Below are 266,208 nucleotides of genomic sequence, written 5' to 3' on the forward strand. Positions count from 1 at the left end.
CACTACGATCAGATCACAGGTGCCTACCCTCATTTAAACAAAACATCCGGATTACATAACAGGTACTGACGAGGCTTATACCTGTGTCAGATTATCATCGGTCGGTTCACCTATGACCTCGGGGCCGTGATCTCGTTTGTTTACTTCGGTTTACGGAATCTACCGAGATTTGACGAGTTCGCTTCGTGCTATCATTTTGTGCAATGTGCAAGCTTTAAATGCTGAAGTAGTAATACCAAAAGTATGAAACAATAGAGGTTAAGGAAGTAGAATATAAAAAAACAAGTAATAAAAGAATGAAATCGATACAGTAGATCTCCGACAAAACTTTTTTTTTATCCCATGATGCAACAAACAGCGAGATTTTAGCGGAAAGTCTGATAGCCATGTGCAACAAACAGCGAGATTTTAGCGGGAAGTCTGATAGCCATGTTTGAATTTCACCGGATGTTTATCTACGGAAGAAACATAAACAAACACGATTTTGATATAGAATAGCCTAAAAACGAAATTCATTTTCTTGCCTAACTGAAGAAGATCGACTATCTGTCAGTAAGTGGCCAAAGAATATCAGCTTTCTTGTTGTTTTTGGCGACAAATGCTCATTTTCACCCGAAAATATCACAGATATCGCGACCAGGTAAGTTTACAATTTTATTATTTAAATCTATTTCGTCTTCTGCACGTTCCTACATCGTTTCACATTATATAGGTGAATGGGGGCCTACACATGTTAATATTAATACTTGATTACTTCGTGTTTCAGGGTTTTCATAATGAATTCATCACCGATTACAGTTTACACGGCCCGAGTTTAATTAACAAAGAACTGCTAGATCCACGTGTGTTTCAATCGTAAGTATTCAATTTACAGATTTATGCTACCATACGCCTGGGATTTTATAAGCATCCTGATTGATAGCACCCAAATATTGAGAACAAGAAGAATTTTATTTCTTTATTGACAAACTTCGATGTAGTTATATTGCATTTTTATTTCTGTCATGTAACGGTAAATTCGTAATATCTTTACTACATATTTCATGCATTTTGACAAATTTCCAATTAATTTTTATGACTTCGTTTTTCAATGGAATTTATTGAAATTTCACTTACATGTAAAGAATTATTTGCTTATTCATCTGATAATATTTACAGAATTTTTTGTAGTTGATTTCAAGAGATATTGCATAAAATTTAAAAAAAAAATAGCAATGACATTTTTAAGTTAGAATATAAGAACGAAAGTAACGTCACATTTCGGGCAACATGTGTATATCTATTTTAGGGAATATATGTAAAAATATCGGTAAATGAGCTAATAATTGTCTACTATAGTATATGGAATTTGAAGAAAATACATTCAAAAACGAAGTCAATAAAATCCATTGAAAATTTGTTGTATGTCATGATCATGATCAATTCACAAAAAAATGATATCAAGAAATGATTGAATAAAAAAGATCTGTGTTTTGGAGTATTTTGATAGTTGCATAATTTAAGATGAAACAAACTGTCAGATAATTCTGGAGTAGCTTGATTTTTTATTAAAGTACTTATCCTTATAATTAAAAGTTTTATGTTGTAGCTTTAAACTTGTATACCTGTGGCTAGCTTTTCTTGATCAGGTGCATATGTAAGGAAAATTATCTACATTTTTATATTAAACAAATCTTCACAATTATTCTAAGTTTTGATATAAAAAATATTTTAAAATTTTCTCTTTCTTCCAACAGATTATGCAGTACATTCTGAAGTGACGGAAAGCTTAAAGATATTGCATTGTGGTCCGAATTGAGGGCAATGATTCGCATCAAGCAAAAAAGGAATGAAGAGAATCAGACATTTTATTTTTCGAATTCACACTTACTTGGATTTGACCAGTTTAAGCAAGCAACATTATGCATATACCATACTTCATTGTATTCAGTATGCATTTATGCATTGTTTTTTATTTACATTTTTTTGTTGTGTTTCCTCAAGAGGAATTACGATTCGACAATTTTTACAAATGTTATTGCCCTTTTTATTTAGAATAGTATATTTTTTTTGTCCGGATCTCCTACATACACATGATATAAAATTGTGTTTTCCTGCTTGAAAAAAATATTAGAATAATTTATCAAAAGTTATTGCCCTTATACATAGATGTCCATCTGTAAATCCTTAACCTCACCCTTAAACAAATTTCGAGCTTATTAGATCAAGACTTTGCTATGGCATGAAATTATACTCAGTGGAATTGTGATTGGATAACTAATCTTGTATTTCAATGTTTGTTTTCACTTTATACAATTGTGCATTTCTCTTAGGAATGGGACTGATGTATGTATTGTTTAAGCATGCAGTATTCTCATTTAAGCTCATCTCCTATATTTTCAGAACTAATTTCCTACACCATTAAATTAAGTCCCTTTTTTTGGTAATTTTTTCCTACTTTTTCAGTACTTTTTTTTATACTTTTTCAGTACTAATTTCCTACTTTTTTAGTACTATTTTCCTACTTTTCTAGTACTTTTTTCCTACTTTTTCAGTACTTTTTCAGTACTAATTTCCTACCTTATTGGTACTTTTTTCCTACTTTTTCAGTCCTAATTTCCTTCTTTTCAATACCATTTTCCTACTTTTTTGATACTTTTTCAGTACAAATTTCCTACTTTTTTAGTACTATTTTCCTACTTTTCTAGTACTTTTTTCCTACTTTTCCACTACTTTTTCAGTACTAATTTCCTACCTTATTGGTACTTTTTTCCTACTTTTTCAGTACTAATTTCCTGCTTTTTCTGTACCATTTTCATACTTTTTTTGTACTTTTGTACTTTTTTTTGTACTTTATGGACTTACTGTAAAAGTACTAAAAAAGTATAAAAGCACAAAAAAAGTACACCATCAATTTGTCCCTGTGCACTTTATACTATTATTGTACTTTTAATGTACTTTTTCTGTACTATATTTGTGCTTTTTCTGTACTTAATGAAAACAATAAAATGTACTAAAGGTATACTTTTGTTAGACTTTTTTTGTACTTTAGTACTTTTTTTGACTCAATTTGGAACCGTGTTGGAATATCGGTTCCAAATTGAGTCAAAAAAAGCATACTTTTTCTATGCTTTTTTAGTACTTTTTTCCCATACTTTTTTTGTACTTTATTTCGGTGTGGGATAGCTTAGTACATACTAAACAGGTCTCAACTTCATACCATAGAAAATCCAATTACTAACTTGCCAGTATTTAACAATGAAATACAAAGTGATGTGAGCAGGATCTCACATAGAATATACATTGAAAATGGTAAACTGTGACCCATGATCTTTATTTTGATGATTTTGATAAAGTAACATGCAAATTATAGAATTATGTGAAAAAACAAATTACAAGCCACAAAATTGGAATGTACGAAAAATGTTCTAATGAAAATGTAAGTTTAATACGATCAACAGCTGTCACATAGAACAGCAGTTGTACAAAATGTAGGCTATTTACGTACTGTATCATCTGTAATCGTGCTGAATCCTGAAGACCTGTCTTGATGACTTTACAGAAAATATCTGTCTGGGCTTGACCTAGGATTGACAGAAGGAATGTTTATGTTTAATCCCAAACACTTTTTATCTTCCATCATTACATGTAAATGAAACTTTTAGAAAATGTAAGAAATGAAGGTAACACCCCCCCCCCCCCCCTTTTCTATGCAAACTTCGGAACAGAGTATTATTGATACTGCCGTGTAAACCTGAACCAAATATGGGGTTCATCGTTCTCAAGATATGACATTGATTAAGAACGTTAAAGAACACATTGTGTCTCATTCATTCAGAATAGGTCAATTGCATTGTAGAATTTGACATTTGACTTTCACTAATGACCACCTGAATATGGTGTATGATACTATTAAGTAAATATGAGTCTGTTGAGAGGTTAACAAAATTAAAGATATTTATTTGAAACAGGACGAGATGGAATGCAATGCATCTTAATGGGAGGTGAGTCAGGTGACGGGCCAGGACAGACATGGGTAACACTATATGCCCTCCCTCATCATGATAGAATGGGAGGGGCGTAAAATGTGGATGTGTTGTTGAAATTAACGATGTCATGAAAGTATCAGAACATTAATATGTAATACTATACCTAGGCCTTGCTCCAAACACCTTACAAACACTCCCTCTATCAAACCCTTGGGAAAGTGTTCTGCTGCAAGGGAAATAACTCCCAGAAGTTGCCGAGATGCACTCTGCTTCAAATCAGCAATCTGAAGATGAACAAAATAGCAATATGACAATTCTGAAGGGGACCTGGCTATACAAACCTTTCCAAATTGATAAAGCCCCTTTTTAGTTTTCTTTTTATTCAAATGTTACATGGATTGATTATTGTTTATTTGCTAAAAGTTAGGTACAGTTAAATGATAACGTCCCATGTATTGCTCTGTATTAAATCATGGTTACAAAAGAACAAAATACCTTATTTTAGAATTATTCTTACATGCAGGAAAAAGTATCTAAGAGTGGTTGACCTTAATATCTATTAGGACAGAAATGTTATCATTTAAACATTCTTTAATAATGTACCTTAGGGTGAACAACACTGGACATAAACTGGGCACTGGAAGCTTCGCTAAGAATATTGGCCAAAGAGGTCAAACTCTGGCATGCTGTGAGAACTTCACTATCAGTCAAGGAAGAAAACTTTAATTCAATAGCCACAGCTTTTATCTGAAAATGAAGTTCACAAATGATATGAAAATATCAGTGACCTGTTTTAAAACAAACAGAAGATCTTTAAGGTATTTATGAAGAGCACAAATTTGCTGATTAACATGTTGTACTTATTGTTAATTATATGTAAATCTTACTTGGGTCAGTTTAATCAAGATAATTATCTATATCATTTATGACGAGGCTGACTTTACTCTATGCTGAAGTCACATTTACCTGGTCAGGTGTAGCTATAAGGAATAGATCAATCTCCGGCGGTGTCTCAGTCCCACTTTGCCAACTCTCCCTCAGCTTCTCACCTTTACTCTGAAAACATAAATCACATACTGGAAAGGATGCTAACAAATACATATAACTGATTTGGACAAAACTATGTGTGATGAACATGAATAATCTGGAGGGTTTGTAAACTGTGCAGTGTACTTGTCTATCAATAGATCCTGAAAACTCCTTAGCTTAGTGTGACAAGGGAGGTAGCTCCTATACACAACTCAAAATCAAATCATTTTCAAAACATATTACATTTTATTACATGCTTACATTAGATACATGTAAATCTAAGTATGTGTTTATTATTGTGTGGAAATTTTAATATTTACCAGCAGTGCAGGATCAATATTGCTGTCTCTACAAATTAGCTCCTCTTTTATACTGCTATCTGAAAACCAAAGTTAAAATTTGATATTATATATACAAATGTAGTGCATTTTTCCAGTATTGAAAAATAACACTTAAAAGTCCAATCCATCTTATTCTATTCAACACTAAAAACATGACTACATATGAATGCAAGTGCATTTTATCTATTGAAAACTTTTTATATCTATTGTTTAATTCCAAAATCGTTTTCGACAAGTTTCCTCGCAAAAAAGTTATCTTTGCATGTTCTCTACATGGTATACATGCATATGTTCAAATAATTATTAAATCATCAGTCCCAGAGGCAGATCAAAGATTTTGTCAAAGTTCAACTTGGACCCAGGGTTTTGAAAATGGAGTTCAATTTTGTCTTCGAGATTCTAACTTTATTATTGTGTATGTACAATGTATATATATATATACATCACGTATCTATATATCTTTTATTAGGATCAGAGTAAAAAAAGCAGGTTTGACTTATAACATACCTCATACCACAGGCGCTTGCATAGAAAATATGACTTTCAATTTTTTTTGATATGACAGTGGTATGTGTAATCTGTACTTAACAGATTACACATACCACTGTCATATCAAAAAAAAATTGAAAGTCATATTTTCTATGCAAGCGCCTGTGCCTCATACCCATTCCCCCTCGCCCCTCCCCTCATGGATCTGTCTCTGGGACTGTTGTATCTTCCAACAAAGAAGTAAAGTGTCACCTAAAGCTAACAAGCCGGTGTGTATAACAGTGGTCTGTCCCTAAAATGACCTAGATCTGGATCAACACCAAGCAATTCTTGATCATCACCAGTCAGTTGATCAAGGCCTACCTTTTGTTAGACTAGAACTAGTCTCTGTAATATCCATCATCTCCTCAGTAGACTCCTCATCACTGAGGATGGTGATCACATCTGAAGGTAAAGCCATGTCTACACCTGGGACCATTGGAGAGGATACCTGGCCAGGTGAGAGGGGTGTGTCTGTCTGGTGAGGGTCTTCACAGGTTTCCATTTTCTGTGCTGTTCTATCTGATTAAGGAATTATAAAATTAGCACTGTTTTTTATAATATGTATAAAAGCATAAGAATTTTTTATTGGACCTGAAATTTTGCTGACATTTTCAATCGAAAACAGAGTAACATGGCATTTTAAGGAGACCTGAAAAGATGAGTTTGGGAACCAGTTTATCTAATTCTTGTGTCAGAAAGATCAATATGCATTTTATATGAATCTTTGAAATTTTCCTCTTGCTACTAGGCAAAACATATATGTGTATGTCTATACCTGTATAAAGATTCAGGTATCACCCTAGTTTCCTCTGGCCCTGACACCATCATCCCATGTCCTACACCAGACATGGTGTCAGGGCCAGAGAAAACTTGGGCTAGTATCGCCCTTACCTGGTAATTTCTTCACAGCAATTTTTTTCCAGGAACACTGCTGGGTTGATTTTTTCAGCCTCTCACAAAAAGATGTAGCCAGAGTTTGATTTCTACTGGTAAATGTGTATCGAGTCTCATATACATGTAGTTGATTGTCACTCTCCTGTTGTTTTACCTACAGAAAGTAAAGGTGTACGTTCAATGCTACATGTATGAAGAGGTATTGAATCACTTGATCAAACATATCAAGTTTTATTTCTCTGGATATTCATGTTTCCTCACACCCTAGGCATGCTTCTTCACAGGCCAACAACAGATGCTGACAAACTTTCATATTAACTATTTCAAAAGTTAGACAAACCAAACAATGACAAATCTGATTATCAATTTGAAACATCAGTGTTCAAATTATGTAAGTTTTGTTGCTACAAGTGTACAGCTGTATATCCTAGAATCTAGTTTCATTGATCTCATGCAGGAAAGCTTGGTTGAAATTTGATAATCTCAGTTCATTTTTTTTCCCTTTACCTTATTGTAAGTGGCTAACGTATTCAGAAGAACAGCTTGCCATGATTCTGAGGCCCCATAGTAACGTTGGGCATCTTCACAGAAGTCTGACAATCCATTTAGAGGTATTTCCTGTCGATGTCGCAGAGCAAATCGAAGAAACTGACACTGTATATCACTAGGAAGCTGTACAAACCTTGACTTACTACAAATACAGTAAGGAAATCACATACAAATAACATTAAAACTCTTAGTATAAATTTAACAGTCCACTGAGAGTTACCATATAACAGGTCAGGTATACACTTTTTACTTTTGAATTTCTATACTTGAAGGAAACATAAGAACCCTCAATTACAATTCACAATTAAAGACAAAAGCTATACCCGTAAAATTTATTAAAACTATCCTTAATCAACACTATTACTCTATATAGGCACTTCAACACAAGTACATGTATGTACATGTATATGTATTTATACCATATATGTTACTGATATTAGTATTAATTAAAATGTAAATAGTAGCAATACTTACAATATTAGGTCAGTAGTACATGTATTAATATCATATATGTTACCGATGTTAGTTAAATATGTAGATATTGGCAATTCTTACAATATTAGGTCAGCTCCATCACAAACAGGCTCTTTCACAAGTAGACCTTCCAAAAGCTCATCCCAGACTGGATGGCCACCATACTCTGATTTAGCCTCAGCTTGATACCATATCTCGGGAGCATCACCATGATGATGGTCCAGCCTCATGGCACCAAACAGGCCCCACCAGGATTGGGGCAGCTTTTGTACCAATTGTGGAGTTGTAAGGGACATCACAGGGGAATATTAATCAGCTATGTAGAAAACAATAAAATCAAACATAAGATAAACCTATTGTTCAAAAAAAGTAATATATACATCCAGAGATCTATATACTACATGTAACTTTAGTATATACAATTTAAGTCTCTGATACATCCAATCATATTTGAATGACAATTTTTTTCTCATACGCTAACTCTGACAAGACTGTCAGATACAGTGTACAAATACAAAATATGTAATGCAGGGATGAGATTTTTTTCATAACAACAATGAGTTACAGATGTTGTATATATGTTAAAAGCCAAATCTTCTTTACAATACTTTCATCAGGCACCTACAAGTACAAATGTATATTTATTTCCAGCACAGGCAATATTTTTTTAAGTTTCTGAAATGGGAGGTACACAATGAATAAATATTATGTACATGTATATACTATGGCGCGGGAAGGATGTCATAATTAAATATTTTTGCCTAGTTAAAAATCGAATTTTGCCTAGGCAAAAATAAAATATTGCCTAGGCAAAAATAATATTGGCTAGGCAAAAATATTTCTGCCTAAGCAAAAATAATTTTGCCTATGCAAAATTTGATTTCTGCCTAGGCAAAATTCGATTTTTGCCTAGGCAAAAATAATTTTGTTTCGATTATTGCCTAGGCAAAAATAATTTTGCCTAGGCAATAATCGAAACAAAATTATTTTTATAATTTTGCCTAGGCAATAATCGAAACAAAATTATTTTTGCCAGGCTAGGCAAAAATATTTAATTATGACATCCTTCCAGTGCCATAATATACTGTGTATGTATACATAATTGATGTATACATAATGTTTACCTGAACATGTACAATGTACATGTATGTGACCTCTATGTGTTATACATGTACATGCATGCATATTCACACATACATGATAATGTATACTCAGCGATCTTGTACTGTCTAATGGTCCAGCATTTACAATAACAGCACAGGGGCATGTCTAATCTTATATTTTAAAAAAGCCAGAAATACCTTTATGTTAAGACCATAGGTATTTCAGGCTATTTTTAAATATAAGACTAGACATGCCCCTGTGCTCTGGCCCCGACACCCCGAGACAGGAGGAAACTCGGTATAGAGCATGTCAGGTAATTACAGTCTATAGACTACTGTAGTCTAGATAATTTTTAAATGCCTTTGAGTCCTATTGTAAACGCATTCGTGCAATATTCTGCCAAATTGAAATAGCACCATTGGCCTAGATCAAGAACAGTCGAAATGAAAGTAGATCTACATGTACATGTACGTGTGCCACGCCCACTTTGAACAGCAATGTCATAGGTGTGTACACGCTCTTAATCAGTGTTGATTGACACATCGATAGGTTAATATGCTCATGCATACTGTACCTTTATGGCTGTTATTGCAGTACAAATAGTCTATGTCCATGTACTTCCGTATCTCTCGAGATCGTCAAACATCTACCAGCAACAATTTAATTTTCCGCGGAAAGTGCATTTTCTTCCTCTTTAATGAAAACACGACTGATGGGAGACAACTCTTACCGATACATGCTGTGCGGATTTGAAAAGATACTGTATTGAAAACGTGTAGGCAGGGTATGAATATTCGTTCTAGTAGTTAACAAGTACAAAATTCAAGAGCTTTGATAATATAAAATCAATTTGAAAATTTTGGTTGATGTAATGTTAACAAAAATATATACATGTAGTTGGAACTATGACGTGGACGTGGAATGATTAAGAACAATGTGGAGCCAGCAAACTATACATCCACTGGTCATCTGTACACTGTACATGTAGCTAGGCGATAATCATAGACTTTTCTCTCTCGTATTTTCACACTTTTTTTTTTTTTTTTTGAAAATAAATTTGGATGGTTTGGCATACAAGCATACATTGTAGCTACACCACTGACCATCACCGGACAATTCAACCCTAACTGCCTAATCTGAATGAAACTCCTTTAGAATCGGGAGTTGACAATGATTGGCCTATATCAAGGCTGCCAGTGTATGTTTAGTTTAAACATATTTTATTGCCTTCTGTGCAATCGGGATTGGGCACAACTTGACGGTTATACAACTTATCTAAAGCCCTCTCCCTTAAATATTACAATCATAAATTACACAAATAACAAGATGGCATAAAATATCGCAATCACACAATTACATGTGCAGAGCATATGGAAAGAAAGAAATCGATATATAGGCTTACATATGTGTGTGTATATATATATATATATAGAGAGAGAGAGAGAGAGAGAGAGAGAGAGAGAGAGAGAGAGATTTGGATTTATCATAACTATTTATTTATTCTATGCGTGCTTGCGACGATCTTTACCAATACCGGCGGCAAAAGTTGAAGCTTTCCACTGTTCAAAACTCACTGCTTATACTAATGTCCATATAATCCAATCCATGGTGAGCGTTCTCCTGGTCATTCCTTTCTTTCTTTGAAATACGTTTCTGTTATGCCGTCGGTATTGGAAAAGATATAACCATACACTTGAAATAAGTAATTTGTACAAAAGTCGTAATTTACTTAGTAAAAGGGATATAAGGAAGATCAAAAGGAGGGGGAAGGGGTGGGGTTAGAATCTATTTGAATCCTGAATGAATTGCTGAGTGTGCATGAAAATGAGTTCGTTTTCTCGACCCAAAGAGCAATAGATTTACGGTAAGGGGAATATATGTATTGAGATTACGAAATAGTGTTATTCTTTGTTCAATATAGGAATTACAAGAAAAAAAGAAATGATAGGTGTCTTCAATAGGAAATCCACAGTGACAGTGTTGGTCTACAACTAAATTGGCCCTAAATAAGTGATTTCTTAATGTACTGGCACGGTTCCTTAAACGAGTATGTAAAATGTTATGTTTCCTTTCGCCATAGAAATAATAGTTCTGTAATTTATGTATATCTGTGTTGCGAATGGCATTTTTAAAGGCTGAAAGTGAAACAGTATGTCTTATGTTAAGGGGGAGCCGATTCCATTGTCTGATTGTAGAAGGATTGATTGGAAGATTCTAGTCTGTTGTTTGGCAAAACATAGTTTTTGGAATTTCGGAGATTGTGTGTGGAGTTATCAGAAACAAGACTAGGGAGTAGAGTGTTAAGGTAGCTAGGATTAAAGTGATTATGTATTTTGTAAAACAGAAGTACTTTTCTACGAGAACGACGCTGGGATAAAGGTTCCCAACCCGTTTCAGTATAAAGAGATTGTCTACTGGCATAAGAGGGTAGACCAGTGACAATGCGGCCAGCTTCTAGTTGTAATTTTTCTAATCTATCAGCGTCGGCTAAAGAACAGCCATCCCAAAGTTCACAACAGTATTCAAGGACAGGAAGAACGAAAGATCTATATATTCTATTCAGTGTTGTTCTACCGGTATGTTGCTTTTTTTCTAAACTTTCACAAATATTATGATGTTGGTTAACAGTAGAATGACCTGGTTGGAAACCTGATTGATACTTATATATAAGAGAATTTTCTAACAGATAATTGTGTATATACTTAACTACTCGTTCAAAAACTTTACCAATTGTACATAGTAATGCAATAGGTCTGTAGTTTGAGGGATCCTGCTTATCACCTTTTTTTTTAAAAAAATTGGCATTACTAGTGCATGTTTCCATTGTGTGGGAAAAGACCCAGTCTCCAAAGAAGCGCGAAAAATTAAAGATAAAGGGTAAGCTACCGCATTAGCAGTATTTTTTAGCATAATGTGACTTCTTGTATCAATACCTACAGCTTTACCATTCTTTAATGTCTTGAGTACGTAGTTATTAATATTGAATGGAATGTCAGTTAATCTAGTGTCTGTTCTAAGATCTACAGTAGGTACGTCAGTGTTAGTATCGTCAATAGTGGATATAGATACAAAATAGTTATTTAGTATATCAGTCTTTATGTCGTCGTCCATTTCTATAGATCCTGCCGCACTCCTTAAAGGTGGAATACAAGTTGATGTATCAGATGTTTTGATAAGTTTGCGAACAGTGTATGACATCAGATCTTCTCCGTTACATCCAGGATGGTGACTTATCAGCTTTGTTCGTGTGCACATTTCATTGCTATCAGCCCGATGACCCATCTCCGTGGACGGTTGGTACCGGAGAGATGTTTTTGTTCCATCACACGATCGATGGGTCATTTACAATTTTTATGTCAGCAACTGTACCGTCCCTTGGTAAATTAATTCGGCATGATCACAGGACATCTTCGGACTTGTAGTTTAAAACAGCGTCCTCTGTGTTTATGGCACTTGCGCCCCTATCTTTTTGAATCTGGCTTTTCTTGAATCGTCCTTCTTTTTTCTGATCTCAAGTGGGCCATTTCACTCCTCCGGCTGGTCCTATCTTCCCAACGCCATTCCACCAGTAGCGATACATTTGAGCTGGAGTCGGCTTTCCTACTATTTGCCGACTATTTTGTCATTGTTATTATCTATATGTGAAGCTACAGTATTCTGAGCTGCTTCAATCTGATTAAAATACAGATCCTAATACTATCGTGTTGATAGTATTAGGATCTGTATTTTAATCAGATTGGAGCTGCTTATAAGCCTGTCTTTGGCAACCCTGAATTCGTCCAATCGGAAAATTTGCTGTGCAGTAATGGAGTAGCTAGGTGATACACAGAACCATTCGCTCAGGAACCTGTTGATAACCTCTCTAAACTTTCATCCACTGTGCTTTAAAGGTTAAAGGCTGGGCCAAAAGATCTAAACCGGAAGTTCTGTTTTTTCCTACTAAGGCTGCCATCACGTTCCTATTTAGGTCCTTCATAACTACCGTATTTAAGGCCCAAGATGGACCTTGTCGAGGCATTGGCTTGGTTTGGACACTTTGATTCATTCTATAAATGACAAAATGATAGAGATTAGGCACCCGGTGACTATCCCTTTTTCCAGGTGTCGACATAATGTTATAATTTTCCCTACATGACCTCAACTTGATATCACTAAAATAACCACTGATGATGTTCCGGACATCTCTTACCCAGTAGTGCTGCAAGGCTTTAAATAATCATATAGACATTGTCCAAGCTCACATTTCCCCGATCTATTTTCTGTTCCTCTGTTAGATAAACTATTGCTCTAGCATGTTCTGTATACCCATTGAATCCAGGGATTCCTCCTTTCTGGACTGAAGAGTTTGTATACTGACTGGTAAACAGGGAGACGATTCTGAATTGGTTCAGTCGCGTCAACTTTGTTATTTAGTACCATACATGCACACCCTCTGCTTGTCAGGATATTTCCATTCCTCATCACTGACTTCAGAACTCAACACTTTTTTATGGATTCCAGCTTGGTCCAGGTGTTGATTTGATATAAGGCCAGATGAGATGAGTACCAATCACATGTCAAATTTCGGTGAATGAAGATTACAGAAAGAAGTTTATGGTATTGTTCATTCTCTGTAATAAAAGCTTAACCATTTCTTTTCAATATACCAATGAATCTAATACCATGGACTGTGATTTGATTGTTTTCACTCAACTACTTATATCAATGAACAATATACCAAAATAATAAAAACATTTCCGTCTTAAAACAAATTACCTTTCAAAATTAATAAAAATGACACGGAAAGGAACACTTTTAATGAATGTTACTTTATTTTAACAATGTATTCATAAATAATATCATCAATTAACACAAATAAATTAATGTATTTAACAAAGACCTTTGATGGTCACGGACAGCAACATTGAAGGGTTAATCTGTCCATAATCGTACTCATTTACAGAAATTAAACTCATGGATATTTTATACCCTACACTTAGCACGCCTGGAATTGAATTAATTCGAAAAAATATATGCTTCCACAAATATATCATATAAATGGCACAATATTTACCTGTTCTACCAAATATTGTCATAAAATCCATACAGCAAATAACAAATATTCATCACATTCCCAATAGAAAAAGGAAGTGAAATTTACATACATGTACTTAGAAATTAGTATATTTTAAAACTTACTATGATGACAAAATAAAAAATCATCATGTGGTTCATATCATCATTTTACAATGTACCTGTACAATCCTGTTAAATATGAACATTTTTATACAAAGTAAACAACTACTTAAGTCATCGTCATGGACAATACCAGAGATAAAAATGATTAATATAACACTATAGATTAAACACATTTGATTATATTCTGTTATAACCATAATTTTCTGAAAAATTTTGGGCGATTTGATTACAATTTCCAGGTTAACGAGTCAACAAATTAAATATATCACAGACTTTCAATGATGACTACTTCTTAATTAAGAGTACATGAAACAACCACTTAAATGATATTTCTACATTAACCAAGCTGGTTTAAACAAAATGTCAATACTGGATTCAAGTAATTCATATTACTGTATTGATGATGACAAACACTATCATTCAACCTCACTAAAATATGTTTGAAAAATATTAAATCATGTTAAAACAACGTATCTAGAATCATCGAGGAGAATCATACATGTGTGATGTTTTTGCGAATGCTCCTCAATCTGTAAACGAAGACTCTTTGAAGTACGTTTTAGAGCATATTAAATTATGTGAAAACAACAATTCTGGAACCACCGAGAAGAATCATACATGTGTGACTTTTCTGTGCATGGTCCTCCATCTGTTACGGAGATCATGTGAAGAACGTCCCTTTGAGAAGCTATAGGACTTCAGAATGGACTTCCAGTTGTAACCATACCTTTTTACTCCTCTTATTAAACGCCGCTCCTCACACATTGAAAACAGTTTGCTGCCTCTTTTCCTTGGGGCCTTGTTGTCGACAAATACTTTCGTTTTTTCTAGAATATCCGATTGTGAGGCCTGTGGTAAAATATTCAATTGTATTAAATAGAGGTAGAAAATTTTCAGAGTAATCATAAAAAACAAATGTTGATAAGGTATAGCAGAATGATATCAATCTCCCTGATTGGGTTATTGTCCTTTTGACCCGAAAAGAAATTCCAAACAAGCGGCCCCAATAATGAAACGGTATGTGAACTTTGAGTTATTGTCCAATAAGGGTGATATGAATGACGGTATTAATATATCCTCTTTCGACCTTTTATTGAGGAATTTTTTTTTTTTTTTAAACTGCACACTTAATGACCTAGAGAGAGAAGAACATGATCAATGACACCCAGCTAAGTACATTGTAATTGATTTATTGTCAACTATATGAGTTGTAACATATTAGCTTCCATACAAAATTAAAGAGACACTTCCTAATTTCCATTACAGACATTACATGCCAAAGAATTTTCTGTCCTCACCAACAATCTTTTGTATTTGTCCTTGAGGTCAGTAGCTGTTCTTGAATGATGGAACTTGAAAGTGACAAGGATCTGGTTCCAACGGGTGCCAAACTGTTCCACACCCTTCATGATGTTGTCCACTTCTTCCTCCGTATATGGAATCCTACTACGACGTGAGATGACGTCCTTTAAAGCTGCAAGGTTGTACTTACAGGAGTTTGTGGATCGTGGAGGTGTAACCTACACATAACAAAGTAACTGTGTTGTATTGTTTATGGTGCAAAATTGTGTTAAAATGGGTTTATATTGCATAATGTAACTATAATAAATATATAGTAGCAAATCATAACGTTTATTCAAACATTTAACGAAAAAGATAATTTTCTTTGTGAAGAATTGAAGCTATTAGAAAATCATTTAAGTAAATTGAAATTTCTAGTACCAATGTACAAGTATTGTCTTTTGCTCTCTGCAAATGTGCACACCAGCACATTTCAAAGTTCTATTCTAAATATAGTGAGTTAACAGTCCTGCATATATTAAGTACCGACAGAAGACCAGACGTTCAAGCAAAGGATTGGTTTTACACGAGACTGAAATATGTACTTCGAAGAAGGAATAGGCATGACATGTTTATCATCACTGAAGATATGAATGCAAAATACCAACAAGCATTATAAAAAAGTTATGGGAAGAAGGAACGACAACGGTGAAAGGCTTTGCAAGATGTGTTGCCTTAATGAATAAATTATAAAAGGAACAGTATTCCCAAATAAAGACATTCATAAGGAAGCATAAATCTTGCCGAATGGAGCAATCGGGAATCAAATAGACTATGTTCAGCGAAGGATACTAGTGTTCAGACCAACAGACACTGGAAGTGACCATTGCTTAGTATGAAAAGCAGTCAAACGGAGAAGAAGCAGCGAATGAGAAGAGATGTGAAAGTGTGATATTGAGAAGTTGAAATATGTGAAGAACAGGTTTCGGATATTGAAGAATGATTAGCTGGAACTGGGAATAATTCAAGAGATTAAGAAGACATTACGGAAAAAGCAGTGTTGATTACTGGTTTGGTTTGTTTTTGCTTAACGTCCTATTAACAGCCAGGGTCATTTAAGGACGTGCCAGGTTTTGAAGGTGGAGGAAAGCCGGAGTACCCGGAGGAAAACCACCGGCCTACGATCAGTACCTGGCAACTGCCCCACGTAGGTTTCGAACTCGCAACCCAGAGGTAGAGGGCTAGTGATAAAGTGTCGGAACACCTTAACCACTCGGCCACCGTTTATTACAACACGGAAAAAGAATACATGAATAAGTGAAGCTTCGTCAAAGATAGTAAATGAAATAAATGAAATCAACAGAGAACTCCTAACCTGCACACGCTTAGAGAGTCAAGGAACAGTTAAGAAGTACAAGGATAACGACAAAGGTTTAAAAAAAAAATGAAAGGAGAAAAGAAGAAATGGATCGAAAACATTGATGCAGGAAAAGCGGCAACATATGAAGACAGTATATGACACACACAAAAACCCTCTGTGCAACATAAAATCGAGACAAAGGGCAGAAGTCCTAGATAAAAGTTGGTAAGAATAGCAGCGAAAGGTGTAACAGAAATACTATCAAAATGGACAAAAAACTTCAAAGATTTATAGAGAGGAACCGGATAATCCTGCAATGGACACAGTTGAAGTAGATTTAGATGACGTGATGATTCCTCAGTCAACAATACAAAGAAGTGCATATCACCACCAAGACGTTAAGGAATGGAAAGACACCGGGAACCAATGCAGTCACTGCAGAGTTGCTTAAGGCAGATATGATGTTTTCAGGGACCACGATACACGAGCTGCTAGAATATTTGGAAAGAGAAAATTCAATATTTATCATCAAGCTGGCCACGGGAATATCAAGGAATGTAAAAATTCTAAAGGAATCATGCCCCTTTCTGTAATGGTAAATCTACTGGGAAGGATAATTATTTACCTGATAAGAGGATGATTTGATAACATGCTGAGGAAGGAGCAGGCAGAATGTAGGACCGGAAGAGGTACAAAAGAACAGGTCTTTATAATTCGGAACATTATAGACCAAGTTGACGAATGGCAAGGAACATATATAATAAACTTTATATACTCAAAAAGGCTTTCGATTCCATCAACAATGAAAGCCAATGGTTCATAATGAGGAAGTATTGAATACCGTGCACAATTATACGAATAGTAAAATACTTCTAAGATGAGTTGGAATATACTGTAGAAGACCAAGAAAGGGTAGGAAAGTGGATTCAACATCAAAAACATGGTTGCAATATATCGGTATTTATATTTCTAATGTTGTGGATTGGATGATGAGGAAAGCAATAATTGACATACTGAGAACATTCCTATTCTTCTCAAACATCAAATACAGTATAAAGCAACAAGATTAGATGTGAGGGAAGAAAAGTGGGACCTAACATTAACATGGAGAAAACTTCAGCGATGTGGATAAATGCACGAAAAGAATATATCAAATTATGACAAGACATTGAGAACGTAGAAGAATGTACTTAGGATCGACGATATGCAAAGAAGGCAGCAGTATATATATATAGGGCTGAATAGCATTTCGAGAACAAAATTGAGACTTTAATACAAGTCTTACTATATGGTTAGGAGATGAAAAGATGGTTGGAGTTTTTCCAAATGTCTCAAAAGAATTTTAAACATATAAGGGCAAGATCATGGGAGGACGAAGGAACTATAAGAAGAGCACATATGAGACCGTTAAGCGAGAAGATAAATTGTGGCATATGTAGAGTAAGATGATAGGACACATTATGTGTCAAGAGAAGAATAACGACTCAAATATGCCATGACATAGGGCCCCAGAAGAGAAACGGAAAAGAGGACGATTAAAGACGAAGGCAAACGGTGGAGAAAGAAAGAGAAGCGTGATGGAGATCTTGGAACGAAGTGAGGATAACGGCAGCAGATACGTATACAAATCGAGAGGGATGGAAGAGCTTTGCGAAGGCCTTATGTGCCACAAGGCGTGAAGAGGATAGGTAACAGATACTGTAGTTGACTCCGCCCATACTCAAAGTTAGTTCTGGAACTCGGTTTTTGTTTTATTTCATGGCAATATCATTTTATAAAGGTACATACCCTGCCGTCGCTATCCGATTCAGTAGACATGAAGTCATACACCGACATGGTTTTCTTAGTGGGTTGTAAAGCTGTATGGATTGTTGAAATGGAGGGTAGCGGCCTTCGTTTACTGTAAAGTTTAGAGTTTTTTCTGATCTTCTGGATGAATTTCCTTTCACAGTCTCTGATAGCTTTGTGATTCTCACATGTGTACAAGCTGGTTTCCAACAGCAAATTGAAAGTTCTACTGTTCATCAACATTCGTTTGTCGTTTGATGGCGAGTTAAGCCATACAGTACATCCTGAATAATAATATATGCATGAACGATATAAATGCAACTGCAGTGTAAAAGATCCAAATCAAGTCAAAATACATTTCATGTAAGCCAAATACGACATATATACTCACCGGTAGCAAATTAACGTCCTTCAGTATTTACGGCCAGTAATTCGCTACAGGTCCCTGTTTATATATCCGTGTATACTAGGTATTGCATCCATATGTCCTCATTTGGAGAAAGTATGCAGTTAACTATGTACTTCCTCCAAATGAGCTCATATGGATGACTGTTTGGATTGATAAATAGTGTGGGCTCCTGGATATTTTTTGTTTGGATAATTAGTATACTACAATATAATGATTTTGTAGGCTAAGTACAATATGTTTATATCCAATTCATAATGCCAGTATCTATGTGAAACGTTGAAGCCTTCTTCATTGGAATGATAGTAAATCATCATCTTCAATTATGAAGACAAGAAATAAAACTGATCACGTTTAGGTGTGGTATAAATTATCTACCAATTACTATTCCAATTATTAATCACCTGGACACTTTGAGACTCTCAACTCTTCACACAATTTTTGACTATCACAGCACTCCAAATTCTCTTTGGTCGAGTTTCCACAGCTTTCAGCATCAGCTCCACCATCAGTAAGACTTCCTGAAATGGAGCAAAACACGACCATCATTTTTTCACCTCTACACAAGGTTTAAACAATATTCACAATAAATAAGTATGTTTTTAAAGGAGAACATTAATATTCATTAATTGTCCTTAAACGCACACTGTGGTATCTATTCACTATATATAACGGATGCTTATTTTTTGTAAGACGTTATCTGAACGTGTTTTTCATTTTTCTTAACAGTTTATAGACTATAAAAGCAAATACATCAAATGTGTGTCACAAACAAAGTTTATACCTGTTTATATACCAGGCACATGAAATTAACTTTTTGTCACTTTGTATATGATGTTTTTTAAGCATCATTTAACATAAATCTTAGCTCAATTACCTTCATCACTGGAAACTGTTTCTGAAAAACTTTCATTGAAGGTTTCCTTATGATCTCGAGCTCTCACCGTTCCAATAGATTTGACACTACATGGTGTACTCTTAATGTTTAATGGGCCCTCTCGGATTCCAATGCGGCAACTCTGATGTCCTTTGGTAAACAGTGAATTACGTCGTATGGGAGTCACATTATAGCATATATTTTGTGATAATCTGTTTTTCTTGGCAGCCTTTACCAAGTCAAAATCAAATTCAGACCTTGTATCTATAACAGAGCTGCAGTCAGAGTCAGGGTATGATTCTTCAAGGTTTGATTTTGGATACAATGATGGTCCACTCCTGACTGATGAATATGACCCACACCTGCTATCTAGTGATGGAGTCATTCTTGTATTAACAGGGCGCTTTACTGGTGTTAAATAGCAACTGGCCATTGGAGGAGGAGGCTTTGGTTTGACAAACACATCATTTTTCTCACTCTTAGTAATTGAACATGACTTTGCCACAGAAGATTTGAGTTCACAGCTCGCATTATTATCACCTGTTAAACTTGTACTGTAATTTCTTTCACTACATGAGTTTTGGGATTTGCTCGTTAAAACATTGCTAGAAACATTTGTCCTGGATTCATGAGGATGTGAACAACTGACCTTTTCTTTAACAGGTGTCTTCTCCGATATTTTCAGAGTACTGTCTGTAAAATGATCACTTGAGGTTGACCTTTTGTGTATGTCTGTTGCAGAGGTAGATGTTACCGTCATTGGTTCCTCATGTATCTTACCTTCCCTATCAGCTTGTGCCAATTCTTCAGGTCCTACATCTGGATATAACAAATTAGAGCTATCTATGTTCTTCCCTAGAGTGATCCTACTTGTACTTTCACACTTGTCGTTTATAGTAGTATCAGCCATTTGATCAATTTCACTGACACCTTCCTGGCCTTTGCTTAAGTCCAGGCCATCGATGTTTGATGTGGAACACCCTTTATTCTCATAACTTTCTGGACAATGATTAACCCTGTTTCTGTCCCCTCGATGGTCCAGGAGATCACTTTTTGTAGGATTTATTTTTTGGGGGAAACTTTTAATTTGAGTATTACTTGAAGGCTGATCAGGATGGTGATGAATTGTTTCACAATCTGCATTTATTTCTTGTAAAGAATTTGCATTCCTAGAATTATATTGTGTGCCTGGATGATTTGTGATGGATATTCTTGTATTTGCATCAGGACCTATGACACAGGATCCATGGTCTATAGGGCGCCCAACACTCTGAACTCTACGTGGGTATTCTGGGCAGTTATGGTGCATGTTAAGATGTTCTGTATTAAAATTCTGGTGATGTAAGATTTCTGGTGTACAACATAATAGCTGTCGGTGGAGTCTTTGCCTATCAGACTCTATGAAGGATTGTCCCTGAACTGGAAAGTTTTCTTCAGATAAACACTGCCTTGACATCAAACCATACTGCGGAAAAAGAGGTGATGGTGCATGCATTTGAAATGCTAAAGACTCCATCCTCTTTCTGTCTTCTCTTTCCTTAAAATTGAAATAAATTTCCAAATGAAATCAATACAAAATTACAGTTTTAATTTAATCCATACAGACACACAACAGCACAAATAACAGATATGATATGATACACAGTAACTGAAAGTGTTTTTACATTTAACAGAAGTGTTATTAAAGTAAAACAAATACCCCACTTTAGAATATGTTCTTATTTCTAAAGACATTCCATGAAAACCAGAGTTCCAGCAATGGCTTCAACATTGTTGACAGTATAAACACTTGACAGCAGTAGTAAACTGTTTTATATGGTCAGAGGCAAGACCTTAATGGGACTTTTCAATATATAAACCCACTGTCTAAATGGTCGGAACATATCTCATCAGGATAGCGATGAGGTATTTACCTGTTGTAGCTGAAAAAGGAGATTTTTCTCCTGTGGTGTCATGGACACAGTATCACAGCACGTCTTCTTCATTGTTTCTTTTCCTTGTCCTGTTTGATGTAGTGCCAAGCTTTTTTCTTCTGCTTCTTTTTCAATTGCTTTCAATCTTTCACTTATCTCATCAATTTTCAACAACATTTTCTTTCCATTTTCTCTAGAAATAATATTAATGGTACATGTAAAATACCCTATATTTAGTTATCTACTTGAAAGATATTGCTTTATAATAATTATAATGGATTGTCTATCATTTCACCAATATGTCCCCTGACATATTTTCAACCTAATTGATAAAAAACAAAGTGCTTGATTGACATACAATGCCGAGCTGAGCGGAATTATCCTCAAATTCCTCCAAGACAGTTGTTTCACATAAGCCCAAATTATGAGTCATAAATAATCTCTTAATTTAAAACCAGTCCTCTCATACACAGTACATGTATCATTAGTGTCACTCTCAACTGTAAGCCAAAACTAATTTTAACATATGCATCTGACAATAACAAACATTTATTTTAACTCCAAGCAAGTAAATAAGTACCTCCTGACAGCATCCAGACTTTCCTCTTCAGCTTCAACTGAATTCTTCTCATCTATAAAAGATTTGGAGGAAATTAAAATTACTAAAAAGACAAGAGGCCCATGGGCCTTAATGGTCACCTGAGATTTGAAATATTTCAGTTAATTTAATTTACCCTTTTTGGCCCCGCCCATCAGCCCTCAGGGGTCAGTCAGGGCCAACATATGCATATTATCAAACTTTCATCCCATGCTAAAAATGTTAACCAAGTTAGAATGAATTCCAATAGAAATCAAACAAATCAGTCAAAAATGTAATTTCCCTATATAAACTATAGTAAAATTTAACCCCTCCCCAGGGGCAAACTTATGACCCTAGGGTCATTAAATTAATAAATTTTAGTAGAGCACCTTAAGACCCTTCCAACTCTGAAGAGTATTTGATTCTACCTTATTTCGGTCTTGTGAAGAAGATTTTTGAAATTTCAGCCAATTTGACCATTTTTAGCCCCGCCCATCAGCCCCTCCGGGTCAATCAGGGCCAACATGTGCATACCCTCAAACTGCCATCCCAATCTGATAATGTTAACCAAATTAGAATGAATTCCAATAGAAATAAAACAAATAAAAGTCAAAAATGTGATTTCCCTATATAAACTATAGTAAAGTTTACCCCCTCCCCAGGGGCAAACGTGAGACCCCTGGGTCATGAAATTTACAATTTTGGTAAAGCACCTTAAGACCCTTCCATCTATGAAGAGTGTTTGATTCCACCATATCTGGGAGTAGAGAAGAAGATTTTTGAAGTTTTAGTCAATTTGACCCTTTTTAGCCCCGCCCCTCAGGCCCCTGGGAGTTGGGGACCATATAATTTACCATTTTGGTTGACCTTTAGCCATAGAAGCTTCCTGCCAAATTTCATTGAGTTTGGTTCAGGGGTTTTGGAGAAGAAGTCGAAAATGTAAATTGTTTACGGACGCACGACGGACGACGCACGACGCACGACGACGGACAAAAGGGGATTAGAATAGGTCACTTGAGACTTTGTCTCAGGTGACCTAAAAAACAAAAGGCCCATGGGCCTTAACGGTCACCTTAATTTTGATATATTTTAGCATATTTGACCTCTAGGACCTTCAATGAAGGTTCGTTATAGCCCTTTACCCATGGATGCTACAAATGCAATATCAGGTCTCTAGGCCAACCTTTGTTATCAAGAAGAATTTGTTAAAAAGATTTAGCATATTTGACCCCTGTGACCTTGAATGAAGGTCAAGGTCATCCATTTGATCAAATGTGGTAGCTGTTCATCCAAGCATGCTACAAACCAAATGTTTGATCTCTGGGCCCTTGGTTATCAAGAAGAAGTTGTTTTAAAGATTTTAGCATATTTGACCCCTTTGACCTTGAATGAGGGAAAATGTCAATCATTTGAACAATCTTCATCGCCCTTTACCCCAAAATGCTACAAATGCAATAAGAGCTATCTGGGCCTCTTGGTTATCAAGAAGAAGTTGTTTGAAGATTTTGGCATATTCAACCCCTGTGACCGTTAATGAAGGTCAAGGTTATCCATTTGAACAAATTTTGTAGCTCTTCATTCCGGCATGCCACAAACCTAATATGGGGAAAATGGGGTCTCAGGGCCTTTTGGTTATCAAGAAGTCATTTAAAGATTTTAGCATATTTGACCCATGTGACCTTGAATAAAGGTCAAGGTCATCCATTTGAACAAACTTGGTAGCCCTTTATCCAAGTATGCTACAGACCTTATATAGGGTCCTGGGCCTTTTTGTAGAAGAAGTAGTTAAACTATTTTGGCATATTTAACACCTGTGACATTGAATGAAGGTCAAGGTAATCCATTTGAACAGACTTTGTAGCACTTCATTTTGTAGCCCTTTATCATAGCATGCTACAGGCTTAATATTGGGTCTCAGGGCCTTTTGGTTATCAAGAAGAAGTCATTTAAAGATGTTAGCATATTTAACCCCTGTGGCCTTGAATGAGGGTCAAGGTCATCTATTTGAACAAACTTGGCAGCCCTTTATCCAAGCATGCTTTATACCTAATATTTGGTCTGTGGGCCTTTTGGATATCTAAGTAGCTAAAATATTTTAGCATATTTGACCTCTGTGACATTGAATGATTTTTTTAAGATGCACGATGCCGGACAAAAGACCATCGCAATAGGTCTGTAGTCTCAGGTGACCTAAAAAAAGGATTCTTTTTTTTGTTGAAGTGGTACAGCATTACACAATGTTCCATTGCTTAAATAAATTAATGTTTGTATTAACATTATGAAATTTAGATTTTTTTTGTAAATGATATGACATATCATTATAAAATTTTTGTTGATAAAACAATATCATCTATAAAATGTTTCCTTCCACTACACATACTTCTGGCAATGCACATTTGTAGAAGGTATTTAACAGCTTTTGAGAATTCCTCATCTTCAGATTCTGTGAGTAGTTTAACTAGATCTGGGAGACCAGTTACTGCATCGATCTGAACCCTGCTTTCACCTGGGGGGAAATCATCAGATATAACAGTATTAAATGATGTTCTGTAGTTCAGAATTAGTTATATCCTAGATAGACAATATGCTGATTTCATGTTCTTTTCTGAAGTGCAATCTGGATATTGGGGTAAGTAGAACTGTCACCAGGATGGCTGACTAAATCCGGGCCCTGCTCCCCACCCAGTCCTGGATATTGGGATAATTAATTTATGAACCCCTTAATATCATACAACACTCTATCTAGTCATCTATATGTTTCACACATAAAACATCTTTTTTTCCGTCATATGTCTGAAAACATTTCATTAACTTGACTTTTGACTTCTTTAGGTCACTTTGATCTTGAGGATATACGTATGTATAAGCATGTGAGATGATCTAGTCATGATACGCTAATTTAATCTGAGATCTTGATTTTCTGGGTAGAGTCATAGGGCATGAAACACATGATATCCCTGTGATTGGTTAGTATGCACCAAAACTATAGTTTATGAAAATTGTCTGACACAAGTTAGAACAAGAGGTCCATGGGACCTAACGGCCACCTAAGTCTTCAACATGCAGCTATGTGATATTTATTTACCATGTATTTCTATACAGTTTCTATATAAATGATAGTAAAGTTTTGTTCCCTCCCCATAATTCTAACCAATTTTGAATCATTTCCAATGGAAACGTAATAAATTGTGCTAAAAAATGTGATTTTTCCACAGGGAGAAATGAGAAACTCAGGGGCCATGAAATTCACACTTTAGATTAATAACATTCCATCAATGAAGAGTATTTGATTCTACCATATCTTGGTCTTAGAAAAAGATTTCTGAAATATCAGTCAATTTGACCCATTTTGGGCCAACCACTGAGGGGTATGGACCATGTAATTTACAATTTTGTTAGACCTTAGAGAAAAGAGGGTTTCTGCAAAATTCATCGAAAAATGGTTCAAGAGTTTGGAGAAGAAGTTGAAAATGAGAAAATTAAAAAAAAAACAATTAACAATGACAGACGAGGCTGGATAGGGAAAGGTCACTGAGTTTTGCTCAGGTGACCTGAAAATCAGACAAACTCATGATGGAGTCAACTGCATGTAATCTTACGTTGTATATTTCTGTTCTAAATGATCTTATTTCTGCAATCTGTTTAAGAGATCTATAGGTATAGAGGTATAGTCTCAGGTAGACATCCTTGATTTTCATATACTCCAGTGTATAATATATGATACATGTATTACACATAGTTTATTCGAGATGCTATTCACACTTAAGAAAATACAAGATACTCATCAATTTTACTGTAAAACAGTTGTGTCTGTACTAAATTAATCAATCCTGCCCCAGCTAGGACTAAATAATACCATAATGATGTCTGAGTAAAAAGTACCAGGTACAATGTTACATTACTTTGGGTACAAAATCAAATGAGAGTATGTAAATAGAGATGGCGGAAACATGCTGTCACTCATGGGATATATCTGATCTTGCTATTCTACTCACATGATAGTTCTAGAAGGTGTCCCCAGTGTCAGCACTACTTGAAGCTTATCCTCCTGCTTCATGGATTCCAATAGCAGCAACTGTAGCATGGAAGGGATTGCATCACCTTTACTCAAATCTTCAGCATTCTCAACTGAAATTGATATATCATGACTTATATGAAATACATAGTACACTGTAGTTTAAAACAAATGCTCAGATGTGTATTATCTATTTTGAAAAAATTAATTGCAATTTTGATTATTTTCCAATTATGATTCAATTCTCACAGAAGTCTGTGCATATGTCATTCACCTGATACTTTTATAATTTAACAACAGAAGCTGAAAATATAGTTCTACCAATACAGGAAAATGGCAGCCATTTCAGATGTCATATCCAGCTAAACATTAACACTTGGTTTAAGAAACAAAGGGGATTATATCATGTGAACCCATATTTACTAAAAACTGAAATGATGAAATGAAATTTCTTGAGGACATTCCCACCATTTAAAATGAATGATAGCATTTTTCCTAGTACATGTAAGTAATGCACCTGTTCACACTTCCTTTTTTATTTTATAGAGCTGTTACATGCATTATATCTAAATCAGTAGCTAAACCATTTAGCATTCATATTGAAAAAAAAGTAAATTAAATAAGAATCAGCAAGTCTTAAAGTTATATATTATATATATTTAATGATGAAAATAATCTTTGTTCTCACCAACAAATATATGTCTGGTAGTTTTTTATCATTGTTTTCTATCTCTTTAATATTCAAAACCTGTAAATATATTCTATTAATGAAATCTAATTTTTCATCAGCTGCATTTAAATTATTCTTAAAAAACATGCCACATATAAGCTATAACAAAATACACAAACCATTGTCCAGTATGCAAGAATCCATGGTCCCTGCAATAGTGACAGCCAGGTTTATCTGTGCTCTGTGAGAGTCCGACTCCGAGTTCTGACATAAAGCCAGATCCATGGCGACCTTGAGCCGTGCCATGAGGACCATAAGTCCTCCACACTGGCGAACTTGTTTTTGAGTGCAAGCTAAGATGAGAAAAATCATTTTATCAAAATATAAGATCTGTGTAATTGGCTATCCTTTATCTACTATATTAACATGATCAAACTTTCAATACCCATAGTATCACTGTCAATGTGAATATTGGCAAGCTTAAATTATACATGTATATTTGCAAGGTGGTAGCAGAAAATGTGAAGGTTAATCACATGTAATTTTTACAAATACATGTATTCTTCAGTTTTATCCTACCATTGCTGGCAACAGTGAAGCCCACTAGGGATAGAAGAGGTCGCAAAATGGAGAGGTTGTCACAGTGCTGTATGAGGCTGAACATAAATCCTAGCTCAAGTCCACATCGGCTCTGATTTTCATCTATAAAAGAAACCATATTTTAAATATACTACATAAATACTTCTCACTAATTCAAGAACATTGCCATTTAACAAAATTACAATTAAAGCGTAATCCTATGATCCAACAAAAAATTATTGTCAAATGAAATGAAATTAAAAACAAAACATCATTACTTTTATCATTTTCATTTTAATGCTGATAATATTTAATAAATTCAATGTACATGTAGAGGAAAGTACAGTAAAACTCACTTGTGTCGAACACGGTTGAATCGAATACATCGGATGAGTCGAACGTTTCGTTCGGTCCCGATTTTTTCCCTTTTTTATATTAGTAAATTAAGCACGGATGACTCGAACACTGTTGAATCGAATACTGCGGTTGTGTCGAATATATTTTGTGGTCCCTAACTTCTAAACTATACCAAAATTTCCATTTTTGTGTCGAACATCGAGGCGTCATGCTGTCTCAGGTAAAATTTGCTGGCCTCGTCTGATTGACCGAGTGTGACCGATCACCCGTAAGAGCCTATTATTTTCCGGCTGTCGGTTACTCATCATCCCATTGTTTATACAGGTGCTCAGGTGAAGTAAAACGTTCAGGTATACATAACTAAGAATAAAATGTGCACGTTTTAGTCTACAAACCAATATGTGTTCTGTTTACTGTTTTGATGCACAAGGCCGCCGAAAAAAATAAGGAAAAAGTAAACGATAAATTACATATCTTCCATCGAAAAATGCAAAGAAAAATACCTGTCTGTCATTGATTTATCTATATATGCCTAAATTCTGAATACGACGATACAATAGTAACAATGATATGCGGGATGTTTTTACTCTGTTCAAAAGATTGTGGCAATGCATGATTATGCAGCCGATAAAACACTGACCGCGGCCTCCACCTTTGATACAAAATCAGCACGTGTACGGTCGATCAATTTTCCCGGACTGTTTATTGTTTAATATTGTTAAATTGGAGAACAATATAAACGGATTTAAAGATAAATAATATGAGTACAATATATACATTTATATTCTTATAATATATGTAACGTTTTCATAGAATATTATGCTGTCATTTGCGACTCCCGTGTGTAAATCGTGTGTCTATGTCAAAGACTATTTTACGCATGAACTTTGTTTTTATCTGTAACTGTGCACAATATTGTTTATTAGATAAAGGAATAATTGTTATCATGTACAATTAATTAATTTCTTTGTTATTATGTATTGCTTATTTTCGACTTTGTTATCATGCAAGCACTTGTTCTGCATACAACCGATGATAGTCGGGTTTTGTCTCCGTATACAAACACGGATAAGTCGAACCATCGGATAAGTCGAATATTTTGCTTGGTCCCGTCGACTTCGACTTATCCGAGTTTTACTGTATTAAGTTTTGAAATCAAGTAGAAATTTTTCATCCAAAATATGATGATAGAAATATTGGTACCACTGCGTGGGTTGTTGACACACATGCAAAGTGTGCTTGCCACACTGGACCATAGCTCCACACTGGTCATCCCTACATCCTCAAACCATGACTCAGTAGTTCCCCGTCTGTTAAATACTTCTGTCTTTGGAAAAGATGTCCTGTAAATTGGTATGTCATAGCATTTAAGCTTATAAGCAAGTAGTTATTTTCCATAAGCATTTTTAAATTGAGCAAATAGAAAGTATTTAAAGCTAGTTCCTTATCATATGGCAGATAACATTTTATTTAGTTCTTTTCAACAGTATTGAATTATATCAGGTAAAACGCTGAGATCTTTAAGGTTTTGACTCTTATCTCCATGAAAGAACACAATTGCCAAAAGTAAACTAGAATTGTACATGCAAGCAGCTGATGGCTAAATACCTCCAACACAAGTTTAGGAGGAGTGTGACCCTTTCAATAGTTTTAATAAATGAAAATAATTTTGCACCTTCAAACTTTTTGTAAAACAACAAAAACCTAATTACTATTTAAAAAAAATGCTTACAGAACATGACAATAGATATATATATATTGAAACAGCAAATGGTTGTTAATTCATTAAATAAAAACATGGTCTTCTGTACTGCTTATAATATATTATGATTTAATTTAGCATATAGCTATAGCGTTATTTAATACAATACTTGTACATAATAGCAACTAATCAATCTTGTTAAAATAATTATTGTATTTCATACCGTAATAACTGCAATAAATCTGATAAACATCCTGTATTCCTCACTAAAGTTTGTCCTTGACCTAAAAATAGATAAAGAAATGCATTAGTTTAAATATTTATTAAGTACTTGAATTATAATTAAGCCTCTCTGAAGACTAAAACTATCACCTAGCCCAAAAAAGGACAGATGATATAATGTAACACATCAGAATGTGATCAGGTGCAGAACTTTTTTTTAAACTATGGTGTAAATATAAACCATGTCTACTCAGGGTTTCTCCAGATATGTCATTGATTCAGAACGGGATAGGAAAGGATAGGATTTGATGTGACATACATTACACAACTGATATGAGTATCACTATATAATTATAGCATGCCCTTATGTAACAGGAGAAAGAGAAAATGTAGCAGCCAGATTGAGGTTCGAACCCAGGACCCTTCCAACTCTAGACAGCCAATCTACCAACTGAGCTACCTGGTTGCCGATAATCAACCCAGTCCTGTTCCACTACACTTAGATAATTATTAAAATGGCGAGAGCATAAAATGTTATGGCCCATATAGAAATAGAACCTAATGTAAATACATGACAATCAAAACATCGGTGATAAAACATCAATCAATATTAGCTTAGATATCAAAATCACAGATGTTGGAGCATGGGGGAAAGGGCATATAACTTGTGCTTTCTGAAGAATTTGCTAATACATATAATTCAGGTAAAATGATAAAAAAACAAAACAGTTATTTAAAATCAAAGAAACTGAATAACTAACAAAGTAAATTACATGTATACAGAAAGTACCCGTATTAAATTTCATATATCTATGATACAAGGCACTTACCATTGTTGGAAACAAGGTTGAGAAGAAAAAAGGTAGCTGTCTGTTTGAGTCTTGTGGGACACTGTGTATCAGACAGGATTCCATGAATATATACAAACACACTGGTAGTAGTGAGGCTTTTTTGGCAGAAGACTGTAATTAGACATACATATGATTATTAATTTATTATACTACACTTCCTAAATGTAAAATTTTCTGTGCTTTACAATACATGAAATCAAATTACTTTTATCTGATTTACACATAAGAAAAAGAAAGATGCCAACATTTTAATACTTTACAAACATCTTAGGGACTTTCGAATTTCCCTCATATAATGTTTTTGTCAAAAATGCTCATCATCACATGTACACTGTACACCATGTATAAATTAAGCTTACCATTATTTTCAATGCAGCATCCTAAACAGTAGAAAGCTGATTCTTGTACTTCAGAATTGGTTGTGGATGTTATGATGGTGAAAACATAATTTAGTCCTCCAATGCTGCGAAAATGATCTTTTGCTCCTTCTGCAATGTGGTAAACCAACAACCAATAATCAACAGTGTGGAATACTTGTCAACAGGTTTAAAAAATTTCTCATCAAACAATGGTTTTGAAACTGTATGACAGTAAAAATTACATGCAAGAGGCCCAATGGGCCTGTATCGCTCACCTGACTCTACAGCAAATTTGCAGTTGATTGAGGTCATTTCTACAGATACTATGCTGATAACCACTTTATTTAAATATCAGAGTAAGCTAGGTTTATTCATATCAATAAATTTTCTAGTCCTTCATTCCAGCATACTATTGGCATAATATCGGGTCTTGGTGACTCTTGGCTATCGCAAGATTTAAAAATATTTCACCCCTGTGACTTTGAATGAAGGTCAATGTCATTCATTTGAACAAACTTGGTAGCCCTTCATCCCAGCATATTACAGGCCAAATATCAAGTCCCTGGGCCTCTTGATTATTGAGAAGACGTTGTTTAAAGATTATAACCTATTTGACCCCTGTGACCTTGAATGAAGGTCAAGGTCATTCATTTGATCAAACGTGGTAGCTCTTCATCCAAGCATGCTACAAACCAAATATTTGATCTCTGGGCCCTTGGTTATCAAGAAGAAGTCGGTTGTAGATTATAGCCTATTTGACCCATGTGACCTTGAATGAAAGTCAAGGTCATTTATTTTAACAAACTTGGTAGCCCTTCACCCCAGCATGCTACAGACCCAATATCAAGCCCCTGAGCCTCTTGGTTATTTAGAAGAAGTCATTTGAAAATTATAGCCTATTTGACCCATGTGACCTTGAATGAAGGTCAAGGTCATTTATTTGAACAAACTTGGTAGCCCTTCACCCCAGCATGCTACAGGCCCAATATCAAGTCCCTGGGCCTCTTGGTTATTGAGAAGTTGTTTAAATGAAAATGTTGACGCCAGACGGCCGGATGCCGCACCACGGCATAAGCTCAATTGCCCTTCGGGCAGGTGAGCTAATGATATGTATGCTCTGTGTAGAAATTAACATGATCAGTTTCAACCATACAGTAGTTTTATAAGAAAAATGACATGTCAGCAAGGGCCCCATCATGTGGCTTTATATCCCCCATGATCATCTAGACATCTGCCCGTATATCACTCAGGTTGACATTCAACATTTGGACTTCAAAAACAATTGCATCAGAATCAAAATATACATGTACTATCGCTTGACTCTTGTTTCTTTCCGCCTCCATATTTGCTTGGCTTACAGAAATGTAGATACCAGTATAACACTTATTTGATAGCTTTGATTTGTTTCTTACAGCCAGGGTCACTGTCAGAGGTCTACATGTACTTTGTCCTTGACCTATGGACCAAAATTACCTTGACTGACCCAATGACTTTGACCTTTGGTCAGTTGTTGAGCTGGTTGACTCCTTGTTTAATTCCTTACTTAATAATTCCATAACAAAATGTTCATCAGTTAAAAAATACAAGCCTTAAAAGATGAAATTTGAACCTAGTGACTATGACCTTTGGTCAGTTGACTCATTGTATCATTCAATTTTTTTTCCTTTGTGATGTCATCACGAAATGTTATTAAGTAGTGAAAAGTTACAAGTTTGACATTGACCTTTGACCAGTTGTCTTCTTATTTAATTCAGACCAATTTGGCTGTATAATTTATTAATATCATAATAAAATTTTCATTAATAAAAAGCTACAAATTTATCTTACCCTTTGACCCAGTATCTTTGATATGGTGTTTTTAACCTTTGATCATTGGGTAATAAATATATTTAGTTATGAGCTGAGCACAAATTTTGCAGACGAATGGACAGACAGATACTGAGCCCTCATTAAGAGACTTTTTAAATCATGAAAATATGATCTGGGTTCACACTGAGACTCAGCAATCAAAAACACTGGCATACCATAATTAGAGAAGATTGAGGCCAAAGTAAACAGAGCTTGTTTAGTTGCTGCAGAATTGTCAGCCTGATATTGCAGACACTCCAGTAATAGTTTCACATCAGTCTTCACTTCTGGAACAAAAATGACATACATGTATATTGTTAATTTTGGAACATGAAAAAAAAGGTATTTTGTAGCATAAATGTGTGATAAATATGTGACTACAGAAATGCAACCATTTTCTCTGCAGTCCATTTTATAACCAAAGAATACATATTTTACAACAACAACAATATGTGTAGTTTGGTGTTATGTTAAATAGTTGATTAAAAATAATTTTAGAACTACCAAGTTATTTTTAACCTGCAACTAAAAACTTACCCTAAACTTTTTGTTGCAATTACATTAATGTTTAAGTTATGATCACAATCCCATTTAACTATATAGACTATTTTCTTAAATTGTGAAACAACAGGGAAAAACACATTCCTAGTGAGTGCCCCGACAGGAATCGAACCTGGGTCTCCAGCATTATAATGCACAGCTCTACCTCCTGAGGCAAAGATGCATGCTCGTCAGCTGAGTGACAAAGACCATGTTTGACACTATAACATTGTGTAAAAGCCACACCGACTCATTCCTTTTACACTACTCCCCCTGATTTTCTTAAAATTAACCCATATATCTCAACCCAAGACTCTCAATAACACCACTGTGGGATTTTAGTTGGGCGCAAATGTGAAAGAACAGGGAAAAACACATTCCTGCCAAGTGCCCAGACAGGAATCGAACCTGGGTTTCCCACATGATAATCCATGGCTCGACCTCCAGAGCCAAAGAAGCATGCTCAGCTCAGTGATAAGAGTCCATAATTAACACTATGTTAGTATGTATAAGACACACACCGACCCATTCCTTTTACAAAATAAAGCGTTCACATATATACTCTAGGTCAACCATAACAGAAAATGTTCTTTTCCTGGTGGAGCACAACCAGAGACACAGTGGCTTAACATGTTCAGTACTATGACTGACCCACTATGGAATATTTAACACCAGGGCCAAACCCTCAAAGAACAGTTATCTCGGGTTGGACCCTGTGATTACTGTAGCGGAAATGAACTGGGCTGAGCACCAGTTGGCTCAAATGGTTAGAACGTCCGTCTAGAGTTCGGAGGTCCTTGTTCGAGTTCCAGTCTGGTCGTTGCATTTTTCCCCTCCTGTGATAATACCCTGTTGTTGAAGGTCAGTTCGGGTCTATGGTTAACATACTGGCTTTTTCTAGCCTACTTAGTGGGGTTGCAGAAAAAAAAGAATTATTAGTGGACACACATACTGGAAAAATGACTAATTCTTTATGAAGCCATTACACCAGAGAACTCACGAATGTCCCTGCATCATATCTATTCAAATCCAGATATGTAGTCGTTTTAATTTGACAATACTGTCAGTATACACTGAAATTACTGTAGTAGACTTACCATTTGTTTCCTTCCTCATTTCCATATTCAGTAATTCCCAGCTTCCGCTGATTACTCCAATGCCTTTTTATTTGCTTCACTTCTATCTACAAAACATGTTTTCCTTGATTTTGTCATCAAATTAATAAGACTGATCGTATTCCTGCTCTGGATAGGGTAGTCTCTCTATGTTTACAAAATCTGGCAGACGACTCCAATGAGCATGAGCGTAAGCGGTCTTACTTTCAATAGTGGTAATGTATTTAAGGGACATGTATATTTGGCAATTATTCTTCCAAAAATCCAGTCCATGGACAAACAGACAAAACATCAAAAAAACAAATTTCAACAAAGATATGCAGTCTTCACTAAGTATATACTTTTTAATGATTTGAGCGACCAGTGTGTCACGTGACTAAAAATTACATGGCGGGAAATTATGAAAATGCCTTCATTGTATAAAAGATAGCTTATTTAATAAAATAGTGAACATGAAATACTCTGTATTAAGTAACTTATTCTTATATTGATGTCATTAATTACACCGGAGATATCACGATGATCACGAGGTAAACGTTTTAGTCTTATGCGAAAGTGGATCTTATTATATCTATACATGTACACTGTACAGGCCTTTTCGACCACAAGTTACTGTGTGGCACGGAAAAAATGTTGCATCGTGTGCATTTGAAAGTATCTAGGCCTAATCTTCAGTCTGTTTCAGACATCCGACATGAAAATACGATAGTTTCCCTAGTGTTTTCTTCGTTTAAGGATTCGAAACTTTAACCATGAAATTTCTAAAACATAACTTAATCATGTTGAAGTCTGAAATTTCAGTCCATTAGAACTAGTTAAGTTTCGAATTTGAACCAATTTGTTCGGTGAAATGAAACCCTAGTCAAATTTTCATCGTTTAGACAAGAAAAAAAAAATCAAATAGTAGGCCTAATTATTAATGCGTCACATATTTGATCCTGGATAACTGTTGATACACGTGACCAAAATCGGATTTCAGGATTTGTCATTCTTCAAGATATTTCTTTACGCCATATTTGGGAGAGCCTTATTGGGTACATGAGGGAGGGCGCTATGGGATATACATGTACATACAAAATGTATCAATCATATCCCCTAATGTTCTCCCCAATACAAGTTGCAGCGCGACCCTCCAATACACCCAAACGTGTACACAAGTTACATATGATACAGGAAGTAGAGTACCGATATCCCACAAGTCCATTTTTACTCGATATTTTGGGAGAAATATCAATAAATATGAAAGTGTCATTTTTTAATGTTAATCTTTATTGACAAAATCCACACGCGTGTCCAGAATCATATATTGAACAAATCAACTTTCTGACATAAAAAATATGTATAATTCATATTCCTAGTTTCGTTACCTGAACGAGTGTATACAATTTGATTTACAATGTTTAGATGGCACAATGATTAGGGCCTTTTCCGCTACACATTTATATGTTAAGTATTGACTTTATAAGTCCACCTATATACATAAATACGTCTATACAGGTCTGTTTGAAGTCCCACGAGAGCTCCTCATTAGGGATCTGTGTACACCAGGATCCCTCGCACTGAATCAGGTGTGACAAAGTTCTGGTCACGTGATCATAAAATGAGACATTGTTCTTGATTACAGGTGCGATATTACGAAGTTCACTAGGATCCACTTGCAGGTCATAAAACTCTTCAAAATTCTGTAATAAAAATTTAACGACGACGTTGTATTAATATATATATATATTTTTTTACCTAAGCATATTTATTATCAGACTTATACAGTAACAAATGATTAGCCAGAAGCTATGACAACTTATTAACACATTCTCCCAATATGATTTACCTTTAGAATCTTGACTAATAATACAATAAAAACAAGCATCATTCTACAATAACACAATATGTATTACCACAAAAATACGTTACTGGTTTCAATAAAAGTTTTCACATATCTAAAGAATTTGAATTCAGGTCCACGACAAAATGCAGTCTTTCAAACAAAATAATCTCTAAATTGAACATAACATATAATTCAAAAAGTTCAAATTTGGATAAGAGTATCGCTTTTATTTATAAAAAGACGACATTCTATAAAGTAGTAAATGACATTCTAACAGGGCTTACAACAAGTACAACTATTGCAGCGATACTAAATATCACAACGGTGTAACTCGTATGCTATATAATAAGGAAAACAAGCTTAACATGTAGACACAAGAACAAATTCTTTACCTCGTCATCATCGAGTCTACAGTACTTGTAAAATTGTCCCTCCTCTCCGCCTAATATACAAGAGTAAGTGTTGTTCATGGAATCCTCACAAACACAGGCTGACAGACAGTTCTGTGTACGACAAAATGAAAATTGTGTATGAAAATTTTGCCTTCGCTTTATACTTTAGTGTTAATTATATAACTGTCTGTAGTTATTTTGAGCAAATATGTGCAAAAGGGGCAACAACTCTAATAAATTTCTTCGGAACTGTAAGACGGAATATCGGCGACATTGGAGAGAAGATGTCATACAGCAGAAGACACAAGCTAAACAAAACTCTGTATAACGAATCAAACAGACAACAACAGAAAAATGCATTATTTGACATACCGCCATATTTTGGTCGTTATATTGAGGACATCCTGGTATAACGTCTGTATGTTCTCCGTGGTGCTCAATCAAAAGATATTTCCGGTCCTGCGTATTAGTTGGTTTATCGGAGTGCAGCATTGGAAGAAGTGACAAGCCATCCATGTCGGACGGAGGCGGGATTTTAGCAATTTCCAAAAATGTAGGAGCAAGGTCAATACTAGTGACTAAATCCTGAAATCATAAACACAATAAGAACGTCATAAACACAATAAGAACGATCCGTTATCCATGTACTACTGTATAGATATGGCGAACATTTAAAGAACATACAATAAAGTCAGTATATTTTGAAGTACCATTCAGACTTACTTGACTGGTTGTCCCTGGGGTTATGCCCGGCCCCCGGACCATGAAGGGCACGTGGATGTCAAACTGGTAGAGTTGACGTTTATCTGATGGCAGCGAGAACTGGCCTACAATAGAGTGATGCAAAAGTGGGGGTTTTTTTTTGTTTGTTTTTTTTCAAATTTAATAAAAAAAAAAAAATGCAGGTAGAAATACTGTTTTTCTTTTGTTTGAAAATACAATAACATTTTGTTAAATGCCGTCAAAATAAATCTTCTTTGTGTTCTATGGAGATACACTTTAAGTAGTATATTCGCTTTCCCAATGTTGTGGATACCGCTTAAACGTCTTATATATCCTAAATATTACATATAGATATTAACATACTGTGCATGGTTGATCTTTTAAGACCAGGATTAGAATCTAGTATTACCAACAGTGCAATATCAAAACGTTCTACCTTCTAAAAATAACTTTTATGACCAATTCCTATAAAGTAGCTGTTTTAAATCTGTTAGGTATCTTCGACACCCATTCTAAAATAGCAGATACCACAGTCTCGATATCATTTATATTTTGCCATCCATCTTGGTTTAACTCCATCGACCTATATAATGTCTACTAAGAAATTCGTCCGGGCGTTCAATCGGTTTATCTTCGCTGTGTGGATATTACCAATTTCGAGTCATTGACCTTTCGTGGTGTCCTCCCCATTTTGCTTTTCCCTCTCGCGAGAAAAGTGAATGTCTCGTCGCGGGACTTAGTATGCCTAAGTTATCCTTTTGGCACGAACCTCAGATTGTTCCTTCCAAATCCTGGGAACATTAAAGAAGGCCTCCATCGTGCTTTCATTCCTTGCCAAGTTGGTTCATGTCAAACGATTCTTCCGTGTTTCCCCTCCAGTTGATGTAATCTTGGATATCCCCAATTCCGTCCGCTAAACATTTTCGAAGCGACAGTGATACATGTATGTCTATACCCTCATGTCCAAGTCAATGAGAGGCTGCACCCAGTAGTGGACCTCCAAACGATTTCCTGGCCCGAGTAAGGAGTAAGAGATATCAATTCTCTTGGTTAGGTGGTGGCGGCCCAGTCTCTGGTCCGTCATCCTTCGTGCCCTCTTTCTCCTTCAGGGGATTTGATGGTTTGGAGTCTTTATTTGGGTTTCCTTTCATGCTGTGGTATGGATGATGTTCCTCGGGACATACCTCAAGGGTAAGACCAATTCACTTTAACAATCAATTAGGTAAGCCATTTTCTAAATACAATCAAGGTTTTTTGTTTTTGTTTTTTTTTATAAAACCAATTTTACGTGGAAATATGATATTCAAGAAGTGACATCACTGCTAGAAGCCGCAGTCTGCAGAGCTTCTGGGATTTAGCTTGTGTTTCAAAGAGGCTAAGTAAATACTAGTGCTCTTATTTGCTTACAAAAAAAAAATAAGACGAAAGATGTTGGTATGGTGAACTATTTACTTACCGACATGGTAACCGTTATCGGACGAAAAGAAGATATAGGTATTATCGATAAGGCCTTTTGTAGTCAATAGGTTAACTATATTCTCCACCATATCGTCCACCGACAGTAACGTGCGCCACCTGCTCGTCACAAACAGTGAAACGGAAATCATTCATGGTAAACGAGTACAAGAATATTCAAAGTGCGATGGCGTAAATTATTGTACGTATGCATTACCACTACAATAGGCACATGAACGTATTGTACAAGTAGCGGATTACATTGTTAGTTACCTGTCTCTGTATATGCTGTCCAGATACTGGACGGACAACACTAGTAGTTACCTGTCTCTGTATATACTGTCTAGATACTGGACAGATTCGTCCAACATGGGTGTTATCGCCTGCCGTATTAACCAATGTTTATCCTGGAATAAGAAGTTAGAAACACGATCAATGTGTTACATTTAAATTAAAAATAAAATAAATGAAAGTCTTAAAAGCGAAGAGAAACAAATTCTGTATATATTTTTTCTTTGCATTGATTTAGTTTGTTCACATGTGACGTACTGTAAGATATAGCCAATCGTTGTATTCGAGGCTACATACGTCATCATAATCAGAATCATCATTTCCATAACACTCAAACGCTCAAACAATCACAATAACAAACGCAGTATTGATGTATCTAGCTAAGGCAAAACTCATTTAACATAAATATCAACAGATTCTTTCGTTTTATCATTGCGTTACTGAGAGAGTAACTTAAACACCATCGGAGTTTACACTGCCCAATCAGAGCACGCTTACCGAGCCATGTTTGTTGAAGGAACCGTTCCTTGGGGCCCGGACTTGGCTGAAGTGGTCCCGATACTGAGGAGCAGGAGTAAAGGGGGCGTGGGCAGAGGGTGTGGCCAGCATCATGAAAAACGGAGCGTGTGGGGCCGAGTTTAAAAACGCTGTAGCCTTTCTATTCTGTTAAAACAAAGAAATGGAATGGTGGACTGAATGGTGGGAATGTTTAATAATCAGTTTTGAACTATCTAAAGTCTTAATTAGTAAAGAGAAAACGAGTAAGTAATGAAGTGATCGAATAAGTAATAAAATAATTGAATAAGTAATAAGGTATGGAAAAGGAATAAAATGTTCAAATAGGTAAGGGGAATTAACGTTCAATTATCAGTTTTGAACCATTTGAAGTGCTAATTAATAAAGGGGAAACGAATATGCAATGATGGAATCGAACAAGTAATGGAATAAGGAATAATGAATAAGTAATCAACTTCACGGAGGTGAAACAAAAGGAACATCGCATTGGCTGTACCCGGTACATCTATTTATATTGTTACTAACTCGCTAAAAATTGGGACCTTTGTTTTACTTTCAATATAATTAAAATCATGTACCTTTGATGTACATTGTTTTTGAAGAAGATCTACACAGGAACTAGATAAGCAAACTAAACCATCCTCTAGTGGTTAATTCGAAGCCCTTTTATGAAGAATGAGCGCACAAGTGACACGTCGTGGTATTGTGAGTGTATAACTTACGATGACGTCGGTGAAATAATCCTTGTCGTAATCATCGCCGTGTTTTTCTTCTACGCCGTCTACAGAAAGAGAGTAGTTGTAGTATTTAGAGTTCCCCACCTAAACGAAGAACAAATTATCAAAAATTAAGATGAAGAGCTTGATGTCGGTGGTTCATTACTTTGGATGATAACTGCAGTAGAATACAGCACCTTACAGTCTCGCCTGGTGGCCGTAACGCAGTGCAAGAGATCTGTTCTCCGCATGTAGGTACAATATATGGTAATTCATATAAGTTGAAACTGTCGTGGCACAGTGTACTTACCAGTCCGTTCCAATGTGTCCACCCTGGAGGTACGTGTTTAACGCCCCCGGCATGTTTGTTACCGTACTGAAATAAAACATGACACAAATATGTTTATTAAGCTGCCGCATTCCAATACAAATAGTGTATAAGTGTATATATCTAATAAATGACATACCGTTATATAGTGTATACATCTAATACATGACATACCGTTATATAGTGTATACATATAATACATGACATACCGTTATATAGTGTATACATATAATACATGACATACCGTTATGTAGTGTATACATCTAATACATGACATACCGTTATATAGTGTATACATCTAATACATGACATACCGTTATGTAGTGTATACATCTAATACATGACATACCGTTATATAGTGTATACATCTAATACATGACATACCGTTATATAGTGTATACATCTAATACATGACATACCGTTATATAGTGTATACATCTAATACATGACCTACCGTTATATAGTGTATACATCTAATACATGACATACCGTTATATAGTGTATACATCTAATACATGACATACCGTTATATAGTGTATACATCAAATACATGACATACCGTTATATAGTGTATACATCTAATACATGACATACCGTTATATAGTGTATACATCTAATATATGACATACCGTTATATAGTGTATACATCTAATACATGACATACCGTTATGTAGTGTATACATCTAATACATGACATACCGTTATGTAGTGTATACATCTAATACATGACATACCGTTATATAGTGTATACATCTAATACATGACATACCGTTATATAGTGTATACATCTAATACATGACATACCGTTATATAGTGTATACATCTAATACATGACATACCGTTATATAGTGTATACATCTAATACATGACATACCGTTATATAGTGTATACATCTAATACATGACATACCGTTATATAGTGTATACATCTAATACATGACATACCGTTATATAGTGTATACATCTAATACATGACATACCGTTATATAGTGTATACATCTAATACATGACATACCGTTATATAGTGTATACATCTAATACATGACATACCGTTATATAGTGTATACATCTAATACATGACATACCGTTATATAGTGTATACATCTAATACATGACATACCGTTATATAGTGTATACATCTAATACATGACATACCGTTATATAGTGTATACATCTAATACATGACATACCGTTATATAGTGTATACATCTAATACATGACATACCGTTATGTAGTGTATACATCTAATACATGACATACCGTTATATAGTGTATACATATGATACATGACATACTGTTATGTAGTGTATACATCTAATACATGACATACCGTTATGTAGTGTATACATCTAATACATGACATATCGTTATATAGTGTATACATATAATACATTACATACTGTTACAAAGTGTATACATCTAATACATGACATACCGTTATATAGTGTATACATCTAATTCATGACATACCGTTATATAGTGTATACATCTAATACATGACATACCGTTATATAGTGTATACAACTAATACATGACATACCGTTATATAGTGTATACATCTAATACATGACATACCGTTATATAGTGTATACATCTAATACATGACATACCGTTATATAGTGTATACATCTAATACATGATATACCGTTATATAGTGTATACATCTAATACATGACATACCGTTATATAGTGTATACATCTAATACATGACATACCGTTATATAGTGTATACATCTAATACATGACATACCGTTATATAGTGTATACATCTAATACATGACATACCGTTATATAGTGTATACATATAATACATGACATACCCGTTATATAGTGTATAACCTCATAATACATGACATACCGTTATATAGTGTATACATCTAATACATGACATATCGCTTATATTATAGTGTATACATCTAATACATGACATACCGTTATATAGTGTATACATCTAATACATGACATACCGTTATATAGTGTATACATCTAATACATGACATACCGTTATATAGTGTATACATAATACATGACATACCGTTATATAGTGTATACATCTAATACATGACATACCGTTATATAGTGTATACATCTAATACATGACATACCGTTATATAGTGTATACATCTAATACATGACATACCGTTATATAGTGTATACATCTAATACATGACATATTGTTATATAGTGTATGCATCTTATTCCTGTTATACAACATAACGGTGTATTTAGACGGTTTGTTTTGTTAATTGCCCAACATTAACTATTTTCGGTATTTCTATATACACTGTATATTACATACACATATTATGAGAGCTATGTGATTGGGATGGCAGCATTGACTTTTAGATTATACATAATAGATAAAATACATTTAAGCATTGAACGGCTTTCAGTTGGCATTCATATTGACTATGAATGCCAAGTGAAAGCCGTTCAATGCTTATACATTGTATTTACCATCTGCGATTTTTTATTTGTCGTGCGATTTTTTTTTGAAATTTTTTAAATTCAAATTTCAGTTGGCAGTTCATAAGCTGGTGAACTCGCAACTGAATTGGTAGGGTTATATAGTGGCAGTGCCATACAATGGCAAAATATAGATACATGGAAATCGTACCCGATTGAGGTACTTCCCGGCGAAGAAGGTGGTGTACCCTTGGCTGTGTAGGTAGGTCGGGAAGGCATCTACTTCCTGTGTCTGTTGCCACGCAGGGCTGCTGCAGTTTCCCTCCAGAGAATTGTTTACTGCCAAATTGTTGTGCACGTGTTTTCCGGTTAGGATGCTGGACCTACTCGGACAGCAGAGGGGCGTGTTCACATACTGAAAATAATCCATATAATTGCATTTCTTTAACAGTTTGTATGTATTGCCTTCTCATTTTCCAGAGGTAAATTACATCGAAATCGTTTTCTGTCAAATGTATTTCAACACACTAAGATTCATGTTTTATATGATAATTAAAGTCAAGATTTCCATCAATAGAGTAATCATTGTGTATGTTATTATAAAACATAATCACGTTTCAGTTAGCACAATCGTCTATGTAGGTTACCCTACAAACTGTTCGAACACTTTCCCGTGGCCTCCTATTAAATCACGTGTTTTCTCGATTGGAATCTGTAAAATAACATGTACAATCAATTATCCATAATAACGTAAAGATCTCTAAATCAATTGTAGAATTATGATAATATCTTTAATGACTATTCTAATATATGTTAAGTCTCTAAGATGTAATATACCACGAATATTAACCTTCCATATGTATGTATGTATATACTGTTACTACTGTATGCCTTATATGATTTGTTCGCCAAATATTTTAAGAAATATTATACTTAAATGAGCTGTGGAGTTCCGTTTGTAAGTAAGCAATGCCGAAATTCTGAGGAGGTTTTGATAAATGTAGCTGATATCTCCAATCTCTCACAGATTTGTCTCTCGTTTGATCTATCAAAGATTTCTTTGTCATCCCCTAGGTTGTAACTCTTAGGTATGGTACACAGTACGTGCTGGCAACAATACAATGACGTCATTTCGTCGTTTCAATCACGTCACGTCAACATTGTGTTGTATTACATTTTTATTTTATTTTGAACAGCTGGACTCTATCATCCACAAACTAAGGACGGTGACAGAGAAATTTCCCAAACCTCGGGGCCCTATTCTTGGTTACATAAACCCTAAATCTACTGCAATTATCCGACTATTATAGTTTAAGCATGGACATTTATATAGACATCTCTAGCTTAAAGGAAGAATGATCAAGGTCAAGGTCACGATTACTATATTTTAAGAAATTCTTGTTGGAGCTCATTTTCCCGTTTCCACAAACTGTTATATATAATTACCAGCTTCAACAGTCCATGTCCACGGGGGAAAAGAAGGGACGTTTATAAAGACATTTCTGGCTTAAAGGAAGAATGATCAAGGTCGAGGTCACGATTACTATACTTTAGAACTTCTTGTCTGAGATCATTAGCCCGTTTCTGCAAACAATTTGATATTGCCAGCTTCAGCAGTCAATACCTATTACCCCTCTATTACTTAAATGGAATATCTGAATTCCCTTACCGTGCCTCCCAGCTCTACATCCTGGTCATCTGTTAAGATGAAAACAATGTTTGGTGTGGCATCAACCTGGGCGTGGGTAGTCAGCATTGTCACGAAAACTGTCCATATTACCACGTCCATAAATAAGTCATTTCGCACCATGGTCGTTCCCAAGCAAATGACGAATATTCACTCCTCTCACTTTTCTGTTTTAGATAACGATGGGTTGAATACAAAACGTCTGGCTATTATAAACATTTGTGACATAAAAGTCTGAGAATTGTAACTTATATAGGTTCCTGTGAAAGGCCAGCGGTTATTTTTATCGGAAACATTGTCAACCGATTGTGATACACAGTTAATCCAATCTGTATAGATAAAGCATATGATGTTCAGAGCGGGCGATATACACACATAATGTATACCTGTGTACACTACATGTATGTGTTCACTTGTTATCATTCTACAACTCCTCATCCGTAAATTGTGATGTCAAGGTCGAAGTATACAAACACCTATTACCTACACCTTGATAGAATGATGTTATACATGAATAAATAATAATAACGGAATCGTGGTAAAATAAAATGGGGGTGAAGGGGTTATTTTTATGGACTGGACTTAAATAAAAGGATAGGTATGATACAGGTACATTATGTACGTGTATATACTGGATTATCAGGTGGATTTTCCTTCTTCATGTGTTTCGGAGCTTTTTTCGACGTCCTCAAGAGACGCGCCGGCTGGCTTGATCAGGCCCAACCAGAGACTGGTTGGTTCTCACTATAGCCCGAGTTTCCTCTGGCTCTGATACCATACATCATGTCTGGTGTCAGAGCCAGAGGAAACTCGGGCTAGTTCTCACTACTGCTAGAGGTTGTCGTAGTTTGTGGCGTTGGATTTCCCCGCAACTTTCCGTTCATCCTGCTGCATCATTTCGGGCAGTGATGTCTGCCTCTCGTCATCTCGTGTGTAGCACTGTGTCTAGTGACCGTTCCGTCTTTCCCCCTCTACTCTATATCCAGCTGGACACAATCTGTGCCCATCTGCTTGCTGCCACTGCCAGTTTCCTTCCGTCTGCTCCTACCACTCTTGTCTCGCCAGGTTGATTGACCAAATACTAAGTAATATCCTAGATCCGCCCTCTATTGGCCAACACCATGTTCTCCATCTCTGCTGATGACATTCCTCTATCAACTGCTGGTACTTCAGTTGCCTCCTCCATCCTGTCTTCCCAATATCTGAGCGGGGTGGGTTTAAGGCCACCTCGTCTGGGAAACCAATGAGTCATCGTACCGCGCTCTGATAGATGTCTGGCCTCATTTCCTAATCCACTGCTGTCGCTAGTAGTCTATTGCCTTCGAACGACCCTTCCTTATTCCTGCTCCAGCCTTCAAAAATTGACAAATTTGTGCCCCTTTGAAAAAGACCGATGCTTTTGTTTGGCACATTTAAGGCTTGCTGTTCTCTCTTAAAGGACCTGATCGTGCCACCATGTTAACCTTCCGTCTGGCAATACGACTTGAGCTGGCCTCCCACAAAATATACATGCATGCCGCATTGCCCTTAATGTCTCAGGAAAACATGTTGGTCGGACTCGGCAGTATGTCCTTTCCATTCTTGTCTTTTCTCTATATGCATCTTCGGCCTTCCACTTGCTTCCTGTCCGTGTCACTACTTTCCCTCCCATGACATTATCGTCTACACTTTCCCTCAGTGTGATGACCTGTTGTACCATGTTAAACTCCTCAGTCCTCAGTCTGGTTCTTGAGTTGTACATTGTTGAAATTCCGTGGTACACTCATCCATCGCTGCAGATCCACAGTTCGCGCCTCTACAGATGTGAGTACACTTCATAGACAAGCAATAACCACACGAATCTGAGAAGCACGCCCTATTGGTATACCAAGGCCGTGAACTTTCCTGGAAGTCCACTTTCGTCGACCGCCTTCATCCAGTCCTTATATATAACCGTCTTCCTCTTTCCTATGACGCAGTTCTTGTCATTCAAGGAGCTGTCGACGGGTTCATGCGAGTTCTTGTACATACATTGGGAGGTCTGTTCTTTCGGTATGACACATTCCTCTGCAGTACTCTAGCTGTCTGCCAATCGCCCTCTCCTCCAAACCCTCCTTAGAAGCTTCCACAATCTTCTCAGTAATCGAAGGCAGTGCTTTATACGATTGGATCCCGGCATGGTAACACACACAGACACACACAATGATATAGGTAGATGCATTGCATATTTATATACTGTGATTGAATTAGATCACCAGTTTAACGCTTGAAAAAATGAAGCTAATTTCTTAAATAGCAGTTTAAAAATAACGGTGAAAAACAGCTTGGTCAGTAGAGTTGGGGAGTTGCTATTTAATTTATTTATTTCATTATTATTAATTATTTATTTTCTATATATTTTATGTGTAGTGCCTAACTTGTTTTCAAGTAGACTACCATGCATTACTTTTTATTTGTAATATGCTGAACAATTCAAAGACTTACGTTTTTTGTGGACTACACCACAGGCGTCTGCTTCTGGTTAGCATCAATAGTAGAAAAAAATAGACCCTACACATACTATATCGACATATATAGTATGAGTAGGGTCTATTGTTTTCTTCTTCTATTAATACTAACCAGAAGCAGACGCCTGTGACTACACATACTTTTTAGTACCACATGTAAATGTACCTCTCACTTTTGATCTGCCTTGTGGAGATATTTAGTTACTATCTATGGCGCGGGAAGGATGTCATAATTAAATATTTTTCCCTAGGCAGAGGCAGAAATCGAATATTGCCTAGGCAAAATTCGATTTCTGCCTAGGCGATATTCGATTTCTGCCTAGAACTAGGCAAAATTCGATTTCTGCCTAGGCAAAATTCGATCCCGCTTAGGCAAAATTTGATTTCTGCCTAGGCAAAATTTGATTTCTGCCTAGGCAAAATTCGATTTTTGCCTAGGCATAAATCGAATATTGCCTAGGCTGAAATATTTTTGCCTAAGCAATATTCGATTTTTGCCTAGGCAAAAATATTTAATTATGACATCCTTCCCGCGCCATAACTATCAGTTAATTGTATAAATAACTGTGGTAATTAGGAATATCTCGTCTGGAATTTTTATTTATTATACACATGTCCTAACGTTGTTAAAGTTATGACTTAAAATTAGTCTTTAATTCAAATTGCAAAACTTGTACTCCATATTCCTATTTCACTAAGGCAAAATAGTCCTGCCGTCGTCTGCTGTTAGAGTTATCTCCCTTTGTGGAAGTTTTGCTCATCATGTGATGCAGGGAGCAAAGTGAAAATAAACAACGAAGGGCGGTAGGTTGTTTTGGCTGCTTGGTCGATGTACTATGGATGAATGCAGCTAATAATGAATATTACCATTGATTGATGTTGTAATAGTCTGTTATAGCATTTTGAAAAACATAAAGACTTTAAATCCTTTTGATTAGTTTACTATAGCCGTAAATCTAGTAACATTGACAGTACAACCAAATTGCTATCTGCAGAAGCAGCATCACAGCAGCTCTACGTTACATATAACGTTACATGCTCTAAGAGTTAGCAATGTGGAAATTGTCACTTGCAGGTAGCAACTTGGACTATGAATATAAATATATATGTAGCTGCTACACAATTATATCCATGTAGATTTGGGTCACGTAGTGAGATTCTAATTTTAAAAGTATTGATAACTTCTTTATAGGAACATATCAATAAATGCCAAAGTATAACACACTCTGGTAATGTGTTTGGGTGTCAAGATGGTCAGTTGAAAAGAAAAACTTTGATGACCATGGCTGACCCTCCAGGATGGACACATCTTCTGTTGGAGTCCGGCCGACTGGAAACCCTTCAAACTCCATTGCGGGGTTCAGCTCGACTCAAGGTGAGCTTGCTGTTATAGTTTTGGGATCCTGTAAAATATTGAATAACCCATATACAAAAGAAAATTATCTCATGGGATCTCTGTAAACCCTATGAAGAGGGGAAGTAGTTTTTCACTATGCCCAACTGTGAATGTATGGAATTACCAGAAAAGCTTAAGGTAGTGTGTGCTAATGATTTAAATTATTTTAAAAAATAACTGGATAAACACTGGAAAAAATGTTAGATTTTTTCACAATTTCAAGGCTAGAATATGATCTGTAGTATTGTTACATTAAAAAACCATTATTAAAACAATTACCACATGCTGTGTCCAGTATAGAGGGTACAGAATCTTGTACCAGAAATTTAACATTAAAAAATATAGAATATGGTATACAGTTGTTTAATGCCTTATTAATCAACAGTCAAACCTCTCCCCTTGGTATTGAGACCAACCCCATGAACTGTTTCCCAAGGCTGCAGGCCAAGGCAGAAGGAAACAGTTCACCAGTTGGTCCCAATACCTCAGGGAAGAGTTTTGACTGTTTTTACAGACCCTTTTATGACATTTTATGTGTTAGTCAAATCCCTGTTTTCAATTGGATACAACAAACCCTGATTGGAACTATTTCTACAAACCTTTCCTACTGACTTCACTTTCAGAAAGACAATTCATTGTAATCATTTTGGTGTTTGGGCTTGTGCAGATGCTTTTTATTCTCTATAATTTTTTCAGTTCACATGCTTGTCTGTGTCTACAAGATTCATAGCCCTAGGGAGCAACACTGGAAATGTATACATCTTTGATAGAAATACTCAAAAGCATCTCCAAGTTGTGTTTCCAGAGGTGGTAAGTTGATTAAATACTAAAATGAAGCTGTGTTTTTCTACATAATTTTGGTATAGAATTATATTATCCTGAAATATTTTCGTGTAAATGTACAATTTCCAGGGTACAAAATTTTGCATCCAGTAATCCCAGTAGGCACTGATGTTCAATATTCTTGATAGGATGTGTCCAGGGACTAAATAAACTATTCTTCTGAATTATGGATTGAATGATGCAATCTGTTTATTAAATATTAAATTTGGTTATACTTGCATGATCCCAGTGGCTGTGTCAATTCTGAATACATTATAATTTGATGAATTCAATAAAAATTTTGTTGGCGTAATACAAATGTGTTTACAATAAAGTAACCATATAATATTGTTCTGACGTAGCATTGTTAGATGTTATTACATTTTTTTTGCCACATTAGAACTTGGATTACAGACAAGATCACCATATGAAAAATGTACACGTCTGATTTAGTTATACCATGACTTACCAGCAGATGTATACAAGAAATCTCATGAACCCTTTGACAGATTTAATCAATATTAACATTATAATATTGTTAGCAGAAAATGTCATGGTTCTTTTTCTTACTAAATTGATGGTCATAAAATAAGGTCAAGTGTCAAACTTTTGAAATTTTTCGTTACAGGTACATTTTCATTATAGTGTATTTACATACTTAATTCATGGAGATATCAATGTGGTAGCAAATATGTAGTTTTGTTTGATCCTTTGTAGGATCCAGCAGCAGTGAATGTTGTGGCCTTGTGTCCCAATGAGAAGTTAGTGGCCTTCTCAACACTGTAAGTATGATTAAAGTCAGGAATTTTATCTTTTCTGCATACATAATATACATGTAGAAGTGAACAAATGATAAAAATGTGTTCTTATCAAAGTAACATACATTGTAATCTTTATTTTAGAATATTATCAGAAAACTTCATAAAAAATATTGATAAATTAACAAATGCTAAAATGTTCTTAATTTACAAATGCTAAAAATGTTCTTATCAAAGCATTGTACATAGTACATTGTACATCTCTGCTTTAAAATTAAAAAAAATATTATTGGAAAACTTCATAAAAGTATCAATAAATTTGCTTGTTTAAACTTTTTTTTCTCTAAGCCTAGCTACATGCATAATAGTCTTGACACACATTTTCAGCACATGTATGTGATGATATAGTGAAATGATTTTTAGTGTAGAGTTGTCAGATTATAATACCTGTGAATTGTTAAAGGTAAATCAAAATGGTTATATATTAATGTTGACCACATCTTTATGTGTCTGGGACTCAATATCACTCTTAATTTGTAATTGATGAAAAATTGAACACTTCAGGAATGGCCATGTCATAGTGATGGAAATGAATGTTGATAAACGTGCTCGACCAGAGAGACTGAAGCTCATCACTGAACATATGAGGACTACAGTTACCTGTATTCAGTGGGAACATTCTGGCGGGAAAATCTATGTAGCAGACGCTACAGGCAAAGTTTCCACGTCAGTTGTCCCCAAGGTGAGTTATAGTTTGTTTTTTGGTCATTGAATTGTCATTGGTGTAGGAACATTACCAAAATATTCAGAAATATTCAGAAATATTTGTTTAAGATCTCAGAAATCATTCGCCTGTTTTTGAAATTAGATGAATTGACAGAGGTGAAATGCAGGGCTTAATTACATTTGGGGTAGTTTACCTCTGGTAAGGAGTCCTGATAGTTATCATTGGATGACCTACACAATCTCGTATATATGTTGGTCTGTATTAGCACTGGTATCTGAGAAATGGGTTCAGTCTATGTGAATGTATGGGTCACGATGAGTTGATGCCTGTTTGATGTCTTTTATTCAACCTTGACCTATGATTCTGTAAACTAGGTGAAGAATCTGGTAGTAATGCCTGCAGACGTCATCATGCGTCTTGAGTCATCAGTAATCCAGATGGACTGGTCTGACAACAAATTGCTGGTTTCCACAATGACAAGAGCCTACTTGTGTAACACCATAAGGTATGGGGTCATTCTGTGTTGTCTTCAGGTATAGGGTGGTTTTATAGCCCTGTCAGGCTTGTGTGAGTTTATACCTTATACCTTAAATGGTCTATGAAGTATGGGTCGTTCTGAAATACACACTTTCGTATACATTAGCAGTTAGAGATCGACAGGAGTCCTTGCTATCAATATTTTAACAGTCTCTATCCTAATGAGGCAAGGTTTAGTCTTATATTAATCTGTCTGTAAATTCTCTCTAATATTTGTCTTTGAGATTGTATATATAATTAGAAGACTCAAAATTGCATGGTCTTATCTAAGGTCATAAATACATCACTTTTGTGCTGTGAATTCATGATCCACTATGCATTAATTTTGAAAAAGCTCAATCATTGATATCAAGGCAATTATAATCTTTGTTTTAACACCTCAAATACATTAAAGTATTTCTGTTTTGTAGACAACAGTATTCACAGATTGGAAAGAAACCAAGGTTTGCGCTGTTTAAATTGCTGATTTTGTGACAAAGTAATACAAGGCTGTTAACTGCTGTTCATGCAGTGATTCTTTTATCTGAGGCAAAGGATTTTAAAACTGTTATATATTTTAGAAGATCAAGTCAGAATTGCAGCAAATCACAAAAATTGTAAAAGCTGGAAATTCACAACTTCATTGTGAAGTTTTATGTAGTTTGGACTATTTCTGAAGGTCAACTGAAACTACCATAGGGAATAATGTTGGCACTTTGAATAATGTTGGCACTTTGAATAATGTTAATACATCAGTATGTTAGTCTGTGTATCGTGTTGTCCAGGACAATAACCTGCTAATAACAAATTTTACTTGCGAGCACAGAACTAATGTACCGTATCCTCTATATTCATTAGTATAGGATAGTAAAACTCTGCACATCTGAATCTCATATTTCTGTAACCTTGTTTAATACTAGACAGAGATATGATTTGAAATGATTGATTTATTGCTTTGTTACAGGGAGGGAGAGTATGGTGCCTGTTTTTACAAGCTGAGTAAAACGTCCCTTCCTATGATGTACTGTGCACGGCCAAGTTCTCGCGTCTGGGAGGTCTCGTAATTTGATATTTGATATATATATATTAGACACAAGCTTAGAAACTCTATATCAAATATCTGTTATAAATTATTATTTGGTACCACTTAGTTCTTTTGTCTCCAATTCAGATTTGATTTGAGTGGAAGAAAATGAAATCTGCAAATGTTTTCTTATATACCTAATAAGAGATGTTCTATATATGTTGAAAGTTTTTAAAAGATCTGGTTAACGATTTTATGTCTGAATTTATCAAATTGTGTCGTCTTGTGTGATCATACATCTCTGGATAATTCTTGATTTGATCTTTATTTATAGGTAGACTACGAAGGCAATGTTCTCAGTACTCACCAGTTTAAACATCTTTTGGCCATACCACCTATTAAAGTGATTGACATCAAGTAAGTTTGATCACACCTCCTATTATAGTAACTGACATCAAATGAGTTTGGCCACACCTCCTATTATTATAATAGTAACTGACATCAGGTAAGTTTGGCCACACCTATTAAAGTAAATGACATCAAGCAAGTTTGGACACAACTCCGGTCCCATCAAAATGATAGACATCAGATTAGTTCGGCCACGTACACCTCCTATCAAAATGATTGACATAAGGTAATTTAGGTCACATGTGCTATTATAGCTACTGACATCAGGTAAGTTTGGCAACACCTTCCATTAAAGGGATTTACAGCATTTCTGTTTGAAGTGATTGACATTAAGTCATTTTAGTCATGCCACATAATTAAGTTATGGATATCGAGTAATTTATGACTTCATCTTCTATGAAATTGCAGAAATCTTCATGAAATACAGATCTTCAATGTAGTATATAATGATGAAATGGTGTCTGGTAATGGAGTGGGGATGGTACATGCATTTTAATGAAAGTGAAATCAAATTAAAATTGAAAATTTTTTGTTAACGTCTGACCTGTTCATAACGTTTGGTCCCATGTTTTGTTATAGTGAGAAAGAGTGGGCTACAACACCAGCAGCAGAGTGGGCAGGACAGGGTATCAACTTACCTCGACTGAAAATGTTTGGGTAAGTAGGGAGGGGGATAGACCACATTACACCTGACTTAAATGTCTTGCATGGGCTACCATGAAAATACAGGCATCTGGTATATGTAACCAAGACTTACTTTTTTTCTTGAATTCTAAGGTGTTATAAAAGAAATTGTAATTGTAAATCATGATCTGCGAAAAGAAAAGAATGTTTTAGTTTATCCATGAATTAATTAAACTGCTTTTTCTTTAGGAATGGAAGTGGTCTAATTAATGAGGATTGCAGATTTTGATTTTACTTTCAGTATTACACCCTGATTAATTCTCTAACTTAAAAAACTTTAACTGTTATACATCCTTTATTGAACTGCTGTCAGTTCTTCATTTTACAGATATAGTGGTGACAACTCTAATTAGCCAATCAGCTATTCTTCAATACCTTCACACTGTGTATAGATATGTACATTTTAGATCACCTCTGTTCCTCACTGCGAAAAAATTTAACAAATTTCTTTAACTGTAGGTCGCAGTATTTGGTGAGCTGGAGAAACAACCGAGTGTATGTTCTAAATCCAGTCAAGGTGAAGGTCATTCTTTGGACAGAACTAGAGACAGGTAACTTTATTCACCTCACAAAGATAAAAAGGTACAAGTTAATGTACCAGGTATAAAAACATTGTATATCATAATAGAGGCCATTTTCTGTTCAATGTTGAAATACATGTAGCACACATACAATAAATACCAGGTAGATACTATAAGTGACATTAGACTAGTCTGTTCATGATGTCTCTGTAGTGAAAAATATCCACCATCAGCCATTGCTTTACAGAGGTGAAACATTGCAAAAATAGTATAATAGAGAATTAAAACTTCTTCATGTAACAATTCTTTATGTAAAATCATTAAATTCAATATTAAATTAAGATACTTAATTCAATAATAGATTAAACTACATAATGTACATGAATACTGTTAGATTCTATGTCTGGTTTGACAATTGATGATCGAACACTCCGGAAATTTTTCCAAATAGACAATTCTAAAATCTGAAAACATTCAATATCCTATTGTAAATGAATATCAGTTAAGATGTATACCATGCTTAATTCTACTTTTACTGTAAATCTGCATTATATAGTGAGTGTAAGCAAAGGAAATGTCTAAACTGCTGCATAAATTATGTAAGGTACGTGTTTGCATGCTTTTGAAATCTATAGTCAATACTGTCGGGGGTTACCAGCTGACCCAGGCAACTTTTATTACAAATTTTTGTCATTAAACATCATTTAACTTAATGATTGCAGGTATCAAGGACATGTGTACTGTGAAGAGTGACATGTACCTGTTTCTGACAAGTGGTGAGGTGCAGAGGATCCAAATGTTTTCTGTGTCTCAGGTTGTCTCCATCCTTCAGAAAAAGAATGTGATGCTAGCCGCAGATCTGTGTCATAAATTCCAGCAGGTACTTCTCAAGGGAAAGTGGCGGAGACATTTATCTGTAGAGAGACTACAGAATATTCAGCAACAGATCAAAGGAACAGACTTGGAGCAGGTCTACAACAATTTTATGGTAGAAGTTTTAAAGAAAGAAAACATTGATGACTCGTATGATGAGGATAGTTCTGAGTCAAATAGAAGTAGGTCGAGTAGTTCTGCTTCTGTCCAGAGTTACAGCAGGGTTCTGAACACTGTCAATATGCCATCTACAGAGGACGCCATCTTAGATTGTGTAGATACAGTATCTGATGGTGACTCACATAAAGAATTTTCAGCTACAGAATTTCCTCCCAATGGTGAAAGTTTTGGACAGGCATGTAAGGATCACAGTGATGCTCCTAATGAATGTCATAGTGGTACTGACAATACACAGGAACAAGATGTGTCAGGAGAAATATCTGTAGAAGAACATTCTGGACCTCATTCACAAAAGTTAGAGTCTAATGAGGTCATAGTTGGCAAAAACATTATCAATATCGAAGATGAGATTGGTGAGGGTATCCTGGACAGCAGTCATGACCTTGAGCCTGGTTGTGATTTAGAAAATGATGGAGAAAGAAATGGGAAGACATCACTTGAGACCCCTAGTGCCTTGCTTCATGTAGATGGTAACAATGCAGATGGTAACCATGTAGATGGTAATCATGACGATAATAGTGCTACTATTCGTACAGGAGATGAAGTAGACAATATTTTGCCAATCAAATCACAAGAGATCCTGCAAAATGATGAAGGTTAGTGTTAAATTTGAAATGTAATGACAATTTTAATACATAAATTATCAGTTAAATGCCCGTCTGGCTCAAACTCACCACTTGATTCCATTTGATAGTAATCAATGATGTCACTGCAGAATTCATTATTAGTCCCTCACCAGGAACCAGCTGGGGGTTACATTGTGTCTGTCTGTTTGTCCTTCTGCACATTAACTTGTCCATAAAATATAAGCTATCTCCTACATTGCTTGACACTGGACTTTATACTGGGGTTATGAGTTCACCTAGGTGAGGCGGTGTGTCATGTATCAAAAGTAGGTCACTCTGACCTACATTTTTGACCTTTGACCAAAATCAAGGAACATTACTTATACAAATTTATCATCTATACATTCTTGTCATGTAATTTCACCTCTGGTGGGGGACTGTAATTGGCCTAGCTAATTGTCTGATTAAATTTGTGAGGCGTATGTAAAAATCTAGGAAAATTATTCACTTATGGCTGGAGAAATCTCAAATGTTAACATATTTTGTAGAGCTACATAACTTGGTGTCAAAGTGATTACATTTGTTTATTGGTATCAAATATATTAAAAAGATATGTTTTTAAAACAACTGACATGTTTTACAGACCTTGCTCCAGTGCTGGCTTTGACTCCGACCTTAGAGGTGTCCAGTAACGTAGGGAGGGGGAAGAAAAAGAAAAGAGTGAAAACAGTAAATCTTGGTGTTACCAGTAAAGGGAACAAAACCAGGCAGAAAGGTAGGTAGTCTAGCTGTACAACATGTAAGTCTACTGTTGTAATACATAGATCAATATTGTGTCGTGTACAGTGTATGAAATATTTATTTTACACATGGGTTCTACTTCAAATGTAACCCCTAGTGTATCGACCATGATGCAAATCAGTGTAGTGAATATTTAAATGACTCTGGAATTACTGATAACTTAGGATATTCAGGTAAAAATTCCTACTCAACCCTTGAACTATTAACATCAATGTTGCTATCCACATTTGTGTGTACTGCTTTTAACCTGTGATCCAGACAGAAGTGATGTTGATGGGAACTAATTAGATGGAGCTCTATGCTGGGATAGAATATATTATAACAGCTTTAAAGTAGCCTAGGGGTAGGAATTTATCAGGATGATAGATATTAAGTTATTTCTGTTTTTAGGTACCAAGTCTGGTGGCAGTATAAAACGATCATCAAGTACCAGTGTAATTGAGGGAATGTCAAATGATACAGGTAATGCATTGATAGTCTCCAGAAGTCATTACACCAAAGTCTCCCTAACCTATTACACCAAAGTCTCCCTAACCTATTACACCAAAGTCTCCCTAACCTATTACACCAAAGTCTCCCTAACCTATTACACCAAAGTCTCCCTAACCTAGCTATTACACCAAAGTCTCCCTAACCTATTACACCAAAGTCTCCCTAACCTATTACACCAAAGTCTCCCTAACCTAGCTATTACACCAAAGTCTCCCTAACCTATTACACCAAAGTCTCCCTAACCTATTACACCAAAGTCTCCCTAACCTATTACACCAAAGTCTCCCTAACCTATTACACCAAAGTCTCCCAAAGTACAGTGTACTATTACTGTATACCCTTGACCTACCGCCACCTTCGCATACCGCCACCTAAACCTCTGGAATGGATTTCCCTCCTATACAATTTCCTCGTTAAGTTCGCCACCTTGGCATTCCGTCATCCGCCATGTTTGTTAAAATACAAACGTCCCAAATAGCTATTTATTTCCCTCGACGATATCACCATTTTGTTCTGTTTTTGGTGATCGAGGAACTCTTTATTGCTCTACTTATAGACAAAGGACATTTCCTGTTTTCACTTGAAAATTGTACATGAGACATATAGCTTTACACTTGGATGAGTTTTACAACAAAGTGTCCAAATTCATTACACCAAAGTCATAAAAATAGCTTCAAGCTTTTTACCAGATAACAGTCCAGCAGAAGAATTTGTATATATTGGAGGAATTTAATGGAAGAAACAGTATTTCTGTAATTTTAGACGGAAAAATAAAGCAACTGAGCTAGTTCTTGAATGTGAATAGTACATGTAATAAAAATTACATGTACTATTCACGTCCAAGATCTAGCTACAGCTCATAGAAATAATTCTGGACAGAATAAATAAAAGAAAATAAAAAAAGTTTTTACTGTAACAGAACCTGTAAATTTGTTCACAGGTTCCTTAACAAAGTCCTTATCTCTGGATATTTATGAGGATGACATTTTTTCTGAAGAGACTGTCCACTTAGGAATAAGCCCATCACAAGAGAAGAATGTAGAAAATAAGGCAAATCTGTCAGAGGTCAATTCAGAGAAGTCACGGTCATCACTTGGTGGTATTATGGCAGAGGGCTGTGATCCTGTGTCTGGAACATCCCTAAAACCACCAAACAATGGGACTCGGACCAACGACAGGTTTGTTATGATCAGATATCCAGATATCCCCTTTTTAAGTATTAATTTATTAAAGGGGGCATTCCTTCGTTCGGCCATCAGAAACATGCGCAAATTCTGTTGATGAGGTCTATGTCCGAACAATGATTATATGAGTGTTTGTGCCTACATGTAATGAAATTAACACCGAAATGTACAGGGAAAAAGGCGTATTGTATACAAAAACTGTGTCTTTGTGGTAATTAGTGATACTTCAGGTCGAATTAAGAATTTTCAGGACTTAATACTAAAAGATTATAACTTTTACTCCTTGGAAAAAATACACATTTTCCAGTAAGTTTAATTTTGATGACCTAAACATTATTCAAACAAAGGAATGCCCCTTTAATTTTCAGTCTGAAGTTTCTCTTAAGGTTGATGACTATGAATTCCTAATTTCTAAAATCACACAGTATTATGAGGTTACCAAATTAACTTGATACATGTACATTTTTTGTATTCTTAAAACAAGAGGTACTGTATTTTGAATTTGGTATGTTAAGAAATCAAAATTCTTAACTGGTACTGCATTGTAAATTAACTTGGCGAATCTTATTAAGTTTGTTTTGATGATTTCACAGAAAGAATGATGGAATGATGAAGGTGAAAAGTGAGTCAGACATTGCAGCCAACCTTCTTTCAGCTCATAGTGCCCCACACAGAAACAATGGACACAGACCTTCCTCTGTCCTCAATGGTAGTTGTGATGGAAAAACAGCTGAATTCTCCAACAGCTATGAAAGGAAATCGGCTGAATTCATGAGTAGTACAGACAAAAAAGACCTGACATCAAGCTTTGACTCCAGCAGTCTTGGCTCCTCCCCGTCCCAGAGTCCGCTCAGTCAGTCATGGGAGGGGCCAACAGGGGGTAGTCACACCAGCACCTCACCTAAAGTGTCACTCATCAGTATGAAAGATAGGTAATTATACTGTTATATAGGTAATTATACTCCTATATAGGTAATTATACTCCTATACAGGTAATTATACTCTTATATATTAGATAATTATACTCTTATACAGGTAATTATACTCCTATACAGGTAATTATACTCTTATATAGGTAATTATACTCTTACATAGGTAATTATACTCCTATATAGGTAATTATACTCTTATATTGGTAATTATACTCTTATATAGGTAATTATACTCTTATATAGGTAATTATACTCTTATATAGGTAATTATACTCTTATATAGGTAATTATACTCCTATATAGGTAATTATACTCTTATATAGGTAATTATACTCTTATATAGGTAATTATACTCCTATATAGGTAATTATACTCTTATATAGGTAATTATACTCCTATTTAGTTAATTATACTCCTATATAGGTAATTATACTCTTACATAGGTAATTATACTCCTATATAGGTAATTATACTCCTATATAGGTAATTATACTCTTATATAGGTAATTATATATATACTCCTATATAGGTATAATTATACTCTTTTATGATATGATCTGTGCAGACAGTGTTCTTAGCTTATTAAATATGTCCAATACACAGATTTTACACAGGCTGTGATCTTACTGTTGTCTGTCAGCAATTTGTTAAAACTTTGTGGCAAGTTTCTTCAGTGCATGGTTTAAGTAAAGTCAGATAATGCATTAATTAGTGAAACTGAAAATTCAGATCCTCTTATAGTAAAATACTGTTTTATTTAGTTTGCAGTCAAAGTTCACAGTGACCAAGAGGAGGCTACTAAAGACAATCAAGGAAAAGACTTTGTTAACAAAGTCTCCCTCACATGAGGACCTGTCGACGATGAATGTACTGTCGAAGTCCCTGTCTGGAGAGGACCTGTTAATGATGGATTCTGTACCAGATAAAGTTTGTGTCTCATTTCCCCTGACCTACTACTAACTATACGTTTTGTGTCTCATTTCCTCTGTCCTACTACTAACTATATGTTTCGTGTCTCATTTCCCCTGACCTACTACTAACTATACGTTTTGTGTCTCATTTCCTCTGTCCTAGCTACTACTATCTAAACGTTTTGTGTCTCATTTCCCCTGACCTACTAATAACTATACGTTTTGTGTCTCATTTCCTCTGTCCTACTAATAACTATACGTTTCGTGTCTCATTTCCCCTGTCCTACTACTAACTAAACGTTTCGTGTCTCATTTCCTCTGACCTACTACTAACTATACGTTTTGTCAACGATCATCATTTCTAACACATATTAAGATACTTTTTAAATTAATAACTTAAATGTATCATTTTTCCAAATACTGGGTTTTCTCTATACTATTTATAGCCCAATCAGGTTTCTTATGGCTGTTCAGTGAAGTATAAAAATATGCAATTGTTATTATGAGCTAACAACTCTAGTGATATATACCTTGTTACTTTTCAGTTATGAGTATTACGTTATAAAAAATAAATGTAACTACGACATATCCAACATCATACAGAATATTTGTAAGCATGAGAATTTTGCAATAAAGCCCTTTGTCTACACTGTACTTCCAGATAATCTTTTTCCGTTAGGAAAGGCTGCTTATTTGTAGTAAAATATATTTTGCTGTATTACAGACAAAATCAGGCTTTGGCAGCATCGCGGAAGGCAGCCATGAACAAGAAAGAAGACCTGAACCACCTGTAGATTTATCTGATTTACTGGCAAAGACTGAAAGTACACTGAAGATGCTGCAAGACACAGCCATGTTATTAAATAGAGACGCTGTATTGGAGACATTGAGGGGTTGGGTTGTTCAGTTGAACATTACCCTACATGAATTACACACTCAACTTTACAACAACCGGTTAAGGACAGACATCAATACTTCTGGTCGGGTACAAGACAAAGACGAAAACAATTTCAGGGACTTTGAAGGATGACGTAAGACAGGAAGAAGATGGAAAAGAGAAGATAACACAAGATCCCTTTAACTCTGACAGATGGACAGAATGTTGGTCTGAAGGGGGACAAACAAAACACCAGTTTTTGGACAGTGACACAAGTTGTGTGGAGAACAGTGATCAATCTGAAAAGGTCATAGGTCACGTACAACGATTGTCTCCTTGTTTGGAGGTGTTCTCGGTGGAATTAGCTCAAGAAGTGAGTGACAGTATCCATAGTAATGACCCATTTAACATGCCCGATGACCTCATTCGAAATGTGGCTGATCTAGCTCGGACCTGTTTCCAGGCTGGTTGTTATGGAAATGTGTCAGTATATTCTAAACCTTCGACAACTAAAGTTGATAATGTTATTGATCAAAGTCAGTCAGACTCTCTGAGAATCAAAGATATGTCTGTACAACAGACCGAAGAAGATGGAGTTCTTACTACTCCTAAACAACACATCTCATTTGGAAATCCAGGGGACCAGGATCGGCCTGGTGTTGTAGTAGATGATATTAACAGACAGGAATCACCTGTAAGTGAGGATGAAGATGTTTGTACATTTATACAGAATTATTGTTTTCTACTTGACTTGTGTAGAGTAAAGGAAAAGTTACATAGTTACCATGGAAACCTGTTCCAGTTTTGGTGTACCTACATCAAGTGTTTACAAGGTAAGTGTAGGAAATAATACTAGGGGTTGGTTTTTAACTAAACCATTAACAAGCCTACTGAATGTTTTGTCAGTCAGTGACAGCGTCTGATATTTGATCTGACTTATAACTGAAAGCTCTGTCTGTTTAACAGCATTCCAGTTTAAGCTAGAGGTATTTTGATTGATCCCTTGTATAGACATTGGGAAGAAAATGACCTAAATTATATTTATCTTTAAATTATGATTTTATTCCTTTAATTTTCAATCCATCTTTGTCTGTCCCTGTGCATTGTCAGTCGTCCGTCATTAGCTATCATTTGCATATTTTTACTTCTCAAACACTTCTAAACCAATTTCGATAAAATTCTGCAATGGTCATTCAAAATTGTTATTTACTTGGTTCCATCCACCCAGGGGCCCGAATATATTCTTCAAGGATGGAAGGTTCTTAAGGTGCTTTATCAAAATTGTAAATTTCATGGCCCCTTGCATTGGTTTCATGTTTCCTTCTAGGGTGAGGCTTAAATTTGCTATTATTTCTATAGGAACTGTTTTGAATTATATAAATACATAGAAGATAATTATAAGTATAAGACTCTGGTGACCTCTTGTTACATAAAAAAATAATATTGGATATGCTCATATACAGCCATTACACGTACTAATTCTGGTGTTGTTTTTTTCCTCTGAAGTTATGAATCAGCAACAGCAACCATTAACATGGAATGTGTAATTTGTACATTAAAGTTAGCACAATTAAATCTTTAAAGGAATGTATTATATGAACTGTTTGTTTTATTCATTTTAGAGTTTTACAAGAAAGACATATTTTTTGTGAAGTTGATGAATAAAGAGGTCCATTATGCGGTAGACATATTGAAGACTGGAGGCTACAGTGCAGAGAAAATGCTTTCCTGTGTAACCAAGTGTGTAATTTCTTGATTTGGTCTCTCTTAGTCTTAATATAAACCTGATTAATCATGTTAGTTCTTACCACAGATTTAATATCTTTACCGGGGTAGGCTACCTTCTCCATTATATTATGTTCACTCTGTTTGGTCGTTAATGTAATCCAACCATGTGATATGTTATGAAAGAAAAACTTAATGTTCCCTTGTGCATGTATGTAACTTAGGCCACCCTTATAAAGATATCTTGGTATGCTGTAAATCGACCAGGAGGCAAGGTCTTACATATGGGTAGGTAGGGCTTTCTGAATACAGATTTTCAACCTTTAATACGAAAGCAAACCAGAATATGGAAATCATTATTTAGTTTGTGTTCTCAAACAAAAGAAACGCACACCAACCTTATTTGGGTTTTGGAGAGACGTAGTTTCAAACCTGCACAGCAACTTCTAAAGTCTTGTTAATAAATATAATTGTACAGGCTTTTTGAGGAGAACCTACACCAAGCCCTGGAGATTTGTCAGGATAGTATCCACATACAGCCCCTTGATGTTTACTACATGTGTCAGTACCACAGTCAGTCTGTCAGCCAGTATTTCTCTCCCTACATGTACACCAGGGTCAACGACGTCATGACAACTAACAGGTCAGTACTAAACACCAGGGTCAACGATGTCATGACAACTAACAGGTCAGTACTAAACACCAGGGTCAATGACGTTATGACAACTAACAGGTCAGTACTAAACACCAGGGTCAACGACGGCATGACAACTAACAGGTCAGTACATGTACACCAGGGTCAATGACGTTATGACAACTAGCAGGTCAGTACTAAACACCAGGGTCAACGACGGCATGACAACTAACAGGTCAGTGACATGTACACCAGGGTCAATGACGTTATGAAAACTAACAGGTCAGTACATGTACACCAGGGTCAATGACGTTATGACAACTAACAAGTCAGTACATGTGCACAAGGGTCAATGACGTCATGACAACTTATTATATATAACAGGTCAGTACATGTACACCAAGAGTCAATGACATTACAACAACTAAAAGTCAGAACTGTACACCAGGGTCAGTGATGTCATGACAACATGTCTGAACAAGTGTACTCTTATAAACCAATGATGTTAATTTATTGTAAGAGTTTGAAAATTTTAGGGGCTGTGCACATACATGGTATGTTAGTGTTAGGTTCAAATTTTATCTTCCAGGCAATGTGATTCGGTATACGGTCATCCCCTCATTCGCCTCAAGTGGCTGGAGATGATGTTAGTGGAGAACAGACCAACTGTCGACCTGACTGGGAAGGACAACGCCCCAAGGTAGAAAAATCAACCCCTTTCTGTCGAGTTTTTATCTAAATACTAACAAAAGAATGGTTTCATAAATACTGGGAGTACAGGTGGGAGATGATACATGTACAAGGTGAAGATTGATTCCAGATCACCTCTATTTAACAGCCGTTGCCTAGCAACAAATTAGAGAAAAGGTTTAAGTTTGGATAATTTATAAAAGAACATAACATTCAAAATTAAAAATTATATTGAAAAAAGATTGAAAATAATTTGACAAGAATGAAAATTTTAAGAAAATTTTCCGAAATTGATTTCTGAAAATTTGTGTATATGTATATTTAACATTGGCCCAGGGATATGATTGAGTCGTGTTTTCCCTTTTAAAAATGTTTTGATAATTCTGTAATGTCTCATCATATATGTTTCATATCTTTTTATGATAAATTTCTCAGAAATAAATTGGATTATCTAAAATGTGTTTTAGGCCAGGAAGTCATTTAGCAGATTGGAAAAAACCTGAATTCATTCTCCATGTCCTAAATTCGGCAGCAGATGATCGGGAGAAAGAGGATTTTCTTGAGCTAGTACAGTCTTCAGGGTAAGTTGTATTGAAGTTAAACTGTTGCTTGCTCAGATTTTGAAGTGTTAACCATGCAAAAAGTCTTATTTGATATCTCAGAGTACATTTTAATCGCTGATGGTTGAGATTTGGAGACAATTTAAAACTCTCCTGTAGGAGGGGTTCACCATTTGAGTCTGTACAAATATATATACTATTTATCTTATCATGGGACGACAAGTTATTGTCATAATATGTACCAATATATTAGAAACTAGAACTGATGTCTCTGTCCTGTCTGAGGTATTAAAGTTTTCAGCTCTGTAGTTGATAGAATTGATAATAGCACTCTGTCTGAAACTTACAGAGATCTAATTTTGTTACTTACAGAGATTTAATTTAAAATTTGTTTCTTACAGAGATTTAATTTAAAATTTGTTACTTACAGAGATTTAATTTTGTTATTTACAGAGATCTAATTTAAAATTTGTTACTTACAGAGATTTAATTTAAAATTTGTTACTTACAGAGATTTAATTTAAAATTTGTTACTTACAGAGATTTAATTTTGTTACTTACAGAGATCTAATTTTGTTACTTACAGAAATCTCATTTTGTTACTTACAGAGATCGAATTTAAAATTTGTTACTAACAGTGATTTAATTTTGTTACTTACAGAGATCTAATTTAAAATTTGTTACTTACAGAGATTTAATTTTGTTACTTACAGAGATCTAATTTTGTTACTTACAGAGATTTAATTTTGTTACTTACAGAAATCTAATTTTGTTACTTACAGAGATCTAATTTTGTTACTTACAGAGATTTAATTTTGTTAGGTTCGTTTTGACTATTAAAGTTGGTTTGTGTTTTTGGTATGCACAGATTTTGGCTGGGTTACCTTCAGTTGCTACAACAACTACAAAGACGAGAAGAAGTACTAACAACAGTTGTACACTTGGGGGATATCAACCTGTTTGGTGGCAGATATAGTAAGTCACGTCAACCCTTAGTTTTCAGATTATGTATGGTTTTATCAAGCCTGAACTCTTTTGTCCATCTTGCTACCCCAGTGATTGCAATGAATACATTTCCTTCAGTTTTTCATCAACACTGAGCTTGTCATTTACAAGTCCCCTTCCAGTGAAACCGGGAGACTATATGTTTCCTCTCTGTTCCTCTTGTACATATGTACAATAATACCAAAGTTTGTCAGCAAATCAACATTCCTCAAGGGATTTTTATCGAACTTCACTCAATGATAAAGGACCACAATTTCTCAATTACTGTAATACTGTCTGGTTTCAGGGTTTTTGGCTCATGGTCACTGTTACTATTTTAGCTGGGGTAGTAGGGAACATGTAGCTTTAGCACTACCCATGATTTTTGGGAATTGTTTTATTACCAATTTTCTATTTCTTACATCAAGGCAGCTCTAGACAAGTTTAAATGATAAAAAAAATAGAAACTTTAAGTTATAAAACTTTTTTGTGGAAAACAATATAAAGAATGTACAAATTTGAGCTAAATAGACTGTACCTGTGCTCTGATTGGTTGAAAATTTTAGTCATATGTGGTTGTTCTGATGATACATCTACATTTAAGCTTTACGAGGAGAAAGCAATATTAAAATAATGGTGAAGTCCTCTTGTATTTAAATAGAACATATAATATGTTTATGACATTGACTGTCAGTCAGGTTATTTCTGTAACAGGGAGGTAACTCTTGTCATGTTGTCTTTATTACAGACTATTTGCCCGAGACTAAGCAGGAATGGACATTTGTGGTTAAGTATTTACACAAACAATACAAGTCCCAGCGGTCTGGTCTCATCACTGGTGAGACATCATGTAAACAGGACCAGATGTGTACAGGTGACGTTACAAAGGACAGCTCTGATAAACTTACTACTCATCTGAAAGGCTCAGGGAAAGTGTCAAAACAGGATTGTGAGGATCAAGATTTAGGAATAATGAAGAAATCGGTTGGAATAAATGAGTCTGTAGCAGACACAAGTATAGGTAGCCCTGGAAACCTATCTTATATTTCCTGGGATGACTTTGCTTCACTGATGTTGTGTCACCTAGGACCTGTTGCTACGGTTACCATTCTCCAAGAATGTGACTTACAGAAAGGACAAATGTCTTCCTATTTCCACCAGTCGGCCCTGATAACCATGTTACTAGATCGAACAAAAAGGTCAGGTTCCAACATTAAAATAATTTATATCAGTGTAGTCTTTAGTGATCTTGACTCTTAAACTAAAACTTTGTCAAAGTGGAATAATGGATTTCAGATTAAATATTTTTGGGACAAATATAAAAATATTGAATCAGACAAAAATATTTCAGTGCATGTAGTGTCTCCAAATTATATTTCGGTAAATTTATATACCTCTCTTCTGCATTCAAGTGAGCATATTACTGGTAGAGTTGATCAACTTATTATTATTAGTAGTACTCTCAAAGGGAAATATTATGATTACCAGGATATTATTATAACATAATGTACGGGTTCCATTACATGTATTTGCAGATCCCGGCTGTAAATACTTTCTTTCGATTAGGTAATATCCTACAGTTAAATGTTTATTTTATACCATTTTATCACCCTATATTTAGATTGTCTATGATTTAAATGCCATACTTATGAAGTTGTGGATGTGTTTTTGTGTTGCTGTTAAATAGCAAGTGTAGTTAAATTTATTCAAAATAATTAAATTCATTATTGAACTTGATATCTTGTTATTGTAGAAACGTGACACATAACCTCCTAGAGAAGCTAGACTCCTACCTGTGGGCCAAGAAACCAACTACCTTAATGCCTGAGGTATGTATACCCCAAAATACACATTTTCATCATTAAATTGTTTGTGTGGTTTTCTTTATATCTTTTAAAAATATTATAAAGGTGGTCACTCCAAAAGCTTATGACAACTTTGTGATGAAATTGAATAAAGTGCTAATTTAATGATTGGATATATCCTTAACTAAATTTCACATTATGTGGGATTCTGAAAAATGTATATCTACATAAATATGGATTGAAATTGCTGTCCATTCTGATGGTCCTGATGAAGCCCGACTAAGTGGGCGAAACCGGTAGACCAACTACCTAATTAAAACTAAAGGAACCCGCCTTCTGCTAGTTGAAAATGTCTCTTCTTAATATTTAATTGTTTTCTGATATATTATTATGTGTGCTTGACCTCAACAATAAATTAAAATCAAGCTAGCATACACATATTTACAGGTCCTATCATATCATCCTTCTCTCTTAATTTAGACAGGTGCAGCCAAACTTTTAATGGGATGAGAGAGCCTGATAAGAAATAAATGACAGTTCTGTAACTTTTTATCATGGCATATATATACATGTATACAGTCGTATAATCAGAACATGTCATATGTTTTATCAGCCTTTTACAAAATCTGATATGGCCCAACTTTGATCAGGCTACATATAAATGCTAATACTGCTGGTTTTAAGTCTGCATGAAATTGGCTATATTGTATTGAAGTTATATACATACCAACAAATTTCTTAATATTTGATCATTCTGTATTTACCCCAATTTCCTAGCTGCGGTACTCAGTGATGCAGGAGAAAATGGCTAAAGGTGCCTCTCTGTCTACCTCACAAAGAGACAAAGATAGTTTGGTATGTACAGAAATTACAATAGATATATTGTGTTCATGCCATCGTACATAAAGATGATTCTGTAAATGTATCAGCATCTGTATCTAATCATATATTGCTTTGGTATATCAAAGTTAATGAATATTACAGAATCCATTCAGTATTACATGATAGCCGATGGTCAATATATGTCATTGTAGCTGTATGGAAATGCTTTGTTCAATACTATAGTAGTACAGTTGATGGTCAATATGTCATTGTAGCTGTATGGAAGCTGTTCTGTTACAGATCGCTTACATGCCAGAAGCTGTCCAGCCATGTGAGAGATATCAGGAGGACACAGAATGTCACTGGGGCATCAGTACCAAGATGACCAGGTTATATCAGCATATGTCTTTAACATCAGTGCTCTTAATATCAGATGAAAAGGAACTGTAGTCAGTTACATCAGCATATGTCTTAAACATCAATTCTCTTAATAACAGATGAAAAGGAACTGTAGTCAAATACATCAGAATACGTCTTAAACATCAGTACTCTTAATATCAGATGAAAAGGGACTGTAGTCAGTTACATCAGCATACGTCTTAATCATCAGCACTCTTAATATCAGATGAAAAGGGACTGTAGTCAGTTACATCAGCATACGTCTTAATCATCAGTACTCTTAATATCAGATGAAAAGGGACTGTAGTCAGTTACATCAGCATACATCTTAAACATCAGAACTCTTAATATCAGATGAATAGGAACTGTTACAATACTCAGTTATATTAGCCTACATCTTAAACGTCAGTACTCTTAATATCAGATGAAAAGGGACTGTAGTCAGTTACATCAGCATACGTCTTAATCATCAGTACTCTTAATATCAGATGAAAAGGAACTGTAGTCAGTTACATCAGCATACGTCTTAATCATCAGCACTCTTAATATCAGATGAAAAGGGACTGTAGTCAGTTACATCAGCATACGTCTTAATCATCAGTACTCTTAATATCAGATGAAAAGGAACTGTAGTCAGTTACATCAGCATACATCTTAAACATCAGAACTCTTAATATCAGATGAATAGGAACTGTTACAATACTCAGTTATATTAGCCTACATCTTAATTTAAACGTCAGTACTCTTAATATCAGATGAAAAGGAACTGCACTCTGAAACTAAGATAATTTTGAAGAAAATGTACACTTATCCAATCCTTCTTTGAATTAAAACAAACAGTTAACAAAAAATGTCCTTTTATGATTTCTTGGCAAATCACTGTATTTGAAAAACAAAGTATTTATATTATTAATGAGGTATCCAGCGTGGACTAAATGACATATTGAGCCATATCTTGTATATCATATAACTATATACATTTGTACATACAATTTCCTATGTACTAACATTTTCTCAACTGTTGTACAGGACGTGTATGTGTTGTAACCTATCTCTGACTGAGGCAGTTTCCCACGTGGAGCCAGGTGTCCTCTCGTTCCAGTGTGGTAGGTCTAGACTACAACTTCATAAACCTGTTAAACCACCTCTTAATTCACACCGACAGTTTTCATATGAGTTCGTCAATTTATGTCATTCTTGAGATAGTTAATTGATTTTTCTCTGAAGAAATTCTGAAGTTTAAAAGGAAAATTGTTTTTAATAAAAAAAAAACATGATGAAGAAATTCTGAAGTTTAAAAGGAAAATGTTTTTTAATAAGAAAACATGAATTTAACAACTATAAATGTGTTTTTTCCTTCAAGGTTGAAAATTATTTTGAATTTTTAAGAATAATATTTTCTGTTTCACTTTTTATGGAGGCGTTTACGCCTGCCATATTACAATCACCTACGAGTTGTGACGTCACAATCTCTCACTTTCATTTTCGTTATATTTCCTTTCACAGTTCATTTTGTAGTTTCTTTCGGTTCATATATGATGTAGTTGAACTATATATACATTTATGAAAACTATCACGACTACAAATAAAGTGCTATTACATGAAAAAAGGTATATTCAGTATAAATTTCTCTTCGGCGGAAGCCCGGAATTTGAGACCTCTGGTGGTAATTTCTGTAACTAGGGGTAATGATTCGCTTATTAGTCCAAGTATGAGGCACGTCATTGTAGTCCGTCATTCAAAGTAGATGTGCACAGAAATGTATTAACTATGCTGATAATGTTGTGAACATTTCAGGAACTATTTTGAATAAACAATAAGAATAATGTCTTGTAAATATCTACACCTGCATCGATTTTTGCAAATCTATATCGAAAATACTGATTGAAGGGAGATAACTGCGATATTCTGACGTTACCTTACAGAGGACACTTGTTTAACTACTAGGAATAAAGACGGCATAACAACCCAAGCGCAAACAAATTTCCGATTTTCATAAAACCCTCCAGGTTTTGGCTAACAACATTTCTTTTGTTTACAACTTGGTAGTTTGTTCACGAGATTTTATGAGATTTGGTCCGATATTTAGCGATCACGTGTTTCGTCTGTTTACGTGAGCGAGCACTCTGTCAAAATGGAGGCACGTGGACATGGGCTTCACACGAAGCATCAAAGTGCGATGATTGTCGCTAGAAATTAATATCTATCATTATGAATTAAAGGCAAGTTGCTTACAAAGTTTAAATCTGTTTGTTGACCCACTGAAATAAGCGTTTGTTTATTTAGGACGGAACTGTTTACGATAAGTTGTTCAAGCCTGGCCAGACCACAAAATCACAATATCTACTGCGATTATAGTCCGAATTTTCTGACGATCTTGCTATATACTATATGCAGACTTTAATCAGCTTTAAGGCAATATCAACACCAGAACCTTTCGGATTACTGCGATAACTGATCGAAGTCCCTGTGTTTCAAATCTATGAATCGGCAGACCTACGTGATGGCGTGATGGAATTCGATCGTTTATTTTTCAAAACTAAGAAAACTGGCACATATCTGTCGTGGTGGTCATTTGTGCTGTACCTTCCCCGACAGAGAAAATATACAGAATCTGGATTTTTGTGATAAGGTTTACTGCAGTAGCTACTCGCACTCGTAATATATATGAAAATGCTAAATTATTATTGAACCAGCTTGTCTTATTTATATATTATTCAGCTCACGATTCAATGCAACCTTTTCAAATGTTTTCATGTAATATATATATATACATTTGTATGCACCAAGCTGTGAAATGTTTGTATTACATAGAATATTTAAACAATACAAAGTAATTGTAGATTAACAAAATGTATACCAATTGCATTTTAACGTACTAGTACAACTTTTTGTTGTTTTCATGTAATATAACTTTTTGTTGTTTTCATGTAAAATGATAAATACATGTATATCTATTGGCAATCGATATACAATCCATATAATATAAGACTTTCTCAAATATCAATATCCTCATAACTTTAAAAATAAATCTATATTTGCTTTTGAAATTTCATTAAAAATGTTTGATTTTCATGTCACGAACAAATCCCTTAAAATTATCATCAATCTCCTTATTGGTCTCCAGAAAGTGTGAAAATAAATGAAACTTTTTTGTCAATAATTCTATTCATTATGAATTCATGTATAACCATTTAGGTTTTTTCCAATGTTGACCTTTAAAACTATATATATATACAAGCAACAATCTGTGGGATGTCAAATATGGAAGGCTATAGGTGTTTCAGTATAAATTGCCAAAAATGCTTATAAGTACTGTTTCTTATCACTGATCACATATATTGGGTTTTTGACTATTATGTGTTATTGCTACTTAAGTGTGATTTTTTTCGGCTTCAGTGATAATGTATTTCTTTGTACTTATGTGCAACAGACATCGCGAGAGTTTAATTCTCCTACATATAATATTGACTCCTACAAAAAGAAGTTGAGTGATCATGATTGGTTGACTACGAGAGGCATTTTATCAAATCTCATATTTACCATACTGATTGCTCATGATCATATTTCATCCGGCCTAGTAAACTCTAGAAAAAACATCTTAATTTATGAAAGTAGCTAACTCCTTTAATGTATGTGTAAAAATTAAGTATATATATATATCGTACAAAACATCAAACTTCTAATATGGTAGAAATGAAACATACATTTAGGCTGACTGCCTGATAATATAATACAATTTGTACAGAGTTTACAATCCTTTGACATTCAGCTCATAATATACACCATTATAATTTGATCTGTCGTCATGCGTCGGTCTTCTTCTTAAGACCAAGATATCGCAGAATGGTGTACAAAAGGTTCTTAAGCTGTTTTATCAAAATTGTTAATTTCATGGCCCCCTATGTGTCGCATTCTCCCTGGGGAGAGGATACATTTTACTACAGTTTATATAGAAAACTCATCACACATATTTTAGCATAATTTGTTTCATTTTCATTGGAAATTGGTTAGCACGTGGTTAGGGCAAACTTTTCTCAATGATATATTGTCAGAGAATGTCAAGGCCAACGACTTGTTATGGGTTCGAATGTCAAAAATAAAAATCTTATATTGATCATTTTTTTTCATTTCATATGAAAGAACATAGTCCACTGAAACAGAATGTGCATATTTTATTGTCATCAGATAAAAATATGGCAGAAAGATATGGCACTTGGAAAAGAATCATAAAGCTATTTTCTCCAGCCAAAATTAAAAAATAATCCAAAATTGCAGAATAAAGGTTTCTGCTCTTTTATCTATAATATACACATGAAGGCTTGATGTTTGGCGCATCGATAACGTATGGCTGGCTACAAATGTTATACTTATATTTGACCTTGACCTTCATTCAAGGTCATGGGGGTCAAATGATCAAGAAAATTCAAAGTTCTTTCAAATTATTAATTTGGGTCACATTTTAAAGAATCAGCCCTTTTAAAGGTGTGTGCAATGCATCAAGGTCAAATAATCAAAATGACGCAGATATGGCACTTTTAAAAAGAAATTCCTACCAAAATTAAAAAATGACCCAAAACTGCACATACACACGAAGGCTGGATACATGTAAGATGTGTGACTGGCTACAAATATTGAGTTTATCTCTCTGACCTTGACCTTCATTCACATTTTAAAGAACCGGCTCTTATGAAGGTGTGTGCGAAGTTTCAAAGGCAAATTATTAAAAATGATGCAGACATGCCCTTTAAAGAATGTTTTCTTGCCAAAATCAAAAATTATCCATAAATTGCAATTCAATTGTTGGCTCAAAAGGGGTCAATTTGGCTCAATTGACGGAAATAACTTCTTCTCTGAAACTAAGCAATCGAAATAGCTCATACTTGACTGGTAGCATCCTTTTGGGTAGGGATTCAAAATTGTAAAAATGGCGGGGTTGACCCCCGGGGGGCAGGGTCAAAAGGGGTCAATTGGTTTCTCTGAAACTAAGTTATGGATATAACTCACATTGGTGTGGTAGCAATCCCTATGGGGTTGTACGCAAAGTCAATTTCATTTCATGGATTGATTGCACAATTTTGTATAAAACCTACATTCGTATGGTAGCATGGTTATGGGTGGGTATTCAAAATTGTACGAATGTTGGGGTTAACCTCCCGGGGGCTGAAGGATGGGACCAAAATAGGTCAATTTCGCTAAATTGACATTTTTAGAATAACAATAAACCAATGTACATGTACCCATATAAAATGCTTATGATATATTGACAAATAAACTTAAGCATCATTTTTGTTTCATATCTCATAAAACCAGGTGAGCGATACAGGCCCTCTGGGCCTCTTGTTTTATCTGTGAAACCATTTAGATCCCAACTCTTGCTGGACAACAAGAGATGAACACAATCCTGATGTAAAAATAGGCCCAGGGTTCTTTCCCCACCCCAAGGGCCTTATACAATCAATCCACAAACCTCACAAGTCCATCTCGGAACAGTGCATTCTTCTACCCTCTCGAATAATGAGAGAATCGCCCGGGCTTGTCAGAAAGGCCGTAAACTGCTCCATGCCATTATTGGTCTCGATAATCGGAATACCTGTGACATTCACCCCATGGTGAAGATAAATCTGTACAGGAAGGTGATCCTATCATCGATCCTTTATGGTTGCGAAAACTGGTGCCAATTGTCTATTACAAATACTCTATCAATACGTCGGTTCCAACACTATGCTTTAAAGCATATACTTCATCTCAGAAGGTCAACGAGATCGGATATGATCGAAAGTATGCTCGGAGTTATAAGGATTGACGCGGAGATATGTAAGCGGAAAATGATTTTTCTTCAAAAACTCATTTCCTTGGACTGCTGTTTTAACATCAAGCAGATTTTTCTCGTCTGTCTGTTCCAATACTTCCTTGCCAGTAATGGGAATCAACGAGGTTTCATCCCGGACGTGGTGAACATTCTCATCCGGTATGATCTTATGCATTATCTGGAATCGTATCTAAGGACTCGATGCTTCCCTGCTAAGTATGAGTGGAAGACTCTTGTTAATCGCGCTGTTCTCTCGCACGAGGACAGGTCACTTCGCTGTAGACTAGACAGTGATCAAGACTTCGAGAGATACAAGCTTATTCATAACCAGTACAGAACGTTTCACTTCTTAAAATTTCAAGCTGATGTACAGACGAGGGATACATATTTTTTATGCGAACTCATTACGTCTGTCCCAACTAAAGTGCCTTCATTCTGCCTCCGATGCAACCACGTAATTGATGACGTTACTGCTCACGTTGTTGCCTCATGTAATCTAACTTCTCACTTGAGAGAGAGCTTCCTAGACGATCTTCTTGAGTGTTTTGGAGCTGACTGCGTTACTCGCTTAATGACTATGGACGATGAACTGTTTCTTCGATCCATTCTTGGAGCTAAAGTGCCTGATGTTTATCTGGACCAAGACCCTTTCAAGCGGATGTGTCTTGCATACCTAATGCTCGCCTTTAAAACTGACACAGTGATTGATTGACCACGAAACGCGTCACGTGAGCGCCCCCATTAAGGGTGGCGAGTGCTTAACGGCGTGACTTATTTCTTATTCTTTATATGACATTCTGAATGCTTTTTTTTGTCTACTTTATTGTCAAACAAAATCTCCGGTAAGGAGGAAATAAAGAATGATGATGATGATGATGATGATGTATATTTATATACAGTACCTATAGCTACTAGGCTATTATCTACATCTTGGTGCTAAATTAAAAAGCTACAAATCACAAATCACAGTTTATTGTGAATATTGCCATTGGATCTATTAAAATAGATGGAATTGATATCTAATTTTGAAATAATTGTCCTTAAAAATGAGGTCTTTGTTGAAAAAAAAGTGTAATAACTTTTAAAAGCTGTCTATCTAATTTTGATATTATTCTAAGATCAAAATAGAAAGGAATAAACAATTTTGTTTACAAGATATTGAAAGACATTGCACACTTTCAACAAAAAAAGTAGCAGACACTCCCTGTATTTTCAATACATATCGTGTATTGTTATAACTTATCGAAATGCATCATATTGTTTCGACATTTCTAATACCCAGGCCTATAAAATATAAGTTTGTTTTAAACACATAAATGCAAATTTTGAACTATTCCTGTTAAAATATACCAAAAATTACTTCTGAAAATCGGCCTTACCTGAGCGATTTTGACACGAGGTCAGGCCAATCAACCGTGAAACAACAACTGTGACGGGTATGGTGTGAAGCCTTATTGTCTCGGGACCTACGTAGGTGATTTGTACAGGTATCCAATATATATCCCAAGGGGGCATTATGACGGAAGGCCTAGTGTATAATCAACACGACAATTATGAAACAATACCACACTTCATTGAAGCGCGTCGGTTCGTTTATCTTCTCAATGCAAGTAGAGCTAGAAGCCTGAGTTTCGCATTTAATTTAAATGAGGCCCAAAAGGGGTTGTTTTCGTAAAGAAGCCCGTGGTGTTTTTTTAGACAACAGCGATGTCGGAAATACGACCAGTATCATCTGATCAATTGTAATTGATATTGAAACAAAACATCTTCACACCCTTTAATATTAGTCGATATGTAAAATATTCCGTATTGGACTATCGGCCCCATCCACATGACGAAGCTTCACCGGATGTAACAAAATGTAGGCCGATCGTAAAGTGTAGTTGTACATGTGAAAATACTGTTTAAAACTATTGTTATAGTCATTTGCCTTTCTTATATATTCTGCAATATAAACATTGATTAACTTTCATAATATGCATATTATTCAGACAATCCAAATTGTCTAAGTATGTACGTGCCGTTTTGTAATCGGGTGCATTCTAATAAAACATCGTCCAACCAATTATATCCGGAATTTGACCGGTCATTCGATCAACTTCTCCAAACCGAACCCTCTATAAACCGAACAAATAGTCATGTCCCGTGCATGTTCGGTTTATAGAGGTTCCACTGTACTTAAGTATAAAAGATGGTTTAAAGTATGAATGTTAATGACATGTACCTAAGTAGAAGTTGATTTGAAAAAAAAAATTAAAATGTTTGACTTTTTAAGTAAAGAATGAAGTGTAGTAAGGGACGATAACTCGTTATCGTTCCTTACGGAACGTAATGATAGTATGAGCTAATTCGCGATTTTTGCCGGCTATTGTAGCGATTTGGGGGTGGAAAAAATGACACATACAATTTTGATAGGGTTTTGAACCATTGTTAAACTCGGCTCGATCTAGGTCTGGATGTATCTGGTATCCCTGTGGAAATTCGTATTTATGAGATATTTTGGGTCAAACATGCCAAAATCGTCACTTTGACCGGTAGCTTCTGTTTAACCGGTCCTTAAAAATCAGCGATTCAATCCAAAAATTTGAAACTCCAAACATAACAAGAAGAGATAGTTCTGAAGAAAACCGTATCTTTAGTTTTTCTATATCTTTCATAGAACGGCCACAATAGGGTTTTTATTTTATCGAGAGGTGGCGGATGTTACGTCACCACTCCCCTAAATATCCAATCAGTAGGCCCGGATGCATTCACCTTCCTATTAAATCTTCTGCCCAAACGGGAAAAACCCACAATCTATTTTTGATTTTGTTTTGTGGTCCCTAGAAGCCCTGATTTTGACATCATAATGATATGCATAACATTTGTTTTATCTTTGATCGTATATGTAATTATTGATCGATTAGAATACCGCGAGTACATCTGTTACTAAGATGAACTTAGGGTTGATTGTTTGGTTGTTTTATCACCACGGGTATATATTGCAATCAGGATCGTTTTGAGGCTGGGTCTCCTTATAGTAGTGGGTGACTACCTCACTGAACAACAACACACGAGAGACCCTAACGTATGCTTGCATAGATGCCAATTGATGTCTCATAATCAATTAATGTGTCATATTCCAGAAAACTGAAGAATTATGAAAATTATTACAGTGGTAACCCCCAAACCTTCAATTCCTCTCGCCAGTATTAATATTTAAACGTATTTGAGAGTTTTAAATGTCGCGCGAATAAATTAAGTGCAGGTGAGAAAATTAAGTGAAAGTGAGGAAATTACAGTGCTAACATGCAAACCGTTGACGGTTCAGGCCGTGTATAATCTGGTGACCCATTTGTCGAACATCGTTGTGCAATACAAAAGACAGTGGGCGGGACCACGATACCAATTACCGCAGCTCATTATAACACACGAGCGAATCAGCGCTCTCGGATTGACAGGCCACGTGCGACAGAAATAACAGACCGATTGTCTGTCTTGTGGAGCGCATACAAGTATATATGTGCTACTGCATTTGAATAAAGGGTGGATTGTTAAAATAAAATATTTATGGGAATTGTGTACTTTTCCCAAGTGGCAAAAGAAATATCTTTGAATTAAAAGGACTGTTTTACTCTCAACGTAACCCAATTTAAGTATTGTAAAAAAAATCTCAAATCCCCAAGTATCACTAATTGGTTAATTAACCGTAGATAGACATGGCATTTGTGTACGGTAAATTATTCTGTACATTTTCGGTGTTTATTTTAATACTGGTAGGCACAGAAACTCGTCTTATTCTCATTTGGGCACACATGTAGTTCTCATCGTTATATAAATTTTGCACATTTCTGTTGTCGGAACGATAGCGATAACATGGAAGAAATTGAGGTGTTGGGCAATACTGTATGTCCCCTTGTGATAAATGAACATGGCGATTGTTTAAACATTTTCTCATAGATTTTGATTAAAGGAATGTTTTTGAAAACCCTAGCGTATTATTATCGGAGGGACTTGACATGTTACCTTGACAGAAGATCATTAAATGTTAACAAAATTATTCCATTTACATGTAATCCACTTCATATCCCTATGTATTGAACACGTTTCCGTGATAATAATAATATATAAATCCTACCCTAGATCCCTATTTTTGGGTCAATTTGAGAAAGGAAACTAAAAATCGTATGTGAAGTTTCTCAAAGAATGTTTGATTAACCGATCACGGGTGTCGTATCACCGTCGGCTGATTGTAAGGTCCTGTCAAACGCATCTGGTGTTTTGTCATAATTTGGCATGCTATAACCAGTGCCTTTTCACTTGAAGTCAGATTTGTCTCTGGTTGTGTGCAATAATGTAGGCTGTTGGAAAATTGCAAAAAATTCTATTTCCGTGAAAACACCAAGAAATCATGATGTACAGAAAAAACTTACCGACAACGTTCTTCATTTTCAGATCAGGACTAAACTACTCAATGAACACGTGTGTACTGACGATACTGTTCCGTCAGTAAATTTAATAAATAAGGCTATCCGGGACGATTTAGGAATGTCAAGTAAACGAATTCAGTGTACTCCAGCAGAATCGTATTCCGACCGGAGCAAGTTTCATTTTTTCGACGGATCTTCCGTTATTAAAACGGCAGGAAACAGGAATTACGGACATAGTTTTGTAGGTACACCTACACAGTTAAGTTGTGTTGTGTGTGTTTTTTTTTTTTTTTTTTTTGATGGACTTCTTTGATATTATTCAGGGGCCGTCAAATGCCCTAGAAATGATCAACTTTTTTGACCAACTTTTACAACAACGGAATGAATTTAGAAATCCGATTATTGTATTATTCTTGATAACTGCGGTTTCATCATCACAGGGTCGGAGAACAATTACTACGTAATCTTTTTGGTCAACATGGCGTCGAATTGTTATTTCAGTCCCCGTACAGTCCAGAACTGAACGCTGCCGAGTACGTTTTTCACCTCACGAGAAACGGTCTAAGGGAAAATGCTACATTAACATATATATAACTTTACTGAACTCGCAACGACATTGGCAATTACTGCCATTCCCAATCATGCCTGCGAAAAACTGTTTGAAAAATGTGGTATGTATAGTGACTACTGCTTACATTTCTAATTTAGTACTATATATATCATAGACACGGTTAAATTTAATAGAGAAGTCTAATAAAATCCTGTATATAATTGAACATTGTATCAATCTCATGTTGTCTGTTATTTCTGTCGCACGTGGCCTGTCAATCCGAGAGCGCTGATTCGCTCCCGTGTTATAATGAGCTGCGGTAATTGGTATCGTGGTCCCGCCCACTGTCTTCTGTATTTTACAACGATGTTCGACAAATGGGTTACCGAGTTGTCGGGTGGTGCCAGGTGATACACGACCTGAACCGTCAACGGTTTTCATGTTAGCACTGTAAGAGCAAGTGAAGGTATTTATGCTAAAGGAAAGGAAATAAAGGTTTTTGGGGTTACCAGTGTTATAAGATAACCAATAATCTATTTAGTGTCCCACTTAAAAAAAAAGACACAAATGTTCTTCAAGGTCATGGGGTTTGCAACTGATCTTTTATTTTCCGATCGGTCAGCCAAGATGGCCGCCGCAGACTTATTTGCCTCTGCCTGGTGAAAATTTAGATATTCTTTGATTTCGATTACCATTGGTATATGGTATATATTGGTATTAGGGGACTGCAAATTCCATTGCATCGGTATCATTGCCAAGGCTTCCGATTGGTCGAAGTTTAGACAATGGATTTGGATGCAAAATGGTACATTTTTGTAAATAGGGGAATTCGAATTCAACCACATCGGATTCATTGCCATATAACCACGCTGATGCTTCTTATTCGTCGAAATATTGACATTGAACGATTTTGATGTAAACCAGGACTCGTGCATGGAACCTCTGAACTCAAGACGGACAATTCTGTATCACCCTCAGCATTTATTTTTTTCTGTCTTTCGTGCTCATCCAGAGTTATCTTCCCTAACTACACTTCATTCTTTCTGTGACACTCCTTTAGGTGTCACCCCACTAGTAAAGGTTTGATTGAAATAAGAAATGTTTAACTACTTTTAGAAGTAGGTTTGCAACTTTTAAGATGGTTAAAACCATTATGTACATCGAAACAGTCTAAACCATTACATTCATCAGGACTGTGAAAACCATTATGTCCAGTTGGTTTGACACACTTAAGTGGAAATGTTTAGTCATGTTGATATCAGTTTAATTTGTATTCTTGCTTTATTTCAAATATCTCCTTTTACATCTGACTAACGCCTCCTACAGTACTTTCAGTACTTTGATTAACTATATTAGATTGAAGCAAAGTCAAGCTCCTAGTTTGACTCCTCAGAGATACTTATATATAATATAACACAATATTACATTCTTAGAATCTGAAACATAATTTACAGACTTTACCAGTCTTTATTGAAGTTCTGTTTGAATTTTTTTTTATTTCCAGGCCATGTGTTCCACCGACTTTGTGTTCCTGAGAAGACGTGTCTCCTGTGTGGCCTTCCTTCTCGACAACAGCTTACACATGTGTAACTCAATACTGAACATGTGTGACCAGCTAAGTTTTTATATCCTGTTTTGATAATATAACTCTGGATATCTGACCTATGAAGATTTTGTACTGGATATCTGACCTATGAAGATTTTGTACTGGATATCTGACATATGAAGATTTTGTACGTGTCCAGTTTTGATACATGTAAATCTGGATATCTGACCTATGAAGATTTTGTACTGGATATCTGACCTATGGAGATTTTGTATGTGTCCTGTTTTGATACATGTAGCTGTGGATTTCTGACCTATGAAGATTTTGTACCTGTCCTGTTTTGATACATGTAGCTCCGCATTTCTCCTGTTAATGCATGCAAGTCTGATATCTGACCATAGATACTTTGTACGTGTCATGATATAGGACCTGCTGTGATGTTTCACATCTTAACGGCATTGGTATATATATCTGTGTTAAGATAGCAGCTAATTAAACAGACAACAGGGTATTGTCTCTTTACATTCCAGTTTGATATCCAAACAACGTACAAAGTATGTAGCTTTCTTTGTAGATGGTATATGTATGTAAACGTACTTGTTTTCTCCTGTTTGTTTCTGACAACTGTAATCCCTTTGTGAATCTTCTTCTGACAATCAGTGAACCAGTTGGTGAACTCCAGGATATAATCAAAATAAAACGCAGCATACGATATGTAGATGTGAAACAGTTTGAATACTGAAGAGTTTTGTGAAATCCGAACGTATTTCAAATTTTTTGACATCATCTAACATCATAACGATATTTATTTTTAACACCCCTTGACACTTTAAGTGTAAGATCTCATTAGGTCCATGATTTAGTTTCGTAAGAATTGTGTATGATTTTATTTAGAATTGTAATGGTTATAATAATATGATATTACAGGTTAGGAACAATATCATCACTTGTGTCTGTATATGAAATAAAATCTCCACTTACACAGTTACCTCTATCACTCTTAATGACCGGTGTGTGTAATTTTCTCATGCATACATTATTGTACGCGATAACCATGTATGCACTATATCTCATGAATTCCTAAAGAGATTTTAATTCATATTCACGTCATAGCATCAGGATTCACACATCAATGTCTACATATGATAAGATTTCGATGGGCATTGGTCAACGACAAATGTTTCACTTGACCAATTTTAAAATAAAAACCTGGTGTACAAGATATATTAAGAACGCATTGACGTTTTCATTGATGAGGAGTTAGAGGTATATCCCACTTGAATGTCTTAGTAATCATTAGGCCTTTTGGTGCAACTCCATATGAAGAAGGTATATATTAAATACCTGATCAATGCTCAACACCTAAAGCATTTCATTGATGGCAATGACAAAGTCAACCAATTATCAAATATATATTTAATTTATTGATAACTATCTTATGACCAAATTCTTATTTAATAAGGCAAAATAATTGTATCTTGTGTGTTTGTACTATGTACATTTTGATAATAATATATTGTTTATAGACTGTAACGTGTTAAATGCTGTGATATATCTGTCTTCCCCGTGATTGATGGAACAAATTGTGATATAAGGTATGTTTTGAATGTAACGTTGATGTACAAATTATATTTTTCTGTGTGCCTGAAAACAATATTTTGCCATATAATAATGGCAAAACACTTATGATAGTGAATTTAATTACAAAGGATAATAATCATAGTGATTTAATGTGAGATTAACACAAGGTAAACTGGGTTTAACTTTTGAAATGGAAATGCTTGATAGATAGCCATTTTCTTGGTGTATGCAAGAAGTATGCATGGGGCTATTAGTCAGAATTATTACGACGTTTTATCGGCTTTTTATATCGATAAATCAACACCAGACAGGTTAATAAACATTAGAATAATTCAGACTACTAGTCTATACGTGTGTCTGTTAAAGCTAGGCTAGCTACAGCAGCTGTATTATTGAGCACCTGTGCAAATGTCTGTGTATATCTTACTGATGCGAATGTCTATACATTCATGGTGTACCACAGGTAGCAACGTGCAATATACAAAAATCGAGAAATTTAAAGCTATCGTGTATTTTTCTCAAAAACGATTTTATTTATAAATTTTCCTGTGGTTAGACACGCGCCTACTTGTATAAACATTGTATAAATAAAATATACAGATGAATAAATACTAAAACATACATTTTGTATTGTTATCATTACCATGTTATGTAGGAAATATACACATACCATGTTTAGACTCGCATGGCTATATCGCACAATAAAATATTGTCACACCCATCGCATGTCTGTATCCCATGTCATAATTACTTCGTAATTGAAGCCGCACGCGGGCGTGGACGGCAACAGTTCACCGTCAAAATAATGACTGCTCTATTTAAAGTATTAAATGTATAATTACTGTTCTATTTAAAGTACTATGTAATTGATAACTTCTTTGAATATTGTTAGAATCTAAATAAAAAAAGCGTGAAGGCATTTCCAGGGCTCCACATGTCCGCTGTCTACTTTATCTCTTCCAGTTTCAGTTTTACTGTTTTTGGCTTTAACAACCCCAGCTTCATCATCTCGGGAGGAATCTAGAGTATAAAGAAAGGCATTTAGTAGGTTATCGATGGTGATTTCTTACTTAGCTATATTCTAGACACATTTTGATATTACATACATGCTAGCAGGTTACATAAAGCTTAACATTTACGTTTTAAAGCATGGCGTCACTACATCCATTGATTTATGTAGTGACACTATGCTATGTAAAAAGAAGCACATGTATTTGACGGTTTAATTCTTGAATTTCATAACTGCAGTCAAACCTGTCTTTATGTGACTTTCCAAGGGAACCTTGTGTGACTTTCCAAGGGAACCGGTCCAGAAAGTCTCATAAGACAGGTGGTCATCTAATACAGGTTAAAGTTTTTGGTTTATAGTTTGCATGTAAATAGATTTGCATAATTGTCAAAAACAATTCCCCGTGTTTCAATGTTCGTGTTAAACGGTAGTTACATACCTGTGTCTCGCTGCAAACGGAAATCTTGAAATTGCGGATAACCTTGGCAAGTGACATTTTTAGTTCCATCTGAACAAGTCGCATGCCAATGCATATCCGAGGTCCGTAACCAAAGGGAAGAAATGTCATCGGGTCGTAGTTGTCCTTGCTTGCAAATCTGCAAGTTACACAAAGCAAAATTTTGCCAAAAGGGAACTTTTGACTTTCAAGGATAGCAATTAGTTGATCCATTTGCATACTCGAAATTCCAGGGATTCCGTTCATGAAAATCAGTGAAGACCGGCTCACTAAATGAGACCCAGTTCATTTCGAAGATAAATCCATATCAAGCCAAATGACTTGAAAAGTTCAACGTCTTGATCATAATATAATCGAGACTCAATTAAAATTTATTTGGATGTAGAAGTACAATGATTATGGGAAGTTCGAAACGAAACGAAAAAAATATTGCATGAGGGGTTGAGCGAACGGGAACAAGATATCTGACGATGATATAAGTCAGTTTCAGAGAAGGTTTGGTTTGTGTTGTTGAATACCTATCAACAGCCATGATCTTCAAGAGGAATCACCAAAATACAGAAATCCTATCATGTCTGTCGTTAGCCATATTACGATTTGCTGTGTGTGGCATCAAATTATAACAAACAACAGGTGCTACAGTAACATCGTACTTCCAGCTGATCTCGCTCCGATACTATATATGCAGTGCTATAGCTCAGCATTGTAACTTTGACATTAAAACATCTAAATAGTTATATAGAAATGCATTTCGAGGAAAGACACTAAAACGACAGAAACGCAATGATAAATGGAAGCTTACAAAAACATAAGATTTTAAACTGCGATTATAGAATTTGTGGAAACGAAAGCCACGAGTTAAAGTTACAAGTACTGCCGTTGATGGGCTGCGCATGTTCTGGTGTGATGGAAATTATCTGAGAGGAATAAATATTAAGATTTTGTCAATGTAATTTACCAAGAGAACATATCTAGTGATCTATGGACATCATCTGAGGGTCTGTATCTTGTACCAAGTGTCAAAGTATTGTTGAAGATAATGTCTAGGTACCTTTCCGGAATGAACTTCTCCGGATCTTCCCAGTTATCCGGATCATGATGGATGCCATAGATAGGTACGCTGATGTTCATGCCGGCCGAAAACTTGATGCCATTGATCTCCGTATCTTTTACACAAACCCTGTCCGTCCTGCAGAATTACATCCAAACACCATGTATTTGATACATATATCATGTCAACTTTTCCATTTAATTTCTAAAGTATTCGTTTTTTTAATGACGTTAGTAAATGACACATGTAGAGTTACCTGTATAAAAGTTTTCTTAGAGAAAAATTATTTTAAAGTGTGTAAATGCATTTCATTCTAAACCCTATTAGATACAAACACCCACGTGCTATTAAACACTTAAAGAAGGTAGCACATAGGCGTTGCTTTTCCGGGCGGTGTCGGTGGGGGCGTCAACATTGTCAAGGTTTTGTGTTCAGCTCCATTCCTGACAAAGCTATTCCAACAGAACCACAATCATAGATGTAGCATGGGTGGTAGAGCCTTTGTTTTGTTAAATTGGTCGATCTATGGGGGAAATGAATGTTTCCCCGGTTTGGATGTATCATTTCGAATACTCTATCTTATAATAAGCCTCATATCAAATGGGAAATCCGTTCTCTTTCTGGCCGTTTTAAGCATTCCCTTGGATGTTTTTCGTTATATGGATACTTTAGAAGGACATGTATGTAATTAACTTCAAAACTTAAAGCACTGAGACCAACGTTGTTCCGGAAAATTTTGCCATTGCAACTTTTGTACACAACCTACTTTCGACAAACTACCTCACTGATGTCAAACTTTTAAATTGCTCATCACTCTGTTTTGACGAAATATGAAAAATGACTTACAGTGACACGTGCCCCGATGATCTCCAAGCTATGATGTTGAAATATATTGCGTGATAAAACGTTAAGGCGACATGAAAAAAAGGTCCGTATTTTTGTTAATGAGAATGTTGTATTCTACTAAAGATCTTACCGTGTAGCAGGAGGGCTGATTCGGAGTGTTTCGTTGATGACCATTTCCAGGTATTCAACCTCACGAACGTTGTCATAGGTCAAGTCCTTCTGTAAAACAAAAGTACATAAAGGTTTCAACATGTATATATATTTTTAAAAACTTACTTTAATGTTTGCAAATAAGTATTGTGTGTGAAATATCTCATGTGCTATTCTTTAACAAAATAACTGCCTACTGAATATTCTGTTTGTTTATATACGTACTGACCACATATACAAATAATGTAGTTACTGATTCTAGAATCCACTACTGTTTATTCAGTTACGGTTCTTGTATATAAAATTGAAAATATATAAAATAAGTTTTGTGAACAAGTCGTTATCACGTAACAGTATATCTTTAATAAATTAATATAAATGTATTATGAATTATTTTCTCTGTTATATAGTCTTCATCAATTCCCTAATGGCTCTTATATATCTACACACAGATCCGAGTTTGTCCGTCAGTTCCTGTCGAAGTTTGTCCTGGTACTCCGGATACAAAGCCAGATAATACGTAGCCATCGATAAAGTTATCGTTGTAGTCTCGTAACCAGCGAAGAAGAAAACTTCGGCATTTCCTAGAATTTCATCGAATGTGATACCTGTTTTTCAAAAGAACAAATTATCAGATTGGTTTTTTCAAAAGAACAAATTATCAGATTGGTTATCCTAATTACAAACTGTTTACAATTTCAGGGTGAACTTTCATTATATTCACACTAAATACTTTTCTTTTTATTGAGCAAAATTATTACCTCCTTTCTGTTTAAAATTGTTTTCTGTAGAATGCTTTGTTTTTTCTTTGGTTTCCCCTTATTTTTTCTCCCGACTCATCTGGATAAGATAACTTTCATGTTTGCTAAATGATTGATCCTGTACTGAATCTCAAACCGTAATTGATTTAAGAAACTGACATATTATTGGTTTTCTTTAATGTTCCATTAGAACTTACATGTAGCTCTACCTATCACATGGTATCTGTGATACTTTAGAAACATTTACCGAAACATGTGCGGTTATATAACCTTTCTGTAATGTTATGCTATACCTTTCCTCGACCAAGACGTGGACGGTGTCTTTAGGGAAATATTGTCATCCTGTTCTTCATCGTTTTCTGCGTCCGAATCTTCACTTTCATGTTGCGCATTTTTCATCAATTGAAGAAAGTCTACACGATCCTGAAAGATATATTGTGCGGTGTATGTTTTTATTCGTTTTACTTAACGCCAAATTCTCAGCGGTATCTGTACCTTTTTATGGTTGGACATTTCAAAACCTTACAAATTGAAGTTTGTTTTATGACTTCTCGATGATGTCAACATGTTAGATAAAGACACTTTACGTCATTTAAAGATACTGTATAGCCGGCTATTTTCCCTGTTAATCCCACATGAAGACAATCATGGCTGATATTCCTAAAATAATCCTTATCTGTGTTCGAGTTAACATTAAGACGCGTCGTAATGACGTATTTAAGGATTGTGGCAACGTTTCATCCGTAAAAAGAATGAGGGATGCTCACTTTAAAACGAAACCTTAATTCTACATCAATATCGATAAAACAAAGAGAAAACGCGAACAAAAATATAGATTTGCAAACACACTCTTGGAAAGGTACAAAGAGAATCAGACCATGTGTGTGAGAAGGATGAGCGTCTTGTAATTACTGTAGATCATATAGATAAGACATGCGGCGTTTAAGATTTTAAACCTTATTAATAAAGAATTAATTATATTCGCTAGATTACCTTGCTGCCTACGACACGTTCAGCAAGAAGTTTGGCTGTTATCCTGCGGAAAAACGCCTGGATGTCTTTATCTAGGAATGTAAATCCCATCAAAGGCGCCAGGAAGTGAAGTTTTGGTAGAAATACTGCAAAGAAATAAAGATGCATCAGTTTGCGAACATTAAAAATGCAACGTAATTAACAATTCAGTATATAATAAAACTTTACTCAGAGTCTCTCCTTTATATTACCGCTTTAGATATATTTGTAACATTGATTTATGATTCAACACTTTGTATGTTTATCCTGCTGAATCGGCGATTTGTTTTGTGTTAAATGATATTAACTCTTTCAAGTGTATGGACTTACTCAAAATTAAGATGAGGGGAGAAAACAACTTTAAAATCAAGAATTTTCTTGCATTGGACACAAATTCATCATTTGGGTTGTTTTGTGAATCTATTTGAATACCAAAAGCCGTTGAACATATCACGTCCATGGTATAGGCTCCAAAGACTCTGAAGTAGAAAATACGACATTTTACTTATTATTATCATTTACGTATTTACTTTGGTTGGTTTATGTTTTTGTTTTTTTTTGTTTTGTTTTTTGTTTTTTTTTGGGTTTTTTTTTTGGGGGGGGGGTTAATACATAACCAAATTAGTAAAATTAACCTACTTCATAACTAAATAGTTTGGCAATATAGGTTTAGAGCTACATCTTCATATTCTGTACGTCAGAAATAATCTACGATCGTTAATAGCTAATTGAAGAATGTACCACATTAGTAAAACATACCTACTTCATCATTAAATGGTTTAAATTGGCAATGTAAGTTAAGAATTACATCTTCATATTCTGTACGTTAGAACTAAGCTACGGTCGTTAATAACTAATTGAAAAATGTACTTACCGTGATATTGAATAAAATAACTTTGAATATTGTAACACTAGAAAAATAATCAAAACAAATAACCAACGTCTTTCCTTAATTATACAGAAAATTGCTAAAACGTTTACTCCATCATTTCAACAATTCCAATGCCATCCTTCAAATTCCTCTTCAGTGATTTCAAAAGTGTGTCGCTGGCGTGATCCACCAATGGAGCCATCTGTAAATTATCATTATTTTTTTTATTCAGAAATGTTTCACTACGCATTTCTTCATTTGTACGTGAAATGCAGTGATCTCTACCTAATGCGACGTTTATGTCATCTCTGATTCACTACTCCAGAACCTGTTCTTTATTTCAGGAGAGCCGGGCTTGAAGCCAATGTAATAATTATATATAAGCTGACGATGTTTTATGTAAGAGAGTATCATGTCCTGAATTCACACTCTAACATATCAGGTTCTGTCACGTTTGAACATCACCAACATATCAGGAAAGTTTACTGACAACGTTATTATTATCTGACGTTCATGAAGATATGACCGGTTTAAAAGTTGTTTCGTCTCCTGTTTAGGAGCGATTCATGGTATAATAAATGCACTACAACAACAAGAATATAATACATTACATACTATTTTATATGTTGTATCCCCTTTGTGTGTATAAAAAACGAATATAAAACAGTATAAAATGTTATATGTTCTATTGTCTTTCTGTCAATATAATACGAATATAAAACATAAAAAAATATGTTCTATCTCGTTTGAGTCTATATAATATGAATATAAAACAGTATAAAATTTAATATGTTCTATCCCCTTTGTGTGTATATAAAACGAATATAAAACATTATTAAATGTTATATGCTCTGTTTTCTTTGTGTCTATATAATACGAATATAAAACAAAAAAAAATATGTTCTATCTCGTTTGAGTCTATATAATACGAATATAAAACAGTATAAAATTTAATATGTTCTATCTCGTTTGAGTCTATATAATACGAATATAAAACAGTATAATTTAATATGTTCTATCTTCTTTGTGTCTATATAATATGAATATAAAACAGTATAATTTAATATGTTCTATCTCGTTTGAGTCTATATAATATGAATATAAAACAGTATAAAATTTAATATGTTCTATCTCGTTTGAGTCTATATAATACGAATATAAAACAGTATAAAATTTAATATGTTCTATCTCGTTTGAGTCTATATAATATGAATATAAAACAGTATAAAATTTAATATGTTCTATCTCGTTTGAGTCTATATAATACGAATATAAAACAGTATAATTTAATATGTTCTATCTCGCTTGTGTCTATATAATACGAATATAAAACAGTATAATTTAATATGTTCTATCTTCTGTGTGTCTATATTATACGGGTATAAAACATGTATCACATCTATATGTTTTATCTCGTTCATGTCTATATAATATGAATATAAAACAGTATACAATTTTATATGTTCTATCTTCTTTGTGTATCACATCTATGTTTTATCTCGTTTATGTCTATATAGACACAAAGGTAACATGTAACCGCTAATATGCTAACATTATCTAAGACCACATAAAGTCTGGAGACCTAACACATGACAACTCTAACGTCAATTATATGTCGTTAGGTACTAGCATTAAAAAGTTCAACTTTATTTCGACGTGTTCCTCAAAAGTAAACCAACATTCCTCTAGAGTGCGAGACATTTGATCAAGTGACATCGTAGTTCTCAATATTTATACATCAATTATATAACAAACACTGCGTCAAATGCATGTTTATATAAATTAGGAGTACTTACTTTCCGAAGTTTCCCAGTAGAAAACGCGGGAGTAATTTTGCTGCGCACGTGCTTCCAGTGATCTCCACTTAAGTTATTAATAGCTGTATCTACATCCCCATTGAACTCTTTAAACACCTATTGAACAGGAACGAGGAACAGATTTGCTTTTGATTTGTAAACATCGCTATCTGTCAACTGCTATCTTGGCAACTTTCAATACGAGCCATTTTTGACAAATAAAAAAGAGGCGTAAATCAACACCTATATCGTACAGTAAGTACTAACTGTCAGCCTGAGCCTGGTCAGAGCCTTCAGCTAGTTTGCTGCTGTCATAGAATACACCAATCAAAGACAGCATAGCATAAATCTGTTGTTGAAATGGTCATGTATCGATGACATAATGATTCAAACAAAAATACATATTCAGTTTATATAAAGTAGATCAATTACTCACAATCCAAATCCATCTTTGTTATTGAGAAGATGCAAAGAGGGGGTAAAAATAGTGCCACAAATGGACCTCTTGAACCTTTGCCATCATCATCATCTAAATTTTGTATTTCTCCTTAGTTTGAGAGACTGATATTTCCACATCAAACGATTACAGTAATACAAATGTACAAAATATTGGATTAAAATTAATATGTAACCAATGTGAACAATAGACTCTATATTGGGAGACCAACAGATAAGTGAAGAAGAGTGCAAGACAAGCGAGCCTTCATCCATGAGCTTACATAAGAAACCGAGACAGCAGCAGGGAAGAGAGACATACAGAGACTACGAATCACAAAAGTACTATCAGGGAAGGCAAGCAACCCAGTCGTCCTGTCGGGGACAAAACGGCGATATCATCACTGCAGATGTACATGTAGCATAAAGAGCAAGAAGGGCAAAACATTTCAAGGAGACCCTGAACAGACCACCGCCACCAGTACCCTCTGGCATACCCCCGGCCAGGCAACTACTAGAAGTTAACATTAACCCACCAACGAAGCAGGAGATAATGAAAGCCATCACGTCTCTTAAATCTGGTAAGGCAGCAGGACCAGACGGTATTCCACCAGAAGCCCCGAAGACAGCTATGCAAGCATCTACGGACTTGCTCTTATCTATACCTGGAAAAGAGCTGTCGAGAATCATTTTAAAGAGACTCAAAAGCGCTTTGGAGAAGACACTGCGAGTCGAACAGGCAGGCTTCCGTCAAGACGGATCATGTACGGACCATATCGCCACGATAAAAAAAATCATCATTAAGCAGTCCTTCGAGTAGCCGACCCCTTGTACACCGTCTTCGTGGACTTCCAGAAGGCATTTGACATCCTGGACAGGGAGGTAATCTGGCAACTGATGCAGCTCTACGGCTTCCCCCAAACATACATTGCTATCATCCAGTAATTGTATGAGGACGCCACCTACCAAGTACGAGTAAAAGTTGTCCTATTGTCACCAACATTTTTTTGATGGTGGTAGACTGGCGCAAGAAAAGCTAGAGAGAGTCTCAGAAGAAGCCAAGAAGACCGGCTTCAGAATCAACACTGGAAAGAAAGAGATCCTACACATTAACAACCAGCAGAGAGACCGAGTCCTACTTCATCAGGATATGAAAGAAGTGGTGAAATTCTCTCTGGACAGCATAATGAGCAAGAAAGGCGGAGCAGACGAGGACATTAAGAGCCGTATCAGTAAAGCGAGATACGCTTTCAAAACTCTACAACCCATCAGGGAATCTTCTGTCCTCTCACCTCACAACAAGATTAGGATTTTCAACACCAATGTCAAATCAGTCCTTCTTTATGGCTCCGAAACTTGGCGTACAACCAAAACAAACATGAACGAACTACAATCATTCGTAAACAGATGCCTGCGCAATATCCTTAACATAAGGTGTCCAGAGGTCATCTCTTATGACATAGAACTTAACAAACACCGAATGGAGAAGACATCAAGAAGGGAAAATGGGGCTGAATTGGCCACACATTTGCGTAAAGCACCAGCAAACGTCACTCGGCAGGTATTGGACTGGAACCCCAAAGGAAGAAGGAAAGTTGGTAGACCCAGGCAGACTTTTGCGAAGGAGCACAGACGCTTATATGAAGACAGCCGGTATGACATGGGCCGAGCTGAAGAGGGTCTCTCAAAACCGAGTCTGTTGGAGGAGTGCTGTTGTGGCCGTTTGTTCCCGAGCGGAACCAGAGGCATAAGAAAAAGAAGAATGTGAACAATATTAAATGAACGAAATGTACACTTGTATATAAGTTCGATTAATGCTACTTACTATTCGATCCGTAAAGCTTGCAAATTGTTTCACAAGAATCTCTCTTAACATTTCCTTGTCCCCGACGGCGAGCGTTTGAGGGGACAGTCCGCCGTAGAATCTACACAGAAATCATAGAATAAATAAACAATGAACAACCGTTTGTATTTCATTTTAATTCTTGTTGTTCACCAACAGTGGAAATAAGACTCGGGTACAGTGATCTGAATGGTTTATAGAACTTATAGTGTTTATGGCGCGCTGTATGTGTAAGTTAAATATAATATCATTGACACTGTATTTATCTAATACCAAACATTTCCTCAACCTTGGGATTTCTTGACCTTCATTTCAACAGCGAACGATAAATCATGAATTGAAAGCAAACACTTCTACATGTGATATTAAAGCTATAGAGTGTGTGTTACAGCAATACTCTACAATGATTGACAGGGTTGAGTAACAAGAAAAGTAGTATAGGGCCACGGAAATACTGACGTGTGGTCAAAACCGTAATCAGCATTGTCTCGGGGCAGTTATATAAAATGAATACGACTATTTCGATATACGGGGACCATGCTATTTATCTACAGACGTAAGTTAGAGTGTCACACCATTCAGACATTCAAAATTATTCACAATATATGATCTCCTATTTATGATCTTACAATAGACAAGTCCTGCAATGTATAACAGCAGTTTTATCAATGACGATTCTGTCGCCTCTCTCTGATTGACGTTTCCGCGATCCTCAGAATATTGGTGAGGTATGAATAGCAATGGAGTGGATATTGCAAAAAGAGGTTATGATATCAAATCCTATAGCAAAATTACTTTCGGATACACAAGAAAATTTCCGGGACACTCTACCTTACAGCCAATATAGTAAGTGTGTTCCGCGAGTGTACCAAGACAGCCAAGGAAACCGAAATACATGTACGTAGTTAGGGAACCTAGGAAACCGAAATACATGTACAGTGTTAGGGAACCTAGGAAACCGAAATACATGTACAGTGTTAGGGAACCAAGGAAACCAAAACACATGTACGTAGTTAGGGAACCAAGGAAACCGAAATACATGTACAGTGTTAGGGAACCTAGGAAACCGAAATACATGTACAGTGTTAGGGAACCTAGGAAACCGAAATACATGTACAGTGTTAGGGAACCTAGGAAACCGAAATACATGTACAGTGTTAGGGAACCAAGGAAACCAAAACACATGTACGTAGTTAGGGAACCAAGGAAACCGAAATACATGTACAGTGTTAGGGAACCTAGGAAACCGAAATACATGTACAGTGTTAGGGAACCTAGGAAACCGAAATACATGTACGTAGTTAGGGAACCTAGGAAACCGAAATTCATGTACGTAGTTAGGGAACCATGGAAACAGAAATACATGTACAGTGTTAGGGAACCAAGGAAACAGAAATACATGTACAGTGTTGGGGAACCTAGGAAACCGAAATACATGTACGTAGTTAGGGAACCAAGAAAACCGAAATACATGTACGTAGTTAGGGAACCAAGGAAACCGAAATACATGTTCAGTGTTAGGGAACCCAGGAAACCGAAATACATGTACGTAGTTAGGGAACCAAGGAAACCGAAATACATGTACGTAGTTAGGGAACCAAGGAAACCGAAATACATGTACAGTGTTAGGGAACCAAGGAAACCGAAATACCTTTACGGTGTGAGGGAACAATAATATAAACATACCCGTAAACTTTTCCATATTTTCTCATACAATCTACTTGGAACTTCTGAAATCCCTACAACACAAAGCAGACAAAATTTGTAAACAAAACAACATTTTTTTAATTTTCATTACAATATCAAACAGTCTGAATTCAGCCCAAGATTCGAATATGATTAATTAGAAATTGATTTCATTGTCAATACCAATTCCTAACTGAAAAATAAAAATGTAAAATTAGAGAGTATAATGTCGCCTTACTAGTTTAGACTAGTGGGAATATATTCAGGATATTTGTCTTGAGTGCGAGAGGTCGTTAGTTCGAGCACCAGCGTAGGCTGGGTATTTTTCATTACTTCTTCCTCACCCCACTGTTGATTTCTACTAGACTTCCAATGATTGGCCAGGGTGCAGGTCCTGGAATGTTGAGCTTCTTAAAGGTCCCATGGTGACGACTCATCATACTGAAACGATGATAAAAATGATCACTTTGTTGTCCCTTCTACTAACCAATACGGCATATTTCATTCTGTTTCTTTTTTACACTTTTTAAAATGAAGGATTAGCCTAACGAGTGGATTGAAAGTTGACCAGTAAACACCAAGCCTTCATTACATTACGGATAATAATTAATTTTTAATCTAACTAGTACATGTACTGTCAAAATCTACATAATCTACTGACGCTCAAACACGTGTATCCTGGGAATATATTACTATCCAGCTGAATGCCTTAACAAAATAATAGAATATATCAATAATGATAAAATTCTGCTTGCTAAATAAAATCAAAGTTGGAATTTTCAATTATTCAATCCATTGCTTAGTAAATGTTTTCATTCTTTAGATTTAGATGTACTTACTATGTATACAGGGCCAATACGGCTATGATCAGCACCAGCCATAGAGGGACGGTAAATCCCAGTACCTCCATGTTGTTAGCTCACAGATACTTCCCTATCACAGGTAGATCCTCGGTGTTCGGCGTACACACACAGGTATAGGTATTAGACATACTGTCAACATATCTAGAACGACATATCTGTGTACACTATAATGAAGTGGTAGCAGTGAAGGTCAGCTATACCGTATTTATGCTGTTAAAGTACTGTAGTTACCGCTGGGAGGAATGCACATTCTCAACACTATACCACACAAAACCTTTTAAACGGCAGACACTTGGTAAATCGTCATAATAGAACGCTTGTCTAAAACAAAGTTTTTAACGTAATTGAACGGTCTAGGGCCCTCAATGTTTTCTGCAGTGAGCTTATTCAGAATGGAATGCTTTCGTTTATCATGTTCTGACTCACTTTTCTACACTACATGGGGATAATATCACAACCACGAGGCGATATTATCTAAATTGCAGCTGATTGTCGGTATTACTGACATGTAGTATTATCCAAGGGTTTAAGGGTGTATGTTACGTCGACGTGTATGATTAATAAATCAGACATTCATTCACATGTTAATTGTTCCATTAATTTGATACGTGGTATGAACATTGTGGACGGAGATAATATCTAATCATAGCATATTCATAATTGCCTTATATCTATGGAAATTGTTAAGATATTATCCTAAAATATCTATATAAGATATATATAACCAGGTATTGCTGATACTCAATAAGCATATTCTAAATTATAACAATCATATCAATAATTTAAAGAAAATAAATGTAAATCAATGCATTAAGAAAAATATTGATTAAACTTTTGAAATATTCTTGCTCTTATTGACTTCAGTCAAATCGCTGACGCACGTGTACAACACATGCTATTCGTCACTGTACTGAAAATCTGTCCATGTTCCTAATAGGTCCTTGGTTTTATACATGCGTGATGTGTTATCAAATATTTGGTTTGATGTTGTCACCTTGTTGACCTGAAATTAGTATCCATACCGACAATGGAATTCCAGGTACACGATCGACTATTTACTTGTAAGTGATTAAACAGTCGGACTTATCGAGAGTGCATAGGACCTTTCCGAAAAAAATCAATACGCATATATTAACGTGAATACTATAACCATATCTAAACTTCAACATATGATAATGATATATGTATCAAATCTGCATGGTGTTACTGGTGGCGATGGTGTTACTGGAAGGGATGGTGGTGTTACTGGTAGGGATGGTGTTACTGGTGAGGATGGTGTTACTGGTGGTGATGGTGTTACTGGTGGTGATGGTGTTACTGGTGGGGATGGTGTTACTGGTGGTGATGGTGTTACTGGTGGGGATGATGTTACTGATGGGGATGGTGTTACTGGTGGGGATGGTGTTACTTGTGTTACTGGTGGTGATGGTGTTACTGGTGGGGATGGTGTTACTGGTGGGGATGGTGTTACTGGTGGTGATGGTGGTGTTACTGGTGGGGATGGTGTTATTGGTGGGGATGGTGTTACTGGTGGGGATGGTGTAACTGGTGGTGATGGTGGGGTTACTGGTGGAGATGGTGTTACTGGTGGGGATGGTGTAACTGGTGGTGATGATGGTGTTACTGGTGGGGATGGTGTTACTGGTGGGGATGGTGTTACTGGTGAGGATGGTGTTACTGGTGGGGATGGTGGTGTTACTGGTGGTGATGGTGGTGTAACTGGTGGGGATGGTGTTACTGGTGGTGATGGTGGTGTAACTGGTGGGGATGGTGTTACTTGTGGGGATGGTGTTACTGGTGGGGATGGTGTTATTGGTGATGGTGGTGTTACTGGTGGGGATGGTGTTACTGATAGTGATGGTTTTAATGGTAGTGATGGTGTTACTGATGGGGATGGTGTTACTGGTGGTGATGGTGTTACTGGTGGGGATGGTGTTACTGGTGGGGATGGTGTTACTGGTAGGGAGGGATGGTGTTACTGGTGGTGATTGTGTTACTGGTAGTGATGGTGTTACTGGTGGGGATGGTGTTACTGGTAGGGAGGGATGGTGTTACTGGTGGTGATGGTGTTACTGGTAGTGATGGTGGTGTTACTGGTGGGGATGGTGTTACTGGTGGGGATAGTGTTACTGGTGGGGAGGGTGTTACTGGTGGTGATGGTGGGGTTACTGGTGGGGATGGTGTTACTGATAGGGATGGTGGTGTTACTGGTGGGACGGTGTTACTGGTGGGGATGGTGTTACTGGTGGGGATGGTGTTACTGGTAGGGAGGGATGGTGTTACTGGTAGTGATGGTGGTGTTACTGGTGGGGATGGTGTTACTGGTGGGGATGGTGTTACTGGTGGGGATTGTGTAACTTGTGGGGATTGTGTTACTGGTAGTGATGGTATTACTGGTGGGGATGGTGTTACTGGTGGGGATGGTGTTACTGGTGGATATAGTGTTACTTGTGGGGATGGTGTTACTGGTGGGGATGGTGTTACTGGTGGGGATGGTGTTACTGGTGGGGATGGTGGTACTGGTGGTGATGGTGGTACTGGTGGTGATGGTGTTACTGGTAGTGATGGTGTTACTTGTGGGGATAGTGTTACTGGTGGGGATGGTGTTACTGGTGGGGATGGTGTTGATGAGGGGGGATAGTGTTACTGGTAGTGATGGTGGTGTTACTGGTGGTGATGGTGGTACTGGTGGTGATGGTGTTACTGGTAGTGATGGTGGTGTTACTTATGGGGATGGTGTTACGGATGGGGATGGTGCTACTGGTGGGGATGGTGTTACTTGTGGGGATGGTGTTACTGGTGATGTTACTGATAGGGATGGTGGTGTTACTGGTGGGGATGGTGTTACTGGTGGGGATGGTGTTACTTGTGGAGATGGTGTTACTGGTGGGGATGGTGTTACTGGTAGGGATGGTGGTGTTACTGGTGGGATGGTGTTACTTGTGGGGATGGTGTTACTAGTAGGGATGGTGGTGTTACTGGGGGGATGGTGTTACTGGTGGGGATGGTGTTACTGGTGGGGATGGTGCTACCGGTGGGGATGGTGGTGTTACTGGTGGGATGGTGTTACTGGTAGGGATGGTGGTGTTACTGGTGGGGATGGTGTTACTTGTGGGGATGGTGTTACTAGTAGGGATGGTGTTACTGGTAGTGATCAGTTACTGGTGGATATAGTGTTACTGATGGGGATGGCGGTGTAACTGGTGGGGATAGTGATGTTACTTGTGGGGATGGTGTTACTGGTAGGGATGGCGGTGTAACTGGTGGGGATGGTGTTTATGAGGGGGATGGTGTTACTGGTTAATGATGGCGGTGTAACTGGTAGGGATAGTGATGTTACTGATGGGGATGGTGTTAGTGATGGGTAGGTTATGATATAAATCAAACTTATAACACATAAAACAATACATTTAAATTCATATAAATTTTATTGAGGTTGTTGTATTTTATTTTTGATGACATTAAATGAAAAGACATGCATAGAATTAAAAGTACTTGTATTACATCATTAAGAAGTTTGAAACATATTTATTGAACATAATGTTTTTACGATATTATGCATTTTAATGTGAGGTATCAGAATAAAACACGCCTGAGATGTACTCCTTATTAACTGTTGTAACGCTTGTTGTATTTTGTTTTTCCAGATTCTTTTAATTCTTTACAGTTTGGTCAAACTTCTCCAAGTTACGCTGTTAAACTACGATCCTATTTCCTCCAGTCTTAGATTACAGGATTTTGGCTTTAGAATCCCAATCTTCCGGAATTCAGGAGGAACCTTAAAAGTACACAAAAAAAATCATCATACAGCAAATCAGCATAAATCTGATAATGTAATGAAGAATAACTACGATTGACTTTCTAATTTTTCAGTATTAAAAGATTATACAGAAAAAACGTTCCATTCAGTGAATGTATGATGACGTCATCATCAGTTCAGCCTATACATAAAATCCTTAGATACCAATGCTATATTCGATTACCTGACTGTACAAGTGTAAACCAAAAATCGAAATATTCACCTTTGTTTCACTACAAACAGAAAACCGGAAGTTACGGATGACTTTTGCAAGTGACATTTTCATTTCCATCTGGGCAAGTCTCATTCCAATACAAGTTCTAGGTCCATAGCCGAACGGAAGAAAGGTCAACGGGTCATGTTTGTCCTTGTCCGCAAATCTGTAATTTCATTTAGATGTGCGAATATGAAGCCTAGTTTAAAAGTACCAACACATAAAATAAATCATCTACATTTCAATTGAGCTATTTGAGGATATTTGTTCCGCCTTCAATGGATTCACTATGACTTCGACCTTATGTGGACGTTTGATAGTTGTCAAATATGCCACTTAGATTATATGTTGTCCGTAAAACGACACTGACATAAGATGTTATACCTTATGATGGATAACTGAATCGTGTACCTTTCTGGTATAAACTTTTCCGGATCTTCCCAGTTGTCCGGATCGTGATGGATACAGTATATCGGAATAGAAATGTTCATGCCTGCTGGAATCTTGACGCCATTGACTACAGTATCCTTCAGACAGACCCTATCCGTGCTGTAGGGACAGGGAGTAAGATTTTTTTAAATCAATAAGATACATTGTACGTACGTGAATTTGGCACTTTTGATCTTAACAATTCGATGCTTCATAATGCATTCTCATTATTACCCTTAAGAGATTGAAATATTTTATATATTCGTTTTAAATCATAAACAGTTGACATCATTAACTCAGACGTTGGCGTTTGGAGTTTGATATTTTCAATAAGTGAGGAATAAAGTCAGAAAAAAGTCAAATATATTGTACTCATATCTAATTAGCCCAATTAAAACTATGTATCGGTCCAATGAAATAGTTTTCTCATTAAAATGTCTTACAATGTAAAAGGAGGGTTGATTCGAAGTGTCTCGTTGATGACCATTTCCAGGTAGTCAACTTCACGAATGTTTTCGTATGTCAAAGGACTCTGTAACAATGGAAATTCGTTAATTTTACAATAAAACATTAAGAACGAAGATATCAAAAACACTAAATGGGGCTCTTAAAGCATAATTGGTTCCGAAAAAAAGGTCAAACGTGCCTTTAAAAAAGACAAAACGACACGGCAGATTTTAAAATCAAATACTGTAAACATACTTAATTGGACTCACTCAAATTCTAGTGCAAAACCGAATTAAAACAGATTAGTGGAATAATGAATTAGCCCACCAACAATGTAAACTACAATCAGCGCAGTCAGAATTCAGCGGAATGCTTCTAATGCTAAAACCGCTAAAATCGGATTACCGTTAAAATGTGTACATTTACGGTAGCGTTTTCTTTTCATATCCTGAGATTAACTGAGGTGTTGGGATGGAATTTCGAATGTCATTTTGGATCGACCAAAAAAAAAAAAAAAAAAAAATGATAATAATTAATAATGTATTCAGTATTGGAAGAAATTAACATGGTTTTCTAGACTCTTTATGCCCAAATTGTTGTTGGTTTGGTTTTGTTCGTGAAGGATGACTTCCTGACAAGGCTGTAATGAATGCAAGCAGACCAAACCCACGAAGCCAGGTGGAGATCCTGTATTTGAAGTCGTGCTACCATCACAACGTAAAAAGGTGGTATAAGTCAGTAGACACAAAGTAGCAGAATAAGGAGTTCAGTAAGGCTGTCAATGGACGGGACTGCTGTGTCAGAAAATCAGAGGGAATCCGATCGCATTTATTACGGCTTCTTATTACGACATTATATGATTCTCTGTCAAAATAACTAACAAAATGGTCTCCGGTTTAATCACCTACGAGTAGAGCTTATGCTGAGAAATCTTTTGTGGAGGGAGGTGGCAACGATCCACTAGGTTGAGATAATCGAAAAGGGCAACAACATTCATGTATAGCAAAGCGACTGAAAATTTGTGATCATTAGTAGATGATTGGATATTTCTAAGAACTGGATTTGAAATGAGGATTCCATACCGAGCCGATCTTGTCGGAGATTTCCTGCCGTAGTTTGTCCTGGTATTCCGGGTGCACAGCCAGATAATAGGATGCCATTGATAAGGCTATTGTAGTAGTCTCGTAACCTCCGAAGAAAAATATTTCTGCGTTTCCAAGAATTTCATCGAATGTGATACCTGTTGTCAAATGAACAAACAATCATAATAAATGTGTTTACTGAAATTACAATAATGCTATCCATGCACAACGAACAAGGAAAGTAATATACAAAATCACTCTTCTTTTAAAGAACATCTTCAGGCCTAAGTTTGAAGAACCGTAATGCTCCCAAGGAACTGTGAGGTCCGTATAACAGTTGTTTTTTTCAAGATGATTTAGATACTGCCTGAGGAAAATATCAATTGGGGTAACAACGAAATTAACTTCTGGTATCTGGTAGAAACAATTAATATTCTTTAATAATTTCTCATGGGCAACATAACTAACAAATAACAGATTAGGAGAATCAACAGGTTACAAACTTAGAAACTAGGAGATAAATAATTCATAAAACATACTCAATTTATGGATATGAATTTTGATGGATTTCTGAAGATGATAGTTGACCTGTCAAACTGATAAGATCCACCAGCATAATAGGTTTTACAGTCCAAGTAATGATTATTCGACTGTTATAAGAAGGGAGTTATTTCACGGATTACTTTTCCTCGACCAGGATGATGGTAGATTATTTCTTCGTGGTGTTTCAGTGTCGTCTTTATCATCGTCCTCGATCGGATCTTCCTTATTCTCCTGTACATTTTTCATCAACTGAAGAAAATCTGCATTTTCCTGAAAATAATTAATATTACTTTTTAAACATTTTCAACAACACGAATTCGTTGATTTTCAACCCTATGAATATTTTGAGGCGAAAACAAAATTGCAGTTTTAAGAAATGATTTACTGAAGACCGCTATTCTAATTTATCCGTTTGTTTCTGGCATGTTATGCAATTTAAGGATTTCGGATTCGCTAAATTTTATGATTATGTTGAAATTGACTTTTGTTTAAAAAGGGAATAATTTATACTATTGCACGTCATCAAAATGTGTGACAATCAAATGAAGGTGATCATCCTGCAACTTACCTTATTCCCTGCGACTCGTTCATTAAGAAGTTTTATCGTTACTTTGCGGAAAAACGCTTGTACTTCTTTATCCGCAAACGACCATCCCAGGAGAGGCATCAAAAAGCCAAGTTTAGGCAGGAACACTGAAATGTGAATGGAGAAAGGATAACAAATAGGATATCAATTAAGTGGCGCGCGGACGGATATAGGATAGATAATTACCTTCTACAATATTTAAATTATGTTGTTTTGCAGTTAATTCAAACAAGTATCGTTCGAGTCCAGAATAACACACTTACACAAAATCAAGATGATTGGGGATGAAAAATTCAAATTCATAAACTTCTTTGCGTTGACAACGAATTCGTCGTTCGGATTCATTTGTGAATCCACTTGAATGCCAAAAGCTGTGGAACATATTACGTCCATAGTAAATCCTCCGTATACACTGAAATGTAAGATAAATAGTTTGAAAGAAAACTAACCACAAATACAACACATTAACAACAGGCAGCTCTGGTGTTGAGTGGAAGGTCTCCTACATACTACCCATTTAAGGTAGGGACATTGTACCGCGATATTTCTATTGCTATGTCTCTGACACGATTATAATGAAATGTATCTCGTTTACTATACCAAAATGTCACACATTTTATAAATCAGGGTGCTTGCAGTAATGCAATGTGTTAATAATGTTATTAGGTGGTTAAATGTAAAAGAGAGGATGTCATTTTAGTCGAGTATTGATCGATAACACCTAACAATACCTTTTATACAAAAGTAGCCGAGAAACTGTAACACAAACACTTGTGAAAGATGGTGCAATTTGCTCGGCAATAAGTCAAGCAGTATGAAATAAAGGTCATATTTCTCCTGTAAACTCATGCAAGTTTCCAAGGTTCAAGTTTGGAAATTTAAGTTTTGTGTACAGAGACACAATTCAAAACGAAGCAGATTTATTATGTAGATCATAATTTGTTATTCGGGGATACACTAAACTATTACGAACAGGAAAGTATTCTTTATCAGTTAGATCGGTATAATGCAATGTTGATCATGAAAGTTTCTATAAGGTAGAAACGAACATGGAAGTATTCTATAAGGCAGAAACGAACATGGAAGTATTCTATAAGGCAGCAAAGAACATGGAAGTATTCTATAAGGCAGAAACAAACATGGAAGTATTCTATAAGGCAGCAAAGAACATGAAATTTCTCTATAAGGCAGAAAGGAACATTAAATTACTCTATGAGGCAGAAAGAAACATGAAAGTATAAGGCAAACAGGAACATTAAATTACTCTATAAGGCAGAAAGGAACATGAAATTTTTATATAAGGCAGAAAGGAACATGAAATTTTTATATAAGGCAGACAGGAACATTAAATTACTCTATAAGGCAGAAAGAAACATGAAAGTATAAGGCAAACAGGAACATTAAATTACTCTATAAGGCAGAAAGGAACATGGTTTTTTTGATAAGGCAGAAAGGAACATCAAATTACTATGTAAGACAGAAAGGAACTTGAAATTACTCTAACACAGAAAGGAACATGAAATTACTCCATAAAGCAGAAAGGAACATGAAATCACTATGTAAGACAGAAATGAACATGAAATTACTATGTAAGACAGAAAGGAACATGAAATTACTATGTAAGACAGAAAGGAACATGAAATTACTATGTAAGACAGAAAGAACATGAAATTACTATGTTATATCGGTATAATGCAAAGTTGATAATGAGAGTTTCTATAAAGCAGACACGAACATGGAAGTATTGTTTTAGGAAAAAAGAAACATTAAATTAGTATGTAAGACAGAAAGGAACATGAAATTACTCTAACACAGAAAGGAACATGAAATTACTCTATAAGGCAAAAAGGAACATGAAATTACTCTAACACAAAAAGGAACATGAAATTACTCTAACACAAAAAGGAACATGAAATTACTCTAACACAAAAAGGAACATGAAATTACTCTAACACAAAAAGGAACATGAAATTACTCTAACACAGAAAGGAACATGAAATTACTCTAACACAGAAAGGAACATGGAATTACTCTAACACAGAAAGGAACATGAAATTACTCTATAAGGCAAAAAGGAACATGAAATTACTCTAACACAGAAAGGAACATGAAATTACTCTAACACAAAAAGGAACATGAAATTACTCTAACACAAAAAGGAACATGAAATTACTCTAACACAAAAAGGAACATGAAATTACTCTAACACAAAAAGGAACATGAAATTACTCTAACACAGAAAGGAACATGAAATTACTCTAACACAGAAAGGAACATGGAATTACTCTAACACAGAAAGGAACATGAAATTACTCTATAAGGCAAAAAGGAACATGAAATTACTCTTAACACAGAAAGGAACATGAAATTACTCTAACACAAAAAGGAACATGAAATTACTCTAACACAGAAAGGAACATGAAATTACTCTATAAGGCAAAAAGGAACATGAAATTACTCTAACACAAAAAGGAACATGAAATTACTCTAACACAGAAAGGAACATGAAATTACTCTAACACAGAAAGGAACATGGAATTACTCTATAAGGCAAAAAGGAACATGAAATTACTCTAACACAAAAAGGAACATGAAATTACTCTAACACAAAAAGGAACATGAAATTACTCTAACACAGAAAGGAACATGAAATTACTCTATAAGGCAAAAAGGAACATGGAATTACTCTAACACAAAAAGGAACATGAAATTACTCTAACACAGAAAGGAACATGAAATTACTCTAACACAGAAAGGAACATGGAATTACTCTAACACAGAAAGGAACATGAAATTACTCTATAAGGCAAAAAGGAACATGAAATTACTCTAACACAGAAAGGAACATGAAATTACTCTATAAGGCAAAAAGGAACATGATTTTTTTTCTCTAAAAGGCAGAGATGAACATGCAATTACTCTGTAAGACAGAAAGAAACGAGAAATAACTGTCAAAGATGATCAGAAACGATGCATAAATAACCAAAATATTACAGGAAGAATACCGGATACAATCAGGTAAGGACAGTCATTAATTATTGCTCGAGCTTGTAAAACATGTATTCGCCATAACTCTACTATATATCATCATTCACTGGTCTGTTAACGTTCTGCAATATTACTAAGAAACAGCGTGCTGATTATGCTTCACCTAATGATGAGTATTGAAAGGGTGGTAAATTGATAGATTTTATATGTAACTGCCAAATCAATATGAAAAATCAGCACAGGTACTGTTATACCCACTCCATCATATCCATCACTGTATCTCCGTTCTTGACCTTCCTCCTTAGAGACTCCACCAGTGTGTCACTGGCGTGATCAACCATCTGGAACATCTGGTAAAACAGATTATCATCTCTCTGACATGCATGGTAAAACAGATTATCATTTCCCTGACATGTATGGTAACACAGATTATCATCTCTCTGACATGTATGGTAACACAGATTATCATCTCTCCGACATGTGCGGTAAAACAGATTATCATCTCTGACATGTATGGTAAAACAGATTATCATCTGTCTGACTTGTATGGTAACACAGATTATCATCTCTCTGACATGTATGGTAGAACAGATTATCATCTCTGACATGTATGGTAACACAGATTATCATCTCTCTGACATCTATGGTAAAACAGATTATTATCTCCCTGATATGTATGGAAACACAGATTATCATCTCTCTGACATGTATGGTAAAACAGATTATCATCTCTCTGACATGTATGGTAAAACAGATTATCATATCTCTGACATGTATGGTAAAACAGATTATCATCTCTCTGACATGTATGGTAAAACAGATTATCATATCTCTGACATGTATGGTAAAACAGATTATCATCTCTCTGACATGTATGGTAAAACAGAGTATCACATCTCTGACATGTATGGTAACACAGATTATCATCTCCCTGACATGTATGGTAAAACAGATTATCATCTCTCTAACATGTATGGTAAAACAGATTATCATCTCTCTGACATGTATGGTAACACAGATTATCATCTCTCTGACATTTATGGTAAAACAGATTAATATATCTCTTACTTGTTTGATAACATAGATTATCCTCTGTCTAAAATGTACGGAAAGGCGATTATCATCTCTCTTACTTGCATGTTGAAACAAATTATCATATCTTTTCCGTACTTGTCGTTGTAGTATCGTCTGGTCGTCATAAGTGATATAATTATCTGGCTTAATATGGGCTTAATCATTCAATGTTAGAATTCCTGACATACGGAATATACGATGAAGGAACTATCTGCTTACCTTACGTAGTTTCCCAGAGGAAAACACGGGAGTGATCTTATTACGGACGTGTTTCCAGTCGTCACCAGTTAGATGATTGAGAGACGTTTCCAAGTCACCGTTGAAACCTTTAAATACCTAGTAAAAAGAAAACGATAAAACGTCTCAACAACTAAAGGCATCGGGGGGAATATTTTGATACGAGACAGAGGTGCCACATGTACCTTATACGAAGGTTTCTCGTTTAGTGACCTTGTAATTTTTATTTAAAACAATCTGTATGATGTCAACTAGAACATTATTAACCTGGAGACATTTTCCAATAAAGTATGCTAATTATTAACAAAAGAGAGGTCAATCTGTATGATGATTTTGAGAAAATTGCGCCTTCGGGAAACCTTTTGCAGTTTTGGTGCCAAATATAACATCTGAGAGCAGAATTCTGTGGACGTAAGGTGTTAAATTACCTGTTTATAATGTGAGTGTTTCATATGCAATATGATAAAGAATGAATGTTTATGTATCTTACTATTCGATCGGGGAAGTTTGAAAAATCTTTCACAAGAATTTGTCTCAGTATTTCCTTGTCTCCGATGACGAGTGTCTGTGGCGAAAGACCTCCGTAAAATCTAGAGAGAGAAAAACACAGATTAACCAAACGATGACATTGTTGACAAAAACAATAAATACCGCCAGAAAATGAGACAAAGACATGTATATAGTTTTGTAATTATATCCCGCCATCCATTTCGGTGTGTTAATAAAACAGCGGTGCACTACTGAATGCCCCAGCTATATACCGACGACCACTCCGATAACCATTCCTCATGTGTTGATAAAGAGCAGCATACATCTAGTGACTAGTCCATGTATCTTAATGCATAAACATTTTAAGTGTTAAAATGGAATCAAAATTGTTTTCATGTGAGATGTTTAATGATTCGTGCAATGTAAGTTAACCCGTTTACACTTGTTAAAAAAATTGTCAAAAAGGGGGAAAACAATATATATTAATAAACTACCATAACCCTCTGTACCTAAAATATTAAGTGGAAGGAAAGCATTACGAAGGAAACTATAATGATAAGTAGTAGTTAACATTAATATATTGATGGAACGATGAAATTTATTTAAATACATACCCCCAAACCTTTCCATATTTCTTCATGCATTCTTTTTGAAATTCCTGGAATCCCTGCAAACCAAGCATTACTGCATGAAATAAGATCCATTAAAGTGTACAATTAGACTTTGTCATTTTCAGATATGTCGATTTTATCTACATCCTTCAATAAGTTTCATCATTGTACTCTTTTTTAAATACAACACATCTTGCTTTTCTCTTTGTGTGTTTTATCTCATATTAAATAACTACCTTTATCATATGGCTGTGATATCCATTCTGTTTTAAAAACAGTCATACAAGTTGATATTCCATACGGTACTAGCAAATAATGGTAAAAGATGTAGATCAGAGTAAGTTATTAGTTCAAAGTAAGCCTGACCATCACTTACCTTCTTATTTATCTCCCGGAGACTACCAAGGATTGGCAAAGGAGCAGGTCCTGGAATGTTGAGCTTCTTAAAGGTTCCATGGTGACGACTCATCATACTGAAACCAAAGAGGAATAGTTGGGGCAGTGTAATATACGATAAAATGTAATATAATGTAGGACCACAGTGTAATATAGGATACAATGTAATATAATGTAGGGCCACAGTGTAATATAGGATACAATGTAATACAGTGTAGGGCCACAGTGTAATATAGGATACAATGTAATACAATGTAGGGCCACAGTGTAATATAGGATACAATGTAATACAATGTAGGACCACAGTGTAATATAGGATACACTGTAATACAATGTAGGGCCACAGTGTAATATGGGATACACTGTAATACAATGTAGGGCCACAGTGTAATATACGATAACATGTAATACAATGTACATAATGTAGGGCCACAGTGTAATATAGGATACAATGTTATGTAGTGTCACAGTGTAATATACGATAAAATGTAATACAATGTAGGGCCACAGTGTAATACACGATACAATGTAATACAATGTAGGGCCACAGTGTAATATACTATACAATGTAAAGCATGCAACTTTTAGTATAAGAATGATGCAAGCAATATAGCACATGTAGAGGCAATATAACATAAGCAAGCTGTGACTATTAGTTTTGTTACGTCGCCAACTAAAACAATCACTCATTTTTAAAGTGTTTCTTTACTTACTATGTATACAGAGCCAAAACGGCTATGATCAGCACCAGCCATAGAGGAATGGTAAATCCCAGTACCTCCATGTCGTCACGTCACGGGTACTGCTCTATCGATCACGGGTAGATCCGAGCGTGTACTCTGTACGCCAAACGATCGACTTATGTGGACAGGCGAATATCTAGGACGGCGAGTGTGTTTGAGTGTATGTGTGATAAATGTGTGGGTTTTGTTGTCCAAGTCTATTTTAATCATCCAGTTACTGGACGTTCGATATGTAAATATACACCAAATCAGCTTACACTACTAAACCTTGTCAGCTTAATGTGTATAAGTCCATTTATGTTCGTATTCTTTGTCGACGTATGCAGAGCAGTACGACTAGGATCAGAACCAGTCATAGAGGGACAGCATATCCCAGTACCTATATTTACTGTCCTAGCCGACCAAGTCCTTTGTATACCACGCGACTACGAAATATCATTTATATAGTACGTTACCCTACACGCAGTATGATTTCATCATACATCTCAGTGCCTGTACAATTACCACTGTAGACTAAAATGTCTGTATCACGATTTCATCATACATCCCAATGCATATACCCTTATCGAAGTTTACTTAAAATGGCCTTGCCATGATTTCATCATACATGCCTATACACTTATCACTGTTGACTTTTAGAATCTAACATGGTTCTGTTCCGTGTACAGGGATATGCAACATGAGTGTAAGAATTTGGCCAGTCCGCACGAGACGTGTCGAGTGCTGGCCAGCCAGACTCTTACACGAGGGTTGAGATATACTTGTTCACAGAAAGAAAAGGCCCGTGTTTGGTGTTTTTTTTTACATGTATGCAAGCAAATGTAAGTATTTTATGACATTTTTTCATCGCGCCATCTAAATTGCTTCTTGGAATACGAGTTGAATGGTGACGTCATCATTTACGACATGGTTATTCAACATAAAATTATGACGTTACGTTGTACTTTATACCTTGTGTGATCAATTTATCGTTTCCATAGCAACTGCGAGATAACCCAATTCGCATTCTAATGCCTATACAATTATCACTGTGGACTAAACTATCTCCCAATACTCATGGAGTGTAATTCATTTATAAATTCTGCGCAAAATAATATTTTTACATGAATATAAGATCACATTAATAATTTTGACTTTCCATATCTCATGAACTACTTCAATGATCTTGAATACTAGACATATATTAGTTTTGTTTTACATGTATAAAACTGTCACGTGTGATATTTACCACATTTACTGGCAGTGCGTTTTAAGTGACTCGTACAATTGAAAGTCGGTTCTAGATCTTGCATCAGTAATAATGAAATAATATTTACGTTATTTTTCTTCGTGGTTAAATTGAATACTAGCTAAAAGATAACATTTATACTAAGCAAAGTAATGTTAAATTGAACGGGCTTGCTACTATCAGCTGTTTTCCACATACCTACACCACTCTCAGATTTAATAATCGCTTAAAACCTTAAAGATAATTATAACATCCGTGTGTCTTGGCACCAGTGTCACGTCTATATCAATTTATAGTGAGTCCAATATTCCTAACCATAACTATGTGCTATCATGCGTGTACATCGCGTTTAAAGACATCAAATCATAAACCTGCATATGAATGTTTAGATTTTAACTCCAGATGTCCCCTAACGCCGAAGTTTGTGTCGGTGCCAATGGTGCTTGTCACGCAAAATGGGAATTGTCTACTGGCATGAACCATCAATGATAGTGTTTCGGGAGATAAGAGTTCTTGGAAATTATAGGGATGTATAATGGTCGCCATTACGACATACTCTAAACACTTTCCTTTTGGGTATGGGGAGAAATAAAAAATAACACTTTATATCATACCAAAATTTTAAGAAATTCCTTAGGATTATTCCATATATCACGATTTGTTTGCTACTGCTTACGAAAAAACACTGGTTAAGGAAGACCTGGGAAAGCTCGACTTCATGATCCCAATGTTAAGTTAGAAGTGTACGATGTTTGTTGGTATACCTATACCTGGCCGTGTCACAACTCCAGAATACACTAAAACGTTCAACAGCAGTTACGGGTGTTTCTGACAATATAAATACTACTTTTGGTAGGTAGATATAGCTTCTGGTTACTCACAGATGAACGTTTGAGCTCGCAATCATGTTTCTTTTTCTTTCTGAATTTTGTTTACTTAGGAAACAAGAGGCCCAGAGGGCCTGTATCGCTCACCTGGTTTCATGAGATATGAAACAATTTAAGAACTATGCTTAAGTATATTTGCCACTGGTATTGCTGTCAATATATATCATATGCATTTTATATGGTTACATGAACATTGTTTTTATTGTAATTCTAAAAATGTCAATTTAGCCAAATTGATCCCTTTTGGCCCCGACCCTCAGCCCCCCGGGGTTCAGCCCCACCAATTGTACAATTTTGAATCCCTACTCCAAGGGGATGCTACCAAGCGAATATGAGCGATATATATACATCCATTGCTTAGTTTCAGAGAAGAAGTTGTTTATATCAATTTAGGCAAATTGACCCCTTCTGGCCCGCCCCTCAGCCCTCAGGGGGGTCAGCCCTATCATTTGTACAATTTAGAATTCCTACCCCAAGGGGATATTACCAGTCAAATATGTGAGATATCCATTGCTTAGTTTCAGAGGAGAAGTCGTTTATATCAATCTAGCCAAACTGAGCCCTTTTTGGCCCCGCCCCTAAGACACCCAGGGGGTTAGCCCCACCATTTGTACAATTTTGAATTCCTACCCCAAGTAGGTGCTACAAGGCAAATACGTGAGATACCCATTGCTTAGTTTCAGAGGAGAAGTCGTTTATATCAATCTAGCCAAACTGAGCCCTTTTTGGCCCCGCCCCTAAGACACCCAGGGGGTTAGCCCCACCATTTGTACAATTTTGAATTCCTACCCCAAGTAGGTGCTACAAGGCAAATACGTGAGATACCCATTGCTTAGTTTCAGAGGAGAAGTTGTTTATATCAATTTAGCCAAATTGACCCTGTTTGGCCCAGCCCCTCAGCGCCCCGGGGATCAGCCCCACCATTTGTACAATTTTGAGTCCCCACTCAGTAGTGATGCTACCAGGCAAATATGAGCGATATCAATTGCTCGGTTTCAGAGAAGAAGTCGTTTATATCAATAGAGCCCAATTGACCACATTGGGCCCCGCCCCTCAGGCCCCTGGGGGGTCAGCCCCATCATTTGTACAATTTTGAATCCCCACCACATAGTGATGCTACCAGGAAAATATGAGCGATATCCAATGCTCGGTTTCAGAGAAGAAGTCGTTTATATCAATATAGCCCGATTGACCCCTTTTGGCCCCGCCCTAGAGACGCCCAGGGAGTCAGCCCCATCATTTGTACAATTTTGAGTTCCCTACCCATAGGGATGCTTCTGACCAAATTTGGTGAAATTCCGATCAGCGGTTATGAAGAAGAAGTCAAATAAGTCAATTGTTGACGGACGGACGACGGACGGACGACAGACGCCACGGTATGGCATAGCCTTACCTTGGTCCTTCGGACCAGGTGAGCTAAAAAAAACTGTATAACAAAGCTATTATTCCACAAGGTCCCCTGTTTGTAGAATTGGTGAGTTAAGCAACAGTATCGCAGCAAATAAATATACATAAATAATGACAACAAATGAACATAAAGATTTAGAATAGACACTTTTATTAGAATTGTAGTCAATTTGTTGTAACATTAACTTCAATGGTAACATACTACAGTTTTAATAAAAATATCACAGAAACAATAAAAGTATTCCGTAAAAGAAAGAATGCCTAATTTACATACACGCTAATGTAGCAAAAGTAAGGTACAAATTGATACAACAGACGCAAATATAGCTAAGATAAAACAATCTGAATGGAAATTAAACTGTGTTCATCATATTCTTTTAAATAAAGCTAAAGTAAGGTATTAAAATGGCAAGGTATTGTAATATTGTAAGGTATTGTAATACGGTAAGATATTGTAATATGATAAGGTATCACTGACCAACATACGGGAGGCCCGTTGGATGTCATCCATTAATGTAGTGAGCAATTAGCAAGTGTTTTGCCCAATTATAGCACAGACCAGTCAGTTACGTGGTCACATGATCTGCGCTCAAACAAGGCCCCATCCGATTGAAGATATAAATCTATCATGACGCAATCAGGCCACATGGACGTTTTGATTCGATCTAGCTACATTGGTAAAGAATTCCCACAAATATCATATATCAAATATCATACGATTTCCATAACAACATCAAACGAAATCTATATCAGTTTATTAATTAACTTTAATCACACATTGTTAACTTCTAAATTGATAACGTGAAATACGTTCATTGTAATTCTTATTCAGATTTGAAAAAATGAAATATCATTAATATCAACTATAAATCACAAAATAAAGTTTGTTCGTATAATTCATATATATATATATATATATATATATATATGTACATGTATTGGACAGTAACTACACCATGGCGCTATTCCGGAAGACCACATAATGTGATAATGTGTCCATGGTACTCGTCCAACATTCCAGATTTATTTTGTCCAGTGTGATGAAACTTCCCGAAATCGTCTGTTTATGATCTGATCTCCTCTAGTTTGATTATGGAAGATTTCGGTTTCAGTAATCCAAACTTTAAGAATTCAGGAGGAACCTGTGGTACAAAACGATAAAAGGAAATGCAATAATAACTCTACATTATGTGGTCTGACGGCTAATCGTGAAAAAAATATTTGGCGGTGTCATCACTAAATTAGGTTAAGAACATAACCAGTTTGAACAGTCCGGGAACAAGCCATTTCATTTATTATCAATCACTTTTGTTTGTAAAAAAGGGTTACGTATTCTTCATTTATCTTATCATGTTGATTAGTTGATATCTTTCTGCAATATAACTTGCCAAATCATTAATTCTTAATCAGATAGGCGCGTTCATGGATTGGCGCATCCACATTGATTGGTACATTATTATAAATTCAGGAACTTGTTATTAGCTGATCATAATTAAGTATGATACCTAAATTTTTCTGAGGAATGAAATTATTTAATGTTATAATTCTATTTCGAAACTTTCGATGTCACCCACTTTCTCCGGGACAATTTCTCAGTGTTCATTCACGTAATTGCTATTTCTTACTTCGCCATACAAAAATATTTAACAGTCCTCGAAGAAGGTGCGTGGCACCACCAGTACGGAAATAGAGTGGACAGTTAATATGTTTAGATAGAAAGCCAAAACAATCACCAGTGTTTCACTGCAAACGGAAATCTGGAAATCACGGACGACTTTTGCGAGTGACATTTTCATCTCCAGCATAGCAAGTCTCATTCCGACACAGTTCCTAGGTCCGTATCCAAACGGAAGAAAGTTAAGCGGATCATAGTTTTCTTTGTCAGCAAATCTGTAGTGATCAACACAATGCTATATTATCCAAATCAATCATAATTTACGATATAAATACTACTGAGTATTTCTTCTATTACATTCAGAGAAGCTATAGTTCCAATCGAGCCTCAAAGGAAATAAAACAACGATATAAAATTCAATGTTAGCTAATAATACAACGACTAGAAAATAATAATTTTTTTAGGGGGGGGGGGGGGTGCGGAGGAGGGAGGAGGGGGGTATCCTACTTGTTCATTACGTTTGGTGGTTTTCCAGCAATATACCCACATTAAATATTGTTAGAACAATGTCTTGGTATGAAACAGTATGGTAATAACCTTTCTGGTAAGAACTTTTCCGGATCTGCCCAGTTGTCTGGATCGTAATGGATACAGTATATTGGAATACTGATGGTCATGCCTGCCGGGATCTTGATATCTTTGATAACGGTATCTTTGAGACACATTCTGTCTGTCCTGTCAAAAACACAAACTCATTCAATATTATTCAGTTACGCCTGAATGGCGGTTTATAAAGGACTGCATCGGCTGTTGGCTTCAACAATCATCGTTTTATCATATATCATGCCTTTAAAATAAGCCTCAGGAAAGTTTTTGACAAAAAATACAATGTATTCCACAACTTTTCGAGAGCACATTTTCTAGATGATTGATGACGTCATAGATGTATGGGAGAAACCGAGGGTACCTTCTCGTGCTCTTTCCTATTGAGTAGGGTATTGGTACCATCCGTTTCGAGGTAGTAAACCTCCCTTTTGTATATCGCGTTTGATTTTCTATACTTACTTCCTTTAGGTGTTCCCCTGTTTGTTAACTGTTATCAAAACGTATAGAGTTTAACCTGTTTCCTGATCTACTCAAGTGAAGGTGGCGCTGTATTCGGTCATTCATCATCCTGGAAGTTTCACTACCATACACAAAATATTCACACTTCTCACATATAAGTCCATATAAAATACTTGATATTTTTTGTTTTTGTTTCGCTCGAATGGAAAAGTGGTGTGTTTTTTTTTTGTTTTTTGTTTTTAAACCTTTCGTAATTTAGTCGATCGGTGAAGAAGATGTTGATGATGTCTCCTCAATATACCTTAGATGTTTGGCGACTTGCTGTTGTATGCTGTAACTTGTTGAACACGGTCCTGTTGTTTCTTGACGTTCTTTCCAAGAAGACGGACTCCTTCCAATCGATCTGCTTTTTAACTGTTCCTCTATCTTTATTATTGTTTTTTGTGTCTCTACTTTACGAACCCTTATTTTATTTTTTATCTTTTCTTTCTGTGCTCTTTCTCTTCATGACATATCCTTTTACCCTAATTACGAGTTCAAATGTGATCGATTCCTTCGACTTTTTATAATGACCTGATTTTTTATGAATCTTTCTCAAATAATTTAGTTTTTAGCATTCCATCCTCAAGGTACGTTGTGACGTTCAAGATCTCAATAGATATCTGTGATCTCGAATCGATGTGGAATATATAAAGTAAGCTTTGTCTATGGCATAGCCTAAAGGCTAGTATCATAATTATAAATGCTAGGATAGCTCTGAATGGATTTTGTATTGTTGAAACAGACGAAATCATGCTAAGAATGAAATGTCAATATTATATTTTCGCGAACAAATAACGCTTATACTTATTACATGTATATAACAGTTACACGGTAAGTGATACATTACTGTGGGGCGGGAGGGTTGATCCGAAGAGTTTCGTTGATGATCATTTCCAGGTAGTTTATCTGAGAAATGTTTTCATATGTCAACGGATTCTGTAACAATGGATATAAACTTAGTTTGAAATAAATATCCAGAGAGGCATTATGACAATACATACACATAAAATGATTAATCAAGGTAGTTGGATGACTCCTAACAGCGAGTTACAGATTTTCATTTCACAATAGTGTTTGGAGTAACCCAATAGGTTGAAGGATTGCAAAGATAACAAGCAAGATTTAATACCTTTACACATGAATTAGACGTACAGTATATGCAGCAATTATTATAAAACTGTGTCATAAAGCAGTTGCATCCTTAAAAAATAAATGTTTTTTTTTCTGTTAAAGCATCTAATCATAAAATAAAATCCATTTTTTCATGTTTTGAACGGGAAGTGTAAGACAGTTCTTGGCACGGCCGTAGCAGCCGTCATAACAACAACACAAACAAAATATGAATCCTTGTAAAACATCTATTCTGTGAGATTTTGGAGTGATTTTTATGTTTTGAACATTAAGAAGAGCGTAACAACATTGGATTGGGGTTTATATTACATGGATCGTGTTTATTTAAAAGAATGCGAGAGGGGAAAAATCCGACTGCGAAGAGTTCTACCCGTGGTAATGGGGTCACTGACATTATTACAAACTGTAATGAGGCTAATGTTGTTATGAATACAATTTTCGCCAATGCTTTCAAGCATATTTATAAATGAAGAGAGTAACTAAACTAATGACAGTAATCAGGTGTACATACCGAGCCGATCTTGTCTGAGATTTCCTGTCGGAGTTTGTCCTGGTACTCCGGGTACAAAGCCAGATAATATGTAGCCATAGATAAAGTTATCGTTGTAGTCTCGTAACCAGCAAAGAAAAATATTTCTGCGTTTCCAAGAATTTCATCAAATGTGATACCTGTCGTCAAAGAAACGTAATAAGGGGATAATTGAATTTCCCTGTTAGTTTAATTATCATACCATCATAAAGGTAACCTAATAACGCCAGCAAAACATGGACACTAAGATTAGGGGATGCCAGAATGACAACAAGACTTACATGTGGGTTCACAGAGTACGGTTTTCCGGAAGGTTTTCATTGACAATATTAAAGAACAAAGAGGGCATACTGACGGTTTGTTAGACGTTCCATTATGTCATATTGAGAGAGAGGTATAATTAGGTAACAATGTATGAACGTGACATATTGAAATCCAAAATCAATATAGGAATTAATCTGTAGGCGTTCATAACCGAATTGCAAAATATAGCTTATTATTACTCGCTCTTACAAGTCCCTGGTGCATATACGTCTTTGACGTAAAAATGTATTCATACATTGATTAATTCAACAAATTACTTGTAAACAATACAAAAGTAGATTGGAACCACACAAGTTTTCTCGATGCTCTCAAGAAAATGAAGAACAATACAATTTTATTATTACAATTGACAAAATGATCAGCCTATTCAATCATATCTTATTGAATATAAAATCCGTCAGTGATGACTATTTAATTTTATCATACAGCTATTTCGTACTTCTAGGAATCGTCAGTGATAGAATTCGTCAACAGTGTTAAATTCTAAAAAGGGGATACATGAAAATATAAAATTGTCTTAGCATTGAAAAGCCTGATCGAAGGTAAATTAACCCGGTAAATCGGTAAATTGTTCGGATAGAAAGAAAAGAACCGTACTTGTAATGTTTTCAGCCATTGTATTTGCGTTAGTATTTTGAGATTTTAAAGCCAACAACTAACCTATCATTTACCGATGGAGTAATCTGAATCTGTTTAAATGATTTTAAATGTTCTATTGAGGTCAATGTGCGTAATAACATCATGAGTTACCTTTCCTATGCCAGGATGTTGATTTATTTCCTTGAACATGTTCCTTCTCATTGTTTTCATCGTCATCGTCATCTGAATCGTCAACGTCCTGTTGAACATTCTTCATCAATTGAAGAAAGTCTGCATGTTCCTAAAAATAAAAAAAAAATAACTTCCTCTTGATCAGTTTGAACGTGCTCTTCAATGTGTTTAACATTCACAGGCTAATTAACTGCTTTGTTTTGTCTGGTTTTTGTAAAAAGTTTATCTTCCTTACAACACCCCAGTCCTATAATGACAAGAATCACCTGGATTTACATTACAGGCATCATCGATTAAGCAGAAGATGCTTACTTATCCGTAACATCTGGTCCTATTACAATTTTCATTTTTCATTTGTCTCCATGCAAATCTATACTTTTGTTGATATGATAAGTTAATGAACGAAACGAAACACAGAGAGAAAGGAGGCGATGAGGAACTAATGAAAGGAGTTGGATCCCAATTGATACATTCGACACACCAGATTGAGTTCTCTTTAATACTATCTAAACAACAGACAGTCTTTACGGGTAATGAAATTGTTTCACATCTCTGAAAGCTATCCTTTTATAATTATTGTACTGTTATGTCTCGATATAAGCATTAAAAATCACCGAGATACGTGTGTTAGAATCCGACAGCTGAAGATGATAGACGGCAGTTGATAGCGACGCTTGTGGGTTAATAATGCGCCCCATTATGTTACTCACTAGTGTAATCATGTAAACAAAATATACATGGTTGAACATTGTTGCAATTTGTACATTCCGATGGTGTCACGTTATTTACATAGTGTCTGCACTGTTAGACGCGAAGGGTGCATTTTGTGATTTTAGAGTGTTTGGTATGTTTATATTGATGAGATGTAGTAAAACAACACTAAACAATAACAGGTCTAAATATACCAATTGGTGTGCGTTGATTTTAAATACCCCCTGAGAAAGTGATTTAGAGGCTGCAATTCGCTACTGCGAAAATCTCTAAGAATAAAAAAAAATGTTGCTGAAATTACCAGTTACGTGACCTTACTATATGAGGAGTGACTTCAAAAGGCCGTCGGGATACACAAGTGATGTTTGATTTCACATTAAATGTGTATTGAATACAAACAACATTGTAAACTGGGAAATGAAGACAAGAAAAAAACTAGAGTTGCATTTCCGGTAAATGTAGGGCACCGTTATGCGTGTATTACCTTGTTTCCTGGGATACGTTCATCAAGAAGTTTTACCGTTACGGTGCGAAAAAACTTTTGAACCTCTTTATCTGAAAATGACCATCCTCGTCGTATCATCAGTGGAATGAGTTTGGGTAAAAACACTATAAGTAGAGGAGAAAACAAAACTTATATATTGGTTTATAGGTGTATATTTACATTTACACTGCAGCCCCACTATATAACTTTACCAAGCTCACTTCGGCGATAACAAAAGGTGGCTGTTGAAAAGGCTGTTCCGTCTTTGACGGTAATATTTTTTTAATTCATTATCAGAGTAAAATTCCAGGATATAGTTTACCAAATTCGTTGTCAAATGTAAATGTAAGCATTGAATTGCTTTCATTTGGAAGTTATGGGCTGATGAATGCCAACTGGACAAAGGCAAATTCAACATGAAGCGCTAGCGCACTTCATTGAATTTGCCTTTGTCCAGTTGGTATTCATCAGCCAATAACTTCCAAATGAAAGCAGTTCAATGTTTAAATAAGATGTATATACGTTTCTACCACAATACCCTGTGTTATTCAACTCTCAGACCATCAGTTAATCATTACAGCTGTTGATTAACAATCTGTTTATACCACGCGAAATTATACTTGGCCACGTTTCCCTTTGATTCAAGCCGATATTATTGTGGTAGAAACAGGTCACACGACTCGAAATTTTTGGATATGGAATTTATTTCACACTCGTAAGTTATTTTTTAAAAGTTGCAAAAAAAAAACCACTCGCTAAAGCTCGTGTCTTTTGTAACTTTTAAAAAATAACTTACTCGTGTGAAATAAATTCCACATCCAACAACCACTCGTTGTGTAACCTCTATATATAAAGAAGGGTAGATATATAAACAACCATTCTTTTTACCACACACACACACACACACACACACACATATATATATATATATATATGGGGCAAAGAAGTAATTCAAACAGTGTAAACAATAAGGTTTGTTAAATTTTCGAGGCAATCCGCCCCTTTATCAAAACACAAAAAATCACAAATACAATCACATAATATATATAAGAAGTACTGGAAATACAATATAATACAATAAGAATAATATTTTAGTAACTGGAGAAACCACAATGAACCCTTCGGCAAACGTGGGCCGAAGGCGGATACTAGCGTGACTGCATCATGTTCAAACACTAGAACGCTATGCGACCAACGGCAGAGATATTTTGAATTCCCCCGCACGTGAAAGTATTCCGAAGAGTTCAAAGACGATTCGTCCCTAAACACTGCTAGTGGACGACATTGCATTTATATAAAAAATGTTGCATTATCGTCTCTACAGTGATTGATTAAATATCGTGTACAAAGTCTGAAAAACTTTAGAAAAATATGTGTTAGATCATAAGAATTATAGAGAGTGGTGTGAAAAAACTGCTACAAATATTTATCAAGACTGAAAATATAAGAAATACGAATGCCGAAGTGTCCCTACAGGACGCTACGGGAAACAGACGATATATTATATATATATATATATTAGATTAATATTTGTCGTTAAATTCTTTTAAACTATTTTATTCCTGGACTTTATTTATTTACTGCTTTTATCATTGGTACCTTAATATTTAAGTTGATATTTAACTTACTCAAAACTAAAAAGATTGGTGATGAAAAATTCACAGTCAGAAACCTTTTCGCATGGGCAACGAAATCGTCGTTTGGGTTTTGCTGTGAATCCACCTGGATACCAAAAGCTGTAGAACATATCACGTCCATAGCATAAGCTCCACATGCGCTGAAATAAAAGGCAAATGGTGGTAATCAGCCTCACTTTATCTCTCTGACCTTCAAAATTGATCTCGAAACTGTTACGTTTGGCCATGTTACCTCTTCTTAATTCATTTTTTTTTTCAAATTCTATTCAGCCACTTGGACCTTGACCTTAGACCCATTTCTATGAAAAGTTAATATCACTTCCGATTTTTCGGCATAGCCGTCTAATTTTGTTTTGGCCCCGGATATGACGCGACAGGTGGCGTAACTGGTCAAGATGAAGTATATATGTGATTGGTCAATGTAGCGGTCAATGCAAAATGCAGATATGCAGTTAAAAACGAAACAAAGTTAAGATTGAATGAAATCTAAATAAGTGGATGTATCTTTTCAAATGACATATTAATAAAATCATATTCCTGATTCAAATACAGTCTTATTATTACCAAAAATGATTCAAACTGATCTAATTTTGTTAACCGTGCTAAAACGCATTAGTTCGTTGATTTATTTCACCTGCGGTATAATAACCACCAGCATTAAAACTATGCTGTTTATCTTTTTTAAAGATATTTCTTGCTTGGGTTGTTGTTAACAGACTGATAGACTGACGATCACCGCCATACAATAATACGATCCGGAAACATATAACAAGATAGGCAGTGAGAAATGAAATCCAATAAAACACAGATTTGAGCAGACCAAACAGTATCATACTAACTAATCTTACCAAACCCGTTTAATTAAAACGACAAGGCAGATGTAATTCATGACACTAGACAAAACAATATCATAGTGTATTTAATACTTACTCCATCATGTCCATGACACCATCTCCATTCTTCACCTTCTTCCTCAATGATTCAACAAGTGTATCACTACATTGATCCACCAACCGACACATCTGGTAAAACAAATTATCTCGTATGCTATTGTGTAATGTAATCATTTCTACGATATGTATGGTAAAACAGATTTTCTCTTATATCTATGATATGTATGGTAAAACAGATTACCATCTTTGATACGTATGGTTTAATGACATAAGTATAAGTATACAATCTCGTTCCAACAACCAGAATAACAATGTATCAGGACAAGATTCATATTAGGTCAGTTGAGTGATATTACGGAACAGAATGAAACATTAGGTTACCTTGCGTAGTTTCCCAGAGGAGAATGCAGGAGTTATCTTATTACGGACGTGTTTCCAATGATCTCCACTCAGGGCAAGGAGAGAAGAGTCCATGTCACCATTTAAACCTTTAACTATCTAGCAAAAGCAAAGGAATTATTCATGTTTTAACGATTAGTTAGTAACTATGAAGATTAATTCTGTCTTCTGAAGATATAGGTATTACATTGCTTTCAAAGATCTCTTGATAAAAAGGATGTGCGCAAAAAAACAGAGCTCAACCTTCATGCAAAACACAAGAAAAAAACACCGAATTGACAAGTAATCGATGTCATGAGACTTACTAATCGGTCAGGGAAGTTTGAAAAATCTTTCACCAGGATTTGCCTGAGCATTTCTTTGTCTCCGACGACGAGGGTCTGTGGTGTAATCCCTCCAAAGAATCTACAGAGTAAACAAAACAACTCAAACGTTCTGGTGATAGGCGTCGTGGGGAAAGTTTAACACTAAAACTAAAACGTTCTCTGATATCAGAGATCGTGGGAATGATTCAAAACAAAACCTCGAACGTTCTGGTGACAGGGATCGCGTGGAAGGTTAAGAACAGAAACTCTTTATGTCTCATAGGGCTAATATTCATTTTTCTTGAAAAACATTAAGTCAGACCGTATTGATCATACAGTGCAGCATATTTTCATACATCGGTAACCCCCAAATGACTAAATATGATGAATGCAATATTGTCTTAGAGGATAATTTGTGCTATTATGATTAAAGAGTTTCGATTGTTAAATGGATTTAATTGTTAATATTCTGTAAAGATAATAAAATACTTTTGTTGAATGTTCCTGCATTTTTTCCTTTTTTATTCTTACTGATTGTTTAATTTCAAATTGTTATATTATCATTTAAGCCAATTATCAAATTGTTCGTAAGTATGTAAAAACGGAATATCAAAATTACAGATTTTTTATTTAGGTAAATGCAGTGTTATACCAGCCTTGTAGGGATTCATGAGCCGGATGGATATACAACACATTGACTTCATCAGAGATCCACTTATATAATTGATGAATATGTTATCGGTATGAATACAGAAAAGTAGACTTATTTCGCTGATGATAAAATTGTGAAATTGATTTAAAATGCATACCCGTAAACCTTTCCATATTTCTTCATGCACTCAGACTGAAAAATATGAATTCCCTGAAAAAATATGCAAACGTCATTTAGAAATCAAAACGGGAATTAAATGAAACGAATGTAAACATTCCAAAGGCATGATAAAATGGGATGCTCTAAAATCGCAATAAGACTGGGTATTTCTGGAGATCCTCAAAAGAATTCGTCTACCCTTGAAATCTGTGACGCATGACTACAGGCTGTGATGCTATACCCTTAGATTGTGAAAGCATGCGTTCAAATTGTAAAAGTGACAGCATGATTTCCGTTCAGTAGTCGACATTGTTCACAGAATACGTGGTATTAAGAACAAAATATTGAATAATGAATCAGTTATGACATAATCACTGTATGTGAGATTCACGGAAGTTGCTATCCAGGAAAGGAAATTCCTTTTGACATGCAGATGATTAAACGATCACTGTTACTCATTTTATATTTAATAATGTAATACGCATGCAATTATGATATAAAATGTTATGATTAATGATTAAAGTGTTATTGTACCCTTTGAAAAACAAAATGCATTAAAAGCTATAAAACAAAATGAAATTTTTTGTACAGTTCGAAAAAATAATGATAATAACATCTTAACTCTTAAGGACAATGGGATAAGCCAGAATTGAATGAATTTCCAGAAAATAACATTTGTGCCTCGCGATATATGATATATTGAGTGATAGTTTACGACAGCTGACGGAAAGACTTACAACACAGGATTTGAAGAGACGTATAGAGTAACTTGATTTCTTACTTTCTTACTGATCTGAGGGAGACTACCAATGATTGGCCAGGGTGTAGGTCCTGGAATGTTGAGCTTCTTGAATGTGTCATGATGGCGGCTCATCATACTAAAAAGAAATTAAAAGTTAGGTACACTGATATATAGAAAAATTTGAATGTTATCCTATCTATTATATTTGACAAGTATGACAGCATATCAATATTATATTAGTGAATGATATTGGGTAAGAAAAATCGAAGGCATCAGTAGCATAACCCTTGACGGTGTATCCTTTATTACATTTAACGCCAATTAACAAGTCAGCCATTTTGAATGGCTGCAGTTTCATCATTTTTCTACTATTGAATATTTTGTGATTATATGAAAGGAGTTTCATATTACATGATGCAATATTTTCATTATATGATGGGATGTTTTCATGCTGTCATTTAATGACGAAGTGTTGTTATATAATGGTGTGTTGCCATCATATAACCTCGATTTAGTTTAATGGTGAAACCACGTCATATGATAATAAAATCACATCATATAATGAAAACATCCTATCATATATATAATGTATAAATTGCATCATGTAATATGAAATTCATATCATACGATAGTCAAATTACGTCATATAAAGAATATATCGCATCATTATAATATTATGATAGATTTTATCTTATAATGCCAATACGCGACATATAATGATGATATGATAACATATAGTAGTAACATCAAGTCATATAATGAATATTTATCATATAAGACAGCTAAGTTTTGGCGTTCCATTGGTATGTCTCGGCCAATTGACAGAACTCAAAGCCTTCCTCACATAGGTGAGCGTTAAATCAAAGGCCTAAACAAGGAATTTACTCTGTAATCTGTGAAAGATTTTGAAGACAAATGTTCTGTGAAATTGGAAATAGCAATTCTTAACATTAACACTCAGGCATTTTGCTTAATGAATCAGATTGAAAATCAAATGGATACAATGACGGACCAAGGGGGCCTACATGTGAAGTTTGAGAAAAAATCAGCAGTATTTCTTAAGAAATAGCAATAAGAAACTTCAATTGTCAAATTCCAGATGGCTACCTGTCGGCCTTTTTTCTTTTCTGGATAAGACACAAAATCTTTTTTTTTTTTTTTATTCAAATTTTTTCCACATAATCACATACATCTATACATCGCATATGTAATTGGATATCGTATTATTCACATTACAACTTAATATTCAATGACAATTCTAAATAGATTATTTAAATTTTCCTTATATTCCTAAAATGAATGTACAGTATATTACACATGTAAAAATGAAAGGACATGTATCTTTGTTACCTCATGAAACATGGTTAAATTTTAAAACAGAAACTGTGTAGTTTACAAACCCATTGGTTTAGCAATAGATAAAAATTAAGTAATTTACCAGCCAGCTAATTTGTTATCTTTATATTTTACCTTTTCCCTTTTACTGACCTTATCTTTATAATCCTAATATACATGTACAAGTACAACATATGTAAAATATGGACATGTACCTGTTGTTACCTCATGAAACATGGTAAAATTATAAACAGAAACTGTGTAGTTTACAAACCCATTGGTTTGACAATAGACAAATATTTGCGTAATTTGCCCACCAGCTAATTATTTGTTAAACTTAAAAGTTGATTAATAAAAATCCATTTATATTTTACCTTTACTGAACTTTTCTTTACATTCATAATAAGAATGTACAGTATATTACACATGTAAAATATGAACATGTATCTGTTAATTGTTACCTCACGAAAACATGGTAAAACTGTAAACAGAAAGTGTGTAGTTAACAAACTCCTTGGTTTGCCAAAAGTACAAAAATTGTGTAATTTACCATCCAGTTAACTTAAAAGTTGATTAATAAAAATCCATTTATATTTTACCTTTTCTTGTTTTTTATGATGATATGTATATAATCCCATATCTTCTATTTTATTGTAATGGTTGATGTATTTTTTGCTTTCAGAAAATATTGGAGTTGTGTTTTTCAATTTACACAAATATATATAGTATCTCATAAGCAGCAATAGAAAGTTTATCTCATAATTAGGGCTTTTCACCAAAAGTGGTGAAAAGACCTATTGTTTCTGTTCTGTTTATTATTATTATTATTATTATTATTATTATTCTTCTTCTGCATTTTATTTTGTCACACAAATTGTGGGAAAATGGTAAAAGGTATGCCAAGTCAGTTATGCCTATTGTATATGGCATGAGTTGAAGGGGTGACAGCAACATCTTCAAGTAGGTCAAGAAACCAAGATGGCCGCCATGACGTCATATCTCATTTTGCTTAAGTGGCCATAGCTCCAAAACGGTAACAGTTAAAATAATTTCAAAGATATATTATTGTAGGACTAATCAGGGGCCAACTTTTAATAATGCATTGTTTTGAGGTCAGAGGTCAAATGAAAAAGCTCGCCTGAGGGTCAAGTTAGTCTATTTTTAGAAAATCTTCATTTTTCCTTCTTTTTCAAAAATTCTTTCAAAATATGATGCAGAATGTCATTCTAATGAATTTGACGTTTTCAGTTTTTCTGTGACACATACGGTTTCTGTTGTACGCCATTTTGAATTTCCCCCTATATATTTCAATAGAAAAGTGTGTACATTTCAAACTTCTTCTCAAGTTCCACCTGTGGCATTCAGCTCAATCTTAGCTGAAATAATCCTTGGAATGTCCTGGCCAAGTTATGTTATTTTTTAAGTTGATTTGAAATTCAAGATGGCCACCATGACGTCATGTATTGAAAAGTTTAAAATGGTCATAACTCTAAAAGTATTCATTTTACAAAGGTCATGTAATAACGTTATTTGTAGATAATGACTAGCGCTAACTTTTACTGACCAAAAGTTTTAAGGTCAGAGGTCAAATAAAAGAGTTCGCTATGGAGTTAAATTAGTCCATTTTTAGAAAATCTTCATTTTTCAATCTTTTTCCAAAAAAAGTTCTTAGTATGATGTAGAATGTCATTTTGATAAATTTGACTTTTTCAGTTTTTCTGTGACACATACGGTTTCCGGTATACGCCATTTTGAATTTCCACTATATATTCTATATTAAAAATAGTTTTACATTTTAAACTTCTTCTCAAGTTCCACCTGTGGTATTCAGCTCAATCTTAGCTGAAATAATCCATGGACTGTCCTGGCCAAGTTATGTTATTTTTTAAGTTGATTTGAAATCCAAGATGGCCGCCATGACGTCATCTATTAAAAAGCTTAAAATGCCCATAATTAAAAAAGTATTCATTTTACAGGGGTCAGGTAATTATGTTATTTGTAGTTAAAGGCTGGCTCTAGCTTTTACTCACTAAAAGTTTTAGGGTCAGAGGTCAAATAAAAGCGTTCGCTATGGGGTCAAATAAGTCTATTTTTAGAAAATCTTCCTTTTTTAATCTTTTTCCAAAAAAAGAAATTTAAGTATGATTCAAAATGTTATTCTGATGATTTTCATGTTTTTTGGTGTTACGGTAACGTTTACCATTAACGCGGAACGCCATTTTGAATTAATTTGGCATCGGATATATAACGGCATCCGAGATATAACGTTAGTTGGACGAGGGGAGATAACTCGTACAAGGCTGTACGAGTTACCTCCCCTCGTCCAACATTTGTTGAAACGTTTTATTTCAGATGCCAGATTAATTCAAAAACTAGAATGCGGATGACCTATCAAGTGTTTTTAAATAGTTTTTTCTTACCTTTTGAAATACCAAGCCTTTAGGTCATTTATGCTAAGAAGGTGAAAAGCCCGTCAAATTGTTAACCAACAATTTCTAGTTATGTTCTATGTCTGTCACACCAAAAAGAAAGGTCATTGGGTGTCTAGGTAAAGTTATTTGGAATTTGTTTTCCAACATTTCCATAAACAAAAGCCAGAAGGTTTTAACAATACTACAATCCCAAAATAAATGAAGAATAGTTTCTCTTCCAATTGTGCAGAAGGTACATCTTTCAGTTTCTGAAAGTTTACATTTCATCAACTTAGTGTTGGTATACAATATCCTGTGTACTAGTTTATAATGAAAGTTAATAAGTTTAGTATCATCAGTTACCTCCCTTGGTAGAAGATAAAGTAATTCCCAAGTTTCATCACTGATGTCAGTATTTAATATTTCTTGCCACTTTCTTTGGCTATTAATTGGTTTTTCAGAAAGAGGTCTGATCATAATATGATAAAAATATTTAGTGACTTTATCGTGTGTATTCAAATAATTAATCAACTTATATGGAATTATAGGTATATCTACAATACCATTACTATTCCGTAGAATGTCCTTCCAGTTTCTTGGTATGGCATTAATAACACCAAAGTATTCTATAAAGTTTACATTTATACTGTATTTATGAGAAAAAGTTTCATAGGACATAAATTGATTGTTTTCTAATAAATCTGAGACAAAAAATATATCTTTTTTACACCAGTGTTCAAAGAGAAAAAATCTATTGCCTCTTTTAATATAGTTATTGAGAAAAATAGGTTGTGATATTATTTCTTCGGGGGTTGTGGGGGATACATGTTCTTGTATAGAGGCCCAAGATATGAAAACTTCCCTCCAAAAAGTATTAAATTTTTTTGATAATTCTGTTAAACCATCTCTAGTCATTTTAAAAATTTTATCCCCTCCAACACATTCTAATTTATCTAAAAGTAATGTTTTCCATGCTGCATGACTTGAGGGATCCATAATCTTTTTTATCCATGACATCTTTAAAGCATGACAAAAAGTTAAAACATGTGGTAGGCGTAATCCCCTATTTATATAATCACTATACATTATATTTCTCTTGATTTTGTCAGGCTTACCATCCCATAGGAAATTAAAAAAAGTTTTTTGTAGTTCAGTAGTAATATATGAAGGAGGGTCCGGGAGGACAGTTAAAGTCTGAATAAAAATAGGCAAAGCTAGAGTTCGAATAATTGTTACCCTTCCAATGTAGGATAAATTTCTAAATGACCAATCTTTTAATAATTTTTGAACCCCTTTTAGTTTTTCAATGTAGTTATCTTCAAAAATGTTTGTTTTTTGAAAATTATATTTAATACCAAGAAGTTTAAAGGCACCTTGGTGGTTCCAAAATAAATTTTTTTCGGGTAGAAGTTCCAACCCACAACCCCGTCTTGCCCCAATCCATATTGCTTGTGTTTTTTCAAGATTTATTTTGAGGCCTGATACTTTTGCAAAGTCATCTAAAACATTTAAGGTTGTTGCAAGGGAAACTGGATCATCTGATAATGTGAAAGATGTATCATCTGCAAACTGGTTTACTAAATATTCTGAATTATTAATTGTAATGCCATTTATATTTGGATTAATTTTTATAGCTGAGCTAAGTAGTTCTACACATAAGATAAAAATATACGGGCTCAAAGGATCGCCCTGCCTTACTCCACGCTGTATTTCAAAAAAATCTGAACAGTGGCCATTATTTGTAATACAACATGAACTATTTCTATATAAGGATTTAATCCACTGAATAATTGAAGGCCCAAAACCATAAAAATGTAAAGAGTCAAAGATGAAATTAAAATCTAAAGAGTCGAAAGCTTTTTCGAAATCAATCAATAAAAGTAGTCCTGGAATGTTATTTTTTTCTGTGTTTTCTAATAAATCTGCAATTAATCTAGTGCATTCACCAATATATCTCCCTTTAATAAAACCTTTTTGTGTATCACTAATAAGAGTGTCTAAAATTTTCTTTATTCTGTTTGAAATAGCTGATGATGCGATTTTATAATCAACATTTAAAAGTGTTATGGGCCTCCAATTCTTCATATATAACTTGGATTTTCCTTCCTTGGGAATACATGTAATCATACCACGTCGCTGTGAAATTAAAAACTGACCATCTCTATGTGCCTGGTTTAAAGAACGTATCAGAAATCTATAGATATCTACCCAGAAAAATTTATAAAACTCAGCAGTGTATCCATCAATACCAGGTGACTTATCATTTTTCATGTTTTTAACTGAGAAAAGACACTCACAGTATTCCAGTTTACCTTCCAATTGATCACTCTGAGCTGTAGATAATTTTTTCATAAATGGATTTGTTTCATCAAAAAATATATGTTGATTATTATCCAATGTTTTTTTTGTATAGAGTTTTTCATAATAGAGTTTTTGTTCAAGTAAAATATCTCCTACATCTGTTACCTCATGTCCATTATCTTTTATAAGTTTAGGAATCAGTTTCTCCTGATAGTGTCTTTTCTCTAAGTTACAAAAATATTTGGTACTTTTATCACCTTCTATCTTCCATCTAGCTTTTGCTCTTAAGATAATACCATTAATTTTCTTTTCTCTAAGTAATTTCAATTCATTTTCTAATTCCTGTATATGTTCTACTTGTCTATGTTCTGCTTTTTGTAGTGTTTCTAATTTGGATTCTAACTGCTTCTCTTCCTTCCCCCTATCTCTTTTTTTCTGTGCTGTATAAGCAATAGTCATTCCCCTAATAGTGAATTTTAATGTTTCCCATAATAAAGAGTCACTGATTCTAAAAATTAATAAGTCCTTATTATCTATTTCTGGATTTTCTGCATATTGATTAATTACTTCATTAATACATCTCTTTACTAAAATTACATATTCTTGATCTCTCAGCAAACTATTATTGAACTTCCATGTTCCCTTTCCCCTTTTCTGTTTTATAAAATCTAGTACTATTGATATTGGACTATGATCTGACCTGTAACTTATCCCTATGTCACTCTTATTAACTAATGGAGCCAAATCTGAAGATATCAAAAAATAGTCTAACCTTGCCTGTTTATTATTTGGACCATGCCAAGTATATAAATTTATATCTTGATTTTGTTCTCGCCAGATATCTACAAGATCAAATGAATCCATAATGTCCAAAATTTTATCTCGATTTATAGCATTGTTCCTATTTATATAGTTTCTAGTATCCTTTGCATAATTCTGTGGTGTATTCCAATCACCACCTATAATGAGAGAGGTATTTTCACAAAATTCAAGATGGCTAGAGAGTTGATGATAAAAGTTTACATCTGTACCATTTGGTCCATACACTGCAATTAAAGTTAAATTCTTATCACATGAAGTAAGATGAATATTTATCATTAAAAAATTACCATTTTTGTCTTCTTTCTTTGATAAAAAAGAGAATCCAAAAGAATTCTTAAACAATATTGCTACACCCCTACTATTTGATGTATACGAACTAAACCAGGCTTCATATCCCCATTCGATTTTCCATGAATTCTCAATCTTTTTAACAGAATGTGTATCTATAAGAAAAGTAATGTCATACTTCTGCCTACATTTATCAAAAATATCTCTCCGCTTTATTGGATCTGATGACAAACCTCTACAATTAATACTTCCAATCTTGAGACCTTCAGCCATAGTCAAATGAATACTGCCATGTTTTTAAAATAATAGATAAAATGAAATACTGATAAAGGATGTGTATGGTTACATGATTCCCAGAACAGCGATCAAAAACATGTACATATTCGAGAGTAACATAAGAATGAAAAAATAGAAGTATAAATACATTAAGTTGCAGGATTATATAGATGATGTGATTATTTTTTTCAAAAACATTTTCTATTCCCCCCCAGCTTCCCATTCTATCCATTATAGAGAACTCCTCTATAATTACACTTACAAGTCTACAAATCGTTTCAATTATTAGAAAACAAAAGAAACTCATTGTACATCATTCCACCTACAGATGTCTCCTTTCAAAGTTAGAAAAACGTTAAAACAAAAACACACAATATGTATACAAAGTAAATAGTACCATTTGACACCGTGCACCTTCAGCGATGTTAAGTACATGTTACACCATAAGATACAGAGGCATCAATCAGTTGTATGAGTATAAAACAGAGGCATCAATCAGTTGTATGAGTATAAAAAAGTATCATTGCAGTTTATAGCATACATTTGTTTATTGACTTCCAAGTTCCATATTTATTTTTGTAATACATGTCAGACATTTATATTATTTAAAGATTTATAAGATTCACGACACTGATATTGATAAAAAATAAACCGTTTAGTCCTGATGATATAAATCTATACCGTTCGGTATATTTACCTGGCCCATCACTTGTTATCATAGGTACGGTACATGGCCTCAGACCACAATTATACTTCCGGGTCGTTGTACACGAATGTAGTACATATTGAAATTTCAGGACTGTTGCTAAATATTTTTCCCTGACTTAGCTGTTACAGATATGGACATAATTTTAGCATAGATTTATAGTGCAATATTTAATCTAGTGGCAGAATTTTGTTTTGACACCATTTCCATGTTTGTTTGTGAGGCAGGACACGGGGAGTTATAAGGCTTGAGTAGTAATATTTTGTGATTTTCCGGATTTTCCTACAATATAGTAGGGTGGTTACACTTAAATATAAATAACTTTGTTAAATGCCGGTCATGGGGTACTTTCCAGCTCACGGTATGTTCAGCTTGAATAGTTCTACACGTGATGTGAAAGCCAGATTTTTTGCAAACTTCTGAAATATTTTAATTTCGATTTTTCTTTGGTAGAACAAAGAGGGAAATTAATTGTGGTCTGAGGCCACATGTGTTGCTACTGGAGGCTGCCATCTTTGTGAGTAGTGCGCATGTGTAACTGTAAGAGCCATTTCCTGTTTTAAAGATCTCCACCCCGTACTTCGTATTTTACAATCATAATCAAAAATAACTATGCCGAATGAGCTACAACTTATATGGTGCCTTTTACTGTGATATGATGATTTGTTATCAAAATGGATAATACAAATTATTGCGTAATACTAGTTATGTAAACCTGTCTAACTAACACATTACCAGCTATATAAATACAGTATCAAAGACGTACCAAATTCGTATTGGATGTACAATTTGTGGCGTTACCGTATCAATAAAGAGAATAAAACTATATATGATCATGTGAGAAATACGCACACTCATATGTATCTGTACCAGTGTGTTATTATAGTGTAACGACTAATGTAGCGGCAGTGTGTGCACGTGCACTCGTGTTCTAATGCGCGACTGTCTTACTTGCTAAACAAGAAGTACCTGAATATGCCTGGCTATACTGCAGTATAGACCTTTATATGAACCAGAATACACCGCATGGACAATACTTATATAGAGTATAGGATTTCGCTGACTCATTTTTTTCCATTGTAACTTTGTATAACCATGAAAACCACTACATATTTATATGAATATAAATGATGATTAAGACAGACACAAACAACAGTACCCGTACACATTATATGTAGAGTCAATTCGATATATAGTACATAATATATGTATATATTTGTGTGTATTATTTAACTGTCTTTCCGGACATCATGTCACTTCATATTTCGAAACGTCACTCGCGTGTTTTGTTCGCGTACGTCGCGCATACACTGTACATACATGTCCATGTAAATTTAAGGTTTTTTTTCGAGAGTCAGAAACGGCGCGGTTTTCAGATATATAAGTTTGGTTTTCTTCTTCTCATCTACTGGAAGATTTCTTCTTTTTCCGAGCAGTTCTTGTCTAAGTTTTGCTAGAGAGGGTGGTAGGTCTGGTACAACAGCAAATCCCGATCCCGGTTTGAGTTTGGATATGGCCTGTTTTAAGACATAGTCTCTATCCATCAGGGCCGAAAAACGAACAATAATGTTTTTCTTTCCCGGTTTACCACTGGGAAGACGATGGACGGCCGTAAATAAGAAATCTTTACTAATATCTTCTTCAATTTCCAGGGTCTTTGCAAGAAATTCCCGCACATGTTTGATGGTGGTCCATGGTGCCTCCCGCACTTCCCCCTCTATACCCCGAAATATGAGGTTCCATTTTCTCCCCCACAATTCAAGACTGAGTCTTTCATTACTTTCTGTGGCAACACTACTTCTTATCTCTGGGATATCCTCGTTTACATTATGTAATACTGTCTCGTTCTCGCCGACTCTGTCCCTGACGGACTTCAGTTCAACATTTATCTTGTTGTGGTGATGTTCTTGGGGAATTAAGTGGAGAGGCAACGACAACACGTCTGTCCATCTTCCATTTTTTATTCAGCAACTTCTTTCTAACTTTATTACATAAGAGTTCCCAAGAGATGGTAATCATGGGTATTTAGAGTTATCTCCCCTTTGCCCACACCTGCATCATTTCATCACTCATTACCATAACCATAACATGCCGCCCCATCAAAATAAAATTTTTCTCTATTAGAAAAATTTTACCATGAGTGATGAAAAGATACAGAAGATATGGTCAATTGAGAAATATTACATGAATATCCAATCATGAAAATGCGAACAAATTCGAAATTACATGTAAAATACATGAAACATATGATTCGAACAATTAATTGACAAAAATTTAATAATACTGCAAGTATGAACATTTAGAGCAAAATATGTTTTAAAGGGAAAATTGATTGATGACAATTATTACATATATGCTATCAAGAGCATTATATTCTGCCTATTTGATAATCTAATACATAATATGAACATAGTGTTATAAACTCAATACTATGGATATTGATATATATTGAATATTGCATATAGGTACATACAGGCATATCAATCAGTTAGGTCAGAGTTTACCAGGCCAATCACAGGAAAACACACAACAGTATAATTCATCATTCACCAAAGTTAAGTATAAAGCAAAACATTTTTTACTAGGTACTCGGGTGTAAATTGCTATGAAAGTTGTAGTTTTAACTCCTTGTGGCCAAAGGTACAACACATTCATAGAGTGATTGAAAAGATGCTACAGAATCCGAACAATTAAACATATGCTCAAACCCATAAATGTCGTACAAAATAGCAATGTTATTCCATATCAAAGTCACATGACTTTCTGTATGTACCATAAAGGGTAAATTCATGGATACAATTAGCAACTCATGCTCAACTGGCATTTAATACTTTAACATAACAAACATAACATTCTTAATCTTAATCTGTGAAAGAGAAAAATGAATTCAACTTGTAGACAAACTATTGAACAATGGTAACATGCAATTCAGTCTATGTGATGAACAATATTTAAAGAGATCTCTCAGAAAAAAAAATGTATACATGTAGTTGCAAAACAACATACTTGTACATGAATGAATATACATACAAAAACATTGCATTTCAAATTCTAATATATCAAAGTGTGTAACAAAACACTAGACTAATGAATAGTCAGTTCATTAAGATTTCATATCATATACATGTTTATATAACTACACTAACTTTGGTGGGCATTTGGCTACCAATTGGAGTGCTTTAGAGTTCAAACTAGAGGCAGGGCACCAGGTTGCTAACTGAGCTGGCTCTCCAACCTGATATACGAGATACTGAACACCATCAGAGGTATGTCGTTGAGCAAGGACCTTTTTGACCTTGACTTTTGAAGTGGTGGAATCCTTTGAAGCAAAAACAATATCAGGATCGATATGGTCAGAATCCCTGTATCGCAGAGGTTTGCGTACCTGTCTCTGTGGACGGTTGGACCGAACTTCATCATTACTAGGAGGTTCAGGTAATTGCCGTTTCCTACGAACTGTTTGTGGTACCATAGGTATAGTAGTATCACCAGTTGGTTCAACATCATGAGTAGACAACAAAGGGGAATGACTCTGGTGATTGTCTCCCTTGGTAGATGTGACTTCTATAGTTTGTGAACCTGTGGTTTGAAATGTCCGTTTAGAGGTAATGGCAAAAAAGTTTGAAGGTGTTGGTTGTCGCATATGGGCAATCTTCAAGCGGTCCACATGTATAGGTTGGGGAAAAGATTTCTTTCCTGTAGGATCAGCCAGGGTAACCATGTGACCACTGACATGTTCATCAATGACATAGGGTCCATCATAATGATGATGAAGTTTTTTCGCCGGGCCTGAATATTCACTAGTCAAGTAAACATAATCACCATGCGTGAGATCCAATAGGTCTTTATCCTGATTAGCATTGCTCAACATATTGTGCTGGGATTGCTGGACATTGTTATGCAGGTCATGACGAATGTCATTCAAAAGATGTTGTTTCCGAGAAATGTACTCTCTCATGTCCACTGGAAGTGATTTTAGATCCTTGGTATGATTGACAAGTGGAAACTTTGGTCGCTGGGCAAAGACAACTTCAAATGGTGAAAACCCTGTGGTACTATTCACTGAATTGTTCATAGAAAATGTAACCGCAGGTAATATGGTGTCCCAGTTATTACATTCATCATTCATATAAGGAGTAAGGCGAACTCCAAGGGTGTTGTGGGTCCTCTCACAAGCTCTAAGACAGTGGTGTATGAAGCTTGGGGTAAACTGTTGGGGTATATCAAGTAGATCGCAGAGTGCTGATGTGACTTTAGCTGTAAATTCTGTACCCTGGTCACTTATCAACGTATCACAGACACCGTACGATGTGAAGAGTGTAAACAGCGCTTCTGACACAGTGACAGCATCCTTGGCTGGAATGGGTGTTGCCACAATAAACTTGGAAAATAAATCCACTGCTGTGAATATAAACACATTTCCTCTTGTTGTCCGTGGAAGTGGTCCATACAAGTCTATTTCCCACACAGAAAATGGTTCAGAGGGTGTAGAGTATGCCATGATTTTGTTTTGTCGATGTACCTTGGTTATTTTTCTAGCTTGACACTCATGACAGGATTTGACGTAGTCCGAAACAAGTGTTGCTAGGCGAGAAAAGAAGTAATGTTCTTTGAGCCGATCAATAGTGTCTTGTATACCACCATGCCCTGCGAGTGGAGAGTCGTGGAACAGTTGAAGAACTGTGGGTATCAATGACTTTGGTACAACAAGTTGATAATGAGATAGAGTTTTTGTCCGTTTTGCTCTAGCCACACGCGAATGGAAAAGAATGCCGTGAATAAGTGCATAGTCTGCCTGTTGACGTAGAATAAGCCTTGACTTGCGTTGAGATCTAGGCAACTGTCCTGTAGACAAATACTTGATTATAGGTGAAAGTTCATCATCCTGTTTCTGTTGATCCATAATGCTAGCCATAGACATATCAGGAATAGCTAATTGTTGAAGATACGTTTCCACAAATTCCTCGTCTGTTGTAGCGTCACTCTGTATTTGTTGATCACTACTCAGAGTACTGTTGTTAGTGTTCTGTGTATGTGTAGTACTAGTAGTAGATATGTTGTTAACATCAGACACCTGTTCACTGTGAATGATATTGTCGCTCGTTAAGGAATTAGTATCTGTAATGTCCTTTTCTGTAATATTAACAGAAATCAATGAATTACTATTACTTGGAGAGCATGCAGCATCAACAAGATTGCTTTGAGAGCAAGCAGTATCACACATTTTGTTGTTAGTGGTTGTCTGTCCCGAATTGTCTCCGTCGTCATTTTTTGTTGTTCCCATATTGTCCTGGTGGGATGTTAGTACATCCGAAATGACTTCCGGTTCAGAAATTGACAGATGAACATGTGAAACATCTCCCGTAGCAGTATCAAAACAACAATGTTCTGTTTTCTCATCAAGATGACTGTGATCAGACTGAGAATTACAACTGTCATTGGTACAAACAACACAATTGTCTCCATTCTGGTCTTCTAAAATGCGAGATTTGTATGTCGGCATACCCTGGGTAACAATCGCTGGATGGCGTGTTTTGCAATTCCTTTTCAAATGTCTGATACTGTGATAGGCAATGTCATCAATGTTGTCCTCAGTGTCAGCATCATACACGGATATATTGTGCATGTCCTGTTCATTCATTACGCGTACATGGTTGACATTACTGAAAGTTTTAACAACCGTGTAATCGGGAGTCACAAATCGTACAGCTGTAGGTTTCTCTTCAACATTCTCGAAGTAGGGGTCATCTTCATCAGGGCTTGAATCAAGTATTTCTCGGAATTCCGTATTACGAGATAGGGCATCAGGTACAACCATTTCTGACGCAGGTTTATAGATAATGTCAAAGTCAAACTGTTGTAAAATGGCTAGCCATCGCTCGTATATTGCTCCCTTGAGTTGTTTTTGAAACAATGCCGGTAAAGCCTCATGATCGCATTCAATCACAAAATGACGACCTCGCACATATGATGCACAGTCTAAGACACTAGTAACGACACCAAGCAATTCAAGCTTTGTCGGACCATATGACTGTTGGTAACGTGCAAGTCCTTTAGACCCGAAACGAACAATGTGTACCGATCCATCTTCATAACGCTGATACAGCATGTAACCTATACCCTTGCTGCTAGTATCCACCGAGATGCGGAATTCAATATTGTAGCGTGGAAATGATAGGACACTAGAGTTAACCAAACTGTCCTTTAACTTCTGGAAACTTTCACTGTGATCCTGTGTCCATACAAAAGGTGTACCCTTCTTTAGAAGTTTGTATAAGGGTCCAGCCACTGCACTAAAATTTCTGATAAATTTCCTAAACCAGTTAAATAACCCGAGAGCTCGTTGCAATTGCTTACGAGTAGTAGGTACAGGGAAGTGTTTGATGATCTCGATTTTTCCAGCAGGTGGTTTTATACCGTCCTTAGATATTGCGTGTCCTAAGAAAACACAAGAACTCTGCGCGAACTCACACTTTTTTGGTCCAAGTTTTAAACCTGCTTGTTTTAACCGATTCAGAACCTCGTTCACATCAGATAAATGTTGTTCAAATGTCTCAGAAATAATACATATGTCATCCAGATAACACAACACAGAGACAAATGTCAAACCCTTAAGTACCTTGTCCATGAGTAGCTGAAATGTGTTTGGAGCTGTGCGTAGACCCATCGGTAGTCTGAGAAATTTGAAAGTACCATAACAAGTGTTAAAAGAAGTAAATTTACAAGAATCCTCTGAAATGGGCATTTGGAAAAACCCTGAGCGTAGGTCAAGAAGTGTAATGAAATTTGGGGTGCGCTCAGAGAAGGATTCAGTCAGGTCTTGTAAGTCAGGTATCGTGTATCGAAAATCTTGAGTTTGTGTGTTCAGATACCTGAAATCACAACAGAACCTGTAAAATGAGAGGCTAAGCTCTCTGGTCATGGGTAGGTCACCAACAGATTTGGGCTTGGAACGTTTAGCGACCAACACTATTGGGCTTGTTATAGGTACTTCCTCTTCCTCACTTACCGGAGCAATAATACCTTGTGCTAACAGCTCATCTAACTGGTGTCTTAACACTTCCTTCTTATCTGGAGGTAACTTGTAAGGGCGCTGATGTTTAGAGACAGCGTCAGGTTTTAACATTATCTTATGCTTAACTAGATTGGTAAGACCTAAACCTGGATTTTCATCGGTCATAAAAACATCTTTGTGAGTGTACAAGCATTTAAGTAACTGAGTCTTCTCATCTGAGGATAACTCGGAGTTTAATTCAAAATACTGACAAAAATTCTGGAAATCTGAACTAAGTTCAGGGGAGGTAACTCCCTCACTACTATCTGTAGTACTATCTTCATCACTACTTTGTGATGTCTGGTCTAGATCTGGAGACAAAAATTTCTGTATTTGATTACATGAAAATGAAACAATATCTACAGTGTTATCACATAATCGAAAATATGACAGTACAGATTTCTTATTTACATGGACACTGTCATTAGTTGGATTCAAAATCTTGATTTGTACTAGATGATCAGGAGAACATGTTGCTACAGATTTACATACCAACAAACCCTTAAACCTTAGTTGAGGATGACTTTCACATATCCCTTGCATACCAATCTGGATATCACTTGAAAGTTTACCACTAACAACACATTCTGAGTTTGGTTCAACAATAAAAGATTGTGTACATAAAATCTTTGTAGTATGTTTCTTACCATGAAAACTAGCACCTGCACCAAAGTTTAAAACAATATTGTGCGAGTGTAAGTAATCTACACCAAGTATCATGGGGTGTGAAGCCTCATCTAAAATATACACATAAACACTGTATGGCTTACTGGCTACATTATGACTGAGCTGAATACTGGCAGTGCCATATATCTTGACAGTACTATTACTAGCTACAACTATTTTCATTTCACTCTTTGAAAAATTTGAAACAGCAGATTGAGGTAAAGTATCATAAAGTTGCTTGGAAATAACATTAATATCACTGCCTGAATCAAGCAGAGCTGTAACTGGTAAACAACCAACATTGACATTAAGATACATAAACCGATTGTCTGTTGTTATCTTTGGCTCAGTACTGTCAGAGTCACTCATTTCCACACGACTAGGTTCGCGCTTTGCCCTACCAGTCACCGAAATACTGTTCAACTTCTTGACTGTCTCTGGGTTCTTTTCCTCTACACAGAGGCCTGAGAGGTGCGCGTCTGTCCCAGGCCGGGACAGTTTAACTGCGAACAGTTCAACGTGATATGTCCATTTTCGTTACACAGCTGACAAACTTCCTGGGATGAACTGGTTGACATCTTGCAAAACTTGAAATTGTGTCCATTTTGTTTACATATGTCACAAACAGAGCTTGGCATAGGCTGTCCTGTCCCCAACCAGTTACAATAAGGTCTAATATGTCCTTGGCCTTGACACTTGTAACATGTTTTCGTTGTACTGGATTTAGAATGCTGTGTCTTACTGGTGGGTTTAGAGTCTGTGACCTTCTGTAATTTCTCCAGCTTATCTAGCCGTTCACAAATCTCATTTAAGGCTTTCACTGTACATGTTGAATCGTCGCGATCGTCCATGCTTTTCTTTAATGCATTAACAGTAGGGCAAACATCGGGCATGTCCTGGCGATAACCATGGCCCTCGCCAATTTTAGCTGAGTGTAGAGCTTCTCGGAGAGTTGATACGCGTCCTGCTCTCACAAAAAACCTAAGTTGGGATGGTAGTCCATCAATAAACTTGAAGGTCATGTCTCTTTCACATTTTTGTAATCGCGAGCCTTTCCTTACAACAATAGCATGAAACTCCTCAATAGCTTCCGATGGGTGAAGTTTTAACCTGTGCCAATGAGCTTCCTCTGCAATGAGGGCGGGATTGTCTCCGCAGTACTCCTGTCGGAAACTAGCCTGTATCTGTGGCCAGGAAAGAATGTTCTGGCAACTGAGAGAATCAAACCACACCAAGGCAGGGCCTTGCAGTCTGAGATGGAAGCAAGCGATGATCTGTTCAGGGTCTGTGAGTCCTGCCAGCTTGAGATAGCTCGTAAACTCGCGCAAAAACCTCTCACCATCTTCGTGCATAAAACCGGAAAACTTCCAAGTTTTTATCAGGTATCGAAATGTCACGTATAACATAAGTTGGTTGAGAGTCTATCTGAACAGGATATAGCTGTTGTAAACCTACCGGTGGCGGTGGATTCTCATTTGAGGCTGCAACTGTCTGATTAAATGGGGTTGACATGTTTCCCGCCATTCCCGGCGCCATGTGGTGTAGCCCGAGTTTTCTCTGGCCCTGTTACCATGTCTGGTGTACATGTAGGGCCAGAGCGCACTACTATATGAAAACGTGGAATTATCCGACACCGTTTGGTGTCGCTAAGAGCTAAGAATTTGGTGAAATACAATAAAATCGGGTGTGACATAACACCTACCTTACATATATGGATAAATGAGATATCTATTTACCCCAAAACACCCCTTTAGTCCCACTTAGGTGTTTTATTTCGTCTGTATAGACCCTCATTGTACACTAGCCAAAATTTCATACTTGACTCGGCGTCATATTGCTAACCATGTAGGTCGCGGTCGGCCTAATTACCCTAATCAGTGCGCGATGGAGCGAAAAGAAAAAAAATACAACATTTATTTTTATATATTTTACCGCTTATAATTCATAAATAATGAATTTTTAAATTGGATATAACAGGTTTTGGGAAATAATAAGCTTAGTTTTCTTATTTTAAACAATGTAAGACGAAAAACACAATAAATGATACGTGGTCTTTTCGGTCCATTGCGTTCCGATTCGGGTGGTTAGTCGTACTGTCACTTACAAAATGGCGGGTCAGCAGTACGAAATTTTGACTAGCGTAAAGCGAGGGTCTATACGGGCGGAATAAACCACCTAGATTGGACTAAATGGGTGTTCCAGGGTAAATAAATATCTCATTTATCCATATATGTAAGGTAGGTGTTATGTCACACCCGATTTTATTGTATATCCACCAAATTCTTAGCGACACCAAACGGTGTCGGATAATTCCACGTTTTCATATAGTAGTGCGCTCTGGCCCTACACCAGACATGGTAACAGGGCCAGAGAAAACTCGGGCTACATGTGGTGATGATCACGGTACGGGGTAGCGTTGATCGGTTGACCTAATCCTTGTGATGGCGTAGTTGCCTGCATCGCTGCATCCGATAAAAATGGATCCTGTAATGTTAACTCGTGCTAAAGTTGGTCGAAATTAGGATTCTCCATCATGTTGTGGCGGTGTACCTAATGAGTGACCAGGGAGTGTCCAGGGACATTTTGCACGCCCAGGAATTCGTTAATGAAGATTTTTTAATATTTTTTTCTGTAACATACTTATGAGACCATTATCTAACACCATGCAAAATTTCACTTCGATCGAATGATTACATAATATGGAAATGCACCTCTGAAGTTGCAGTGCAGCGTGCACTCGGGTGTCGGGCGCGCCCAGGAATTCGTTAATGAAGATTTTTTAATTTTTTTTCTGTAACATATTAATAACATCATTATCTAACACCATGCAAAATTTCACTTCGATCAAATGATTTTATAATACGGAAATGCACCACTGAAGGTGCATTAAAGCGTGCATTTGAGTGTCCGGGGCGTATTTGACACGCCCAGGAAGCCGTTATTGAAGATTTTTTTATTTTTTTTTTCGGTAACATACAGATTATACCTATATCTAACATCGTGTAAAATTTCACTTCGATCAGACGATCGCATAATACTAAATTTTGCCATTAAATCTTACGAAGTTACGATGAAGTTGCCCTGTATTACGGCTGCGGTTGGCACATGAGTGTCCAGGGAGGTTTTTACACGCCCAGGAAGCCGTTGATTTATATTTCTTTATTATTTTTTCTGTAACATACAGATTATATATTTATCTAACACCATGCAAAATTTCACTTCGATCGGACGAGTGTATATTATTGTATTTTGTTACTGAATCCAGCCTTCGGTGATCACTTCATTGTCCAGGCCATTTTATATCTACCTGTGATCTGACAAATTAATCCCGGAGCGCCGCCCACCTGCGGTGTGACCGGTAATTGTATTGGTTTACATAACAACTTGACATGTCCCTGTTAATTGATATATAACATATTGCAACCCGGAATAAAATACAAATAAAAACTTACTATTTCATCAGTTACGATTATTCCTTCAGTTACAGTTTCAGTTCCGTAATTAGAACGTTTAATAACATCGTAAACTTTGAGTTCTAAAATAAATACGAAAATCATACATTCCAAGTTAAATACTAACATTATTTTTTTACAATATAAATAGTTTTAATGAGTGACAAACCCGCGTGTTCGGCTAATCTAGCTAGACACTCGCTAGATAACGTACAATCAGAGGCAAAAATATATTGTTTTAGTATTCTAGTACAATTAACGACTTAAAAATAAATATAGCAATTATTTATCAATCTCCTGCAAATCAAATAGAATATAACGAATTATGACAGAATTAATTGTAACGTTATAACTCCGTTGCCATACCTGATAAATGTATTAAAATCGGCTATAGACTTATTTAACATGCCCGTATTCTGGTTCGCCCAATAGGAGAAAGTCGGAGGTTTTATTTTTGCGGAAAGGTTATAACAATGTAAATTGTAAATAGAAAAACAACCAAGGACCTTTAGGGTCGTTCAAGGATTACCACACATATAATCAGGAGAATTAATTTTAAAATTTGCTCTGAAAAGGTCATAGTTAAGAGAGCTAGCACGGTTCTTCAAACGGCTATGCAGTATTTTTAACATGCGGGAGCCACACACCAAGATGCCTTTATTATTGGACATTTCCTAGGTATATTTCTTTTAATGAACTTCTAAGTAGACGAATCCTTTAATATCTGGATCGTTCCAGTTTGATGGACGACGGAAAGGAGGAAATACGCATATTTTCTAATCGAAAGTTAGGTTGTCTCAGATGATGGGAATCTAAAATATTACGGATTTCTGCTAATCTTTCTGGCATGATGTCACAAAGAACATTTATATCTATACCATTTTTGGTAGAGAAGAATAAAGACATTCTCTGCGTTTCTTCTATAAATCGGCAAAAGTTCCAGCCTATCACAAGGAGACTTAACACGAACACACCACAGCCTCCCAAAACACACATACGCACTCACCACACGCATGTATGTCGCACGCACGGGAGGCTGTCCTTAAATGACCTTAGCTGTTAATAGGACGTTAAACAAAATAAATCAAACCAAATTATGTACACGTCTCTAATATGTCAATTGTGGAATTCCAAATCTGATACCTGAAATAAAATAATTATAAAAACGTATTATTTCATCAAAACCATGAATACATTCTTACAATTTCGAAGTGATCAGTAAATGCATTAATATTTTATAAAACAATAATTGACCGAGTCAAGTGAAAAAGATCATCTATCGGTGACTCCGCCCACCTGCGGTGTAGTCTAATTGGATTAGTTTATATAACTTTGGCGCCTGTCTAGCTGTCAACTTAACCCGCGTCTCCGCCTCACTTGTGTTCAATGGAAGACGAGTGACAGGTAACGAAAGCCATCAGTAGGCGGAGTCACGTAACTAACAAATTAGGTGTCGTGCTGTTTGTCCCTCACCATCAGTTTGCTTATTTCTATTCTAATATAAAAAGAATATTTTGTTGCTACCAGAAACATGAAAAAAACAAGTCATCTTATTACCAAATGTAATTTTCTGCATCTTGTACTGCTGCAACAACACGTGTACAAAAATGACCGTTTGTTGCCCGAGTGAATAATCATCAATTACTGTTATTGATGACTACGTAATACCACCAATTGGCTTTTTGAAGTGTAAGTTGTATCGATTTAAGTTGTGCATTTTCGAGATTTTTAACACATTTCGTGAAGAGGTCGGCTTTGAAAAGGGCCGTTTTTAGAGGTTTTTAGAGGTACTGATCGTTTATTGTCGGAACAATGTGGTAGGGTAGGGTTTATCTAGATCCCAAGAAGATGGTTCTAATCACACTAGGTATCAGCCCAATATGGTCGGATAAAAAATAAAATCAGTGGCCTTTTTATTTTGGATATAAGGGACTTAAGATTTTTAATTGATCTGTCCTTGGTTAAACTGCATGTACAAACTTGTACACATTTATCTTCCCGAAATGGCACGAATTATCACCTTTTATTTCAGTTAAAATCCATCGACCGTTTTTTCTATTATTTGATACGAATCTCGTATCATGATTCACAATTTGGTTGCAGACTCTAACTTTGAAATACTGCAATACATTTTGACAGATTATAATATTTTTTACACGCGGACTCCTCTGTACACTCCATGTAAAACATTTATTTCATACAGTTTTCGATGCCATTTCACATTCTTATCCCATATGCACGTTCTTTTTATCATTATATCATTATATCAACAAGTTTTTATCAGTATTTCATTTCGAGTTTCAAACTTTGAAATAGATTTTGAAAAACTGTTTATTGGATATAGGACAGTTTCCAATGCCAGTTGACTGTTTTATTTGTATTTCATTTCAGATTTCAAACTCTCTAATTTATATGATTATAATATACACGCATTTCAAAAGAATCATTTGTTAGATATGATTTTTTTTCTTCCTTTAATTTCTCTTAAAAGTCTGTTGTCTAATACCTTTATTTAATACATTAATGTATCATTTTCTATGTTGTACTACTTGTACTTATACTTCCTTGCTGTGTTAATCAATGTTTGAAATGAGAAAAAAAAAAAATAATATACTTACACGAAAGAAATATCTACATATGTGTACATGTATTTGTTTTAATTTACTTGTATACTTTAATTCTTACGACGCTGAAACAGAATCCCATTTTTTAGGCAAATATATCTTTTATAACCAAGAACATCAAAAACTTTATAATCATGACAAAACAGTGAATGCTGACTTTCTAAATTACTGTTATGATTCTAAATTTTATTTCTTAATGACAAAGGAGGAAGTTAAGAGGAACTCTTATTGCTGATTTAACCTGGTACGGTCCTGTTAATGTAAATATACTTTGCAATGGTGACACGAATATCTCCTCAACTGACAATGTAAAAATCGCCAAAGTTGTGCAAAACTTCTTGAGTAGGTCGGGAAGATTCGACTAATCATCACTTCCTATCCCCCACCCCCTTCTTTTCATACTATTTTCCTATAATAAAAAAACTTAATCCAAAATGCTCCATTTATCCATATAATATTAAAAATGTTTTTTCTTCTAATCCATCAAGTATATTTGAATTCATTCCAAACATTTATATGTCGTGATCTTTCCCGATGCAGTCATTTAACTTTATATGTACCTATCTCCTATATTTATACTGTTAAAAGAAATAATGCTGCATATTAAAAACAAAAATCACACTGTACATAGCATTATTATCAGGCAATCCTGTCAGAATTTTTCACATCAGAATAGTTTTACAGCAGTTTATTAAAAAATGTAATTATATAAATATCCAATTGAACAATTTATCAATAACTAAGTAACTAACAACAACAAAAATTAACTAAAAGTCTAAAACAGTTAGTATATATAACTCATGTAAAGGCATTCAATAAATAAATATCATAAAAAATAATACATTAATAAAGATGAATAGATCATGACTTACAATAATTACTATGCAAATTAAAATGCATGAATTGGTTAAGATATTAAGTTATTATCAAACATTTAATAAATAAATATCATAAAAAATAATACCGGTACATGAATATAGATGAATCAATTATGAGTTACAACAATAACTATTATGCAAAGTACAATGCAGAAATTGGTTAAGATATTAAATCATCATCAAACATTGTGACATTATTCAGTACAAAATACACATAATATAAGTTTTATAATAAATTACATCTTCATCTATAATCAAATAAATAATGTTTTAATGCAAAGTGAGGAAATTATTCCAAATAGTATATTCTGATTTTATACTTGAAAAACTTTATCATAAACAATATCTTAGTGTTAAGAAATAAAATAAAATTATGGAGAGTCAAAAAAATAAAGTAAATGTGTTACATATAGCCAATATATTAGTTATACTCGTTATAAAATAAATAAATAATGGACTCTTTGTAGAACCGCGTCCTCATTGCAGTCTGGTAACATTCTTATTTTAACAATAGAGTTACTTCCCTTCCAATCTTTGGAGTACACTACTTCGTAAGATTTAATGGTAAAATTTAGTATTATGCACTCGTCCGATCGCAATGACATTTTGCATGGTGTTATATAAAGGTATAATCTGTATGTTACAGAAATAATAATAAAAAATATAAATCAACGGCTTCCTGGGCGTGTAAAAACCTCCCTGGACACTCATGTGCCAACCGCAGCCGTAATACAGGGCAACTTCATCGTAACATCGTAAGATTTAATGGTAAAATTTAGTATTATGCACTCGTCCGATCGAAGTTAAATTTTGCACGATGTTAGATAAAGGTATAATATGTATGTTTCAGAAAAAATAATCAAAAAATATAAATCGACGACTTCCTGGGCGTGAAAAATACGCCCTGGACACTCACGTGCTGACCGCAGCCGAAATACAGGACAATTTCATCGTAACTTCGTAAGATTAATGGTAAAATTTTGTATTATGCACACGTCCGATCGAAGTGAAATTTTGCATGATGTTAGATAAAGGTTTAATCTGTATGTTTCAGAAAAAATAATCAAAAAATATAAATCGACGACTTCCTGGGCGTGAAAAATACGCCCTGGACGCTCACGTGCTGACCGCAGCCGAAATACAGGACAATTTCATCGTAACTTCGTAAGATTAATGGTAAAATTTTGTATTATGCACACGTCCGATCGAAGTGAAATTTTGCATGATGTTAGATAAAGGTTTAATCTGTATGTTTCAGAAAAAATAATCAAAAAATTTAAATCAACGACTTCCTGGGCGTGTAAAATACGCCCGGGACACCCGAGTGCACGCTGCACTGCAACTTCATCGGTGCATTTTAATAATATGCACTGGTCCGATCGAAGTGAGATTTTGCATGGTGGTAGATAATGGGACAATATGTACGTTACAGACAAAATTTTCAAAAAATCTTCATTAACGAATTCCTGGGCGTGAAAAGTATCTCCCTGGACACTCATTACTCCCTGGTCACTCATTAGGTACACCCTGTTGTGGTGATGTTCTTGGGGAATTAAGTGGAGAGGCAACGACAACACGTCTGTCCATCTTCCATTTTTTATTCAGCAACTTCTTTCTAACTTTATTACATAAGAGTTCCCAAGAGATGGTAATCATGGGTATTTAGAGTTATCTCCCCTTTGCCCACACCTGCATCATTTCATCACTCATTACCATAACAATCTGATTAATTTCAGTTTTTAGTGTTGCTATTTCTCCAGATATTCTTTTTTCTAACTGCTTGAAGCACTCACTAATGTCAGAAAATTCATCACATTTATAAGCCGACTCACTTTTTTTCCCTTGTTTTGGTGGCATGATTATGATAGTAGAATGCACGTGCGGGAAGAACGTGACACGTATACAGGTACACCTCAAAAGAGAAAAAATGTACAAACCAGTTCTTTCTTCGACGGAAAAACTGCCCTCAGTTCCACAGAAATTCTCTGTTTACATTACTCCTTCACTCTTGATGACTTTAAGTTGGATAGAGTATAATTATGAGGAGAAAATATAGCTTTTTCGCGGAGACACCTGTAGGCACGTCCACTCACATACTACGTCATACCGGAAGTTTATAAGACACAAAATCAATTGGCCACAACTAGAGACGAATATGCACCTACCTGTGAAGATCGAGAAATATCCCTCCAGTGCATTTTGAAAAAGCAATAAAACACTTCAATTGTCAAAATCCAAGATGACCGCATAGTGGCCATTTTGATTCCCTGATCAGACTTAAAATCAAATGAGCACAACTAAGGACCAATTGGAAGTCATATATGAAGTCTGCGAAATAGCCTATCAGTACTGCTCAAGGAATAGCGGTAACAAGGGTGACACAGGTACAAAGTCATACAGGTATGTCATATAATTAACGTTAAGCTTACCCTGTCAGCTTAACTCTACATATCTATTGAAAAATAAAGAGACTGATATGTTAGATATCTCCTTGATGAGATTGTGTCGACTACCAGCTATTCCTTAGATCTATATGTACTTACTATGTATACAGGGCCAACACGGCTATGATCAGTACCAGCCACAGAGGGACGGTAAATCCCAGTACCTCCATGTTGTCAGCTCACATACACAATACAACAACTTCTATAAGGCTAGACTCCCTCGTTCAGTGAGCAGCTGCGTACTTGCCTATATCGAGTTAAGCAAGTCTCTTTATATTTTATCGACTATGACAGCCTGGTATAATTGTACAATACTGAGGTCCAAGGCATATAATGAGGATCAACACCAATCCGAAGGTTTCTGATGTTTTATCGGCCATTATATGATGTAAAAAAATATTATATGGTGCAATATTACCATTTTATGATGAAATGTATCATTATATCAAAATTTATATGATGTAATTTTACTAGTATATGATACGAGGTTCATATTAAATGATGCAATTTTGTTTATTATATGATACGATGTTTTCATGCTGTCATATAATGACGAAGTAACAATTGTGTATTGTCATCATATAACCTCGATTTAGCATAATTGAGAAACCACGTCATATGATAATAAAAACACATCATATAAGGAAAACATCCTATCATACTTATTATGTACAAATTGCATCATGTAATATGAAACTCATATCATGCTACATGAGTTAGTCCGCCCATACACGATTATTAAAGACCGGTAAAACATCACAAACCTTCTGATTAGATAAACACATACGCGTACTGATTAATAAGATAACCTGTTTATATAATGTGTCATTTGCTATTTATTAGAATTTCACTAACAGAGATCTATTTAATATTATATCATAAAATCTTAAGTTTATCAGTTAATGATATACAGTGTATGCATGACAAATAAGTCAAACAATACAGCTCACAAACACACACATCAAACGTAACGATCGCATGCTAGGCATTTTATGTGCATCTTATATCAAAGTTTGTCATGTGTTACTAAGGATAATAAATTGTCCCAATTTGATCATCTTTGTCATTTGTTACTGGGAATAATAAATTGTCCCAATTTGATCATCTTTGTCATTTGTTACTGGGAATAATAAATTGTCCCAATTTTATCAATCTTTGTCATTTGTTACTGGGAATAATAAATTGTCCCAATTTTATCAATCTTTGTCATTTGTTACTGGGAATAGTAAATTGTCCCAATTTGATCATCTTTGTCATTTGTTACTGGAAATAGTAAATTGTCCCAATTTGATCATCTTTGTCATTTGTTACTGGGAATAGTAAATTGTCACAATTTTATCAATCTTTGACATTTGTTACTAAGAATAATAAATTGCCACAATATGATCATCTTTGTCATTTGTTACTGAGGATAATAGATTGTCCGAATTTGATCATTTTTGTCATTTGTAACTGAGAATAGTAAATTGTCCCAATTTGATCATCTTTGTCATTTGTTACTAAGGATAATAAAGTGTCCCATTTACATCATATTTGTCATTTGTAACTGTGGATAATAATTTGTCCCATTTTGATCATCTTTGTCATTTGTTACTGACGATAATACATTGTCCCAATTTGATAAATCTTCGGTAGTTCCTGTTTCACCATATTGATGTTTTATGGTAATACGTTTTTCTATGTCTGTATTTTAGTCATGAACAACACCACTTGTCCCTATAATTATAATACAAAGGACCTCTACCAGGAACAATGGAATTTTGCCCACGAAAAAACGACCTCTAACAGGAATAATGAAATTTTGCCCACGTACAAATTTGACAAAAAAACTAGGTGCTATATGTAGCAACTTTAAAAGTTAAAAAGGTCCCAGGGGCATGTGATATGAAAAAAACTTAGTGTTGCCCACCTAAGGTGAACGAAAGGGGGTCACTTTTCAAAAAAATATCAAAACAATATGTATGCGGTCAAATGATTTCAACTGAGCTCAAGTACATAAATAGATGTTCTGACATAATCAAGTTTTGCATTCTAACAAACGTTAGATTTTAGTACAGTTACGTTAGTACTGACAATTTCTATGTTACTGCTTATACAATATTGTTTCACACAATCAGTCATTTTCATTGCTGCAATGGTCATAATGGTTTTTGATTTCATCTTTTATTGAAAGATCACCTTTAAGTTTGCACTGAGGAAATGTTATTGCATCCATTTATAAAGGGTCAAGTCATAATATGATATGAAACTTCAACCTTATTCTAACTCCATTTTATGTCAAATATGAAATTATTTCAAAGTATAAATGCAGTTCTGTAAATTTTGTCAATCAATTATAAGCGTATGTAAGTGTACAACAGCATTGCATTGTCTAGTAATTTGACGGAGGTTATGAACCTGGGAGTATAATCTTCTAACAACTAATGACGACACAACAAAAGGCGACATCACAATCACTGTCGTGTAACCGTTAGAGCATGGGGCCAACAAGGGCATTGACTATAACAGTGCAGTTTTAACTACAAAATCACAGATTTATAGGAACAATCTGACTGAAACAAGTACAAAGTCTAACCCAGAAGCAGTTAAAATTCATATCACAACATTTATCAGGTGATTTCATAAAGAACCGTGATTCCTTCGCAAAGTTGGGCGAACTGTAAAACTCGGTATCGGGACTTTTTTATTCACAATGAATGAATAAATAACCTCAAGTTTATCTTAATTGTCAGAAGGACCCCCTGTTGACATCCGCTTATCAGCAGCATAACGTTTACTCTCACATCCGAATGATACTAACAAAAACAAAGGAAAGGCCTTTATGCAGGGAATTTTGAAACCTCTAGATGCAATGAGGTAAAAGAAGGATAGTGCTACCTCCTTTTCCCCTTTCAGGTTGTAAAAACAATTGAATAAAAATTATGTTTAAAGAAAACCTACCAAAACTAAAAGCGATTGGTTGTTTATAGGAGAGACCTTAGAGCAAATTAAAGTTAATTGATATTATCTCCAATTAAATAAGTTTTGTTCAATCATGTATACATGATGACCTTTCTGAGAGAATGTTGTTATTTTGGAATGGATATCCCTCGCTCGCAGAAAAAGAAGAAATTGTTCGCCAGTATTCAAAACTTTATCACAGGTACAAAACGTTTCTGTTAAATAAGTGTCAGGTTTAAAAATTCAGTTGTCAAATACTGAAAAACTAAGTATATATTTTGCAGAAAAAGTACCAAGAAACTACCATGTAGTAACCTCTTATAACTTTACAACAGTTGCCATGACCCGCATTGGGATAATAATCTATATCTGGCAAGTTGCTGACCGTTCAGAACCCCATTGGCCTAAGGGCGGTCCATAAAAGGTTATCTGGTGTATTTTCAGATCTAAGAAACATCGTCATGGGACGGCTAGTCTGATTTTAACTGAATGATGCTTCTAGCATATACCAGGTTAGCTTGGTCACCCCTACCCCAGGACCCCAAGGGCACAGTGTGCATATTTAGCATAAGTTCAGCTTGTAAACAACTTTAGTCTTATTCTAATGAAAATTGGCAGCAATAATCAACAATTGGTGGGATTAAAATCTATACTCAGCAGATTGATAAACTCTGTATAAGATGTTGAGGGATACAGAGGCCACAGATCTCAACAGTATGGAAGCAAATTGTTCATAAAATATCATAAAATATTGTTTGTGCGAATGATTCCATCGGCTTATCGTATATAATTAAATAAGCATGTAAAATATTGGTGTTACTAGAACAAGAATTTACAAGAGAACGCTTTGCAATGATACAATATAGGTATTCAAGTGTGGTAGTGTCGTGTTTATTTTCTCTTTTTAATTACTTATAGCGTCAGAATTTGATATTACTGTCAGTCAGTTTCACTATAACCAGGTAATTGTAGTCGATTATTGACGCTACTTGCGTAGATACGTTTTAGAGCAGTTACTAGCTTTAGTTATCATTGCCCATAGATGATATACAGTGACCCAGTTAAAACTTCATACTACAAGGTTGGAGATGTGATTTACATGGCGTACTATAAAACATGACATGGCTTCGTTTAAACGCCGACTTTCTCTCGTTTTTATATTTTCATAATTATTAAGGTATCCCTTCATCACAGACACATGTTATTGTGCATTGAAGGGTAGTATTGGGTATATTGGGGAGGATGTGATAAACAATAGTGTCAACGCATCAACATATAGTTCAATGATCTGCTGATAGTCCGTTTGATAAATATCGTCTCCAGATTTCTCTAAACCATCATGAATTTAAGTCCACGAAAGAAGAGAAGAAATCAAAATCAACAACTCACATTGTTGGTCATTCTAACATATCAGAGTTACTTCATTTCAACTTTCTGACCAGATTGACATATGTTGATGGGGCAGACTTTTAATCCGTATATTATCATACATTACTTAATATTAAAAAAAACATTTGTAAAAAGGTGTGTGTAGTTTGTTCAAATATTAATCCTTTCATCCTACTGACTATAATAACGTTTAGGCCTAATGATGAATGAACATTTCGTGGGGTTGAAAGGGTAACAGTTGCTGATTTCAACTCATTCATCTTCATGTCATCAACGCCGAACTAAGACAAGAATAGGTGTATTTTACATCGCTTATAATTCTTGGCGACAATGATAACAAAAATTTCAGTAATGATATTGTTCTCTCATGCAAAGCATAATCTCAGACAGACCAGGCCATTTGTTATAGTATACCTTGATCCAATCAGACAAGACAGACCGACCATACTATATGTTATAGTATGCCTTGTGATACACACAGAATAGTTACCTTTAGACGATTTATCACATCCTATATATAGACTGTGCATGAAAAGCACTTTCAGTTGGTGGGCCGTTTCAATGTTAAGCTGCCTTTTGAATACTCTAGTTCGGTGATCATCTCCTTATACGTTGTTTGTATATAACATCTTTTCAAATTATGTGTTCCGTATTTTCGCACAAAGTTAAATGTTTACCTTGCCTCGTATGAATTAAATTATTTGTATTTCGAACGGGTATTAGCTCCTTTGAAGTTAAGGTTTTGATATTTTTTTTCCTTTTCATTAAAACACCTCAGAATAATTTTAGCATTTTTCGGCCTGATCCAGGTTGGGATTTTTTCTGGATAAGAGACGTATTTATCCCTATATATAGGCTTCGTATTCCCGTCTTTTCGTATCCTAGCATTTCAAATGTGGTGTTGATGTAAGGTTGAAGGCAAGGGGTTAGTCGCTGTCCAAAGATGTTATTTTCGTATAAATAATCGCGAAGGATTTGAATTCGGGGTTGAGTCCCCTCGCGCATTAACGCGAATATGAGTCATGCAAAATAGCAATGATTTACAATGATTGCAATGACCTTTTTTGTTTTGTCTGTAATTTAATTTACTAACTATCTAATGAAGGTGATGGAGTAGTATACTTAGATATAGTTAAGAAATGCCACAAAAACTTTTAGCTGTTGTATAGATAATCAGGACATTTACGGTAAGTTATCAGTACACAGATACGTTATATATACAGAGTCACATATGGGTCCACGCTGTAATCTCAGGTCGTCGTAGATTTTGACATCATTCTGAGAGTACGGTTGTTAGATCGATCCGAGTTTCATGTTTTACTGGTAAGGTCATACGAGATATTACCGTATTTCAATGTTATTCTATATGAGTTGATATTGATGTTAAGGACTTACATGATACCCAGAAGGTTGCGTCAGAAGAAATTCTAAATAGGTATAGAAAAGGTGTCAAAAAATCTGGACGGGAAAGTGCAAAAGTAACGCATTAAAGTAAATGTCAAGATTTTCAATTTTACGTTTCAAATGAACGGCACGTGCATGAATATGGTTATTAAAACATGAAGCTGATCAAGTATAGATGGCAGAATCGTTTCACTGCAAGGTGTTTATCAAATAGAACAAACAATAACAGTTTACTTGTTTTACTTTTAATTGGCTTCCAAAAAATAATAATAAAAAAAAAAAAAAAAAAAACACGAATGTATTGATCCTAGCATATATTACCTATTTGGGCAACAGAGAAAAGGATCAGTCACTTGTTGTTGGTCAAAAAAATTAAAAGTATTTCAGGTGTTCACGAATTCCGCCAATCCTGCAAAGCAATGACAAGGAAGAAAGCCATGGCGAGTGGTGAATCATGAGGACTGTCAAACTGCAAAAGAAAACAAAAACAGTAGGCCAAGTACCCAAACTTTATACTCAATGAAACAGGAAGCAGGTACGAAATTATACTTTTCTGTGGATAATCATATGATATTTATAAAGGCACTCTTGTGCTTGATTTTAAAATACATTTCAGATTTTAACAATCCATATTGCATACTCACCTAACTTATGTACTCCTATAACATAAGAGGCCGCTGGTGGGCTCTTTTTCTATCGAATATGGTTTTGCTGCGTTACACGGCGCCTGTCAAGTATCTGGCCGTGTAAAACCTCTAACATTGTTCGAGTACTACCTTATGTAACAACAGACCACTTCAGAGGGGTAGGCAAAGGTATCAATGATATTTTGGTATTCATAAGCAATGATCAGATAAAATATTGTTAGCAGTACCTGTCAGACAAATGGATAGACAACTTGTTTAATTTTCATAATGATGCTAGTTCCAGAAATTGCTCTGGATTTTTTTAAAGGAAATAAATTTTGCCATTGAATTTGCTAATATTGGGCAATGTATAGATGAAATACACAGATAGCATGTCCTTGGATTGTAAACGTGCTAGGTAACCTGGGGTCCATAACGGGTACAGTATACATTTGCAATGGAATATAAACAGTTTTCAGTTTTGTTAAATACCTACTGCAGTACCTCATCAACAAGACCTGTTTGGAATTTGATTTAAAGCTAATTGCTATGATACAAGCAACTGTTATTTAGGGGACAGATATGAATGACCCTTAGATTGATTTACCTGGTGCAATGTCGGTATAGCAATATTACTAGTCGTGATGAAATCGCCTGTAAGATAAAACCCACACGTATACTGATAACGGAATATATATAAATATATATATCTCAGTCGGTGTCTGTGTCATACAAAGACGTTATCAGGCGAGTCAGGGGAAAATACTTGTGGGGACAACATGGAGGTTCTGGGATTTACTGTTCCTCTATGGCTGGTGCTGATCCTTGTCGTGATGGCCCTATATACATAGTAAGTAAAGAAACTGTTGGAAAGGTGACGGGTTTCAGACCATATGTGCCAACACACATTCTAGGTTTATGTACATGTGCAGAATGACCAAGAGCAGAGGTGTGTGGACACATGAAGAATATAGCTAAGTAAAGTTCGTAAGGGCTAAACAGATTGTTGAGTACAAATGAAACTGAACAATTAAATATATTGCATACAAACTCTCATGCACATAAACACTCTCGCACACATCGCCCTAGATGTTGACGTATCTACATGAGTATATCTACGTTTGACGTACAGATATGTATTTGGTAGGGTTAGTACATGTGAACTGACACCATGGAGGTATTGGGATTTATTATGCATATGGCTGGGTCTGATCCTAGCCATGTATGGTCCTGTTTATAGAGTAAGTATAGGACTGTGTATACTATTATCTGAAGATAAAATGTGTTTTTACAAGTCTTAATGTGGTAATGGCTTATTCATAAAATATCATAGATTATTTGCTAAGTAATATACAACTGTATCTAAGCATAATTGAAGGATGCAGAAAACTCAATGTCATGATGCGCGATGCTATTTATTTGTTATATCCGGGTCACATTACGGGTTAAATTCCCTTAATGCATAACCCTTTTGTGGTATTCAATCTGGTATAAATTCATTTTTGTTCGCTTTGCTATGGCAGTGTGGTATAAAATCATATTTGTTGACTTTGCTCAGCCATTGTGGTACACATTCGCTGTACTATATAATATTATTTGCCGTCCATTTCGCTACAGTTCCCCTTTGGTTTTAGTTTGATGAGTCGTCACCATGGAACCTTTAAGAATCTCAACATTCCAGGACCAGCACCCTGGCCAATCATTGGCAGTCTCTCAGAGATCAGTAAGAAGGTATTAAGACGACTCACAGTGTCTCTATATAGAAACCTATTGCTTCCTGCATTATTTCCTTATAATATAACCGAAAAGTTACGTTATATCCAGGTAATGTAAAACAAGAAATATCTTTAATAAGGATCAACGGCAAAGTTTTAATGCTGGTGGTTATACTGTAAAACCGCTGGTGAAATACATTAACGAACTAATTAATTAATGCGTTTCACCATGAATAGATACATCCACTTATTCAGCTTGCATTCAGTCTTAATTTTTTTCGTCTTTAACTGCATATCTGCATTTTGCATTTACCGCTACATTGACCAATCACATACTTCATCTTGACCAGTAACGCCACCTTTCGTGCCATATCCGGGGCTAAAAGAATGTTATACGGCTATGCCGAAAAAAGTAAGGGATGGTGATCACCAACCATGTCAAATAGGCATCTAACACATCATTGAATATTTACCATTGTATGGCACTGCCACTATATAACCCTACCAATTCAGTTGCGAGTTCACCAGCTTATGAGCTGCCAACTGAAATTTGAATTTGAAAATTTCAAAAAAAAATCGCACGACAAATAAAAAATCGCAGATGGTAAATATATGCATTGAACGGCTTTCAGTTGGCATTCATAGTCAATATGAATGCCAAATGGAAGCCGTTCAATGCTTAAATGATTCCCCGTTGAATGTAACATATATTTCACGAGAATGGCAGAAAATCGATATTTTCACCAGTTTGAAGCACGAATGAAAAATATCGTTATTCTGTCATACTCGTGGTTGCATTCGAAGATCAGATTCTTGACTGCTGAAAGTTATCATGTCGTGGTAATCTCTTTCATTATATTCTGTATTGTTTTCTGTTGGTTTTTTGTGTGTGTTTTTTAAGAGAAAGTGTTCTCCATGTAAAAATAAACCGTAAAAGAAAATATCGACACGAAATCCAAGTTCGTAATTGATAAAACGAGGCCAACAAAAGTGTTTATTTATATGAAAACCTTGGGAAAGATACAAAGTCAAAATGAGAAATAGTGTGCTGACAACAGAACTACTTGATCTATCAAACACCATATTTGTTATTTATCTTTTCTGTCTACATTACGGTCTAACATGAACACGCGTAACACTTTATTCATCACGTAAATTGACTGATCAAAGGTAGCCTGGATAAATCTAGAGACGATATTGATATCTGATTGATATCAACCAGAAATAAAGCTGAAACACCTGTATTAAAATAATTGATGTTTGTGTTGCAGGGAGTCCATGTATTTCAAAAAGAATGCTTTGAGAAATATGGAAAGGTTTTCGGGTATGTATGAAAACATTCATTTAGTCATTTCAGAAACAAAACTATAACTGTTTCACTTAAATGATTCCCGCGTTAGTCTTATATAAATGACACTCCATTTACTTGGTGTAAATAATATTATGTTTAAGAATTCATAATGCCCTCTGGGATCTTTCTACATGACCTTATGATCGTATTACCACATTCATATTTCCAGTAAATACCATGTTATTTTGACTGATTTTTACTTTCTAGGTATTATGGCGGACTAACACCCCAAACGCTCGTAATCGGGGACAAGGAAATGCTCAGACAAATTCTTGTAAAAGATTTTGTAAACTTCCCGGACCGAGTGGTAAGAATGAAACCAATAATATTTCATTTATTACATCAACGTATACAATTTAGTTTATGAATCAAGGCAAGGCTTTTAAAAGGTGGATTAGCCATAACCTTCGTGCCTACTTACTCACTGGCTGATTTGTGCTATTTCTCTTCTTCTTTAATTGGATATATGAAGTCTGCAAATGATTTTCTAATGGCTGCTGATGTGCTTTCGCTAATATTCACAAAGCGAAATGCGCCTCAGAACAAAACCGACATTCTTCGTTGCAAACTAGCAGCTTTCTTGTTATACTTTTCCTTGTACACCATCGATCATCAAAGTACATACACAATAACACGAACTTCCCCCTAACCAATTAATTGTTAATAACATTGAAATTCCGAACTGGACGTTTCTGCGTAAGAAATTTACAGTGTATGTATCCTAAATCGATACCTGTACCACGTGTTTATTTATACAGTGTACGTATCCTAAATCGATACCTGTCACACGTGTTTATTTATACAGTGTACGTATCCTAAATCGATACCTGTCACACGTGTTTATTTATACAGTGTACTTGTCCTAAATCGATACCTGTTACACGTATCCTAAATCAATACCTGTCTCACGCGTTTATTTATACAGTGTAGGTATCCTAAATCGATACCTGTCACACGTGTTTATGTATACAGTGTACGTATCCTAAATCGATACCGGTCACACGTGTTTATTTATACAGTGTAGGTAACCTAAATCGATACCTGTCACACGTGTTTATTTATACAGTGTACGTATCCTAAATCGATACCTGTCCCACGTGTTTATTTATACAGTGTACGTATCCTAAATCGATACCTGTCCCACGTGTTTATTTATACAGTGTACGTATCCTAAATCGATACCTGTCACGTGTTTATTTATACAGTGTACGTATCCTAAATCGATACCTGTCACACGTGTTTATTTATACAGTGTACGTATCCTAAATCGATACCTGTCACACGTGTTTATTTATACAGTGTACGTATCCTAAATCGATACCTGTCACACGTGTTTATTTATACAGTGTACGTATCCTAAATCGATACCTGTCCCACATGTTTATTTATACATTGTACGTATCCTAAATCGATACCTGTCCCACGTGTTTATTTATACAGTGTACGTATCCTAAATCGATACCTGTCACACGTGTTTATTTATACAGTGTATGTATCCTAAATCGATACCTGTCACACGTATCCTCAATCGATACCTGTCACATGTGTTTATTTATAGTGTACGTATCCTAAATCGATACCTGTCACACGTGTTTATTTATACAGTGTACGTATCCTAAATCGATACCTGTCCCACGTGTTTATTTATACAGTGTACGTATCCTAAATCGATACCTGTCACACGTGTTTATTTATACAGTGTATGTATCCTAAATCGATACCTGTCACACGTATCCTCAATCGATACCTGTCACATGTGTTTATTTATAGTGTACGTATCCTAAATCGATACCTGTCACACGTGTTTATTTATACAGTGTACGTATCCTAAAACGATACCTGTCACACGTGTTTATTTATACAGTGTACGTATCCTAAATCGATACCTGTCACACGTGTTTATTTATACAGTGTACGTATCCTAAATCGATACCTGTCACACGTATCCTCAATCGATACCTGTCACACGTGTTTATTTATACAGTGTACGTATCCTAAATCGATAACTGTCACATGTGTCCTAAATCGATACCTGCCACACGTGTTTATTTATACAGTGTATGTATCCTAAATCGATAACTGTCACACGTGTTTATTTATACAGTGTACGTATCCTAAATCGATACCTGCCACACGTGTTTATTTATACAGTGTACGTATCCTAAATCGATACCTGCCACACGTGTTTATTTATACAGTGTACGTATCCTAAATCGATACCTGCCACACGTGTTTATTTATACAGTGAACGTATCCTAAATCGATACCTGTCCCACGTGTCCTAAATCGATACCTGTCACACGTGTTTATTTATACAGTGTACGTATCCTAAATCGATACCTGTCACACGTGTTTATTTATACAGTGTACGCATCCTAAATCGATACCTGTCACACGTGTTTATTTATACAGTGTACGTATCCTCAATCGATACCTGTCACACGTGTTTATTTATACAGTGTACGTATCCTAAATCGATACCTGTCCCACGTGTTTATTTATACAGTGTACGTATCCTAAATCGATACCTGTCCCACGTGTTTATTTATACAGTGTACGTATCCTAAATCGATACCTGTCACACGTGTTTATTTATACAGTGTATGTATCCTAAATCGATACCTGTCACACGTATCCTAAATCGATACATGTCACACGTGTTTATTTATACAGTGTACGTATCCTAAATCGATACCTGTCACACGTGTTTATTTATACAGTGTACGTATCCTAAATCGATACCTGTCACACGTGTTTATTGATACAGTGTACGTATCCTAAATCGATACCTGTCCCACGTGTTTATTGATACAGTGTACGTATCCTAAATCGATACCTGTCACACGTGTTTATTTATACAGTGTACGTATCCTAAATCGATACCTGTCACACGTATCCTAAATCGATACCTATCACATGTGTTTATTTATACAGTGTACGTATCCTAAATCAATACCTGTCACACGTGTTTATTTATACAGTGTACGTATCCTAAATCGATACCTGTCACATGTGTCCTAAATCGATACCTGCCACACGTGTTTATTTATACAGTGTATGTATCCTAAATCGATACCTGTCACACGTGTTTATTTATACAGTGTACGTATCCTAAATCGATACCTGCCACACGTGTTTAGATAAACACGTGTGACAGGTATCGATTTAAGATACGTACACTGTATAAAAGGTATCCACACGTGTCCTAATTCGATACCTGTCACACGTATTTATTTATACAGACTTCCGTGTTCACATTCCGACGTACAATTAATTTTACCTTTCTTGTTTATTAGTCATTTAGAGGCTTCAATGGTGACATGGAAACTTTTTTTCAATAACTTAACAGGTGATCACTGGAAACACGTCCGGAATAAGATAACTCCCGCATTTTCCTCTGGAAAACTGCGTAAGGTAAGCGTCTATAATAACATCGATATAGTCCGTTAAATCATACTTACTGTGTGTTCCGGTAGTGTAAGCATCTTCTAGTGTATCTGTTTCAAGATTTGAATCGTGTAAAATATACTACCAATTCTTTCAACCTTGAAACATTGTTCCCTGCAATATTCAAATTTCAATTACCGGTTCAGTATTGAAAAATATTGAATAGACTTACATACGAACGAGGAAGTATATATAGTGTTATCATACATGTCAGACAGAGGATAATATATGTTACCAAACAAGTCAGAGAGATGATAATCTGTTTTACCATACATGTCAGAGAGATGATAATCTGTTTTACCATACATATCAGAGAGATGATAATCTGTTTTACCATACATGTCACAGAGATGATGATAATCTGTGTTACTATATATGTCAGAGATACGATAATCTGTGTGACCATACATGTCAGAGAGATGATAATCTGTTTTACCATACATGTCAGAGAGATTGTTATCTGTTTTACCATACATGTCAGAGAGATGATAATCTGTTTTATTATACGTGTCAGAGAGATGATAATCTGTTTTACCATACATGTCAGAGATATGATAATCTGTTTTACCATACATGTCAGAGAGATGATAATCTGTTTTACCATACATGTCAGACAGATGATAATCTGTTTTACCATACATGTCAGAGAGATGATAATCTGTGTTACCATACATGTCAGAGATATGATAATCTGTTTTACCATGCATGCCAGAGAGATGATAATCTGTGTTACCATGCATGTCAGAGAGATGATAATCTGTTTTACTATACATGTCATAGAGATGATAATCTGTGTTACCATACATGTCAGAGAGATGATAATCTGTGTTACCATACATGTCAGAGAGATGAAAATCTGTGTTACCATACATGTCAGAGAGATGATAATCTGTGTTACCATACATGTCAGAGAGATGATAATCTGTTTTATCAGATGTTCCAGATGGTTGATCACGCTAGTGACACACTGGTGGGGTCTCTGAGGAGGAAGGTCAAGGACGGAGAAGAGATTATGGACTTTGTCGAGTGGGTATTATATTTCAGTTAATTCATAACACTGTTAAATCATTACACTGTTAAATCTTTACACTGTTAAATCATTCCACTGTTAAATCATTGCACTGTTAAATCATTACACTGTTAAATCATTACACTGTTAAATGATTACACTGTTTAAATCATTGCACTTTTAAATCATTACACTGTTAAATCATTACACTGTTAATCATTACACTGTTAAATCATCACACTGTTAAATCATTACACTGTTAATCATTACACTGTTAATCATTGCACTGTTAAATCATTACACTGTTAAATCATCACACCGTTAAATCATTACACTGTTACATTTTCTTTACCAGTGTGCATTTTTGTGCAGTTTTTCTTAAATGTCAATAAGCCATGTATCGATTTCAATATATAATTTGCCCTTTAATTCCACTCTGAGATTTGAATGTAGGGGATATAGGAGAGAGGAATGTGATTAGCTATTAAGCATAAGTCAGTACGTATACTGTGATAACTGTTCTTTGTCACTCTTCATGTTCATAAAGTAGGATAACAGTTGGGATGTACAATTTGTATGATAATGTAGAATGTGTGTCGTATACTTGTATACCGATAAGAGTATAGTCAGCCTATTTGACCAGAAGATCTATTAGTTGATCATATGTGATATAACAGCACTGAGCTGAAAATGATACGAAATGTACTTACTATATACATCAGGAAAGCATGAATTGTGATATCATTTGAATTTCAATGTCGTAATTTCATTGTCTTGTAACGGGAAATCATTACCTGTTCATCTATATGTACGAGTCTAAAATCATCAGTTAACACTTCCCATTGTGCTTTTCACTATCACTCTTTCCAATATTCCACAAAAGAAAATAGTCCACTGTCTATTACGCTCCACGTGACATCCATTGGTGATATAATTACTTATCACCTAAACGCGCAATAAATTGTTACATCATATACCCCACAAGCACGTAATGGTCATGTAATTAACCTTATATATTATAGGGTTTTCCTTATCATATAATTTTTATACTTTACGATCTCATACAGAATTTCGGGGAAAATAGTGTATATCGTAATCGACTTTCATCTAAGATGGAAAGAGTGTGACCACCTCCTCGTGTATTCCAATTTCCTCTCGCATTAGGACCGTTTTTGTACCTCTATCGTGTGTTCCCACGTTAAGGCCGCTTATGTACCTCCATCGTCTGTTCCCACATTAAGGCCGTCTGTGTACCTCTATCGTCTGTTCCCACATCAAGGCCGCTTGTGTACCTCTATCGTCTGTTCCCACATCAAGGCCCCTTGTGTACCTCTATCGTCTGTTCCCACATCAAGGCCGCTTATGTACCTCTATCGTCTGTTCCCACATCAAGGCCGCTTGTGTACCTCCATCGTCTGTTCCCTCATTAAGGCCGCTTGTGTACCTCCATCGTCACTTCCCACGTTAAGGCCGCTTGTCTACCCCCATCGTCTGTGCTTAGTTTGGTAGAGATATAGAAAAAATGTTTTGTCATGTTTCATTTCTTTTTTCTGACCTTCAACAATACGGTTACAACAGGGAATACGTGTATGTTAGAATTTGGCTAACACAACCGATGAATGTTATATATATGACCAGTACGGTATGTACACTGTCACCTTCATCAGACAAATGACCAGGACGGCATGTCTACACAAAGATGTAAAACATGTATGAGTTGTCTTCGAAACACGATCGATCGATCGATGTTGATTTCGGCTATGCTGTAGTATAGAATATTATGCTATGGTATTTGTAATTGTACCGAAATGACTCCAACCTACTTCTATTTGCCTAATACCTGGCCATGAATTTGCGAGAGTCTATGTACCCACTCATCTCGATTGAGCACTAGCCCACTGTGGCGTTTCCAGATGGCTTCTCTTATTTGTCGATTCAACAGCTTGCTTTCCCTGGAGTTACCCCTGTCGATCACGTTGTTCCTGTTGGCGTGGTCTGAAACAACAGATTTATTTATCTGGGACTCCGACTGCTTTCCTCTGAATGGGTAAATTTCTGTCCTGACTGGGATGCCGTATCTATCCGGTGTTCCTCAAGGCTGACCCCATAACGCCTTAATTCCCGTCTCTCCAATATACGATGCCTCAGTTTTGTCATCCGATTTTGCAGACGCATCCTGTGACGTTTTTCTTGAGTGTTTTATCCTTTGGGTATATTGGGATGTTTTGGATTGTCTTGTGTGTCTGAGTGGCTTTAGTTATGTCATGGCCCGGTATATCCTCTGACCGGTTTTAGGATATACCTTTGATTTACGGGATGACCACTTGTCCTTTAATTTTATTGATGTCCTTAGCAGGTCTTTGTTTTTCCCTTTATTTTGACACTCTTTGTATACGTTTGAGATTCCATTCCAGACATTTACATGGTTTCTTTGCCCTAGCTATGTTTTTTTCTGTTCTTGTCTGTCTTATAGCTCTGTGCCATCTCTTCTGTAAAGCAATGTGCACAGTATGCCTAGTTTCTTATGTAAAGGATGATGGGAAAAGGCAAAAGTAGCAGAATCTAGCCATTTCGGTCCAATTGGAATACTATATATACATATTATTGTATACTACAGCATACTGGACGTTCGATATGTAAATACACACCAAATCAGCTTACACTACTAGGTCTGTGATTCAGGTTTGTCGATCAACCCTTGTCAGCTTAATCTGTATAACTCCATTTATGTTCGTATTCTTTTTCGACGTTTGCATAGCATTACGACTAGGATCAGAACCAGTCATAGAGTGACAGCATATCCCAGTACCTTGATTTTTGTAGTTCTTTTAACTGTCCTAGCCGACCGAGTCCTTTGTATATCACGCGACAATGAAATATCATTTATATAGTACGTTATATGCACAGCTACTCTACATGCATAATGATTTCATCATCCATCTCAATGCCTATACAATTACCACTGTAGACTAAAATGTCTGTACCACGATTTCATCATACATCCCAATGCATATACCCTTATCACTGCAGACTTAAAATGTCCTTGCCATGATTTCATCATACATTTCAATGCATATACAATTATCACTGTTGACTTATAGAATCTAACATGGTTCTGTTCCGTGGACAGGGATATGGCAACATGAGTGTAAGAGTTTGGCCAGTCCGCACGAGACGTGTCGAGTGCTGGCCAGCAAAACTCTTACACGAGGGTTGAGATATCCTTGTTCACAGAAAGAAAAGACCCGTGTGTTTTTTTTTTTTTTACATGTATGCAAGCAAATGTAAGTATTTTATGAAGTGTTCGGTGTTTGTTGGTATACCTGGCCGTGTCACAACTCCAGAATACCCTAAAACGGCAACAGCAGTCACGGGTGTTTCTGACAATGTAAATACTACTTTTGGTAGGTAGATATAGCTTCTGGTAACTTACTGATGAACGTGTAGGCTCGCAATCATGTTTCTTTTTAACAAGGCTATTAATCCACAAGGTCCTCTGTTTGTAGAATTGGTGAGTTAAGCAACAGTATCGCAGCAAATAAATGTACATAAATAATGATAAAAAATGAACATATAAAGATTAAGAATAGACAAATTTCTTAGAATTGTAGTCAATGTGTTGTAACATTAATTTCGATGGTAACATACTACAGGTTCAATAAAAATATCACAGAAATAGTAAAGGTATTCCGTAAAAGAAAGGATGCCTAATTTACATACACGCTAATGTAGCAAAAGAAAGGTACAAATTGATAGAATATACGCAAATATAATTGGAAATTAAACGGTGTTCTTCGCATTCTTTTAAATACAGCTATAGTAAGGTATTGAAATGGCAAGGTATTGTAATACGGTAAGGTATTGTAATATGCTAAGGTATTGTAATATGGTAATGTACTGTAAAATGGTAAGGTATTGTAATATGGTAAGGTATTGTAATACGGCAAGGTATTGTAATATGGTAAGGTATTGTAATACTGCAAGGTATTGTAATTTGGTAAGGTATTGTAATACGGTATGGTATTGTAATACTGTAAGGTATTGTAATACGGCAAGGTATTGTAATATGATAAGGTATTGTAATATGATAAGGTATTGTAATACGGTATGGTATTGTAATATGATAAGGTATTGTAATATGATAAAGTATTGTAATATGATAAAGTATTGTAATATGGTAAGGTATTGTAATACGGTAAGGTATTGTAATATGATAAAGTATTGTAATACGGTAAGGTATTGTAATATGGTAAGGTAAATAAAATTATTTGCAGACGACACTTCTCTTTATGCTATAGTAGATACTCCCACTCACTGTGCTGATATGTTAAATGACTGTTTAAGGAAAATACATGAATGGTCTGAACAGTGGTTGGTTAAGTTTAACACAGAAAAAACCGAATCTCTTTTAGTGAGCAGGAAAATTAATAAACCCCGTCACCCTACATTATTCATGAATAACGTTCCTGTAAGTGAGGTCAAACATCATAAACATATAGGGCTATTCCTCTCCCATGACGGTACTGAACATATAAACTATATGATTAAAAAAACATCAAATAAACTAGCCATATTGAGACGTTTCAGATTTAAAATAGATAGGAATTCACTTCAAACCTTATACTTCTCCTTTATCAGGCCCATACTAGAATATGGGGATATCGTCTGGGATAATCTTACTATTCAACAGTGTCAATCTCTAGAAAATATTCAACTGGAAGCTGCAAGAATTATAACGGGTGGGACCAAACTTACAAGCCATGCTAAATTATATGAAGAAACTGGGTGGGACACTCTACAATATCGCCGTAAGGTGAAGAAAACTGTTCAGGTACACAAAATGATTTTTGACCTCACTCCCCCATACCTTTCTAATTTACTCCCTCAACGCAGAATGGACGTTCATCAATATAACACACGCGACGCTGATAACTTAAATAATGTATTCTGTAAAACGAACTTCTATAAAAACTCTTTTCTCCCTTCTTCTATTGACCTGTGGAACTCACTACCCCCAGATATTAAAAATAGCCCCTCCCTTAGTAACCTGAAAAAATACCTACACAGACACTCACCGACAGTCCCTCCTTACTATAGTTATGGGAAACGTTCTGATCAGGTTCATCATGCTAGATTGAGGATGAATTGCAGCTCTCTAAATGCCCATCTATTTAGTCGTAATCTTATCGACAGCCCTGTATGTTCATGTAGACAAGCGTATGAAACCACTGAACACTTTCTATTGTCTTGTCCAAACTATACCATTGTAAGAAACGAATGTTTTGTAGATCTACCAATAGACTACACTTTTGATATGCTTCTATACGGAAATCCAAATCTATCGATTACAGAGAATGAAAATATTTTCCATTGCATCCAACTTTATATTTTAAAAACCAAACGTTTTTTAAATTAATAGTGCCATTTTACGAGTCCCAAGAGGTCACTAGTGCTGTATATTTACATTATATCACTATGTTTTATTATGTCATTATGCTTATGTAGTACCTATAGTATCACTAGGTCCCATTACATCTCTCTCTCCCCTCTCTCCCACCTCTCTCTCTCTCTCTCTCTCTCTCTCTCTCTCTCTCTCTCTCTCTCTCATCAATAGTTTTGTTTTTAAGTTATACTATTTGACTAATAAATGGCTATACAGTGTTGTCACCCGCCAATCTATTATTTAAGGAGACAGATTTAAATAAGTATTTTCATACTTTTTTCTGAATCCTTTTATTATTATGTATCATATATATGACATGTAAATATTGAATAAAATATTGTTTAAACTAATATGGTAAGGTATTGTAATATTGTAAGGTATTGTAATATGATAAAGTATCACTGACCAACATACGGGAGGCCCATTGTATGTCATCCATTAGTGTAGTGAGCAATTAGCAAGTGTTTTGTCCAATGACAGCACAGACCAGCCATTTACGTGGTCACGTGACCTGCGCTCAAACACGGCCCCATCCGATTGAAGATATAAATCTATCACGCAATCAGGCCACATGGACTTCTTAATTCGATCTGGCTACATTGGTAAAGAATTCCCACAAATATCATATATTAAATATCATATGATTTCCATAACAACATCAAACGAAATTTTAACTTGAACAGAATATCTCTTTATTAGTTAATTTTAATCACATATTGTTAACTTCTAAATTGTTAACGTAAAATACGTAATTCTTATTCAGTTTTGAAAGTACATATCTATATAGCACATTTCTCAAAATAATATATCATTAATATTAACTATAAATCACAAAATAAAGTTTGTTTGTATAATTCATATATATACATATATTGGACAGTAACTACAACATGGCGCTATTCCGGTAAACCACATAATGTGTCCATGGTACTCGTCCAACATTCCAGATTTATTTTGTCGAGTGTGATGGAACTTCCCGAAACCATCTGTTTATGATCTGATCTCCTCTAGTTTGATTATGGAAGATTTCGGTTTCAGTAATGCAAACTTTAAGAATTCAGGAGGAACCTGTGGTACAAAGCGATATAAGGAGATGCATTAATAACTCTACATTATGTGATCTGACGGCTAATCGTGAAAATACTATTTGGCGGTGTCATCACTAAATTAGGTTAAGAACATGCATAACCAATTTCAATTTCTTTAAAATTCATTAGCATTTATTCTCTATAGCAACAGTCCGGGAACAAGCCATTTCATTCATTATCAATCACTTTTTTTTGCAAAAAAAAAAAGGCTACGTATTCTTCATATATCTTATCATGTTGATTAAGTTGATATCTTTCTGCAATATAACTTCCCAAATCATCAATTCTTAATCAGATAATCGCGTTCATTGATTGGCGCACCCATATTATTTGCTACAGATATCATATTCAGGAACTATTAGCTCATTATAATTAAGTATGATACTTCCAGTCCTATCAGAAGTATTTGTCATAAATTTTCTGAGGAATGAAATTATCAAATGTTATAATTCTATTTCCAAACTTTCGGGGTCACTCACTTTCTTCGGGACAATTTCTCAGAGTTAATTCAAGTAATTGCCATTTCTTACTTTGCCATTCAAAAATATTGTACACCCCTCGAAGAAGGTGCGTGGCACCAGAAGTACGGAAATAGAGTGGACAGTTAATATGTTTAGATAAAAAGCCAAAATAATCACCACTGTTTCACTGCAAACGGAAATCTGGAAATTACGGACGACTTTTGCAAGTGACATTTTCATCTCCAGCATGGCAAGTCTCATTCCAACACAGTTCCTAGGTCCGTATCCAAACGGAAGAAAGTTAAGCGGATCAAGGTTTTCTTTGTCAGCAAATCTGTAGTGATAACAACATGCTTTTTTTTTATCCACATAAATCATAATTTACGATATAAAAAGTTGACAAATACTACAGAGTATTTCTTCAATTGTAGTCAGAGAAAATATAATTCCAATCGATCCTCAAAGGAAATAGACAACGATATAATATTGCATGCAGCAAATTAGTAGAAAATACTCAATCCGCAGAATTAATTTGAATGTATGTGTTCTTTTGTTTTTGTTTTTGGTTCTTTCTTTGTTTTGTTTTTGTTTTTTTTGGGTTTTTTTTGGGGGGGGGGGGGGGGGGGGGGGTCTGCTACTTTATCATTGTCAATAACAATGCCAACATGGTTTGTCGCTTTGTAAAGGGAACTTTTAACACAGTTAGCTCAATTATTTCATGGATATCTCCCTTTTAAAAACTTTTAAAGAATACCCACATTAAATATTGTTAAGACAATGTCTTGATATGAAACAGTATGGTAATAACCTTTCTGGTAAGAACTTTTCCGGATCTTCCCAGTTGTCTGGATCGTAATGGATACAGTATATTGGAATACTGATGGTCATGCCTGCCGGAATCTTGATATCTTTGATAACGGTATCTTTGATACACATTCTGTCTGTCCTGTCAAAAACACAAACTCATTCAATATTATTCAGATACGCCTGAATGGCGATTTTTAAAGGACTGCATCGGCTATTGGCTTCAACAATCATCGTTTTATCATATATCATGCCTTTGAAACAAGTCTACGGAAAGTTTAAGTCAAAATTTACTATGTATTCTACAACTTTTCCAGAGCACATCTCTATTTTCTAGATGATTGATGACGTCATAGATGTATGGGAGAAACCGATGTTACCTTCTCGTGCTCTTTTTCCAAGTCCTTCCTGTTGAGTTGGGTAATGGTACCATCCGTTTCGAGCTAGTAACCCTCCCTTTTGTATATCACATTTGATTTTCTATACTTACTTCCTTTAAGTGTTCTCCTGTGTGTTAATTATTATCAAAACGTACAGAATTAAACCTGTTTCCTGATCTACTCGAGTGAAGGTGGCGCTGTATTCGGTCATTCATCATCCTGGAAGTTTCACCAACATACACCAAATGTTCACACTTCTCACGTATAAGTCCATATATTTGATATTGCAATTGATCTCGTTGTGTACTCTTATGTATTTTCATTCACAATACTTTATAGCTTGCGATTGATTGTTCTGAATACTTCATTACTTTAATAGTTTTTCTAAGTAATACTATATCTACAATATTTTTATTTCGTTCGAATGTACAAAGAGGTGGGTTTGGAAATACCTTTAATAATTTAGCCGATCGATGAAGAAAATGTTGATGTCTCCTCTATATATAGATGTTTGGCAACTTTATGTTGTATGCTGTAACTTGTTGTACACGGTCCTGCTGTTTCTTGACGTTTATTCCTAGTAGACGGACTCTTTCCAATCTATCTGCTCTTTTAACTGTTCCTCAATTACAAGAGTACTTGTTTTTGGGTTTTTTTTGTGTCGCTACTTTACCAACCCTTCTTTTATCTTTTCTTTTTGTGCTCTTTCCCTTCATGACATATCCTTTTATCCTAATTACGAGTTCATATGAGATCGATTCCTTCGACTTTTTATAATGACCTGATTTTCTATGAAAATATTGGTGTTTCATATATCTGTGTCTTTCTCTAATAATTTAGTTTTTAACATTCCATCCTCAAGGTACGTTGTGACGTCCAAGAACTCGATAGATATCTGTGATCTCGAATCAGTGTGGAATATATAAAGTAAGCTTTGTCTATGGCATAGCCTAAAAGGCTAGTATCATAATTATAAATGCTAGGATAGCTCTGAATGGAAATTATTATTGTTGAAACAGACGAAATCATGCTAAGAATGAAATGTCAAAATTATATTTTCTCGAACAAAGGACACTTATACTTATTACATGTATATAACAGTTACACGATAAGTGATACATTACTGTGGTGCGGGAGGGTTGATCCGAAGAGTTTCGTTGATGATCATTTCGAGGTAATTTATCTGAGAAAGGTTTTCATATGTCAACGGATTCTGTAACAATGGATATAAACTTAGTTTGAAATAAATATCAAGAGAGGCATTATGACAATATACACACATAAAGTTATCAATCAAGGTAGTTGGATGACTCGTAACAGCGATTTACAGATTTTCATTTCACTATAGTGTTTGGAGTTACCCAATAGGTTGAAGGATTGCAAAGATTTAATACCTTTACACATGAATTAGACGTACAGTATATGCAGCAATGATTATAAAACTGTGTCATAAAGCAGTTGCATACTTAAAAAAATAAATTTTTTTTTTTCTTTTAAAGCATCAAATAATAAAATAAAATCCATTTTTTCGTGTTTTGAACGGGAAGAGACAACATACGTTTTCACGGTTAAGTGTAAGACAGTTCTTGGCACGGCCGTAGCAGCCGTCATAACAACAACACAAACAAAATATGAATCCTTGTAAAACATCTATTCTGTGAGATTTTTGGAGTGATTTTTATGTTTTGAACATTAAGAAGAGCGTAACAACATCGGATTATGATTTATATTACATGGATCGTGTTTATTTAAAAGAATGCCAGAGGGGAAAATCCGACAGCGAAGAGTTCTACCTGTGGTAATGGGGTCACTGACATTATTACAAACTGTAATGAGGCTAATGTTGTTATGAATACAATTTTCGCCAATGCTTTCAAGCATACTAAATGTAAACATTTCTAAATGAAGAGAGTAACTAAACTAATGACAGTAATCAGGTGTACATACCGAGCCGATCTTGTCTGAGATTTCCTGTCGAAGTTTGTCCTGGTACTCCGGGTACAAAGCCAGATAATACGTAGCCATAGATAAAGTTATCGTTGTAGTCTCGTAACCAGCGAAGAAAAATATTTCTGCGTTTCCAAGAATTTCATCAAATGTGATACCTGTCGTCAAAGAAACGTATTAAGGGGATAATTGAATTTCCCTGTTAGTTTAATTATCATACCATCATAAAGGCTACCTAATAACGCCAGCAAAACATGGCAACACTGTATCCACTACCTAGTGAACAAAACTAAGATTAGGGGACATCAGAGTTCGTGACAACAAGAATTACATGTGGGTTCACAGAGTACGGTTTTCCTGAAGGTTTTCATTGACAATATCAAAGAACAAAGAGGGCATACTGACTGTTTGTTAGACGTTCCATTATGTCATATTATTGAGAAAGAGGTATAATTAGGTAATAATGTATGTTACGTGACATATTGAAATCCAAAATCAATATAGGAATTAATCTGTAGGCGTTCATAACCGAGTTGCAAAATATAGCTCATTATTACTCGCTGTTACAATCCCTGGTACATATACGTCTTTGGTGTAAACATGTGTTCATACATTGAAACACCATAGATTACTTGTAAACAATTCAAAAGTAGATTGGAACCACACAAGTTTTCCCAATGCTCCCAAGAAAATGAAGAACAATACAATTTTATTATTACAATTGACAAAATGATCAGCCTATTTAATCATATTTTATTGAATATAAAATCCGTCAGTGATGACTATTTAATTTTATCATATAGCTATTTCGTACTTCTAGGACTCGTCAGTGATGGTATTCGTCAAAAGTGTTAAATTCTAGAAAGGGGATACAGAAAAATATAAAATTGTCTAAGCATTTAAAAACCTGATCGAAGGTAAATTTACCCGGTAATTCGGTAAATTGTTCGGACAAAAAAGAACAGAACGTACTTGTAATGTTTTCAGCCATTGTATTTTCGTTAGTATTTTGAGGTTGTAAAGCCAACAACTAACCTATCATTTAGCGATGGGGTCATCTTGATCTGTTTAAATGGTTTAAATGACCTATTGAGGTCGATGTGCGTAATAACACCATGAATTACCTTTCCTATGCCAGGATGTTGATTTGTTTCCTTGAACATTTTCCTTCTCATTGTCTTCATCGTCATCGTCATCTGAATCGTCAACGTCCTGTTGAACATTCTTCATCAACTGAAGAAAGTCTGCATGTTCCTGAAAATAAAAATAAAATAACATCCTCAGTTTGAACGTGCTCCTCACTTTGTTTAACATTTTCAGACTGATCAACTGTTTTGTTTTGTCTGGTTTTTGTAGAAGGTTTATCTTCCTCCCAACATCCCTATGATGACAGGTATCAGGAAGACAATAATCATCTGGATTTGTATGACATGCATCATCGATGAAGCAGAAGACGCTTACTTATCTGTAACATCTGGTCCTATTACACTTGTCATTTTTCATTTGTCTCCATGCAAATATATACCTTTTGTTGATATAAGTAAATGAATGAAACGAAACCCAGAGAGAAAGGAGGCGATGAGGGACTAATGAAAGGAAAGAGATACCAGTTGATACATTCGAAACAATAGATTCATATCTCTGGAAGCTATCATATTCTAATCAATTTATTGTTATGCTTAGATAAAAATCACCGAGATACGTGTGTTAGAATCAAACAGTTGAAGATATTAGACGGCAGATGATAGAGAAGGTAATAATCCTGCTACGCTGGATTGTGTAAATAAAATATACATTGCCGAACATTGTTGCAATTTGTACATTCCGATGGTGTCACATTATTTACATACAATGTAGTGTCTGCACTGTCAGACGCGAAGGGAGCAATTAGGGTTTTTGGTTTTTTTGGTATGTTTTTATTGATGAAACAAAAAACAATACCATGTTTGAATATAGGTTTTACGGAAACCGAAAACTTGCACATAAGAACTCCACTTTCACTTTTTCACTGTTTTCCTGACCGCAGCCGGGATCGGCTATCACGGCAACGATACAGACCGTAATTTAACCCCAATACTTTACCAACTTGTATTTGGAAATTATCTGTGATGATTAATTTACTTAATTACGATCCGCTGTATTCGTGTATCAATGTTTGTTTATTTTCATGCCGCCTTTCGATGCTGAAAACACTGAAGAGTTTAAATATATTGGAACATAAACATTAACATCGATAGATATTTTCCAATGGCGCAACTTGTATCCAACATAGAAATTGACAAAATGAGGCATTTGGAATAGAAAATTAACTCACTAATGTAGATTTTGCTAGGCCCCTGAATAATTTCTTTTTATGAAGCCGAAAATGATACAACATGATAAAGAGATACGTTTAAATCAATGAGAGGCACCTGGCATTCTAAGTGAATATTGATGTACAGTGTCCGTTGACTTTAGATACCCTTGAGAAAGAGATTTAGAGGCTGCAATTCGCTACTGCGAAAATCTCTAAGAATGTTTTAAAATGTTGCTGAAATTACCAGTCACGTGACCTTACTATATGAGGAGTTACTTCAAAAGGCCGTCGGGATACACAAGTGATGTTTAATTTCACTTTAAATGTGTATTGAGTACAAACAACTGGGGAGTGAAGACAAGAAAATACTAGAGTTGCATTTCCGGTAAATGTAGTACACCGTTATGCGTGTATTACCTTGTTTCCTGGGATACGTTCATCAAGAAGTTTTACCGTTACGTTGCGAAAAAACTTTTGAACCTCTTTATCTGAAAATGACCATCCTCGTCGTATCATCAGTGGAATGAGTTTGGGTAAAAAGACTATAAGTAAAGGAGAAAACAAAACTTATACATGTATATTGGTTTATTGGTGTATAAGATGTATATACGTATATAAAGAAGGGTAGATATCTAAATAACAATTCTTTTTACCACACACACACACACACACACACACACACACACACACACATATATATATATTAGATTAATATTTGTCGTTAATTTCTTTTAAACTCTTTTATTCCTAGATACTTTATTTACCGCTTTTATTATTGGTAACTTAATATTTAAGTTGATATTTAACTTACTCAAAACTAATAAGATTGGTGATGAAAAATTCACAGTCAGAAACCTTTTCCCATGGGCAACGAAATCGTTGTTTGGGTTTTGCTGTGAATCTACCTGGATACCAAAAGCTGTAGAACATATTACGTCCATAGCATATGCTCCACATGCGCTGAAATAAAAGGCAAACGGTGGCAATCAGCCTTAATTTATCTCTGTGACCTAAAACATTGACCTCGAGACTGTTACGTTTGGCCATGTTACCTCTTCTTATTTCATTCTTATTTTTCAAATTCTATTCAGCCACTTGGACCTTGACCTCAGACCCATTTCTCTGAAAAGTTAATCACTTTCGATTTTTTGGATTGTTGTTAACAGACTGATAGAATGACGATCAACGTAATACCATAATACGATCCGGAAACATATAACAAGATAGGCAGTGAGAAATGTAATCCAATAAGAACACAGATATGAGCAGACCAAACACTATCATATTAACTAATCTGACCAAACCAGTTTAATTAAAACGACAAAGCAGATCTAATCCATGACACTAGATGAAACAGCATCATCGTGTATTTAATACTCACTCCATCATGTCCATGACACCATCTCCATTCTTCACCTTCTTCCTCAATGATTCAACAAGTGTATCACTACATTGATCCACCAACCGACACAACTGGTAAAACACATTATCTTATATAAACATTGTGTAATGTAATCATTTCTCCGATATGTATGGTTAAACAGATTATTTCTTATATATACATGGTAAAATTTAATCATTTATGCGATATGCATGTGATATGTGATATAACAGATTGCCATCTTTGATATGTATGGTTTAATAACATAGGTATAATTATACAATCTCGTTCTAACAACAAAAATAACGCAGCTTAAGAGGTAAATGTAACTTTAAAAATAAGATCGGACGGTCTTTCTTGTATCTTAGGTGTGTTACGTGTGCGCATAGTATTACTTAAGTTAAAGGCTAACCCAACACTGCGCAGATTAGAAAAGGATTTGATCTTGACACACGAGTTATAGACATTATCTTTGAAATGAAGCTTCATATTAGGAAAGTTGAGTGATACTACGGATCAGAAGGATACATAAGGTTACCTTGCGTAGTTTCCCAGAGGAGAATGCAGGAGTTATCTTATTACGGACGTGTTTCCATTGATCTCCACTTAGGGCAAGGAGAGAAGAATCAAGGTCACCATTTAAACCTTTGATTATCTGGCAAAAGCGAATTAGTCATGTTTCAACGATTAATTGGTAACGAATGAAGTTTAATTCTGTCCCCTGAACATATATCGTCAATAAAGACGTATTGATTTAGGTATTACAATCAGAATGTGTTTCATCTCTTTCAATGATCTCTTAATAAAAATGATTTGCGCCTTGAGTTCTCAAAAGGATAAACGCATAAAACAAGAGCTCAACCTTCTATGTAAAAAAAAACAAAAGAAAATTTCTTTTGACAGAACTGACAAGTAACCGTTCTCATGAGACTTACTAATCGGTCTGGAAAGCTTGAAAATTCTTTCACCAGGATTTGCCTGAGCATTTCTTTGTCTCCGACGACGAGGGTCTGTGGTGCGAATCCTCCAAAGAATCTACAGAGTAAATTAAACAACTCAAACGTTCTGGTGATAGGCGTCGTGTGGAAGGTTTAAAACAAAACCTAAAACGTTCTGGTGATAGCCGTCGTGTGGAAGGTTTAAAACTAAAACTAAAACGTTCTGGTGATAGGGATCGTGTGGAGGGTTAAGAACAGAAACTCATTAGGTATCATAAGGCTAACATCAATTCCATTGAAAAATTTTAAACTAGGCCGTATTGACCCTACAGTGCAGCATATTTTCATACATCGGTAACCCCCAAATGACCAAATATGATGAATGTAATATTTGTCTTAGAGGATAATCTGTGCTATTATGATTAAAGAATTTCGATTGTTAAATGGTTTTAATTGTTTATATTCTGTAAAGATAATAAAAAACTTTTGTTGAATATTAGCGGGGTCTTTTCTTTCTGATTGTTAAATTTCAAATTGGTATAATATCATAAAAGCCAATCATTAAATTGTTCGTTAATATGTAAAAACGGAATATCAAAATTGCATATCTTTTATTCTGGTTAATGCGGTGTTATATCAGCCTTGTAGGAATTCATTAGCAGGATGGATATACAACATATTAACCTCATCAGAGCTCTACTTATATAATTGATAAGTATGTTATTGGTAAGATAGAGAAAGTTAGACTGATTTCGCTGATGATAAAATTGTGAAATTGATTAAAAATGCATACCCGTAAACCTTTCCATATTTCTTCATGCACTCGGACTGGAAAACATGAATACCCTGAAAAATATGCAAACTTCATTTAGAAATCAAAATTGGGAATTAAATGAAACGCGTACAAACATTCCAAAGGCATGTTAAAAATGGATGCTCTAAAAATCGCAATAAGACGGGCTATTTGTGGAGATCCTCCAAAGAATTTGTCTGCCCTTGGAATCTGTGACGCATGCCTTCAGGCTGTGGTGATATACCCTTAGATTGTGATAGCATGCGTTCAGATTGTAAAAGTGACAGCATGACTTCCCTTCAGTACTCGACATCGTTCACAGAATACGTGATATTAAGAACAAAATATTGAATAATGAATCAGTTATGACATAATCACTGTATGCGAGAATCATGGAAGTTGCTATCCAGGAAAGGAAATTCCTTTTGACATGCAGATGATAAAATTAACATTGCTACTCATTATATCTTTTAATAATGTTATATGCATGTAATTATGACATAAAATGTTATGATTAATGATTAAAGTGTTATTGTACCCTTTGAAAAACAAAATGCAATAAAAGATAAAGAACAAAGTGACATTTTTTGTACAGTTCGAAATAAAAAGTATTGTAATCACGTCTGAACTCTAGAGGACAGTGGACGAAGCGACAATTGAATGAATTTCTAGAAAATAACATATGTGCCTCGCGATATTTGATATATTGAGTGATAGTTTACGACAGCTGACGGAAAGACTTACAACACAGGATTTGAAGTGAGGTAGAGTAATTTGATTACTTACTTTCTTACTGATCTGAGGGAGACTACCAATGATTGGCCAGGGTGTAGGTCCTGGAATGTTAAGTTTCTTGAATGTGTCATGATGACGGCTCATCATACTGAAAAGAAATAAAAAGTCAGGTACACTGATATATAGAAAATTTTGAATGTTATCATATCTATCATATTTGACAGGATATCGATATTATATTAGTGAATGATATTGGGTAAGGAAAAGAGCAGGAATCACTATCATAACCCTTGACGGTGTATCCTTTATTACATTTAACGCCAAGTCAGCCATTTTGAATAGCTGCAGTTTCATCATTTTTCTACTGTTACATATTTTGTGATTACATGATAGGAGTTTCATATTACATGATGCAATATTTTCATTATATGATACGATGTTTTCATGCTTTTATTTAATGACGAAGTGATGTCATATAATGGTGTATTGCCATCATATAACCTCGATTTAGTATAATGGTGAAACCACGTCATATAATGATAAAATCGCATCATATAATGAAAATATCCTATCATAAATATAATGTAAAAATTGCATCATGTAATATGAAACTCATATCATATGATAGTCAAATTACGTCATATAAAGACGGTATAGCATCATTATAATATAATATTTACCATTGTATGGCACTGCCACTATATAACCCTACCAATTCAGTTGCGAGTTCACCAGCTTATGAACTGCCAACTGATTTACATTTACAATGCAGCCCCACTATATAACTTTACCAAGCTCAATTGGAAGTTATGAGTCCATAACTTCCAAATCTTTATTATGACGTCATTCATATAGTGACGTCATAATTGTCACGTCGGCGATAACGAAACATGGCTGTTGAAAAGGCTGTTCCGTCTTTGACGATAATAATTTGTTCATTCATCGTCGGAGCAAAATTCCTGGATATAGTCTTTAAAAATCGTTGTCAAATGTAAATATAAGCATTGAACTGCTTTTAGTTGGAAGTTATGGGCTGATGAATGCCAACTGGACAAAGGCAAATTCAACATGAAGCGCTAGCGCTTCATTACATTTGCTATCTTAAGAAATAGCAATAAGAAACTTCAATTGTCAAATTCCAGATGGCTACCAGTCTGCCTTTTTCTTTTCTAAATAAGGCACACATTCAATTGGCCACAACTAGAGACGAATAGGCACCTACCTGTGAAGTTCGAGAAATATCCCTCCAGTGCATGTTGAAAAAGCAATAAAACACTTCGATTGTCAAAATCCAAGATGACCGCCTAGCGGCCATTTTGATTTCCTGATCAGACTTAAAATCAAATGACCGCAATTAGGGACCAAGGGGAAGTCACATATGAAGTCTGAGAAATAGCCCTTCAGTACTTCTCAAGAAATAGCTGTAACAAGGGTAACACAGGTATACTGTCATACAGACATGTCATATCTTATGGCAAGCCGTTTTGATATTTAATACATAATAGCTTAAGGTAAAAAGTTTTTTGACTTAAGCTAAAAAAGATTTTGACTGAAGTTGAAAAACATCTTTTTGCATTATGTATTATTTTAGCTTAAGTTAAACAGATTTTGACTTAAGTTGACAATTTTTTTTAACTTAAGTCAAAATCTTTTTAACTTAAGCTAAAATAATACATAATGCAAAAAAATGAGGTCGAATGCAAACACCCCTACTGGACTGTTCTAACATCCACTGAACGTTCAGGGTTTAGTTCTAGCCAGGAGATTCACAAAAGGGTTTGAAGACTCCCCCCCCCCCCCCCCCCCCCCCCTCCCTCCCCCCATAAAGTTATATAACCCCATGACAGTAAGGATAGGATTTATTTACTTTATAGTTTTTATATTGTATAGAACAAAATATTAATCAGACAGCTAGGACAGTGACAATATACACCCAGATAGGTGTCAAGTTAACTGGAAAGGTAGTTGAATAGGAGTCTTCCCATTTTAACAATGGGCATAGGAAGTGTTGATACAGGTAGAGAACAATAGGTACTATATAATTACAGGTAAGACTACATGCATGTATAGTCTGTTTTTGGAAAGTGGCTGATTCTCAGGTGGTCATTTACCTGTGTAAGTATATCACTGCGAAAATGTTTTTACTTGAAATAATTAAAATTTTCAATATTATGTCATGACATTAATACAATAATATATCCAAAACTGGAAAAGGGAATTTTGATAACTGTAATACGAATATTTAATACAATCTCAATATTAATTCCATTGAACTGTGTATATGTATATAAAATATCAGTTTTTTTCAGTTCCAAGTAACTTATAGACAGAATCAATCTATTTAAAATTTGATGATTAATTAAAGATAAGAGTCATGCAAAATTATATTGAACATAAAACTTTTAAATTAATTAAATTGATATTGTATCTGAAATTAGAAACTGACCCATGGTTACCATGGAAATACATGTATAAAATCTGTCCCTTATATGGCTATCTGACATTATCATTATGTTTTTTAATCTTTATTATTCCGAATCTGGAATCTGTTCCGAATTTGGAACATTTGCTCAAAGACTATAGAAATATGATGTATCTTAATAAATTCCGAATCTGGATAAAATATTCGTTTTAGATTATGACCAAACTCACCAATGAGCCAAATGAAGCCATTATTTGTGCTTAAGAATGGTCGTCTGATAGAATAGTCGTCTGATAGAAATGTCCGTCTGACAGAATGGTAAAGATGCCGAGAATTTCTGCCTTTTATACCCTTATCGAATGCGCCCTCGCGCATACTATGTTTGAAACTCCCGCACTTTTACGTCACTTCCGGTTCACATACGCTATAGAAAAACATGATGGCGGCCGCCATACGAGACGTGTTTACCGGAGATATCAACTACAACAGCGTGTCTATTAAGACTTAACTACTATCAAGGTATGATTAAATACTAAAATGAGATACTCTTACAACCAAAGATCGTCAACTTCCATGTTCGCACTTATTATAAAGGCAAATACAACTCTTTCAAACCAACATTCTCATCTCGCATGGATCGACATTTTACCGCCAGTATTCAAACTATTTCCCTCGACTACGCTGGGGCTTATTTTGAGGTACGTTACACCATCAGGTTCCAAGATTTTAAAATATTTCACCCCTGTGACCTTGAATGTAGATCAATGTCATTCATTTGAACACACTTGGTAGCCCTTCACCCCAGCATGCTTCAGGCCCAATATCAAGTCCCTGGGCCTCTTGGTTATTGGGAGGAAGTTGTTTAAATGAAAAAGTTGACGCCGGACGGACGGACGACGGACGCCACACCATGGCATAAGCTCACTTGCCCTTCGGGCAGGTGAGCTAAAAACCTGCCTAACAGCTTATTGTTTATGTAATAGTTCAAGTAGTTGTTGATTGAACCGGTTGTTTACATTGTAGAAGCCACTGGTGACTGAAGTGACTTCAAGTCACTTATACATATATGTATATGTAGCACTTTATTGAACTTAATATAACCATTGCTAAAAACATATATTGAAATTTTTAAAAAAATCAATATAAAAAATATATATATATATTTTATGAAGGTACTTTTGTGCGCTTTTTGATTAGTGTGAATTCGAAGGGGCTTTTGTCCTAGGGGCTAATGTCCGGGGGGCTTTTGTCCGTACCTCACAGGTCCGTCTTGCTAACAAGTATGTATGTTTGAATATCTTTCATTTAAACATACAATTGTGTCATATATATTTTATTAATGTTTTGATTTTAATTGATTTAAAGTAACATCATTTTCACTGATATTTAAATGTAAATCGTTTACAGTATATGTGAGATATCAGCCCCTTTCCCAAAACAGATGATAGCCTTATCTGTGATAATGATGGGGTATAACCGGTTCTGGCAAGCCTACACAGGTACTATTGTATCTGAATCACTGAAGCATAACGTTACAATACACAGCTGATTAGCCTTTCAAGGTCAAAATGGGCGCTTCCATGTCATAAGGGGTAGACAGTTATTCATTTAATCAAAACAACATCTTTAAGGCTTAAGTTGAAATCTTTTTAACTTAGGCTAAAAAATCTTTGTTTGCATTATGTCTTTATTCAGCTGAAAAGATTGCAACTTAAGCTGAAAAGATGTTAGCTTAAGACAAATAAATGTGCATTATTCAGCTTAAGCTGAAATCTTTTTAACTTAAGTTGAAATCTTTTTAACTTAAGTCAAAAAACTATTTGACTTAGCTACATAGGTATTAAATATTAAAACGGCTTACCTAGTAACAAGGGTGACACAGGTATACTGTCATACAGACATGTCATATAATTAATGTTAAGCTAATTACCCTGTCAGCGTAACCTGTAAATACACATAATATTACCCACTACACATATCTTTTGACAAATAAAGAGACTGTTATGTTAGATCTCTCCTTGATGAGATTGTGTCGCCTACCAGCTATTCGTTAAATTTAGATGTACTTACTATGTATACAGGGCCAACACGGCTATTATCAGCACCAGCCATAGAGGGACAGTAAATCCCAGTACCTCCATGTCGTCAGCTCACATACACAAAACAATAATTTCTATTTGTCTAGATTCCCTCGTTCAGTGAGCAGCTGTGCACTTGCTTATTTCGAGTTAAGCAAGTCCCTATATATTTTATCGACTATGACAGCCTGGTATAATTGTACAATACTGAGGTCCAATGCATATAATGAGGATCAACACCAATCCGAAGGTTTCTGATGCTTTATCGGCCATTATATGATGTAAAAAATCATTATATGGCGCGATATTACCATTATATGATGAAATGTATCATTATATTAAAATGATACGATACCGTCTTTATATGACGTAATTTTACTACTATATAATACGAGTTTCATATATGATAGGATGTTTTCATGCTGTTATTTAATGACGAAGTGTTGTCATATAATGGTCAATTGCCAATATATAACGTCGATTTACTATAAAGGTGAAATAACGTCATATAATGGTAAAATCACATCATAACATGAAAACATCCTATCATAAATATAATGAAAAAATAGCATCATGTAATATGAAACTCATATCATATGATACAGAAGTAAGTTAGGATTTTAGTCCGCCCATACACGATTATTAAAGATCGATAAAAAATTGCAAACACTCGGATTAGATAAACACATACATGTACTTAGAAAGAAACACGTACTGATTAATGAGATAAGCCGTTTATATAATGTGCCAATTGTTATTTATTAGAATTTCACTAACAGAGATCTATTCAATATTATGATATTATAAAATCTTAAGTTTATCAGTGTATCATATACAGTGTATACATGACAAATAAGTAAAACAATACAGCTCATAAACACACACATAACGACTACATGCTAGGCATTTTGTGTAGATCTTAAATCAAAGTTAGACATTTGTTACTAAGGATAATGAATTGTCCCAATTTGATTCTCTTTGTCATCACCACTTGTCCCTATAATTATAGTACAAAGGACACCTAACAGGAACAATGGAATATTGTGCTAGAACCAATTTGACAAAAAACTAGGTGCTATATGTAGCAGCCTTGAAGAAAAAGTTAAAAGATCCCAAGGACATGTGATATGACATACTTAGTGTGTACGAAAGGGGATCACTTTTCCTAAAACTATCAAAACAATGGCGTATGCTGTCAAATGATTTCAACAGAGCTCAAGTATATAAATAGATGTTGTGACATGATAATAAAGTTTTGCATTCTAAAAAACGTTAGATTTTAGTACAGTAACATTAGTAATGGCAATGTTACTATTACTGCTTATGCAAAAATGTTTAACACAATCAGTCATTTTCATTGCTGCAGTGGTCATAATGTTTTTTGCTTCCATCTTTTATTGAAAGATCACATTTAGGTTTGCACTGAACAAAATATTATTGCATGCATTTATAAAGTTTAATGTTTCTAAAATAGAATATTTTTGTCATCAATCTAAGGCTATATTTATAGAAGGATTTTGATATGAAGCTTCAATCATAAGGTATCTTGATTTGTACCTTGCAAAACACACTTACGATGCTTATTCTAACTCCATTGTGTGTCAAATATGAAATTATTTCAAAGTATAAATGCAGTTCTGTAAATTTTGTAAGTTATACCAGAAAAGCAAATTAAAAAGTGTGAATTAATTATAAGTGTATGTAAGTGTGCAACTACATCGCATTGTCTTATAATATGTCGTGGGTTACATGTAACTACATTATTGTACCTGGGAGTATTATCCTGTAATAACGAATAAGGACACAACAAAAGGCGATATCACAACCACTGTCGTGTACCTGTTAGGGAATGATCTTTTCAATACGGTGGGCCTTCAAGGGCATTGACTATTATAGTGCAGTTTAAACTACAAAATAACTGATTTATAGGAATAATCGGACTGAGACAAGTACAGTCTAACTCAGAAGCAGTTAAAATTCATATTGCAACATTTATCGGATGATTTTATAAAGAACTGTGATTCCTTCGCAAAGTTGAGCGAACTGTAAAACTCGGTATCGAGACGTTTTTGCTCATAATGAATGAAAAAAACAGCCTCAAGTTTATCTTAATTGTCAGAAGGACTCCCTGTTGATATCCGCTTTTAAGCAGCATAACTCTCACATCCGAATGATACTAACAAAAACAAAGGAAACGCCTTTATGCAGGGAATTTTGAAAACTCTAGATACAAGGAGAAAAAGAAGGATAGAGCTACCTCATTTTCCCCTTTCAGGTTGTAAAAACAATTGAATAAAAATGATGTTCAACGAAAACCTACCAAAACGCAGAGAGATCGGTTGTTTGTAGGAGAGACATTAAAGCAAATTAAAGTTAATTATGTTATTGTCTTCAATTAACTAACTTTTATCTAATCATGTATACATGATGACCTTTCTGAAAGGATGATGCTATTTGGGGATGGGAATCTCTCTCTGAAAGAAAAATAAGGAATTGTTCGCCAGTGTTCAAAACTTTATCACAGCTGCAATAAGTTTCTGTTAGTAAGTGTCAGGTTAAAAACAGATAAGATATCAAAAACTGAAAAACTAAGTCTTATATATTTTTGTCGCAAATACTTTAGAAAAATGACCAAACACTTTACAGCAGTAATCATGACCCGCATTGGGATTATAATCGATATTTGGCAAGTTGCTGACCGTTCAGAACCCCGTTGGCCTAAGGGCGGCCCACAAAAGGTTACCTTGTGTATTTTTAGATCTAATAAACATCGTGCATGGGACCACTAGTCTAATTTTAATCAAACAAGGTAGCAATGATCCCTGGTAGATGATGCTGCGAGCATATACCAGGTAATCTTGTGAAGCCCTACCCCAGGGGCCCGAGGACACATTGTGCATTTGCAGCATAACTTCAGCTTATACACAACTTAAGTCTTATTCTGATGAATATTGGCAGCAATAATCAACAATTGGTGGGATTAAAATATATACTCAGCAGATTGATAAACTCTTTATAAGAGTTTTAGGGGATACAGAGGCCACAAATCTCAACAGTATGAAAGTAAATTGTCCATTGTTCAATTATCAAGGTAATCCACCCTTTATAAGGACATAGATATACAAAAATCGGTGACATTACAGATACAAAAGACGAAACATTTACTATATAGTAAAATGGCTAAAACGTTGTAAAATATTGTTTGTGCGAATAATCCCATGGGCTTATCGTATATTAGTAAATAAGCATGTAATACGTTGGTGTTACTAGAACAAGCATTTACTAAAGAACGCTTTGTAATGATACAACATAGGTATTCAAGTGTGGTAGTGCCGGTTTTATTTTCTCTTTTTAATTAGTTATAGCGTTAGAATTTGATATTTACTGTCAGTCAGTTTCACTATAACCAGGTCATTGTAGTCGATTAATGACGCTACTTGCGTGGATACGCTTTAGAGTAGTTACGTCATTGCCTATAGATGCTATAGAGTGACCCAGTTAAATGTATGGAGATGTAATTTACATGGCGTACTATAAAACATGACATAGCTTCATTTAAACGCTGACTTTCTCTCGTTTTTATATTTTCATAATTATTAAGGTATACCTTCATCACAGACACATGCTATGGTGCATTGAAGGGTCGTATTGGGTACATAGTGTCAACACATTAACATATCGTTCAATGATTGGGTTGGTACTCCGTTTGATAAATATCATCTCCAGATTTCTCTAAAACATCATGAATTTAAATCCACGAAAGAAGAGAAGAAATCACAATCAACAACTCACATTGTTGGTCATTCTAACATCAGAGTTATTTCATTTCAACTTCCTCCACCAGATTGACATATTTTGATGGGGCAGACTTTTAATCCTTATATTCCCATATATTACTTAACATTAAAAAATTACATATGTAAAAAGGTGTGTGTAGTTTGCTCAAATATTAATCCTTTCACCCTACTGACTATTATAACTTTTAATGATGAATTAACGTTCCGTTGGGGTTGAAAGGGTAACAGTTGCTGATTTCAACTCATTCATCTTCGTGTCATCAACGCCGAACTAAGACAAGAATAGGTGTATTTTACATCGCTTATAATTCTTGACGACAATGATAACAAACATTTCAGTATTGATATTATTCTCTCATGTAAAGCGTAATCTTAGCTTGTTTTTACAACAACTTATTGTTTGAAAAATATAAAAAAAAAAACGCACACAAATCATAAAAAAAGGATAAATAATTACTGCCTTGATCCAATCAGACAAGACAGACCGACCAGGCTATTTGTTATAGCACGGACTTGATCCAATCAGACAAGACAGACCGACCAGGCTATTTGTTATAGTATGCCTTGATCCAATCAGACAAGACAGACCGACCAGGCTATTTGTTATAGTATGCCTTGATCCAATCTGACAAGACAGACCGACCAGGCTATTTATTATAGTACTGCCTTGATCCAATCAGACAAGACAGACCGACCAGGCTATTTATTATAGTACTGCCTTGATCCAATCAGACAAGACAGACCGACCAGGCTATTTGTTATAGTACTGCCTTGAACCAATCAGACAAGACAGACCGACCAGGCTATTTGTTACAGTACTGCCTTGATCCAATCAGACAAGACAGACCGATCAGGCTATTTGTTATAGTATGCCTTGATTTACTAAGACAAGACAGACAGACCAGGCTATTTATTATAGTACTGCCTTGATCCAATCAGACAAGACAGACAGACCAGGCTATTTATTATAGTACTGCCTTGATCCAATCAGACAAGACAGACCGACCAAGCTATTTATTATAGTACTGCCTTGATCCAATCAGACAAGACAGACCGACCAGGCTATTTATTATAGTACTGCCTTGATCCAATCAGACAAGACAGACCGACCAGGCTATTTGTTATAGTCCTGCCTTGAACCAATCAGACAAGACAGACATACCAGGCTATTTGGTATAGTACTGCCTTGATCCAATCAGACAAGACAGACCGATCAGGCTATTTGTTATAGTATGCCTTGATCCACTAAGACAAGACAGACAGACCAGGCTATTTGTTGTAGTACTTCCTTGATCCAATCAGACCGACCAGGCTATTTGTTATAGTATGCCTTGTGATACACACAGAATAGCTACCTATAGACGATTTTTCAGTTGGTGGGTCGTTTCAGTTCGGTGATCATTTCCTTACGTCGTTTGTATATAACATTTTCACACAAAGTAAACACTGCATAGACCTGGAGATGTAGAATGTTTGCCTTACCTCGTATGAATTAAAGTGTATGTATTTCGAACGGGTATAAGTTCCTCTGAAAGTTAAGGGTTTGATATTCTTTTTCCTTTTCATTAAAACACCTCAGTATAATTTTAGTATTTTTCGGTCTGATCTGGACTGGGATTATTTTCTGGATAAGAGACGTATTTATCCCTATATATGTCTTTAGTATTCCCTTCTATTCGTATCCTAGCATTTCAAATGTGGTGTTGACGGCAAGGGGGTAACAAAAATGGCATCGTCCTGGATTAACTGGCAAATAGATGACATTGTGGGGACCACAGCTCGATGGAGAACGAGAATATCCTATCAGCATCACTGTAGGTCGCGTAGATTTCGTGAATACTTTTTGACAACATAAATGTAGGTCTTTAGATATATTTGCGAGCACGTAAGTTGATTGGCTTTACATTAGCGAATGATGAGCCATTGGGGTCTTGGGCTCTGTAAGACTCCTTATCGGTGACCGATAGCTTAGTCGCTGTCCAAAGATGATATTTTCGTATAAACAATCGCGAAGGATTTGAATTCGGGGTTGAGTCTCCTCGCCTATTACCGCGAAAATAAGTCATACAAAATAGCAGTGATTTACAATGATTGCATTGACCTTTTTGTTTTGTCTGTAATTTAATTCATTAATTATCTAATGAAGGTGATGAAGTAGGATACTAAGATACTAAGAAATGCCACAAAAACGTTTAGCTGTTGTACAGATAATCAGGACATTTACGGTATGTTATCAGTACACAGATACGTTATATATACAGAGTCACATATGGGTCCAGGCTGTAATCTCAGGTCGTCGTCGATTTTGACATCATTCTGAGAGTACGGTTGTTAGATCGATCCGAGTTTCATGTTTTACTGGTAAGGTCATACGAGATATTACCGTATTTCAATACAAATTGAGAATCAAATACAGAGTCAAGATAAATCAAACTGCACTATATAGGGATTGGATTTCACTTTTATGTTAACCATGCTTTTATGGAGCAATTTCTCTAAGAATATATTCTATGGGGCGCGCTAGGATGTTGTTTCTATAAGTCTTTGTGATTACAATATTTTTTCTTTGTAAATAAAAAAAATCATATAAATGTCGGACACAGTGGGAGGAGTCAATTATTAGAACAGCCAATGGTGACGCTTCACAACAAATTGAGACTTTTTTTCCGCGGTGAAAAATAGTTCTGTTTTTTATTATGATATTAACATAAATAATAAAAACATTTTGATAGATTATCATATTTGATATTGTCAAACATGTTAGATTTCAAATAAAAAAAATGGCCCTTTGTAACTTAAATTATAAAGGTAAACAAAGCCATGTTCTTGGCGAAAGTAGTTCCTGTACCCTGTCATATTTTCATACGCAAGTTCAAAGGTCAATGTTTCCATGCAAGAATGGTAAACAAATCGGTCTGGTATTGTTATATAGTGACAAAACTTTGCAAGTGTAAATATATAGATATGTTATTCTATATGAGTTGATATTGATGTTAAGGACTTACATGTTACCCAGAAGGTTGCGACAGAGGAAATTCTAAATAGGTTTAAAAAGGTGTCAAAATCTCGATGGCAAGGTGCAAAAGTAACGCATTAAAGTAAATGTCAAGATTTTCAATTTTACGTTTCAAATGAACGGCACGTGTATGGATATGGTTATTAAAACATTAAGCTGATCAAGTATAAATGGTAGAATCGTTTCACTGCAAGGTGTTTATCAAATAGAACAAACAATACATTTTTTTTTTTAATTTTAATTGACTTCCAAAAAAAAACATAATAATAAAAATTTTAAAAAAGAAAGAAAAAAAGAGGATTTATTGATCCTAGCATATATTACCTATTTGGGCAACAGAGAAAAGGATCAGTCACTTGTTGGTGGTTAGAAAAATTTAAAGCATTTTAGGTGTTTAGAAATTCCGCCAATCCTGCAAAGCAATGACAAGGAAGAAAGCCATGGCGAGTGGTGAATCATGAGGACTGTCAAACTACAAAAGAAAACAAAAACAGTAGGCCTAGTACTCAATCTTTTTACTTCATGAAACAGGAAGCAGGTACGAAATTATACTTTTCTGTGAATAATCATATGCTATTAACAAAGGCACTCTTGTGCTTGAATTCTAAAAATACATTTCAGATTTTAACTATCCATATTGCGTACTCACCTACCTTATGTACTCCTATAACATAAGAGGCCGCTGGTCGGCTCTTTTTCTATCGAATATGGTTTTGCTGCGTTACACGGCGCCTGTCAAGTATCTGGCCGTGTAAAACCTCTAACATTGTTGGAGTACTACCTTATGTAACAACAGACCACTTTAGAGGGGTAGGTAAACGTATCAATGATATTTTGGTATTCATAAGCAATGATCAGATCAGATATTGCTAGCAGTACCTGTCAGACAAATGGATAGACAACTTGCTTAATTTTTATAATGATGCTAGTTCCAGAAATTGCTCTGGATTTTTTTAAAGGAAATAAATTTTGCCATTGGATTTGCTAATATTGGGCAATGTATAGGTGGAATACACAGATAGCATGTCCTTGGATTGTAAAAGTGTTAGGTAACCTGGGGTCCATAACGGGTACAGTATACATTTGCAATGGAATATAAACAGTTTTCAGTTTGGTTAAATACCTACTGCAGTACCTCATCAACAAGACCTGTTTGGAATTTGATTTTAAGCTAATTGCTATGATACAAGCAACTGTTATTTAGGGGACAGATATGAATGACCCTTAGATTGATTTACCTGGTGCAATGTCGGTAAAGCAATATTACTAGTCGTGATGAAATCGCCTGTCAGATAAAACCCACACGTATACTGATAACGGAATATATATAAATATATATATCTCAGTCGGTGTCTGTGTCATACAAAGACGTTATCAGGCGAGTCAGGGGAAAATACTTGTGGGGACAACATGGAGGTTCTGGGATTTACTGTTCCTCTATGGCTGGTGCTGATCCTTGTCGTGATGGCCCTATATACATAGTAAGTAAAGAAAATGTTGGAAAGGTGACGGGTTTCGGATCATATGTGCCAACACACATACTAAGTGTATGTACATGTGCAGAATGACCAAGAGCAGAGGTGTGTGGACACATGAAGAATATAAGTAAAGTCCTTTAAGGCTAAACAGATTGTTGAGTAAAAATGTAACTGAATTTATATAAACACTCGCGCACACATCGTTCTAGATGTTGCCATATCTACATGAGCATATCTACGTTTGACGTACAGATATGTATTTGGTAGGGTTAGTACATGTGAACTGACACCATGGAGGTATTGGGATTTATTATTTATATGGCTGGGTCTGATAGAGTAAGTATAGGACTGTGTATACTACCATCTGTGTTTTTACAAGTCAAAATGTGGTAATGCCTTACTCGTAAAATATCATAAAATATTATTTGCTAAGTAATATATCCAAGCAAAATTGACGGATGCAGAAAGCTCAATGTCATGATGCGCGGGGCTATTTATTTGTTATCTCCGGGTCACATTATGGGTTAAAATTTCTTTTTTTTTGTCAAAATATTTGAAGTATTGTGTTTGTGTGAGTTGGGTTACATTTATAATGTTAATAATTGTAACTTATTTTACAAAGTACCTTCAGTCTAACGATATTATATGAAATGCCTGTTGGTTTATTAAACATCAATATGCAGACGACGTTACCTTACAGTTATAGACCATCTCCCAGTACAGGTAAATGATCTATATAAGATCCATGTGTTCACATGACCAATTATCTCTGGTTTTAGTATACATCTGCCATCTGTCTGAACAATGAAATGACTGAAGGTTGATGTTGAACATTGACATTTGCATCAAATATAATTCTGTGGTATTTAATGTGGTATAAAATCATTTTTGTTCGCTTTGCTCAGGCAGTGTGGTATAAAATCATATTTGTTGGCTTTGCTCAGCTATTATGGTATAAAATGTACAATAATATTTGTTGACTTTGCTCGGCCATTGTGGTACACATTCGCTGTACCATATAATATTATTTGCCGTCCATTTCGCTACAGTTCCCCTTTGGTTTCAGTTTGATGAGTCGTCACCATGGGACCTTTAAGAAGCTCAACATTCCAGGACCAGCACCCTCGCCAATCATTGGTAGTCTCTCAGAGATCAGTAAGAAGGTATTGAGAAGACTCACATTGTTTCTATATAGAAACCTATTGCTTCCTGCATTATTTCCTTATAATATAATCGTAAGGCCCCTCGTGTTCAGAAGCTGATATTTAAATTGGTGGATTAGTGACTTTATTTGGTTACTGTTGTGACATATCTCCTGTTATTTGTAATTATTTTAAAATCCAACATGAGTATGTGAAATGTGTACAAGAAATCACACCTGTTTTTACTCAAAATCGATAACGTCTAATTCATTTGGAAGAAGATCAAATGTTTATTGACAATATAGATACCCGCAACGAAAAGTTACGTTATATCAAGGTAATGTAAAACAAGAAATAACTTTAATAAAGATAAACGGCATAGTTTTAATGCTGGTGGTTATAATGTAAAACCGCTGGTGAAATACATTAACGAACTAACTAATTAATGCTTTTCACCATGAATAGATACATCCACTTATTCAGCTTGCATTCAGTCTTAATTTTGTTTCTTCTTTAACTGCATATCTGCATTTTGCATTTACCGCTACATTGACCAATCACATACTTCATCTTGACCAGTAACGCCACCTGCCGCGTCATATCCGGGGCCAAAAGAATATTATACGGCTATGCCGAAAAAAAAGTCAGAGATGGTGACCACCAACCATGTCAAATAGGCATCTAACACATCATTGAATGGTTCCCCGTTGAATATAACATACATACATATATATATTGACAGTTAAAAAAATGTATTTATAAAGTCTCTTCCGATTCCGATAGCGCAAGAGAAACGAATATTTTTTCCAGAAGGCAATGGATCGAACGGAGAAAGCTTACCATGGAACAGGATATAACGAACATTAGAAATAGCACTGTGTTTTTGTGCAGCTAACAGTTTAATCTTCTGCTATCGAAATCGGATTTGTTTGCTTGCTTAGTAAATAATTAAACTAAATCTATCATTTGAATATTTGAATAAATTCGAATCGTAATACCTCTCTCTCTGTCTCCCTGTCTCTCTGTCTCTCTGTTTCTCTCTCTCTCAGTCTCTCTCTCTCTCTCTCTCTCTCTCTCTCTCTCTCTCTCTCTCTCCCCCCAAATATAATTGTTAATATTTCAAATGTCATGTCATCTTGTATAAAAATTGTAAAAAAAATCATGATAATTAGGAAAGGGCTTCATATAAGTTTGAAAACTTGTGCCCAATCCTCTTGTATATATTGATACAAATAAAATATGTTTAAATCAATATAACATATATTTCACGAGAATGACAGAAAATCGATATTTTCACGAGTTTGAAGCTTCTTGACTGCTGAAAGTTTAACATGTCGTGGTGATCTCTTTCATTATATTCCGTATTGTTTTTTGTTGTGTTTTTAAAGAGAAAGTGTTATTTCGGACACGAAATCGAAGTTCGTAATTGATAAAACGAGGCCAACAAAAGTGTTTATTTATATGAAAACCTTGGGAAAGTTACAAAGATAATATAGCTACGTCATCAAAATGAGAAATAGTGTGCTGACAACAGAACTACTTGATCTATCAAACAAACCTTTCCATATTTGTTATTTATCTTGTCTGTCTACATTACGGTCTAACATGAACACGCGTAACACTTTATTCATCACGTAAATTGACTGGTCAAAGGTAGCCTGGATAAATCTAGAGACGATATTGATATCTGATTGATATAAACCAGAAATAAAGCTGAAACACCTGTATTCAAATAATTGATGTTTGTGTTGCAGGGAGTCCATGTATTTCAAAAAGAATGCTTTGAGAAATATGGAAAGGTTTTCGGGTATGTATGAAAACATTCATTTAGTCATTTCAGAAACAAAACTATAACTGTTTCACTTAAATAATTCCCGCGTTAGTCTTATATAAATGACACTCCATTTACTTGGTGTAAATAATATTATGTTTAAGAATTCATAATGCCCTCTGGGATCTTTCTACATGACCTTATGATCGTATTACCACATTCATATTTCCAGTAAATACCATGTTATTTTGACTGATTTTTACTTTCTAGGTATTATGGCGGACTAACACCCCAAACGCTCGTAATCGGGGACAAGGAAATGCTCAGACAAATTCTTGTAAAGGATTTTGTAAACTTCCCGGACCGAGTGGTAAGAATGAAACCAACAATATTACATTTATTACATCAACGTGTACAATTTAGTATATGAATCAAGGCAAGGCTTTTAAAAGGTGGATTAGCCATAACCTTCGTGCCTACTTACTCAATGAGTGATTGGTGCTATTTCTCTTCTTTTTTAATGGGATATATGAAGTCTGCAAATGATTTTCTAATGGCTGCTGATGTGATTTCGCTAATATTCAAAAATGCGAAATGCGCCTCAGAACAAAACCGACATTCTTTGTTGCAAACTAGCAGCTTTCTTGGTATACTTTTCCTTGTACACCATCGATCATCAAAGTACATACACAATAACACGAACTTCCCCCTAACCAATTAATTGTTAATAACATTGAAATTCCGAACTGGACGTTTCTGTGTAAGAAATTTACAGTGTATGTATCCTAAATCGATACCTGTCCCACGTGTTTATTTATAGTGTACGTATCCTAAATCGGTATACCTGTCCCACGTGTTTATTTATACAGTGTACGTATCCTAAATCGATACCTGCCACACGTGTTTATTTATACAGTGTACGTATCCTAAATCGATACCTGTCCCACGTGTTTATTTATACAGTGTACGTATCCTAAATCGATACCTGTCACACGTGTTTATTTATACAGTGTACGTATTCTAAATCGATACCTGTCCCACGTGTTTATTTATACAGTGTACGTATCCTAAATCGATACCTGTCCCACGTGTTTATTTATACAGTGTATGTATCCTAAATCGATACCTGTCCCACGTGTTTATTTATACAGTGTACGTATCCTAAATCGATACATGTCACACGTGTTTATTTATACAGTGTACGTATCCTAAATCGATACCTGTACACATGTGTCCTAAATCGATACCTATCACACGTGTTTATTTATACAGTGTACGTATCCTAAATCGATACCTGTCACACGTGTTTATTTATACAGTGTATGTATCCTAAATCGATACCTGTCACACGTGTTTATTTATACAGTGTACGTATCCTAAATCGGTATACCTGTCACACGTGTTTATTTATACAGTGTATCTATCCTAAATCGATACCTGTCACACGTGTTTATTTATACAGTGTATGTATCCTAAATCGATACCTGTCACACGTGTTTATTTATACAGTGTACGTATCCTAAATCGATATCTGCCACACGTGTTTATTCATACAGTGTACGTATCCTAAATCGATACCTGTCACACGTGTTTATTTATACAGTGTATGTATCCTAAATCGATACCTGTCACACGTGTTTATTTATACAGTGTACGTATCCTAAATCGATATCTGCCACACGTGTTTATTCATACAGTGTACGTATCCTAAATCGATACCTGTCACACGTGTTTGTTTATAAAGCGTATGTATCCTCATCGATACCTGTCACACGTGTTTATTTATACAGTGTACGTATCCTAAATCGATACCTGCCACACGTGTTTATTTATACAGTGTACGTATCCTAAATCGATACCTGTCACACGTGTTTGTTTATACAGTGTACGTATCCTAAATCGATACCTGTCACACGTGTTTATTTATACAGTGTACGTATCCTAAATCGATACCTGTCACACGTGTTTGTTTATAAAGTGTATGTATCCTAATCGATACCTTTCACACGTGTTTATTTATACAGTGTACGTATCCTAAATCGATACCTGCCACACGTGTTTATTTATACAGACTTCCGTGTTCACATTCCGACGTACAATTAATTTTACTTTTCTTGTTTATTAGTCATTTAGAGGCTTCAATGGTGACATGGAAACTTCTCTCAATAACTTAAAAGGCGATCACTGGAAACACGTCCGGAATAAGATAACTCCCGCATTTTCCTCTGTAAAACTGCGTAAGGTAAGCGTCTATAATAACATCGATATAGTCCGTTAAATCTTTCTTACCAGGTGTTTTAGGAGGGTAAAGCGTCAATTATTGTATATGTTTTATTCCTTTAAATCATTCTTACCGGGTGTTCCAGAAGTATGTTTTCTATGTGTCTTCAAAACGAAGTCTTTGGAAAGATTTGAATCGTGTAAAATATACTATCAATTCTTTCGACCTTGAAACATTGTTCCCTGCAATATTCAAATTTCAATTACCGGTTTAGTATTGAAAAATATTGAATAACCTTAAATACGAACGAGGAAGTATATATAGTGTTATCATACATGTCAGAGAGATGATAATCTGTTTTACCATACATGTCAGAGAGGTGATAATCTGTGTTACCATACATGTCAGAGAGACGATAATCTGTTTTACCATTCTTGTCAGAGAGGTGATAATCTGTTTTACCATACATGTCAGAGAGATGATAATCTGTGTTACCATACATGTCAGAGATATGATAATCTGTTTTACCATACATGACTGAGAGATGATAATCTGTGTTACCATACATGTCAGAGATATGATAATCTGTTTTACCGTACATGTCAGAGAGGTGATAATCTGTGTTACCATACATGTCAGAGATATGATAATCTGTGTTACCATACATGTCAGAGAGATGATAATCTGTGTTACCATACATGTCAGAGATATGATAATCTGTTTTACCGTACATGTCAGAGAGGTGATAATCTGTGTTACCATACATGTCAGAGATATGATAATCTGTGTTACCATACATGTCAGAGAGATGATAATCTGTGTTACCATACATGTCAGAGATATGATAATCTGTTTTACCATACATGTCAGAGAGATGATAATCTGTTTTACCATACATATAAGAGATATGATAATCTGTGTTACCATACATGTCAGACAGAGGATAATCTGTGTTACCATACATGTCAGAGAGATGATAATCTGTTTTACCATACATGTCAGAGAGATGATAATCTGTTTTACCATACATGTCACAGAGATGATAATCTGTGTTACCATACATGTCAGACAGAGGATAATCTGTGTTACCATACATGTCAGAGAGATGATAATCTGTTTTACCATACATGTCAGAGAGATGATAATCTGTTTTACCATACATGTCAGAGAGATGATAATCTGTTTTACTATAAACATGTCGGAGAGAGGATAATCTGTGTCACCATACATGTCAGAGAGGTGATAATCTGTGTTACCATACATGTCAGAGAGATGATAATCTGTTTTACTATAAACATGTCAGAGATATGATAATCTGTGTTACCATACATGTCAGAGATATGATAATCTGTTTTACCATACATATCAGAGAGATGATAATCTGTTTTACCATACATGTCAGAGATGATAATCTGTTTTACCATACATGTCAGAGAGATGATAATCTGTTTTACCGTACATGTCAGAGAGATGATAATCTGTTTTACTATAAACATGTCAGAGATATGATAATCTGTGTTACCGTACATGTCAAAGAGATGATAATCTGTTTTACCATACATTTCAGAGATGATAATCTGTTTTACCATACATGTCAGAGAGATGATAATCTGTTTTACCATACATGTCAGAGAGGTGATAATCTGTTTTACCGTACATGTCAGAGAGATGATAATCTGTTTTACCATACATGTCAGAGAGATGATAATCTGTTTTACTATACATGTCAGAGAGATGATAATCTGTTTTACCATACATGTCAGAGAGATGATAATCTGTTTTACCACACGTCACAGAGATGATAATCTGTTTTACTATAAACATGTCAGAGAGGTGATAATTTGTTTTACCATACCTGTCACAGAGATGATAATCTGTTTTACCATACATGTCAGAGAGGTGATAATCTGGTTTACCATACGTGTCAGAGAGATGATAATCTGTTTTTCCATACATGTCAGAAAGATGATAATCTGTTTTACCATACATGTCAGAGAGGTGATAATCTGTTTTACCATACATGTCAGAGAGACGATAATCTGTTTTACCATTCATGTCAGAGAGATGATAATCTGTTTTACCATACATGTCAGAGAGATGATAATCTGTTTTACCATACATGTCAGAAATATGATAATCTGTTTTACCATACATGTCAGAGATATGATAATCTGTTTTTACCATACGTGTCAGAGAGAGGATAATCTGTGTTACCATACATGTCAGAGAGGTAATAATCTGTTTTACCAGATGTTCCGGATGGTTGATCACGCTAGTGACACACTGGTGGAGTCTCTGAGGAGGAAGGTCAAGGGGGGAGAAGAGATTATGGACTTTGTCGAGTGGGTATTATATTTCAGTTAAATCATCACACTGTTACATTAGCTTTACCAGTGTGATTTTCTCTATTATGCAGTCTTCTTAAATGTCAATATCAACCATATATCGATTTCAATTTATAATTCGCCCTTTAATTCCAATCTGAGATTTGAATGTAGGGGGTATAGGAGTGATGTCAGTACGATTAATGTGATAACTGTTCTTTGTCACTCTTAATGTTCATAAAGTAGGATAACAATTAGGATGTGTGTTAATTTAGAATGTGTATCGTATGCATGTATACTTAAGACCAGAAGATCTATTAGTCGATAATATGTGATATAACAGCACTGAAATGAAAATGATACTAACTATACACCGGGAAAGCATGAATTGTGATAGCATTTGAATTTCATTGTCATATACCACCACTATAAGGTCTATGTACCTATATCGTCTGTTCCCACATTAAGGCCGCTTGTGTACCTCCATCGTCTGTTCCCACATTAAGGCCGCTTGTGTACCTCCATCGTCTGTTCCCTCATTAAGGCCGCTTGTGTACCTCCATCGTCTGTTCCCTCATTAAGGCCGCTTGTGTACCTCCATCGTCTGTTCCCTCATTAAGGCCGCTTGTGTACCTCCATCGTCTGTTCCCTCATTAAGGCCGCTTGTGTACCTCCATCGTCTGTTCCCTCATTAAGGCCGCTTGTGTACCTCTATCGTCTGTTCCCTCATTAAGGCCGCTTGTGTACCTCCATCGTCTGTTCCCACATTAAGGCCGCTTGTGTACATAGAGAATACATAGTCAGTGTCTTAAAATATAAGCTGTATTATTGGCTCGGGACAGAAAGACAAAAGTGGCTCGCCTATATTTTAAGACACTGACCATGTATTCTATTTATCCTGCAACAGACATAAAAATAATCATCAGAAATAATCATTTTGAAGTGAAACGGTGTCAAAAATGACAGAAATTTGTTCGCCTTTTAAACGTAGTTTCATTTTGAAGTAGGTCAGTCGAACTGACGCACGTGCTATGATTCCAAAATACAGCTGTTTTCCGTCACTGCCGTATAAAGCAAAAATATATACGGTGGGTGTATTCCGACAATGCGGTGGCAGTTGCAGGATAAATCCGTCGTCTGTTACCGAATTAAGGCCGCTTGGGTACCTCCATCGTCTGTTCCCGCATTAAGGCCGCTTGTGTACATCCATCGTCTGTTCCCACATTAAGGCCGCTTGTGTACATCCATCGTCTGTTCCCGCATTAAGGCCGCTTGTGTACCTCTATCGTCTGTTCCCGCATGAAGGCCGCTTGTGTACATCCATCGTCTGTTCCCACATTAAGGCCGCTTGTGTACCTCCATCGTCTTTTCCCGCATTAAGGCCGCTTGTGTACCTCTATCGTCTGTTCCCGCATTAAGGCCGCTTGTGTACATCCATCGTCTGTTCCCACATTAAGGCCGCTTGTGTACATCCATCGTCTGTTCCCGCATCAAGGCCGCTTGTGTACCTCTATCGTCTGTTCCCATATTAAGGCCGCTTGTGTACATCCATCGTCTGTTCCCGCATTAAGGCCGCTTGTGTACCTCTATCGTCTGTTCCCACATTAAGGCCGCTTGTGTACATCCATCGTCTGTTACCGAATTAAGGTCGCTTGTGGACCTCTATCGTCTGTGATAAGTTTGGTAGAGATATAGAAAAAATTGTTTCATTCCTTTTTTTCCGACCTTCGACGATACGGTTGCAACAGGGAATACTTGTATGTTAGAATTTGTCTTTACACAACCGATGAATGTTTATATGTGACTAGTGCGTTATGTAAACGTGACCTTCATCAGACAAATGACCAGGACAGCATGTGTACACAAAGGTGTAAAACGTGTACGAGTTGTCTTCGAAACACGATCGATCGATCGATGTCGATTTCGGCTTTGCTACAGTTTACAATATTATGCTATATTATTTGTAATTGGACCGAAATGACTCCATCCTGCTTCTATTTGCTTAATACTTGGCCATGAATGTACGAGAGTCTATGTACCCACTCATCTCGATTGAGCACTAGCCCACAGTTTCCAGATGGCTTCTCTTATTTGTCGATTCAACAGCTTGCTTTCCCTGGAGTTACCCCTGTCGATCACGTTGTTCCTGTTGGCGTGGTCTGAAACAGCAGATTTATTTATCTGGGACTCCGACTGCTTTCCTCTGAATGGGTAAATTTCTGTCCTGACTGGGATTCTGCATCTTTCCGGTGTTCCTCAAGGCTGACCCCATAACGCCTTCCCGTCTCTCCAATATACGATTCGTCGCAGTTTTCGCATCCGATTTTGTAGACGCATCCTGCGACGTTTTCCCTTTGTGTTTTATCCTTTGGGTGTACAGGGATGATTCGGTGTGTCTTTTGTGGCTGAGTGAATGTAGTTAGGTCATGGCCGCGGTATATCCTCTAGATGGTTTCGGATATACCTTTGATTTACGGGATGACCACTTGTCTTTTAGTTTTGTTCTTGTCCTTAGTTAGCGGGTCATTGTTTGTTTTCCCCTTTATTTTGACACCCTTTGTACCCGTTTGAGATCCCATTCCGGATATTTACCTGTTTTCTTTGCCCTAGCTATGTTTTTCTGTTCTTGTTGTTCTGTATCTCCTCTGTTAAGCAATGTGCACAGTACGCCTAGTATCTGATGCGAAGGTTGATGTGAAAAGGCAAAAAGTAGCAGAATCGAGTCTGTCCAATTACAATACTATACAATACATATTATTGCATACTGCAGCATAGCCGACATCGATCTATCGATCGTGTTTCCAAGACAACTCGTACACGTTTTGCACCTTCATACTGTACTAGTCATCTGTCTAATGAAGGTGACAGTGTACATACCGTACTAGTCATTGGTCTGATGAAAGTGACAGTGTACATACTGTACTAGTCATCTGTCTAATGAAGGTGACAGTGCACATACTGTACTAGTCATTGATCTGATGAAGATGACAGTGTACATACCGTACTAGTCATTGGTCTGATGAAGGTGACAGTGTACATACCGTACTAGTCATTGATCTGATGAAGATGACAGTGTACCTACCGTACTAGTCATTGGTCTGATGAATGTGACAGTGTACATACCGTACTAGTTATTGATCTGATGAAGGTGATAGTGTACATACCGTACTAGTCATCGGTCTGATGAAAGTGACAGTGTACATACCGTACTAGTCATTGGTCTGATGAAGGTGACAGTGTATATACCGTACTAGTCATTGGTCTGATGAAGGTGACAGTGTACATACCGTACAAGTCATTGGTCTGATGAAGGTGACAGTGTACATACCGTACTAGTCATTGATCTGATGAAGGTGACAGTGTACATACCGTACTAGTATTTGATCTGATGAAGATGACAGTCTACATACCGTACTAGTCATTGGTCTAATGAAGGTGTACATACCGTACTGGTCATTGGTCTGATGAAAGTGACAGTGTACATACCGTACTAGTCATTGGTCTGATTAAAGTGACAGTGTACATACCGTACTAGTCATTGGTCTGATGAAGGTGACAGTGTACATACCGTACTAGTCATTGGTGTGATGAAGGTGACAGTGTACATACCGTACTAGTCATTGGTCTGATGAAGGTGACAGTGTACATACTGTACTAGTAATTGATCTGATGAAAGTGACAGTGTACATACCGTATTAGTCATTGGTCTGATGAAGGTGACAGTGTACATACCGTACTAGTCATTGGTCTGATGAAGGTGACAGTGTACATACCGTACTAGTCATTGGTCTGATGAAGGTGACAGTGTACATACTGTACTAGTTGTCGGTCCCATGAATTGACAGTGTACATACCGTACTAGGCATTAGTCTGATGAAGGTGACAGTGTACATACTGTACTAGTCATCGGTCTGATGAAAGTGACAGTGTACATACCGTACTAGTCATTGGTCTGATTAAAGTGACAGTGTACATACCGTACTAGTCATTGATCTGATGAAAGTGACAGTGTACATACCGTACTAGTCATTGGTCTGATGAAGGTGACAGTGTACATACCGTACTAGTCATTGGTCTGATGAAGGTGACAGTGTACATACCGTACTAGTTATCGGTCTGATGAAGGTGACAGTGTACATACCGTACCGGTCTTTGGTCTGATGAAAGTGACAGTGTACATACCATACTAGTCATCGGTCTGATGAAAGTGACAGTGTACATACCGTACTAGTCATTGGTCTGATGAAAGTGACAGTGTACATACCGTACTAGTCATTGGTCTGATGAAGATGACAGTGTACATACCGTACTAGTCATTGGTCTGATGAAGGTGACAGTGTACATACCGTACTAGTTATCGGTCTGATGAAGGTGACAGTGTACATACCGTACAGGTCTTTGGTCTGATGAAAGTGACAGTGTACATACCGTACTAGTCATTGGTCTGATGAAAGTGACAGTGTACATACCGTACTAGTCATCGGTCTGATGAAAGTGACAGTGTACATACCGTACTAGTCATTGGTCTGAGGAAAGTGACAGTGTACATACCGTACTAGTCATTGGTCTCATGAAAGTGACAGTGTACATACCGTACTAGTCATTGGTCTGATGAAGGTGACAGTGTACATACCGTACTGGTCATTGGTCTGATGAAGGTGACAGTGTACATACCGTACTAGTCATTGGTCTGATGAACGTGACAGTGTACATACCGTACTAGTTATCGGTCTGATGAAAGTGACAGTGTACATACCGTACTAGTCATTGGCCTGATGAAGGTGACAGTGTACATACTGTACTAGTTGTCGGTCCCATGAATTGACAGTGTACATACCGTACTAGGCATTAGTCTGATGAAGGTGACAGTGTACATACTGTACTAGTCATCGGTCTGATGAAAGTGACAGTGTACATACCGTACTAGTCATTGGTCTGATTAAAGTGACAGTGTACATACCGTACTAGTCATTGATCTGATGAAAGTGACAGTGTACATACCGTACTAGTTATCGGTCTGATGAAAGTGACAGTGTACATACCGTACTAGTCATTGGTCTGATGAAGGTGACAGTGTACATACTGTACTAGTTGTCGGTCCCATGAATTGACAGTGTACATACCGTACTAGGCATTAGTCTGATGAAGGTGACAGTGTACATACTGTACTAGTCATCGGTCTGATGAAAGTGACAGTGTACATACCGTACTAGTCATTGGTCTGATTAAAGTGACAGTGTACATACCGTACTAGTCATTGATCTGATGAAAGTGACAGTGTACATACCGTACTAGTCATTGGTCTGATGAAGGTGACAGTGTACATACCGTACTAGTCATTGGTCTGATGAAGGTGACAGTGTACATACCGTACTAGTTATCGGTCTGATGAAGGTGACAGTGTACATACCGTACCGGTCTTTGGTCTGATGAAAGTGACAGTGTACATACCATACTAGTCATCGGTCTGATGAAAGTGACAGTGTACATACCGTACTAGTCATTGGTCTGATGAAAGTGACAGTGTACATACCGTACTAGTCATTGGTCTGATGAAGATGACAGTGTACATACCGTACTAGTCATTGGTCTGATGAAGGTGACAGTGTACATACCGTACTAGTTATCGGTCTGATGAAGGTGACAGTGTACATACCGTACAGGTCTTTGGTCTGATGAAAGTGACAGTGTACATACCGTACTAGTCATTGGTCTGATGAAAGTGACAGTGTACATACCGTACTAGTCATCGGTCTGATGAAAGTGACAGTGTACATACCGTACTAGTCATTGGTCTGAGGAAAGTGACAGTGTACATACCGTACTAGTCATTGGTCTCATGAAAGTGACAGTGTACATACCGTACTAGTCATTGGTCTGATGAAGGTGACAGTGTACATACCGTACTGGTCATTGGTCTGATGAAGGTGACAGTGTACATACCGTACTAGTCATTGGTCTGATGAACGTGACAGTGTACATACCGTACTAGTTATCGGTCTGATGAAAGTGACAGTGTACATACCGTACTAGTCATTGGCCTGATGAACGTGACAGTGTACATCCCGTACTAGTCATCGGTCTGATGAAGGTGACAGTGTACATACCGTACTAGTTATCGGTCTGATGAAGGTGACAGTGTAAATACCGTACCGGTGTTTGGTCTGATAAAAGTGACAGTGTACATACCGTACTAGTCATTGGTCTGATGAAGGTGACAGTGTACATACCGTACTAGTCATTGGTCTGATGAAGGTGACAGTGTACATACCGTACTAGTTATCGGTCTGATGAAGGTGACAGTGTACATACCGTACTAGTCATTGGTCTGATGAAGGTGACAGTGTACATACCGTACTAGTCATTGGTCTGATGAAGGTGACAGTGTACATACCGTACTAGTCATTGGTCTGATGAAGGTGACAGTGTACATACCGTACTAGTCATTGGTCTGATGAAGGTGACAGTGTACATACCGTACTAGTTATCGGTCTGATGAAGGTGACAGTGTACATACCGTACTAGTCATTGGTCTGATGAAGGTGACAGTGTACATACCGTACTAGTCATTGATCTGATGAAAGTGACAGTGTACATACCGTACTAGTCATTGGTCTGATGAAGGTGACAGTGTACATACCGTACTAGTCATTGGTCTGATGAAGGTGACAGTGTACATACCGTACTAGTCATTGGTTTGATGAAAGTGACAGTGTACATACCGTACTAGTCATTGGTCTGATGAAGGTGACAGTGTACATACTGTACTAGTCATTGATCTGATGAAGGTGACAGTGTACATACCGTACTAGTCATTGGTCTGATGAAAATGACAGTGTACATACTGTACTAGTCATCGGTCTGATGAAAGTGACAGTGTATATACCGTACTAGTCGTCGGTCTGATGAAGATGACAGTGTACATACCGTACTATTCATTGGTCTGATGAAAGTGACAGTGTACATACCGTACTAGTCATCGGTCTGATAAAAGTGACAGTGTACATACCGTACTAGTCATTGGTCTGATGAAGGTGACAGTGAACATACTGTACTAGTCATTGATCTGATGAAAGTGACAGTGTACATACCGTACTAGTCATTGGTGTGATGAAGGTGACAGTGTACATACCGTACTAGTCATTGGTCTGATGAAGGTGACAGTGTACATACTGTACTAGTCATTGATCTGATGAAAGTGACAGTGTACATACCGTATTAGTCATTGGTCTGATGAAGGTGACAGTGTACATACCGTACTAGTCATTGGTCTGATGAAGGTGACAGTGTACATACCGTACTAGTCATTGGTCTGATGAAGGTGACAGTGTACATACTGTACTAGTTGTCGGTCCCATGAATTGACAGTGTACATACCGTACTAGGCATTAGTCTGATGAAGGTGACAGTGTACATACTGTACTAGTCATCGGTCTGATGAAAGTGACAGTGTACATACCGTACTAGTCATTGGTCTGATTAAAGTGACAGTGTACATACCGTACTAGTCATTGATCTGATGAAAGTGACAGTGTACATACCATACTAGTCATTGGTCTGATGAAGGTGACAGTGTACATACCGTACTAGTCATTGGTCTGATGAAGGTGACAGTGTACATACCGTACTAGTTATCGGTCTGATGAAGGTGACAGTGTACATACCGTACCGGTCTTTGGTCTGATGAAAGTGACAGTGTACATACCATACTAGTCATCGGTCTGATGAAAGTGACAGTGTACATACCGTACTAGTCATTGGTCTGATGAAAGTGACAGTGTACATACCGTACTAGTCATTGGTCTGATGAAGGTGACAGTGTACATACCGTACTAGTCATTGGTCTGATGAAGGTGACAGTGTACATACCGTACTAGTCTTTGGTCTGATGAAAGTGACAGTGTACATACCGTACTAGTCATTGGTCTGATGAAAGTGACAGTGTACATACCGTACTAGTCATCGGTCTGATGAAAGTGACAGTGTACATACCGTACTAGTCATTGGTCTGAGGAAAGTGACAGTGTACATACCGTACTAGTATTTGGTCTCATGAAAGTGACAGTGTACATACCGTACTAGTCATTGGTCTGATGAAGGTGACAGTGTACATACCGTACTGGTCATTGGTCTGATGAAGGTGACAGTGTACATACCGTACTAGTCATTGGTCTGATGAACGTGACAGTGTACATACCGTACTAGTTATCGGTCTGATGAAAGTGACAGTGTACATACCGTACTAGTCATTGGCCTGATGAACGTGACAGTGTACATCCCGTACTAGTCATCGGTCTGATGAAGGTGACAGTGTACATACCGTACTAGTTATCGGTCTGATGAAGGTGACAGTGTAAATACCGTACCGGTGTTTGGTCTGATAAAAGTGACAGTGTACATACCGTACTAGTCATTGGTCTGATGAAGGTGACAGTGTACATACCGTACTAGTCATTGGTCTGATGAAGGTGACAGTGTACATACCGTACTAGTTATCGGTCTGATGAAGGTGACTGTGTACATACCGTACTAGTCATTGGTCTGATGAAGGTGACAGTGTACATACCGTACTAGTCATTGGTCTGATGAAGGTGACAGTGTACATACCGTACTAGTCATTGGTCTGATGAAGGTGACAGTGTACATACCGTACTAGTCATTGGTCTGATGAAGGTGACAGTGTACATACCGTACTAGTTATCGGTCTGATGAAGGTGACAGTGTACATACCGTACTAGTCATTGGTCTGATGAAGGTGACAGTGTACATACCGTACTAGTCATTGATCTGATGAAAGTGACAGTGTACATACCGTACTAGTCATTGGTCTGATGAAGGTGACAGTGTACATACCGTACTAGTCATTGGTTTGATGAAAGTGACAGTGTACTACCGTACTAGTCATTGGTCTGATGAAGGTGACAGTGTACATAACGTATAGTCATTGATCTGATGAAAGGTGAAAGTGTACATACCGTACTAGTCATTGGTCTGATGCAATGTGACAGTGTACATACCGTACTAGTCATTGGTCTGATGAAAGTGACAGTGGTAATATACCGACTAGTCATTGGTCTGATGAAGTGACAGTGTACATACCGTACTAGTATTGGTCTGATGAAGTGACAGTGGTACATACCGATAGTCATTGGTCTGATGAAAGTGACAGTGTACATACCGTACTAGTCATTGGTCTGATGAAAGTGACAGTGTATATACGTACTAGTCATTGGTCTGATGAAAGATGACAGTGTACATACCGGTACTAGTCATTGGTCTGATGAAGTGACAGTGTACATACCGTACTAGTCATTGGTCTGATGAAGGTGACAGTGTACATACCGTACTAGTCATTGGTCTGATGAAGGTGACAGTGTACATACTGTACTAGTCATCGGTCTGATGAGAGTGACAGTGTACATACCGTACTAGTCATTGGTCTGATTAAAGTGACCAGTGTACATTACCGTACTAGTCATTGATCTGATGAAAGTGACAGTGTATATACCGTACTAGTCATCAGTCTGATGAAGATGACAGCGTACATACCGTACTAGTCATTGGTCTGATGAAAGTGACAGTGTACATACCGTACTAGTCATCGGTCTGATGAAAGTGACAGTGTACATACCGTACTAGTCATTGGTCTGATGAAGGTGAAAGTGTACATATCGTACTAGTCATTGATCTGATGAACGTGACAGTGTACATACCGTACTAGTCATTGGTCTGATGAAAGTGACAGTGTACATACCGTACTGGTCATTGGTCTGATGAAAGTGGCAGTGTACATACCGTACTAGTCATTGGTCTGATGAAAGTGACAGTGTACATACCGTACTAGTCATTGGTCTGATGAAAGTGACAGTGTACATACCGTACTAGTCATTGGTCTGATGAAAGTGACAGTGTATATACCGTACTAGTCATTGGTCTGATGAAAATGACAGTGTACATACCGTACTAGTCATTGGTCTGATGAAGGTGACAGTGCACATACCGTACCGGTCTTTGGTCTGATGAAAGTGACAGTGTACATACCGTACTAGTCATTGGTTTGATGAAAGTGACAGTGTACATACCGTACTAGTCATTGGTCTGATGAAAGTGACAGTGTACATACCGTACTAGTCATTGGTCTGATGAAGGTGACAGTGTACATACCGTACTAGTCATTGGTCTGATGAAGGTGACAGTGCACATACCGTACCGGTCTTTGGTCTGATGAAAGTGACAGTGTACATACCGTACTAGTCATTGGTTTGAATAAAGTGACAGTGTACATACTGTACTAGTCATTGGTCTGATGAAAGTGACAGTGTACATACCGTACTATTCATTGGTCTGATGAAAGTGACAGTGTACATACCGTACTAGTCATTGGTCTGATGAAAGTGACAGTGTACATACCGTACTAGTCATTGATCTGATGAAGGTGACAGTGTACATACCGTACTAGTCATTGGTCTGATGAAGGTGACAGTGTACATACCGTACTAGTCATTGGTCTGATGAAGGTGACAGTGTACATACCGTACTAGTCATTGGTCTGATGAAAGTGACAGTGTACATACCGTACTAGTCATTGGTCTGATGAAAGTGACAGTGTACATACCGTACTAGTCATCGGTCTGATGAAGGTGACAGTGTACATACCGTACTAGTCATTGGTCTGATGAAGGTGACAGTGTACATACCGTACTAGTCATCGGTCTGATGAAGGTGACAGTGTACATCCCGTACTAGTCATCGGTCTGATGAAGGTGACAGTGTACATACCGTACTAGTTATCGGTCTGATGAAGGTGACAGTGTAAATACCGTACCGGTGTTTGGTCTGATAAAAGTGACAGTGTACATACCGTACTAGTCATTGGTCTGATGAAGGTGACAGTGTACATACTGTACTAGTCATTGGTCTGATGAAGGTGACAGTGTACATACCGTACTAGTTATCGGTCTGATGAAGGTGACTGTGTACATACCGTACTAGTCATTGGTCTGATGAAGGTGACAGTGTACATACCGTACTAGTCATTGGTCTGATGAAGGTGACAGTGTACATACCGTACTAGTCATTGGTCTGATGAAGGTGACAGTGTACATACCGTACTAGTCATTGGTCTGATGAAGGTGACAGTGTACATACCGTACTAGTTATCGGTCTGATGAAGGTGACAGTGTACATACCGTACTAGTCATTGGTCTGATGAAGGTGACAGTGTACATACCGTACTAGTCATTGATCTGATGAAAGTGACAGTGTACATACCGTACTAGTCATTGGTCTGATGAAGGTGACAGTGTACATACCGTACTAGTCATTGGTTTGATGAAAGTGACAGTGTACATACCGTACTAGTCATTGGTCTGATGAAGGTGACAGTGTACATACTGTACTAGTCATTGATCTGATGAAGGTGACAGTGTACATACCGTACTAGTCATTGGTCTGATGAAAATGACAGTGTACATACTGTACTAGTCATCGGTCTGATGAAAGTGACAGTGTATATACCGTACTAGTCATCGGTCTGATGAAGATGACAGTGTACATACCGTACTAGTCATTGGTCTGATGAAAGTGACAGTGTACATACCGTACTAGTCATCGGTCTGATAAAAGTGACAGTGTGCATACCGTACTAGTCATTGGTCTGATGAAGGTGACAGTGAACATACTGTACTAGTCATTGATCTGATGAAAGTGACAGTGTACATACCGTATTAGTCATTGGTCTGATGAAGGTGACAGTGTACATACCGTACTAGTCATTGGTCTGATGAAGGTGACAGTGTACATACCGTACTAGTCATTGGTCTGATGAAGGTGACAGTGTACATACTGTACTAGTTGTCGGTCTCATGAATTGACAGTGTACATACCGTACTAGGCATTAGTCTGATGAAGGTGACAGTGTACATACTGTACTAGTCATCGGTCTGATGAGAGTGACAGTGTACATACCGTACTAGTCATTGGTCTGATTAAAGTGACAGTGTACATACCGTACTAGTCATTGATCTGATGGAAGTGACAGTGTATATACCGTACTAGTCATCAGTCTGATGAAGATGACAGCGTACATACCGTACTAGTCATTGGTCTGATGAAAGTGACAGTGTACATACCGTACTAGTCATTGGTCTGATGAAGGTGACAGTGTACATACCGTACTAGTCATTGGTCTGATGAAGGTGACAGTGTACATACCGTACTAGTCATCGGTCTGATAAAAGTGACAGTGTACATACCGTACTAGTCATTGGTCTGATGAAGGTGACAGTGAACATACTGTACTAGTCATTGGTCTGATGAAAGTGACAGTGTACATACCGTACTAGTCATTGGTCTGATGAAGGTGACAGTGTACATACCGTACTAGTTGTCGGTCTCATGAATTGACAGTGTACATACCGTACTAGGCATTAGTCTGATGAAAGTGACAGTGTACATACTGTACTAGTCATCGGTCTGATGAGAGTGACAGTGTACATACCGTACTAGTCATTGGTCTGATTAAAGTGACAGTGTACATACCGTACTAGTCATTGATCTGATGAAAGTGACAGTGTATATACCGTACTAGTCATCAGTCTGATGAAGATGACAGCGTACATACCGTACTAGTCATTGGTCTGATGAAAGTGACAGTGTACATACCGTACTAGTCATCGGTCTGATGAAAGTGACAGTGTACATACCGTACTAGTCATTGGTCTGATGAAGGTGAAAGTGTACATACCGTACTAGTTATTGATCTGATGAACGTGACAGTGTACATACCGTACTAGTCATTGGTCTGATGAAAGTGACAGTGTACATACCGTACTGGTCATTGGTCTGATGAAAGTGGCAGTGTACATACCGTACTAGTCATTGGTCTGATGAAAGTGACAGTGTACATACCGTACTAGTCATTGGTCTGATGAAAGTGACAGTGTACATACCGTACTAGTCATTGGTCTGATGAAAGTGACAGTGTACATACCGTACTAGTCATTGGTCTGATGAAAGTGACAGTGTACATACCGTACTAGTCATTGGTCTGATGAAGGTGACAGTGCACATACCGTACCGGTCATTGGTCTGATGAAAGTGACAGTGTACATACCGTACTAGGCATTAGTCTGATGAAGGTGACAGTGTACATACTGTACTAGTCATCGGTCTGATGAGAGTGACAGTGTACATACCGTACTAGTCATTGGTCTGATTAAAGTGACAGTGTACATACCGTACTAGTCATTGATCTGATGAAAGTGACAGTGTATATACCGTACTAGTCATCAGTCTGATGAAGATGACAGCGTACATACCGTACTAGTCATTGGTCTGATGAAAGTCACAGTGTACATACCGTACTAGTCATTGGTCTGATGAAGGTGACAGTGTACATACCGTACTAGTCATTGGTCTGATGAAGGTGACAGTGTACATACCGTACTAGTCATCGGTCTGATAAAGTGACAGTGTACATACCGTACTAGTCATTGGTCTGATGAAGTGGACAGTGTACATACTGTACTAGTCATTGATCTGATGAAAGTGACAGTGTACATACCGTATTAGTCATTGGTCTGATGAAGGTGACAGTGTACATACCGTACTAGTCATTGGTCTGATGAAGGTGACAGTGTACATACCGTACTAGTCATTGGTCTGATGAAGGTGACAGTGTACATACTGTACTAGTTGTCGGTCTCATGAATTGACAGTGTACATACCGTACTAGTCATTGGTCTGATGAAGGTGACAGTGTACATACCGTACCGGTCATTGGTCTGATGAAAGTGACAGTGTACATACCGTACTAGTCATTGGTCTGATGAAAGTGACAGTGTACATACCGTACTAGTCATTGGTCTGATGAAGGTGACAGTGTACATACCGTACTAGTCATTGGTCTGATGAAGGTGACAGTGCACATACCGTACCGGTCTTTGGTCTGATGAAAGTGACAGTGTACATACCGTACTAGTCATTGGTTTGAATAAAGTGACAGTGTACATACTGTACTAGTCATTGGTCTGATGAAAGTGACAGTGTACATACCGTACTATTCATTGGTCTGATGAAAGTGACAGTGTACATACCGTACTAGTCATTGGTCTGATGAAAGTGACAGTGTACATACCGTACTAGTCACTGATCTGATGAAGGTGACAGTGTACATACCGTACTAGTCATTGGTCTGATGAAGGTGACAGTGTACATACCGTACTAGTCATTGGTCTGATGAAGGTGACAGTGTACATACCGTACTAGTCATTGGTCTGATGAAAGTGACAGTGTACATACCGTACCGGTCTTTGGTCTGATGAAAGTGACAGTGTACATACCGTACTAGTCATCGGTCTGATGAAGGTGACAGTGTACATACCGTACTAGTCATTGGTCTGATGAAGGTGACAGTGTACATACCGTACTAGTCATTGGTCTGATGAAAGTGACAGTGTACATACCGTACTAGTCATTGGTCTGATGAAAGTGACAGTGTACATACCGTACTAGTCATTGGTCTGATGAAGGTGACAGTGTACATACCGTACTAGTCATTGGTCTGATGAAGGTGACAGTGTACATACTGTACTAGTCATTGATCTGATGAAGGAGACAGTGTACATACCGAACTAGTCATTGGTCTGATGAAAGTGATAGTGTACATACCGTACTAGTCATCGGTCTGATGAAAGTGACAGTGTATATACCGTATTAGTCATCGGTCTGATGAAGATGACAGTGTACATACCGTACTAGTCATTGGTCTGATGAAAGTGACAGTGTACATACCGTACTAGTCATCGGTCTGATAAAAGTGACAGTGTACATACCGTACTAGTCATTGGTCTGATGAAGGTGAAAGTGTACATACCGTACTAGTCATTGATCTGATGAACGTGACAGTGTACATACCGTACTAGTCATTGGTCTGATGAAAGTGACAGCGTACATACCGTACTGGTCATTGGTCTGATGAAAGTGACAGTGTACATACCGTACTAGTCATTGGTCTGATGAAAGTGACAGTGTACATACCTTACTAGTCATTGGTCTGATGAAAGTGACAGTGTACATACCGTAATAGTCATTGGTCTGATGAAAGTGACAGTGTACATACCGTACTAGTCATTGGTCTGATGAAGGTGACAGTGTACATACCGTACTAGTCATTGGTCTGATGACGGTGACAGTGTACATACCGTACTAGTCATTGGTCTGATGAAGGTGACAGTGCACATACCGTACCGGTCTTTGGTCTGATGAAAGTGACAGTGTACATACCGTACTAGTCATTGGTTTGATGAAAGTGACAGTGTACATACCGTACTAGTCATTGGTCTGATGAAGGTGACAGTGTACATACCGTACTAGTCATTGGTCTGAAGAAGGTGACAGTGTACATACTGTACTAGTCATTGATCTGATGAAGGTGACAGTGTACATACCGTACTAGTCATTGGTCTGATGAAAGTGACAGTGTACATACCGTACTAGTCATCGGTCTGATGAAAGTGACAGTGTATATACCGTACTAGTCATCGGTCTGATGAAGATGACAGCGTACATACCGTACTAGTCATTGGTCTGATGAAAGTGACAGTGTACATACCGTACTAGTCATCGGTCTGATGAAAGTGACAGTGTACATACCGTACTAGTCATTCGTCTGATGAAGGTGAAAGTGTACATACCGTACTAGTCATTGATCTGATGAACGTGACAGTGTACATACCGTACTAGTCATTGGTCTGATGAAAGTGACAGTGTACATACCGTACTAGTCATTGGTCTGATGAAGGTGAAAGTGTACATACCGTACTAGTCATTGATCTGATGAACGTGACAGTGTACATACCGTACTAGTCATTGATCTGATGAAAGTGACAGTGTACATACCGTACTGGTCATTGGTCTGATGAAAGTGACAGTGTACATACCGTACTAGTCATTGGTCTGATGAAAGTGACAGTGTACATACCGTACTAGTCATTGGTCTGATGAAAGTGACAGTGTACATACCGTACTAGTCATTGGTCTGATGAAAGTGACAGTGTAAATACCGTACTAGTCATTGGTCTGATGAAAGTGACAGTGTACATACCGTACTAGTCATTGATCTGATGAAGGTGACAGTGTACATACCGTACTGGTCATTGGTCTGATGAAGGTGACAGTGTACATACCGTACTAGTCATTGGTCTGATGAAGGTGACAGTGTACATACTGTACTAGTCATTGATCTGATGAAGGTGACAGTGTACATACCGTACTAGTCATTGGTCTGATGAAAGTGACAGTGTACATACCGTCCTAGTCATCGGTCTGATGAAAGTGACAGTGTATATACCGTACTAGTCATCGGTCGGATGAAGATGACAGTGTACATACCGTACTAGTCATTGGTCTGATGAAAGTGACAGTGTACATACCGTACTAGTCATCGGTCTGATAAAAGTGACAGTGTACATACCGTACTAGTCATTGGTCTGATGAAGGTGAAAGTGTACATACCGTACTAGTCATTGATCTGATGAACGTGACAGTGTACATACCGTACTAGTCATTGGTCTGATGAAAGTGACAGTGTACATACCGTACTGGTCATTGGTCTGATGAAAGTGACAGTGTACATACCGTACTAGTCATTGGTCTGATGAAAGTGACAGTGTACATACCGTACTAGTCATTGGTCTGATGAAGGTGGCAGTGCACATACCGTACCGGTCTTTGGTCTGATGAAAGTGACAGTGTACATACCGTACTAGTCATTGGTTTGATGAAAGTGACAGTGTACATACCGTACTAGTCATTGGTCTGATGAAAGTGACAGTGTACATACCGTACTAGTCATTGGTCTGATGAAGGTGACAGTGTACATACCGTACTAGTCATTGGTCTGATGAAGGTGACAGTGTACATACCGTACTGTCATTGGTCTGATGAAAGTGACAGTGTACATACCGTACTAGTCATTGGTCTGATGAAAGTGACAGTGTACATACCGTACTAGTCATTGGTCTGATGAAGTGACAGTGTACATACCGTACTAGTCATTGGTCTGATGAAAGTGACAGTGTACATACCGTACTAGTCATTGGTCTGATGAAAGTGACAGTGTACATACCGTACTAGTCATTGGTCTGATGAAGGTGACAGTGTACATACCGTACTAGTCATTGGTCTGATGAAGTGACAGTGTACATACCGTACCGGTCTTTGGTCTGATGAAAGTGACAGTGTACATACCGTACTAGTCATTGGTCTGATGAAGGTGACAGTGTACATACCGTACTAGTCATTGGTCTGATGAAGGTGACAGTGTACATACCGTACTAGTCATTGGTCTGATGAAGGTGACAGTGTACATACCGTACTTGTCATTGGTCTGATGAAAGTGACAGTGTACATACCGTGCTAGTCATTGGTCTGATGAAAGTGACAGTGTAAATACCGTACTAGTCATCGGTCTGATGAAGGTGACAGTGTACATACCGTACTAGTCATTGGTCTGATGAAAGTGACAGTGTACATACCGTACTAGTCATCGGTCTGATGAAGGTGACAGTGTACATACCGTACTAGTCATCGGTCTGATGAAAGTGACAGTGTACATACCGTACTAGTCATTGGTCTGATGAAAGTGACAGTGTACATACCGTACCGGTCTTTGGTCTGATGAAAGTGACAGTGTACATACCGTACTAGTCAACGGTCTGATGAAGTGACAGTGTACATACCGTACTAGTCATTGGTCTGATGAAGGTGACAGTGTACATACCGTACTAGTCATTGGTCTGATGAAAGTGACAGTGTACATACCGTACTAGTCATTGGTCTGATGAAAGTGACAGTGTACATACCGTACTAGTCATTGGTCTGATGAAGGTGACAGTGTACATACCGTACTAGTCATTGGTCTGATGAAGGTGACAGTGTACATACCGTACTAGTCATTGATCTGATGAAGGTGACAGTGTACATACCGTACTGGTCATTGATCTGATGAAGGTGACAGTGTACATACCGTACTGGTCATTGGTCTGATGAAGGTGACAGTGTACATACCGTACTAGTCATTGGTCTGATGAAGGTGACAGTGTACATACCGTACGAGTCATTGGTCTGATGAAAGTGACAGTGTACATACCGTACTAGTCATTGGTCTGATGAAAGTGATAGTGTATATACCGTACTAGTCATCGGTCTGATGAAGGTGACAGTGTACATACCGTACTAGTCATTGGTCTGATGAAAGTGACAGTGTACATACCGTACTAGTCATTGGTCTGATGAAGGTGACAGTGTACATACCGTACTAGTCATTGGTCTGATGAAGGTGACAGTGTACATACCGTACTAGTCATTGGTCTGATGAAGGTGACAGTGTACATACCGTACTGGTCATTGATCTGATGAAGGTGACAGTGTACATACCGTACTGGTCATTGGTCTGATGAAGGTGACAGTGTACATACCGTACTAGTCATTGGTCTGATGAAGGTGACAGTGTACATACCGTACTAGTCATTGGTCTGATGAAAGTGACAGTGTACATACCGTACTAGTCATTGGTCTGATGAAAGTGACAGTGTACATACCGTACTAGTCATCGGTCTGATGAAGGTGACAGTGTACATACCGTACTGGTCATTGGTCTGATGAAGGTGACAGTGTACATACCGTACTAGTCATTCGGTCTGATGAAGGTGACAGTGTACATACCGTACGAGTCATTGGTCTGATGAAAGTGACAGTGTACATACCGTACTAGTCATTGGTCTGATGAAGGTGACAGTGTACATACCGTACTAGTCATTGGTCTGATGAAAGTGACAGTGTACATACCGTACTAGTCATCGGTCTGATGAAAGTGACAGTGTACATACCGTACTAGTCATTGGTCTGATGAAGGTGACAGTGTACATACCGTACTAGTCATCGGTCTGATGAAAGTGACAGTGTACATACCGTACTAGTCATTGGTCTGATGAAGGTGACAGTGTACATACCGTACTAGTCATTGGTCTGATGAAGGTGACAGTGTACATACCGTACTAGTCATCGGTCTGATGAAGGTGACAGTGTACATACCGTACTAGTCATTGGTCTGATGAAGGTGACAGTGTACATACCGTACTAGTCATTCGGTCTGATGAAAGTGACAGTGTACATACCGTACTAGTCATTGGTCTGATGAAAGTGACAGTGTACATACCGTACTAGTCATCGGTCTGATGAAGTGACAGTGTACATACCGTACTAGTCATTGGTCTGATGAAAGTGACAGTGTACATACCGTACTAGTCATCGGTCTGATGAAGGTGACAGTGTACATACCGTACTAGTCATCGGTCTGATGAAAGTGACAGTGTACATACCAGTACTAGTCATTGGTCTGATGAAGGTGACAGTGTACATACCGTACCAGTCATTGGTCTGATGAAAGTGACAGTGTACATACCGTACTAGTCATCGGTCTGATGAAGGTGACAGTGTACATACCGTACTAGTCATTGGTCTGATGAAGGTGACAGTGTACATACCGTACTAGTCATCGGTCTGATGAAAGTGACAGTGTACATACCGTACTAGTCATTGGTCTGATGAAAGTGACAGTGTACATACCGTACTAGTCATCGGTCTGATGAAAGTGACAGTGTACATACCGTACTAGTCATTGGTCTGATGAAAGTGACAGCGTACATACCGTACTAGTCATTGGTCTGATGAAAGTGACAGTGTACATACCGTACTAGTCATTGGTCTGATGAAAGTGACAGTGTACATACCGTACTAGTCATTGGTCTGATGAAGGTGACAGTGTACATACCGTACTAGTCATTGGTCTGATGAAGGTGACAGTGTACATACCGTACTAGTCATTGATCTGATGAAGGTGACAGTGTACATACCGTACTGGTCATTGATCTGATGAAGGTGACAGTGTACATACCGTACTGGTCATTGGTCTGATGAAGGTGACAGTGTACATACCGTACTAGTCATTGGTCTGATGAAGGTGACAGTGTACATACCGTACGAGTCATTGGTCTGATGAAAGTGACAGTGTACATACCGTACTAGTCATTGGTCTGATGAAAGTGATAGTGTATATACCGTACTAGTCATCGGTCTGATGAAGGTGACAGTGTTTATACCGTACTAGTCATTGGTCTGATGAAAGTGACAGTGTACATACCGTACTAGTCATTGGTCTGATGAAGGTGACAGTGTACATACCGTACTAGTCATCGGTCTGATGAAAGTGACAGGTACTACCATATCTATCATTGTTCTGTGAATGTGAAACAGTGTACATATACCGTAGCCGGTCTTTGGTCTGATGAAAGTACGTGTACATCCCGTAATAGTCATCGGTCTGAGAAGTTGACAGTGTAACTACCGTACATAGTCATTGGTCTGATGAAGGTGACGGACATACCGTACTAGTCATCGGTCTGATGAAAGTTACAGTGTACTACCGTAACTAGGTCATTGGTCTGATGAAGGTGACAGTGTACATACCGTACGAGTCATTGGTCTGATGAAAGTGACAGTGTACATACCGTACTAGTCATTGGTCTGATGAAAGTGATAGTGTATATACCGTACTAGTCATCGGTCTGATGAAGGTGACAGTGTACATACCGTACTAGTCATTGGTCTGATGAAAGTGACAGTGTACATACCGTACTAGTCATCGGTCTGATGAAGGTGACAGTGTACATACCGTACTAGTCATCGGTCTGATGAAAGTGACAGTGTACATACCATACTAGTCATTGGTCTGATGAAGGTGACAGTGTACATACCGTACCGGTCTTTGGTCTGATGAAAGTGACAGTGTACATACCGTACTAGTCATCGGTCTGATGAAGGTGACAGTGTACATACCGTACTAGTCATTGGTCTGATGAAGGTGACAGTGTACATACCGTACTAGTCATCGGTCTGATGAAAGTGACAGTGTACATACCGTACTAGTCATTGGTCTGATGAAAGTGACAGTGTACATACCGTACTAGTCATCGGTCTGATGAAGGTGACAGTGTACATACCGTACTGGTCATTGGTCTGATGAAGGTGACAGTGTACATACCGTACTAGTTATCGGTCTGATGAAGGTGACAGTGTACATACCGTACTAGTCATTGGTCTGATGAAGGTGACAGTGTACATACCTTACTAGTCATTGGTCTGATGAAGGTGACAGTGTACATACCGTACCGGTCTTTGGTCTGATGAAAGTGACAGTGTACATACCGTACTAGTCATCGGTCTGATGAAGGTGACAGTGTACATACCGTACTAGTCATTGGTCTGATGAAGGTGACAGTGTACATACCGTACTAGTCATTGGTCTGATGAAAGTGACAGTGTACATACCGTACTAGTCATTGGTCTGATGAAGTGACAGTGTACATACCGTACTAGTCATCGGTCTGATGAAGGTGACAGTGTACATACCGTACTAGTCATTGGTATGATGAAGGTGACAGTGTACATTCCGTACTAGTTATCGGTCTGATGAAGGTGACAGTGTACATACCGTACTAGTCATTGGTCTGATGAAAGTGACAGTGTACATACCGTACTAGTCATTGGTCTGATGAAGGTGACAGTGTACATACCGTACTAGTCATTTGTCTGACGAAGGTGACAGTGTACATACCGTACTAGTCATTGGTCTGATGAAAGTGACAGTGTACATACCGTACTAGTCATTGGTCTGATGAAAGTGACAGTGTACATACCGTACTAGTCATTGGTCTGATGAAAGTGACAGTGTACATACCGTACTAGTCATTGGTCGGGTTAAGGTAACAGTGTACATACCGTACTAGTTATCGGTCTGATGAAGGTGAAAGTGTACATACCGTACTAGTCATTGGTCTGATGAAGATGAAAGTGTACATACCGTACTAGTCATTGGTCTGATGAAGGTGACAGTGTACATACTGTACTAGTCATTGTACAAGACGATGTTTGCCTACCTTTTTAAGGGATGTACCCAGCCTTTATAACATTGTGTTTGCCTACCTTTTTAAGGATGTACCCAGCCTTTATAACATTGTGTTTGCCTACCTTTTTAAGGTGTACCCAGCCTTTATAACATTGGGTTTGCCTACCTTTTTAAGGATGTACCCAGCCTTTATAACATTGTGTTTGCCTACCTTTTTAAGGTGTACCCAGCCTTTATAACATTGTGTTTGCCTACCTTTTTAAGGATGTACCCAGCCTTTATAACATTGTGTTTGCCTACCTTTTAAAGGATGTACCCAGCCTTTATAATATTGTGTTTGCCTACCTTTTTAAGGATATACCCAGCCTTTATAATATTGTGTTTGCCTACCTTTTTAAGGATATACCCAGCCTTTATAACATTGTGTTTGCCTACCTTTTTAAGGATATACCCAGCCTTTATAATATTGTGTTTGCCTACCTTTATAAGGACGTACCCAGCCTTTATAACATTGTGTTTGCCTACCTTTTTAAGGATATACCCAGCCATTATAATATTGTGTTTGCCTACCTTTTTAAGGATATACCCAGCCTTTATAACATTGTGTTTGCCTACCTTTTTAAGGATATACCCAGCCTTTATAACATTGTGTTTGACTACCTTTTTAAGGTGTACCCAGCCTTTATAAATTGTGTTTCCTTACCTTTTCAGTGTGTACGGAGCTTACGCCATGGATGTTATATGTTCTACAGCTTTTGGAATTCAGGTTGATTCACAACAAAATCCAAACGACGATTTTATTACAAACGCAAAAAAGTTTCTGATTCTGAAATTTACCTCACCAATCCTCCTGGTTTTGAGTAAGTAAAATAATAAGCTTATGATGATTTCTGCATCAGATATATTAGGGGTAAGGTTGGTTTCTGTCAGACACAATATGTCATTATCATATCATAATTCCTCCTCTATAATACCAAATCCAAACGACGATTTTATTACAAACGCAAAAAAGTTTCTGATTCTGAAATTTACCTCACCAATCCTCCTGGTTTTGAGTAAGTAAAATAATAAGCTTATGATGATTTCTGCATCAGATATATTAGGGGTAAGGTTGGTTTCTGTCAGACACAATATGTCATTATCATATCATAATTCCTCCTCTATAATACCAAATCCAAACGACGATTTTATTACAAACGCAAAAAAGTTTCTGATTCTGAAATTTACCTCACCAATCCTCCTGGTTTTGAGTAAGCAAAATAATAAGCTTATGATGATTTCTGCATCAGATATATTAGGGGTGAGGTTGGTTTCTGTCAGACACAATATGTCATTATCATATCATAATTCCTCCTCTATCTTACATCAAGATGAGAAATTTCGAGACTACCTTGTGGTCCAGGATTTAGTTCTTTATCATCACAGAGATGCTGTATGATTTGTGCTGGAAATTTATCATACTTGGCGTTTTTAATTATTAAAGAGAAGAACTGTGGCAACAATTATTTTATTATGTGATAAGAGATGAACTAAAGGGGTAGGTGATATGGTTATAGTCCACACAATGTAAGATCTTGTATTTATCCATTGTCAAAAAAAAAACGAATTAAGGAGAGTGTGGAACACATCAGTACATCATGTATAATGAATAAGATTTTTTTTGGAGGGAGGAGGGAGGCATTGCATATAGTTAAACGTCAGGTAATATTAATAAATGTTCGCTTTTTCAGTGTTTTTACCAAAACTCAGCTTCTTGATGCCTCTCCTCGGATGGTCATTTGTAGATAAGGAAGTTCAAGCGTTTTTCCGCAAAGTAACGATAAAACTTCTTAATGAGCGTACTGCAGGAAACAAGGTAATGTAGATCATTGTGTTATTAGAGCCCTTCAGAACGCTAGCCTATCTTAAGATTCAACAAACGTAGTTATGAGGATGTCTCAATTAAGAAATATTAATATAAAATAAGATATATTGGGGATTTTCAGGAACATGCAGATTTTCTTCAATTGATGAAAAACGTGCAGGAGAATAAGGAAGAGGAAGATTCTGATGACGACGATGATAAAGACACCACCGAGAATGACCAACGAAAACAACTACTGACCTCCTGGTCTAAGAAAGGTAATCCGGGATATCCTTTGTTATTGAGTAGGATATATCATAGTGGTATACCAGATACTTTGGTATCTGCATTAAGTATGAAACTCCTACCTCTCTGTTTAATTACGTAATGATAAATATCTAACTTGTGAGATGATTATACATTGTTTTGGCGACTATTAAGGAGCAATATTTTCAAAACAGAAATTCTTTTGATAGATTTTTTAACTCCGTTTCGGACCAAATAACACTTTTTCTTGGGTAGAGCTTGTGTTGTTATTTCACGTTCTCGGTAAACCATATTATGGACCATGTTCTGATGTTCACTCTTACACTCGCTCACTCTTATACACCTCACTCTTACCTTACACTCGCTCACTCTTATACACCTCACTCTTATACACCTCACTCTTATACACCTCACTCTTACACTCGCTCACTCTTATACACCTCACTCTTACCTTACACTCGCTCACTCTTATACACCTCACTCTTATACACCTCACTCTTATACACTTCACTCTTACCTTACACTCGCTCACTCTTATACACCTCACTCTTATAAATACACCTCACTCTTATACACCTCACTCTTATACACCTCACTCTTACCTTACACTCGCTCACTCTTATACACCTCACTCTTATACACCTCACTCTTAAACACCTCACTCTTACCTTACACTCGCTCACTCTTATACACCTCACTCTTATACACCTCACTCTTATACACCTCACTCTTATACACCTCACTCACTCTTATACACCTCACTCTTATACACCTCACTCTTACCTTACACTCGCTCACTCTTATACACCTCACTCTTATACACCTCACTCTTATACACCTCACTCTTATACACCTCACTCTTATACTCACAGTTTTGTTTTACTAGTTATTCAATAGTATGCTGTTTGTTTTTTTAACAGGAATCACATTTGACGAGATTCTTGGAAACGCAGAAATATTTTTCTTTGCTGGTTACGAGACTACCACAATAGCCTTATCGATGGCCTCCTATTACCTCGCTGTGTACCCGGAATACCAGGACAAACTACGACAGGAAATCTCAGACAAGATCGGCTCGGTATGTACATCATATTACTATTAGTTCCTAATGATAACCTTTTGTTCCTCGTCAATCAACAAAATAACTCTTCTATTGGTCAGGCTCTCTGTTATATCCCAGAACAGTTCCTCTAGTGTCACTAGATGATTCACGCCCATGGGGCCTAAATATACATATCTTCCGTTTCACGTTGTTTACATAACAATGGGTTTTTTCGTGGTGATCAGGTATATCACGTATTTTCTACATGCAAGCTCTCAGAATTACAATTGCCAAATTCTTTAAAGACCCGGAGGTGCATCTATTGCAGATGTTATGGGAAAAGGAGGCATGTCCTTGTTATTATAGACACTGTTACCTGATCGGTTAACTCCTCCTCTTATTATCTAAGCACACACTTTTAAAACATTAGAACCTGACTACTAATGGTCCGGTTCATTTGATTTCATGTAAATGTTTTAATTTAATGTAATTTAATTTCATAACCGTTTACACAAGTTCCGATTATCTTTTCTCTTTGTTTTGTTTTCGTCCTTTTCATCGTGCTTCTTGTGACGACCTCATGATGATAAAATATTAACTTACTTACAGAACCGTTTGACATACGAAAACATTCGTGAAGTTAAATTCCTGGAAATGATCATCAACGAAACACTTCGAATCAACCCTCCGGCAGCTTTGTAAGATTACCCTTAAAGGAACACTTCCTCACAAACTCAATGTATATATTCCGTTTTTGGTAGGGACTTCTTTAAATGATTAGAGAAAAGATACGTCTTGAAATCATTACTACTCTCAATAGCATGACGTCATCATTTTGTACATTCCATGCGCCATTAATGGTGATGTATTTGGCTCATTTTTTGAAAGTGTGAGAGATACATGTAGATAAATCGTTAGCCCCTGTATTTCAACAATAATGTTCCAAACTGAAATAATAAATAACAGATGTAAATGATTGAAACAGCGTTGGCAGGAATGATACTACAACCATGTTATAATGTGTCGAGTTAGAGGATGTGTCACCATTACTATACTAATGAATGTGTCTGTATATTAACAGGACGGACAGAGTTTGCGTGAGAAATACTGTGATAAACGGAATCGAAATTAAAGCCGGTATGACCGTCAGTATTCCAATATACTGCGTTCACTACGATCCGGACAACTGGGCAGATCCGGAAAAGTTCATACCAGAAAGGTGAATTAGCAATGACTCTCAGTGTGGTGATAGCAATGACTCTCAGTGTGGTGATAGCAATGACTCTCATTGTGGTGATAGCAATGACTCTCAGTGTGGTGATAGCAATGACTCTCAGTGTTGTGATAGTAAAGACTCTCAGTGTGGTGATAGCAATGACTCTCAGTGTGGTGATAGTAAAGCCTCTCAGTTTGGTGATAGCAATGACTCTCAGTGTGGTGATAGTAAAGACTCTCAGTGTGGTGATAGTAATGACTCTCAGTGGGATGATAACAATGACTATCAGTGTGGTGATAGCAATGACTCTCAGTGTGGTGATAGTAAAGCCTCTCAGTTTGGTGATAACAATGACTCTCAGTGTGGTGATAGCAATGACTCTCACTGGGGTGATAGCAATGACTCTCAGTGTGGTGATAGCAATGACTCTCACTGGGGTGATAACAATGACTATCAGTGTGGTGATAGTAATGACTCTCAGTGTGGTGATAGCAATGACTCTCAGTGTGGTGATAATAAAGACTCTCAGTGTGGTGATAGCAATGACTCAGTGTGGTGATAGTAAAGCCTCTCAGTTTGGTGATAGTAATGACTCTCAGTGTTGTGATAGTAAAGACTCTCAGCGTGGTGATAGCAATGACTCATTGTGGTGATAGCAATGACTATCAGTGTGGTGATAGCAATGACTCTCAGTGTGGTGATAGTAATGACTCTCAGTGGGATGACAGTAATGACTTTCCGTGTGCTGATAGCAATGACTCTTATTGTGGTAATAGCAATGACTCAAAGTGTGGTGATAGCAATGACTCTCAGTGTGGTGATAGCAATGACTCTCAGTGGGATGATAGCAATAATTCTCATTGTGGTGATAGCAATGAATCTCAGTGTGGTGATAGCAATGACTCTCAGTGTGGTGATAGCAATGACTCTCAGTGTGGTGATAGCAATGACTCTCAGTGTGGTGATAGCAATGACTCTCAGTTTGGTGATAGTAATGACTCTCAGTGGGATGATAACAATGACTCTCAGTGTGGTGATAGCAATGACTCTCATTGTGGTGATAGCAATGACTCTCAGTGTGGTGATAGCAATGAATCTCAGTGTGGTGATAGTAATGACTCTCAGTGTGGTGATAGTAATGACTCTCAGTGTGGTGATAACAATGACTCTCAGTGGGATGATAACAATGACTCTCAGTGGGATGATAACAATGACTCTCAGTGTGGTGATAGCAATGACTCTCAGTGTGGTGATAACAATGACTCTCAGTGTGGTGATAGCAATGACTCTCAGTGTGGTGATAGTAATGACTCTCAGTGTGGTGATAACAATGATTCTCAGTGTGGTGATAGTAATGACTCTCCGTGTGGTGATAGCAATGACTCTCAGTGTGGTGATAACAATGACTCTCAGTGTGGTGATAGTAATGACTCTCAGTGTGGTGATAGCAATGACTCTCAGTGGGGTGATAGCAATGATTCTCAGTGAGATGAAAGCAATGATTCTCAGTGGGGTGATAGTAATGACTCTCAGTGTGGTGATAGCAATGACTCTCAGTGTGGTGATAACAATGACTCTCAGTGTGGTGATAGCAATGACTCTCAGTGTGGTGATAGTAATGACTCTCAGTGTGGTGATAACAATGACTCTCAGTGTGGTGATAGTAATGACTCTCCGTGTGATGATAGCAATGACTCTCAGTGTGGTGATAACAATGACTCTCAGTGTGGTGATAGTAATGACTCTCAGTGTGGTGATAGCAATGACTCTCAGTGGGGTGATAGCAATGATTCTCAGTGAGATGATAGCAATGATTCTCAGTGGGGTGATAGTAATGACTCTCAGTGTGGTGATAGTAATGACTCTCAGTGTGGTGATAGCAATGACTCAGTGTGGTGATAACAATGACTCTCAGTGTGGTGATAGTAATGACTCTCAGTGTGGTGATAGCAAAGACTCTCAGTGGGATGATAGCAATGACTCTCAGTGTGGTGATAGTAATGACTCTCAGTGTGGTGATAACAATGACTCTCAGTGGGATGATAGCAATGACTATCAGTGTGGTGATAACAATGACTCTCAGTGTGGTGATAACAATGACTCTCAGTGTGGTGATAGTAATGACTCTCAGTGTGATGATAACAATGACTATCAGTGGGGTGATAGCAATGACTATCAGTGTGGTCATAGCAATGACTCTCAGTGGGATGATAACAATGACTATCAGTGGGGTGATAGCAATGACTATCAGTGTGGTGATAGTAATGACTCTCAGTGTGGTGATAGCAATGACTCTCAGTGTGATGATAGTAATGACTCTCAGTGGGATGATAACAATGACTCTCAGTGTGGTGATAGCAATGACTCTCATTGTGGTGATAGCAATGACTCTCAGTGTGGTGATAGCAATGACTCTCATTGTGGTGATAGCAATGACTCTCAGTGTGGTGATAGCAATGACTCAGTGTTGTGATAACAATGACTCTCAGTGTGGTGATAGCAATGACTCTTAGTGTGGTGATAGCAATGACTCTCAGTGTGGTGATAACAATGACTTTCAGTGTGGTGATAGCAATGACTCTCAGTGTGGTGATAGTAATGACTCTCAGTGTGGTGATAACAATGACTCAAAGTGTGGTGATAGCAATGACTCTCAGTGGGGTGATAGCAATGACTCTCAGTGTGGTGATAGCAATGACTCTCAGTGGGATGATAGCAATAATTCTCATTGTGGTGATAGCAATGAATCTCAGTGTGGTGATAGCAATGACTCTCAGTGTGGTGATAGCAATGACTCTCATTGTGGTGATAGCAATGACTCTCAGTGTGGTGATAGCAATGACTCTCAGTGTGGTGATAGTAATGACTCTCAGTGTGGTGATAACAATGACTCTCAGTGGGGTGATAGTAATGACTCTCAGTGTGGTGATTGTAATGACTCTCAGTGTGGTGATAGCAATGACTCAGTGTGGTGATAACAATGACTATCAGTGTGGTGATAGTAATGACTCTCAGTGTGGTGATAGCAATGACTCTCAGTGTGGTGATAGTAATGACTCTCAGTGTGGTGATAACAATGACTATCAGTGTGGTGATAGCAATGACTCTCAGTGGGATGATAGCAATGACTCTCAGTGTGGTGATAGTAATGACTCTCAGTGTGGTGATAACAATGACTCTCAGTGGAATGATAGCAATGACTATCAGTGGGATGATAGTAATGACTCTCAGTGTGGTGATAACAATGACTCTCAGTGTGGTGATAACAATGACTCTCAGTGTGGTGATAACAATGACTCAGTGTGGTGATAGTAATGACTCTCAGTGTGGTGATAGTAATGACTCTCAGTGGGATGATAACAATGACTATCAGTGGGGTGATAGCAATGACTATCAGTGTGGTGATAGCAATGACTCTCACTGGGGTGATAACAATGACTCTCAGTGTGGTGATAGCAATGACTCTCAGTGGGATGATAACAATGACTATCAGTGGGGTGATAGCAATGACTATCAGTGTGGTGATAGTAATGACTCTCAGTGTGGTGATAGCGATGACTCTCAGTGGGGTGATAGTAACGACTCTCATTGTGGTGATAGCAATGACTCTCAGTGTGATGATAGTAATGACTCTCAGTGTGGTGATAGCAATGCCTCTCAGTGTGGTGATAGTAATGACTCTCAGTGTGGTGATAGCAATGACTATCAGTGTGGTGATAGTAATGACTATCAGTCTGGTGATAGTAATGACTCTCAGTGTGGTGATAGTAATGACTATCAGTGTGGTGATAGTAATGACTCTCAGTGGGGTGATAGTAATGACTCTCAGTGGGGTGATAGCAATGACTATCAGTGTGGTGATAGCAATGACTCTCAGTGGGGTGATAGCAATGACTCTCATTGTGGTGATAGCAATGACTCTCAGTGTGGTGATAGTAATGACTCTCAGTGTGATGATAGTAATGACTCTCATTGTGGTGATAGCAATGACTCAGTGTGGTGATAGTAATGACTCTCAGTGTGGTGATAGTAATGACTATCATTGTGGTGATAGCAATGACTCTCAGTGTGGTGATAGCAATGATTCTCAGTGTGGTGATAGCAATGACTCTCAGTGTGGTGATAGCAATGACTATCAGTGTGGTGATAGTAATGACTCTCAGTGTGGTGATAGTAATGACTATCATTGTGGTGATAGCAATGACTCTCAGTGTGGTGATAGCAATGATTCTCAGTGTGGTGATAGCAATGACTCTCAGTGTGGTGATAGCAATGACTCTCAGTGTGGTGATAGTAATGACTCTCAGTAGGATGATAACAATGACTATCAGTGGGGTGATAGCAATGACTCTCAGTGTGGTGATAGTAATGACTCTCAGTGTGGTGATAACAATGACTCTCAGTGGGATGATAACAATGACTATCAGTGTGGTGATAGTAATGACTCTCTGTGTGGTGATAGCAATGATTCTCAGTGTGGTGATAGCAATGACTCTCAGTGTGGTGATAGCAATGACTCTCAGTGTGGTGATAGTAATGACTCTCAGTAGGATGATAACAATGACTATCAGTGGGGTGATAGCAATGACTCTCAGTGTGGTGATAGTAATGACTCTCAGTGTGGTGATAACAATGACTCTCAGTGGGATGATAACAATGACTATCAGTGTGGTGATAACAATGACTCTCTGTGTGGTGATAACAATGACTCTCAGTGTGGTGATAGTAATGACTCTCAGTGTGGTGATAGCAATGACTCTCAGTGTGGTGATAGCAATGACTCTCATTGTGGTGATAGCAATGACTCTCAGTGTGGTGATAGTAATGACTCTCAGTGTGGTGATAGTAATGACTCTCAGTGTGGTGATAGCAATGACTCTTAGTGTGGTGATAGCAATGACTCTCAGTGTGGTGATAACAATGACTTTCAGTGTGGTGATAGCAATGACTCTAAGTGTGGTGATAGTAATGACTCTCAGTGTGGTGATAACAATGACTCTCAGTGTGGTGATAGTAATGACTCTGCGTGTGGTGATAGCAATGACTCTCAGTGTGGTGATAACAATGACTCTCAGTGTGGTGATAGTAATGACTCAGTGTGGTGATAGCAATGACTCTCAGTGGGGTGATAGCAATGATTCTCAGTGGGATGATAGCAATGATTCTCAGTGGGGTGATAGTAATGACTCTCAGTTTGGTGATTGTAATGACTCTCAGTGTGGTGATAGCAATGACTCAGTGTGGTGATAACAATGACTATCAGTGTGGTGATAGTAATGACTCTCAGTGTGGTGATAGCAATGACTCTCAGTGTGGTGATAGTAATGTCTCTCAGTGTGGTGATAACAATGACTATCAGTGTGGTGATAGCAATGACTCTCAGTGGGATGATAGCAATGACTCTCAGTGTGGTGATAGTAATGACTCTCAGTGTGGTGATAACAATGACTCTCAGTGGAATGATAGCAATGACTATCAGTGGGATGATAGTAATGACTCTCAGTGTGGTGATAACAATGACTCTCAGTGTGGTGATAACAATGACTCTCAGTGTGGTGATAACAATGACTCAGTGTGGTGATAGTAATGACTCTCAGTGTGGTGATAGTAATGACTCTCAGTGGGATGATAACAATGACTATCACTGGGGTGATAGCAATGACTATCAGTGTGGTGATAGCAATGACTCTCAGTGGGATGATAACAATGACTCTCAGTGTGGTGATAGTAACGACTCTCATTGTGGTGATAGCAATGACTCTCAGTGGGATGATAACAATGACTCTCAGTGTGGTGATAGTAACGACTCTCAGTGTGGTGATAGTAATGACTCTCAGTGTGGTGATAACAATGACTATCAGTGTGGTGATAGCAATGACTATCAGTGGGGTGATAGCAATGACTATCAGTGTGGTGATAGTAATGACTCTCAGTGTGGTGATAGCAATGACTCTCAGTGGGGTGATAGTAACGACTCTCATTGTGGTGATAGCAATGACTCTCAGTGTGATGATAGTAATGACTCTCAGTGTGGTGATAGCAATGCCTCTCAGTGTGGTGATAGTAATGACTCTCAGTGTGGTGATAGTAATGACTATCATTGTGGTGATAGCAATGACTCTCAGTGTGGTGATAGCAATGATTCTCAGTGTGGTGATAGCAATGACTCTCAGTGTGGTGATAGCAATGACTATCAGTGTGGTGATAGTAATGACTCTCAGTGTGGTGATAGTAATGACTATCATTGTGGTGATAGCAATGACTCTCAGTGTGGTGATAGCAATGATTCTCAGTGTGGTGATAGCAATGACTCTCAGTGTGGTGATAGCAATGACTCTCAGTGTGGTGATAGTAATGACTCTCAGTAGGATGATAACAATGACTATCAGTGGGGTGATAGCAATGACTCTCAGTGTGGTGATAGTAATGACTCTCAGTGTGGTGATAACAATGACTCTCAGTGGGATGATAACAATGACTATCAGTGTGGTGATAGTAATGACTCTCTGTGTGGTGATAACAATGACTCTCAGTGTGGTGATAGTAATGACTCTCAGTGTGGTGATAGCAATGACTCTCAGTGTGGTGATAGCAATGACTCTCATTGTGGTGATAGCAATGACTCTCAGTGTGGTGATAGTAATGACTCTCAGTGTGGTGATAGTAATGACTCTCAGTGTGGTGATAGCAATGACTCTTAGTGTGGTGATAGCAATGACTCTCAGTGTGGTGATAACAATGACTTTCAGTGTGGTGATAGCAATGACTCTAAGTGTGGTGATAGTAATGACTCTCAGTGTGGTGATAACAATGACTCTCAGTGTGGTGATAGTAATGACTCTGCGTGTGGTGATAGCAATGACTCTCAGTGTGGTGATAACAATGACTCTCAGTGTGGTGATAGTAATGACTCTCAGTGTGGTGATAGCAATGACTCTCAGTGGGGTGATAGCAATGATTCTCAGTGGGATGATAGCAATGATTCTCAGTGGGGTGATAGTAACGACTCTCAGTGTGGTGATAGCAATGACTCAGTGTGGTGATAACAATGACTATCAGTGTGGTGATAGTAATGACTCTCAGTGTGGTGATAGCAATGACTCTCAGTGTGGTGATAGTAATGTCTCTCAGTGTGGTGATAACAATGACTATCAGTGTGGTGATAGCAATGACTCTCAGTGGGATGATAGCAATGACTCTCAGTGTGGTGATAGTAATGACTCTCAGTGTGGTGATAACAATGACTCTCAGTGGAATGATAGCAATGACTATCAGTGGGATGATAGTAATGACTCTCAGTGTGGTGATAACAATGACTCTCAGTGTGGTGATAACAATGACTCTCAGTGTGGTGATAACAATGACTCAGTGTGGTGATAGTAATGACTCTCAGTGTGGTGATAGTAATGACTCTCAGTGGGATGATAACAATGACTATCACTGGGGTGATAGCAATGACTATCAGTGTGGTGATAGCAATGACTCTCAGTGGGATGATAACAATGACTCTCAGTGTGGTGATAGTAACGACTCTCATTGTGGTGATAGCAATGACTCTCAGTGGGATGATAACAATGACTCTCAGTGTGGTGATAGTAACGACTCTCAGTGTGGTGATAGTAATGACTCTCAGTGTGGTGATAACAATGACTATCAGTGTGGTGATAGCAATGACTATCAGTGGGGTGATAGCAATGACTATCAGTGTGGTGATAGTAATGACTCTCAGTGTGGTGATAGCAATGACTCTCAGTGGGGTGATAGTAACGACTCTCATTGTGGTGATAGCAATGACTCTCAGTGTGATGATAGTAATGACTCTCAGTGTGGTGATAGCAATGCCTCTCAGTGTGGTGATAGTAATGACTCTCAGTGTGGTGATAGCAATGACTATCAGTGTGGTGATAGTAATGACTCTCAGTGTGGTGATAGTAATGACTATCATTGTGGTGATAGCAATGACTCTCAGTGTGGTGATAGCAATGATTCTCAGTGTGGTGATAGCAATGACTCTCAGTGTGGTGATAGCAATGACTCTCAGTGTGGTGATAGTAATGACTCTCAGTGGGATGATAACAATGACTATCAGTGGGGTGATAGCAATGACTCTCAGTGTGGTGATAGTAATGACTCTCAGTGTGGTGATAACAATGACTCTCAGTGGGGTGATAGCAATGACTCTCAGTGTGGTGATAGCAATGACTCTCATTGTGGTGATAGCAATGACTCTCAGTGTGGTGATAGTAATGACTCTCAGTGTGGTGATAGCAATGACTCTCAGTGTGGTGATAGTAATGACTCTCAGTGTGGTGATAGTAATGACTCTCAGTGTGGTGATAGCAATGACTATCAGTGTGGTGATAGCAATGACTCTCAGTGTGGTGATAGCAATGACTCTCAGTGTGGTGATAGTAATGACTCTCAGTGTGGTGATAGCAATGACTCTCAGTGTGGTGATAGCAATGACTCTCAGTGTGGTGATAGTAATGACTCTCAGTGTGGTGATAACAATGACTATCAGTGTGGTGATAGCAATGACTCTCAGTGTGGTGATAGCAATGACTCTCAGTGGGATGATAGCAATGACTCTCAGTGTGGCGATAGCAATGACTCTCAGTGGGATGATAGCAATGACTCTCAGTGTGGTGATAGCAATGACTATCAGTGGGATGATAACAATGACTCTCAGTGTGGTGATAGTAATGACTCTCAGTGTGGTGATAGCAATGACTCTCAGTGTGGTGATAACAATGACTTTCAGTGTGGTGATAGCAATGACTCTAAGTGTGGTGATAGTAATGACTCTCAGTGTGGTGATAACAATGACTCTCAGTGTGGTGATAGTAATGACTCTGCGTGTGGTGATAGCAATGACTCTCAGTGTGGTGATAACAATGACTCTCAGTGTGGTGATAGTAATGACTCTCAGTGTGGTGATAGCAATGACTCTCAGTGGGGTGATAGCAATGATTCTCAGTGGGATGATAGCAATGATTCTCAGTGGGGTGATAGTAATGACTCTCAGTGTGGTGATAGCAATGACTCAGTGTGGTGATAACAATGACTATCAGTGTGGTGATAGTAATGACTCTCAGTGTGGTGATAGCAATGACTCTCAGTGTGGTGATAGTAATGTCTCTCAGTGTGGTGATAACAATGACTATCAGTGTGGTGATAGCAATGACTCTCAGTGGGATGATAGCAATGACTCTCAGTGTGGTGATAGTAATGACTCTCAGTGTGGTGATAACAATGACTCTCAGTGGAATGATAGCAATGACTATCAGTGGGATGATAGTAATGACTCTCAGTGTGGTGATAACAATGACTCTCAGTGTGGTGATAACAATGACTCTCAGTGTGGTGATAACAATGACTCAGTGTGGTGATAGTAATGACTCTCAGTGTGGTGATAGTAATGACTCTCAGTGGGATGATAACAATGACTATCACTGGGGTGATAGCAATGACTATCAGTGTGGTGATAGCAATGACTCTCAGTGGGATGATAACAATGACTCTCAGTGTGGTGATAGTAACGACTCTCATTGTGGTGATAGCAATGACTCTCAGTGGGATGATAACAATGACTCTCAGTGTGGTGATAGTAACGACTCTCAGTGTGGTGATAGTAATGACTCTCAGTGTGGTGATAACAATGACTATCAGTGTGGTGATAGCAATGACTATCAGTGGGGTGATAGCAATGACTATCAGTGTGGTGATAGTAATGACTCTCAGTGTGGTGATAGCAATGACTCTCAGTGGGGTGATAGTAACGACTCTCATTGTGGTGATAGCAATGACTCTCAGTGTGATGATAGTAATGACTCTCAGTGTGGTGATAGCAATGCCTCTCAGTGTGGTGATAGTAATGACTCTCAGTGTGGTGATAGCAATGACTATCAGTGTGGTGATAGTAATGACTCTCAGTGTGGTGATAGTAATGACTATCATTGTGGTGATAGCAATGACTCTCAGTGTGGTGATAGCAATGATTCTCAGTGTGGTGATAGCAATGACTCTCAGTGTGGTGATAGCAATGACTCTCAGTGTGGTGATAGTAATGACTCTCAGTGGGATGATAACAATGACTATCAGTGGGGTGATAGCAATGACTCTCAGTGTGGTGATAGTAATGACTCTCAGTGTGGTGATAACAATGACTCTCAGTGGGGTGATAGCAATGACTCTCAGTGTGGTGATAGCAATGACTCTCAGTGTGGTGATAGCAATGACTCTCAGTGTGGTGATAGTAATGACTCTCAGTGTGGTGATAGCAATGACTCTCAGTGTGGTGATAGTAATGACTCTCAGTGTGGTGATAGTAATGACTCTCAGTGTGGTGATAGCAATGACTATCAGTGTGGTGATAGCAATGACTCTCAGTGTGGTGATAGCAATGACTCTCAGTGTGGTGATAGTAATGACTCTCAGTGTGGTGATAGTAATGACTCTCAGTGTGGTGATAGCAATGACTCTCAGTGTGGTGATAGCAATGACTCTCAGTGTGGTGATAGTAATGACTCTCAGTGTGGTGATAACAATGACTATCAGTGTGGTGATAGCAATGACTCTCAGTGTGGTGATAGCAATGACTCTCAGTGGGATGATAGCAATGACTCTCAGTGTGGCGATAGCAATGACTCTCAGTGGGATGATAGCAATGACTCTCAGTGTGGTGATAGCAATGACTATCAGTGGGATGATAACAATGACTCTCAGTGTGGTGATAGTAATGACTCTCAGTGTGGTGATAGCAATGACTCAGTGTGGTGATAACAATGACTCTCAGTGTGGTGATAACAATGACTCTCAGTGTGGTGATAGCAATGACTCAGTGTGGTGATAACAATGACTCTCAGTGTGGTGATAACAATGACTCTCAGTGTGGAGATAACAGTGACTCTCAGTGTGGTGATAACAATGACTATCAGTTGGATGAAGTATTTACACTTAATTCCTCAACAGTCATGTTATTAACGAACGCTATAAAATAGAGGGAAATATACCCTCACGCCGGTAGGGTATACAATATCTCTTGTGTGACGTATATATAACTGTGCATCATTTTGTTTGCAAAATCAGTTATGTAAGAGATGGTTTTTAACCATAATCATTATCATTGTAAGAAACAACATCAAAGTACAGATATTCTTATTAACACCCAGTATTTTGTCCTTTAGTATATGAAAATTTTATCGTAAAACAGGTGTCGTCGAAGAAGTTGAGGACGCTTAACCTTTCGGAACACCTTATTCCTCTTGTACTGTACCAGTGGTTCACATGTATATCTATATTTCGGACCACCTTATCCTCTTGTACTGTACCAGTGGTTCACATGTATATCTATAATTCGTTTTATCTCGTTTTATCGATCTTGAGTTTGTTTAGGTTTGGATTCACATGTCGGTATTTGGTTTTGTTTGTTTTGTTGTTTTTCTCATCAGAATAACGGTTACATTCATTTCGTTAAACGTTGTAGGCCTATCGGTTTAGTCTGATGTTCTGGTTGGTGTGCCAGGTTGTATCGCGGCCATTATTATCTTATGTTACAGACATAAACAACCTTTGTTGTGAATGGTAAATTATGTTTGATTTTTCATTACAGGTTTGCTAGTGACCATGATCCGCTGACATTTCTCCCGTTCGGATACGGACCCAGGAACTGTGTCGGAATGAGACTTGCCCTTATGGAGTTGAAAATGTCACTTTCGAAAGTCGTCCGTAATTTCCGGATTTCCGTTTGTAGTGAAACAATGGTAATTATCGTGTTTTTTTAACAGTCACACAATAAGATATGTAATATGTGGCTTATTAAGCTAAATGATAACGTCATAAGGTAATATTTGTCATAAATCTATAGAATGTGCAATTGTAAACAGTCTCTGAAATTACATTCTCTTTTATTTTTGTTTGTATGATAGGTTCCTCCTGAAATCGGAAAGCTTGGGATGCTGAAACCAAAATCATCCAACCTCAAGCTGGAGGAGATCTGATCATAACAAGTTGACATGCGTAGAACGATAAAAGTATCGTATCGTGTCGAGGCAAAAGTAACTGGAGAGAAAGACGTTTTTGGAGAGAATAAAACAATGGATAGACATTCAAAATTATATAACTGATACATATGGTTTCATCTGTAATTCTGGTCCATTCTGTAAAGCGATATGCTTGACAGCTGATGGGGGCCGAGATTGGGAATCGCTGCCTTAAGAAATACTCAACATAAATAGTGACCAAGCTGATTGTTTGTCAAAAGGAGAATTTTACACTTTTATTCACAGTTGAGTTAACTTCATTAGCAATGGCTACCATAGACAGATTTTCACTTCATGCTTTGGTTGTCTTAATTCAATTGATTTGGCGACAAAGTTGTTATTTTGTACCTAATAAGACTTTAATTAAGAGTTATGTAAGGATATTTCCCCCGCTTTAAGAAGACACATCAGTCTGTGTGATCGACCAATGTGCGCCATGTCTATATTGTCTTGTGATCCAAATGTGGTTGAGTCCGAATTATTCTGACATTTTTTTCGGCTTTTAACATTTAAACGACGCCAGACCGTTATAAAAAATGATAAACGTCAAAATAAGTGGGACGAAGTTTGTACCAGAGATCAATCTTAAACCATTGGAAACAGTGTTTCAATTATGTTTCTTTCACAAATTGTCTTTATGGTTTACAGGTAATATGTGATAATCTTTATTTTATTAGATATGATTAAAGATAGTTGTACTTATAAGCAGACCTCAGTGGTAGTGATCAGCCAACCCCCTGGAACTCGATTGCACGCCCTGTTAAAGGTAAGATAAGGGGCTACTTGTTATTGTTTTTTTTATGTTTTTAGACAGAAGTATCACATTAATAGCATAATTGAGATTTATGTTTGATCATATATCACGTACGACAGTCATGGTGCTTGTTAGGTAGGGACTGTAACCTGTGATAAGTATGTTTAATCTAACATATAATACCATACCTTAAACAGATTTTAAACATGGTCGTCCCCAAAGATTGATCCCATGTTAGAGCTTATTTTATTTAATAACATTTTAAACCGATGTAAGTATAATGTGTGACAATGAAATAAACAATATGATGTACGTGTGCCTTTTTATTCAATGATTTGAGTTTGTTTTGGTTTAAACGTTATATGAGGTAATACATGTACGTATATACCTCGTTAAAATCCGTATCACGGATTACTAAGAGAAACCGTACATTAAAAATCCACCAAACAGTTTAAACTCGCGACGAGTTGGTGATTATCCCCTTCTTCATCTGAACAAGTTTCTTTTGACGATTTTGATTTTTATAGTCTATACACTGCTTGATTTTTTTTATTACACATGGATTTTAAGGATCTTGTTGTATTGTCTACATGTTTGGGATCGCTTGGCGGTTGTGTATAATAATTGAGAGAATCTTGTTATATCGTATATATATTAAGGATAGTCGAGAGCGTTTCTACATTTCAACCATTTTTTAAATGTTAAATGCATGGTTCCAAGTTTTCAAAATCTGACAGCAGCTGGTGACTGGTATCATGGGTAAACACGTTAATCACATTTTACTGGAATTTCGCTATATACATACACTGTATATACCATTCAGAACAGAAAGATCCAACTCTAAGCTGATAAAATTTCTTTGTTCTTAACTTTTGCATGATGTGGGCCTTTTTATCAAAAAGTCAAATAAACCGAGGAAAGCAGGCTTGCAGAATATATTATATACAGTGATGTACTAGTGTATATTTGTTTAAATTGTTTTTACATGTTAATAGTATCACATCCAATCCTATGTGTATATATGATTTGTATTGTGATGTGTGTACTTGAATGTTAATAAAAATATTGTTTAAACTTGTGATAGACCCTTTGTTTGGATGAAATATTGCAATGAAGTTGACTGGTTGTTATACTGTATTATACAAGAGATCTAGTAAAGTCAAATTTAAGCAAGGACGATTTATTCCATCGCTCTTTTGTTGAAGAGTTGTCTCTCTTGGTATACAGTTTGGGCTGCAAACGTCCAACATGTTTCCTGGTGGCGTTTTTTATGAGTGGTGAAAATTTGATTTCCTCCTTTCGTTCTGGTTTTTTTCCCCAGTGTTTGCTTCTACTATTTTTGTTGGCTACTTAATTCAACGAAAGTTTATAAAGCTAAATTAATCACGTAAGTTCAACCTCAGTGGCATAACTGAGGAGTCGTAGAGGGATTGTATGTACCGCTTTATTTTGTATATTGTTTCCATCACACTTTAAATACCAATACAAATATCGAAAGGTAAAACATATTTTCGTTTAAGTGAACAAGAAATATTGAGCATCATTTCTAAGTTAGATAAACTATCATTAAAGTGAACAAGAATTCTACTTAGATTTAAAAATATATCTGTTAATTAAATGATAAAACAATATGACACAGACCCAAGCTAACAGAAAGCTTTCTGAATACCATGTAGGAGGTCACATAAATACCTATACCATTTAATAGCTTATTTATCAATGGTAACAGAATGGTTCGTGTTGACGTAATTCGTGTAAGTTTGATATTTTCTCAATATTAAAATTATTAAAACAGAGATTTTTCACTATGTTTCTTGGTATAACAATACAATTGATTTTATCCATCTCCCGACAAATAAAATACAATTATAATTTGTTCCGAAAACATGATTATTTATGTGACTATATAGGAACATTTTGGACGTGTAGGCAACGAGGGAGGAAGATGAGAAGGGGAGTACCGGACCTGTATAACTATATTTATGTCAAATGTAATTCAGGTATGGGGTTTAATATACGTAAACGAAAGAGGGAGGCGACCATAAAATAAACAATGTTTCGTTTGCTACCGTACAGGAAAACAATAGACTATCGACGAGATTATTTCCTCTGCACAAGTAAGATTGTAGGGATAGTCTTCATTTCTGACATGGTGTACCTGACACAATCTGGTACGACTGCAGTAATAAGATGGAATCATATGGACAGATTTGAGCGAGCTTATTAACTGAAGAGTCATTATTAACTGTCTGGAAATGTGTTCCAAAGATTAAATACAGACAGATGACAGGATTGACTGTTTCGACTCGACAGGTGGGCGAAAATCATTAACAGTAAGAACTGTGTGATTATTGTAACTGAGGATTCGTGGAGATCAGATGTTTCAAACATTTTGTGATTTCGGTGTCTTTCCTTGAGAGGAATTTAACCTGTTACAACATATAATTTAACCCTGTGTGTAAGTCTAGTATCACTGGTGACAATATCACGTAGTCACTGTTGTAGCAACATTTGACAATACAATAGTAGTTATTACCACAGGCGTCTGTATCTGCTGTGTTAGCATTTATAGAACAAATATATAAGGCCTTACTTCTATTTAAGTAGGAATAAGGGCTAACTTTTTTCCTAAAACGCAGACGCCTGTGTTACTATGCATGCAGCCTCTAATTCAAGATCTTCTGATAACTTATATTGGGTTTATTAAAGGCGATCCGACTAAATATCGTAGTATATAGGTCTCTGCTACAGGTAGAATTAGGGCATAATACATATAGACATTTAATGTCAGAAGAAAAGTTACGTTTACGTAATACATTTATTCTATACGACATCATAGATATCGAATGATTTTAGTCACATTTGAAGAGAATGCACTACGGAAACGTGACGTAAAGTTAGTCGTATTGTATATGTTGATGGTGAGGTAGTCTGGGGTATACGTGTTTGACATGTGAGGAACAGAATAGACAGTAATAATGAAAAAGAACTTATACGGACGGATACGGCGATTCGCACGACTAAATTTTTCTTTTTTAAACAAATTTTGTTGGTATATCATTTTTTTTCTAATTGTGCTGGGATCAATGACACCCCCTACCCAAAATCCTGGTAGACAATGATATCCGTTCACCAGTCACGTGTTTGATGTCACCATGGGTGGTAAAAGTTCGATAAGATGACCCACGATTTGACCCCAAACTACTAACTAGGGGATAATTACCGTGATGTAGTGTAGCCCGTGACGTATAGGAGAGTGGCAGGCGATCAGGTGACATCTGAAAAAGAGAAATGTACTTATTTGTTAACGTTATGCCATGTATGAGGTAAATGTAGGTATTCGAGTGTCCTCGACGGAAACTAAATGTCCGTCGATAGGTAATTGACTTTCACGAGTGACGTAGATAATTGTATAGTTGGGTACATCAATACGTATCTTTGTGTACTAACACAAGACGGAACGCACTTAAACGAATAAATATATGGTTGAGGCTTTGCTCCTTGCTGATATTTACGCAAATAAAATGCGATAAAAACTGAGTATTTAATTTTAATAAATTTCAAATTTGACCGAGTACAGTCAAACAATTCCAGTTACGCACAGAATGTTTTGTTTCAATAAGCTCCCTCCTACAGCCATTTTATCCATTGTTACACGTGGTAGACGGTAGATGGCGCCATCCGAGACTTACCAGATGTAATTATTGTCATCATATCTTATTATAAGGACAATGACGTAACCCTGTTTCACCTATCAGTTCAGCGCCTGCCAGGGTTACAGCCATACCAATCACAGGAGGGCCACATGAGGTACCGGAAATACTTACATTTGATACCGACGTTTCCACTATTGTTTTCGGTTTATCTCCCGTTTTTTCACTCCTGATTCCGCTGTCTAATTCGTATCGACTTTCCCTTCGTTTCATTCTTTTGTGACGCTATTTCACAGGAAACGTCTGGGTAATGAACATCTGCCCGATTATATATAGGAACTCTGTAACGATTTTAGTGAATAATTCAGTAAAACCAATAGTTTGGATATATAGTTTGGTATCAAACGCATTTCAACTCAGGCATGTTAGTAAAATATTTGGCTGAACTTTTGAAAATCAACTAACTATGTATTTCAATTCTTAGTTATTTGTTACAATTCCTTGTATCAGGCTTTTTCAGTAGATGTTTCCTGATGACGTAAGGGCGCGAAGTTTTCGAAGATATGCAACATCATAAAGACAATGAAGCTACAAATCCACTGGGATTTCTTACATTTCCAATTGCGATGTGATGTTTGGGAAGTTCTATGATCGCATAGAGACCGTTGTCTCTACCTCTGTTCTCATTTTGGGAACGACTCTGTGCTTGGATTTTACCTAGAATTACGTGAATGGTGTCGCCAGGAAGACGCTTACCCTTCCGTGAAGCTTGGTCCGGTGGATATCTTTGGATGGCGTTAAAGTTAATATTTATTTACCTGTCCACTTGGTCTGTATCGCCACTATAATCGATAACTATACCAAACAAAATAAAACGTTATCAGACCAGAACTGTCATATAAATGTCATTGTTAGTGATTTAAAACAAAACGATATAGATATATCGATATAAACACAAAATTGTCAATTTCAGCATATAAATATAAAAGGTGAATATCCTCACGATGGAATAAATTGATTAAAATGCTGAGATTAAATTTATGATTTTGTGTATATCTTTTGCCGGAAACAGTCGCAAAGATATGTCACATTGCGTCGCTAAGTTTGATTTTGGAATGTGATAACAATGTTACAGGTTGAATATAAACAAAAAATTAAATTCAAAATGAAAACAAAAGAATTAAACTACCGTTTTGGGAAGTTATTGTCCTTCTCACAGGATTGTAGACAAATTAATCATAAAGCGTGTTATCGTTTTTGTAAAGCTGTGAAAATAGATATGGCAATAACTTTCCAAAGAGAACAGTTAAATGATGATAAACATTCGATAAACATTATCTATAGAAATAATACAGAACTGTCAATACACTGATACTGAAATAAGTATTTCAAATTATATATATTATATGCGATGTATTTAGATAGCAAAATTAAACATGTTCCCAAACCAATATGTTCCGATATTTTGAATATTAAAAAGCAGAAATAATTTCTATTGCATTTTGTTCGAAGATAAAACTTCATTTGACTGGACTAACAGTATATAATTGTCATAGTATAATTCTTTCTTTACCACAATGGTTTTGTGCTTGTGTTCGTTCCAATATGAAGCTGAATGATAGACAACTGTAGAATTGTATACCTAATGTTTCCCTTGGATATCAAAGTGTTTTATGTATCTCTGCTGAGAGAGTGTAAATATTAAGGAAGTCTATCCGTGGAGATGTTAGATATTAAAATACCTACGTATGAGTCAAAGCATCATATCCGCCCTACAGCAGGTGATAATGAATTGTATAACATACAAGCCTGTCGAGTGAGGACGATCAGATTACCAGTCTACACCCCACGTCTTTAGTGACCACGAAGGAGGGGGGGGGGGGGGGAAGGAGCTTGTAAACCAGACGATAATTACAGACCAAGGAATACACTCAATCCGCCATGACACATTTCCACTGGGTTCATGATCGGTTCTCGTCATAAATCAACGTCCAATTTAACGACGAGTGCCGAGTCTGATGCGGGGTAGGTCCAAATTAAAAAAAGTTCAGCTTCAAAAGTGTTCAGGGCTTGCTAAGGAATTAATTTATACCCCTACCAACCTTGTATGTTGACACACGAGAGGAAATTCTTGTCGGAAAGATTTTGAACCAGAAATGTCTGTGGTTTCTAACCAGCATAAATCTATCTTAACAAGACACTGATACAACTATTCTGTGTTCCGGTCGTAAACTGTTTTTGCTTAATCTACCACAAAACCGGACACGGGTGAGTGACTATACAGACGAGGTACCGGGCTCGTTAGGGACAAAACAGATCGTATTGTAGAAAGCAGGCTGATTATTTTCAAATTTAAAATCAATTAGAAAGGAACCTGATATTGTTTAAGTTTGAGTGTCATTCTTTGAACGTGTATCGATTTCGTAATGGCCGAATGTTTGAAGTTGTTGGATTGGACACATTTTTAATGATGAGACCTAACTATGATTTGTATAGTAACTTGTCGTTAAAACAATCGGATGTTTTATATGTACTTAATCCGCCGGTAAAATGTTCTGTCGATACAATGTATTGGATTCTAATCCGACCGGGAAAAAAAACTATTTTTAGTTTCAATTTCAATTTGTGTGGGCGGGATTTGGAGACCTTTTCAGATTTACTATATCAGAAAATTGTTCAGAATTGAAGAATGAAATGTAAAAACACAAAATCGTTATTTGAAATCAAACGGATGAAACCATTCAGGTAAGTGTTCTATAAGGGTAGCGAGGTGACCATTATAGTCATACTATACATGTAGGTAAATATTCCATAATTTGGTACTGAGGTGACCATTGTCATACTGTAGGTAAACGTTCCATAATTTGGTACTGAGGTGACCATTGTCATACTGTAGGTAAATGTTCCATGATTTGGTACCGAGGTGGTTGCCATACGTTAGGTAAATACGTCGGACGTGTTTTTAATTATATGCTACAAGATGACTTTGATCCTATAAGTCTGATGATATTTGAGATTGTTTCTTAGATATGAAATCTGTCATACGTGATTGAAGTTGTAGAAGAAAATGTCCCAGCACATGTTATATAAGATAATAATGCATCTGTTTACCATTCGGAGTCCTTACAGACATGTCTACAATAGCGATAGAAGCCAGGACCGATAGAAACCTTGTAGGTGTCTAACCCACTAGTAGGTTCCTCTCTGTTACTATCCGCAGAAAGATTATGAAATTTTAATTTAGATGTGTTATTGTGATTGCATGAATGTTTCCCCATGGTGTTTGTATAGATACAACTGAATCTTTAAGGCATGTTCTTCGCCCTTCTCTAGCTGGTGAGTTTTAGGCGTGCAATTCTGGTAGTGTGTCCACAACTACTTTGAAGACGTTGCGATCTGCTTGCGGTTTCATGCTCAGATCTTTGAGCATATTCGTTACACGTTCTTCTTTGCTCCCTATTATAAAATCTCCAATTATAAACCTCCTTTGAACCTTTCATGATTCATGGTTTTGGTAATAAGGTCCCACACAACACATCCATACTCCATACCTGACGAGGGAGAGGTAGTAAGGTCCCACACAACACATCCATTACTCCATACTGACGAGGGAGAGGTAGTAAGGTCCCAACACAACAAATCCATACTCCATACCTGACGAGGAGAGGTAGTAAGGTCCCACACAACACATCCATACTCCTTACTGACGAGGGAGAGGTAGTACAGGTCCCTCCACAAACAACCACTCATACTCCTACCTGACGAGGGAGAGGTAGTAAGGTCCCACACAACACATCCATACTCCATACCTGACGAGGGGGGGGGGGTAAAGGTCCCCCACACAACACTAACTCCCCCCACGAGGGAGGTTTAAGGCCCCACAAAAAAAATCCAACCCCTTACCTGACAGGGAGAGGTGTAAGGCCCAAAACAATCCAACTCCTACCTGACGGGGGGGGTAGAAAGGGTTCCCAAACAATCCATACTCCTACCTGACGAGGGAGAGGTTAGTAAGGCCCCCACAAAACACATCCATACTTTACCTCGGGGAAGGTAGTAGGTCCCCACACAAAAAACCCCCACCCCTACCTGACGAGGGAGAGGGGGGTAGTAAGGCCCCCAACAACACTCATTTAATGACGAGGGAGTTAAGGTCCCAAAAAACACACCTTTACCTACCTGACGGGGGGAAAAAGGGTAGTAAGGTCCCCCCAACCCCATCCAACCCCTACTAAGGGAGGGGTAAAGGGTCCCACACAACACATCCATACCCCAACCCCTGACGGGGGAGGGGGTTAAGGTCCCCACAAAACACATCCATACTCCTACCTGACGAGGGAGAGGTAGTAAGGTCCCCACACAACACATCCATACTCATTACCTGACGAGGGAGAGGTAGTAAGGTCCCACACAACACATCCATACTCCATACCTGACGAGGGAGAGGTAGTAAGGTCCCACACAACACATCCATACTCCATTACCTGACGAGGGAGAGGTAGTAAGGTCCCCACACAACACATCCATACTCCATACCTGACGAGGGAGAGGGTAGTAAGGTCCCACACAACACATCCATACTCCATACCTGACGAGGGAGAGGTAGTAAGGTCCCACACAACACATCCATACTCCATACCTGACGAGGGAGAGGTAGTAAGGTCCCACACAACACATCCATACTCCATACCTGACGAGGGGAGAGGTAGTAAGGTCCCACACAACACATCCATACTCCATACCTGACGAGGAGAAGGTAGTAAGGTCCCACACAACACATCCATACTCCATACCTGCGGGGGAGAGGAGAAGGGTTTTCCCAAAAAATCATACTCTCCCTGGGGGGAAGGGGTAGTAAGGCCCCACACAACAATCCATACCCCTACTGAAGGGGAGGTAAGGGTCCCCAACAACATCCTACCCACCCCTGCGAGGGGAGGTAGAAAGGGTCCACAAAACCTCCATACTCCATACCGGGAGAGGAGAGGTAGAAAGGCCCCCACAAAAACCCTCCCCTCCCGCAGGGGGGGGAAAAGGGTCCCACAAAACACATCCATCCATACCTGACGAGGGAGGGGAAGGTCCCACACAACACCCCCTTCCAACCTGACGGGGGGGAAAGGGTATAAGTCCCCCAAAACACACCATCTCCAACCTGAGGGGGGAGGTAAAGTCCACACAAAAACTTTACCCCTACCTACGAGGGAGGGGGTATGGTCCCCAACAAAACTCCCCCCCTAACGAGGGGAGAGTATAAGGCCCCCAAACCCCAATCCATCTCCAACCTGACGAGGGGAGAGGGAGTAAGGTCCCCACAAAACCCAACCCCCATACCTGAAGGAAGGGTAGAAGGCCCCAAAAAACACATCCATCCCCAATACGACGGGGAGGGGGTAGTAAGGCCCCCACAAACACATCCAACTCCATACCTGAAGGGGGAAGGTATAAGGTCCCACAAAACACACCATTTACCCATAACCTGACGAGGGGGGTAGTAAGGTCCCCAAACACAACACACCATACTCCATACCTACGAGGGAAGGGGGTAATAAGGCCCCACACAACACTCCTACTCCTCCTGCGAGGGGGGGTGTAGGTCCCACAAACATCCACTCCAACTGCGGGGGAGGGGGTAGAAAGGGTCCCCAAAAACCACATCCAACCCCAACCTGAGAGGGAGGGGTATAAGGCCCCCCACACAACACATCCATCCCCATCCGACGAGGGGAGGTAGAAGGTCCCCAAAACAATCCATCCCTCCAAAATGAGGGGGAGGGGTATAGGTCCCCACAACACATCCATACTCCATACCTGACGAGAGGGAGAGGTAAGTAAGGTCCCACACAACACATCCATACTCCATACCTGACGAGGAGAAGGTAGTAAGGTCCCACACAACACATCCATACTCCATACCTGACGAGGGAGAGGTAGTAAGGTCCCACACAACACATCCATGACTCCATACCTGACCGAGGGAGAGGGTAGTAAGGTCCCACACAACACAATCCATACTCCATACCTGACTGAGGGAGAGGTAGTAAGGTCCACACACACATCCAACTCATACTCCATACCTGACGAGGGAGAGGTAGTAAGGTCCCACACAACACATCCATACTCCATACCTGACGAGGGAGAGGTAGTAAGGTCCCACACAAACACATCCATACTCCATACCTGACGAGGGAGAGGGTAGTAAGGTCCCACACAACACATCCATACTCCATACCTGACGAGGGGAGAGGTAGTAAGTGTCCCACACAACCATCCATACTCCATTAACTGAACGAGGAGAGGTAGTAAGGTCCCACACAACACATCCATACTCCATACCTGACGAGACAGAGGTAATAAGGACCCACACAACACATCCATACTCCATACCTGACGAGGGAGAGGTAGTAAGGTCCCACACAACACATCCATACTCCATACCTGACGAGGGAGAGGTAGTAAGGTCCCCACACAACACATCCATACTCCTTACCTGACGAGGGAGAGGTAGTAAGGTCCCACACAACACATCCATACTCCATACCTGACGAGAAGAGGTAAGTAAGGTCCCACACAACACCTCCATACTCCATACCTGACGAGGGAGAGGTAAGTAAGGACCCACACACCAACATATCCATACTCCTTACCTGACGAGGGAGAGGGAGTAAGGGTCCCACACAACACATCCATACTCCATACCTGACGAGGGAGAGGTGTAAGGTCCCACACACACATCCATACTCCATACCTGACGAGGGAGAGGTAGTAAGGTCCCACACAACACCTCCATACTCCATACCTGCAGAGGGAGAGGTAGTAGGGTCCCACACAACACATCCATGCTCCATACCTGACGAGGGAGAGGTAGTAAGGTCCCACACACACATCCATACTCCATACCTGACGAGGGAGAGGTAGTAAGGTCCCACACAACACATCCATACTCCATACCTGACGAGGGAGAGGTAGTAAGGTCCCCACAACACATCCATACTCCATACCTGAGCGGAGGGAGAGGTAAGTAAGGTCCCACACAACACATCCATACTCCATACTGACGAGGGAGAGGTAGTAAGGTCCCACACAACACATCCATCCCATACCTGACGAGGGAGAGGTAGGTAAGGTCCCCACATACACATCCATACTCCTACCTGACGAGGAGAGGTAGTAAGGTCCCACACAACACATCCATACTCCTTACCTGACGAGGGAGAGGTAGTAAGGTCCCACACAACACATCCATACTCCATACCTGACGAGGGAGAGGTAGTAAGGGTTCCACACAACACATCCATACTCCATACCTGACGAGGGAGAGGTAGTAAGGTCCCACACAACACATCCATACTCCATACCTGACGAGGGAGAGGTAGTAAGGTCCCACACAACACATCCATACTCCATACCTGACGAGGGAGAGGTAGTAAGGTCCCACACAACACATCCATACTCCATACCTGACGAGGGAGAGGTAGTAAGGTCCCACACAACACATCCATACTCCATACCTGACGAGGGAGAGGTAGTAAGGTCCCACACAACACATCCATACTCCATACCTGACGAGGGAGAGGTAGTAAGGTCCCCACACAACACATCCATACTCCATACCTGACGAGGGAGAGGTAGTAAGGTCCCCACACAACACATCCATACTCCATACCTGACGAGGGAGAGGTAGTAAGGTCCCCACACAACACATCCATACTCCATACCTGACGAGGGAGAGGTAGTAAGGTCCCACACAACACATCCATACTCCATACCTGACGAGGGAGGTAGCAAGGTCCCACACAACACATCCATACTCCTATACCTGACGAGGGAAGAGGTAGTAAGTCCCACACAACACATCCATTACTCCATACCTGACGGAGGGAGAGGTAGTAAGGTCCACCACAAACACATCCATCTCCATACCTGACGAGGGAGAGGTAGTAAGGTCCCCACACAAACACATCCATACTCCTAACCTGACGAGGGAGAGGTAGTAAGGTCCCACCACAACACATCCATACTCCATACCTGACGAGGAGAGGTAGTAAGGTCCCACACAACACATCCATACTCCATACCTGACGAGGGAGAGGTATAAGGTCCCACACACAACACATCCATACTCCTAACCTGACGAGGGAGAGGTAGTAAGGTCCCACACAACACATCATACTCCATACCTGACGAGGGACAGGAGGTAAGTAAGGTCCCACACAACACATCCATACTCCATACCTGACGAGGGAGAGGTAGTAAGGTACCCACACAACACATCCATACTCCATACCTGACGAGGGAGAGGTAGTAGGTCCCACACAACACATCCATACTCCATACCTGACGAGGAGAGGTAGTAAGGTCCCACACAACACATCCATACTCCATACCTGAGGGGGGAGGGGTAGTAATCCCCCACAAAAACCCCATACTCCTACCGGAGAGGGAGAGGTGTAAGGCCCCACAAACCATCCATACCCAAACCTGACAGGAGAGGTAGTAAGGCCCCCACACAACACCCTTTCCCCTTTTACCTCGAGGGAGGGGTAGTAATCCCCCCCAACACATCCAAATCCTACCTGAGGGGGAAGGTAGTAAGGCCCCACCAACCACCCATACTCCTTACCTGAAGGGAGGTATAAGGGTCCCACAACCAATCCATACTCCATACCTGACGAGGGAAGTAGAAGGTCCACACAACACATCCTACTCCAACCTGACGAGGGAGGGGTAGTAAGGTCCCACAAAAAACATTCCATACTCCATATGACGAGGGTGTAAGGCATAATTTATACCCCTACCAACCTTAGTATGTGTCGACACACAGAGGAAATTCTTGTCGATAATTTTGAACCAGGAAGTTGTGGTTCTAACCACAAAATCTATCTTAACAAGACACTGATACAACTATTCTGTGTTCCGGTCGTAAACTGTTTTTGCTTAATCTACCACAAAACCGGACACGGGTGAGTGACTATACAGACGAGGTACCGGGCTCGTTAGGGACAAAACAGATCGTATTGTAGAAAGCAGGCTGATTATTTTCAAATTTAAAATCAATTAGAAGGAAACCTGATATTGTTTAAGTTTGAGTGTCATTCTTTGAACGTGTATCGATTTCGTAATGGCCGAATGTTTGAAGTTGTTGGATTGGACACATTTTTAATGATGAGACCTAACTATGATTTGTATAGTAACTTGTCGTTAAAACAAACGGATGTTTTATATGTACTTAATCCGCCGGTAAAATGTTCTGTCAATACAATGTATTGGATTCTAATCCGACCGGAAAAAAAAACTATTTTTAGTTTCAATTTCAATTTGTGTGGGCGGGATTTGGAGACCTTTTCAGATTTACTATATCAGAAAATTGTTCAGAATTGAAGAATGAAATGTAAAAACACAAAATCGTTATTTGAAATCAAACGGATGAAACCATTCAGGTAAATGTTCTATAAGGGTAGCGAGGTGACCATTATAGTCATACTATACATGTAGGTAAATATTCCATAATTTGGTACTGAGGTGACCATTGTCATACTGTAGGTAAACGTTCCATAATTTGGTACTGAGGTGACCATTGTCATACTGTAGGTAAATGTTCCATGATTTGGTACCGAGGTGGTTGCCATACGTTAAGTAAATACGTCGGACGTGTTTTTAGTTATATGCTACAAGATGACTTTGATCCTATAAGTCTGATGATATTTGAGATTGTTTCTTAGATATGAAATCTGTCATACGTGATTGAAGTTGTAGAAGAAAATGTCCCAGCACATGTTATATAAGATAATAATGCATCTGTTTACCATTCAGAGTCCTTATAGACATATCTACAATAGCGATAGAAGCCAGGACCGATAGAAACCTCGTAGGTGTCTAACCCACTAGTAGGTTCCTCTCTGTTACTATCCGCAGAAAGATTCTGAAATTTTAATTTAGATGTGTTATTGTGATTGCATGAATGTTTCCCCATGGTGTTTGTATAGATACAACTGAAATCTTTAAGGCATGTTCTTTCGCCCTTCTCTCGCTGGTGAGTTTTAGGCGGCAATTCTGGTAGTGTGTCCACAACTACTTTGAAGACGTTTGCGATCTGCTTGCGGTTTCATGCTCAGATCTTTGAGCATATTCGTTACACGTTCTTCTTTGCTCCTATTATAAATCTCCAATTATAAACCTTCCTTTGAACCTTTCATGATTCATGGTTTTGGTAATAAGGTCCCACACAACACATCCATACTCCATACCTGACGAGGGAGAGGTAGTAAGGTCCCACACAACACATCCATACTCCATACCTGCCGAGGGAGAGGTAGTAAGGTCCCACACAACACATCCATACTCCATACCTGACGAGGGAGAGGTAGTAAGGTCCCACACAACACATCCATACTCCTTACCTGACGAGGGAGAGGTAGTAAGGTCCCACACAACACATCCATACTCCATACCTGACGAGGGAGAGGTAGTAAGGTCCCACACAACACATCCATACTCCATACCTGACGAGGGAGAGGTAGTAAGGTCCCACACAACACATCCATACTCCATACCTGACGAGGGAGAGGTAGTAAGGTCCCACACAACACATCCATACTCCATACCTGACGAGGGAGAGGTAGTAAGGTCCCCACACAACACATCCATACTCCATACCTGACGAGGGAGAGGTAGTAAGGTCCCACACAACACATCCATACTCCATACCTGACGAGGGAGAGGTAATAAGGTCCCACACAACACATCCATACTCCATACCTGACGAGGGAGAGGTAATAAGGTCCCACACAACACATCCATACTCCATACCTGACGAGGGAGAGGTAGTAAGGACCCACACAACACATCCATACTCCATACCTGACGAGGGAGAGGTAATAATTAATATAAGGTCCCACACAACACATCCATACTCCTTACCTGACGAGGGAGAGGTAGTAAGGTCCCCACACAACACATCCATACTCCTTACCTGACGAGGGAGAGGTAGTAAGGTCCCACACAACACATCCATACTCCATACCTGACGAGGGAGAGGTAGTAAGGTCCCACACAACACATCCATACTCCATACCTGACGAGGGAGAGGTAATAAGGACCCACACAACACATCCATACTCCATACCTACCTGACGAGGGAGAGGTAATAAGGACCCACACAACACATCCATACTCCATACCTGACGAGGGAGAGGTAGTAAGGTCCCCACACAACACATCCATACTCCATACCTGACGAGGGAGAGATAATAAGGACCCACACAACACATCCATACTCCATACCTGACGAGGGAGAGGTAGTAAGGACCCACACAACACATCCATACTCCATACCTGACGAGGGAGAGGTAGTAAGGTCCCACACAACACATCCATACTCCATACCTGACGAGGGAGAGGTAGTAAGGACCCACACAACACATCCATACTCCTTACCTGACGAGGGAGAGGTAGTAAGGTCCCACACAACACATCCATACTCCATACCTGACGAGGGAGAGGTAGTAAGGTCCCACACAACACATCCATACTCCATACCTGACGAGGGAGAGGTAGTAAGGTCCCCACACAACACATCCATACTCCATACCTGACGAGGGAGAGGTAGTAAGGTCCCACACAACACATCCATACTCCATACCTGACGAGGGAGAGGTAGTAAGGTCCCACACAACACATCCATACTCCATACCTGACGAGACAGAGGTAATAAGGACCCACACAACACATCCATACTCCATACCTGACGAGACAGAGGTAGTAAGGTCCCACACAACACATCCATACTCCATACCTGACGAGGGAGAGGTAGTAAAGTCCCCACACAACACATCCATACTCCTTACCTGACGAGGGAGAGGTAGTAAGGTCCCACACAACACATCCATACTCCATACCTGACGAGGAAGAGGTAGTAAGGTCCCACACAACACATCCATACTCCATACCTGACGAGGGAGAGGTAGTAAGGTCCCACACAACACATCCATACTCCTTACCTGACGAGGGAGAGGTAGTAAGGTCCCACACAACACATCCATACTCCATACCTGACGAGGGAGAGGTAGTAAGGTCCCACACAACACATCCATACTCCATACCTGACGAGGGAGAGGTAGTAAGGTCCCCACACAACACATCCATACTCCATACCTGACGAGGCAGAGGTAGTAAGGTCCCACACAACACATCCATACTCCATACCTGACGAGGGAGAGGTAGTAAGGTCCCCACACAACACATCCATACTCCATACCTGACGAGACAGAGGTAGTAAGGTCCCCACACAACACATCCATACTCCATACCTGACGAGGGAGAGGTAGTAAGGTCCCCACACAACACATCCATACTCCATACCTGACGAGGGAGAGGTAGTAAGGTCCCCACACAACACATCCATACTCCTTACCTGACGAGGGAGAGGTAGTAAGGTCCCCACACAACACATCCATACTCCATACCTGACGAGGGAGAGGTAGTAAGGTCCCACACAACACATCCATACTCCTTACCTGACGAGGGAGAGGTAGTAAGGTCGCACACAACACATCCATACTCCTTACCTGACGAGGGAGAGGTAGTAAGGTCCCACACAACACATCCATACTCCATACCTGACGAGACAGAGGTAGTAAGGTCCCACACAACACATCCATACTCCATACCTGACGAGGGAGAGGTAGTAAGGACCCACACAACACATCCATACTCCTTACCTGACGAGGGAGAGGTAGTAAGGTCCCCACACAACACATCCATACTCCATACCTGACGAGACAGAGGTAGTAAGGTCCCACACAACACATCCATACTCCATACCTGACGAGACAGAGGTAGTAAGGTCCCACACAACACATCCATACTCCATACCTGACGAGGGAGAGGTAGTAAGGTCCCCACACAACACATCCATACTCCATACCTGACGAGGGAGAGGTAGTAAGGTCCCCACACAACACATCCATACTCCATACCTGACGAGGGAGAGGTAGTAAGGTCCCACACAACACATCCATACTCCATACCTGACGAGGAGAGGTAGTAAGGTCCCACACAACACATCCATACTCCATACCTGACGAGGGAGAGGTAGTAAGGTCCCACACAACACATCCATACTCCTTACCTGACGAGGGAGAGGTAGTAAGGTCCCACACAACACATCCATACTCCATACCTGACGAGGGAGATGTAGTAAGGTCCCACACAACACATCCATACTCCATACCTGACGAGGGAGAGGTAGTAAGGTCCCCACACAACACATCCATACTCCATACCTGACGAGACAGAGGTAGTAAGGTCCCACACAACACATCCATACTCCATACCTGACGAGGGAGAGGTAGTAAGGTCCCCACACAACACATCCATACTCCATACCTGACGAGGGAGAGGTAGTAAGGTCCCACACAACACATCCATACTCCATACCTGACCGAGGGAGAGGTAGTAAGGTCCCACACAACACATCCATACTCCATACCTGACGAGGGAGAGGTAATAAGGACCCACACAACACATCCATACTCCATACCTGACGAGGGAGAGGTAGTAAGGTCCCACACAACACATCCATACTCCATACCTGACGAGGGAGAGGTCCCACACAACACATCCATACTCCTTACCTGACGAGGGAGAGGTAGTAAGGTCCCACACAACACATCCATACTCCATACCTGACGAGGGAGAGGTAGTAAGGTCCCACACAACACATCCATACTCCATACCTGACGAGGGAGAGGTAGTAAGGTCCCCACACAACACATCCATACTCCATACCTGACGAGGAGAGGTAATAAGGACCCACACAACACATCCATACTCCATACCTGACGAGACAGAGGTAGTAAGGTCCCACACAACACATCCATACTCCATACCTGACGAGGGAGAGGTAGTAAGGACCCACACAACACATCCATACTCCTTACCTGACGAGGGAGAGGTAGTAAGGTCCCACACAACACATCCATACTCCATACCTGACGAGACAGAGGTAGTAAGGTCCCACACAACACATCCATACTCCATACCTGACGAGGGAGAGGTAGTAAGGACCCACACAACACATCCATACTCCTTACCTGACGAGGGAGAGGTAGTAAGGTCCCACACAACACATCCATACTCCATACCTGACGAGGGAGAGGTAGTAAGGTCCCACACAACACATCCATACTCCATACCTGACGAGGGAGAGGTAGTAAGGTCCCACACAACACATCCATACTCCATACCTGACGAAGGAGAAGGTAATAAGGTCCCACACAACACATCCATACTCCATACCTGACGAGGGAGAGGTAGTAAGGTCCCCACACAACACATCCATACTCCATACCTGACGAGGGAGAGGTAGTAAGGTCCCCACACAACACATCCATACTCCATACCTGACGAGGGAGAGGTAGTAAGGTCCCACACAACACATCCATACTCCATACCTGACGAGACAGAGGTAGTAAGGTCCCACACAACACATCCATACTCCATACCTGACGAGGGAGAGGTAGTAAGGACCCACACAACACATCCATACTCCTTACCTGACGAGGGAGAGGTAGTAAGGTCCCACACAACACATCCATACTCCATACCTGACGAGACAGAGGTAGTAAGGTCCCACACAACACATCCATACTCCATACCTGACGAGGGAGAGGTAGTAAGGACCCACACAACACATCCATACTCCTTACCTGACGAGGGAGAGGTAGTAAGGTCCCACACAACACATCCATACTCCATACCTGACCAGGGAGAGGTAGTAAGGTCCCACACAACACATCCATACTCCATACCTGACGAGGGAGAGGTAGTAAGGTCCCCACACAACACATCCATACTCCATACCTGACGAATGAAAGGTAATAAGGTCCCACACAACACATCCATACTCCATACCTGACGAGGGAGAGGTAGTTAGGTCCCACACAACACATCCATACTCCATACCTGACGAGGGAGAGGTAGTAAGGTCCCACACAACACATCCATACTCCATACCTGACGAGGGAGAGGTAGTAAGGTCCCCACACAACACATCCATACTCCATACCTGACGAGGGAGAGGTAGTAAGGTCCCCACACAACACATCCATACTCCATACCTGACGAGGGAGAGGTAGTAAGGTCCCCACACAACACATCCATACTCCATACCTGACGAGGGAGAGGTAGTAAGGTCCCCACACAATACATCCATACTCCATACCTACCTGACGAGGGAGAGGTAGTAAGGTCCCCACACAACACATCCATACTCCATACCTGACGAGGGAGAGGTAGTAAGGGCACCACACAACACATCCATACTCCATACCTGACGAGGGAGAGGTAGTAAGGTCCCCACACAACACATCCATACTCCATACCTGACGAGGGAGAGGTAGTAAGGTCCCCACACAACACATCCATACTCCATACCTGACGAGGGAGAGGTAGTAAGGTCGCACACAACACATCCATACTCCATACCTGACCAGGGAGAGGTAGTAAGGTCCCCACACAACACATCCATACTCCTTACCTGACGAGGGAGAGGTAGTAAGGTCCCCACACAACACATCCATACTCCATACCTGACGAGGGAGAGGTAATAATTAATATAAGGTCCCACACAACACATCCATACTCCTTACCTGACGAGGGAGAGGTAGTAAGGTCCCCACACAACACATCCATACTCCATACCTGACGAGGGAGAGGTAGTAAGGTCCCCACACAACACATCCATACTCCATACCTGACGAGGGAGAGGTAATAATTAATATAAGGTCCCACACAACACATCCATACTCCTTACCTGACGAGGGAGAGGTAGTAAGGTCCCCACACAACACATCCATACTCCATACCTGACGAGGGAGAGGTAGTAAGGTCCCCACACAACACATCCATACTCCATACCTGACGAGGGAGAGGTAGTAAGGTCCCACACAACACATCCATACTCCATACCTGACGAGGGAGAGGTAGTAAGGTCCCACACAACACATCCATACTCCATACCTGACGAGGGAGAGGTAGTAAGGTCCCCACACAACACATCCATACTCCTTACCTGACGAGGGAGAGGTAGTAAGGTCCCCACACAACACATCCATACTCCATACCTGACGAGGGAGAGGTAGTAAGGTCCCCACACAACACATCCATACTCCATACCTGACGAGGGAGAGGTAGTAAGGTCCCACACAACACATCCATACTCCATACCTGACGAGGGAGAGGTAGTAAGGTCCCCACACAACACATCCATACTCCATACCTGACGAGGGAGAGGTAGTAAGGTCCCACACAACACATCCATACTCCATACCTGACGAGGGAGAGGTAGTAAGGTCCCACACAACACATCCATACTCCTTACCTGACGAGGGAGAGGTAGTAAGGTCCCACACAACACATCCATACTCCTTACCTGACGAGGGAGAGGTAGTAAGGTCCCCACACAACACATCCATACTCCATACCTGACGAGGGAGAGGTAGTAAGGTCCCCACACAACACATCCATACTCCTTACCTGACGAGGGAGAGGTAGTAAGGTCCCCACACAACACATCCATACTCCATACCTGACGAGGGAGAGGTAGTAAGGTCCCCACACAACACATCCATACTCCATACCTGACGAGGGAGAGGTAATAAGGTCCCACACAACACATCCATACTCCATACCTGACGAGGGAGAGGTAGTAAGGTCCCACACAACACATCCATACTCCATACCTGACGAGGGAGAGGTAATAAGGTCCCACACAACACATCCATACTCCATACCTGACGAGGGAGAGGTAGTAAGGTCCCACACAACACATCCATACTCCTTACCTGACGAGGGAGAGGTAGTAAGGTCCCACACAACACATCCATACTCCATACCTGACGAGGGAGAGGTAGTAAGGTCCCACACAACACATCCATACTCCATACCTGACGAGGGAGAGGTAGTAAGGACCCACACAACACATCCATACTCCATACCTGACGAGGGAGAGGTACATATGTAGTAAGGTCCCACACAACACATCCATACTCCATACCTGACAAGGCGGAGGTAGGCTGATCTGCAGCAAACACATTGGCAGTGTTTCAGGTTGCGGATATGAAACAGGAATTTAAATGGACCATTTTCTGATAGATTTCATCAATGGTAACTCCAAGATTGTGACATTGTTTGGTTTGGTTGGTTACCTGACTGTCGAGAGAGTAGTGAGAGGTAATGGAAGTTAAAGAAACCTTCTTTAGAGGATTTTTAGAAGACCATGATACAATGATAGGACGTACATTGACATGACTCGAGATTTGCTCACTAAAGTATCTTTCTATAGTGGTTTCTTTCTTGTGGAAAAATACTATGCAATTCTTTCCATTTAAAAATCCTTACGAACTCCTTCGTCAATTGAATGCTGCATGGGCCTATAAATGACCTTTTAGATAATAGAAGTGTAATTAGTATTCAGCTGGACAAAACCATTGGAGTTTGCAGTTGTATTGGGAGACTGTTAAATCCAGAAAGTTTTCACCAATCTCCATGAACCTATTTATAAAATGTCTCTTTCAATAAAACATTTGCCTTTTCACTCTTTTCAAGAAAACAAAGCTCTCATCACAGGAGTCACCAGAGAAGAATTAATATCTTAAGTTGATAATGGGAAATGGTATTGTAAAGAAGGACGATCAGTGGTAAAAATACATTGTTGTATACAAAACTAGAACATACGTCTTATTCTCAGAGGAAATCTGCCGAGGATGAAATCGTGAGAGTTTCCGGTCCACATCTTTGTTGGGTTTGGTGACAAGATCTCCATGCAGATTATCGTCACACGGGAACAAACTGTGACCTCTCTTAGCCAACTTAGGTTTTGTTCTCATTAGCGGCTGATTATATTGAAAAGCTTATCAGAACTACAATTTCTAGATAGTAACATCCCTGCTTCCTATACCTATAGTTTTTATATGTCCATGTTGATTCTATATTCATGGACTTGCTCTCATTATAACGATTTCCATGACGGATGTCGACTACTGTCAGTAAAAAACGAACATAACGTTTTGAGTGGTACAAGTTAATGAATGGTACAGTAAAAGGTTGATAGACGACAACAGGATCTTATTTGGAAATATTCTATTTCCTTGTGTACTATGAAGTTGGAGTGTTTCCGTTGTCACCAAACTGAGTCTCATTTTGAGAATGTTCCTTGACCAGGAATTGACCTAGATAAACATGGTGAGTGTTGGCGATGAAGCTAAAGACGCTTACCCTTCCTGGACGTTTGGTCCAAGTCTCATTGTTCTTTTAACGGTCTCCATGCAATCTACATTTTTGTCGGTATTTGCAACATTTTTATCGATTTTAGTTAAACTGACTGTAAAATCTCCGTCTCATTTTTGTTCTCGAAGTGGTTGTAAAAGGAGGTATGGTATGTTTGTACCAGGAGGTATGGTAGTGGTACTAGGAGGTATGGTAGGTTGTACACAGGAGCCGTTATGGTATGGTTATGGTGTACCTAGGAGGTAACACATATAGTGAAATCAGATTCTTGTGTACAGAAGTTGAGTGATTTGTACAAGTGTCTATTTCGAGATGTTGTTGACCAGATTGACGATAAAATGGTATTTGTAAGAAGGTCCTTGGGTTTGGGTATTCAGTTTTGTAATGAATCTATTTGTTATCAAATTTTTATACAGATTTAGTTACAAGTACTAGTGAAATTTCTAGTTTTCCAAGTGGTTTGTAAAAGTATGGTATGTTTACAGATTATGGTAGAGTATGAGTTGTACCAGAGTTTTGTATGGTATGGTGTGTACAGGAGTATGGTATGATTGTACCAGGAGTATGGTATGTTAGTTGTACCAGAGTTGAGGTGAGGTATTGTTGTACCAGGAGGTTGGTATGGTTGTACCAGAAGATGGTATGTGCACAGAGTATGGTATGGGTTGTACCAGGATGTATGGTATGGTTGTACCAGAGTTATGGTGGTTTACCAGATGTATGTATGGTTGTACCAGGTGAGTATGGTATGGTTGTACCAGGAGGTATGGTATGGTATGGTTGTACCAGGAGGTATGGTATGGTATGGTTGTACCAGGAGGTAGGGGTACAGGAGTATGGTATGGTTTGTACCAGGAGGTATGGTATGGTTGTACCAGGAGGTATGGTATGGTATGGTTGTACCAGGAGGTATGGTATGGTTGTACCAGGAGGTAGGTATGGTATGGTTGTACCAGAGGTATGGGTATGGTTGTACTAGAAGGTATGGTATGGTTGTAACCAGGAGTATGGTATGGTGGTACCAGGAGGTATGGTATGGTTGTACCAGGAGGTATGGTATGGGTTGTACCAGGAGGTATGGTATGGTTGTACCAGGAGGTATGGTATGAGTTGTACCAGGAGGTATGGTATGGTTGTACCCAGGAGGTATGTATGTTGTACCAGGAGGTATGGTATAGTTGTACCAGGAGGTATGGTATGGTATGGTGTACCAGGAGGTACTGGTATGGTTGTACCAGGAGGTACTGGTATGGTATGGTTGTACCAGGAGGTTGGTATGTTGTACCAGGAGGTGGTTGTTGTACCAGGAGGTATGGTATGGTTGTACCAGAGGTATGGGTATGGTATGGTTGTACCAGGAGGTATGGTATGTTGTACCAGGAGGTATGGTATGGTTTGTACCAGGAGGTATGGTATGGTTGTACCAGGAGGTATGGTATGGTATGGTTGTACCAGGAGGTATGGTATGGTTGGAGTAGTACCAGGAGGTATGGTATGTTGTACCAGGAGGTTATGGTATGGTTGTACAGGAGGTATGGTATGGTTGTACCAGGAGGTATGGTATGGTTGTACCAGGAGGTATGGTATGGTTTGTACCAGGAGGTTGGTAAGGGTATGGTTGTGTACCAGGAGGTATGGTATGGTTGTACAAGGAGGTATGGTATGGTTGTACCAGGAGGATGTATGGTTGTACGGAGGTATGGTATGGTTGTACCAGGAGTATGGTATGGTTGTACCAGGAGTATGGTATGTTGTACAGAGGTATGGTATGGTTGTACCAGGAGGTATGGTATGGTTGTACCAGGAGGTATGGTATGGTTTGTACCTAGGAGGTATGGTATGGTTGTACCTAGGAGGTATGGTATTGTTGTACGAGGAGGTATGGTATGGTTGTACCAGGAGGTATGGTATGGTTGTACCAGGAGGTATGGTATGGTTGTACCAGGAGGTATGGTATGGTTGTACCAGGAGGTTGGTATGGTTGTACCAGGAGGTATGGTATGGTTGTACCAGGAGGTATGGTATGGTTGTACCAGGAGGTCTGGTATGGTGTGTACCAGGAGGTATGGTATGGTTGTACAGGAGGTATGGTATGGTTGTACCAGGAGGTATGGTATGGTTGTACCAGGAGGTATGGTATGGTTGTACCAGAGGTATGGTAGGTTGTACCAGGAGGTATGGTATGTTGTACCAGGAGGTACGGTATGGTTGTACTAGCGAGGCATGGTATGGTTTGTACAAGGAGGGTATGGTATGGTTGTACCAGGAGGTCTGTATGGTTGTACCAGGAGGTATGGTATGGTTGTACCAGGAGGTATGGTATGGTTTGTACCAGGAGGTATGGTAGGTTGTACCAGGAGGTATGGTATGGTGTACCTAGGAGGTATGGTTATGGTTGTAACAGGAGGTATGGTATGGTTGTACCAGGAGGTATGGTATGGTTGTACCAGGAGGTATGGTATGGTTGTACTATAGGAGGTATGGTATGGTTGTACCAGGAGGTATGGTATGGTTGTACCAGGAGGTATGGTATGGTTGTACCAGGAGGTATGGATATGGTTGTACCAGGAGGTATGGTATGTTGTACCAGGAGGTATGGTATGGTTGTACCAGGAGGTATGGTAGGTTGTACCAGGAGGTATGGTATGGTTGTACCAGGAAGTATGGTCTATGGTTTGTACCAGAGGTATGGTATGGTTGTACCAGGAGGTATGGTATGGTAGGTTGTACCAGGAGGTATGGTATGGTTGTACAGGAGGATGGTATGGTATGGTTGTACCAGAGGTATGGTAGGTTGTACCAGGAGGTATGGTATGGTTGTACCAGGAGGTATGGTATGGTTGTACCAGGAGGTATGGTATGGTTGTACCAGGAGGTATGGTATGGTTGTACCAGGAGGTATGGTATGGTTGTACCAGGAGGTATGGTATGGTTGTACCAGGAGGTATGGTATGGTTGTACCAGGAGGTATGGTATGGTTGTACCAGGAGGTATGGTATGGTTTGTACCAGGAGGTATGGTATGGTTGTACCAGGAGGTATGGTATGGTTGTACCAGGAGGTATGGTATGGTTGTACCAGGAGGTATGGTATGGTTGTACCAGGAGGTATGGTATGGTATGGTTGTACCAGGAGGTATGGTAGGTTGTACCAGGAGGTATGGTAGGTTGTACCAGGAGGTATGGTATGGTTGTACCAGGAGGTATGGTATGGTTGTACCAGGAGGTATGGTATGGTTGTACCAGGAGGTATGGTATGGTTGTACCCAGGAGGTATGGTATGGTTGTACCAGGAGGTAGGTATGGTGTACCAGGAGGTATGGTATGGTTGTACCTAGAGGTATGGTATGGTTGTACCAGTAGGGAGTGGTATGTATGGTTGTACCTGAGGAGGTATGGTAGGTGTTGTACCAGGAGGTATGGTACTGGTTGTAGCCTATAGAGGGTAGGTAGGGTTGTACCAGGAAGTATGGTCTGGTTGTACTATGAGGTATGGTATGGTTTTAACAGGAGGTAGGTATGGTATGGTCGGCCAGGAGGTAGTGGGTATAGGTTGTACAGGAGGTATGATAGGTTGACCAGGAGGTATTGTATGTGTACAGGAGGTTTGTATGGTTGTACCAAGAGGGTAATGTATAAAGGTTTGTACCATGAGTTATGGTCTGTTTGTACCAGAGGTATGGTATGGTTGTACACGAGGTATGGTATGGTTTTACCAAGTGCGGGTATGGTGATAGTTGTACCAGGAAGGTATAGTAATGTTTGTACCAGGAGGTATTGGTGGGTTTGTTTCATGATGTATGGTATGGTTGTACCAGGAGGTATGGTATAGTTGTACCAGGAGGTATGGTATGGTATGGTTGTACTAGGAGGTATGGTATGGTTGTACCAGGAGGTATGGTATGGTATGGTTGTACTAGGAGGTATGGTATGGTTGTACCAGGAGGTATGGTATGGTATGGTTGTACCAGGAGGTATGGTATGGTTGTACCAGGAGGTATAGTATGGTTGTACTAGGAGGTACGGTATGGTTGTACCAGGAGGTATGGTATGGTTGTACCAGGAGGTATGGTATGGTATGGTTGTACCAGGAGGTATGGTATGGTTGTACTAGGAGGTATGGTATGGTTGTACCAGGAGGTATGGTATGGTTGTACCAGGAGGTATGGTATGGTATGGTTGTACCAGGAGGTATGGTATGGTTGTACCAGGAGGTATGGTATGTTTGTACCAGGAGGTATGGTATGTTTGTACCAGGAGGTATGGTATGTTTGTACCAGGGAGGTATGGTAGGTTGTACCAGGAGGTATGGTATGGTTGTACCAGGAGGTATGGTATGGTTGTACCAGGAGGTATGGTATGGTTGTACCAGGAGGTATGGTATGGTATGGTTGTACTAGGAGGTATGGTATGGTTGTACCAGGAGGTATGGTATGGTTGTACCAGGAGGTATGGTATGGTTGTACTAGGAGGTATGGTATGGTTGTACCAGGAGGTATGGTATGGTTGTACCAGGAGGTATGGTATGGTTGTACCAGGAGGTATGGTATGGTTTGTACCAGGAGGTATGGTATGGTTGTACTAGGAGGTATGGTATGGTTGTACCAGGAGGTATGGTATGGTTGTACCAGGAGGTATGGTATGGTTGTACCAGGAGGTATGGTATGGTTGTACCAGGAGGTATGGTATGGTTGTACCAGGAGGTATGGTATGGTTGTACCAGGAGGTATGGTATGGTTGTACCAGGAGGTATGGTATGGTTGTACCAGGTGGTATGGTATGGTTGTACCAGGAGGTATTGTATGGTTGTATCAGGAGGTATGGTATGGTTGTACCAGAAGGTATGGTATAGTATGGTTGTACCAGGAGGTATGGTATGGTTGTACCAGGAGGTATGGTATGGTTGTACCAGGAGGTATGGTATGGTTGTACCAGGAGGTATGGTATGGTTGTACCAGGAGGTATGGTATGGTTGTACCAGGAGGTATGGTATGGTTGTACCAGGAGGTACGGTATGGTTGTACCGGGAGGTATGGTATGGTTGTACCAGGAGGTATGGTATGGTATGGTTGTACCAGGAGGTATGGTATGGTATGGTTGTACCAGGAGGTATGGTATGGTTGTACCAGGAGGTATGGTATGGTTGTACCAGGAGGTATGGTATGGTATGGTTGTACCAGGAGGTATGGTATGGTTGTACCAGGAGGTATGGTATGGTTGTACCAGGAGGTATGGTATGGTTGTACCAGGAGGTATGGTATGGTTGTACCAGGAGGTATGGTATGGTTGTACCAGGAGGTACGGTATGGTTGTACCGGGAGGTATGGTATGGTTGTACCAGGAGGTATGGTATGGTATGGTTGTACCAGGAGGTATGGTATGGTTGTACCAGGAGGTATGGTATGGTTGTACCAGGAGGTATGGTATGGTATGGTTGTACCAGGAGGTATGGTATGGTTGTACTAGGAGGTACGGTATGGTTGTACCGGGAGGTATGGTATGGTTGTACCAGGAGGTATGGTATGGTATGGTTGTACCAGGAGG

The 266,208-nt window shown here is 37.2% G+C and overlaps 11 protein-coding genes across 13 annotated transcripts in view; 4 read left to right on the plus strand and 7 right to left on the minus strand.

Moving 5' to 3' along the window:
- Positions 1-9,578, minus strand: part of LOC117336505 (Fanconi anemia group E protein-like) — a 16,112-nt gene extending 6,534 nt beyond the window's left edge. The window contains exons 1-10 of the mRNA XM_033897098.1: positions 9,465-9,578; positions 7,868-8,102; positions 7,271-7,454; positions 6,761-6,917; positions 6,191-6,388; positions 5,318-5,376; positions 4,935-5,024; positions 4,572-4,715; positions 4,132-4,252; positions 3,488-3,563 (exon numbers count right to left, since the gene is read on the minus strand). Of these exons, the coding sequence (XP_033752989.1) occupies positions 3,488-3,563; positions 4,132-4,252; positions 4,572-4,715; positions 4,935-5,024; positions 5,318-5,376; positions 6,191-6,388; positions 6,761-6,917; positions 7,271-7,454; positions 7,868-8,082 (1,244 nt within the window). The 5' untranslated portion in view covers positions 8,083-8,102; positions 9,465-9,578. The remainder of the gene's footprint in view (positions 1-3,487; positions 3,564-4,131; positions 4,253-4,571; positions 4,716-4,934; positions 5,025-5,317; positions 5,377-6,190; positions 6,389-6,760; positions 6,918-7,270; positions 7,455-7,867; positions 8,103-9,464) is intronic.
- A 4,104-nt stretch (positions 9,579-13,682) lies between these two features.
- LOC117336529 (telomere repeats-binding bouquet formation protein 1-like) lies at positions 13,683-35,675 on the minus strand. Its single transcript, XM_033897141.1, has 17 exons — positions 34,514-35,675; positions 33,053-33,163; positions 31,029-31,157; positions 30,649-30,780; positions 29,820-29,880; positions 29,098-29,237; positions 27,538-27,660; positions 27,138-27,311; positions 26,269-26,401; positions 24,654-24,820; positions 22,274-22,325; positions 21,694-21,886; positions 19,781-21,317; positions 19,308-19,424; positions 18,498-18,781; positions 15,367-15,588; positions 13,683-14,917 (listed from the first exon to the last, which is right to left on the minus strand). Exons 1-17 carry the CDS (start codon positions 34,536-34,538, stop codon positions 14,681-14,683), a joined length of 3,837 nt encoding a protein of 1,278 aa, XP_033753032.1. The 5' UTR covers positions 34,539-35,675; the 3' UTR covers positions 13,683-14,680.
- Positions 35,676-35,781: 106 nt separating this feature from the next.
- On the minus strand, positions 35,782-45,260 carry LOC117336244 (N-acetylglucosamine-6-sulfatase-like). Its single transcript, XM_033896719.1, has 12 exons — positions 44,852-45,260; positions 43,835-43,894; positions 43,394-43,597; positions 40,760-40,825; positions 40,456-40,554; positions 39,716-39,880; positions 39,251-39,333; positions 38,928-39,046; positions 37,472-37,575; positions 37,121-37,333; positions 36,749-36,859; positions 35,782-36,213 (listed from the first exon to the last, which is right to left on the minus strand). Exons 1-12 carry the CDS (start codon positions 44,990-44,992, stop codon positions 35,971-35,973), a joined length of 1,608 nt encoding a protein of 535 aa, XP_033752610.1. The 5' UTR covers positions 44,993-45,260; the 3' UTR covers positions 35,782-35,970.
- A 2,826-nt stretch (positions 45,261-48,086) lies between these two features.
- On the plus strand, positions 48,087-61,207 carry LOC117335777. Its single transcript, XM_033895960.1, has 18 exons — positions 48,087-48,159; positions 48,548-48,730; positions 49,448-49,561; positions 50,291-50,355; positions 50,896-51,073; positions 51,433-51,563; positions 52,006-52,038; positions 52,539-52,629; positions 52,933-53,015; positions 53,586-53,663; positions 54,150-54,241; positions 54,934-55,860; positions 56,474-56,605; positions 57,022-57,093; positions 58,064-58,301; positions 58,901-59,239; positions 60,001-60,166; positions 60,875-61,207. The coding sequence occupies exons 2-18, from the start codon at positions 48,632-48,634 to the stop codon at positions 61,178-61,180; spliced, it is 3,144 nt and encodes a 1,047-aa protein (XP_033751851.1). The 5' UTR covers positions 48,087-48,159; positions 48,548-48,631; the 3' UTR covers positions 61,181-61,207.
- Positions 61,178-83,165, plus strand: LOC117335778 (Hermansky-Pudlak syndrome 5 protein-like). Its single transcript, XM_033895961.1, has 12 exons — positions 61,178-61,860; positions 62,650-62,767; positions 63,231-63,395; positions 63,976-64,086; positions 64,544-64,657; positions 65,505-65,611; positions 66,369-66,819; positions 67,374-67,449; positions 68,203-68,280; positions 68,548-68,636; positions 69,676-69,752; positions 80,922-83,165. The coding sequence occupies exons 1-12, from the start codon at positions 61,437-61,439 to the stop codon at positions 81,005-81,007; spliced, it is 1,896 nt and encodes a 631-aa protein (XP_033751852.1). The 5' UTR covers positions 61,178-61,436; the 3' UTR covers positions 81,008-83,165.
- LOC117335782 (cytochrome P450 3A8-like) lies at positions 83,055-95,656 on the minus strand. 2 transcript variants are annotated; one of them, XM_033895966.1, is made up of 14 exons: positions 95,300-95,656; positions 94,805-94,901; positions 94,461-94,513; positions 92,757-92,856; positions 90,497-90,613; positions 88,811-88,902; positions 88,160-88,308; positions 87,812-87,936; positions 87,112-87,241; positions 86,508-86,665; positions 86,038-86,126; positions 85,062-85,199; positions 83,993-84,149; positions 83,055-83,564 (listed from the first exon to the last, which is right to left on the minus strand). In XM_033895966.1, the coding sequence occupies exons 1-14, from the start codon at positions 95,368-95,370 to the stop codon at positions 83,490-83,492; spliced, it is 1,551 nt and encodes a 516-aa protein (XP_033751857.1). In that variant the 5' UTR covers positions 95,371-95,656; the 3' UTR covers positions 83,055-83,489. The 2 variants fall into 2 exon arrangements, with proteins under 2 accessions (XP_033751857.1, XP_033751858.1); XM_033895967.1 differs by lacking the exons at positions 94,805-94,901; positions 95,300-95,656 and adding an exon at positions 94,699-94,800.
- Positions 95,657-98,738: 3,082 nt separating this feature from the next.
- On the minus strand, positions 98,739-109,365 carry LOC117335779 (cytochrome P450 3A8-like). The gene is made up of 14 exons (XM_033895963.1): positions 108,932-109,365; positions 108,199-108,295; positions 107,826-107,878; positions 107,213-107,312; positions 106,705-106,821; positions 105,670-105,761; positions 102,687-102,835; positions 102,406-102,530; positions 101,978-102,107; positions 101,295-101,452; positions 100,209-100,297; positions 99,748-99,885; positions 99,346-99,502; positions 98,739-99,101 (listed from the first exon to the last, which is right to left on the minus strand). The coding sequence occupies exons 1-14, from the start codon at positions 109,000-109,002 to the stop codon at positions 99,024-99,026; spliced, it is 1,554 nt and encodes a 517-aa protein (XP_033751854.1). The 5' UTR covers positions 109,003-109,365; the 3' UTR covers positions 98,739-99,023.
- A 3,248-nt stretch (positions 109,366-112,613) lies between these two features.
- On the minus strand, positions 112,614-149,474 carry LOC117335781 (cytochrome P450 3A8-like). The gene is made up of 14 exons (XM_033895965.1): positions 149,299-149,474; positions 123,982-124,078; positions 123,199-123,251; positions 122,390-122,489; positions 122,067-122,183; positions 121,723-121,814; positions 120,784-120,932; positions 119,156-119,280; positions 117,940-118,069; positions 116,848-117,005; positions 116,053-116,141; positions 114,696-114,833; positions 114,217-114,373; positions 112,614-113,625 (listed from the first exon to the last, which is right to left on the minus strand). The coding sequence occupies exons 1-14, from the start codon at positions 149,367-149,369 to the stop codon at positions 113,548-113,550; spliced, it is 1,554 nt and encodes a 517-aa protein (XP_033751856.1). The 5' UTR covers positions 149,370-149,474; the 3' UTR covers positions 112,614-113,547.
- Positions 149,475-156,288: 6,814 nt separating this feature from the next.
- On the plus strand, positions 156,289-239,804 carry LOC117335783 (cytochrome P450 3A29-like). Of its 2 annotated transcripts, none has more exons than XM_033895969.1 (14): positions 156,289-156,408; positions 157,193-157,289; positions 158,545-158,597; positions 158,832-158,931; positions 197,176-197,292; positions 199,522-199,613; positions 222,274-222,422; positions 223,293-223,417; positions 223,548-223,683; positions 224,593-224,750; positions 225,324-225,412; positions 225,796-225,933; positions 237,542-237,692; positions 237,858-239,804. In XM_033895969.1, the coding sequence occupies exons 1-14, from the start codon at positions 156,338-156,340 to the stop codon at positions 237,927-237,929; spliced, it is 1,548 nt and encodes a 515-aa protein (XP_033751860.1). In that variant the 5' UTR covers positions 156,289-156,337; the 3' UTR covers positions 237,930-239,804. The 2 variants fall into 2 exon arrangements, with proteins under 2 accessions (XP_033751860.1, XP_033751859.1); XM_033895968.1 differs by lacking the exons at positions 156,289-156,408; positions 157,193-157,289; positions 158,545-158,597; positions 158,832-158,931 and adding exons at positions 192,021-192,140; positions 193,204-193,300; positions 195,034-195,086; positions 195,321-195,420.
- Positions 161,963-168,873, plus strand: LOC117335784. Its single transcript, XM_033895971.1, has 2 exons — positions 161,963-162,038; positions 163,006-168,873. The coding sequence occupies exon 2, from the start codon at positions 167,405-167,407 to the stop codon at positions 168,494-168,496; it is 1,092 nt and encodes a 363-aa protein (XP_033751862.1). The 5' UTR covers positions 161,963-162,038; positions 163,006-167,404; the 3' UTR covers positions 168,497-168,873.
- LOC117335780 (cytochrome P450 3A8-like) lies at positions 169,192-183,980 on the minus strand. The gene is made up of 14 exons (XM_033895964.1): positions 183,839-183,980; positions 179,398-179,494; positions 178,612-178,664; positions 177,816-177,915; positions 177,419-177,535; positions 176,881-176,972; positions 176,311-176,459; positions 175,917-176,041; positions 174,328-174,457; positions 173,204-173,361; positions 172,381-172,469; positions 170,881-171,018; positions 170,250-170,406; positions 169,192-169,591 (listed from the first exon to the last, which is right to left on the minus strand). Exons 1-14 carry the CDS (start codon positions 183,907-183,909, stop codon positions 169,514-169,516), a joined length of 1,554 nt encoding a protein of 517 aa, XP_033751855.1. The 5' UTR covers positions 183,910-183,980; the 3' UTR covers positions 169,192-169,513.
- Positions 239,805-266,208: the final 26,404 nt, after the last annotated feature.

Source organism: Pecten maximus, chromosome 10 (genome assembly GCF_902652985.1).
Source record: "Pecten maximus chromosome 10, xPecMax1.1, whole genome shotgun sequence".
NCBI classification, from domain to species: Eukaryota; Metazoa; Mollusca; class Bivalvia; order Pectinida; family Pectinidae; genus Pecten; species Pecten maximus.

Excerpts from the sequence above, each read along its gene's own strand:
- LOC117336529 (XM_033897141.1), bottom strand. The coding sequence starts at position 34,538 with ATGGAAATGAGGAAGGAAACAAATG. Across the intron at positions 29,238-29,819 it reads GATTTATTGCAGTTATTACG|GACATCTTTTCCAAAGACAG; the intron begins GTATGAAATACA and ends ACCAATTTACAG. Across the intron at positions 22,326-24,653 it reads ACAAATGTGCATTGCCAGAA|ATGAGAAGAATTCAGTTGAA; the intron begins GTATGTGTAGTG and ends AATCTTTTATAG.
- LOC117336244 (XM_033896719.1), bottom strand. The coding sequence starts at position 44,992 with ATGGTGCGAAATGACTTATTTATGGACGTGGTAATATGGACAGTTTTC. Across the intron at positions 39,334-39,715 it reads CCTTCAACAAACATGGCTCG|GATAAACATTGGTTAATACG; the intron begins GTAAGCGTGCTC and ends TTCTTATTCCAG. Across the intron at positions 37,576-38,927 it reads CGATAACGGTTACCATGTCG|GCCAGTTCTCGCTGCCATCA; the intron begins GTAAGTAAATAG and ends ACTCTATTGTAG.
- LOC117335777 (XM_033895960.1), top strand. The coding sequence starts at position 48,632 with ATGACCATGGCTGACCCTCCAGGATGGACACATCTTCTGTTGGAGTCC. Across the intron at positions 51,564-52,005 it reads TACTTGTGTAACACCATAAG|ACAACAGTATTCACAGATTG; the intron begins GTATGGGGTCAT and ends TCTGTTTTGTAG. Across the intron at positions 54,242-54,933 it reads TTGGACAGAACTAGAGACAG|GTATCAAGGACATGTGTACT; the intron begins GTAACTTTATTC and ends TAATGATTGCAG.
- LOC117335778 (XM_033895961.1), top strand. The coding sequence starts at position 61,437 with ATGCCCGATGACCTCATTCGAAATGTGGCTGATCTAGCTCGGACCTGT. Across the intron at positions 62,768-63,230 it reads ATGCTTTCCTGTGTAACCAA|GCTTTTTGAGGAGAACCTAC; the intron begins GTGTGTAATTTC and ends ATAATTGTACAG. Across the intron at positions 68,281-68,547 it reads AAAGAGACAAAGATAGTTTG|ATCGCTTACATGCCAGAAGC; the intron begins GTATGTACAGAA and ends GTTCTGTTACAG.
- LOC117335782 (XM_033895966.1), bottom strand. The coding sequence starts at position 95,370 with ATGGAGGTACTGGGATTTACCGTCCCTCTATGGCTGGTGCTGATCATA. Across the intron at positions 88,903-90,496 it reads CTACTGGGAAACTTCGGAAA|ATGGCTCCATTGGTGGATCA; the intron begins GTAAGTACTCCT and ends GATAATTTACAG. Across the intron at positions 83,565-83,992 it reads CCGTTTGCAGCGAGACACAG|ATTCCTCCCGAGATGATGAA; the intron begins GTATGTAACTAC and ends TTTATACTCTAG.
- LOC117335779 (XM_033895963.1), bottom strand. The coding sequence starts at position 109,002 with ATGGAGGTACTGGGATTTACCATTCCTCTATGGCTGGTGCTGATCATA. Across the intron at positions 107,879-108,198 it reads TCCGGGAGATAAATAAGAAG|GGATTCCAGGAATTTCAAAA; the intron begins GTAAGTGATGGT and ends CTTGGTTTGCAG. Across the intron at positions 99,503-99,747 it reads GAAAAGTTTATACCAGAAAG|ATTTGCGGACAAGGACAAAC; the intron begins GTACACGATTCA and ends ATGAAATTACAG.
- LOC117335781 (XM_033895965.1), bottom strand. The coding sequence starts at position 149,369 with ATGGAGGTACTGGGATTTACCGTCCCTCTGTGGCTGGTACTGATCATA. Across the intron at positions 121,815-122,066 it reads CCTCTGGGAAACTACGCAAG|ATGTGTCGGTTGGTGGATCA; the intron begins GTAACCTAATGT and ends TTGTTTTACCAG. Across the intron at positions 119,281-120,783 it reads ACCAATCTTTTTAGTTTTGA|TGTTTTTACCCAAACTCATT; the intron begins GTAAGTTAAATA and ends CTCTACTTATAG.
- LOC117335783 (XM_033895969.1), top strand. The coding sequence starts at position 156,338 with ATGGAGGTTCTGGGATTTACTGTTCCTCTATGGCTGGTGCTGATCCTT. Across the intron at positions 223,684-224,592 it reads GACCTCCTGGTCTAAGAAAG|GAATCACATTTGACGAGATT; the intron begins GTAATCCGGGAT and ends TTTTTTTAACAG. Across the intron at positions 237,693-237,857 it reads CCGTTTGTAGTGAAACAATG|GTTCCTCCTGAAATCGGAAA; the intron begins GTAATTATCGTG and ends TTTGTATGATAG.
- LOC117335784 (XM_033895971.1), top strand. The coding sequence starts at position 167,405 with ATGTTAAATGACTGTTTAAGGAAAATACATGAATGGTCTGAACAGTGG.
- LOC117335780 (XM_033895964.1), bottom strand. The coding sequence starts at position 183,909 with ATGGAGGTACTGGGATTTACTGTCCCTCTATGGCTGGTGCTGATAATA. Across the intron at positions 179,495-183,838 it reads GTGTTGGCCCTGTATACATA|TATGATGAGCCGTCATCATG; the intron begins GTAAGTACATCT and ends ATTTCTTTTCAG. Across the intron at positions 177,916-178,611 it reads AAATATGGAAAGGTTTACGG|ATTCTTTGGAGGATTCGCAC; the intron begins GTATGCATTTTT and ends TTTACTCTGTAG.